This window comes from Pimephales promelas, chromosome 15 (genome assembly GCF_988280905.1).
Source record: "Pimephales promelas chromosome 15, fPimPro1.hap1.1, whole genome shotgun sequence".
Lineage (NCBI taxonomy): Eukaryota > Metazoa > Chordata > Actinopteri > Cypriniformes > Leuciscidae > Pimephales > Pimephales promelas.
Window position 1 is genome coordinate 25753400 of NC_142783.1, and position 222480 is coordinate 25975879.

Consider the following 222480-nt stretch of genomic DNA (forward strand, 5'->3'; position numbering starts at 1 on the left):
GTTATATTTATGGTATAATTTTTCTATCATTCTTACATAAATGATTTAAATCAAACATTTGAGAAAATACTGCTGATTTGTTTGATAATCCATAATAAGGCATGGAATTAAAGGATTAAAAGTAATCTAATCTAATTAGCAGTGCAAGTAAACAAACCCTCTCAGTAAATGTAAGTGAACCCTGAAAGTAGACACTCAAACAGCCAAATCTAGTGTCGGGATAAAACAAAACAATCATTTTGATTTTGGCTCCACAGTGCCTTTCACAAAAAAAGGTCTGAGGTCGTTCCATGCAATGAAGTCATTTATCTAGCACATATTGCATACATCATGTACTATACTGCAGCTTTATCATCCGATCAAAGCCAAATGTGGTCTCATCAACATTTTTTATAAAACACCTAATTTCTCATTCTTATTAAAGAGCTTAATTTGACTTTTTAGGATTAAAGAATGTAAAATGATGTGCTAAACACTGTTATGTGTTATTCTTTTTTCAATGTGGGCCAATGTTGAGATTTCCACCTTTCTACATCGAATGTATATAAAATTCAGAACTGTCATGCTAAATTTTCACATGTGACTTTACAAAAAGGAAAACCATACTGTGTATGATTATGAAGGCACTAGGAGAAAGCTGTCAGTTTGTATGACAAGGACCCTCAGAAGTATGCAATTTTAAATCTGTGTTTTTCGAGCCAATCACTTGCCAAGAAGCCATAAATGTCATGTGACTAATCATTCTAAAGCTGCAGGAAAATTATATCATGAGTCATGACTCATGACAATGCTGAGGCCTGGGCTGATGGCTGACGGGATCTCATCCCAAGACATCATATAACTGACGCTTTTGACTATACGTCAATATCCGACGTTTTAGGGTACCCTTTAACGTCAGTTAGATGACGCTATCTAATCCTAACCCTACCCCAGACCTAACCTTCCCGCGTCATCTAACTAACGCTAAAGGTAAAGCGTCAGTTGGATGCCGCCCTAGGATCGTCATCTAACTGACGTTAAAGGGTACCCTAAAACGTTGGATGTTGGCGTATGGTCAAAAGCGTCAGTTAGATGACGTCTTGGGATGAGAATACATGCACAGTCCCAAATCCACTACTAGTGACTGTCCTGCACTGTTACAAAAGACTGTTTGCAAGTTTTACACTTTAAAAATCCTGGTAAAATACCTACTTTAATATAATGAAAGATCTGTGTTTTAATTTTTTTTTTTATTCCATTAGAATATACAGCTTTTTTTGAATGGCCGTCAATTGAGAAAGGTGTTTCTGCAGCCGCATGGTGTAGATGTGACATTTACCAGCAGGAGCTAATGAGGCCAGGCTAACCAGCTACACTTTGACCCCTTAGATTTAGAATGGAGTCAAAAGTGTTAACTTCCACTCAGTCAATGCCGTATTTGATTAAGGCGGCTAGACTCCTCTGAGAAACATTTTCAGAGGAACTATCGAATTCTGCAGAGCTATTTCATCTTGAATATAAGCTGACTGTCATGCATAGCACCTTTACTGTTATACACGTTATAGTTGCGTGCTACCGCTGACAGATTCTCAGACTCCGAGTCTTAACGGGGCCAACTTTTTTACCCCTGCTGCAAGGATACTTCAACACTCTATCATTGAGTTTATATTAACAGGATGTAAAATAATCTGGAAAGCCCAGGTTTTCACTCATTTTCTGTTGAGGAGTTGTTTATTTGGTGTTGTAAGGGAATTTGGAGCCGTTTGGCACACACGTCCTATGCTCGCTTCATAAACACAACTCAATGTCTTATCGCCGTCTGAACATACACGCATGCTCGTTGTCACACATTTACACACTGTCCCTCTCACCAGCTCTGACTGCTTCGTCTTGCCCCACAATGCAGTGCTCGGCCTCTGCGTATGAGGCAGTGGCAGCTTTCGTATAGGGTCCAGGGGTAGGTCACCCCTCGCTCACATTGCTACCTGCACCCACAACTCTCCACCACCATGTCCTCATACTGTTTATAAACTACGTTATTCCCAGAGTCAATATACAGGATGCTGATGGGACTGAGTTTAGAAGGAACGCAACAGCTTGGAGGGGTGGACTCTGGGTCCATGGAGTTCATGAGAGTCTGGATGATGGCATGGTTGGTCGGTTCCAGGTGTGAGCGCAACGGGAAGTCACACAAACCCTCGCAGTGATAAGCTTCGTAATCTAGTGGTGCAATAATCCAGTCGTCCCAACCCAGTTCCTTGAAGTTCACGTGAAGCGCCTTCCGGCTGCAACGTGTTCTCCGTCTGCCACCTCCCTTTCCTCCACCGCCGCCTCCTGTAACGGGTCCCACACCAGGACGGCCTGCTAGTGCCGTCCGTCTCCTCCGCCGATGTCTTGGATGACTTTTAATATCATGCTCCCGTGCGGGAAATGTATGACTTTTCATGGCCTTTATCTTCTCACGGATCTCCCTGAAGAGGTTCTCTTTCCGCCGAGCTCGAGAAAAGGCCACCAGTAAGGCTCTTTCATGGGTCTGCTGATCCTCGTGGCTCAGACCCAGCATGCTGGGATGCACGGCCTCGTTATTTGAATCAGAAACGGCCGATATGCTGAAACACAGTGGCCTGCTGCCTTCCAAGGTCCTGTGCAACTTGAGGTGGGTCTTCACGCTTGCGCCAACGTCAAACACATCCCATGTGGCTGAAGCGGTACCTAGAAGATCAATGGTCCTGGAGGTGAGGAGTAGAGATTGGTGAGAGGATCCCGGGATGGAGCAGGTGTGAAGGAGAAGTCGGTACAGGTTCCCACCACGGGAGATTAAACTCAAGACGTCGGGCGGTGGCCTCCTCAGAACCCGCAGCTCCACCTCCATCAGTTCGTCCAGTCGTGAGAGACCAGACAGGTTGAATGTGTACTGCTGATGGAACTTCAGGGAAAGCTCATCTGAAGGTGTAAGAGAAAGAAGCAAATTTAAATTTTAGAATTTTAAGAATGAATGCAGCAAGCTTACAAGAGGCAAACACTGATGCGTTTCCTCACCTTACTATGAACAATCTTACGTTTGGCTTTTGTGAAAATGGCATCCACAAATTGTCATTCCATCTATACTCAATGAGAATAACATTCAAGGGCCTGAATGACTTCTCCAAACACGAGGTGCAGCATGCTCACGGAGACCAGGTGGAGAGTATTTGGCTGACCTGTCAGACTGTGAAGGCCTTTGGCAGCGTCTGCTAATTACACTGATTGAGTGAGAAGAAGGTTTGGCAGGACATTGGAAATGCTCAGCTCTCAGAGAAGATGTCAGCTTCCCCTATATGTCCTCAGGAGGATGTAGTAAATTTGAAGGGTGGGTGGCTTAAGGGTGTAATTAAATGTTAGGTAACATTTCAAGCCGAGGTGGACCTCAGTTTTCTGTGGCCACCGTGAACTGGTCTTTCATTATTCGCACAGCTAACTTCGCTGCAGGGAACAAAATCTCTGTCTGCAAGATGTTGTCCTCTCTTTTTCTTTGTCTGGAGAAAGAAATTGGCTAACAGAACCCATCCAATACTCAGCCTCTCATCCGTGACTGAGATGATGCAGAACCAACCTTTGCTAAGAGAGACCAGACTTTGCGTTTAGAGTAAAACAAGCTTCCATGTTGACATCTTGACATACCGTTCAAACATGGAACCCAGAGTAGCATGCAACCTGATACTGAGACTGCAGTTTCATGGGTTAAACATGAAGAGGATTCTTCCAATATGAGGTGGCTGCACAAAGGACAGATCGGGACATATATTGATGCTACACTATGAGAGAGACCTTCAGAATGATAATTGCAAACTGTTACATAAGTGCACAGAGCATGCAAAAGAGGTGTTTTGAAAGAAAAGCACTATACATCTCTCTGAATCAAAGAAATGCTATAAAATAAAGAAAGAAAGGTGAACAGAGGGGAGAGGTAGAGTAAAGCATCCTCCTCTAAGCTAATATCCGCTTGCCAGACTAAACAATGACATAACCTAGAAAATGAGCTGAGGCAACTCAAGTTCCAGTCAAGTACCTTGGGGTCTACAAATATTGTCTGAATTTCTTAAAGTTTATGGCTTCAGACAGTGCACAGTCATATTTTGGTTATAACTTTAATACTATTTTTCCATACATTGGATAAATATAAATAATTCTGTTTAGAATCTTTTTTGGGGGGCATAATTTATGATGGGTACAGGTGGGACAATCTTCACAAAGAAGCATGCCACACTCATGTTAATTATGGGCCCAAAAGCATCAGATGTGTATGTGAAGGTATAATTTAAATGCGTTACAAGTTAATTTTATCACTTAAATTGGTCAGTAAAAATATTTGCTGCTTTATATCACTGTGTAACTTAGTTGTATGTTGGCAAAAGTGCTAATTAAATTGTGGTTTAAATTACTTTTGGGCATTTCTGCCAAATTAATATTTATGATCCATGCATTCGCCATTTAATGTCGTCATCTCCACCACGGTCCCCCACTATTTTTTAAAACAAAGTGACATCCATCGTTTTTTTTTTTTTTTCTTTGTAAGAACTCGGAGAGAGAGGTCGAATCAAATTTCTTGACTCCATTTTTAACTAAATGTGGGCAAATATAAGGTGGAAATATGATGCTTGGAACTCAGGCTAATGCTAATTCTATTGCCCTCAATGTAAATTAAACAAATGTGTCCACCCTCATTTGTCCACCCTTAAACAAATGTGACATTGGGCGCTTTTTTATTATTCAAAGGCTGTGGCCTCAAATGTAAGAATGTCACTTCAATCCATCGAAAATTCAAGAACAGAACCTTCTTAACTTTATACTAGCCTAGCCTACTAAAAAAAAGTTTTCACGCAAATCCCCATAATTGGACGGGCGGATAGTTGACACACTGCATTTAACAAATTCTGTATTTTTACGTGGCAATCTTTATTTGAACATAAGTTTTAAATTAAAATGTTTCTCCATCTTTATCAGCAACACCTGGAGGGGAGAACGCGTGCTTAGATAGCCTACTTTAACTCAAGGTGCTGTTGAAGTTTATGTGTCACAGATGGTGGAAATTTGAGACATTTGACTTCATATTTATTTTTTGGTATTTTATGTAGGCCTATTTCGAAAATATTATCGGGGAGTAGATGATCCTAAACAAAAAACTTGAGCTTCAAAAACGAATCACGCAGTCGCACAGATAGTCTTTACTAAATTATTGTTCTTTTCGAGTTTAATTGGGAAAAGAAAAACAGTCTTTTTGCGTAACTGTAATAGGCTACACGCAGAACTGCGCATTTCTCTTATTAATGTATAATGCATAAACCAAATATGATATTTTAAGTGCAATTTGCGGTTCGTAATTGGGCCTATAATTAATAGCCTAATTATTATTATTGTTAATCGGCAACAAATTAGGCATATTTGACAGATCATAATATCATCCAAACCATCAGAGAATGTCTATGCAATATCATGGGTAAAATAGGCGTTTCTTAATGCAGCCTATAAACTCTTAGTCAAAGAGATCAATCATCACAGTGTGAGCTGCATGATATTGGGTGATTTATTACGGCAGCATATAATTTATTACAATTAATGATTTTATGTGCCAAGTAATATATAAAAAACCCCAGATCCGGCTCAATCTGAAGGTAGCCTATATGAAATCCGCACCGATGGCCGGAATGAGATCATTTTTACAAACAATCTGTCCATCTTACTCACCTTGTCCCAGGTCCATGAAGCTGGTCACTGTGTTGGCATATCTCCTGGTGCGCGTCTGGCTGCCGTTGCCTCCTCGTCGGTCCAGTTCCGATAGAGTCCTGTACAGAGAGATCATGTAAGACGGAACATGAACAGATGTGGAGCTCGTGCTGTCTTCAGCAGGACCGCGCGCATCCAGATGTGAGTGAAGCCCGTTATCAGAGGGGTACTGCGCCGATCCCAGCACCACTGCCTCAATAATATTCCCAAAGCAAAAGGAAAGCCATAGGAAGGGAGCGGCAGTCTTCTTGGGAGTCATTTTCAGTGGTCTCTGGCCGAAAATGGCAAAGTTGGATGGACTTGATGACTTTGGAAACTCCCCTTTGCTCTTTAGAAAGTGTTAATATCTTGAATGTGAGTAACACGGAATGCCTGTTGCTTAGTACTCAAAGAGCGCCCCCCGTTGGAAAGATAGGCCTATTTTGTGTTTTCAAATCCCCATCAATATTCTCAGAGAACTAATATTATAGCCAGGTAGAATGCCAATTTTACATCAATAAATTGCTAAACCGAATGAGTTTAACTAATAATAAACAATGAAAGGTTTTCTGTCCGCTTATTCTGCTTTGCTAGGAATTTTCTTAGCCTATGTAGGCTAGGTCTATTGTTTTTTATGACATTGACAAATTATCTTCTGCTGCTTGAACATGACATAAATAGACGTATTGGAAGTCAATGATACCATTTTAATTAAAAATTAGTGCTTTTCATGCTACACCTTTTGCGCAATCGTCCCATTTAATGTGCGCGCACTGCCATCTACAGTTGAAAAGACCCAAGCTATAGCCTACGTTTCTGCGAAGTTTAATCGCCTACTTTAAAATGCTAACAGTAACATTTCTTTTCACTTTGCAAAAACTCAGTTTGGTGTAGGCTACACATTTTCTTATAGATTTAGGGGAGATTGAGACTAGTTGCCTCACATCTTACTCCAGGCAATACTTCTTAGTGTTTTTTTTTTGTGTAAACACCAAAAATGATCAAATAATTGATTTGGACAAAAATACAACCTACGAAAAGATTACTATAAAGGTACCACAGACATTTACTTTGATTTATGATATTCCCAATAGTGAATGCATTGGGATTTAGATATGTTTCTTTCTTAATTCAATTTTTCTACTATTTACATCTTGTGAACATACAAGAAATAACGACTATCATATGCATAATCAGTCAAGTGTATGCTTCTTTTCTTACAACTTACTGGAATCAAAGAGGGAACATAACCATCCATTATTATTTCTTCACAGCTAATATGCTCAAGTTCTTAAACCGGAAATCTCAAAATGTCCAGCCTAAAATGTGGCATACCATGGAGATTCAACCTTGGATCACAATGTTGAGGTAAAGCATATGTCCAATGGCACTACCCAAACACTGGGCCTAAAATACTGTAGATCATCCATGTCAACATGCAGCTGTTTTTGTGTTGATTTGCTGTCTGGATTAGACAGCAATCCAGATTAAATTCTGGTTTTTTGTTATTTATTTATTTTTTATTTTTTTTGCAAGGAAGTACAATTATCCTGCTTCCTTTCTGACCTCATCCATGTCTGCCATACTAATAAGTGATGTTCAGTAGAGACAGCAGACTAAACACATTCTAGTAGCCAAATGAACATTTAACATTTAAGATCATGAGCTCTGTCGTCTTCTTTCTGCGCTCTTTGAAATCTAACTTCCAATGACTGGTCAGACAGATCCATCAGATAAACAGATGCCATTCCTTTAATAATGCTTTTAGAAAGAGTTGGACTGCAAAGTATTAGTGACAAAAAAAATAATAATATTATTACCCCTCAAACAATCTAAATATGTCCATACAGTATTTTTCCACTCAACCATTTGTTGACCTTTGATTAATTGCTCTGAAATAGTTTGCAGGGACTAGACACCAGTTACTGTTCTTTTGTCATTTACAGTATTTTTGTTCTGTGTAAATGTATATTTTTATAAGAAGGAATGGACATGTTACACTAAATAAACAGTACAATTATAAAGCTCAAAACACTTTTCCCCATGACGCACCGTGTCATGAGTAGAGAGGATCATTATCCCCTCAAATCTAAATAAACTTCCATCTCAATTAAATGTTTTGCAGTGTCAGAAATTAAAATCTATTAATGGGCGATATATTATTACAGTAATATAATACAGTATTATTACAGTATTATACAGCATATTAATCAGTTTTTTTTAAAGGACAAGTAACCAACTCAAACGTCAAGGTCTGAACTGACAAGAAAATCAGGCAAATACTACTACGTGGCAACTATGGCATTTTAGCCGAAAATAATTTGGCTGGAAATTTTTGTACAGACGTCAAAGTATAACTAATATAAAATGCCTTCAAAAATGTGCGCATAAAAACAACCTATATACACTTAGTATAAGATCGTTACGAAAACTAAGACTTCCTCAGCATTTCTTACAAGTTTTCATTTGCACACACTTACAGCCATATACAGTAAAGCTTACGGCACAAACTTCCTCAATCAAAATAAAAGATCAGCTGATGGTCACGTGACCATCACATGATTACGACACTCGGTCACAGACTCACAGGCATTGGTGTTATGGTGTTTTTCAGAATCAGATATCAAGGTGCATGAACGCGAAAACAATGCGGTGAGTACCAAACGTTATCTTACAGTACTCATAGTTTATTGATCGCATTTGCAAAGACTGTTTGTAAGTCTCACAGACTATCATGGTTTACCTCACGAGGTCAGATGGTCAAGACAAACGTGTTCCCTTCCATGTGTACTGTTAATTTACTGTCTAATGCTAATTGTTTAAGTTTACTGTTAGAGTTAAAAAGACAAAGGTCAGTAAAAGTAACCTCTTGCTCTTGTGCGTTTACCATAAAATAATTGAATGTCCATCAGAGTGGGTTCTATTCAGTGACAGTGTTCTATTTTTACAGGATTGCTGTTTTTGTCCTGAGCTTAATTTGGCTGGTCAGTGGGGAGCTGCTTGAGGCTGACCAAGATGCTTCGTAAGTCTATACTATGAATTGTATTGGTCACTTTATGTGACTTTAAGTGATCGGTATAAGCAATTTCTATATAATATGGCTTTTTACACTAAACAGGACTTTAACAATAGTTATGTTGCATCCACTTATTTTCATGCGCAGTTTAGGATATCATTTGACAACATAGATGGAGACACAGAGATGAACAAATTCTAAAAATGCGCTTTAAAAATATAAGCGCTCAGTTGAGGTGGATAAAAGTTTTTTTTTTTTAAATCCAATTAGAAGATGTGCAAGTATTTCATTATGGAAACACATTTACATTTGAAATACCTCAATGTGCAACAAAAATACATGACTCAACAGTGGATGTGATTGGATAACTGGACTAACCAGCAAACCAATTTGATCTCAAATGTTGGTTGGTCATTCTGAAATGCCTGAGCCAAAGTCTGTCATCAGAATGATTTGGTTTAATTCCCTTCCAGAAGCATATCTCACATGATTGTGTTCCCTAAAAACAGCATCTGAATGCAATATGACATGATGGCATGACCGCATTTATTGCATTTAGTTACCGCAACTTTCATTGGTACAGATATTTTTGTGCCAATTAACCAGGAAGTGATGATTTTGTTTTCTTTCTTGAACACATGGGATGAAAATGGTGCTTTATTTGCAAATATGTTATGCCATATTCCAATTTTCACATAAGTTGGATCATGGAAACATATATGCTAATGTTATTCCCATTGTTTAGTGTGCCTGAGGACTGGATTCTTGTTGAACGGGTTGGGCCTTTGGAGGAAGTGGAACTTACGTTTGCACTGAAGCAGCAGAATGTTAACCAGATGGAAGAGTTACTGAAACTAGTGTCGGACCCAGATTCACAACAATATGGTATTGAGCATCTCTTTTTATATAATAAAAAAATATGAAATAAAGAAACCAGTTCTCATTTTCTCATTTATATTTTAGGGAAGTATCTGAGTTTGGAAGAAGTTGCTGCTCTTGTACAGCCATCTCAGCTGACCGAGAAAGTAGTGCAGAGTTGGCTCCAGAGTCATGGGGTCATAAACTGTCACACAGTTGTAACACGGGACTTCCTTCAGTGTGTCATGACTGTACAGTAAGGACAATTTGTGTGAACGTTACCAAATCCATAGAATTTGTTTTAGAAAAATAGTCTTCATAAAAGAAAAAGTTCTTTAGAAATTCCACAAAAAAAAAATCTAGTTTGTTGTTCTTCTTTTATATAAAGCCTGGTCCAGTTCATCCATATATTAACTTTTGAACTCTCATCTTCTTTCTATCCTTGTCAGGGTGGCTGAAGCATTACTCCCCGGCTCTAAATTTCACCGCTACAGAAGAGATTCACACACTGTGTTGAGGTCAACATCTTTATACTCAGTTCATGAAGATGTGCATCAGCATCTAGATTTTGGTGAGCAGCTGACACCATTCATCTCCAATCCCGTTAGCCTACTGTATCATATTTGATGCATGAATACAAGGCCCCTCTACATTATGAACAATATTAAAACAAAAATCTTATTTTCATGCCTTCTGCCCTTTGGTTGTTTTTAAAAGGCCTTGATGTCAACCTTTAGGTTGTGGTACATATCTTTTTGATGCAAAATCCTTACTGATTTTTTATTTGCATTAATATTTCAATATAAACATGTATGGTACTAAAGCAACTTAGTTTTACTTTATTATCTATACATAATTGTTTACAAAAATAATGCCTATGTATCAAATACGATACAACAGGCTTTTTTTAAAGGAAAGTTTATTTCTACATCTCTTAGTGATAGATTGCATTATATGTTTTTGCCTCCCACAGTAAAAACTACAGAACTTTGATCATAAAATTAAGCATTTAAAATATCATCTTACTAAGACATTATTAGGAGATATATAGTGACTGACAACTGATATGTATATGCAATTTTTGTAAATAGTATGCTGTACTGTTATAAAGATTTCTATTACAAGCTATCAGAATTGCAATTTACATTTTTGTTATATAAATATCAGCTACTGCACCAAAATACATATTTTTTGGTCAGTTTGGGCAAAAAGAGTCTGGATGTTTTTTCCTTATCAAGTGTGAGCCTGATTTGTGAATTATGCTACAAAACAAAACACTTTAGAGTTAGACAAGAAAATTTAGATTTTGTTTGTGATAATTTGTTTAAAGGTTCAGTAAACTGTCCCCCCCCCCCCCCCCCCCCCATGTATTATTTAATATGTCCGGCTTTATAGGGTTAAGGACAATAATATTCTGCATTCAATAATACTGCATTCTGTTTTTCAGTATTTTTACTGACATGTATGCATTATTTTATCCTAATAAACATGCTGGTATCAATGTTCCTAATGGAAGATCTTTGAAGTAATCACTCTCAAAACCATGAAATGAAGCCTATTTTTGATGTCTTTTTAGTGGGTGGTGTTCACCGTTTTCCACCAAAAGGAAAGGAGATCAGTAAAGGCTGGGAAGGAGCAAGACAGGCAGCATTAAGCTATCACTTGGGTGTCACCCCCTCAGTCCTCAGGAGTCGTTACAACCTTACTGCAAAAGATGTGGGCACTGCCACTAACAACAGTCAGGCAGTGGCACAGGTACACCTCATATTTACTGTGGAGATGTCACTAAAAATGTTCATTTCATAATTTCAATAGTATTCTAGTATGTTTTTTCTTGGTTGTGCCAAATATTTCCACTAACTTGAGACTGTAAACTGGTTAGTTCTTGGAGCAGTACTACCACCCCGCTGACTTGGCTGAGTTTATGAGTCTTTTTGGGGGAGGATTCACGCACATGTCAGCTGTAGAGCGGGTCGTGGGTACTCAGGGCGGTGGGAAAGCTGGCATTGAGGCCAGTCTGGATGTGGAGTACATCATGAGCAGTGGAGCAAACATTTCTACATGGGTCTTCACAAATCCAGGTAAGTGACTTATTTCAGTAGCATTTAGATACTAGTATAGTTCTTACTAATTTATTCAATTAGTTTTTATGTATTTTGTTTTTTGATTTTAATAGCATTTTTATTGGTTTTCCATTTTAGTTACTTTAGTACATGAGAAATATTGCTTTGGCAACTAGCTCAACAAATCAACATTTACTTTAACACATCTGTTTTTAATGGTTTCAGTTTAAGTTAAAGCCACTCTATGTAATTTTTTTATTTTTTTTATTCAACAATTATATAATAAACATGAATCCATTTTCCAAACCTGGTTTTCGTCGAATCACTACGGTACACCTATAAAAAGTGTTTATTTTTGGACGATTTTAGACCTTTCAAGATGACAACCGCTGCGGAGTATAAGTACTGTAGCTCCGGCCACAATGTCCTTCCTCAAGATGCATGCAGTTTTGTTTATTAACTGCTAGAGCGCCATAGTGTAACGGTGCGTTCACATGCTAGTGTAATCATGGTAAATGTGTGGAAAATGCACATGAACACCCCCACATGTGGTATTTTCCACTGGGTAACTGGTAGAATATTTTGATGCACGAGTTGCTGAGATGAGATAACCACTAACCACATTTTCAAAATGGCGGCGAGCAACACGAGAGTCATGAATGATAAAGATATGTACCATTCATGATCTAGAAAGTATACAGCATATTATTTACCGTTTGAATTTTGATAAATCATTTTCTTGCTGTAGCAATGACTTATGCCGAGTTTAGACTGCATGATTTTCAAAGTAGTCGGGTCGCTGTTCTTTTCACACTGCATGACTATCTTGGCCAGCATTCAGTCACTGCTGTGTTCACACTGGACGATTGATCGGTGACAGAAGGTTTCACACTGCATGACTTTAGAAAAATCGCCGACAGACTCTAGCACGCTGCGCGCAAACTACGTTTCACAAAACACACGTGAGATTTGAAAAGGAAACAACGCGACACCACACGTGCAAGACCGGAGTTCTCACGTGAGACTTTTTTTTCCGACCCGGTTGTGGTACAGCTGGTGAAACGTCAAACAGACACGAGTGCTCTTCCATTTATTGTGTCCAAATAGACCGAGAAGAAGCTTTTTTTTCTGAAACAATGCCATATCATGTTGATATGTGATCTATAACTCCTCCCCGAACTCCCTGCTGCTCTGTATCTTGCTCTCTCACTGGCTGCCGGTGATCGCCGATGTAGTTTTCAGTCAAAACACTTTTCACACAGCAGGATTTTGAATCGCCGACAGGTCCAGATATTTAGCATGCCAAATATCTCACGGGCGTCGGCGACTCGTCTGTGATTCTCTCAGTTCGCGTCTTTGCTCATTCACACTGCGTGATTGTCACTCGCGTGAACGAGCTCCGATTTGCCTGTGATTTCGGGCATTTGTCGGCGATTTCTCAAAACCTGTCGGCGAGCCAAAATCGTGGCTAAAATCATGCAGTCTGAACTCGGCATTAAGCAATCTATGCTACACACTGGAGCGGAAAATATCATGTTTTCCATAGCACGTGTACGCACCATAACTTCAGCTAGAATCATTTAGATTCGTGACCATAATTTGTCTTAGTTTAGTTTGTGGTTTTGTCAGCATGAAACGGAAGTTGTGTTAGGCTTTTCTGCCCTGTTGTGATGTATATCCGATGAAATTGCTTCTCAAACAAGAAAAAATGTTGGGTGAGACCTGATTTTGTCCATCGGGAATTACTTGGATTATTGGATGGTGGTGGTTTGCAATTGCTGTGATCTCATGTGAGTGACAGGATGTCCCACCTTTGCCTCAGTTAACACGTCATCAGAAAAAATATGTTGCTGCAAGAGGGATGGGAAGTTGTTATGATTAAAGATAATGATGGCACTTAGATTGAAAAAAATAAATGACATTGATCAATCATTTATAATATATTAACAAGAATTGTCAATTTTGACTTCATGGTGACGGTTATCTCCTCAACTGATCTGATTTTAGGTGGTCTGTTTCTGGTTTCATGCATTGTAAAGATCACTTCATTATGGTCTCTGTTACAGGTCGTCATGAGACTCAGGAGCCATTCCTTCAGTGGATGCTGCTGCTCAGCAACATGTCTGCGGTGCCTTGGGTCCACACCATCAGCTATGGAGATGACGAGGACAGTCTTTCTGATGCCTATATGAACCGCATCAACAATGAGTTCATGAAGACTGGCCTCAGAGGGATATCTATGCTCTTTGCTTCCGGTAAGATAACTAAAGTCAAGTTGAAATATGATCAACTGCTGGTTGCATTATCTGCTAGTTCTTAATTTTTTTTCTCATTTGTATAAGATATCAATGAAAGCCACACTCATAAATAAGATCTTTGTGTTTTAATTCAGGTGACAGTGGAGCGGGCTGTAGACACTTGACCAAGGAAAGAAATACTTTCAGGCCGAGTTTCCCTGCATCCAGGTAGACATAGCTCTCTAGATATATTCATCTGTATATTACTGATAACTTATATTTTGAAAGTAGTTGATGTGTGAAATGAATCTCTTCCCTATCTAGTCCTTATGTGACAACTGTGGGTGGGACTTCTTTCAAGAACCCCTACAAACTCAGCTATGAGATTACAGATTACATCAGTGGAGGTGGATTCAGTAACGTGTTTGCAATGCCAGATTATCAGGTAAAGGTACACAAATCTGTATCATGGTCTCAGGTCTGAGTCCCATGGCCCTCTATCAGAATCCAGAGTTTCAAGAAGATTGGAGAAACTTATTTTTTCGCACCCAAAAAAAAAAAAAAAAACGACAGTGTTTTGTTTTTTGTGTGTGTGTGTTAAAAAAATAAGTTTCTCCAATCTTCTTGAAACGCTGGATTCTGATAGAGGGCCATGGGACTAAGACCTGAGTGCAAAAATGGAGGCTCTAGACCCTTCCTGAGCTGAGATATCGAAATTCAAAATTTCGACCTGAAAAAAAAATGACAGTGTTACCCCTTTCGTTTTTTTTCGTTTTCGGGCGAAAAATTAAGTTTCTCCAATCTTCTCAAAACTCTGGATACTGATAGAGGGCCACGAAACTTTGACCTGAGTGCAAAAATGGAGGCTCTAGACCCTTCCAGAGCTGAGATATCGAAATTCAAAATTTCGACCGGAAAAAAAAACGACAGTGTTACTAACCCCTTTCGTTTTTTTTCGTTTTCGGGCGAAAAATTAAGTTTCTCCAATCTTCTCAGAACTCTGGATTATGATAGAGGGCTGTGAAACTTTGACCTGAGTGCAAAAATGGAGGCTCTAGACCCTTCCAGAGCTGAGATATCGAAACTCAAAAATTCGACCCGAAAAAAAACCCGACAGTGGTACCCCTTTTGGTTTTTTTTTTCGGGTGAAAAATTAAGTTTCTCCAATCTTCTCAAAACTCTGGATTATGATAGAGGGCTGTGAGACTTTGACCTGAGTGCAAAAATGGAAGATCTAGACCCTTCCAGAGCTGAGATATCAAAATTCAAAATTTCGACTCGAAAAAAAAACCGACAGTGTTACCCCTTTCGTTTTTTTCGTTTTCGGGCGAAAAATTAAGTTTCTCCAATCTTCTCAAAACTCTGGATTCTGATAGAGGACCACGAAACTTTTACCTGAGTGCAAAAATGGAGGCTCTAGACCCTTCCAGAGCTGAGATATCAAAATTCAAAATTTCGATAAAAAAAAACAACAACAGTGTTACCCCTTTCGTTTTTTTCGTTTTCGGGCGAAAAAATTAAGTTTCTCCAATCTTCTCAAAACTCTGGATTCTGACAGAGGGCCATGAGACTTTGACCTGAGTGCAAAAATGGAGGCTCTAGACCCTTCCAGAGCTGAGATATCGAAATTCAAAATTTCGACCCGAAAAAAAACGACAGTGTTACCCCTTTCATTTTTTTTCATTTTCAGGCGAAAAATTTAGTTTCTCCAATCTTCTCAAAACTCTGGATTCTGATAGAGGGCCACCAAAACTTTGACCTGAGTGCAAAAATGGAGGCTCTAGACCCTTCCAGAGCTGAGATATCGAAATTCAAAATTTCGACCGGAAAAAAAAAACGACAGTGTTACCCCTTTCGGTTTTTTTTCGTTTTTGGGCGAAAAATTAAGTTTCTCCAATCTTCTCAAAACTCTGGATTATGATAGAGGGCTGTGAGACTTTGACCTGAGTGCAAAAATGGAGGCTCTAGACCCTTCCAGAGCTGAGATATCAAAGTTCAAAATTTTGACCCGAAAAAAAAACGACAGTGTTACCCCTTTCGTTTTTTTTCCGTTTTTGGGCGAAAAATTAAGTTTCTCCAATCTTCTCAAAACTCTGGATTATGATAGAGGGCTGTGAGACTTTGACCTGAGTGCAAAAATGGAGGCTCTAGACCCTTCCAGAGCTGAGATATCAAAGTTCAAAATTTCGACCCGAAAAAAAAACGACAGTGTTACCCCTTTCGTTTTTTTCCATTTTTGGGCGAAAAATTAAGTTTCTCCAATCTTCTCAAAACTCTGGATTATGATAGAGGGCTGTGAGACTTTGACCTGAGTGCAAAAATGGAGGCTCTAGACCCTTCCAGTGCTGAGATATCAAAGTTCAAAATTTCGACCCGAAAAAAAAACGACAGTGTTACCCCTTTCGTTTTTTTCCGTTTTTGGGCGAAAAATTAAGTTTCTCCAATCTTCTCAAAAATCTGGATTATGATAGAGGGCTGTGAGACTTTGACCTGAGTGCAAAAATGGAGGCTCTAGACCCTTCCAGAGCTGAGATATCAAAGTTCAAAATTTCGACCCGAAAAAAAAAACGACAGTGTTACCCCTTTCGTTTTTTTCCGTTTTTGGGCGAAAAATTAAGTTTCTCCAATCTTCTCAAAACTCTGGATTATGATAGAGGGCTGTGAGACTTTGACCTGAGTGCAAAAATGGAGGCTCTAGACCCTTCCAGAGCTGATATATCAAAGTTCAAAATTTCGACCCGAAAAAAAAACGACAGTGTTACCCCTTTCGTTTTTGGGCGAAAAATTAAGTTTCTCCAATCTTCTCAAAACTCTGGATTATGATAGAGGGCTGTGAGACTTTGACCTGAGTGCAAAAATGGAGGCTCTAGACCCTTCCAGAGCTGAGATATCAAAATTCAAAATTTCGACCCGAAAAAAAAAACGACAGTGTTACCCCTTTCGTTTTTGTCCTTTTTCGGGCGAAAAATTAAGTTTCTCCAATCTTCTCAAAACTCTGGATTATGATAGAGAGCTGTGAGACTTTGATCTGAGTGCAAAAATGGAGGATCTAGACCCTTCCAGAGCTGAGATATCAAAATTCAAAATTTCGACCCGAAAAAAAAAACGACAGTGTTACCCCTCTCGTTTTTTTCCGTTTTTGGGCGAAAAATTAAGTTTCTCCAATCTTCTCAAAACTCTGGATTATGATAGAGGGCTGTGAGACTTTGACCTGAGTGCAAAAATGGAGGCTCTAGACCCTTCCAGAGCTGAGATATCAAAGTTCAAAATTTCGACCCGAAAAAAAAAACGACAGTGTTACCCCTTTCGTTTTTTTCTGTTTTTGGGCGAAAAATTAAGTTTCTCCAATCTTCTCAAAACTCTGGATTATGATAGAGGGCTGTGAGACTTTGACCTGAGTGCAAAAATGGAGGCTCTAGACCCTTCCAGAGCTGAGATATCAAAGTTCAAAATTTCGACCCGAAAAAAAAACGACAGTGTTACCCCTTTCGTTTTTTTCCATTTTTGGGCGAAAAATTAAGTTTCTCCAATCTTCTCAAAACTCTGGATTATGATAGAGGGCTGTGAGACTTTGACCTGAGTGCAAAAATGGAGGCTCTAGACCCTTCCAGTGCTGAGATATCAAAGTTCAAAATTTCGACCCGAAAAAAAAACGACAGTGTTACCCCTTTCGTTTTTTTCCGTTTTTGGGCGAAAAATTAAGTTTCTCCAATCTTCTCAAAAATCTGGATTATGATAGAGGGCTGTGAGACTTTGACCTGAGTGCAAAAATGGAGGCTCTAGACCCTTCCAGAGCTGAGATATCAAAATTCAAAATTTCGACCCGAAAAAAAAACGACAGTGTTACCCCTTTCGTTTTTTTTCATTTTCGGGCGAAAAATTAAGTTTCTCCAATCTTCTCAAAACTCTGGATTATGATAGAGGGCTGTGAGACTTTGACCTGAGTGCAAAAATGGAGGCTCTAGACCCTTCCAGAGCTGAGATATCAAAATTCAAAATTTCGACCCGAAAAAAAAACGACAGTGTTACCCCTTTCGTTTTTTTCCGTTTTTGGGCGAAAAATTAAGTTTCTCCAATCTTCTCAAAACTCTGGATTATGATAGAGGGCTGTGAGACTTTGACCTGAGTGCAAAAATGGAGGCTCTAGACCCTTCCAGAGCTGAGATATCAAAATTCAAAATTTCGACCCGAAAAAAAACCGACAGTGTTACCCCTTTCGTTTTTTTCCGTTTTTGGGCGAAAAATTAAGTTTCTCCAATCTTCTCAAAACTCTGGATTATGATAGAGGGCTGTGAGACTTTGACCTGAGTGCAAAAATGGAGGCTCTAGACCCTTCCAGAGCTGAGATATCAAAGTTCAAAATTTCGACCCGAAAAAAAAAACGACAGTGTTACCCCTTTCGTTTTTTTTCATTTTCGGGCGAAAAATTAAGTTTCTCCAATCTTCTCAAAACTCTGGATTATGATAGAGGGCTGTGAGACTTTGACCTGAGTGCAAAAATGGAGGCTCTAGACCCTTCCAGAGCTGAGATATCAAAGTTCAAAATTTCGACCAGAAAAAAAAACGACAGTGTTACCCCTTTCGTTTTTTTCCGTTTTTGGGCGAAAAATTAAGTTTCTCCAATCTTCTCAAAACTCTGGATTATGATAGAGGGCTGTGAGACTTTGACCTGAGTGCAAAAATGGAGGCTCTAGACCCTTCCAGAGCTGAGATATGAAAGTTCAAAATTTCGACCCGAAAAAAAACCCACAGTGTTACCCCTTTCGTTTTTTTCCGTTTTTGGGCGAAAAATTAAGTTTCTCCAATCTTCTCAAAACTCTGGATTATGATAGAGGGCTGTGAGACTTTGACCTGAGTGCAAAAATGGAGGCTCTAGACCCTTCCAGAGCTGAGATATCAAAATTCAAAATTTCGACCCGAAAAAAAAACGACAGTGTTACCCCTTTCGTTTTTTTCCGTTTTTGGGCGAAAAATTAAGTTTCTCCAATCTTCTCAAAACTCTGGATTATGATAGAGGGCTTTGAGACTTTGACCTGAGTGCAAAAATGGAGGCTCTAGACCCTTCCAGAGCTGAGATATCAAAATTCAAAATTTCGACCCGAAAAAAAACCGACAGTGTTACCCCTTTCGTTTTTTTCCGTTTTTGGGCGAAAAATTAAGTTTCTCCAATCTTCTCAAAACTCTGGATTATGATAGAGGGCTGTGAGACTTTGACCTGAGTGCAAAAATGGAGGCTCTAGACCCTTCCAGAGCTGAGATATCAAAATTCAAAATTTCGACCCGAAAAAAAAAACGACAGTGTTACCCCTTTCGTTTTTTTCCGTTTTTGGGCGAAAAATTAAGTTTCTCCAATCTTCTCAAAACTCTGGATTATGATAGAGGGCTGTGAGACTTTGACCTGAGTGCAAAAATGGAGGCTCTAGACCCTTCCAGAGCTGAGATATCAAAATTCAAAATTTCGACCCGAAAAAAAAAAACGACAGTGTTACCCCTTTCGTTTTTTTTCATTTTCGGGCGAAAAATTAAGTTTCTCCAATCTTCTCAAAACTCTGGATTATGATAGAGGGCTGTGAGACTTTGACCTGAGTGCAAAAATGGAGGCTCTAGACCCTTCCAGAGCTGAGATATCAAAGTTCAAAATTTCGACCCGAAAAAAAAAACGACAGTGTTACCCCTTTCGTGTTTTTCCGTTTTTGGGCGAAAAATTAAGTTTCTCCAATCTTCTCAAAACTCTGGATTATGATAGAGGGCTGTGAGACTTTGACCTGAGTGCAAAAATGGAGGCTCTAGACCCTTCCAGAGCTGAGATATCAAAGTTCAAAATTTCGACCCGAAAAAAAAAACGACAGTGTTACCCCTTTCGTTTTTTTCCGTTTTTGGGCGAAAAATTAAGTTTCTCCAATCTTCTCAAAACTCTGGATTATGATAGAGGGCTGTGAGACTTTGACCTGAGTGCAAAAATGGAGGCTCTAGACCCTTCCAGTGCTGAGATATCAAAGTTCAAAATTTCGACCCGAAAAAAAAACGACAGTGTTACCCCTTTCGTTTTTTTCCGTTTTTGGGCGAAAAATTAAGTTTCTCCAATCTTCTCAAAAATCTGGATTATGATAGAGGGCTGTGAGACTTTGACCTGAGTGCAAAAATGGAGGCTCTAGACCCTTCCAGAGCTGAGATATCAAAATTCAAAATTTCGACCCGAAAAAAAAAACGACAGTGTTACCCCTTTCGTTTTTTTTCATTTTCGGGCGAAAAATTAAGTTTCTCCAATCTTCTCAAAACTCTGGATTATGATAGAGGGCTGTGAGACTTTGACCTGAGTGCAAAAATGGAGGCTCTAGACCCTTCCAGAGCTGAGATATCAAAATTCAAAATTTCGACCCGAAAAAAAAACGACAGTGTTACCCCTTTCGTTTTTTTCCGTTTTTGGGCGAAAAATTAAGTTTCTCCAATCTTCTCAAAACTCTGGATTATGATAGAGGGCTGTGAGACTTTGACCTGAGTGCAAAAATGGAGGCTCTAGACCCTTCCAGAGCTGAGATATCCAAATTCAAAATTTCGATCCGAAAAAAAACCGACAGTGTTACCCCTTTCGTTTTTTTTCATTTTCGGGCGAAAAATTAAGTTTCTCCAATCTTCTCAAAACTCTGGATTATGATAGAGGGCTGTGAGACTTTGACCTGAGTGCAAAAATGGAGGCTCTAGACCCTTCCAGAGCTGAGATATCAAAGTTCAAAATTTCGACCCGAAAAAAAAAAACGACAGTGTTACCCCTTTCGTTTTTGTCCTTTTTCGGGCGAAAAATTAAGTTTCTCCAATCTTCTCAAAACTCTGGATTATGATAGAGGGCTTTAAAACTTTGACCTGAGTGCAAAAATGGAGGCTCTAGACCCTTCCAGAGCTGAGATATCAAAGTTAAAAATTTCGACCCGAAAAAAAAACGACAGTGTTACCCCTTTCGTTTTTTTTCATTTTCGGGCGAAAAATTAAGTTTCTCCAATCTTCTCAAAACTCTGGATTATGATAGAGGGCTGTGAGACTTTGACCTGAGTGCAAAAATGGAGTCTCTAGACCCTTCCAGAGCTGAGATATCAAAGTTCAAAATTTCGACCCGAAAAAAAAACGACAGTGTTACCCCTTTCGTTTTTTTCCGTTTTTGGGCGAAAAATTAAGTTTCTCCAATCTTCTCAAAACTCTGGATTATGATAGAGGGCTGTGAGACTTTGACCTGAGTGCGAAAATGGAGGATCTAGACCCTTCCAGAGCTGAGATATCAAAATTCAAAATTTCGACCCAAAAAAAAAAACGACAGTGTTACCCCTTTCGTTTTTGTCCTTTTTCGGGCGAAAAATTAAGTTTCTCCAATCTTCTCAAAACTCTGGATTATGATAGAGGGCTTTAAAACTTTGACCTGAGTGCAAAAATGGAGGCTCTAGACCCTTCCAGAGCTGAGATATCAAAGTTAAAAATTTCGACCCGAAAAAAAAACGACAGTGTTACCCCTTTCGTTTTTTTTTCATTTTCGGGCGAAAAATTAAGTTTCTCCAATCTTCTCAAAACTCTGGATTATGATAGAGGGCTGTGAGACTTTGACCTGAGTGCAAAAATGGAGTCTCTAGACCCTTCCAGAGCTGAGATATCAAAGTTCAAAATTTCGACCCGAAAAAAAAACGACAGTGTTACCCCTTTCGTTTTTTTCCGTTTTTGGGCGAAAAATTAAGTTTCTCCAATCTTCTCAAAACTCTGGATTATGATAGAGGGCTTTGAAACTTTGACCTGAGTGCAAAAATGGAGGCTCTAGACCCTTCCAGAGCTGAGATATCAAAGTTAAAAATTTCGACCCGAAAAAAAACGACAGTGTTACCCCTTTCGTTTTTTTCCATTTTTGGGCGAAAAATTAAGTTTCTCCAATCTTCTCAAAACTCTGGATTATGATAGAGGGCTGTGAGACTTTGACCTGAGTGCAAAAATGGAGGCTCTAGACCCTTCCAGAGCTTAGATATCAAAGTTCAAAAAATTCGACCCGAAAAAAAAACGACAGTGTTACCCCTTTCGTTTTTTTCCGTTTTTGGGCGAAAAATTAAGTTTCTCCAATCTTCTCAAAACTCTGGATTATGCTAGAGTGCTGTGAGACTTTGACCTGAGTGCCAAAATGGAGGCTCTAGACCCTTCCAGAGCTGAGATATCAAAATTCAAAATTTCGACCCGAAAAAAAAAACGACAGTGTTACCCCTTTCGTTTTTTTTCATTTTCGGGCGAAAAATTAAGTTTCTCCAATCTTCTCAAAACTCTGGATTATGATAGAGGGCTGTGAGACTTTGACCTGAGTGCAAAAATGGAGGCTCTAGACCCTTCCAGAGCTGAGATATCAAAGTTCAAAATTTCGACCCGAAAAAAAAAAAACGACAGTGTTACCCCTTTCGTTTTTTTCCGTTTTTGGGCGAAAAATTAAGTTTCTCCAATCTTCTCAAAACTCTGGATTATGATAGAGGGCTGTGAGACTTTGACCTGAGTGCAAAAATGGAGGATCTAGACCCTTCCAGAGCTGAGATATCAAAATTAAAAATTTCGACCCGAAAAAAAAAACGACAGTGTTACCCCTTTCGTTTTTTTTTTTCATTTTCGGGCGAAAAATTAAGTTTCTCCAATCTTCTCAAAACTCTGGATTATGATAGAGGGCTGTGAAACTTTGACCTGAGTTCAAAAATGGAGGCTCTAGACCCTTCCAGAGCTGAGATATCAAGGTTGAAAATTTCGACCCGAAAAAAAACGACAGTGTTACCCCTTTCGTTTTTTTCCATTTTTGGGCGAAAAATTAAGTTTCTCCAATCTTCTCAAAACTCTGGATTATGATAGAGGGCTGTGAGACTTTGACCTGAGTGCAAAAATGGAGGCTCTAGACCCTTCCAGAGCTGAGATATCAAAGTTCAAAATTTCGACCCGAAAAAAAAACGACAGTGTTACCCCTTTCGTTTTTTTCCGTTTTTGGGCGAAAAATTAATTTTCTCCAATCTTCTCAAAACTCTGGATTATGATAGAGGGCTGTGAGACTTTGACCTGAGTGCAAAAATGGAGCCTCTAGACCCTTCCAGAGCTGAGATATCAAAGTTCAAAATTTCGACCCGAAAAAAAAAACGACAGTGTTACCCCTTTCTTTTTTTTCGTTTTTGGGCGAAAAATTAAGTTTCTCCAATCTTCTCAAAACTCTGGATTATGATAGAGGGCTGTGAGACTTTGACCTGAGTGCAAAAATGGAGGCTCTAGACCCTTCCAGAGCTGAGATATCAAAGTTCAAAATTTCGACCCGAAAAAAAAAACGACAGTGTTACCCCTTTCGTTTTTTTCCGTTTTTGGGCGAAAAATTAAGTTTCTCCAATCTTCTCAAAACTCTGGATTATGATAGAGGGCTGTGAGACTTTGACCTGAGTGCAAAAATGGAGGCTCTAGACCCTTCCAGAGCTGAGATATCAAAATTCTAAATTTCAACCCGAAAAAAAAACGACAGTGTTACCCCTTTCGTTTTTTCCGTTTTTGGGCGAAAAATTACGTTTCTCCAATCTTCTCAAAACTCTGGATTATGATAGAGGGCTGTGAGACTTTGACCTGAGTGCAAAAATGGAGGCTCTAGACCCTTCCAGAGCTGAGATATCAAAATTCAAAATTTCGACCCGAAAAAAAACCGACAGTGTTACCCCTTTCGTTTTTTTCCGTTTTTGGGCGAAAAATTAAGTTTCTCCAATCTTCTCAAAACTCTGGATTATGATAGAGGGCTGTGAGACTTTGACCTGAGTGCAAAAATGGAGGCTCTAGACCCTTCCAGAGCTGAGATATCAAAGTTCAAAATTTCGACCCGAAAAAAAAAAACGACAGTGTTACCCCTTTCGTTTTTTTCCGTTTTTGGGCGAAAAATTAAGTTTCTCCAATCTTCTCAAAACTCTGGATTATGATAGAGGGCTGTGAGACTTTGACCTGAGTGCAAAAATGGAGGCTCTAGACCCTTCCAGAGCTGAGATATCAAAATTCAAAATTTCAACCCGAAAAAAAAAACGACAGTGTTACCCCTTTCGTTTTTTTTTCATTTTCGGGCGAAAAATTAAGTTTCTCCAATCTTCTCAAAACTCTGGATTATGATAGAGGGCTGTGAGACTTTGACCTGAGTGCAAAAATGGAGGATCTAGACCCTTCCAGAGCTGAGATATCAAAATTCAAAATTTCGACCCGAAAAAAAACCGACAGTGTTACCCCTTTCGTTTTTTTTCCGTTTTTGGGCGAAAAATTAAGTTTCTCCAATCTTCTCAAAACTCTGGATTATGCTAGAGGGCTGTGAGACTTTGACCTGAGTGCAAAAATGGAGGCTCTAGACCCTTCCAGAGCTGAGATATCAAAGTTCAAAATTTCGACCCGAAAAAAAAACGACAGTGTTACCCCTTTCGTTTTTTTCCGTTTTTGGGCGAAAAATTAAGTTTCTCCAATCTTCTCAAAACTCTGGATTATGATAGAGGGCTGTGAGACTTTGACCTGAGTGCAAAAATGGAGGATCTAGACCCTTCCAGAGCTGAGATATCAAAATTCAAAATTTCGACCCGAAAAAAAAACGACAGTGTTACCCCTTTCGTTTTTTTCCGTTTTTGGGCGAAAAATTAAGTTTCTCCAATCTTCTCAAAACTCTGGATTATGATAGAGGGCTGTGAGACTTTGACCTGAGTGCAAAAATGGAGGCTCTAGACCCTTCCAGAGCTGAGATATCAAAGTTCAAAATTTCGACCCGAAAAAAAAACGACAGTGTTACCCCTTTCGTTTTTTTCCGTTTTTGGGCGAAAAATTAAGTTTCTCCAATCTTCTCAAAACTCTGGATTATGATAGAGGGCTGTGAGACTTTGACCTGAGTGCAAAAATGGAGGATCTAGACCCTTCCAGAGCTGAGATATCAAAATTCAAAATTTCGACCCGAAAAAAAAACGACAGTGTTACCCCTTTCGTGTTTTTTTTCATTTTCGGGCGAAAAATTAAGTTTCTCCAATCTTCTCAAAACTCTGGATTATGATAGAGGGCTGTGAGACTTTGACCTGAGTGCAAAAATGGAGGCTCTAGACCCTTCCAGAGCTGAGATATCAAAGTTCAAAATTTCGACCCGAAAAAAAAAACGACAGTGTTACCCCTTTCGTTTTTTTCCGTTTTTGGGCGAAAAATTAAGTTTCTCCAATCTTCTCAAAACTCTGGATTATGATAGAGGGCTGTGAGACTTTGACCTGAGTGCAAAAATGGAGGCTCTAGACCCTTCCAGAGCTTAGATATCAAAGTTCAAAATTTCGACCCGAAAAAAAAAACGACAGTGTTACCCCTTTCGTTTTTTTCCGTTTTTGGGCGAAAAATTAAGTTTCTCCAATCTTCTCAAAACTCTGGATTATGATAGAGGGCTGTGAGACTTTGACCTGAGTGCAAAAATGGAGGATCTAGACCCTTCCAGAGCTGAGATATCAAAATTCAAAATTTCGACCCGAAAAAAAAAAAACAACAGTGTTACCCCTTTCGTTTTTGTCCTTTTTCGGGCGAAAAATTAAGTTTCTCCAATCTTCTCAAAACTCTGGATTATGATAGAGAGCTGTGAGACTTTGACCTGAGTGCAAAAATGGAGGATCTAGACCCTTCCAGAGCTGAGATATCAAAATCAAAATTTCGACCCGAAAAAAAAACGACAGTGTTACCCCTCTCGTTTTTTTCCGTTTTTGGGCGAAAAATTAAGTTTCTCCAATCTTCTCAAAACTCTGGATTATGATAGAGGGCTGTGAGACTTTGACCTGAGTGCAAAAATGGAGGCTCTAGACCCTTCCAGAGCTGAGATATCAAAGTTCAAAATTTCGACCCGAAAAAAAAAAACGACAGTGTTACCCCTTTCGTTTTTTTCCGTTTTTGGGCGAAAAATTAAGTTTCTCCAATCTTCTCAAAACTCTGGATTATGATAGAGGGCTGTGAGACTTTGACCTGAGTGCAAAAATGGAGGCTCTAGACCCTTCCAGAGCTGAGATATCAAAGTTCAAAATTTCTACCCGAAAAAAAACCGACAGTGTTACCCCTTTCGTTTTTTTCCATTTTTGGGCGAAAAATTAAGTTTCTCCAATCTTCTCAAAACTCTGGATTATGATAGAGGGCTGTGAGACTTTGACCTGAGTGCAAAAATGGAGGCTCTAGACCCTTCCAGTGCTGAGATATCAAAGTTCAAAATTTCGACCCGAAAAAAAAACGACAGTGTTACCCCTTTCGTTTTTTTCCGTTTTTGGGCGAAAAATTAAGTTTCTCCAATCTTCTCAAAAATCTGGATTATGATAGAGGGCTGTGAGACTTTGACCTGAGTGCAAAAATGGAGGCTCTAGACCCTTCCAGAGCTGAGATATCAAAATTCAAAATTTCGGCCCGAAAAAAAAAACGACAGTGTTACCCCTTTCGTTTTTTTTCATTTTCGGGCGAAAAATTAAGTTTCTCCAATCTTCTCAAAACTCTGGATTATGATAGAGGGCTGTGAGACTTTGACCTGAGTGCAAAAATGGAGGCTCTAGACCCTTCCAGAGCTGAGATATCAAAATTCAAAATTTCAACCCGAAAAAAAAAACGACAGTGTTACCCCTTTCGTTTTTTTCCATTTTCGGGCGAAAAATTAAGTTTCTCCAATCTTCTCAAAACTCTGGATTATGATAGAGGGCTGTGAGACTTTGACCTGAGTGCAAAAATGGAGGCTCTAGACCCTTCCAGAGCTGAGATATCAAAATTCAAAATTTCGACCCGAAAAAAAAACGACAGTGTTACCCCTTTCGTTTTTTTCCGTTTTTGGGCGAAAAATTAAGTTTCTCCAATCTTCTCAAAACTCTGGATTATGATAGAGGGCTGTGAGACTTTGACCTGAGTGCAAAAATGGAGGCTCTAGACCCTTCCAGAGCTGAGATATCAAAATTCAAAATTTCGACCCGAAAAAAACCCGACAGTGTTACCCCTTTCGTTTTTTTCCGTTTTTGGGCGAAAAATTAAGTTTCTCCAATCTTCTCAAAACTCTGGATTATGATAGAGGGCTGTGAGACTTTGACCTGAGTGCAAAAATGGAGGCTCTAGACCCTTCCAGAGCTGAGATATCAAAGTTCAAAATTTCGACCCGAAAAAAAAAACGACAGTGTTACCCCTTTCGTTTTTTTCCGTTTTTGGGCGAAAAAATAAGTTTCTCCAATCTTCTCAAAACTCTGGATTATGATAGAGGGCTGTGAGACTTTGACCTGAGTGCAAAAATGGAGGCTCTAGACCCTTCCAGAGCTGAGATATCAAAATTCAAAATTTCAACCCGAAAAAAAAACCGACAGTGTTACCCCTTTCGTTTTTTTTCATTTTCGGGCGAAAAATTAAGTTTCTCCAATCTTCTCAAAACTCTGGATTATGATAGAGGGCTGTGAGACTTTGACCTGAGTGCAAAAATGGAGGCTCTAGACCCTTCCAGAGCTGAGATATCAAAGTTCAAAATTTCGACCCGAAAAAAAAACGACAGTGTTACCCCTTTCGTTTTTTTCCGTTTTTGGGCGAAAAATTAAGTTTCTCCAATCTTCTCAAAACTCTGGATTATGATAGAGGGCTGTGAGACTTTGACCTGAGTGCAAAAATGGAGGCTCTAGACCCTTCCAGAGCTGAGATATGAAAGTTCAAAATTTCGACCCGAAAAAAAAACCACAGTGTTACCCCTTTCGTTTTTTTCCGTTTTTGGGCGAAAAATTAAGTTTCTCCAATCTTCTCAAAACTCTGGATTATGATAGAGGGCTGTGAGACTTTGACCTGAGTGCAAAAATGGAGGCTCTAGACCCTTCCAGAGCTGAGATATCAAAATTCAAAATTTCGACCCGAAAAAAAAACGACAGTGTTACCCCTTTCGTTTTTTTCCGTTTTTGGGCGAAAAATTAAGTTTCTCCAATCTTCTCAAAACTCTGGATTATGATAGAGGGCTGTGAGACTTTGACCTGAGTGCAAAAATGGAGGCTCTAGACCCTTCCAGAGCTGAGATATCAAAATTCAAAATTTCCACCTGAAAAAAAACCGACAGTGTTACCCCTTTCGTTTTTTTCCGTTTTTGGGCGAAAAATTAAGTTTCTCCAATCTTCTCAAAACTCTGGATTATGATAGAGGGCTGTGAGACTTTGACCTGAGTGCAAAAATGGAGGCTCTAGACCCTTCCAGAGCTGAGATATCAAAATTCAAAATTTCGACCCGAAAAAAAAAACGACAGTGTTACCCCTTTCGTTTTTTTTCATTTTCGGGCGAAAAATTAAGTTTCTCCAATCTTCTCAAAACTCTGGATTATGATAGAGGGCTGTGAGACTTTGACCTGAGTGCAAAAATGGAGGCTCTAGACCCTTCCAGAGCTGAGATATCAAAGTTCAAAATTTCGACCCGAAAAAAAAAACGACAGTGTTACCCCTTTCGTTTTTTTCCGTTTTTGGGCGAAAAATTAAGTTTCTCCAATCTTCTCAAAACTCTGGATTATGATAGAGGGCTGTGAGACTTTGACCTGAGTGCAAAAATGGAGGATCTAGACCCTTCCAGAGCTGAGATATCAAAATTCAAAATTTCGACCCGAAAAAAAAAACGACAGTGTTACCCCTTTCGTTTTTTTTCATTTTCGGGCGAAAAATTAAGTTTCTCCAATCTTCTCAAAACTCTGGATTATGATAGAGGGCTTTGAAACTTTGACCTGAGTGCAAAAATGGAGGCTCTAGACCCTTCCAGAGCTGAGATATCAAAGTTAAAAATTTCGACCCGAAAAAAAACGACAGTGTTACCCCTTTCGTTTTTTTCCATTTTTGGGCGAAAAATTAAGTTTCTCCAATCTTCTCAAAACTCTGGATTATGATAGAGGGCTGTGAGACTTTGACCTGAGTGCAAAAATGGAGGCTCTAGACCCTTCCAGAGCTTAGATATCAAAGTTCAAAATTTCGACCCGAAAGAAAAAAGACAGTGTTACCCCTTTCGTTTTTTTCCGTTTTTGGGCGAAAAATTAAGTTTCTCCAATCTTCTCAAAACTCTGGATTATGATAGAGGGCTGTGAGACTTTGACCTGAGTGCAAAAATGGAGGCTCTAGACCCTTCCAGAGCTGAGATATCAAAATTCAAAATTTCGACCCGAAAAAAAAACGAAAGTGTTACCCCTTTCGTTTTTTTCCGTTTTTGGGCGAAAAAATAAGTTTCTCCAATCTTCTCAAAACTCTGGATTATGATAGAGGGCTGTGAGACTTTGACCTGAGTGCAAAAATGGAGGCTCTAGACCCTTCCAGAGCTGAGATATCAAAATTCAAAATTTCAACCCGAAAAAAAAAACGACAGTGTTACCCCTTTCGTTTTTTTTCATTTTCGGGCGAAAAATTAAGTTTCTCCAATCTTCTCAAAACTCTGGATTATGATAGAGGGCTGTGAGACTTTGACCTGAGTGCAAAAATGGAGGCTCTAGACCCTTCCAGAGCTGAGATATGAAAGTTCAAAATTTCGACCCGAAAAAAAAACGACAGTGTTACCCCTTTCATTTTTTTCCGTTTTTGGGCGAAAAATTAAGTTTCTCCAATCTTCTCAAAACTCTGGATTATGATAGAGGGCTGTGAGACTTTGACCTGAGTGCAAAAATGGAGGATCTAGACCCTTCCAGAGCTGAGATATCAAAATTCAAAATTTCGACCCGAAAAAAAAAAAACGACAGTGTTACCCCTTTCGTTTTTGTCCTTTTTCGGGCGAAAAATTAAGTTTCTCCAATCTTCTCAAAACTCTGGATTATGATAGAGAGCTGTGAGACTTTGACCTGAGTGCAAAAATGGAGGATCTAGACCCTTCCAGAGCTGAGATATCAAAATCAAAATTTCGACCCGAAAAAAAAACGACAGTGTTACCCCTCTCGTTTTTTTCCGTTTTTGGGCGAAAAATTAAGTTTCTCCAATCTTCTCAAAACTCTGGATTATGATAGAGGGCTGTGAGACTTTGACCTGAGTGCAAAAATGGAGGCTCTAGACCCTTCCAGAGCTGAGATATCAAAGTTCAAAATTTCGACCCGAAAAAAAAAACGACAGTGTTACCCCTTTCGTTTTTTTCCGTTTTTGGGCGAAAAATTAAGTTTCTCCAATCTTCTCAAAACTCTGGATTATGATAGAGGGCTGTGAGACTTTGACCTGAGTGCAAAAATGGAGGCTCTAGACCCTTCCAGAGCTGAGATATCAAAGTTCAAAATTTCGACCCGAAAAAAAACCGACAGTGTTACCCCTTTCGTTTTTTTCCATTTTTGGGCGAAAAATTAAGTTTCTCCAATCTTCTCAAAACTCTGGATTATGATAGAGGGCTGTGAGACTTTGACCTGAGTGCAAAAATGGAGGCTCTAGACCCTTCCAGTGCTGAGATATCAAAGTTCAAAATTTCGACCCGAAAAAAAAACGACAGTGTTACCCCTTTCGTTTTTTTCCGTTTTTGGGCGAAAAATTAAGTTTCTCCAATCTTCTCAAAAATCTGGATTATGATAGAGGGCTGTGAGACTTTGACCTGAGTGCAAAAATGGAGGCTCTAGACCCTTCCAGAGCTGAGATATCAAAATTCAAAATTTCGACCCGAAAAAAAAACGACAGTGTTACCCCTTTCGTTTTTTTTCATTTTCGGGCGAAAAATTAAGTTTCTCCAATCTTCTCAAAACTCTGGATTATGATAGAGGGCTGTGAGACTTTGACCTGAGTGCAAAAATGGAGGCTCTAGACCCTTCCAGAGCTGAGATATCAAAATTCAAAATTTCAACCCGAAAAAAAAAACGACAGTGTTACCCCTTTCGTTTTTTTCCATTTTCGGGCGAAAAATTAAGTTTCTCCAATCTTCTCAAAACTCTGGATTATGATAGAGGGCTGTGAGACTTTGACCTGAGTGCAAAAATGGAGGCTCTAGACCCTTCCAGAGCTGAGATATCAAAATTCAAAATTTCGACCCGAAAAAAAAACGACAGTGTTACCCCTTTCGTTTTTTTCCGTTTTTGGGCGAAAAATTAAGTTTCTCCAATCTTCTCAAAACTCTGGATTATGATAGAGGGCTGTGAGACTTTGACCTGAGTGCAAAAATGGAGGCTCTAGACCCTTCCAGAGCTGAGATATCAAAATTCAAAATTTCGACCCGAAAAAAACCCGACAGTGTTACCCCTTTCGTTTTTTTCCGTTTTTGGGCGAAAAATTAAGTTTCTCCAATCTTCTCAAAACTCTGGATTATGATAGAGGGCTGTGAGACTTTGACCTGAGTGCAAAAATGGAGGCTCTAGACCCTTCCAGAGCTGAGATATCAAAGTTCAAAATTTCGACCCGAAAAAAAAAACGACAGTGTTACCCCTTTCGTTTTTTTCCGTTTTTGGGCGAAAAAATAAGTTTCTCCAATCTTCTCAAAACTCTGGATTATGATAGAGGGCTGTGAGACTTTGACCTGAGTGCAAAAATGGAGGCTCTAGACCCTTCCAGAGCTGAGATATCAAAATTCAAAATTTCAACCCGAAAAAAAAACCGACAGTGTTACCCCTTTCGTTTTTTTTCATTTTCGGGCGAAAAATTAAGTTTCTCCAATCTTCTCAAAACTCTGGATTATGATAGAGGGCTGTGAGACTTTGACCTGAGTGCAAAAATGGAGGCTCTAGACCCTTCCAGAGCTGAGATATCAAAGTTCAAAATTTCGACCCGAAAAAAAAACGACAGTGTTACCCCTTTCGTTTTTTTCCGTTTTTGGGCGAAAAATTAAGTTTCTCCAATCTTCTCAAAACTCTGGATTATGATAGAGGGCTGTGAGACTTTGACCTGAGTGCAAAAATGGAGGCTCTAGACCCTTCCAGAGCTGAGATATGAAAGTTCAAAATTTCGACCCGAAAAAAAAACCACAGTGTTACCCCTTTCGTTTTTTTCCGTTTTTGGGCGAAAAATTAAGTTTCTCCAATCTTCTCAAAACTCTGGATTATGATAGAGGGCTGTGAGACTTTGACCTGAGTGCAAAAATGGAGGCTCTAGACCCTTCCAGAGCTGAGATATCAAAATTCAAAATTTCGACCCGAAAAAAAAACGACAGTGTTACCCCTTTCGTTTTTTTCCGTTTTTGGGCGAAAAATTAAGTTTCTCCAATCTTCTCAAAACTCTGGATTATGATAGAGGGCTGTGAGACTTTGACCTGAGTGCAAAAATGGAGGCTCTAGACCCTTCCAGAGCTGAGATATCAAAATTCAAAATTTCCACCTGAAAAAAAACCGACAGTGTTACCCCTTTCGTTTTTTTCCGTTTTTGGGCGAAAAATTAAGTTTCTCCAATCTTCTCAAAACTCTGGATTATGATAGAGGGCTGTGAGACTTTGACCTGAGTGCAAAAATGGAGGCTCTAGACCCTTCCAGAGCTGAGATATCAAAATTCAAAATTTCGACCCGAAAAAAAAAACGACAGTGTTACCCCTTTCGTTTTTTTTCATTTTCGGGCGAAAAATTAAGTTTCTCCAATCTTCTCAAAACTCTGGATTATGATAGAGGGCTGTGAGACTTTGACCTGAGTGCAAAAATGGAGGCTCTAGACCCTTCCAGAGCTGAGATATCAAAGTTCAAAATTTCGACCCGAAAAAAAAAACGACAGTGTTACCCCTTTCGTTTTTTTCCGTTTTTGGGCGAAAAATTAAGTTTCTCCAATCTTCTCAAAACTCTGGATTATGATAGAGGGCTGTGAGACTTTGACCTGAGTGCAAAAATGGAGGATCTAGACCCTTCCAGAGCTGAGATATCAAAATTCAAAATTTCGACCCGAAAAAAAAAACGACAGTGTTACCCCTTTCGTTTTTTTTCATTTTCGGGCGAAAAATTAAGTTTCTCCAATCTTCTCAAAACTCTGGATTATGATAGAGGGCTTTGAAACTTTGACCTGAGTGCAAAAATGGAGGCTCTAGACCCTTCCAGAGCTGAGATATCAAAGTTAAAAATTTCGACCCGAAAAAAAACGACAGTGTTACCCCTTTCGTTTTTTTCCATTTTTGGGCGAAAAATTAAGTTTCTCCAATCTTCTCAAAACTCTGGATTATGATAGAGGGCTGTGAGACTTTGACCTGAGTGCAAAAATGGAGGCTCTAGACCCTTCCAGAGCTTAGATATCAAAGTTCAAAATTTCGACCCGAAAGAAAAAAGACAGTGTTACCCCTTTCGTTTTTTTCCGTTTTTGGGCGAAAAATTAAGTTTCTCCAATCTTCTCAAAACTCTGGATTATGATAGAGGGCTGTGAGACTTTGACCTGAGTGCAAAAATGGAGGCTCTAGACCCTTCCAGAGCTGAGATATCAAAATTCAAAATTTCGACCCGAAAAAAAAACGAAAGTGTTACCCCTTTCGTTTTTTTCCGTTTTTGGGCGAAAAAATAAGTTTCTCCAATCTTCTCAAAACTCTGGATTATGATAGAGGGCTGTGAGACTTTGACCTGAGTGCAAAAATGGAGGCTCTAGACCCTTCCAGAGCTGAGATATCAAAATTCAAAATTTCAACCCGAAAAAAAAAACGACAGTGTTACCCCTTTCGTTTTTTTTCATTTTCGGGCGAAAAATTAAGTTTCTCCAATCTTCTCAAAACTCTGGATTATGATAGAGGGCTGTGAGACTTTGACCTGAGTGCAAAAATGGAGGCTCTAGACCCTTCCAGAGCTGAGATATGAAAGTTCAAAATTTCGACCCGAAAAAAAAACGACAGTGTTACCCCTTTCATTTTTTTCCGTTTTTGGGCGAAAAATTAAGTTTCTCCAATCTTCTCAAAACTCTGGATTATGATAGAGGGCTGTGAGATTTTGACCTGAGTGCAAAAATGGAGGATCTAGACCCTTCCAGAGCTGAGATATCAAAATTCAAAATTTCGACCCGAAAAAAAAACGACAGTGTTACCCCTTTCGTTTTTTTCCATTTTTGGGCGAAAAATTAAGTTTCTCCAATCTTCTCAAAACTCTGGATTATGATAGAGGGCTGTGAGACTTTGACCTGAGTGCAAAAATGGAGGCTCTAGACCCTTCCAGAGCTGAGATATCAAAATTCAAAATTTCCACCTGAAAAAAAACCGACAGTGTTACCCCTTTCGTTTTTTTCCGTTTTTGGGCGAAAAATTAAGTTTCTCCAATCTTCTCAAAACTCTGGATTATGATAGAGGGCTGTGAGACTTTGACCTGAGTGCAAAAATGGAGGCTCTAGACCCTTCCAGAGCTGAGATATCAAAATTCAAAATTTCGACCCGAAAAAAAAAACGACAGTGTTACCCCTTTCGTTTTTTTTCATTTTCGGGCGAAAAATTAAGTTTCTCCAATCTTCTCAAAACTCTGGATTATGATAGAGGGCTGTGAGACTTTGACCTGAGTGCAAAAATGGAGGCTCTAGACCCTTCCAGAGCTGAGATATCAAAGTTCAAAATTTCGACCCGAAAAAAAAAACGACAGTGTTACCCCTTTCGTTTTTTTCCGTTTTTGGGCGAAAAATTAAGTTTCTCCAATCTTCTCAAAACTCTGGATTATGATAGAGGGCTGTGAGACTTTGACCTGAGTGCAAAAATGGAGGATCTAGACCCTTCCAGAGCTGAGATATCAAAATTCAAAATTTCGACCCGAAAAAAAAAACGACAGTGTTACCCCTTTCGTTTTTTTTTCATTTTCGGGCGAAAAATTAAGTTTCTCCAATCTTCTCAAAACTCTGGATTATGATAGAGGGCTTTGAAACTTTGACCTGAGTGCAAAAATGGAGGCTCTAGACCCTTCCAGAGCTGAGATATCAAAGTTAAAAATTTCGACCCGAAAAAAAACGACAGTGTTACCCCTTTCGTTTTTTTCCATTTTTGGGCGAAAAATTAAGTTTCTCCAATCTTCTCAAAACTCTGGATTATGATAGAGGGCTGTGAGACTTTGACCTGAGTGCAAAAATGGAGGCTCTAGACCCTTCCAGAGCTTAGATATCAAAGTTCAAAATTTCGACCCGAAAAAAAAACGACAGTGTTACCCCTTTCGTTTTTTTCCGTTTTTGGGCGAAAAATTAAGTTTCTCCAATCTTCTCAAAACTCTGGATTATGATAGAGGGCTGTGAGACTTTGACCTGAGTGCAAAAATGGAGGCTCTAGACCCTTCCAGAGCTGAGATATCAAAATTCAAAATTTCGACCCGAAAAAAAACCGAAAGTGTTACCCCTTTCGTTTTTTTCCGTTTTTGGGCGAAAAAATAAGTTTCTCCAATCTTCTCAAAACTCTGGATTATGATAGAGGGCTGTGAGACTTTGACCTGAGTGCAAAAATGGAGGCTCTAGACCCTTCCAGAGCTGAGATATCAAAATTCAAAATTTCAACCCGAAAAAAAAAACGACAGTGTTACCCCTTTCGTTTTTTTTCATTTTCGGGCGAAAAATTAAGTTTCTCCAATCTTCTCAAAACTCTGGATAATGTTAGAGGGCTGTGAGACTTTGACCTGAGTGCAAAAATGGAGGCTCTAGACCCTTCCAGAGCTGAGATATCAAAGTTCAAAATTTCGACCCGAAAAAAAAACGACAGTGTTACCCCTTTCGTTTTTTTTCATTTTCGGGCGAAAAATTAAGTTTCTCCAATCTTCTCAAAACTCTGGATTATGATAGAGGGCTGTGAGACTTTGACCTGAGTGCAAAAATGGAGGATCTAGACCCTTCCAGAGCTGAGATATCAAAATTCAAAATTTCGACCCAAAAAAAATAAACGACAGTGTTACCCCTTTCGTTTTTTTTCATTTTCGGGCGAAAAATTAAGTTTCTCCAATCTTCTCAAAACTCTGGATTATGATAGAGGGCTTTGAAACTTTGACCTGAGTGCAAAAATGGAGGCTCTAGACCCTTCCAGAGCTGAGATATCAAAGTTAAAAATTTCGACCCGAAAAAAAACGACAGTGTTACCCCTTTCGTTTTTTTCCATTTTTGGGCGAAAAATTAAGTTTCTCCAATCTTCTCAAAACTCTGGATTATGATAGAGGGCTGTGAGACTTTGACCTGAGTGCAAAAATGGAGGCTCTAGACCCTTCCAGAGCTTAGATATCAAAGTTCAAAAATTCGACCCGAAAAAAAAACGACAGTGTTACCCCATTCGTTTTTTTCCGTTTTTGGGCGAAAAATTAAGTTTCTCCAATCTTCTCAAAACTCTGGATTATGATAGAGTGCTGTGAGACTTTGACCTGAGTGCAAAAATGGAGGCTCTAGACCCTTCCAGAGCTGAGATATCAAAATTCAAAATTTCGACCCGAAAAAAAAAACGACAGTGTTACCCCTTTCGTTTTTTTTCATTTTCGGGCGAAAAATTAAGTTTCTCCAATCTTCTCAAAACTCTGGATTATGATAGAGGGCTGTGAGACTTTGACCTGAGTGCAAAAATGGAGGCTCTAGACCCTTCCAGAGCTGAGATATGAAAGTTCAAAATTTCGACCCGAAAAAAAAACGACAGTGTTACCCCTTTCGTTTTTTTCCGTTTTTGGGCGAAAAATTAAGTTTCTCCAATCTTCTCAAAACTCTGGATTATGATAGAGGGCTGTGAGATTTTGACCTGAGTGCAAAAATGGAGGATCTAGACCCTTCCAGAGCTGAGATATCAAAATTCAAAATTTCGACCCGAAAAAAAAACGACAGTGTTACCCCTTTCGTTTTTTTCCATTTTTGGGCGAAAAATTAAGTTTCTCCAATCTTCTCAAAACTCTGGATTATGATAGAGGGCTGTGAGACTTTGACCTGAGTGCAAAAATGGAGGCTCTAGACCCTTCCAGAGCTGAGATATGAAAGTTAAAAATTTCGACCCGAAAAAAAAACGACAGTGTTACCCCTTTCGTTTTTTTCCGTTTTTGGGCGAAAAATTAAGTTTCTCCAATCTTCTCAAAACTCTGGATTATGATAGAGGGCTGTGAGACTTTGACCTGAGTGCAAAAATGGAGGATCTAGACCCTTCCAGAGCTGAGATATCAAAATTCAAAATTTCGACCCGAAAAAAAAACGACAGTGTTACCCCTTTCGTTTTTTTCCATTTTTGGGCGAAAAATTAAGTTTCTCCAATCTTCTCAAAACTCTGGATTATGATAGAGGGCTGTGAAACTTTGACCTGAGTGCAAAAATGGAGGCTCTAGACCCTTCCAGAGCTGAGATATCAAAGTTCAAAATTTCGACCCGAAAAAAAAACGACAGTGTTACCCCTTTCGTTTTTTTCCGTTTTTGGGCGAAAAATTAAGTTTCTCCAATCTTCTCAAAACTCTGGATTATGATAGAGGGCTGTGAGACTTTGACCTGAGTGCAAAAATGGAGGCTCTAGACCCTTCCAGAGCTGAGATATCAAAGTTCAAAATTTCGACCCGAAAAAAAAAACGACAGTGTTACCCCTTTCGTTTTTTTCCGTTTTTGGGCGAAAAATTAAGTTTCTCCAATCTTCTCAAAACTCTGGATTATGATAGAGGGCTGTGAGACTTTGACCTGAGTGCAAAAATGGAGGCTCTAGACCCTTCCAGAGCTGAGATATCAAAATTCAAAATTTCGACCCGAAAAAAAAACGACAGTGTTACCCCTTTCGTTTTTTTTCATTTTCGGGCGAAAAATTAAGTTTCTCCAATCTTCTCAAAACTCTGGATTATGATAGAGGGCTTTGAAACTTTGACCTGAGTGCAAAAATGGAGGCTCTAGACCCTTCCAGAGCTGAGATATCAAAGTTAAAAATTTCGACCCGAAAAAAAACGACAGTGTTACCCCTTTCGTTTTTTTCCATTTTTGGGCGAAAAATTAAGTTTCTCCAATCTTCTCAAAACTCTGGATTATGATAGAGGGCTGTGAGACTTTGACCTGAGTGCAAAAATGGAGGCTCTAGACCCTTCCAGAGCTTAGATATCAAAGTTCAAAATTTCGACCCGAAAAAAAAACGACAGTGTTACCCCTTTCGTTTTTTTCCGTTTTTGGGCGAAAAATTAAGTTTCTCCAATCTTCTCAAAACTCTGGATTATGATAGAGGGCTGTGAGACTTTGACCTGAGTGCAAAAATGGAGGCTCTAGACCCTTCCAGAGCTGAGATATCAAAGTTCAAAATTTCGACCCGAAAAAAAAAACGACAGTGTTACCCCTTTCGTTTTTTTCCGTTTTTGGGCGAAAAATTAAGTTTCTCCAATCTTCTCAAAACTCTGGATTATGATAGAGGGCTGTGAGACTTTGACCTGAGTGCAAAAATGGAGGATCTAGACCCTTCCAGAGCTGAGATATCAAAATTCAAAATTTCGACCCGAAAAAAAAAACGACAGTGTTACCCCTTTCGTTTTTTTTTCATTTTCGGGCGAAAAATTAAGTTTCTCCAATCTTCTCAAAACTCTGGATTATGATAGAGGGCTTTGAAACTTTGACCTGAGTGCAAAAATGGAGGCTCTAGACCCTTCCAGAGCTGAGATATCAAAGTTAAAAATTTCGACCCGAAAAAAAACGACAGTGTTACCCCTTTCGTTTTTTTCCATTTTTGGGCGAAAAATTAAGTTTCTCCAATCTTCTCAAAACTCTGGATTATGATAGAGGGCTGTGAGACTTTGACCTGAGTGCAAAAATGGAGGCTCTAGACCCTTCCAGAGCTTAGATATCAAAGTTCAAAATTTCGACCCGAAAAAAAAACGACAGTGTTACCCCTTTCGTTTTTTTCCGTTTTTGGGCGAAAAATTAAGTTTCTCCAATCTTCTCAAAACTCTGGATTATGATAGAGGGCTGTGAGACTTTGACCTGAGTGCAAAAATGGAGGCTCTAGACCCTTCCAGAGCTGAGATATCAAAATTCAAAATTTCGACCCGAAAAAAAACCGAAAGTGTTACCCCTTTCGTTTTTTTCCGTTTTTGGGCGAAAAAATAAGTTTCTCCAATCTTCTCAAAACTCTGGATTATGATAGAGGGCTGTGAGACTTTGACCTGAGTGCAAAAATGGAGGCTCTAGACCCTTCCAGAGCTGAGATATCAAAATTCAAAATTTCAACCCGAAAAAAAAAACGACAGTGTTACCCCTTTCGTTTTTTTTCATTTTCGGGCGAAAAATTAAGTTTCTCCAATCTTCTCAAAACTCTGGATAATGTTAGAGGGCTGTGAGACTTTGACCTGAGTGCAAAAATGGAGGCTCTAGACCCTTCCAGAGCTGAGATATCAAAGTTCAAAATTTCGACCCGAAAAAAAAACGACAGTGTTACCCCTTTCGTTTTTTTCCGTTTTTGGGCGAAAAATTAAGTTTCTCCAATCTTCTCAAAACTCTGGATTATGATAGAGGGCTGTGAGACTTTGACCTGAGTGCAAAAATGGAGGATCTAGACCCTTCCAGAGCTGAGATATCAAAATTCAAAATTTCGACCCAAAAAAAATAAACGACAGTGTTACCCCTTTCGTTTTTTTTCATTTTCGGGCGAAAAATTAAGTTTCTCCAATCTTCTCAAAACTCTGGATTATGATAGAGGGCTTTGAAACTTTGACCTGAGTGCAAAAATGGAGGCTCTAGACCCTTCCAGAGCTGAGATATCAAAGTTAAAAATTTCGACCCGAAAAAAAACGACAGTGTTACCCCTTTCGTTTTTTTCCATTTTTGGGCGAAAAATTAAGTTTCTCCAATCTTCTCAAAACTCTGGATTATGATAGAGGGCTGTGAGACTTTGACCTGAGTGCAAAAATGGAGGCTCTAGACCCTTCCAGAGCTTAGATATCAAAGTTCAAAAATTCGACCCGAAAAAAAAACTACAGTGTTACCCCATTCGTTTTTTTCCGTTTTTGGGCGAAAAATTAAGTTTCTCCAATCTTCTCAAAACTCTGGATTATGATAGAGTGCTGTGAGACTTTGACCTGAGTGCAAAAATGGAGGCTCTAGACCCTTCCAGAGCTGAGATATCAAAATTCAAAATTTCGACCCGAAAAAAAAAACGACAGTGTTACCCCTTTCGTTTTTTTTCATTTTCGGGCGAAAAATTAAGTTTCTCCAATCTTCTCAAAACTCTGGATTATGATAGAGGGCTGTGAGACTTTGACCTGAGTGCAAAAATGGAGGCTCTAGACCCTTCCAGAGCTGAGATATGAAAGTTCAAAATTTCGACCCGAAAAAAAAACGACAGTGTTACCCCTTTCGTTTTTTTCCGTTTTTGGGCGAAAAATTAAGTTTCTCCAATCTTCTCAAAACTCTGGATTATGATAGAGGGCTGTGAGATTTTGACCTGAGTGCAAAAATGGAGGATCTAGACCCTTCCAGAGCTGAGATATCAAAATTCAAAATTTCGACCCGAAAAAAAAACGACAGTGTTACCCCTTTCGTTTTTTTCCATTTTTGGGCGAAAAATTAAGTTTCTCCAATCTTCTCAAAACTCTGGATTATGATAGAGGGCTGTGAGACTTTGACCTGAGTGCAAAAATGGAGGCTCTAGACCCTTCCAGAGCTGAGATATGAAAGTTCAAAATTTCGACCCGAAAAAAAAACGACAGTGTTACCCCTTTCGTTTTTTTCCGTTTTTGGGCGAAAAATTAAGTTTCTCCAATCTTCTCAAAACTCTGGATTATGATAGAGGGCTGTGAGACTTTGACCTGAGTGCAAAAATGGAGGATCTAGACCCTTCCAGAGCTGAGATATCAAAATTCAAAATTTCGACCCGAAAAAAAACGACAGTGTTACCCCTTTCGTTTTTTTCCATTTTTGGGCGAAAAATTAAGTTTCTCCAATCTTCTCAAAACTCTGGATTATGATAGAGGGCTGTGAGACTTTGACCTGAGTGCAAAAATGGAGGCTCTAGACCCTTCCAGAGCTTAGATATCAAAGTTCAAAATTTCGACCCGAAAAAAAAACGACAGTGTTACCCCTTTCGTTTTTTTCCGTTTTTGGGCGAAAAATTAAGTTTCTCCAATCTTCTCAAAACTCTGGATTATGATAGAGGGCTGTGAGACTTTGACCTGAGTGCAAAAATGGAGGCTCTAGACCCTTCCAGAGCTGAGATATCAAAATTCAAAATTTCGACCCGAAAAAAAACCGACAGTGTTACCCCTTTCGTTTTTTTCCGTTTTTGGGCGAAAAAATAAGTTTCTCCAATCTTCTCAAAACTCTGGATTATGATAGAGGGCTGTGAGACTTTGACCTGAGTGCAAAAATGGAGGCTCTAGACCCTTCCAGAGCTGAGATATCAAAATTCAAAATTTCAACCCGAAAAAAAAAACGACAGTGTTACCCCTTTCGTCTTTTTTCGTTTTCGGGCGAAAAATTAAGTTTCTCCAATCTTCTCAAAACTCTGGATTATGATAGAGGGCTGTGAGACTTTGACCTGAGTGCAAAAATGGAGGCTCTAGACCCTTCCAGAGCTGAGATATCAAAGTTCAAAATTTCGACCCGAAAAAAAAACGACAGTGTTACCCCTTTCGTTTTTTTCCATTTTTGGGCGAAAAATTAAGTTTCTCCAATCTTCTCAAAACTCTGGATTATGATAGAGGGCTGTGAGACTTTGACCTGAGTGCAAAAATGGAGGCTCTAGACCCTTCCAGAGCTGAGATATGAAAGTTCAAAATTTCGACCCGAAAAAAAAACCACAGTGTTACCCCTTTCGTTTTTTTCCGTTTTTGGGCGAAAAATTAAGTTTCTCCAATCTTCTCAAAACTCTGGATTATGATAGAGGGCTGTGAGACTTTGACCTGAGTGCAAAAATGGAGGCTCTAGACCCTTCCAGAGCTGAGATATCAAAATTCAAAATTTCGACCCGAAAAAAAAACGACAGTGTTACCCCTTTCGTTTTTTTCCGTTTTTGGGCGAAAAATTAAGTTTCTCCAATCTTCTCAAAACTCTGGATTATGATAGAGGGCTGTGAGACTTTGACCTGAGTGCAAAAATGGAGGCTCTAGACCCTTCCAGAGCTGAGATATCAAAATTCAAAATTTCCACCTGAAAAAAAACCGACAGTGTTACCCCTTTCGTTTTTTTCCATTTTTGGGCGAAAAATTAAGTTTCTCCAATCTTCTCAAAACTCTGGATTATGATAGAGGGCTGTGAGACTTTGACCTGAGTGCAAAAATGGAGGCTCTAGACCCTTCCAGAGCTGAGATATCAAAATTCAAAATTTCGACCCGAAAAAAAAAACGACAGTGTTACCCCTTTCGTTTTTTTTCATTTTCGGGCGAAAAATTAAGTTTCTCCAATCTTCTCAAAACTCTGGATTATGATAGAGGGCTGTGAGACTTTGACCTGAGTGCAAAAATGGAGGCTCTAGACCCTTCCAGAGCTTAGATATCAAAGTTCAAAATTTCGACCCGAAAAAAAAACGACAGTGTTACCCCTTTCGTTTTTTTCCGTTTTTGGGCGAAAAATTAAGTTTCTCCAATCTTCTCAAAACTCTGGATTATGATAGAGGGCTGTGAGACTTTGACCTGAGTGCAAAAATGGAGGCTCTAGACCCTTCCAGAGCTGAGATATCAAAGTTCAAAATTTCGACCCGAAAAAAAAAACGACAGTGTTACCCCTTTCGTTTTTTTCCGTTTTTGGGCGAAAAATTAAGTTTCTCCAATCTTCTCAAAACTCTGGATTATGATAGAGGGCTGTGAGACTTTGACCTGAGTGCAAAAATGGAGGATCTAGACCCTTCCAGAGCTGAGATATCAAAATTCAAAATTTCGACCCGAAAAAAAAAACGACAGTGTTACCCCTTTCGTTTTTTTTTCATTTTCGGGCGAAAAATTAAGTTTCTCCAATCTTCTCAAAACTCTGGATTATGATAGAGGGCTTTGAAACTTTGACCTGAGTGCAAAAATGGAGGCTCTAGACCCTTCCAGAGCTGAGATATCAAAGTTAAAAATTTCGACCCGAAAAAAAACGACAGTGTTACCCCTTTCGTTTTTTTCCATTTTTGGGCGAAAAATTAAGTTTCTCCAATCTTCTCAAAACTCTGGATTATGATAGAGGGCTGTGAGACTTTGACCTGAGTGCAAAAATGGAGGCTCTAGACCCTTCCAGAGCTTAGATATCAAAGTTCAAAATTTCGACCCGAAAAAAAAACGACAGTGTTACCCCTTTCGTTTTTTTCCGTTTTTGGGCGAAAAATTAAGTTTCTCCAATCTTCTCAAAACTCTGGATTATGATAGAGGGCTGTGAGACTTTGACCTGAGTGCAAAAATGGAGGCTCTAGACCCTTCCAGAGCTGAGATATCAAAATTCAAAATTTCGACCCGAAAAAAAACCGAAAGTGTTACCCCTTTCGTTTTTTTCCGTTTTTGGGCGAAAAAATAAGTTTCTCCAATCTTCTCAAAACTCTGGATTATGATAGAGGGCTGTGAGACTTTGACCTGAGTGCAAAAATGGAGGCTCTAGACCCTTCCAGAGCTGAGATATCAAAATTCAAAATTTCAACCCGAAAAAAAAAACGACAGTGTTACCCCTTTCGTTTTTTTTCATTTTCGGGCGAAAAATTAAGTTTCTCCAATCTTCTCAAAACTCTGGATAATGTTAGAGGGCTGTGAGACTTTGACCTGAGTGCAAAAATGGAGGCTCTAGACCCTTCCAGAGCTGAGATATCAAAGTTCAAAATTTCGACCCGAAAAAAAAACGACAGTGTTACCCCTTTCGTTTTTTTCCGTTTTTGGGCGAAAAATTAAGTTTCTCCAATCTTCTCAAAACTCTGGATTATGATAGAGGGCTGTGAGACTTTGACCTGAGTGCAAAAATGGAGGATCTAGACCCTTCCAGAGCTGAGATATCAAAATTCAAAATTTCGACCCAAAAAAAATAAACGACAGTGTTACCCCTTTCGTTTTTTTTCATTTTCGGGCGAAAAATTAAGTTTCTCCAATCTTCTCAAAACTCTGGATTATGATAGAGGGCTTTGAAACTTTGACCTGAGTGCAAAAATGGAGGCTCTAGACCCTTCCAGAGCTGAGATATCAAAGTTAAAAATTTCGACCCGAAAAAAAACGACAGTGTTACCCCTTTCGTTTTTTTCCATTTTTGGGCGAAAAATTAAGTTTCTCCAATCTTCTCAAAACTCTGGATTATGATAGAGGGCTGTGAGACTTTGACCTGAGTGCAAAAATGGAGGCTCTAGACCCTTCCAGAGCTTAGATATCAAAGTTCAAAAATTCGACCCGAAAAAAAAACTACAGTGTTACCCCATTCGTTTTTTTCCGTTTTTGGGCGAAAAATTAAGTTTCTCCAATCTTCTCAAAACTCTGGATTATGATAGAGTGCTGTGAGACTTTGACCTGAGTGCAAAAATGGAGGCTCTAGACCCTTCCAGAGCTGAGATATCAAAATTCAAAATTTCGACCCGAAAAAAAAAACGACAGTGTTACCCCTTTCGTTTTTTTTCATTTTCGGGCGAAAAATTAAGTTTCTCCAATCTTCTCAAAACTCTGGATTATGATAGAGGGCTGTGAGACTTTGACCTGAGTGCAAAAATGGAGGCTCTAGACCCTTCCAGAGCTGAGATATGAAAGTTCAAAATTTCGACCCGAAAAAAAAACGACAGTGTTACCCCTTTCGTTTTTTTCCGTTTTTGGGCGAAAAATTAAGTTTCTCCAATCTTCTCAAAACTCTGGATTATGATAGAGGGCTGTGAGATTTTGACCTGAGTGCAAAAATGGAGGATCTAGACCCTTCCAGAGCTGAGATATCAAAATTCAAAATTTCGACCCGAAAAAAAAACGACAGTGTTACCCCTTTCGTTTTTTTCCATTTTTGGGCGAAAAATTAAGTTTCTCCAATCTTCTCAAAACTCTGGATTATGATAGAGGGCTGTGAGACTTTGACCTGAGTGCAAAAATGGAGGCTCTAGACCCTTCCAGAGCTGAGATATGAAAGTTCAAAATTTCGACCCGAAAAAAAAACGACAGTGTTACCCCTTTCGTTTTTTTCCGTTTTTGGGCGAAAAATTAAGTTTCTCCAATCTTCTCAAAACTCTGGATTATGATAGAGGGCTGTGAGACTTTGACCTGAGTGCAAAAATGGAGGATCTAGACCCTTCCAGAGCTGAGATATCAAAATTCAAAATTTCGACCCGAAAAAAAAACGACAGTGTTACCCCTTTCGTTTTTTTCCATTTTTGGGCGAAAAATTAAGTTTCTCCAATCTTCTCAAAACTCTGGATTATGATAGAGGGCTGTGAAACTTTGACCTGAGTGCAAAAATGGAGGCTCTAGACCCTTCCAGAGCTGAGATATCAAAGTTCAAAATTTCGACCCGAAAAAAAAACGACAGTGTTACCCCTTTCGTTTTTTTCCGTTTTTGGGCGAAAAATTAAGTTTCTCCAATCTTCTCAAAACTCTGGATTATGATAGAGGGCTGTGAGACTTTGACCTGAGTGCAAAAATGGAGGCTCTAGACCCTTCCAGAGCTGAGATATCAAAGTTCAAAATTTCGACCCGAAAAAAAAAACGACAGTGTTACCCCTTTCGTTTTTTTCCGTTTTTGGGCGAAAAATTAAGTTTCTCCAATCTTCTCAAAACTCTGGATTATGATAGAGGGCTGTGAGACTTTGACCTGAGTGCAAAAATGGAGGCTCTAGACCCTTCCAGAGCTGAGATATCAAAATTCAAAATTTCGACCCGAAAAAAAAACGACAGTGTTACCCCTTTCGTTTTTTTTCATTTTCGGGCGAAAAATTAAGTTTCTCCAATCTTCTCAAAACTCTGGATTATGATAGAGGGCTTTGAAACTTTGACCTGAGTGCAAAAATGGAGGCTCTAGACCCTTCCAGAGCTGAGATATCAAAGTTAAAAATTTCGACCCGAAAAAAAACGACAGTGTTACCCCTTTCGTTTTTTTCCATTTTTGGGCGAAAAATTAAGTTTCTCCAATCTTCTCAAAACTCTGGATTATGATAGAGGGCTGTGAGACTTTGACCTGAGTGCAAAAATGGAGGCTCTAGACCCTTCCAGAGCTTAGATATCAAAGTTCAAAATTTCGACCCGAAAAAAAAACGACAGTGTTACCCCTTTCGTTTTTTTCCGTTTTTGGGCGAAAAATTAAGTTTCTCCAATCTTCTCAAAACTCTGGATTATGATAGAGGGCTGTGAGACTTTGACCTGAGTGCAAAAATGGAGGCTCTAGACCCTTCCAGAGCTGAGATATCAAAATTCAAAATTTCGACCCGAAAAAAAACCGACAGTGTTACCCCTTTCGTTTTTTTCCGTTTTTGGGCGAAAAAATAAGTTTCTCCAATCTTCTCAAAACTCTGGATTATGATAGAGGGCTGTGAGACTTTGACCTGAGTGCAAAAATGGAGGCTCTAGACCCTTCCAGAGCTGAGATATCAAAATTCAAAATTTCAACCCGAAAAAAAAAACGACAGTGTTACCCCTTTCGTCTTTTTTCGTTTTCGGGCGAAAAATTAAGTTTCTCCAATCTTCTCAAAACTCTGGATTATGATAGAGGGCTGTGAGACTTTGACCTGAGTGCAAAAATGGAGGCTCTAGACCCTTCCAGAGCTGAGATATCAAAGTTCAAAATTTCGACCCGAAAAAAAAACGACAGTGTTACCCCTTTCGTTTTTTTCCATTTTTGGGCGAAAAATTAAGTTTCTCCAATCTTCTCAAAACTCTGGATTATGATAGAGGGCTGTGAGACTTTGACCTGAGTGCAAAAATGGAGGCTCTAGACCCTTCCAGAGCTGAGATATGAAAGTTCAAAATTTCGACCCGAAAAAAAAACCACAGTGTTACCCCTTTCGTTTTTTTCCGTTTTTGGGCGAAAAATTAAGTTTCTCCAATCTTCTCAAAACTCTGGATTATGATAGAGGGCTGTGAGACTTTGACCTGAGTGCAAAAATGGAGGCTCTAGACCCTTCCAGAGCTGAGATATCAAAATTCAAAATTTCGACCCGAAAAAAAAACGACAGTGTTACCCCTTTCGTTTTTTTCCGTTTTTGGGCGAAAAATTAAGTTTCTCCAATCTTCTCAAAACTCTGGATTATGATAGAGGGCTGTGAGACTTTGACCTGAGTGCAAAAATGGAGGCTCTAGACCCTTCCAGAGCTGAGATATCAAAATTCAAAATTTCCACCTGAAAAAAAACCGACAGTGTTACCCCTTTCGTTTTTTTCCATTTTTGGGCGAAAAATTAAGTTTCTCCAATCTTCTCAAAACTCTGGATTATGATAGAGGGCTGTGAGACTTTGACCTGAGTGCAAAAATGGAGGCTCTAGACCCTTCCAGAGCTGAGATATCAAAATTCAAAATTTCGACCCGAAAAAAAAAACGACAGTGTTACCCCTTTCGTTTTTTTTCATTTTCGGGCGAAAAATTAAGTTTCTCCAATCTTCTCAAAACTCTGGATTATGATAGAGGGCTGTGAGACTTTGACCTGAGTGCAAAAATGGAGGCTCTAGACCCTTCCAGAGCTGAGATATCAAAGTTCAAAATTTCGACCCGAAAAAAAAAACGACAGTGTTACCCCTTTCGTTTTTTTCCGTTTTTGGGCGAAAAATTAAGTTTCTCCAATCTTCTCAAAACTCTGGATTATGATAGAGGGCTGTGAGACTTTGACCTGAGTGCAAAAATGGAGGATCTAGACCCTTCCAGAGCTGAGATATCAAAATTCAAAATTTCGACCCGAAAAAAAAAACGACAGTGTTACCCCTTTCGTTTTTTTTCATTTTCGGGCGAAAAATTAAGTTTCTCCAATCTTCTCAAAACTCTGGATTATGATAGAGGGCTTTGAAACTTTGACCTGAGTGCAAAAATGGAGGCTCTAGACCCTTCCAGAGCTGAGATATCAAAGTTAAAAATTTCGACCCGAAAAAAAACAACAGTGTTACCCCTTTCGTTTTTTTCCATTTTTGGTCGAAAAATTAAGTTTCTCCAATCTTCTCAAAACTCTGGATTATGATAGAGGGCTGTGAGACTTTGACCTGAGTGCAAAAATGGAGGCTCTAGACCCTTCCAGAGCTTAGATATCAAAGTTCAAAATTTCGACCCGAAAAAAAAAACGACAGTGTTACCCCTTTCGTTTTTTTCCGTTTTTGGGCGAAAAATTAAGTTTCTCCAATCTTCTCAAAACTCTGGATTATGATAGAGGGCTGTGAGACTTTGACCTGAGTGCAAAAATGGAGGCTCTAGACCCTTCCAGAGCTGAGATATCAAAATTCAAAATTTCGACCCGAAAAAAAACCGACAGTGTTACCCCTTTCGTTTTTTTTCATTTTCGGGCGAAAAATTAAGTTTCTCCAATCTTCTCAAAACTCTGGATTATGATAGAGGGCTGTGAGACTTTGACCTGAGTGCAAAAATGGAGGCTCTAGACCCTTCCAGAGCTGAGATATCAAAATTCAAAATTTCGACCCGAAAAAAAAACGACAGTGTTACCCCTTTCGTTTTTTTTCATTTTCGGGCGAAAAATTAAGTTTCTCCAATCTTCTCAAAACTCTGGATTATGATAGAGGGCTGTGAGACTTTGACCTGAGTGCAAAAATGGAGGCTCTAGACCCTTCCAGAGCTGAGATATCAAAGTTCAAAATTTCGACCCGAAAAAAAAACGACAGTGTTACCCCTTTCGTTTTTTTCCGTTTTTGGGCGAAAAATTAAGTTTCTCCAATCTTCTCAAAACTCTGGATTATGATAGAGGGCTGTGAGACTTTGACCTGAGTGCAAAAATGGAGGCTCTAGACCCTTCCAGAGCTGAGATATCAAAGTTCAAAATTTCGACCCGAAAAAAAAACGACAGTGTTACCCCTTTCGTTTTTTTCCATTTTTGGGCGAAAAATTAAGTTTCTCCAATCTTCTCAAAACTCTGGATTATGATAGAGGGCTGTGAGACTTTGACCTGAGTGCAAAAATGGAGGCTCTAGACCCTTCCAGAGCTGAGATATCAAAATTCAAAATTTCGACCCGAAAAAAAAAACGACAGTGTTACCCCTTTCGTTTTTTTTCATTTTCGGGCGAAAAATTAAGTTTCTCCAATCTTCTCAAAACTCTGGATTATGATAGAGGGCTGTGAGACTTTGACCTGAGTGCAAAAATGGAGGCTCTAGACCCTTCCAGAGCTGAGATATCAAAGTTCAAAATTTCGACCCGAAAAAAAAAACGACAGTGTTACCCCTTTCGTTTTTTTCCGTTTTTGGGCGAAAAATTAAGTTTCTCCAATCTTCTCAAAACTCTGGATTATGATAGAGGGCTGTGAGACTTTGACCTGAGTGCAAAAATGGAGGCTCTAGACCCTTCCAGAGCTTAGATATCAAAGTTCAAAATTTCGACCCGAAAAAAAAAACGACAGTGTTACCCCTTTCGTTTTTTTCCGTTTTTGGGCGAAAAATTAAGTTTCTCCAATCTTCTCAAAACTCTGCATTATGATAGAGGGCTGTGAGACTTTGACCTGAGTGCAAAAATGGAGGCTCTAGACCCTTCCAGAGCTGAGATATCAAAATTCAAAATTTCGACCCGAAAAAAAACCGACAGTGTTACCCCTTTCGTTTTTTTTCATTTTCGGGCGAAAAATTAAGTTTCTCCAATCTTCTCAAAACTCTGGATTATGATAGAGGGCTGTGAGACTTTGACCTGAGTGCAAAAATGGAGGCTCTAGACCCTTCCAGAGCTGAGATATCAAAATTCTAAATTTCGACCCGAAAAAAAAACGACAGTGTTACCCCTTTCGTTTTTTTTCATTTTCGGGCGAAAAATTAAGTTTCTCCAATCTTCTCAAAACTCTGGATTATGATAGAGGGCTGTGAGACTTTGACCTGAGTGCAAAAATGGAGGCTCTAGACCCTTCCAGAGCTGAGATATCAAAGTTCAAAATTTCGACCCGAAAAAAAAACGACAGTGTTACCCCTTTCGTTTTTTTCCGTTTTTGGGCGAAAAATTAAGTTTCTCCAATCTTCTCAAAACTCTGGATTATGATAGAGGGCTGTGAGACTTTGACCTGAGTGCAAAAATGGAGGCTCTAGACCCTTCCAGAGCTGAGATATCAAAGTTCAAAATTTCGACCCGAAAAAAAAACGACAGTGTTACCCCTTTCGTTTTTTTCCATTTTTGGGCGAAAAATTAAGTTTCTCCAATCTTCTCAAAACTCTGGATTATGATAGAGGGCTGTGAGACTTTGACCTGAGTGCAAAAATGGAGGCTCTAGACCCTTCCAGAGCTGAGATATCAAAATTCAAAATTTCGACCCGAAAAAAAAAACGACAGTGTTACCCCTTTCGTTTTTTTTCATTTTCGGGCGAAAAATTAAGTTTCTCCAATCTTCTCAAAACTCTGGATTATGATAGAGGGCTGTGAGACTTTGACCTGAGTGCAAAAATGGAGGCTCTAGACCCTTCCAGAGCTGAGATATCAAAGTTCAAAATTTCGACCCGAAAAAAAAAACGACAGTGTTACCCCTTTCGTTTTTTTCCGTTTTTGGGCGAAAAATTACGTTTCTCCAATCTTCTCAAAACTCTGGATTATGATAGAGGGCTGTGAGACTTTGACCTGAGTGCAAAAATGGAGGATCTAGACCCTTCCAGAGCTGAGATATCAAAATTCAAAATTTCGACCCGAAAAAAAAAACGACAGTGTTACCCCTTTCGTTTTTTTTCATTTTCGGGCGAAAAATTAAGTTTCTCCAATCTTCTCAAAACTCTGGATTATGATAGAGGGCTTTGAAACTTTGACCTGAGTGCAAAAATGGAGGCTCTAGACCCTTCCAGAGCTGAGATATCAAAGTTAAAAATTTCGACCCGAAAAAAAACGACAGTGTTACCCCTTTCGTTTTTTTCCATTTTTGGGCGAAAAATTAAGTTTCTCCAATCTTCTCAAAACTCTGGATTATGATAGAGGGCTGTGAGACTTTGACCTGAGTGCAAAAATGGAGGCTCTAGACCCTTCCAGAGCTTAGATATCAAAGTTCAAAATTTCGACCCGAAAAAAAAACGACAGTGTTACCCCTTTCGTTTTTTTCCGTTTTTGGGCGAAAAATTAAGTTTCTCCAATCTTCTCAAAACTCTGGATTATGATAGAGGGCTGTGAGACTTTGACCTGAGTGCAAAAATGGAGGCTCTAGACCCTTCCAGAGCTGAGATATCAAAATTCAAAATTTCGACCCGAAAAAAAACCGAAAGTGTTACCCCTTCCGTTTTTTTCCGTTTTTGGGCGAAAAAATAAGTTTCTCCAATCTTCTCAAAACTCTGGATTATGATAGAGGGCTGTGAGACTTTGACCTGAGTGCAAAAATGGAGGCTCTAGACCCTTCCAGAGCTGAGATATCAAAATTCAAAATTTCAACCCGAAAAAAAAAACGACAGTGTTACCCCTTTCGTTTTTTTTCATTTTCGGGCGAAAAATTAAGTTTCTCCAATCTTCTCAAAACTCTGGATAATGTTAGAGGGCTGTGAGACTTTGACCTGAGTGCAAAAATGGAGGCTCTAGACCCTTCCAGAGCTGAGATATCAAAGTTCAAAATTTCGACCCGAAAAAAAAACGACAGTGTTACCCCTTTCGTTTTTTTCCGTTTTTGGGCGAAAAATTAAGTTTCTCCAATCTTCTCAAAACTCTATTATGATAGAGGGCTGTGAGACTTTGACCTGAGTGCAAAAATGGAGGATCTAGACCCTTCCAGAGCTGAGATATCAAAATTCAAAATTTCGACCCCAAAAAAATAAACGACAGTGTTACCCCTTTCGTTTTTTTTCATTTTCGGGCGAAAAATTAAGTTTCTCCAATCTTCTCAAAACTCTGGATTATGATAGAGGGCTTTGAAACTTTGACCTGAGTGCAAAAATGGAGGCTCTAGACCCTTCCAGAGCTGAGACATCAAAGTTAAAAATTTCGACCCGAAAAAAAACGACAGTGTTACCCCTTTCGTTTTTTTCCATTTTTGGGCGAAAAATTAAGTTTCTCCAATCTTCTCAAAACTCTGGATTATGATAGAGGGCTGTGAGACTTTGACCTGAGTGCAAAAATGGAGGCTCTAGACCCTTCCAGAGCTGAGATATGAAAGTTCAAAATTTCGACCCGAAAAAAAAACGACAGTGTTACCCCTTTCGTTTTTTTCCGTTTTTGGGCGAAAAATTAAGTTTCTCCAATCTTCTCAAAACTCTGGATTATGATAGAGGGCTGTGAGACTTTGACCTGAGTGCAAAAATGGAGGATCTAGACCCTTCCAGAGCTGAGATATCAAAATTCAAAATTTCGACCCGAAAAAAAAACGACAGTGTTACCCCTTTCGTTTTTTTCCATTTTTGGGCGAAAAATTAAGTTTCTCCAATCTTCTCAAAACTCTGGATTATGATAGAGGGCTGTGAAACTTTGACCTGAGTGCAAAAATGGAGGCTCTAGACCCTTCCAGAGCTGAGATATCAAAGTTCAAAATTTCGACCCGAAAAAAAAACGACAGTGTTACCCCTTTCGTTTTTTTCCGTTTTTGGGCGAAAAATTAAGTTTCTCCAATCTTCTCAAAACTCTGGATTATGATAGAGGGCTGTGAGACTTTGACCTGAGTGCAAAAATGGAGGCTCTAGACCCTTCCAGAGCTGAGATATCAAAGTTCAAAATTTCGACCCGAAAAAAAAAACGACAGTGTTACCCCTTTCGTTTTTTTCCGTTTTTGGGCGAAAAATTAAGTTTCTCCAATCTTCTCAAAACTCTGGATTATGATAGAGGGCTGTGAGACTTTGACCTGAGTGCAAAAATGGAGGCTCTAGACCCTTCCAGAGCTGAGATATCAAAATTCAAAATTTCGACCCGAAAAAAAAACGACAGTGTTACCCCTTTCGTTTTTTTTCATTTTCGGGCGAAAAATTAAGTTTCTCCAATCTTCTCAAAACTCTGGATTATGATAGAGGGCTTTGAAACTTTGACCTGAGTGCAAAAATGGAGGCTCTAGACCCTTCCAGAGCTGAGATATCAAAGTTAAAAATTTCGACCCGAAAAAAAACGACAGTGTTACCCCTTTCGTTTTTTTCCATTTTTGGGCGAAAAATTAAGTTTCTCCAATCTTCTCAAAACTCTGGATTATGATAGAGGGCTGTGAGACTTTGACCTGAGTGCAAAAATGGAGGCTCTAGACCCTTCCAGAGCTTAGATATCAAAGTTCAAAATTTCGACCCGAAAAAAAAACGACAGTGTTACCCCTTTCGTTTTTTTCCGTTTTTGGGCGAAAAATTAAGTTTCTCCAATCTTCTCAAAACTCTGGATTATGATAGAGGGCTGTGAGACTTTGACCTGAGTGCAAAAATGGAGGCTCTAGACCCTTCCAGAGCTGAGATATCAAAATTCAAAATTTCGACCCGAAAAAAAACCGACAGTGTTACCCCTTTCGTTTTTTTCCGTTTTTGGGCGAAAAAATAAGTTTCTCCAATCTTCTCAAAACTCTGGATTATGATAGAGGGCTGTGAGACTTTGACCTGAGTGCAAAAATGGAGGCTCTAGACCCTTCCAGAGCTGAGATATCAAAATTCAAAATTTCAACCCGAAAAAAAAAACGACAGTGTTACCCCTTTCGTCTTTTTTCGTTTTCGGGCGAAAAATTAAGTTTCTCCAATCTTCTCAAAACTCTGGATTATGATAGAGGGCTGTGAGACTTTGACCTGAGTGCAAAAATGGAGGCTCTAGACCCTTCCAGAGCTGAGATATCAAAGTTCAAAATTTCGACCCGAAAAAAAAACGACAGTGTTACCCCTTTCGTTTTTTTCCATTTTTGGGCGAAAAATTAAGTTTCTCCAATCTTCTCAAAACTCTGGATTATGATAGAGGGCTGTGAGACTTTGACCTGAGTGCAAAAATGGAGGCTCTAGACCCTTCCAGAGCTGAGATATGAAAGTTCAAAATTTCGACCCGAAAAAAAAACCACAGTGTTACCCCTTTCGTTTTTTTCCGTTTTTGGGCGAAAAATTAAGTTTCTCCAATCTTCTCAAAACTCTGGATTATGATAGAGGGCTGTGAGACTTTGACCTGAGTGCAAAAATGGAGGCTCTAGACCCTTCCAGAGCTGAGATATCAAAATTCAAAATTTCGACCCGAAAAAAAAACGACAGTGTTACCCCTTTCGTTTTTTTCCGTTTTTGGGCGAAAAATTAAGTTTCTCCAATCTTCTCAAAACTCTGGATTATGATAGAGGGCTGTGAGACTTTGACCTGAGTGCAAAAATGGAGGCTCTAGACCCTTCCAGAGCTGAGATATCAAAATTCAAAATTTCCACCTGAAAAAAAACCGACAGTGTTACCCCTTTCGTTTTTTTCCATTTTTGGGCGAAAAATTAAGTTTCTCCAATCTTCTCAAAACTCTGGATTATGATAGAGGGCTGTGAGACTTTGACCTGAGTGCAAAAATGGAGGCTCTAGACCCTTCCAGAGCTGAGATATCAAAATTCAAAATTTCGACCCGAAAAAAAAAACGACAGTGTTACCCCTTTCGTTTTTTTTCATTTTCGGGCGAAAAATTAAGTTTCTCCAATCTTCTCAAAACTCTGGATTATGATAGAGGGCTGTGAGACTTTGACCTGAGTGCAAAAATGGAGGCTCTAGACCCTTCCAGAGCTGAGATATCAAAGTTCAAAATTTCGACCCGAAAAAAAAAACGACAGTGTTACCCCTTTCGTTTTTTTCCGTTTTTGGGCGAAAAATTAAGTTTCTCCAATCTTCTCAAAACTCTGGATTATGATAGAGGGCTGTGAGACTTTGACCTGAGTGCAAAAATGGAGGATCTAGACCCTTCCAGAGCTGAGATATCAAAATTCAAAATTTCGACCCGAAAAAAAAAACGACAGTGTTACCCCTTTCGTTTTTTTTCATTTTCGGGCGAAAAATTAAGTTTCTCCAATCTTCTCAAAACTCTGGATTATGATAGAGGGCTTTGAAACTTTGACCTGAGTGCAAAAATGGAGGCTCTAGACCCTTCCAGAGCTGAGATATCAAAGTTAAAAATTTCGACCCGAAAAAAAACAACAGTGTTACCCCTTTCGTTTTTTTCCATTTTTGGTCGAAAAATTAAGTTTCTCCAATCTTCTCAAAACTCTGGATTATGATAGAGGGCTGTGAGACTTTGACCTGAGTGCAAAAATGGAGGCTCTAGACCCTTCCAGAGCTTAGATATCAAAGTTCAAAATTTCGACCCGAAAAAAAAACGACAGTGTTACCCCTTTCGTTTTTTTCCGTTTTTGGGCGAAAAATTAAGTTTCTCCAATCTTCTCAAAACTCTGGATTATGATAGAGGGCTGTGAGACTTTGACCTGAGTGCAAAAATGGAGGCTCTAGACCCTTCCAGAGCTGAGATATCAAAATTCAAAATTTCGACCCGAAAAAAAACCGACAGTGTTACCCCTTTCGTTTTTTTTCATTTTCGGGCGAAAAATTAAGTTTCTCCAATCGTCTCAAAACTCTGGATTATGATAGAGGGCTGTGAGACTTTGACCTGAGTGCAAAAATGGAGGCTCTAGACCCTTCCAGAGCTGAGATATCAAAATTCAAAATTTCGACCCGAAAAAAAAACGACAGTGTTACCCCTTTCGTTTTTTTTCATTTTCGGGCGAAAAATTAAGTTTCTCCAATCTTCTCAAAACTCTGGATTATGATAGAGGGCTGTGAGACTTTGACCTGAGTGCAAAAATGGAGGCTCTAGACCCTTCCAGAGCTGAGATATCAAAGTTCAAAATTTCGACCCGAAAAAAAAACGACAGTGTTACCCCTTTCGTTTTTTTCCGTTTTTGGGCGAAAAATTAAGTTTCTCCAATCTTCTCAAAACTCTGGATTATGATAGAGGGCTGTGAGACTTTGACCTGAGTGCAAAAATGGAGGCTCTAGACCCTTCCAGAGCTGAGATATCAAAGTTCAAAATTTCGACCCGAAAAAAAAACGACAGTGTTACCCCTTTCGTTTTTTTCCATTTTTGGGCGAAAAATTAAGTTTCTCCAATCTTCTCAAAACTCTGGATTATGATAGAGGGCTGTGAGACTTTGACCTGAGTGCAAAAATGGAGGCTCTAGACCCTTCCAGAGCTGAGATATCAAAATTCAAAATTTCGACCCGAAAAAAAAAACGACAGTGTTACCCCTTTCGTTTTTTTTCATTTTCGGGCGAAAAATTAAGTTTCTCCAATCTTCTCAAAACTCTGGATTATGATAGAGGGCTGTGAGACTTTGACCTGAGTGCAAAAATGGAGGCTCTAGACCCTTCCAGAGCTGAGATATCAAAGTTCAAAATTTCGACCCGAAAAAAAAAACGACAGTGTTACCCCTTTCGTTTTTTTCCGTTTTTGGGCGAAAAATTAAGTTTCTCCAATCTTCTCAAAACTCTGGATTATGATAGAGGGCTGTGAGACTTTGACCTGAGTGCAAAAATGGAGGCTCTAGACCCTTCCAGAGCTTAGATATCAAAGTTCAAAATTTCGACCCGAAAAAAAAAACGACAGTGTTACCCCTTTCGTTTTTTTCCGTTTTTGGGCGAAAAATTAAGTTTCTCCAATCTTCTCAAAACTCTGCATTATGATAGAGGGCTGTGAGACTTTGACCTGAGTGCAAAAATGGAGGCTCTAGACCCTTCCAGAGCTGAGATATCAAAATTCAAAATTTCGACCCGAAAAAAAACCGACAGTGTTACCCCTTTCGTTTTTTTTCATTTTCGGGCGAAAAATTAAGTTTCTCCAATCTTCTCAAAACTCTGGATTATGATAGAGGGCTGTGAGACTTTGACCTGAGTGCAAAAATGGAGGCTCTAGACCCTTCCAGAGCTGAGATATCAAAATTCTAAATTTCGACCCGAAAAAAAAACGACAGTGTTACCCCTTTCGTTTTTTTTCATTTTCGGGCGAAAAATTAAGTTTCTCCAATCTTCTCAAAACTCTGGATTATGATAGAGGGCTGTGAGACTTTGACCTGAGTGCAAAAATGGAGGCTCTAGACCCTTCCAGAGCTGAGATATCAAAGTTCAAAATTTCGACCCGAAAAAAAAACGACAGTGTTACCCCTTTCGTTTTTTTCCGTTTTTGGGCGAAAAATTAAGTTTCTCCAATCTTCTCAAAACTCTGGATTATGATAGAGGGCTGTGAGACTTTGACCTGAGTGCAAAAATGGAGGCTCTAGACCCTTCCAGAGCTGAGATATCAAAGTTCAAAATTTCGACCCGAAAAAAAAACGACAGTGTTACCCCTTTCGTTTTTTTCCATTTTTGGGCGAAAAATTAAGTTTCTCCAATCTTCTCAAAACTCTGGATTATGATAGAGGGCTGTGAGACTTTGACCTGAGTGCAAAAATGGAGGCTCTAGACCCTTCCAGAGCTGAGATATCAAAATTCAAAATTTCGACCCGAAAAAAAAAACGACAGTGTTACCCCTTTCGTTTTTTTTCATTTTCGGGCGAAAAATTAAGTTTCTCCAATCTTCTCAAAACTCTGGATTATGATAGAGGGCTGTGAGACTTTGACCTGAGTGCAAAAATGGAGGCTCTAGACCCTTCCAGAGCTGAGATATCAAAGTTCAAAATTTCGACCCGAAAAAAAAAACGACAGTGTTACCCCTTTCGTTTTTTTCCGTTTTTGGGCGAAAAATTACGTTTCTCCAATCTTCTCAAAACTCTGGATTATGATAGAGGGCTGTGAGACTTTGACCTGAGTGCAAAAATGGAGGATCTAGACCCTTCCAGAGCTGAGATATCAAAATTCAAAATTTCGACCCGAAAAAAAAAACGACAGTGTTACCCCTTTCGTTTTTTTTCATTTTCGGGCGAAAAATTAAGTTTCTCCAATCTTCTCAAAACTCTGGATTATGATAGAGGGCTTTGAAACTTTGACCTGAGTGCAAAAATGGAGGCTCTAGACCCTTCCAGAGCTGAGATATCAAAGTTAAAAATTTCGACCCGAAAAAAAACGACAGTGTTACCCCTTTCGTTTTTTTCCATTTTTGGGCGAAAAATTAAGTTTCTCCAATCTTCTCAAAACTCTGGATTATGATAGAGGGCTGTGAGACTTTGACCTGAGTGCAAAAATGGAGGCTCTAGACCCTTCCAGAGCTTAGATATCAAAGTTCAAAATTTCGACCCGAAAAAAAAACGACAGTGTTACCCCTTTCGTTTTTTTCCGTTTTTGGGCGAAAAATTAAGTTTCTCCAATCTTCTCAAAACTCTGGATTATGATAGAGGGCTGTGAGACTTTGACCTGAGTGCAAAAATGGAGGCTCTAGACCCTTCCAGAGCTGAGATATCAAAATTCAAAATTTCGACCCGAAAAAAAACCGAAAGTGTTACCCCTTCCGTTTTTTTCCGTTTTTGGGCGAAAAAATAAGTTTCTCCAATCTTCTCAAAACTCTGGATTATGATAGAGGGCTGTGAGACTTTGACCTGAGTGCAAAAATGGAGGCTCTAGACCCTTCCAGAGCTGAGATATCAAAATTCAAAATTTCAACCCGAAAAAAAAAACGACAGTGTTACCCCTTTCGTTTTTTTTCATTTTCGGGCGAAAAATTAAGTTTCTCCAATCTTCTCAAAACTCTGGATAATGTTAGAGGGCTGTGAGACTTTGACCTGAGTGCAAAAATGGAGGCTCTAGACCCTTCCAGAGCTGAGATATCAAAGTTCAAAATTTCGACCCGAAAAAAAAACGACAGTGTTACCCCTTTCGTTTTTTTCCGTTTTTGGGCGAAAAATTAAGTTTCTCCAATCTTCTCAAAACTCTATTATGATAGAGGGCTGTGAGACTTTGACCTGAGTGCAAAAATGGAGGATCTAGACCCTTCCAGAGCTGAGATATCAAAATTCAAAATTTCGACCCCAAAAAAATAAACGACAGTGTTACCCCTTTCGTTTTTTTTCATTTTCGGGCGAAAAATTAAGTTTCTCCAATCTTCTCAAAACTCTGGATTATGATAGAGGGCTTTGAAACTTTGACCTGAGTGCAAAAATGGAGGCTCTAGACCCTTCCAGAGCTGAGACATCAAAGTTAAAAATTTCGACCCGAAAAAAAACGACAGTGTTACCCCTTTCGTTTTTTTCCATTTTTGGGCGAAAAATTAAGTTTCTCCAATCTTCTCAAAACTCTGGATTATGATAGAGGGCTGTGAGACTTTGACCTGAGTGCAAAAATGGAGGCTCTAGACCCTTCCAGAGCTTAGATATCAAAGTTCAAAAATTCGACCCGAAAAAAAAACGACAGTGTTACCCCATTCGTTTTTTTCCGTTTTTGGGCGAAAAATTAAGTTTCTCCAATCTTCTCAAAACTCTGGATTATGATAGAGTGCTGTGAGACTTTGACCTGAGTGCAAAAATGGAGGCTCTAGACCCTTCCAGAGCTGAGATATCAAAATTCAAAATTTCGACCCGAAAAAAAAAAACGACAGTGTTACCCCTTTCGTTTTTTTTCATTTTCGGGCGAAAAATTAAGTTTCTCCAATCTTCTCAAAACTCTGGATTATGATAGAGGGCTGTGAGACTTTGACCTGAGTGCAAAAATGGAGGCTCTAGACCCTTCCAGAGCTGAGATATGAAAGTTCAAAATTTCGACCCGAAAAAAAACGACAGTGTTACCCCTTTCGTTTTTTTCCATTTTTGGGCGAAAAATTAAGTTTCTCCAATCTTCTCAAAACTCTGGATTATGATAGAGGGCTGTGAGACTTTGACCTGAGTGCAAAAATGGAGGCTCTAGACCCTTCCAGAGCTGAGATATGAAAGTTCAAAATTTCGACCCGAAAAAAAAACGACAGTGTTACCCCTTTCGTTTTTTTCCGTTTTTGGGCGAAAAATTAAGTTTCTCCAATCTTCTCAAAACTCTGGATTATGATAGAGGGCTGTGAGACTTTGACCTGAGTGCAAAAATGGAGGATCTAGACCCTTCCAGAGCTGAGATATCAAAATTCAAAATTTCGACCCGAAAAAAAAAACGACAGTGTTACCCCTTTCGTTTTTTTCCATTTTTGGGCGAAAAATTAAGTTTCTCCAATCTTCTCAAAACTCTGGATTATGATAGAGGGCTGTGAGACTTTGACCTGAGTGCAAAAATGGAGGCTCTAGACCCTTCCAGAGCTGAGATATCAAAGTTCAAAATTTCGACCCGAAAAAAAAACGACAGTGTTACCCCTTTCGTTTTTTTCCGTTTTTGGGCGAAAAATTAAGTTTCTCCAATCTTCTCAAAACTCTGGATTATGATAGAGGGCTGTGAGACTTTGACCTGAGTGCAAAAATGGAGGCTCTAGACCCTTCCAGAGCTGAGATATCAAAGTTCAAAATTTCGACCCGAAAAAAAAAACGACAGTGTTACCCCTTTCGTTTTTTTCCGTTTTTGGGCGAAAAATTAAGTTTCTCCAATCTTCTCAAAACTCTGGATTATGATAGAGGGCTGTGAGACTTTGACCTGAGTGCAAAAATGGAGGCTCTAGATCCTTCCAGAGCTGAGATATCAAAATTCAAAATTTCGACCCGAAAAAAAAACGACAGTGTTACCCCTTTCGTTTTTTTTCATTTTCGGGCGAAAAATTAAGTTTCTCCAATCTTCTCAAAACTCTGGATTATGATAGAGGGCTTTGAAACTTTGACCTGAGTGCAAAAATGGAGGCTCTAGACCCTTCCAGAGCTGAGATATCAAAGTTAAAAATTTCGACCCGAAAAAAAACGACAGTGTTACCCCTTTCGTTTTTTTCCATTTTTGGGCGAAAAATTAAGTTTCTCCAATCTTCTCAAAACTCTGGATTATGATAGAGGGCTGTGAGACTTTGACCTGAGTGCAAAAATGGAGGCTCTAGACCCTTCCAGAGATATCAAAGTTCAAAATTTCGACCCGAAAAAAAAACGACAGTGTTACCCCTTTCGTTTTTTTCCGTTTTTGGGCGAAAAATTAAGTTTCTCCAATCTTCTCAAAACTCTGGATTATGATAGAGGGCTGTGAGACTTTGACCTGAGTGCAAAAATGGAGGCTCTAGACCCTTCCAGAGCTGAGATATCAAAATTCAAAATTTCGACCCGAAAAAAAACCGACAGTGTTACCCCTTTCGTTTTTTTTCCGTTTTTGGGCGAAAAAATAAGTTTCTCCAATCTTCTCAAAACTCTGGATTATGATAGAGGGCTGTGAGACTTTGACCTGAGTGCAAAAATGGAGGCTCTAGACCCTTCCAGAGCTGAGATATCAAAATTCAAAATTTCAACCCGAAAAAAAAAACGACAGTGTTACCCCTTTCGTTTTTTTTCGTTTTCGGGCGAAAAATTAAGTTTCTCCAATCTTCTCAAAACTCTGGATTATGATAGAGGGCTGTGAGACTTTGACCTGAGTGCAAAAATGGAGGCTCTAGACCCTTCCAGAGCTGAGATATCAAAGTTCAAAATTTCGACCCGAAAAAAAAACGACAGTGTTACCCCTTTCGTTTTTTTCCATTTTTGGGCGAAAAATTAAGTTTCTCCAATCTTCTCAAAACTCTGGATTATGATAGAGGGCTGTGAGACTTTGACCTGAGTGCAAAAATGGAGGCTCTAGACCCTTCCAGAGCTGAGATATGAAAGTTCAAAATTTCGACCCGAAAAAAAAACCACAGTGTTACCCCTTTCGTTTTTTTCCGTTTTTGGGCGAAAAATTAAGTTTCTCCAATCTTCTCAAAACTCTGGATTATGATAGAGGGCTGTGAGACTTTGACCTGAGTGCAAAAATGGAGGCTCTAGACCCTTCCAGAGCTGAGATATCAAAATTCAAAATTTCGACCCGAAAAAAAAACGACAGTGTTACCCCTTTCGTTTTTTTCCGTTTTTGGGCGAAAAATTAAGTTTCTCCAATCTTCTCAAAACTCTGGATTATGATAGAGGGCTGTGAGACTTTGACCTGAGTGCAAAAATGGAGGCTCTAGACCCTTCCAGAGCTGAGATATCAAAATTCAAAATTTCCACCTGAAAAAAAACCGACAGTGTTACCCCTTTCGTTTTTTTCCATTTTTGGGCGAAAAATTAAGTTTCTCCAATCTTCTCAAAACTCTGGATTATGATAGAGGGCTGTGAGACTTTGACCTGAGTGCAAAAATGGAGGCTCTAGACCCTTCCAGAGCTGAGATATCAAAATTCAAAATTTCGACCCGAAAAAAAAAACGACAGTGTTACCCCTTTCGTTTTTTTTCATTTTCGGGCGAAAAATTAAGTTTCTCCAATCTTCTCAAAACTCTGGATTATGATAGAGGGCTGTGAGACTTTGACCTGAGTGCAAAAATGGAGGCTCTAGACCCTTCCAGAGCTGAGATATCAAAGTTCAAAATTTCGACCCGAAAAAAAAAACGACAGTGTTACCCCTTTCGTTTTTTTCCGTTTTTGGGCGAAAAATTAAGTTTCTCCAATCTTCTCAAAACTCTGGATTATGATAGAGGGCTGTGAGACTTTGACCTGAGTGCAAAAATGGAGGATCTAGACCCTTCCAGAACTGAGATATCAAAATTCAAAATTTCGACCCGAAAAAAAAAACGACAGTGTTACCCCTTTCGTTTTTTTTCATTTTCGGGCGAAAAATTAAGTTTCTCCAATCTTCTCAAAACTCTGGATTATGATAGAGGGCTTTGAAACTTTGACCTGAGTGCAAAAATGGAGGCTCTAGACCCTTCCAGAGCTGAGATATCAAAGTTAAAAATTTCGACCCGAAAAAAAACGACAGTGTTACCCCTTTCGTTTTTTTCCATTTTTGGTCGAAAAATTAAGTTTCTCCAATCTTCTCAAAACTCTGGATTATGATAGAGGGCTGTGAGACTTTGACCTGAGTGCAAAAATGGAGGCTCTAGACCCTTCCAGAGCTTAGATATCAAAGTTCAAAATTTCGACCCGAAAAAAAAACGACAGTGTTACCCCTTTCGTTTTTTTCCGTTTTTGGGCGAAAAATTAAGTTTCTCCAATCTTCTCAAAACTCTGGATTATGATAGAGGGCTGTGAGACTTTGACCTGAGTGCAAAAATGGAGGCTCTAGACCCTTCCAGAGCTGAGATATCAAAATTCAAAATTTCGACCCGAAAAAAAACCGACAGTGTTACCCCTTTCGTTTTTTTTCATTTTCGGGCGAAAAATTAAGTTTCTCCAATCTTCTCAAAACTCTGGATTATGATAGAGGGCTGTGAGACTTTGACCTGAGTGCAAAAATGGAGGCTCTAGACCCTTCCAGAGCTGAGATATCAAAATTCAAAATTTCGACCCGAAAAAAAAACGACAGTGTTACCCCTTTCGTTTTTTTCCGTTTTTGGGCGAAAAACTAAGTTTCTCCAATCTTCTCAAAACTCTGGATTATGATAGAGGGCTGTGAGACTTTGACCTGAGTGCAAAAATGGAGGCTCTAGACCCTTCCAGAGCTGAGATATCAAAGTTCAAAATTTCGACCCGAAAAAAAAACGACAGTGTTACCCCTTTCGTTTTTTTCCATTTTTGGGCGAAAAATTAAGTTTCTCCAATCTTCTCAAAACTCTGGATTATGATAGAGGGCTGTGAGACTTTGACCTGAGTGCAAAAATGGAGGCTCTAGACCCTTCCAGAGCTGAGATATCAAAATTCAAAATTTCGACCCGAAAAAAAAACCGACAGTGTTACCCCTTTCGTTTTTTTTCATTTTCGGGCGAAAAATTAAGTTTCTCCAATCTTCTCAAAACTCTGGATTATGATAGAGGGCTGTGAGACTTTGACCTGAGTGCAAAAATGGAGGCTCTAGACCCTTCCAGAGCTGAGATATCAAAGTTCAAAATTTCGACCCGAAAAAAAAAACGACAGTGTTACCCCTTTCGTTTTTTTCCGTTTTTGGGCGAAAAATTAAGTTTCTCCAATCTTCTCAAAACTCTGGATTATGATAGAGGGCTGTGAGACTTTGACCTGAGCGCAAAAATGGAGTCTCTAGACCCTTCCAGAGCTTAGATATCAAAGTTCAAAATTTCGACCCGAAAAAAAAACGACAGTGTTACCCCTTTCGTTTTTTTCCGTTTTTGGGCGAAAAATTAAGTTTCTCCAATCTTCTCAAAACTCTGGATTATGATAGAGGGCTGTGAGACTTTGACCTGAGTGCAAAAATGGAGGCTCTAGACCCTTCCAGAGCTGAGATATCAAAATTCAAAATTTCGACCCGAAAAAAAACCGAAAGTGTTACCCCTTTCGTTTTTTTCCGTTTTTGGGCGAAAAAATAAGTTTCTCCAATCTTCTCAAAACTCTGGATTATGATAGAGGGCTGTGAGACTTTGACCTGAGTGCAAAAATGGAGGCTCTAGACCCTTCCAGAGCTGAGATATCAAAATTCAAAATTTCAACCCGAAAAAAAAAACGACAGTGTTACCCCTTTCGTTTTTTTTCATTTTCGGGCGAAAAATTAAGTTTCTCCAATCTTCTCAAAACTCTGGATAATGTTAGAGGGCTGTGAGACTTTGACCTGAGTGCAAAAATGGAGGCTCTAGACCCTTCCAGAGCTGAGATATCAAAGTTCAAAATTTCGACCCGAAAAAAAAACGACAGTGTTACCCCTTTCGTTTTTTTCCGTTTTTGGGCGAAAAATTAAGTTTCTCCAATCTTCTCAAAACTCTGGATTATGATAGAGGGCTGTGAGACTTTGACCTGAGTGCAAAAATGGAGGATCTAGACCCTTCCAGAGCTGAGATATCAAAATTCAAAATTTCGACCCAAAAAAAATAAACGACAGTGTTACCCCTTTAGTTTTTTTTCATTTTCGGGCGAAAAATTAAGTTTCTCCAATCTTCTCAAAACTCTGGATTATGATAGAGGGCTTTGAAACTTTGACCTGAGTGCAAAAATGGAGGCTCTAGACCCTTCCAGAGCTGAGATATCAAAGTTAAAAATTTCGACCCGAAAAAAAACGACAGTGTTACCCCTTTCGTTTTTTTCCATTTTTGGGCGAAAAATTAAGTTTCTCCAATCTTCTCAAAACTCTGGATTATGATAGAGGGCTGTGAGACTTTGACCTGAGTGCAAAAATGGAGGCTCTAGACCCTTCCAGAGCTTAGATATCAAAGTTCAAAAATTCGACCCGAAAAAAAAACGACAGTGTTACCCCATTCGTTTTTTTCCGTTTTTGGGCGAAAAATTAAGTTTCTCCAATCTTCTCAAAACTCTGGATTATGATAGAGTGCTGTGAGACTTTGACCTGAGTGCAAAAATGGAGGCTCTAGACCCTTCCAGAGCTGAGATATCAAAATTCAAAATTTCGACCCGAAAAAAAAAACGACAGTGTTACCCCTTTCGTTTTTTTTCATTTTCGGGCGAAAAATTAAGTTTCTCCAATCTTCTCAAAACTCTGGATTATGATAGAGGGCTGTGAGACTTTGACCTGAGTGCAAAAATGGAGGCTCTAGACCCTTCCAGAGCTGAGATATGAAAGTTCAAAATTTCGACCCGAAAAAAAAACGACAGTGTTACCCCTTTCGTTTTTTTCCGTTTTTGGGCGAAAAATTAAGTTTCTCCAATCTTCTCAAAACTCTGGATTATGATAGAGGGCTGTGAGACTTTGACCTGAGTGCAAAAATGGAGGATCTAGACCCTTCCAGAGCTGAGATATCAAAATTCAAAATTTCGACCCGAAAAAAAAACGACAGTGTTACCCCTTTCGTTTTTTTCCATTTTTGGGCGAAAAATTAAGTTTCTCCAATCTTCTCAAAACTCTGGATTATGATAGAGGGCTGTGAGACTTTGACCTGAGTGCAAAAATGGAGGCTCTAGACCCTTCCAGAGCTAAGATATGAAAGTTCAAAATTTCGACCCGAAAAAAAACGACAGTGTTACCCCTTTCGTTTTTTTCCGTTTTTGGGCGAAAAATTAAGTTTCTCCAATCTTCTCAAAACTCTGGATTATGATAGAGGGCTGTGAGACTTTGACCTGAGTGCAAAAATGGAGGATCTAGACCCTTCCAGAGCTGAGATATCAAAATTCAAAATTTCGACCCGAAAAAAAAACGACAGTGTTACCCCTTTCGTTTTTTTCCATTTTTGGGCGAAAAATTAAGTTTCTCCAATCTTCTCAAAACTCTGGATTATGATAGAGGGCTGTGAGACTTTGACCTGAGTGCAAAAATGGAGGCTCTAGACCCTTCCAGAGCTGAGATATCAAAGTTCAAAATTTCGACCCGAAAAAAAAACGACAGTGTTACCCCTTTCGTTTTTTTCCGTTTTTGGGCGAAAAATTAAGTTTCTCCAATCTTCTCAAAACTCTGGATTATGATAGAGGGCTGTGAGACTTTGACCTGAGTGCAAAAATGGAGGCTCTAGACCCTTCCAGAGCTGAGATATCAAAGTTCAAAATTTCGACCCGAAAAAAAAAACGACAGTGTTACCCCTTTCGTTTTTTTCCGTTTTTGGGCGAAAAATTAAGTTTCTCCAATCTTCTCAAAACTCTGGATTATGATAGAGGGCTGTGAGACTTTGACCTGAGTGCAAAAATGGAGGCTCTAGACCCTTCCAGAGCTGAGATATCAAAATTCAAAATTTCGACCCGAAAAAAAAACGACAGTGTTACCCCTTTCGTTTTTTTTCATTTTCGGGCGAAAAATTAAGTTTCTCCAATCTTCTCAAAACTCTGGATTATGATAGAGGGCTTTGAAACTTTGACCTGAGTGCAAAAATGGAGGCTCTAGACCCTTCCAGAGCTGAGATATCAAAGTTAAAAATTTCGACCCGAAAAAAAACGACAGTGTTACCCCTTTCGTTTTTTTCCATTTTTGGGCGAAAAATTAAGTTTCTCCAATCTTCTCAAAACTCTGGATTATGATAGAGGGCTGTGAGACTTTGACCTGAGTGCAAAAATGGAGGCTCTAGACCCTTCCAGAGCTTAGATATCAAAGTTCAAAATTTCGACCCGAAAAAAAAACGACAGTGTTACCCCTTTCGTTTTTTTCCGTTTTTGGGCGAAAAATTAAGTTTCTCCAATCTTCTCAAAACTCTGGATTATGATAGAGGGCTGTGAGACTTTGACCTGAGTGCAAAAATGGAGGCTCTAGACCCTTCCAGAGCTGAGATATCAAAATTCAAAATTTCGACCCGAAAAAAAAACCGACAGTGTTACCCCTTTCGTTTTTTTCCGTTTTTGGGCGAAAAAATAAGTTTCTCCAATCTTCTCAAAACTCTGGATTATGATAGAGGGCTGTGAGACTTTGACCTGAGTGCAAAAATGGAGGCTCTAGACCCTTCCAGAGCTGAGATATCAAAATTCAAAATTTCAACCCGAAAAAAAAAACGACAGTGTTACCCCTTTCGTTTTTTTTCGTTTTCGGGCGAAAAATTAAGTTTCTCCAATGTTCTCAAAACTCTGGATTATGATAGAGGGCTGTGAGACTTTGACCTGAGTGCAAAAATGGAGGCTCTAGACCCTTCCAGAGCTGAGATATGAAAGTTCAAAATTTCGACCCGAAAAAAAAACCACAGTGTTACCCCTTTCGTTTTTTTCCGTTTTTGGGCGAAAAATTAAGTTTCTCCAATCTTCTCAAAACTCTGGATTATGATAGAGGGCTGTGAGACTTTGACCTGAGTGCAAAAATGGAGGCTCTAGACCCTTCCAGAGCTGAGATATCAAAATTCAAAATTTCGACCCGAAAAAAAAACGACAGTGTTACCCCTTTCGTTTTTTTCCGTTTTTGGGCGAAAAATTAAGTTTCTCCAATCTTCTCAAAACTCTGGATTATGATAGAGGGCTGTGAGACTTTGACCTGAGTGCAAAAATGGAGGCTCTAGACCCTTCCAGAGCTGAGATATCAAAATTCAAAATTTCCACCTGAAAAAAAACCGACAGTGTTACCCCTTTCGTTTTTTTCCATTTTTGCGCGAAAAATTAAGTTTCTCCAATCTTCTCAAAACTCTGGATTATGATAGAGGGCTGTGAGACTTTGACCTGAGTGCAAAAATGGAGGCTCTAGACCCTTCCAGAGCTGAGATATCAAAATTCAAAATTTCGACCCGAAAAAAAAAACGACAGTGTTACCCCTTTCGTTTTTTTTTTTCATTTTCGGGCGAAAAATTAAGTTTCTCCAATCTTCTCAAAACTCTGGATTATGATAGAGGGCTGTGAGACTTTGACCTGAGTGCAAAAATGGAGGCTCTAGACCCTTCCAGAGCTGAGATATCAAAGTTCAAAATTTCGACCCGAAAAAAAAACGACAGTGTTACCCCTTTCGTTTTTTTCCGTTTTTGGGCGAAAAATTAAGTTTCTCCAATCTTCTCAAAACTCTGGATTATGATAGAGGGCTGTGAGACTTTGACCTGAGTGCAAAAATGGAGGATCTAGACCCTTCCAGAGCTGAGATATCAAAATTCAAAATTTCGACCCGAAAAAAAAAAACGACAGTGTTACCCCTTTCGTTTTTTTTCATTTTCGGGCGAAAAATTAAGTTTCTCCGATCTTCTCAAAACTCTGGATTATGATAGAGGGCTTTGAAACTTTGACCTGAGTGCAAAAATGGAGGCTCTAGACCCTTCCAGAGCTGAGATATCAAAGTTAAAAATTTCGACCCGAAAAAAAACGACAGTGTTACCCCTTTCGTTTTTTTCCATTTTTGGGTGAAAAATTAAGTTTCTCCAATCTTCTCAAAACTCTGGATTATGATAGAGGGCTGTGAGACTTTGACCTGAGTGCAAAAATGGAGGCTCTAGACCCTTCCAGAGCTTAGATATCAAAGTTCAAAAATTCGACCCGAAAAAAAAAACGACAGTGTTACCCCATTCGTTTTTTTCCGTTTTTGGGCGAAAAATTAAGTTTCTCCAATCTTCTCAAAACTCTGGATTATGATAGAGTGCTGTGAGACTTTGACTTGAGTGCAAAAATGGAGGCTCTAGACCCTTCCAGAGCTGAGATATCAAAATTCAAAATTTCGACCCGAAAAAAAAAACGACAGTGTTACCCCTTTCGTTTTTTTTCATTTTCGGGCGAAAAATTAAGTTTCTCCAATCTTCTCAAAACTCTGGATTATGATAGAGGGCTGTGAGACTTTGACCTGAGTGCAAAAATGGAGGCTCTAGACCCTTCCAGAGCTGAGATATGAAAGTTCAAAATTTCGACCCGAAAAAAAAAACGACAGTGTTACCCCTTTCGTTTTTTTCCGTTTTTGGGCGAAAAATTAAGTTTCTCCAATCTTCTCAAAACTCTGGATTATGATAGAGGGCTGTGAGACTTTGACCTGAGTGCAAAAATGGAGGATCTAGACCCTTCCAGAGCTGAGATATCAAAATTCAAAATTTCGACCCGAAAAAAAAACGACAGTGTTACCCCTTTCGTTTTTTTCCATTTTTGGGCGAAAAATTAAGTTTCTCCAATCTTCTCAAAACTCTGGATTATGATAGAGGGCTGTGAGACTTTGACCTGAGTGCAAAAATGGAGGCTCTAGACCCTTCCAGAGCTTAGATATCAAAGTTCAAAATTTCGACCCGAAAAAAAAACGACAGTGTTACCCCTTTCGTTTTTTTCCGTTTTTGGGCGAAAAATTAAGTTTCTCCAATCTTCTCAAAACTCTGGATTATGATAGAGGGCTGTGAGACTTTGACCTGAGTGCAAAAATGGAGGCTCTAGACCCTTCCAGAGCTGAGATATCAAAATTCAAAATTTCGACCCGAAAAAAAACCGAAAGTGTTACCCCTTTCGTTTTTTTCCGTTTTTGGGCGAAAAAATAAGTTTCTCCAATCTTCTCAAAACTCTGGATTATGATAGAGGGCTGTGAGACTTTGACCTGAGTGCAAAAATGGAGGCTCTAGACCCTTCCAGAGCTGAGATATCAAAATTCAAAATTTCAACCCGAAAAAAAAAACGACAGTGTTACCCCTTTCGTTTTTTTTCATTTTCGGGCGAAAAATTAAGTTTCTCCAATCTTCTCAAAACTCTGGATAATGTTAGAGGGCTGTGAGACTTTGACCTGAGTGCAAAAATGGAGGCTCTAGACCCTTCCAGAGCTGAGATATCAAAGTTCAAAATTTCGACCCGAAAAAAAAACGACAGTGTTACCCCTTTCGTTTTTTTCCGTTTTTGGGCGAAAAATTAAGTTTCTCCAATCTTCTCAAAACTCTGGATTATGATAGAGGGCTGTGAGACTTTGACCTGAGTGCAAAAATGGAGGATCTAGACCCTTCCAGAGCTGAGATATCAAAATTCAAAATTTCGACCCAAAAAAAATAAACGACAGTGTTACCCCTTTCGTTTTTTTTCATTTTCGGGCGAAAAATTAAGTTTCTCCAATCTTCTCAAAACTCTGGATTATGATAGAGGGCTTTGAAACTTTGACCTGAGTGCAAAAATGGAGGCTCTAGACCCTTCCAGAGCTGAGATATCAAAGTTAAAAATTTCGACCCGAAAAAAAACGACAGTGTTACCCCTTTCGTTTTTTTCCATTTTTGGGCGAAAAATTAAGTTTCTCCAATCTTCTCAAAACTCTGGATTATGATAGAGGGCTGTGAGACTTTGACCTGAGTGCAAAAATGGAGGCTCTAGACCCTTCCAGAGCTTAGATATCAAAGTTCAAAAATTCGACCCGAAAAAAAAACTACAGTGTTACCCCATTCGTTTTTTTCCGTTTTTGGGCGAAAAATTAAGTTTCTCCAATCTTCTCAAAACTCTGGATTATGATAGAGTGCTGTGAGACTTTGACCTGAGTGCAAAAATGGAGGCTCTAGACCCTTCCAGAGCTGAGATATCAAAATTCAAAATTTCGACCCGAAAAAAAAAACGACAGTGTTACCCCTTTCGTTTTTTTTCATTTTCGGGCGAAAAATTAAGTTTCTCCAATCTTCTCAAAACTCTGGATTATGATAGAGGGCTGTGAGACTTTGACCTGAGTGCAAAAATGGAGGCTCTAGACCCTTCCAGAGCTGAGATATGAAAGTTCAAAATTTCGACCCGAAAAAAAAACGACAGTGTTACCCCTTTCGTTTTTTTCCGTTTTTGGGCGAAAAATTAAGTTTCTCCAATCTTCTCAAAACTCTGGATTATGATAGAGGGCTGTGAGATTTTGACCTGAGTGCAAAAATGGAGGATCTAGACCCTTCCAGAGCTGAGATATCAAAATTCAAAATTTCAACCCGAAAAAAAAAACGACAGTGTTACCCCTTTCGTTTTTTTTCATTTTCGGGCGAAAAATTAAGTTTCTCCAATCTTCTCAAAACTCTGGATAATGTTAGAGGGCTGTGAGACTTTGACCTGAGTGCAAAAATGGAGGCTCTAGACCCTTCCAGAGCTGAGATATCAAAGTTCAAAATTTCGACCCGAAAAAAAAACGACAGTGTTACCCCTTTCGTTTTTTTCCGTTTTTGGGCGAAAAATTAAGTTTCTCCAATCTTCTCAAAACTCTGGATTATGATAGAGGGCTGTGAGACTTTGACCTGAGTGCAAAAATGGAGGATCTAGACCCTTCCAGAGCTGAGATATCAAAATTCAAAATTTCGACCCAAAAAAAATAAACGACAGTGTTACCCCTTTCGTTTTTTTTCATTTTCGGGCGAAAAATTAAGTTTCTCCAATCTTCTCAAAACTCTGGATTATGATAGAGGGCTTTGAAACTTTGACCTGAGTGCAAAAATGGAGGCTCTAGACCCTTCCAGAGCTGAGATATCAAAGTTAAAAATTTCGACCCGAAAAAAAACGACAGTGTTACCCCTTTCGTTTTTTTCCATTTTTGGGCGAAAAATTAAGTTTCTCCAATCTTCTCAAAACTCTGGATTATGATAGAGGGCTGTGAGACTTTGACCTGAGTGCAAAAATGGAGGCTCTAGACCCTTCCAGAGCTTAGATATCAAAGTTCAAAAATTCGACCCGAAAAAAAAACGACAGTGTTACCCCATTCGTTTTTTTCCGTTTTTGGGCGAAAAATTAAGTTTCTCCAATCTTCTCAAAACTCTGGATTATGATAGAGTGCTGTGAGACTTTGACCTGAGTGCAAAAATGGAGGCTCTAGACCCTTCCAGAGCTGAGATATCAAAATTCAAAATTTCGACCCGAAAAAAAAAACGACAGTGTTACCCCTTTCGTTTTTTTTCATTTTCGGGCGAAAAATTAAGTTTCTCCAATCTTCTCAAAACTCTGGATTATGATAGAGGGCTGTGAGACTTTGACCTGAGTGCAAAAATGGAGGCTCTAGACCCTTCCAGAGCTGAGATATGAAAGTTCAAAATTTCGACCCGAAAAAAAAACGACAGTGTTACCCCTTTCGTTTTTTTCCGTTTTTGGGCGAAAAATTAAGTTTCTCCAATCTTCTCAAAACTCTGGATTATGATAGAGGGCTGTGAGACTTTGACCTGAGTGCAAAAATGGAGGATCTAGACCCTTCCAGAGCTGAGATATCAAAATTCAAAATTTCGACCCGAAAAAAAAACGACAGTGTTACCCCTTTCGTTTTTTTCCATTTTTGGGCGAAAAATTAAGTTTCTCCAATCTTCTCAAAACTCTGGATTATGATAGAGGGCTGTGAGACTTTGACCTGAGTGCAAAAATGGAGGCTCTAGACCCTTCCAGAGCTAAGATATGAAAGTTCAAAATTTCGACCCGAAAAAAAAACGACAGTGTTACCCCTTTCGTTTTTTTCCGTTTTTGGGCGAAAAATTAAGTTTCTCCAATCTTCTCAAAACTCTGGATTATGATAGAGGGCTGTGAGACTTTGACCTGAGTGCAAAAATGGAGGATCTAGACCCTTCCAGAGCTGAGATATCAAAATTCAAAATTTCGACCCGAAAAAAAAACGACAGTGTTACCCCTTTCGTTTTTTTCCATTTTTGGGCGAAAAATTAAGTTTCTCCAATCTTCTCAAAACTCTGGATTATGATAGAGGGCTGTGAGACTTTGACCTGAGTGCAAAAATGGAGGCTCTAGACCCTTCCAGAGCTGAGATATCAAAGTTCAAAATTTCGACCCGAAAAAAAAACGACAGTGTTACCCCTTTCGTTTTTTTCCGTTTTTGGGCGAAAAATTAAGTTTCTCCAATCTTCTCAAAACTCTGGATTATGATAGAGGGCTGTGAGACTTTGACCTGAGTGCAAAAATGGAGGCTCTAGACCCTTCCAGAGCTGAGATATCAAAGTTCAAAATTTCGACCCGAAAAAAAAAACGACAGTGTTACCCCTTTCGTTTTTTTCCGTTTTTGGGCGAAAAATTAAGTTTCTCCAATCTTCTCAAAACTCTGGATTATGATAGAGGGCTGTGAGACTTTGACCTGAGTGCAAAAATGGAGGCTCTAGACCCTTCCAGAGCTGAGATATCAAAATTCAAAATTTCGACCCGAAAAAAAAACGACAGTGTTACCCCTTTCGTTTTTTTTCATTTTCGGGCGAAAAATTAAGTTTCTCCAATCTTCTCAAAACTCTGGATTATGATAGAGGGCTTTGAAACTTTGACCTGAGTGCAAAAATGGAGGCTCTAGACCCTTCCAGAGCTGAGATATCAAAGTTAAAAATTTCGACCCGAAAAAAAACGACAGTGTTACCCCTTTCGTTTTTTTCCATTTTTGGGCGAAAAATTAAGTTTCTCCAATCTTCTCAAAACTCTGGATTATGATAGAGGGCTGTGAGACTTTGACCTGAGTGCAAAAATGGAGGCTCTAGACCCTTCCAGAGCTTAGATATCAAAGTTCAAAATTTCGACCCGAAAAAAAAACGACAGTGTTACCCCTTTCGTTTTTTTCCGTTTTTGGGCGAAAAATTAAGTTTCTCCAATCTTCTCAAAACTCTGGATTATGATAGAGGGCTGTGAGACTTTGACCTGAGTGCAAAAATGGAGGCTCTAGACCCTTCCAGAGCTGAGATATCAAAATTCAAAATTTCGACCCGAAAAAAAAACCGACAGTGTTACCCCTTTCGTTTTTTTCCGTTTTTGGGCGAAAAAATAAGTTTCTCCAATCTTCTCAAAACTCTGGATTATGATAGAGGGCTGTGAGACTTTGACCTGAGTGCAAAAATGGAGGCTCTAGACCCTTCCAGAGCTGAGATATCAAAATTCAAAATTTCAACCCGAAAAAAAAAACGACAGTGTTACCCCTTTCGTTTTTTTTTCGTTTTCGGGCGAAAAATTAAGTTTCTCCAATGTTCTCAAAACTCTGGATTATGATAGAGGGCTGTGAGACTTTGACCTGAGTGCAAAAATGGAGGCTCTAGACCCTTCCAGAGCTGAGATATGAAAGTTCAAAATTTCGACCCGAAAAAAAAACCACAGTGTTACCCCTTTCGTTTTTTTCCGTTTTTGGGCGAAAAATTAAGTTTCTCCAATCTTCTCAAAACTCTGGATTATGATAGAGGGCTGTGAGACTTTGACCTGAGTGCAAAAATGGAGGCTCTAGACCCTTCCAGAGCTGAGATATCAAAATTCAAAATTTCGACCCGAAAAAAAAACGACAGTGTTACCCCTTTCGTTTTTTTCCGTTTTTGGGCGAAAAATTAAGTTTCTCCAATCTTCTCAAAACTCTGGATTATGATAGAGGGCTGTGAGACTTTGACCTGAGTGCAAAAATGGAGGCTCTAGACCCTTCCAGAGCTGAGATATCAAAATTCAAAATTTCCACCTGAAAAAAAACCGACAGTGTTACCCCTTTCGTTTTTTTCCATTTTTGCGCGAAAAATTAAGTTTCTCCAATCTTCTCAAAACTCTGGATTATGATAGAGGGCTGTGAGACTTTGACCTGAGTGCAAAAATGGAGGCTCTAGACCCTTCCAGAGCTGAGATATCAAAATTCAAAATTTCGACCCGAAAAAAAAAACGACAGTGTTACCCCTTTCGTTTTTTTTCATTTTCGGGCGAAAAATTAAGTTTCTCCAATCTTCTCAAAACTCTGGATTATGATAGAGGGCTGTGAGACTTTGACCTGAGTGCAAAAATGGAGGCTCTAGACCCTTCCAGAGCTGAGATATCAAAGTTCAAAATTTCGACCCGAAAAAAAAAACGACAGTGTTACCCCTTTCGTTTTTTTCCGTTTTTGGGCGAAAAATTAAGTTTCTCCAATCTTCTCAAAACTCTGGATTATGATAGAGGGCTGTGAGACTTTGACCTGAGTGCAAAAATGGAGGATCTAGACCCTTCCAGAGCTGAGATATCAAAATTCAAAATTTCGACCCGAAAAAAAAAACGACAGTGTTACCCCTTTCGTTTTTTTTCATTTTCGGGCGAAAAATTAAGTTTCTCCAATCTTCTCAAAACTCTGGATTATGATAGAGGGCTTTGAAACTTTGACCTGAGTGCAAAAATGGAGGCTCTAGACCCTTCCAGAGCTGAGATATCAAAATTCAAAATTTCGACCCGAAAAAAAAACGACAGTGTTACCCCTTTCGTTTTTTTTCATTTTCGGGCGAAAAATTAAGTTTCTCCAATCTTCTCAAAACTCTGGATTATGATAGAGGGCTGTGAGACTTTGACCTGAGTGCAAAAATGGAGGATCTAGACCCTTCCAGAGCTGAGATATCAAAATTCAAAATTTCGACCCGAAAAAAAAACGACAGTGTTACCCCTTTCGTTTTTTTCCATTTTTGGGCGAAAAATTAAGTTTCTCCAATCTTCTCAAAACTCTGGATTATGATAGAGGGCTGTGAGACTTTGACCTGAGTGCAAAAATGGAGGCTCTAGACCCTTCCAGAGCTTAGATATCAAAGTTCAAAATTTCGACCCGAAAAAAAAACGACAGTGTTACCCCTTTCGTTTTTTTCCGTTTTTGGGCGAAAAATTAAGTTTCTCCAATCTTCTCAAAACTCTGGATTATGATAGAGGGCTGTGAGACTTTGACCTGAGTGCAAAAATGGAGGCTCTAGACCCTTCCAGAGCTGAGATATCAAAATTCAAAATTTCGACCCGAAAAAAAACCGAAAGTGTTACCCCTTTCGTTTTTTTCCGTTTTTGGGCGAAAAAATAAGTTTCTCCAATCTTCTCAAAACTCTGGATTATGATAGAGGGCTGTGAGACTTTGACCTGAGTGCAAAAATGGAGGCTCTAGACCCTTCCAGAGCTGAGATATCAAAATTCAAAATTTCAACCCGAAAAAAAAAACGACAGTGTTACCCCTTTCGTTTTTTTTCATTTTCGGGCGAAAAATTAAGTTTCTCCAATCTTCTCAAAACTCTGGATAATGTTAGAGGGCTGTGAGACTTTGACCTGAGTGCAAAAATGGAGGCTCTAGACCCTTCCAGAGCTGAGATATCAAAGTTCAAAATTTCGACCCGAAAAAAAAACGACAGTGTTACCCCTTTCGTTTTTTTCCGTTTTTGGGCGAAAAATTAAGTTTCTCCAATCTTCTCAAAACTCTGGATTATGATAGAGGGCTGTGAGACTTTGACCTGAGTGCAAAAATGGAGGATCTAGACCCTTCCAGAGCTGAGATATCAAAATTCAAAATTTCGACCCAAAAAAAATAAACGACAGTGTTACCCCTTTCGTTTTTTTTCATTTTCGGGCGAAAAATTAAGTTTCTCCAATCTTCTCAAAACTCTGGATTATGATAGAGGGCTTTGAAACTTTGACCTGAGTGCAAAAATGGAGGCTCTAGACCCTTCCAGAGCTGAGATATCAAAGTTAAAAATTTCGACCCGAAAAAAAACGACAGTGTTACCCCTTTCGTTTTTTTCCATTTTTGGGCGAAAAATTAAGTTTCTCCAATCTTCTCAAAACTCTGGATTATGATAGAGGGCTGTGAGACTTTGACCTGAGTGCAAAAATGGAGGCTCTAGACCCTTCCAGAGCTTAGATATCAAAGTTCAAAAATTCGACCCGAAAAAAAAACTACAGTGTTACCCCATTCGTTTTTTTCCGTTTTTGGGCGAAAAATTAAGTTTCTCCAATCTTCTCAAAACTCTGGATTATGATAGAGTGCTGTGAGACTTTGACCTGAGTGCAAAAATGGAGGCTCTAGACCCTTCCAGAGCTGAGATATCAAAATTCAAAATTTCGACCCGAAAAAAAAAACGACAGTGTTACCCCTTTCGTTTTTTTCCGTTTTTGGGCGAAAAATTAAGTTTCTCCAATCTTCTCAAAACTCTGGATTATGATAGAGGGCTGTGAGACTTTGACCTGAGTGCAAAAATGGAGGATCTAGACCCTTCCAGAGCTGAGATATCAAAATTCAAAATTTCGACCCGAAAAAAAAACGACAGTGTTACCCCTTTCGTTTTTTTCCATTTTTGGGCGAAAAATTAAGTTTCTCCAATCTTCTCAAAACTCTGGATTATGATAGAGGGCTGTGAGACTTTGACCTGAGTGCAAAAATGGAGGCTCTAGACCCTTCCAGAGCTGAGATATCAAAGTTCAAAATTTCGACCCGAAAAAAAAACGACAGTGTTACCCCTTTCGTTTTTTTCCGTTTTTGGGCGAAAAATTAAGTTTCTCCAATCTTCTCAAAACTCTGGATTATGATAGAGGGCTGTGAGACTTTGACCTGAGTGCAAAAATGGAGGATCTAGACCCTTCCAGAGCTGAGATATCAAAATTCAAAATTTCGACCCGAAAAAAAAAAACGACAGTGTTACCCCTTTCGTTTTTTTTTTTCATTTTCGGGCGAAAAATTAAGTTTCTCCAATCTTCTCAAAACTCTGGATTATGATAGAGGGCTGTGAAACTTTGACCTGAGTGCAAAAATGGAGGCTCTAGACCCTTCCAGAGCTGAGATATCAAAGTTCAAAATTTCGACCCAAAAAAAAAACGACAGTGTTACCCCTTTCGTTTTTTTCCATTTTTGGGCGAAAACTTAAGTTTCTCCAATCTTCTCAAAACTCTAGATTATGATAGAGGGCTGTGAGACTTTGACCTGAGTGCAAAAATGGAGGCTCTAGACCCTTCCAGAGCTGAGATATCAAAGTTCAAAATTTCGACCCGAAAAAAAAAACGACAGTGTTACCCCTTTCGTTTTTTTCCGTTTTTGGGCGAAAAATTAAGTTTCTCCAATCTTCTCAAAACTCTGGATTATGATAGAGGGCTGTGAGACTTTGACCTGAGTGCAAAAATGGAGGCTCTAGACCCTTCCAGAGCTGAGATATCAAAATTCAAAATTTCAACCCGAAAAAAAAAACGACAGTGTTACCCCTTTCGTTTTTTTTCGTTTTCGGGCGAAAAATTAAGTTTCTCCAATCTTCTCAAAACTCTGGATTATGATAGAGGGCTGTGAGACTTTGACCTGAGTGCAAAAATGGAGGCTCTAGACCCTTCCAGAGCTGAGATATCAAAGTTCAAAATTTCGACCCGAAAAATACGACAGTGTTACCCCTTTCGTTTTTTTCCGTTTTTGGGCGAAAAATTAAGTTTCTCCAATCTTCTCAAAACTCTGGATTATGATAGAGGGCTGTGAGACTTTGACCTGAGTGCAAAAATGGAGGATCTAGACCCTTCCAGAGCTGAGATATCAAAATTCAAAATTTCGACCCAAAAAAAATAAACGACAGTGTTACCCCTTTCGTTTTTTTTCATTTTCGGGCGAAAAATTAAGTTTCTCCAATCTTCTCAAAACTCTGGATTATGATAGAGGGCTTTGAAACTTTGACCTGAGTGCAAAAATGGAGGCTCTAGACCCTTCCAGAGCTGAGATATCAAAATTCAAAATTTCGACCCAAAAAAAATAAACGACAGTGTTACCCCTTTCGTTTTTTTCCATTTTTGGGCGAAAAATTAAGTTTCTCCAATCTTCTCAAAACTCTGGATTATGATAGAGGGCTTTGAAACTTTGACCTGAGTGCAAAAATGGAGGCTCTAGACCCTTCCAGAGCTGAGATATCAAAGTTAAAAATTTCGACCCGAAAAAAAACGACAGTGTTACCCCTTTCGTTTTTTTCCATTTTTGGGCGAAAAATTAAGTTTCTCCAATCTTCTCAAAACTCTGGATTATGATAGAGGGCTGTGAGACTTTGACCTGAGTGCAAAAATGGAGGCTCTAGACCCTTCCAGAGCTTAGATATCAAAGTTCAAAAATTCGACCCGAAAAAAAAACGACAGTGTTACCCCATTCGTTTTTTTCCGTTTTTGGGCGAAAAATTAAGTTTCTCCAATCTTCTCAAAACTCTGGATTATGATAGAGGGCTGTGAGACTTTGACCTGAGTGCAAAAATGGAGGATCTAGACCCTTCCAGAGCTGAGATATCAAAATTCAAAATTTCGACCCGAAAAAAAAACGACAGTGTTACCCCTTTCGTTTTTTTCCATTTTTGGGCGAAAAATTAAGTTTCTCCAATCTTCTCAAAACTCTGGATTATGATAGAGGGCTGTGAGACTTTGACCTGAGTGCAAAAATGGAGGCTCTAGACCCTTCCAGAGCTGAGATATCAAAGTTCAAAATTTCGACCCGAAAAAAAAACGACAGTGTTACCCCTTTCGTTTTTTTCCGTTTTTGGGCGAAAAATTAAGTTTCTCCAATCTTCTCAAAACTCTGGATTATGATAGAGGGCTGTGAGACTTTGACCTGAGTGCAAAAATGGAGGATCTAGACCCTTCCAGAGCTGAGATATCAAAATTCAAAATTTCGACCCGAAAAAAAAAAACGACAGTGTTACCCCTTTCGTTTTTTTTTTTCATTTTCGGGCGAAAAATTAAGTTTCTCCAATCTTCTCAAAACTCTGGATTATGATAGAGGGCTGTGAAACTTTGACCTGAGTGCAAAAATGGAGGCTCTAGACCCTTCCAGAGCTGAGATATCAAAGTTCAAAATTTCGACCCAAAAAAAAAAACGACAGTGTTACCCCTTTCGTTTTTTTCCATTTTTGGGCGAAAAATTAAGTTTCTCCAATCTTCTCAAAACTCTAGATTATGATAGAGGGCTGTGAGACTTTGACCTGAGTGCAAAAATGGAGGCTCTAGACCCTTCCAGAGCTGAGATATCAAAGTTCAAAATTTCGACCCGAAAAAAAAAACGACAGTGTTACCCCTTTCGTTTTTTTCCGTTTTTGGGCGAAAAATTAAGTTTCTCCAATCTTCTCAAAACTCTGGATTATGATAGAGGGCTGTGAGACTTTGACCTGAGTGCAAAAATGGAGGCTCTAGACCCTTCCAGAGCTGAGATATCAAAATTCAAAATTTCAACCCGAAAAAAAAAACGACAGTGTTACCCCTTTCGTTTTTTTTCGTTTTCGGGCGAAAAATTAAGTTTCTCCAATCTTCTCAAAACTCTGGATTATGATAGAGGGCTGTGAGACTTTGACCTGAGTGCAAAAATGGAGGCTCTAGACCCTTCCAGAGCTGAGATATCAAAGTTCAAAATTTCGACCCGAAAAATACGACAGTGTTACCCCTTTCGTTTTTTTCCGTTTTTGGGCGAAAAATTAAGTTTCTCCAATCTTCTCAAAACTCTGGATTATGATAGAGGGCTGTGAGACTTTGACCTGAGTGCAAAAATGGAGGATCTAGACCCTTCCAGAGCTGAGATATCAAAATTCAAAATTTCGACCCAAAAAAAATAAACGACAGTGTTACCCCTTTCGTTTTTTTTCATTTTCGGGCGAAAAATTAAGTTTCTCCAATCTTCTCAAAACTCTGGATTATGATAGAGGGCTTTGAAACTTTGACCTGAGTGCAAAAATGGAGGCTCTAGACCCTTCCAGAGCTGAGATATCAAAATTCAAAATTTCGACCCAAAAAAAATAAACGACAGTGTTACCCCTTTCGTTTTTTTCCATTTTTGGGCGAAAAATTAAGTTTCTCCAATCTTCTCAAAACTCTGGATTATGATAGAGGGCTTTGAAACTTTGACCTGAGTGCAAAAATGGAGGCTCTAGACCCTTCCAGAGCTGAGATATCAAAGTTAAAAATTTCGACCCGAAAAAAAACGACAGTGTTACCCCTTTCGTTTTTTTCCATTTTTGGGCGAAAAATTAAGTTTCTCCAATCTTCTCAAAACTCTGGATTATGATAGAGGGCTGTGAGACTTTGACCTGAGTGCAAAAATGGAGGCTCTAGACCCTTCCAGAGCTTAGATATCAAAGTTCAAAAATTCGACCCGAAAAAAAAACGACAGTGTTACCCCATTCGTTTTTTTCCGTTTTTGGGCGAAAAATTAAGTTTCTCCAATCTTCTCAAAACTCTGGATTATGATAGAGTGCTGTGAGACTTTGACCTGAGTGCAAAAATGGAGGCTCTAGACCCTTCCAGAGCTGAGATATCAAAATTCAAAATTTCGACCCGAAAAAAAAAACGACAGTGTTACCCCTTTCGTTTTTTTTCATTTTCGGGCGAAAAATTAAGTTTCTCCAATCTTCTCAAAACTCTGGATTATGATAGAGGGCTGTGAGACTTTGACCTGAGTGCAAAAATGGAGGCTCTAGACCCTTCCAGAGCTGAGATATGAAAGTTCAAAATTTCGACCCGAAAAAAAAACGACAGTGTTACCCCTTTCGTTTTTTTCCGTTTTTGGGCGAAAAATTAAGTTTCTCCAATCTTCTCAAAACTCTGGATTATGATAGAGGGCTGTGAGACTTTGACCTGAGTGCAAAAATGGAGGATCTAGACCCTTCCAGAGCTGAGATATCAAAATTCAAAATTTCGACCCGAAAAAAAAAACGACAGTGTTACCCCTTTCGTTTTTTTCCATTTTTGGGCGAAAAATTAAGTTTCTCCAATCTTCTCAAAACTCTGGATTATGATAGAGGGCTGTGAGACTTTGACCTGAGTGCAAAAATGGAGGCTCTAGACCCTTCCAGAGCTAAGATATGAAAGTTCAAAATTTCGACCCGAAAAAAAAACGACAGTGTTACCCCTTTCGTTTTTTTCCGTTTTTGGGCGAAAAATTAAGTTTCTCCAATCTTCTCAAAACTCTGGATTATGATAGAGGGCTGTGAGACTTTGACCTGAGTGCAAAAATGGAGGCTCTAGACCCTTCCAGAGCTGAGATATCAAAGTTAAAAATTTCGACCCGAAAAAAAACGACAGTGTTACCCCTTTCGTTTTTTTCCATTTTTGGGCAAAAAAAAATTAAGTTTCTCCAATCTTCTCAAAACTCTGGATTATGATAGAGGGCTGTGAGACTTTGACCTGAGTGCAAAAATGGAGGCTCTAGACCCTTCCAGAGCTTAGATATCAAAGTTCAAAATTTCGACCCGAAAAAAAAACGACAGTGTTACCCCTTTCGTTTTTTTCCGTTTTTGGGCGAAAAATTAAGTTTCTCCAATCTTCTCAAAACTCTGGATTATGATAGAGGGCTGTGAGACTTTGACCTGAGTGCAAAAATGGAGGCTCTAGACCCTTCCAGAGCTGAGATATCAAAATTCAAAATTTCGACCCGAAAAAAAAACCGACAGTGTTACCCCTTTCGTTTTTTTCCGTTTTTGGGCGAAAAAATAAGTTTCTCCAATCTTCTCAAAACTCTGGATTATGATAGAGGGCTGTGAGACTTTGACCTGAGTGCAAAAATGGAGGCTCTAGACCCTTCCAGAGCTGAGATATCAAAATTCAAAATTTCAACCCGAAAAAAAAAACGACAGTGTTACCCCTTTCGTTTTTTTTCGTTTTCGGGCGAAAAATTAAGTTTCTCCAATCTTCTCAAAACTCTGGATTATGATAGAGGGCTGTGAGACTTTTACCTGAGTGCAAAAATGGAGGCTCTAGACCCTTCCAGAGCTGAGATATGAAAGTTCAAAATTTCGACCCGAAAAAAAAACCACAGTGTTACCCCTTTCGTTTTTTTCCGTTTTTGGGCGAAAAATTAAGTTTCTCCAATCTTCTCAAAACTCTGGATTATGATAGAGGGCTGTGAGACTTTGACCTGAGTGCAAAAATGGAGGCTCTAGACCCTTCCAGAGCTGAGATATCAAAATTCAAAATTTCGACCCGAAAAAAAAACGACAGTGTTACCCCTTTCGTTTTTTTCCGTTTTTGGGCGAAAAATTAAGTTTCTCCAATCTTCTCAAAACTCTGGATTATGATAGAGGGCTGTGAGACTTTGACCTGAGTGCAAAAATGGAGGCTCTAGACCCTTCCAGAGCTGAGATATCAAAATTCTAAATTTCCACCTGAAAAAAAACCGACAGTGTTACCCCTTTCGTTTTTTTCCATTTTTGGGCGAAAAATTAAGTTTCTCCAATCTTCTCAAAACTCTGGATTATGATAGAGGGCTGTGAGACTTTGACCTGAGTGCAAAAATGGAGGCTCTAGACCCTTCCAGAGCTGAGATATCAAAATTCAAAATTTCGACCCGAAAAAAAAAACGACAGTGTTACCCCTTTCGTTTTTTTTCATTTTCGGGCGAAAAATTAAGTTTCTCCAATCTTCTCAAAACTCTGGATTATGATAGAGGGCTGTGAGACTTTGACCTGAGTGCAAAAATGGAGGCTCTAGACCCTTCCAGAGCTTAGATATCAAAGTTCAAAATTTCGACCCGAAAAAAAAACGACAGTGTTACCCCTTTCGTTTTTTTCCGTTTTTGGGCGAAAAATTAAGTTTCTCCAATCTTCTCAAAACTCTGGATTATGATAGAGGGCTGTGAGACTTTGACCTGAGTGCAAAAATGGAGGCTCTAGACCCTTCCAGAGCTGAGATATCAAAATTCAAAATTTCGACCCGAAAAAAAACCGACAGTGTTACCCCTTTCGTTTTTTTTCATTTTCGGGCGAAAAATTAAGTTTCTCCAATCTTCTCAAAACTCTGGATTATGATAGAGGGCTGTGAGACTTTGACCTGAGTGCAAAAATGGAGGCTCTAGACCCTTCCAGAGCTGAGATATCAAAATTCAAAATTTCGACCCGAAAAAAAAACGACAGTGTTACCCCTTTCGTTTTTTTTCATTTTCGGGCGAAAAATTAAGTTTCTCCAATCTTCTCAAAACTCTGGATTATGATAGAGGGCTGTGAGACTTTGACCTGAGTGCAAAAATGGAGGCTCTAGACCCTTCCAGAGCTGAGATATCAAAGTTCAAAATTTCGACCCGAAAAAAAAACGACAGTGTTACCCCTTTCGTTTTTTTCCGTTTTTGGGCGAAAAATTAAGTTTCTCCAATCTTCTCAAAACTCTGGATTATGATAGAGGGCTGTGAGACTTTGACCTGAGTGCAAAAATGGAGGATCTAGACCCTTCCAGAGCTGAGATATCAAAATTCAAAATTTCGACCCGAAAAAAAAACGACAGTGTTACCCCTTTCGTTTTTTTTCATTTTCAGGCGAAAAATTAAGTTTCTCCAATCTTCTCAAAACTCTGGATTATGATAGAGGGCTTTAAAACTTTGACCTGAGTGCAAAAATGGAGGCTCTAGACCCTTCCAGAGCTGAGATATCAAAGTTAAAAATTTCGACCCGAAAAAAAAACGACAGTGTTACCCCTTTCGTTTTTTTTTTCATTTTCGGGCGAAAAATTAAGTTTCTCCAATCTTCTCAAAACTCTGGATTATGATAGAGGGCTGTGAGACTTTGACCTGAGTGCAAAAATGGAGGCTCTAGACCCTTCCAGAGCTGAGATATCAAAGTTCAAAATTTCGACCCGAAAAAAAAACGACAGTGTTACCCCTTTCGTTTTTTTCCGTTTTTGGGCGAAAAATTAAGTTTCTCCAATCTTCTCAAAACTCTGGATTATGATAGAGGGCTGTGAGACTTTGACCTGAGTGCAAAAATGGAGGATCTAGACCCTTCCAGAGCTGAGATATCAAAATTCAAAATTTCGACCCAAAAAAAAAAAACGACAGTGTTACCCCTTTCGTTTTTTTTCATTTTCGGGCGAAAAATTAAGTTTCTCCGATCTTCTCAAAACTCTGGATTATGATAGAGGGCTTTGAAACTTTGACCTGAGTGCAAAAATGGAGGCTCTAGACCCTTCCAGAGCTGAGATATCAAAGTTAAAAATTTCGACCCGAAAAAAAACGACAGTGTTACCCCTTTCGTTTTTTTCCATTTTTGGGTGAAAAATTAAGTTTCTCCAATCTTCTCAAAACTCTGGATTATGATAGAGGGCTGTGAGACTTTGACCTGAGTGCAAAAATGGAGGCTCTAGACCCTTCCAGAGCTTAGATATCAAAGTTCAAAAATTCGACCCGAAAAAAAAAACGACAGTGTTACCCCATTCGTTTTTTTCCGTTTTTGGGCGAAAAATTAAGTTTCTCCAATCTTCTCAAAACTCTGGATTATGATAGAGTGCTGTGAGACTTTGACTTGAGTGCAAAAATGGAGGCTCTAGACCCTTCCAGAGCTGAGATATCAAAATTCAAAATTTCGACCCGAAAAAAAAAACGACAGTGTTACCCCTTTCGTTTTTTTCCGTTTTTGGGCGAAAAATTAAGTTTCTCCAATCTTCTCAAAACTCTGGATTATGATAGAGGGCTGTGAGACTTTGACCTGAGTGCAAAAATGGAGGATCTAGACCCTTCCAGAGCTGAGATATCAAAATTCAAAATTTCGACCCGAAAAAAAAACGACAGTGTTACCCCTTTCGTTTTTTTCCATTTTTGGGCGAAAAATTAAGTTTCTCCAATCTTCTCAAAACTCTGGATTATGATAGAGGGCTGTGAGACTTTGACCTGAGTGCAAAAATGGAGGCTCTAGACCCTTCCAGAGCTGAGATATCAAAGTTCAAAATTTCGACCCGAAAAAAAAAACGACAGTGTTACCCCTTTCGTTTTTTTCCGTTTTTGGGCGAAAAATTAAGTTTCTCCAATCTTCTCAAAACTCTGGATTATGATAGAGGGCTGTGAGACTTTGACCTGAGTGCAAAAATGGAGGCTCTAGACCCTTCCAGAGCTGAGATATCAAAATTCAAAATTTCAACCCGAAAAAAAAAACGACAAGGTTACCCCTTTCGTTTTTTTTCGTTTTCGGGCGAAAAATTAAGTTTCTCCAATCTTCTCAAAACTCTGGATTATGATAGAGGGCTGTGAGACTTTGACCTGAGTGCAAAAATGGAGGCTCTAGACCCTTCCAGAGCTGAGATATGAAAGTTCAAAATTTCGACCCGAAAAAAAACCCACAGTGTTACCCCTTTCGTTTTTTTCCGTTTTTGGGCGAAAAATTAAGTTTCTCCAATCTTCTCAAAACTCTGGATTATGATAGAGGGCTGTGAGACTTTGACCTGAGTGCAAAAATGGAGGCTCTAGACCCTTCCAGAGCTGAGATATCAAAATTCAAAATTTCGACCCGAAAAAAAAACGACAGTGTTACCCCTTTCGTTTTTTTCCGTTTTTGGGCGAAAAATTAAGTTTCTCCAATCTTCTCAAAACTCTGGATTATGATAGAGGGCTGTGAGACTTTGACCTGAGTGCAAAAATGGAGGCTCTAGACCCTTCCAGAGCTGAGATATCAAAATTCAAAATTTCCACCTGAAAAAAAACCGACAGTGTTACCCCTTTCGTTTTTTTCCATTTTTGGGCGAAAAATTAAGTTTCTCCAATCTTCTCAAAACTCTGGATTATGATAGAGGGCTGTGAGACTTTGACCTGAGTGCAAAAATGGAGGCTCTAGACCCTTCCAGAGCTGAGATATCAAAATTCAAAATTTCGACCCGAAAAAAAAAACGACAGTGTTACCCCTTTCGTTTTTTTTCATTTTCGGGCGAAAAATTAAGTTTCTCCAATCTTCTCAAAACTCTGGATTATGATAGAGGGCTGTGAGACTTTGACCTGAGTGCAAAAATGGAGGCTCTAGACCCTTCCAGAGCTGAGATATCAAAGTTCAAAATTTCGACCCGAAAAAAAAAACGACAGTGTTACCCCTTTCGTTTTTTTCCGTTTTTGGGCGAAAAATTAAGTTTCTCCAATCTTCTCAAAACTCTGGATTATGATAGAGGGCTGTGAGACTTTGACCTGAGTGCAAAAATGGAGGATCTAGACCCTTCCAGAGCTGAGATATCAAAATTCAAAATTTCGACCCGAAAAAAAAAACGACAGTGTTACCCCTTTCGTTTTTTTTCATTTTCGGGCGAAAAATTAAGTTTCTCCAATCTTCTCAAAACTCTGGATTATGATAGAGGGCTTTGAAACTTTGACCTGAGTGCAAAAATGGAGGCTCTAGACCCTTCCAGAGCTGAGATATCAAAGTTAAAAATTTCGACCCGAAAAAAAACGACAGTGTTACCCCTTTCGTTTTTTTCCATTTTTGGTCGAAAAATTAAGTTTCTCCAATCTTCTCAAAACTCTGGATTATGATAGAGGGCTGTGAGACTTTGACCTGAGTGCAAAAATGGAGGCTCTAGACCCTTCCAGAGCTGAGATATCAAAATTCAAAATTTCGACCCGAAAAAAAACCGACAGTGTTACCCCTTTCGTTTTTTTTCATTTTCGGGCGAAAAATTAAGTTTCTCCAATCTTCTCAAAACTCTGGATTATGATAGAGGGCTGTGAGACTTTGACCTGAGTGCAAAAATGGAGGCTCTAGACCCTTCCAGAGCTGAGATATCAAAATTCAAAATTTCGACCCGAAAAAAAAACGACAGTGTTACCCCTTTCGTTTTTTTTCATTTTCGGGCGAAAAATTAAGTTTCTCCAATCTTCTCAAAACTCTGGATTATGATAGAGGGCTGTGAGACTTTGACCTGAGTGCAAAAATGGAGGCTCTAGACCCTTCCAGAGCTGAGATATCAAAGTTCAAAATTTCGACCCGAAAAAAAAACGACAGTGTTACCCCTTTCGTTTTTTTCCGTTTTTGGGCGAAAAATTAAGTTTCTCCAATCTTCTCAAAACTCTGGATTATGATAGAGGGCTGTGAGACTTTGACCTGAGTGCAAAAATGGAGGATCTAGACCCTTCCAGAGCTGAGATATCAAAATTCAAAATTTCGACCCGAAAAAAAAACGACAGTGTTACCCCTTTCGTTTTTTTTCATTTTCAGGCGAAAAATTAAGTTTCTCCAATCTTCTCAAAACTCTGGATTATGATAGAGGGCTTTAAAACTTTGACCTGAGTGCAAAAATGGAGGCTCTAGACCCTTCCAGAGCTGAGATATCAAAGTTAAAAATTTCGACCCGAAAAAAAAACGACAGTGTTACCCCTTTCGTTTTTTTTTCATTTTCGGGCGAAAAATTAAGTTTCTCCAATCTTCTCAAAACTCTGGATTATGATAGAGGGCTGTGAGACTTTGACCTGAGTGCAAAAATGGAGGCTCTAGACCCTTCCAGAGCTGAGATATCAAAGTTCAAAATTTCGACCCGAAAAAAAAACGACAGTGTTACCCCTTTCGTTTTTTTCCGTTTTTGGGCGAAAAATTAAGTTTCTCCAATCTTCTCAAAACTCTGGATTATGATAGAGGGCTGTGAGACTTTGACCTGAGTGCAAAAATGGAGGATCTAGACCCTTCCAGAGCTGAGATATCAAAATTCAAAATTTCGACCCAAAAAAAAAAAACGACAGTGTTACCCCTTTCGTTTTTTTTCATTTTCGGGCGAAAAATTAAGTTTCTCCGATCTTCTCAAAACTCTGGATTATGATAGAGGGCTTTGAAACTTTGACCTGAGTGCAAAAATGGAGGCTCTAGACCCTTCCAGAGCTGAGATATCAAAGTTAAAAATTTCGACCCGAAAAAAAACGACAGTGTTACCCCTTTCGTTTTTTTCCATTTTTGGGTGAAAAATTAAGTTTCTCCAATCTTCTCAAAACTCTGGATTATGATAGAGGGCTGTGAGACTTTGACCTGAGTGCAAAAATGGAGGCTCTAGACCCTTCCAGAGCTTAGATATCAAAGTTCAAAAATTCGACCCGAAAAAAAAACGACAGTGTTACCCCATTCGTTTTTTTCCGTTTTTGGGCGAAAAATTAAGTTTCTCCAATCTTCTCAAAACTCTGGATTATGATAGAGTGCTGTGAGACTTTGACCTGAGTGCAAAAATGGAGGCTCTAGACCCTTCCAGAGCTGAGATATCAAAATTCAAAATTTCGACCCGAAAAAAAAAAACGACAGTGTTACCCCTTTCGTTTTTTTTCATTTTCGGGCGAAAAATTAAGTTTCTCCAATCTTCTCAAAACTCTGGATTATGATAGAGGGCTGTGAGACTTTGACCTGAGTGCAAAAATGGAGGCTCTAGACCCTTCCAGAGCTGAGATATGAAAGTTCAAAATTTCGACCCGAAAAAAAAAACGACAGTGTTACCCCTTTCGTTTTTTTCCGTTTTTGGGCGAAAAATTAAGTTTCTCCAATCTTCTCAAAACTCTGGATTATGATAGAGGGCTGTGAGACTTTGACCTGAGTGCAAAAATGGAGGATCTAGACCCTTCCAGAGCTGAGATATCAAAATTCAAAATTTCGACCCGAAAAAAAAACGACAGTGTTACCCCTTTCGTTTTTTTCCATTTTTGGGCGAAAAATTAAGTTTCTCCAATCTTCTCAAAACTCTGGATTATGATAGAGGGCTGTGAGACTTTGACCTGAGTGCAAAAATGGAGGCTCTAGACCCTTCCAGAGCTGAGATATCAAAGTTCAAAATTTCGACCCGAAAAAAAAACGACAGTGTTACCCCTTTCGTTTTTTTCCGTTTTTGGGCGAAAAATTAAGTTTCTCCAATCTTCTCAAAACTCTGGATTATGATAGAGGGCTGTGAGACTTTGACCTGAGTGCAAAAATGGAGGATCTAGACCCTTCCAGAGCTGAGATATCAAAATTCAAAATTTCGACCCGAAAAAAAAAAACGACAGTGTTACCCCTTTCGTTTTTTTTTTTCATTTTCGGGCGAAAAATTAAGTTTCTCCAATCTTCTCAAAACTCTGGATTATGATAGAGGGCTGTGAAACTTTGACCTGAGTGCAAAAATGGAGGCTCTAGACCCTTCCAGAGCTGAGATATCAAAATTCAAAATTTCGACCCGAAAAAAAAACGACAGTGTTACCCCTTTCGTTTTTTTTTCATTTTCGGGCGAAAAATTAAGTTTCTCCAATCTTCTCAAAACTCTGGATTATGATAGAGGGCTGTGAGACTTTGACCTGAGTGCAAAAATGGAGGCTCTAGACCCTTCCAGAGCTGAGATATCAAAGTTCAAAATTTCGACCCGAAAAAAAAACGACAGTGTTACCCCTTTCGTTTTTTTCCGTTTTTGGGCGAAAAATTAAGTTTCTCCAATCTTCTCAAAACTCTGGATTATGATAGAGGGCTGTGAGACTTTGACCTGAGTGCAAAAATGGAGGATCTAGACCCTTCCAGAGCTGAGATATCAAAATTCAAAATTTCGACCCGAAAAAAAAACGACAGTGTTACCCCTTTCGTTTTTTTTCATTTTCAGGCGAAAAATTAAGTTTCTCCAATCTTCTCAAAACTCTGGATTATGATAGAGGGCTTTAAAACTCTGACCTGAGTGCAAAAATGGAGGCTCTAGACCCTTCCAGAGCTGAGATATCAAAGTTAAAAATTTCGACCCGAAAAAAAAACGACAGTGTTACCCCTTTCGTTTTTTTTTCATTTTCGGGCGAAAAATTAAGTTTCTCCAATCTTCTCAAAACTCTGGATTATGATAGAGGGCTGTGAGACTTTGACCTGAGTGCAAAAATGGAGGCTCTAGACCCTTCCAGAGCTGAGATATCAAAGTTCAAAATTTCGACCCGAAAAAAAAACGACAGTGTTACCCCTTTCGTTTTTTTCCGTTTTTGGGCGAAAAATTAAGTTTCTCCAATCTTCTCAAAACTCTGGATTATGATAGAGGGCTGTGAGACTTTGACCTGAGTGCAAAAATGGAGGATCTAGACCCTTCCAGAGCTGAGATATCAAAATTCAAAATTTCGACCCAAAAAAAAAAAACGACAGTGTTACCCCTTTCGTTTTTTTTCATTTTCGGGCGAAAAATTAAGTTTCTCCGATCTTCTCAAAACTCTGGATTATGATAGAGGGCTTTGAAACTTTGACCTGAGTGCAAAAATGGAGGCTGGAGGCTCTAGACCCTTCCAGAGCTGAGATATCAAAGTTAAAAATTTCGACCCGAAAAAAAACGACAGTGTTACCCCTTTCGTTTTTTTCCATTTTTGGGTGAAAAATTAAGTTTCTCCAATCTTCTCAAAACTCTGGATTATGATAGAGGGCTGTGAGACTTTGACCTGAGTGCAAAAATGGAGGCTCTAGACCCTTCCAGAGCTTAGATATCAAAGTTCAAAAATTCGACCCGAAAAAAAAACGACAGTGTTACCCCATTCGTTTTTTTCCGTTTTTGGGCGAAAAATTAAGTTTCTCCAATCTTCTCAAAACTCTGGATTATGATAGAGTGCTGTGAGACTTTGACCTGAGTGCAAAAATGGAGGCTCTAGACCCTTCCAGAGCTGAGATATCAAAATTCAAAATTTCGACCCGAAAAAAAAAACGACAGTGTTACCCCTTTCGTTTTTTTTCATTTTCGGGCGAAAAATTAAGTTTCTCCAATCTTCTCAAAACTCTGGATTATGATAGAGGGCTGTGAGACTTTGACCTGAGTGCAAAAATGGAGGCTCTAGACCCTTCCAGAGCTGAGATATGAAAGTTCAAAATTTCGACCCGAAAAAAAAAACGACAGTGTTACCCCTTTCGTTTTTTTCCGTTTTTGGGCGAAAAATTAAGTTTCTCCAATCTTCTCAAAACTCTGGATTATGATAGAGGGCTGTGAGACTTTGACCTGAGTGCAAAAATGGAGGATCTAGACCCTTCCAGAGCTGAGATATCAAAATTCAAAATTTCGACCCGAAAAAAAAACGACAGTGTTACCCCTTTCGTTTTTTTCCATTTTTGGGCGAAAAATTAAGTTTCTCCAATCTTCTCAAAACTCTGGATTATGATAGAGGGCTGTGAGACTTTGACCTGAGTGCAAAAATGGAGGCTCTAGACCCTTCCAGAGCTGAGATATCAAAGTTCAAAATTTCGACCCGAAAAAAAAACGACAGTGTTACCCCTTTCGTTTTTTTCCGTTTTTGGGCGAAAAATTAAGTTTCTCCAATCTTCTCAAAACTCTGGATTATGATAGAGGGCTGTGAGACTTTGACCTGAGTGCAAAAATGGAGGATCTAGACCCTTCCAGAGCTGAGATATCAAAATTCAAAATTTCGACCCGAAAAAAAAAAACGACAGTGTTACCCCTTTCGTTTTTTTTTTTCATTTTCGGGCGAAAAATTAAGTTTCTCCAATCTTCTCAAAACTCTGGATTATGATAGAGGGCTGTGAAACTTTGACCTGAGTGCAAAAATGGAGGCTCTAGACCCTTCCAGAGCTGAGATATCAAAGTTCAAAATTTCGACCCAAAAAAAAAACGACAGTGTTACCCCTTTCGTTTTTTTCCATTTTTGGGCGAAAAATTTAGTTTCTCCAATCTTCTCAAAACTCTAGATTATGATAGAGGGCTGTGAGACTTTGACCTGAGTGCAAAAATGGAGGCTCTAGACCCTTCCAGAGCTGAGATATCAAAGTTCAAAATTTCGACCCGAAAAAAAAAACGACAGTGTTACCCCTTTCGTTTTTTTCCGTTTTTGGGCGAAAAATTAAGTTTCTCCAATCTTCTCAAAACTCTGGATTATGATAGAGGGCTGTGAGACTTTGACCTGAGTGCAAAAATGGAGGCTCTAGACCCTTCCAGAGCTGAGATATCAAAGTTCAAAATTTCGACCCGAAAAAAAAACGACAGTGTTACCCCTTTCGTTTTTTTCCGTTTTTGGGCGAAAAATTAAGTTTCTCCAATCTTCTCAAAACTCTGGATTATGATAGAGGGCTGTGAGACTTTGACCTGAGTGCAAAAATGGAGGTTCTAGACCCTTCCAGAGCTGAGATATCAAAATTCAAAATTTCGACCCGAAAAAAAACCGACAGTGTTACCCCTTTCGTTTTTTTTCATTTTCGGACGAAAAATTAAGTTTCTCCAATCTTCTCAAAACTCTGGATTATGATAGAGGGCTTTGAGACTTTGACCTGAGTGCAAAAATGGAGGCTCTAGACCCTTCCAGAGCTGAGATATCAAAATTCAAAATTTCGACCCGAAAAAAAACCGACAGTGTTACCCCTTTCGTTTTTTTCCGTTTTTGGGCGAAAAATTAAGTTTCTCCAATCTTCTCAAAACTCTGGATTATGATAGAGGGCTGTGAAACTTTGACCTGAGTGCAAAAAGGGAGGCTCTAGACCCTTCCAGAGCTGAGATATCAAAATTCAAAATTTCGACCCGAAAAAAAACGACAGTGTTACCCCTTTCGTTTTTTTCCGTTTTTGGGCGAAAAATTAAGTTTCTCCAATCTTCTCAAAACTCTGGATTATGATAGAGGGCTGTGAGACTTTGACCTGAGTGCAAAAATGGAGGCTCTAGACCCTTCCAGAGCTGAGATATCAAAATTAAAAATTTCGACCCGAAAAGAAAACGACAGTGTTACCCCTTTCGTTTTTTTTTTCATTTTCGGACGAAAAATTAAGTTTCTCCAATCTTCTCAAAACTCTGGATTATGATAGAGGGCTGTGAGACTTTGACCTGAGTGCAAAAATGGAGGCTCTAGACCCTTCCAGAGCTGAGATATCAAAGTTCAAAATTTCGACCCGAAAAAAAAAACGACAGTGTTACCCCTTTCGTTTTTTTCCGTTTTTGGGCGAAAAATTAAGTTTCTCCAATCTTCTCAAAACTCTGGATTATGATAGAGGGCTGTGAGACTTTGACCTGAGTGCAAAAATGGAGGATCTAGACCCTTCCAGAGCTGAGATATCAAAATTCAAAACTTCGACCCGAAAAAAAAAACGACAGTGTTACCCCTTTCGTTTTTTTTCATTTTCGGGCGAAAAATTAAGTTTCTCCAATCTTCTCAAAACTCTGGATTATGATAGAGGGCTGTGAAACTTTGACCTGAGTGCAAAAATGGAGGCTCTAGACCCTTCCAGAGCTGAGATATCAAAGTTCAAAATTTCGACCCGAAAAAAAAACGACAGTGTTACCCCTTTCGTTTTTTTCCGTTTTTGGGCGAAAAATTAAGTTTCTCCAATCTTCTTAAAACTCTGGATTATGATAGAGGGCTGTGAGACTTTGACCTGAGTGCAAAAATGGAGGCTCTAGACCCTTCCAGAGCTGAGATATCAAAGTTCAAAATTTCGACCCGAAAAAAAAAACGACAGTGTTACTTACCCCTTTCGTTTTTTTCCATTTTTGGGCGAAAAATTAAGTTTCTCCAATCTTCTCAAAACGCTGGATTATGATAGAGGGCTGTGAGACTTTGACCTGAGTGCAAAAATGGAGGCTCTAGACCCTTCCAGTGCTGAGATATCAAAGTTCAAAATTTCGACCCGAAAAAAAAAACGACAGTGTTACCCCTTTCGTTTTTTTTCATTTTCGGGCGAAAAATTAAGTTTCTCCAATCTTCTCAAAACTCTGGATTATGATAGAGGGCTGTGAGACTTTGACCTGAGTGCAAAAATGGAGGCTCTAGACCCTTCCAGAGCTGAGATATCAAAGTTCAAAATTTCGACCCGAAAAAAAAACGACAGTGTTACCCCTTTCGTTTTTTTCCGTTTTTGGGCGAAAAATTAAGTTTCTCCAATCTTCTCAAAACTCTGGATTGTGATAGAGGGCTGTGAGACTTTGACCTGAGTGCAAAAATGGAGGCTCTAGACCCTTCCAGAGCTGAGATATCAAAATTTAAAATTTCGACCCGAAAAAAAAACGACAGTGTTACCCCTTTCGTTTTTTTTCATTTTCGGACGAAAAATTAAGTTTCTCCAATCTTCTCAAAACTCTGGATTATGATAGAGGGCTGTGAGACTTTGACCTGTGTGCAAAAATGGAGGATCTAGACCCTTCCAGAGCTGAGATATCAAAGTTCAAAATTTCGACCCGAAAAAAAAAACGACAGTGTTACCCCTTTCGTTTTTTTTCCGTTTTTGGGCGAAAAATTAAGTTTCTCCAATCTTCTCAAAACTCTGGATTATGATAGAGGGCTGTGAGACTTTGACCTGAGTGCAAAAATGGAGGTTCTAGACCCTTCCAGAGCTGAGATATCAAAGTTCAAAATTTCGACCCGAAAAAAAAAACGACAGTGTTACCCCTTTCGTTTTTTTTCCGTTTTTGGGCGAAAAATTAAGTTTCTCCAATCTTCTCAAAACTCTGGATTATGATAGAGGGCTGTGAGACTTTGACCTGAGTGCAAAAATGGAGGATCTAGACCCTTCCAGAGCTGAGATATCAAAATTCAAAATTTCGACCCGAAAAAAAAAACGACAGTGTTACCCCTTTCGTTTTTTTTCATTTTCGGGCGAAAAATTAAGTTTCTCCAATCTTCTCAAAACTCTGGATTATGATAGAGGGCTGTGAAACTTTGACCTGAGTGCAAAAATGGAGGCTCTAGACCCTTCCAGAGCTGAGATATCAAAGTTCAAAATTTCGACCCGAAAAAAAAACGACAGTGTTACCCCTTTCGTTTTTTTCCGTTTTTGGGCGAAAAATTAAGTTTCTCCAATCTTCTTAAAACTCTGGATTATGATAGAGGGCTGTGAGACTTTGACCTGAGTGCAAAAATGGAGGCTCTAGACCCTTCCAGAGCTGAGATATCAAAATACAAAATTTCGACCCGAAAAAAAAAACGACAGTGTTACCCCTTTCGTTTTTTTTCATTTTCGGACGAAAAATTAAGTTTCTCAAATGTTCTCAAAACTCTGGATTATGATAGAGGGCTGTGAGACTTTGACCTGAGTGCAAAAATGGAGGCTCTAGACCCTTCCAGAGCTGAGATCTCAAAGTTCAAAATTTCGACCCGAAAAAAAAAACGACAGTGTTACCCCTTTCGTTTTTTTTCCGTTTTTGGGCGAAAAATTAAGTTTCTCCAATCTTCTCAAAACTCTGGATTATGATAGAGGGCTGTGAGACTTTGACCTGAGTGCAAAAATGGAGGATCTAGACCCTTCCAGAGCTGAGATATCAAAATTCAAAATTTCGACCCGAAAAAAAAAACGACAGTGTTACCCCTTTCGTTTTTTTTTTCATTTTCGGGCGAAAAATTAAGTTTCTCCAATCTTCTCAAAACTCTGGATTATGATAGAGGGCTGTGAAACTTTGACCTGAGTGCAAAAATGGAGGCTCTAGACCCTTCCAGAGCTGAGATATCAAAGTTCAAAATTTCGACCCGAAAAAAAAACGACAGTGTTACCCCTTTCGTTTTTTTCCGTTTTTGGGCGAAAAATTAAGTTTCTCCAATCTTCTTAAAACTCTGGATTATGATAGAGGGCTGTGAGACTTTGACCTGAGTGCAAAAATGGAGGCTCTAGACCCTTCCAGAGCTGAGATATCAAAATAAAAAATTTCGACCCGAAAAAAAAACGACAGTGTTACCCCTTTCGTTTTTTTTCATTTTCGGGCGAAAAATTAAGTTTCTCCAATCTTCTCAAAACTCTGGATTATGATAGAGGGCTGTGAGACTTTGACCTGAGTGCGAAAATGGAGGCTCTAGACCCTTCCAGAGCTGAGATATCAAAGTTCAAAATTTCGACCCGAAAAAAAAACGACAGTGTTACCCCTTTCGTTTTTGTCCTTTTTCGGGCGAAAAATTAAGTTTCTCCAATCTTCTCAAAACTCTGGATTATGATAGAGAGCTGTGAGACTTTGACCTGAGTGCAAAAATGGAGGATCTAGACCCTTCCAGAGCTGAGATATCAAAATTCAAAATTTCGACCCGAAAAAAAAAACGACAGTGTTACCCCTTTCGTTTTTTTTCATTTTCGGGCGAAAAATTAAGTTTCTCCAATCTTCTCAAAACTCTGGATTATGATAGAGGGCTGTGAAACTTTGACCTGAGTGCAAAAATGGAGGCTCTAGACCCTTCCAGAGCTGAGATATCAAAGTTCAAAATTTCGACCTGAAAAAAAAAACGACAGTGTTACCCCTTTCGTTTTTTTTCCGTTTTTGGGCGAAAAATTAAGTTTCTCCAATCTTCTCAAAACTCTGGATTATGATAGAGGGCTGTGAGACTTTGACCTGAGTGCAAAAATGGAGGCTCTAGACCCTTCCAGAGCTGAGATATCAAAGTTCAAAATTTCGACCCGAAAAAAAACCCGACAGTGTTACCCCTTTCGTTTTTTTCCGTTTTTGGGCGAAAAATTTAGTTTCTCCAATCTTCTCAAAACTCTGGATTATGATAGAGGGCTGTGAGACTTTGACCTGAGTGCAAAAATGGAGGCTCTAGACCCTTCCAGAGCTGAGATATCAAAGTTCAAAATTTCGACCCGAAAAAAAAACGACAGTGTTACCCCTTTCGTTTTTTTTTTCATTTTCGGGCGAAAAATTAAGTTTCTCCAATCTTCTCAAAACTCTGGATTATGATAGAGGGCTGTGAAACTTTGACCTGAGTGCAAAAATGGAGGCTCTAGACCCTTCCAGAGCTGAGATATCAAAGTTCAAAATTTCGACCCGAAAAAAAAACGACAGTGTTACCCCTTTCGTTTTTTTCCGTTTTTGGGCGAAAAATTAAGTTTCTCCAATCTTCTTAAAACTCTGGATTATGATAGAGGGCTGTGAGACTTTGACCTGAGTGCAAAAATGGAGGCTCTAGACCCTTCCAGAGCTGAGATATCAAAATAAAAAATTTCGACCCGAAAAAAAAACGACAGTGTTACCCCTTTCGTTTTTTTTCATTTTCGGGCGAAAAATTAAGTTTCTCCAATCTTCTCAAAACTCTGGATTATGATAGAGGGCTGTGAGACTTTGACCTGAGTGCGAAAATGGAGGCTCTAGACCCTTCCAGAGCTGAGATATCAAAGTTCAAAATTTCGACCCGAAAAAAAAACGACAGTGTTACCCCTTTCGTTTTTGTCCTTTTTCGGGCGAAAAATTAAGTTTCTCCAATCTTCTCAAAACTCTGGATTATGATAGAGAGCTGTGAGACTTTGACCTGAGTGCAAAAATGGAGGATCTAGACCCTTCCAGAGCTGAGATATCAAAATTCAAAATTTCGACCCGAAAAAAAAAACGACAGTGTTACCCCTTTCGTTTTTTTTCATTTTCGGGCGAAAAATTAAGTTTCTCCAATCTTCTCAAAACTCTGGATTATGATAGAGGGCTGTGAAACTTTGACCTGAGTGCAAAAATGGAGGCTCTAGACCCTTCCAGAGCTGAGATATCAAAGTTCAAAATTTCGACCTGAAAAAAAAAACGACAGTGTTACCCCTTTCGTTTTTTTTCCGTTTTTGGGCGAAAAATTAAGTTTCTCCAATCTTCTCAAAACTCTGGATTATGATAGAGGGCTGTGAGACTTTGACCTGAGTGCAAAAATGGAGGCTCTAGACCCTTCCAGAGCTGAGATATCAAAGTTCAAAATTTCGACCCGAAAAAAAACCCGACAGTGTTACCCCTTTCGTTTTTTTCCGTTTTTGGGCGAAAAATTTAGTTTCTCCAATCTTCTCAAAACTCTGGATTATGATAGAGGGCTGTGAGACTTTGACCTGAGTGCAAAAATGGAGGCTCTAGACCCTTCCAGAGCTGAGATATCAAAGTTCAAAATTTCGACCCGAAAAAAAAACGACAGTGTTACCCCTTTCGTTTTTTTCCGTTTTTGGGCGAAAAATTAAGTTTCTCCAATCTTCTCAAAACTCTGGATTCTGATAGAGGGCCATGAGACTTAAACCTGAGTGCAAAAATGGAGGCTCTAGACCCTTCCAGAGCTGAGATATCGAAACTCAAAAATTCGACCCGAAAAAAAAAACGACAGTGTTACCCCTTTCGTTTTTTTTTTCATTTTCGGGCGAAAAATTAAGTTTCTCCAATCTTCTCAAAACTCTGGATTATGATAGAGGGCTGTGAAACTTTGACCTGAGTGCAAAAATGGAGGCTCTAGACCCTTCCAGAGCTGAGATATCAAAGTTCAAAATTTCGACCCGAAAAAAAACCGACAGTGTTACCCCTTTCGTTTTTTTCCGTTTTTGGGCGAAAAATTAAGTTTCTCCAATCTTCTTAAAACTCTGGATTATGATAGAGGGCTGTGAGACTTTGACCTGAGTGCAAAAATGGAGGCTCTAGACCCTTCCAGAGCTGAGATATCAAAATAAAAAATTTCGACCCGAAAAAAAAACGACAGTGTTACCCCTTTCGTTTTTTTTCATTTTCGGGCGAAAAATTAAGTTTCTCCAATCTTCTCAAAACTCTGGATTATGATAGAGGGCTGTGAGACTTTGACCTGAGTGCGAAAATGGAGGCTCTAGACCCTTCCAGAGCTGAGATATCAAAGTTCAAAATTTCGACCCGAAAAAAAAACGACAGTGTTACCCCTTTCGTTTTTGTCCTTTTTCGGGCGAAAAATTAAGTTTCTCCAATCTTCTCAAAACTCTGGATTATGATAGAGAGCTGTGAGACTTTGACCTGAGTGCAAAAATGGAGGATCTAGACCCTTCCAGAGCTGAGATATCAAAATTCAAAATTTCGACCCGAAAAAAAAAACGACAGTGTTACCCCTTTCGTTTTTTTTCATTTTCGGGCGAAAAATTAAGTTTCTCCAATCTTCTCAAAACTCTGGATTATGATAGAGGGCTGTGAAACTTTGACCTGAGTGCAAAAATGGAGGCTCTAGACCCTTCCAGAGCTGAGATATCAAAGTTCAAAATTTCGACCTGAAAAAAAAAACGACAGTGTTACCCCTTTCGTTTTTTTTCCGTTTTTGGGCGAAAAATTAAGTTTCTCCAATCTTCTCAAAACTCTGGATTATGATAGAGGGCTGTGAGACTTTGACCTGAGTGCAAAAATGGAGGCTCTAGACCCTTCCAGAGCTGAGATATCAAAGTTCAAAATTTCGACCCGAAAAAAAACCCGACAGTGTTACCCCTTTCGTTTTTTTCCGTTTTTGGGCGAAAAATTTAGTTTCTCCAATCTTCTCAAAACTCTGGATTATGATAGAGGGCTGTGAGACTTTGACCTGAGTGCAAAAATGGAGGCTCTAGACCCTTCCAGAGCTGAGATATCAAAGTTCAAAATTTCGACCCGAAAAAAAAACGACAGTGTTACCCCTTTCGTTTTTTTTTTCATTTTCGGGCGAAAAATTTAGTTTCTCCAATCTTCTCAAAACTCTGGATTATGATAGAGGGCTGTGAAACTTTGACCTGAGTGCAAAAATGGAGGCTCTAGACCCTTCCAGAGCTGAGATATCAAAGTTCAAAATTTCGACCCGAAAAAAAAACGACAGTGTTACCCCTTTCGTTTTTTTCCGTTTTTGGGCGAAAAATTAAGTTTCTCCAATCTTCTTAAAACTCTGGATTATGATAGAGGGCTGTGAGACTTTGACCTGAGTGCAAAAATGGAGGCTCTAGACCCTTCCAGAGCTGAGATATCAAAATAAAAAATTTCGACCCGAAAAAAAAACGACAGTGTTACCCCTTTCGTTTTTTTTCATTTTCGGGCGAAAAATTAAGTTTCTCCAATCTTCTCAAAACTCTGGATTATGATAGAGGGCTGTGAGACTTTGACCTGAGTGCGAAAATGGAGGCTCTAGACCCTTCCAGAGCTGAGATATCAAAGTTCAAAATTTCGACCCGAAAAAAAAACGACAGTGTTACCCCTTTCGTTTTTGTCCTTTTTCGGGCGAAAAATTAAGTTTCTCCAATCTTCTCAAAACTCTGGATTATGATAGAGAGCTGTGAGACTTTGACCTGAGTGCAAAAATGGAGGATCTAGACCCTTCCAGAGCTGAGATATCAAAATTCAAAATTTCGACCCGAAAAAAAAAACGACAGTGTTACCCCTTTCGTTTTTTTTCATTTTCGGGCGAAAAATTAAGTTTCTCCAATCTTCTCAAAACTCTGGATTATGATAGAGGGCTGTGAAACTTTGACCTGAGTGCAAAAATGGAGGCTCTAGACCCTTCCAGAGCTGAGATATCAAAGTTCAAAATTTCGACCTGAAAAAAAAAACGACAGTGTTACCCCTTTCGTTTTTTTTCCGTTTTTGGGCGAAAAATTAAGTTTCTCCAATCTTCTCAAAACTCTGGATTATGATAGAGGGCTGTGAGACTTTGACCTGAGTGCAAAAATGGAGGCTCTAGACCCTTCCAGAGCTGAGATATCAAAGTTCAAAATTTCGACCCGAAAAAAAACCCGACAGTGTTACCCCTTTCGTTTTTTTCCGTTTTTGGGCGAAAAATTTAGTTTCTCCAATCTTCTCAAAACTCTGGATTATGATAGAGGGCTGTGAGACTTTGACCTGAGTGCAAAAATGGAGGCTCTAGACCCTTCCAGAGCTGAGATATCAAAGTTCAAAATTTCGACCCGAAAAAAAAACGACAGTGTTACCCCTTTCGTTTTTTTCCGTTTTTGGGCGAAAAATTAAGTTTCTCCAATCTTCTCAAAACTCTGGATTCTGATAGAGGGCCATGAGACTTAAACCTGAGTGCAAAAATGGAGGCTCTAGACCCTTCCAGAGCTGAGATATCGAAACTCAAAAATTCGACCCGAAAAAAAAAACGACAGTGGTACCCCTTTCGTGTTTTTTTTTCGGGCGAAAAATTACGTTTTTCCAATCTTCTCAAAACTCTGGATTCTGATAGAGGGCTGTGAGACTTAGACCTGAGTGCAAAAATGGATGCTCTAGACCCTTCCAGAGCTGAGATATCGAAACTCAAAAATTTGACCCGAAAAAAAAATATCCCTTTCGTTTTTTTTTTTTTTCGGACGAAAAAATAAGTTTCTCCGATCTTCTTGAAACCCTGGATTCTGATAGAGGGCCATGGGACTTAGACCTGAGTGCAAAAATGGAGGCTTTAGACTCTTCCAGATCTGAGAAATTGAGATGTTTATACTGGCATAAATGCTATGTGGGATCTCTATATAGAGTTTTGAGAAGATTCAGGTCTAAGTCTCATGGCCCTCAGCTGGTGCACTTTAGTTAGCTTGGGATGGCTAGCTTCTTTTTCACATGTCACACTGGGAAGGAAAAGGCTTTGCACTGTATGATTCTGTATTCTAGGTAGTGCTGAATTTTTCCTTACAAACAGTGTTTTGTTCTCTATAGGTTGGTGCTGTAGGAATGTATTTGAAGAGTGTTCAGCCTCTACCTCCTCAGACATATTTCAACACCACTGGAAGAGCCTACCCAGACTTAGCAGCGCTGTCTGACAACTACTGGGTTGTCACTAACCGTGTGCCTGTACCATGGATTTCTGGAACTTCGGTTAGTAAATAATACATTTTATGTTTACAAGTGCAATTGTGATATTACAGGTTTGCTCATATTTATGTGAACAGTGAAAGATTTTATCTAAATTAATAAACAATGAACTATACCTTTTCAAAGGTTTGGGGTCAGCTAGATTTAAAAAATGAAAGAAATTGATACTTTTATTCAGCAAGGATTTACATAAATATTGATCAAAACTTTCTATTCATCAAAGAATCCTAAAAGAATGTATCATGGTTTCCTTTTCAATGTTAAGAAATGATAAGATGTGACAATTAAGACTGTAGTAATGTCTTCTGAAAATTCTGCCATTTTCTAAATGAATTGCATTTCAAATAATATTGTAAAATATTATTACAATTTATCAGTAACCTTCAATAACCAATAATCTCTTCTTTTTTTTTTACTCTTTTACTGTATTTTTATTTAAATAAATGCAGCCTGGGTGAGCATTAGGTTAAAAAAAAAATGTATGATCCCAAACCTTTGAACAGTAATGTGCAGCAGAACGGCAAGAAAAATGTGCTATGTGAAGTAACTTAAAGGGATAGTTCACTTTGAATTAATTTTTTTTATGTTTTAGCTTACCTTAAGGGCATCCAAGATGTTGGTGTCTTTGTTTCCACAGTAGCCATAGTAGCCGGTAAAACTCTGTTTTGTAATCTGGATATTTTTCCAAGGCATCAACTCCAGTAGTGGGTGGAATTCTCTCCCTAATAAATGACCAGCGCTTCCTAAAGGGCCTTCCTTCCTTAGGATTCATCAACCCTCGCCTTTACAAACTGCAAGGCAAAGGTCTTTATGATGTAAGTTTTGTAAATTGTTTTTTTTATTTTTTATTTTCGCTGACAGTCCTGTCCCCCTGTAGTCAGCTCATCTCAGAACTAAACTCCAAACATGCCCAGATTTACAGTGACAATGAAGTGATGTTTTAAAGTATAGCACTGTCCCACATTCATAATAGAAATGATCATTAAAGGCACTGTAGCACGTTTTTCAAATACAACAAATTGAGCTTATGTAACTAGAGGTTGTCACAGTTAATGCATTTAGTTCCCCTGCTCTAGTAACCATATCCTCTCAGTAAATTGTTGATGTCTTCTCTTCTTCTCTTAGGTGACTGAGGGATGTCATCTGAGTTGTCTGGATGATAAAGTTGAAGGGAAAGGTTTCTGTGCCTCTCCTTCATGGGATCCAGTAACGGGATGGGGAACACCCAATTATCCTGTTCTTCTTGCAGCGTTCATGGATTGAGCTGCTGCTGTTTTTTTTTTATTCAGAGAAACGCACCGATATTAGGTTTTTCATCTACATGACAATACATTGTAAAATCAGATCAAGATTTCATTGCTGTCCGTCATCTAAGAATCATTCTCGCAAAACAAAGTCGTTTCAATGCAAACCGAACCTTTAATTCCTGGTTAATTAACCCAGCCACCCTCCTTCTCCCTGTCCAACAGGTCATATAACTTCAGTTCTTTCAGATGGGGAAGATTTGTCTCAGATGAGTTAAGGATCTGTGGATTCCAGATATAGGACACAACCAAATGTTTAACAAGCCTCTTTGTTTTTAACAAAACACTGTGACAGGAATTTTATTTTATACCGATTGGATTTTAAGTGAAATTTTCCTTAAATGTACATTTCCGCTCTGAATGCCATTTCGTTTTGAAATGCAATTAAAACAGATCATTTTTATGATCCATAAACATTAGGATGTTTCAAGGTTTAAATGTAGAATGTAATGAAACCAGCCTAAATGTGGAACATACTTGAGAGCTGCATAATCCATTGGCCTGTTTGTCTTCTTTTTTTTTTTAATGGGTTGATTTCAGTTATTGTAAATGAGGTCCTCAGGGAATTAAATATTGAATAGATTTGTTGTTCTGGAACTATTTGGTCGTTGGAGAGATTGAAACGTTTTTCTACCACATGTCTTGTGCACTAAATGTTGTTGGAGCAACCGGTAAAACCTGTTCTTTTGAAAGAAGCATTGAGTCCAGGATTCCCTCTGAAAGGTACATGAATATTTTCAAGACAATGATGTTGCTTTGCTGAAGTAATACAAATTAAAGGTTTTATTTTGAAATGAACGCTACCTTTGTGTATAAAGTGTTGGATTTAAGTAGATTTAGATGCTATTTTGAGAAAATATAAATTTTTTGAGAAGGAATTGTAATTGCTTGAACTGTATTGGAGCTCACAAAATATACATGAAAAAAAAAACTTATTTAGTGTTAAAAGTGCTGAGATTGTTTTTGACATTGTTAAAAGGCATGAAAACACGAGTTTAAAGGGTTAGTTCACACAAAAATGAACATTCTGTCATGTACTCACCCTCATGTTCCAAATTCAAATTCAAGAGTTCAATTCATCTTCGCAACACAAATTTATGTTTTTAATTAAATTTTGAGATTTCTGTCCCTCCATTAACAGTTATGCAACTACCACTTACCACAAAATAATATAAATAATTAAATATATTTACGGTTAGTTATATTTTAGGATTAAAACATAAAACAAGTATATATAAAATAGACTCATTGTCAAATTTTATGTTCACTACTGCTTGTTACTGTTTTCTACTAAAGGCAACAATACTTTCTGACAATTACCATGAAGCAGACCCAATCACATTCAGGCAGTCATTTGTAAAAATAAAACGATTGTAAAAGCAAGGATTGTTCAGCTTTAAATGAGGTTTGATAAACAAGGTTCGGGAGGAGCAGGTGCAGTTAATTCACCCAATCAGCACCAGTGGAGAGCAATCAGTAATCAATCTAGGACAAGATAAATATCAGCAGAACCCACACTTGTTCCTTGACAGTTTATCAGCATCCCACCTTCTCTCTTTTTGTTCCATCTACTCTTACCACGGGGGAGTACTCTGGGTTCGGGCAGAACTCCGAGCTCGGGGACCACACGCCAAGTACGCATAATCTTTATCATAATAATTGTAGATGCAAACTCGTGAACACTTAGTTGAGCGCATTTACCACGCAGCATGATGATGAACTTCAGGCTCTTGACGACAACACAGGGGAGTTTAGCTTTATTCCATATCATCAAATAAATTAGAGAATTCAATGGAAAAGTGTCTTTTCACATACTGAGTAGATTGTTATCGTGTTACAAAAGAAGGCATGTGTATGTAGCAGTACTTCCTGAAGCTGAATAAAACTGTTTTAATTGGTTAAACACAATCTAATCAACATCTCTATCTACATGATTTCAAAACATTTATACATGTCAGGTATACAAAATGAGATACCTGCACAGGATACCTCTCACAAAGAAAAGCTGTATTTACATTGAAAAAAAAGAAAAAAAGAAGCTGAATGCCAACTCATTCTCCTTAAAGAAACGCATTCACAGGTTTTAAGTCTCAGGGACAACACACACGCGCACACACACACATATTATGACAGCTCTACGCTCTAAAAAGTGTACAATATGCACACTTTGAAGACATCTAAAAAGCAGTCCTTGTCTTTGCAAACTGGTAGAAACGGACACGCTGATGGACAATTTGCTTCTTTGGGCTCAGGATAATGAGCATCTTGTATGTGAATGAGGGTCCACAAAAACAATCACATCTTCAAAAGAAGAAACTCTCATAACCGGGAAGTTATTTCATTCAGGTCTATACCATGAGAAGGTTGACGGGATAGTTTGGTATCAGGTCCTCATTCACATTTCATTTCCCATCAAAATGTGCACTGAGATTCTCTTAGAAAAGAATGGTTCTAGAAACGACATACAAAGTGGGTTTTGGAACGGGAAGCTGTTGCCAGACAATGTCTTTAGGGAACTTTCCTCAGCGAGCGATCTCACTGATTGTTCTTAGCTTTCGCGTGTGTCAAAATGTGAGACTTCAGGTTGGTGGACTGAGCAAATTTCTTGTTACAGCCATCAAACGGGCAAACATACGGTCTGTCTCCAGTGTGAATCCGCACGTGTGTGCGCAAGTTAAAGTCCAAAGAGAAGCGCTTTCCACATCCCTCAAAAGTACACTGTGGAGGGAAAGATAAAGCAAGAAGAGCCGGATATTTATTAGTTGGATTTAACATATTTCATTCAGTTCTACACCATTCCGAACTAGGGCTGCAACGATTCGTCGACAAAAATCGATAATAGAAATAGTCGACAATGAATTTCATTGTCAGACGTTTTTTTTTGCGACCGAGGCATCTCTCTTCATTACAACCTCTGCCGAGTCGCACATGGGCATTAGCTTCTCTGCTGAGCGGTAACATACAGAAATGGCGGTGTCCAACGCATCAGCTGCACATACCAAAACATCTAAAGTTTGAGAGCATTTTAGCCTAGATGCGGTGAATAAAAAGATTACCTGTATCATGCAAAGCAGTCCTTGCGTATCACGGCAGCACCTCGGTGATGCACGAACATTTAAAGAGAAAGCACGTCGGACAGTTGAATGAAATTTGAAGTTGAATGAAACAGAGTTTGACTCGCCTGGGTAAGATTTACCGTACTTTCCGCACTATAAGATGAACTTAAAAGCCTTTAAAGGGTTAGTTCACCCAAAAATGAAAATTAAGTCATTAATTACTCACCCCCATGCTGTACCAACCCCGTAAGACCTTCGTTCGTCTTCGGAACACAAATGAAGATATTTTTGATTAAATTTGAGAGCTGTATAACTACCACATTGGCTCCTAAGGGACTGCCTCTTGACGGCCCAGAAAGTCAATGAAGAAAATGTTTAAATATCCCAAGTGACTACCGTGGCTCAACTATATGTTTATCAAGCGACGCAAATACTTTTTGTGCGAAAAAACAAACAAAAATAACGAGTTTATTCGACTATTTCTTTTCTTCCTTGAAGGCCAGAACGAGACTTGAGACTCGAGATTTGCGATCTGAATACACCGCTTACACTACTTCAGATCGCAATTCTCGCGCATGCGTCGTGGAAATCTATAAGGAAGTCTCGTTTTGGCCTACAAGGAAGAAAAGAAATAGTCGAATAAACTCGTTATTTTTGTTTGTTTTTTCGCACAAAAAGTATTCGCGTCGCTTGATAAACATATAGTTGAGCCACGGTAGTCACTTGGGATATTTAAACAATTTCTTCATTGACTTTTTGGGCCGTCAAGAGGCAGTCCCTTAGGAGCCAATGTGGTAGTTATACAGCTCTCAAATTTAATCAAAAATATCTTAATTTGTGTTCCGAAGACGAACGAAGGTCTTACGGGGTTGGTACAGCATGGGGGTGAGTAATTAATGACTTAATTTTCATTTTTGGGTGAACTAACCCTTTAATCTTCTCAAAAAACGACAGTGCGCCTTATAATCCAGAGCGCCTTTTTAATTCGATTACCTTATTAAATTCGCACGTGAACTCGCGCTCGTGTCCATTTTATGCCTGCTTTGTCACACGGCCAGTTCAACCTCGTATAAATCAGGTTATGCGTGTCTCCCGCTCACTCTTAACAGACACACGAACAGACACACTGTCCCCGGCGCTACTCGCGCGTCACAGAATGTTCATAAAGCGTTCACAGTGACCGGGTCGTCTCATTCAAAACAGCCAGCTGTTGCGGTCAGCGAGCCGCCGCACATTGAATACTCGCATGAGTCAGGCTGCGTATGTAAATTACGTGCACACCCCCGCACGCTCACACTAATAAACACCTCACCTCCGGTGCCGCGCACTCGCTACATTCCCAGCACATCTAGTCAGTATCTTATGTGCCTCATAATCCGGTGCGCCCTATATATGAAAAATGTTCTACAATAGGTCATTCATTGAAGGTGCGCCTTAAAGTGCGGAAAATACGGTAACTAACATGGAAGCCAATACGTTTTGTTTTGGATCACGAGTAGAAAAGTTCTTTTGCAACAGATTGACCACTGAATGTATCTCAAAAAATGCACTTAACATTTTTGTTTACTGTTTTATTTCTGCTAATGTGCCTGCCCCTGGTTTACAGGAAGAAAATGTTTACTTGATTTTAACTTATTTTTTCTTGTAAAACCAATGTGCCCGTCCTTTTATAAAAATTATAGAGTTTCTCTATTTATATATTTATGTCTATACTGACCAAGCACTGTGCCTAATTGGTTTTAGACAGGGTATTTTTATTTACTTTTAGTATGAATCGGCCTATCAGCAGCAAAGTTCAATAAAATATGCATTTCTCATTGAAGTACCCCCTTCTTTCTTGTGTTTACTCAGGGTGGCTACAGGTATAAACCATTTAAATTTAAGACTTTTTAATACCCCTTCTAAATTAAATTTAAGACCATACTTACGAAGGACATGTAAATTAAAAGTGAAAATATACAGTAATATTTCCAAGTAAACTGACAATAACCAATTGTCAATTGCGAACGTGTGGTCGTCTGTGGAGTACAATGAAGTGAAAAGAAATATAGAAGGCATTTTTATAAATGTCTTAAGCCTTGTATGTTTTAAATAATAAAGTATATTAATAAAGGCTTAGATTTAGTTTTATTAATAAAGGCATAGAACCAGTTTATTTATAGTGTACTGATAATTGTTTCATATAATTAGTTTATTAATTAAACTAATAAATAGATGAAAGACTTTGAGATATGTTTGGCAATTGTATCTTTTAAATAGTAAATTAAAATTAGTTTGCTATATTTCAGATCAATATATTTGTATTCCTTGATTTTAATTAACCCTAACTTTATTCTCTTTATAAGAATTATAAATATTTGATTTCCGTATAAAATAATACTACAAACACTTAAAAATAAATAGATTAGTGCCCTGTTTTGAGGACAAGAAAACCAATGCGATGTGTTGAATTTTCAAAAGATGGAACTCTGTAATGGCCACCTAGTGTTCAGTAGTGTTCATGACATGTTGACTTTAAGATGACGACGTTGTTAAGCGAGTGAGAGTGAGAATTAAGAATTCTTGCGCAAAGAGGAAGATGACCGATCTATCGGGGGATTATCACGCTGATACGTAGTACTTCCGGATTCTGTGATCTTTGTGCACTGCCACTTCCATTGAATAACCGATCTCGCTGGCGAACTGATGAAGGACTACACTAAGTTTATTTATACGGCATCCCTGGTAAATTAATCTGATTCACTAAAGTGCCGGCAGCAAACAAACGTGCTAACGTTACCTTGTTTTATTTTAAAGTTTTAATCCAGTTCTTCCTGATACTCAATTCAGTCGGGAATCCATGAAAACTTAAGTAGGGTTGGTGTTGTTGGTTAGATTTACAAAGTGGGACAGAGCAGTGACATATACAGCATTCGTCTCAGGCATTGTTGAACTGCGTCGGAAGTGGACATGCACAAAGTTGACAAATCCCGCCCATGAAACCCGGAAGCGTGATAATCCCCTATTATAGACCATTTCACAAGATGTAAACAACACTGGTCCAGAAGCACTTCCTGTTTCAGTTTTTTAACACTACATAAAAGCTGGGATAAAATACAACCAACAGAACATTTAAAACTGAATCAAAAAGTTAAACAAACATCTTTAAGATGTTTTCTTTACATGTGAAATAAAGAAAACAGTTACAAACTGAAACAGGAAGTGCTTCTGGACTAGTGTTGTTTACATCTTGTGAAATGGTCTATAATGCGTTTACTTCCACTTTGATTTGTAGCGTTTTACAGAGTGTTTTCTTTAACCTGTTAACAACCGCTCTTTTGACATGTATGTGAAGAGTGTGCTTTAATGAAAGAAAGCAACTATAAAAGGTCTCGTGGAACTACCAGTTCGTTTGCACTGTCTTTCCTATTTTTCATCTGGGCAGACTTCAAACTCTGACAGATGTTACAACACATAGACTGTTTTAAACAGGGGTGAATGAATATTTTTTGTTGAATAATATGAATAATATTAAACACTTTGCAGACAATGTTTTTATGTCTCCTCCACTGTTCGATCGTGGCTATCAACCATTGCTATATTACCTGTAGCGAAATTATGAATCCCACCATGCCCACGCCAAGACGCGCCCACGAAGCAGCTTGATTGGTTAAGGTTAGGTTAGCCGATTGGTTAGTTGATACTGATATGTCATATGTTACGTTACCTTGTAGAAAATATTCGACCTGACTGGCAGAACGATGGCATGCATCTTTGCGGTGACATGACAAACATATTTAAGACCTATCCAATCTGAATTTAAGACAATTTAATACTTAAGGCCTTATTTTTAGGAAAATTGATTTAAGACTTTTTAATACTTTTTAATGACCCGCGGCCACCCTGTTACTATCATTTTCCACAGAATTAAAGCAATCTCATGCTAAATTTTAGAAAAATGTAATAATTATCCGATTAGTCGACTAATCGTTTCAATAGTCGGTGACTAGTCGACTATTAAAATAGTCGTTAGTTGCAGCCCTATTCTGAACAGCATTAGCCTTTTTTTTTTGTAATCTTACCTGGAAAGGTTTTTCACCAGTATGAACCAACTGATGTCGTTTTAGCTTGGAACTTTCCACAAACGCCTTCCCACATTCAGCGCAGACATGAACTCGTGGCCCATGGGTGTGCAAGTGCTTTCTCATAGCGGAGTTGTCCCGAAACATTTTTGTGCAACCCTATGACAAAGACAATGATAAATAACTAAACTCCTAAAAAAATCTGGAAAAGATGATAAAAGTACAAAATGAAATCATCAATATATATTAAACAGTTATCCCCCATCTTGATGTTGAAGCACAATATCCTAAATCAGCACTTCTGTTACCGAAATGTAACAATTCTCATAAATGCTAAAAACAGGCACTCACTTTGTGGGGGCATGCTATCGTTCTTGGAGAGTCGTCTTCTTTTATTTTCCTGGGCTTCATTCTGTAAAGTGAAAAATATTAAGGATAAGACACATTTGTGAGTGTGCAGTTTAATACACAAGTCAAAACAAAAACTAAAAGGCAGCTGTGACTATATTATATATTTTTTTTAAATCCAAAAAAAAAAAAAAAAATGGACTGGCTTTAGAAATTAAACTTGTGGTGATGGTTTTTTGTTTTTGTTTTTTTTCTTCCCCTTCAAAATACTACATAAAATGGATCTGTTTAAAAAATCTGCAAAAATAAATTCTCTCATGCATAATGATGATTGACGAGGACTGAATGATATGTTTGGAACTGAAGACCCACCTTGCAAACTCTGCCAGTTGCTTGGGGTCTGACAGGTCGATTCCAGGTATGCCACCAGGTGGCAGTTTTTTGCCTGTCATATACTCTGAGTAATCGGGAGGAGAGTTTTCCCCAATGATCTGCTCCTCCACCACGGTCTCATGATGATCGACATCTTTCTTATCATCTGTGCAAAACACAAGATTAAACGTTTAGCTAAGTACTTAATCAAATCACACACCCTGTATTCATAATTAAAGCGTTATAGGAAAAAAGTAAATGAGTTGAAGACAGTCAACACCCAAGTCATAAGTGATTCATCTTCAGGGTAAAACAAAGTATCTCTTCATTGTCTCCGAGAACCGATGCATCAGCATTTAATATGCTGATGCGATTACGGGCACTTAAGTATTTCCGCATCCAAATATGATCATTGTAAGAGTTAAAAAATGCAATGAAGTGCGCGTTTTATCTCTTTTTCTCTAATGAAACAGAGTAGACGCGTGAAGCGCATGCGCAGTCTGATGTGGTTCACAGAACACTCGTGAACATATAAACAAGACTTAAACCTGCACCCCATGCTCTTTTTCTTTATTCAAATATTTAAGTACTAAACATTTTTGATCATTACAGAGTCAGACCAGACGCCACTAAAACTACGCACGATAGTGGGAAACTAAAGAAACAAATGCACACCAACAATAACGAATATTGCTCATTTTCAGCATAATAAAACTGCTGAACTCCAGAACAAATGGAGTAGTTTCTTCATTATTTAAAAAAAAAAACAATTTTATTAAAACATTTCAAATTCAAAGAGATTAAAATACATTTTCGGAATTTAACTTTCTTAACCACTGTCGTTAACCACAATTGCAATCGTCAGTCAAGATAACAAAATCGCAACAGCTACAAATACTTCTGTATTCTTCCAACTAAGTTACACAATTTGCTTTCCACCATAAATATTTTAATATGTAATACTAATAATAAATACTCGCAATATTTTAAACACAAAATGTGCAAAAATGCATCTGTCAGGTGTGTAACGTTCAAACGCTGATCACTAAATTATCTCTCCACGTTAAATAAACTTCTCAACGTATCTGAATTGGTCAGTTACAAGATTTAAATACGCGGTAACATTTGTTTACCGAGAGAATGAAGCGCCGTGAGACAGATATTTTGCAGACAAGCAGCAGATCGTGTGACAAGATCCCTCCCCTTCTTCAAAATGAGCTGCGCCATTGCGGCCTGCAGCAGCGCGGCGGACTCACAGCGCCTCTCTCCGCTCCCGCCGCCATCTTTCCCCGCTCACACAACCGCCATGTTTCGGGGCCGCCATAATGGTCTGGAGGAATATGGCGGCGCCCATCCACACTTAAAACATGGCTTCCCATCAAAACAAAAACATTTAGACCTGGGCCATCCTTACAAATAGCTTTTTCGGTCTGAAAATCATTTCTGGCACTTAACTACCCGGCAGCTTTATAACGGGCTCGACAGGAAGAGGGCCCACACGAGGCCTGCGCGAGAACAAAGCACTTGATGCGATGTCAAAACTTACCCGATGCCCACATAGTGACGGAAAACTCCCCCTCCAGTGTTTTGATTTGTACTTGCTTCTGCTCCCATTTGCGTCCGCTCGCCTCGGCGGAGTTGAGGAAGCTCTTTTTGACCATTCTTTTCCCACTGCCTCCCCCTTTCTTCATCCTACCCGACGGGTTCTTGCCAGACACGGTCACTAAAGTCTGCTCGATATATTCCTCCTCTGCCACCGGAACAGGGACGGGAATGAGGATCTGGTCCTCGAAGCTGTCGTCTGCGTGGAGGTCTGAATCATCGCAGCCCACGACCTCCTCGCGAGTTTGGACCAAAATCACCTCCTGATGGTTGACGTGGTTCGGATCGTCAAGAGGCTGCAGAGCGATCATCGGCTGGTGCTCCTCGTCGTCGTCGTCGTCGTCTCCACCGACCACTGTAGTCTCGATGGTCTCAACTTCGATTTCGTGCAGCTCGACGATCTCGGCCGGCATCTCCGAGCCGTCAGTTTCAATGTACAGTGTCTCACCCGACGCCATTCTTGCTCTCCGAACTGATTTCAAGCAAGCCCTGTGTCAAGTCAACGACCCGCTCTCCCCCTCCTTCCTTCTCCACTAACAAACAGGCAAAACTCCGTCCCACATTGACTGACTCCGTTCACGGACTGTGCCTGAGGATCAGACAAGCGAAATCTCGCGAGATCTTCCTCTTCGTTTGACCTCATTCTCACCACTAACACTAAACATTTGAAAATTATCCACGAGCGAGTTTTTAAATCTTCATTGATGCATCGTTTAGAGAAAAGTTGATAACCTGCATATCAAAAACTTTATCATTGGAAACGTTTCTTTTCATAAAGTGAAACTATAGATTTAGGCTACTACAACTAGGTGGAAGAGATAGGCTATAGCTACTAAGTTGCACATAGGCCAATTCTTTTTATACACACAACGAAATGGTCTGGATTCTGGAATACAAAATATTTTCTTTTTTTTTATATGACTTAGTTTAAACAATATAATGTTTTGTATGTGGTGTAATGTAAAAGCAAAAAAAAATGTGATGAGAGCATGTAATGTTATTATTAGGAATTACTTGTGATTTGGTATTTTTTTTCTATTTTTGTTTTATACTCTGGGACCTTTTTATTTTATGTTTTATTTCTATATTTGCTGACATTATAGAATCCGTTATACTTTGTAAAATGTAATTCATAATGCAAGTGTTTAGCCCGTATGTATTTCGGGGGTTTTTTTGTCTTCTTTTTTTCTTTTTCATTTCTCTTATTAGGCCTTATAATACATTACATGACACAAATATCAATAAAATTGTCTGTTATCCTCATGAGAACCAAGAACGTTTTGTGAATTTTAAGACTCACAAAAAATATATATATATTTACCATTAAATTTACATGAATTGGCAAAAACATATTTTTTTTCATTAACCTTTTACCAAACTTTGTATAAAGATTATCTCAACTATGTTATGAAAGATACTGGAAGTAATAGATACTTCTTTTTACCTTATGCAATATATGGGTAAAATGGCCATTATAATATAATAAAATATTATAATTATTATTAATGTCTTAGTCGTATTGAAATATTCTTTCTATTCGTGTCATAGGTTATGTGTGTGCGTATGCATGTACCCAGAGCTCCTGGGGGGAAAAAACAAACAAATTCCTTTTGTGTTTGCTCACACTTGCCTAATAAAGCTCATTCTGATTCTGATAAACGGGTAGTCCCATGAAATACATTGTCTAATTTGCATATTAATGTGTTAGGGCAGCATATCTATAAAAAAGAGGAGTAGTAATGGGAGTAATATTAGCAAACAATTTGAAAATTTTTCAGATTTATATGATAATCACAAAATATTATATTTCCATAAGAGTGCTGAATATGATCACTAAATTAATGTCAATCGTAAAGACCAAGGAGAGGGAGTTGTCATGTTGAAACCTCTAAACATTTGGAATCTCTGTGCCCAATCCAGTAGATCCAGACTGAGACAAGATATAACCATGGATATAACATTTACTACAGTGGACAAAAGTGGATCCTGGGTCCCAGGAGGCTGTTAAATAATCCTTAGGCTATTTGAAGGAATAATCAAACAAATAACGCCCCCTCGCGGAAAGGTGACGTAAACCTGTCTAGACCAGAAATACAGGACTGTGTGTCTGTGACACTGACATCTGCTTAAGTATATTATAAAGAAGAAGGGGGAAAAAAAACCCACTTCACTATAGGCCTACATTACGTATATTGTCGCTCGTAGGATTACATTTTTAATCACATTGCCAAACATTTCACAGACAAGGGTTTTGCATCTGTGGCTAAATGTAATTTTCCAATTGGGACGAGGCAATTTGTAGGCTACATGGGCTACTGTAGTCAACGATCTCGTTACTTTGTTAGGGTTTCGGTTGAAGTTAGTTACCGTTGACATGAACTCTCAGGCACACCTCTACTCCTCTTATCTAAGAGGGCGTGTGCGAAACAAGTATAGTAAGCGAAGAATCACCTGAGCTCATTACACCACCGGCACACAAGTGTGAAAATGGGGAAAGCAGTTGGACGCTGGGACTTTGAATGGGTTTATAATGAGCAACCGCACACATGGAGAAGAAAAGAAATTTTAGGTAAGCGTAAATCAAATGACTGGAATATCGTTACGTCAGCTGAATTCGTTAAAACACGCTGGTGAAGTCATGATTTTGAATATCCGATTGACTTGAGTTTAGATTAAATGTCTAAATAACCATTTGGGAGCGTGTTAAATTTTGTTATTCTGCTGTAGTAGCATATTAGTGTTAGCAAACATATAGGCTAGATATATAGGCTAGTTCAAATGAAGCACTTTATCTCATCATGAGTGCCATGGCATAACTCAAATAACTGATTATTGAGGAATTTGGACAATTAAGATGACGTTTTAATTCTGATACTATAATTTCATTTTAAAAAGTAGCCTATATTAAATATAGTTGGCCTACCCAATATGAAAACATGCTGGTGAGCGAGCGTGGGTTTTAGATGTGTGAAGAGGGAGGGTAATCTCAATTTTTTTTTTCTATACTCTGTCGTCGTATATATTATGTATCCAAAATATAAACTCAATTACTTATAATTGAAATCAAGCGCACTTTGCCACATCTTTAGTATAATGTGGTTAGGGTACACACTGCTGTAGACAGGTGACACACACAGATGATGTGTTCCTGGATCACATCTACCAGACAATGGCTTTAGGGGATAGTAATTTGAGTAAACCGATTCAAGGCATTATTGGCACAATATCAATGGGTCTTGCTTGGTAACAACATTCTAGTCTTATGGCCATAACAGTGAAGATAATGTCACAAGCTCAGTTCCCCTATAAAACACATTTATGAACAGCTTGGAGATTTCACTACAAAAAAATGACATGATATAAGTCCAGAGAATTTTTTTTCTTTTTTTTTCCACAGAAATGTGGAATTAAAAAGTGTATGCTATTTTGACAGATCTAATTGAACTGTAAGAACTTACCCTTTACTGCAATTCTCCATCAATACCCCCCCAAAACACGCCTTGATATTGACTGATATTGTGAAGTCGCACGAGTTTTACACCTCAAGCTCTTTAATGTGTATTCTTCTATCATCTTTAGACTATTTCAGAAGGCATAATGAGCCTGACTACAAACTTAGGCATATAAATATTTGATATTTTTTGAGTAACAGAAAAACTTAGTGTTAAACATGTTTGGTGTCAATGCAATCCAAATCACTTATCACAATTATTATTGTTTTGCTAAAAGACCAATCCTTTACACCAATACATCACCTTGGATTTTTTTTTAAGCACCTGGCAGTTGAGTTTGTGGTACTTTTATTTACACGCTTTATTGCATTTGGCTACTCCTTACATGGATGAACTTGCCCAATGTTCAGATGGAGGTTGTATTACATAGGCTTACTTTAAATATGACAAGCTGAACCTGTTTTTTGTGTTTATGTGACAGTAAGACACGACAGGTGTGATCTTGATCTAGAAGGGTAGGGAAAAGTGCATCCATGAAACCGCATGTGTTCAGACTCCAGCCACAGGTGCTTGTTTTGTGAGTGCCATTTGTTTGCCATATGTAAAATGTAAAGAAAACACATACCCAGATGATTTATCATATGGAACCGAAACCATTTTTGTTTTTCACTGAGGGTCTCATTTTCACTGATTGTGTCAGTATTAGCCTAGATGAAAAAACAAAATATGATTAATATGTTAGCATTCACAAGCATAAACCATTAGAGAACCTAGCAATATGGACCATTTGCAGTCAGATATTATGCAAATTGCATGAAGAAAAAGTGTTAAGACAGATTTGCATTCAGGTCGCATGTTATTGGTGAAAGTGGTCACTTTGACATGGATATTTGTGGAACTGCTTTAAAGAGATCCTGAAGCAGTGGATGATAAACAGAACATTAGCAGGGCAAACAAATCCACTAATTAAAAAGCACACTGTTAGGGGAGCTTCTCCCATGTGGGGAGAATTAGTTAGCTATTGGTTGACTACATAGTGCTTGAACATGCATAATTGGGTTACCACTGGCAACTGTAATAAAGTTGTCATCATTTTTGCAAAGCTAAGTATAAATAGCATGCACTTTTTATTTGTTAAAAATAATCTGATTCAAGTGTGATGCAAGCATAATTATTTTGAGTGTTCATTTAATGAGGCTTAATTTAAGTAAAATCTTTTTTTAATGGAAGTACAACACATCCTGAACCTGAATAAGACTTCAATAAAGATCTATAATTATCCCGTAACAAGAAACACATTCAATGAGCTCAAGCAACAGTTTATAGGGTTTAAAATCAGTCTTTTGAAGGTTTTTTTTAGATGTCAATATAGGAACTATAATGGAAAAGGTTTTTACTTGTGATTTTTTTGATTCCCCACCACTTGGATCAAATGAGGGACTGGTAGTTTTGTCTCTCATATCACTCTGGGTTCTCTTTCTGCTCGCATTATAAAACAAGTTGGCATTTTTTTTAAATATTATTTTATATATGCATGTGTAAAATTTGTGTGTGTGTGTATATATATATATGTGTGTGTGTGCACATGCGTGTATATAATTAAAAATAATGATCAAAAAGTTTTTTTTTCTTTTCAAATTAATAATTATTTCATATTCTTGACATTGTACTCACTCTACAGCAAAGTATCCTGAAATCAAGTCTTTGATGGGTCACGACCCCCAGCTGAAGTGGGTCGTGTCAGGGATGGTGCTCACCCAGCTGCTGGCATGTTACATGGTCCACGAGCTCTCCTGGAAGTGGGTGTTGTTTTGGGCGTATGCGTTCGGTGGCTGCATCAACCACTCTCTGACCCTAGCCATCCATGACATTTCACACAACGTGGCCTTTGGCACTAAAAAGGCTCGCTGGAACCGCTGGTTTGCCATGTTCGCCAATCTCCCCATTGGCTTGCCTTATTCGGCATCCTTCAAGAAGTACCACATCGACCACCACCGTTACCTGGGAGGAGATGGCTTGGACGTGGATATTCCGACCGACCTCGAGGGCTGGTTCTTCTGCACCCCATCCAGGAAGGTGCTCTGGCTCTTTCTCCAGCCTTTGTTCTACGCGCTCCGTCCGTTGATCGTGAACCCCAAGCCCGTGACCAGGTTGGAGATGCTGAACGCAGTCGTGCAGTTTGTGGTAGACATTATCATCTACTATTTTTGGGGACTCAAGCCTATAGTCTATCTAATTGCTGGCTCTATACTGTGCATGGGCCTGCATCCCATCTCTGGACATTTCATTGCTGAGCACTACATGTTTATGAAAGGTCATGAAACCTACTCTTATTACGGCCCTCTCAACTTAATAACCTTCAATGTGGGATACCATATGGAGCACCATGACTTCCCCAGCATTCCTGGCAGCAAATTACCTGAGGTACGAGTTTGGCTGTATTCCATTGTTTTTAGGGATGCACAATATCAAAATCAAATAAAAGTCGCTTTTACACACTACAAATAGTTCACTTTTAAAAAAAACTTTTGCTGATAATTTACTCACCCCCATGTCATCCAAGATGTCCATGTCTTTCTTTCTTCAGTCGAAAAGAAATTAAGGTTTTTGATGAAAACATTCCAGGATTTTTCTCCATATAATGGGCTTCAATGGGAACCAAACGGTTCAAGGTCCAAAAGACAGTTTCACTGCAAACTGTTCAAAGGGCTTTAAACGATTTCAGACGATGAATAAGGGTCTTATCAAGCGAAACGATCGCTCATTAAAAAAAAAAAAAAAGTTTAAGTGGTCGCCTTGTTCTGTTCTGTGATGCGCGTTCGTGACTCGTTTATCAAAATATAAAAACTTATAAAACATAAACTTTTTTTTTTAAAAGAGCGATCGTTTCGCTTGATAAGACCCTTATTCATCGCCTGAAATCGTTTCAAGCCAAGAAATTAGCAATTAACAATTCAATATCAAATACCTGCTTATACAATGAAACAGAAAACATGGCAGTTTACAGTTGCTGCCTTGGTTTTCCTCACTCGAGTCATACAACAGACTCTTTATCTATAAGTTCATAGGTGTGGTCCACTATGACAATAAGCTGCCATTACCAGAAGGAGACCAGATTTTTAATTCTAAGTACGTTTACTTTTCAGAGTACTGCTCAAGTGGAAATGTAATGGTAATGTAATGCTTTGTATTGATTTTGTCACTGTTACTGATTAAGAGAAAGAATGTGACATTTGGTGCTGTGAGACTAACTAGAAAGACAGACAAATATTTGATGAACTCCTTTTCAGGCTTCATCAGTGTCCATATGACAATTTAATTTCGCCCATAGCTTACAGACAGCACACTTTCAGTGAAAAAGAACCCAAAGTCTGTAAACCAATTGCTTAAGCAGTACATTGTGTCTGTTAATGTTTAAACCGTTAAGTATGATAGAACTACATACAGGAAACCAGCACTCCACCTACGCTTTACACTCTAGCTGCAATATCCTTCATTCACATTGTCATTTAAAACATAAATAGAAATTTCATAAGTAATATTTATGATTTATTTATGGATCTTTCTCATTTTACAGGTCAAGAGGATTGCAGCGGAGTACTATGACTCTCTCCCTCAACACACCTCATGGATGCGAGTGCTCTGGGACTTTGTGTTCGATGACACCATCGGGCCCTACGCCAGAATCAAGAGACAATACAAACTTGGCAAAAAGGAATAAATTTGGTACTACTGATCAAACCAAACGTACTACAATGTATTTATAAAAAAAAGTTCTGCACAAATTGGCAAATGAAAGATAATTGGCACTCGCCTGGTTATTAGTTCAACGGGACGAACCTTTTCACACATGAAATGACAAACTTCTTCATTCTGTTACAGCATTTCATCAGATCCATCTGAACAATATCCAAACTAAAACTTCACATTCCCTGCACCTGGGACCATGTTCAATTATTAAGATTATCAAAGCCCAGTTGACCTTCTCAATTTCCATATATTCATTCCTTCCAAAGATGTGAAACTTTGTTTGAATATTGTTCTTATGGTATACATGTAACAAAATGAATGCATTAGTTTGTGCATCATTGCCAATACTCACTCTCTATCCAACTACTGAGATGCCAGTTAAGATGTACCTGAGGAAAGAAGAGCTGAGATGAAATGTTTAAGCAGACTTTAAATTCTTTTTCATCAGTGACGCCTTTATGAAAACCAAATATATCGTGTTGTGTAACTTAAGTCTTTAAATAATATAGTTTCATGAGTTCTGTCTTTTGCACTGACAGTTTAATTCTGAACACCACTGTGATAGATATGTAATATATGGAATATATTTGTTCAGCACACTGTTCAATAAATTTCTCTTATATATCATATGAATCGAACAGATTTTGCAAGGTGGTTGTTGAATATTCAATGAAAATGCAAGATATTTTTTTTAAATAAAAGCACAGGACAAGGCTTTTTAAAAGGGGGAAAAGCTTTTAAAGTTCTTTTAATTCCATCAATCTCTCACTCTCACCATGTGAATAATTTAATTGTAATTTTTGTGAAATCAACATCAACTTTTAAAATCAGGATCAACCTAATTAAACCAGGATACATTGTACGATCAAACAATTCTTCCAATAATTCATCTCACATTGTTTATATATATATATATACACATGTATATTTTTCCATGTCCGTCTCGTGAGCTCATTGAAAGAGTGTCAATATTTAACCTCATATCTTCAAATGAATTTAAAACAAAATTCTAGTGAACTTCTGGGACCTCGTTTATAAAATGTTGCGTAGAAACCATCCTACATTTGATCTTACCATAATTTCTCAAATGTGCGTTGTTGTGATTCAGAGAAATGAACGTGCGTACGCCTATCTTCCAGATGTGAAATCTATAAATCGAAAAAAATGATCTTGAAATTGTGAGCAGCTGAATAGCTGGATTTTAGCATACGCACACTTTAAACTCTGCGCATACACACCTTTTATAAATGAGGCTCCAGCATTGGCCAAAAAAAAAAAACAACCAAAATATCCCAGACTGTTTTAACTATAGTAGTTTTCTGACAGTTTACTAGCACAAATGTGCACACTTTATACTTATTAAACCCAATGATTAAGAGCAGTAATATAAAATATAAAAGGTTGACAATAACTGTCGTGCAACTTTGTATCTCTCTCATTTAATATAATACAATTCTTAACAATAATAACAATGACCGATGAAACAATATAAACTTAGAAAACAAAAAAAAAATATCTTCATTAATTTCCAACATGTTGACTTTAAGACTTGAAAGAGCGAGAGCAGCAAGCTGCACAGTGGATGTCTCAACGATCATACTGGAGGAAATAGAAAATTCAGTGTGAAGGTCTGTATTTCCATCTGTCCGTTCATTCGCTCATCCATACACACTCATTCACTCACTCTTCTGTTCCTCAGCTTTCCCTTGTCCTTCTCAGTAATTCCTTGTTTCTACACAACATTTCTGCAAATGAATTTTCCGTACCATTGCAGACATGCTGCGAGAAGGTTTTCAAGTGCGCGTTCCTGTTCTTCCCCGAACCTTCAGTCGTTATCAGTCGTCCTCATTGACATTTCATAAGACTATGTGGAGCCAATTCTCAGCAGTTCCCTTCTAATGGCTAAAAGAAAGACAGGAAAAATGTAAATATTCTGCAAAACTGGAAAGATATGTACATGTTTGTTTTAAATGATTCTCTCCCCAAAACATACCATCAATGATTTCTTCTTTTACTTTCTGCAATTCCCGCACAACCTCCTCCAAGATCTCCTTTTGAACACAACAGATTTTGTAATAGTTAGCAGACCAGTCCGTCCTCATTTTTTTCGCAATAATAATAATCCATTTTGAATGATAGTTTGAACTAACCTGTTTCATTCTGTCAAAGTCAAATGACTCGGCATCACTGCTGCTTCCGATTGGTTTCGCCCTTTAAAATATTCATCATAATTATTTAAATACAATTTGAATGATCAAAAATGTACCGGCAAGTCATATTTGCTGTAAAAAAAAAAAATCTAGATGTATTAAATATTAAGATGGCTTTCTGATGTAATCTCAGTTTTTATAAAGGATTCAAAGAAGACATTTTCTGTGTGTTTACACAAGCATTCAGTGCAAGCTTACAAAACATAAAACCTACATTTTGCAGTTGTCAGAAAGCGAGTAGAATCAGCATTTGCATTTTGGTCATTGCAAGCTCATGGTGCCCTTTGCTTTACTTCCTTAACATGACCATTTGTATTGACAACCGAGGCATTTACTCACGTATGCAAACCCTAGGCTTGACAAAATCATTCATTTCCCTGTTCTGGTGCAATCCGTTGTGGAATGCCTTCATAAATGTACGTTTTAAAAGGAACCGAATGTTGTAAAATGACAAGAAACATTTCAAGTCAGGAGATAAAGAACTCACGGTGGAAAATGTAATGTTTACTGCACCATAAACCTGTTCAAACATACCTTGTCACAGCTGAAGACTTGTCTACAGAGTTTGCCCGTTCCCATGGCTTCTTCACTGGATCTAAGAGGAACATTTAAATAATGGATGATTCTTCTGCTCACCAAACCTCAATACGCATCATAATTTAACATAAAACATTTTTAATTCAATTAATCATTTTAAAAGTTTAAAAATTCACTGTCTTCAGATCAAAACAGGCAAAGAAGCAGCAGAAATAAACAATATCATAAGCATATGTAAAGAACGCAATCACCGACATTTAACACTATTTAAATAAAATTAGCTTTTTGCTCAAAATGTGGATTTTTATAAAACACATTTTGATAAAAAAGTAATGCATAAAGCTAGATTTTTTTTAATTTATTTTTAAAGCAGAGGGTCTGTTCTTTCTTTTGACATATTGCATGGTCAGACATATTCATACAACAAAATATTCTGGGGGCCATGACATTTTTTATAAAAAAAAAAATACTGGCGGGTTGCTGGCAATTTTTTTTTCAAAAATGCTTGCGGGTTAAATTAGAAATATTATTTTAAATTGTAATATTTTAAAATATGACTGTATTTATTGTATCTTTGATTACAAAAAAACAGCAGTGGTGGCATGATATCTTTAAAAAAAAAAAAAAATCTTACTGATCACAAACTTTTGAACGCTATTACTAAATTAACAAAAAAAAAAAAAAAAAGAAACACCACCTGAATTTTGTCCACGGGAGGAAGGCGATCCATTAGACTCCTCCTGCAAGAAAGAGATATCAGTCTGATGTGATGTAAGAATAATCACAGAATAATAATAGAATTATACAATAAGTGTGTGTTAAAATGAATAGTGTACAAAAATCATACATTTTGACTTTCTTCTGGTTTCTCGGAGGCCTTCCTCCTACAGAATGACCATATTTAACATATTTATTCAAAGTTTGCATTACCACAAGTCATGAATCATTAGTTATGAAAAAGAGACAGGAAATGGATGTGGTCTGACCTCCGTGCTAAAAGAGCATTCATCTCCTGCATGAGACCCTCTCCACCTCCGCCACTGCCCCCACTGGAGCGATTGGCATCGTTCTTGCAACTGTTGTCCTCCGGCTACAGAAGATAAAACATGGAATAATCAGGCACCAAGATACCCTTATCATCATACTTATTGCATTAAAAAATAAGAAATATGTGAAACATGTTGAGGTCTGGGAGAGTTTGGGAAAGATATGTGCCACGCACCCGCTGAACTTTACGCAGCTTGGCACCAGCTATAGCTGCAGCCAGGCCCGCCGGAGCAGGACCTCCACCAGCCGGCAGTGGAGGTGGGCTAGGAGGGGGTCCTGTGGCAGGTGGGGGCGGCCCGGGTGGGGGAGGCCCAGGAGGGGGCGGAGGGGCCGGTGGACCCGCCATGGATGCTGAGGTAGGGGGGTGAATGGGAGGAGTGGATAAGACCATGGAGGGATGTCCTGGTGGGACGGGAGGACCTGTTGGAAGAAAGGAAAGAATCACTGTTGTATTCTAGACTGAGTTCTTAAGTGCATATTCATATTCATTGCAATGAAATAGACAGCAATGGTGAACATACGTGTTCACTTAATTGTGAAGTGTTTACATTTGGATCACTAGCATTTGCAAACAGGTTTCTGGTTCTCGTCATCTGGTATAGGTCAGAAACACAGATAGCCCCACCCCAAACTCGCACCATTAGCTGAGTCACTGTGTCGGCGGACACTCCGACAAACACTGCATATGTTTGGATAGCAACACAGTGTTTTACAGTTTTCAGGGAAATATACCTACATATGGACTGAGCAGTATTTTTTTTTTCTTTCTGCTGGCTTAGTCGGGCTGGTGCTTTCAATTTATTACTCAGGCCAGTACATCCAAAACAATGGCAAATTTTTATTTTTAGCTACAAACATTTGTCATTAAATGACGTGTTTCTTAAACATACACTGCTGTTCCAAAGTGAGGCACCATTAAGATTTTTTTTTGTTGTTGTTGAAAGAAATGAATACCTTTTTTCAGCAAGGATGCTTTAAGTTCTTTTGAACTTTCTATTAATAAAAGAATCTTGGATTTGTCATAAGAAAAATGACAGTTTCCACAGAAATACTAACCAGCACAACTGTTTTCAACATTGATAATAATAAGAAATATTTCTTTAGCATCAAAACAGCATATTAGAATCATTTCTGAAGGATCATGTGACACTGAAGACTGGAGTAATAGCTTCTGAATTTTTTTAAAATATATAACATTTGTAATATTTCACAACATTACTTTATGTAACCGTGTTTTTGATTAAATAAATGCATTAGTACGCATAAGAGATTTCTTTTAAAAAACTTCTTCTTTTAAAAAAATCTTACCGACTACCAACTTTTGAATGGTTGAATATGGTTACCATACAAAAAACATAAAACACACTGCTAAAAAACAATGATATTCAATACAGTTCTGATTGGTTTGTAGTTTTCAATTAATTTCTTCCAGGGAATTTTTGCAAATTTGACAAAACCTCATTCAGCCAGATAGATAACATACCTTGGTGACAGATCAGCAGAATTTGAATAATAATACATCAGAGAAAACTAAGCATTTAAATTTCCAAAGTGCAATTTACATTCAGTGGAGCAAAAGAAAGAATCTGTCAAGTGGCCCAATACTCTCTAAAACTGGCCCTGGGTCAGCAGGCTATATCCACATTGTCACCACACATTTTACATTCATGATCTGCAAAGTGCAAAAGCTCTCAGAAAAAAATTGGAGAGAAAAGGGAACATAATGTTAGTTTAAAGTGTGACGCATGGCATTAACAATACAAATAAATCACCTTTGAGCAAACACAGATGAACATTACTGTGATGTATATGTTTACTTTAAAATCTTAAATTCTACTTCCTCTATTCAGAACAACGAAGGTGAGGCAGCTGCCGTTTGTTCAAATGATCTGCTGTCTGTGATTTTTGTCGTATAACACAAATACAAAAGCCAACTGCCTTATTGACAATGCTGACGGGCCGGTATTTGCATATGGTTTCAGTACAAAGACTGTTCTGTTCTCATTGGATCAGCATGTCATCAGCCCAATTCCACTGGACAGGTGTGTGAAGTCTTTTTGTGGTGGGCAAATAATTACGAAGGGGGCAGCTGATGGGTGTCTGAAATACTTACTGCTGGACGCTGTGGTGTTCTGATAAACAGGCGAAGGAGACGTCTTGTGAGAGGTGGGTGTGGTGTCGAATGGGACTGTGGCCTGGTATAGCTGCTGCGGGTAGAGGGCGGGGCCTTGGGTGGGCTGGCCAATGAGAGGGGGCAGGGGGCAGGACAATTCTTGGATGGGATAGTGAGGGTTCAGTGGTGCACTGGAGGTGACCTGCAAAGTAGGGTTTTGGTATGGGTAGCACTCCTCTCCCTTGCCATTGGATGACTGCTGGTTGTGTGTTACGGGCACAAAGTGGGAAGAGTTAACGGGAGCTTTGGGGCCACAAGTTGGGCCGTTGTTTAGGGGTGGCAGGGGGAGAGCAACAGGCAGGGCAGGTTGTTTGACTGGTACTGCCATTCCAACGGAGGGCGATGCAGTGGGTACAGGGGCGTACATGTGGCTAGAGGACCAAGTGGCGTGTTTGGGGTCCAGGTGGGCCGCTGGAGGAGAAAGAGGGATTTGCTTGACGTTGCGAGGTGGAGGGGTGACACCTGGCTGTACGGGGGAGAAAGCAGAAGCCAGAGAGGTGGATAGCTGGGAAAGCTGCTGGGCCTTTTTTTGAGGGGAGTCCACCGTGCGGTAGCCGCTCTCCCGTTCCTGGGAGGAAGAGGAGGCGTGGGAGGAAGGTGGCATGGGGTTAAGGTGAGCATAGGAAGGGGGGAGAGTGTTAGCCCGATACAGTCTGAGGTCATGCGGAGAGGTTTCGGACTGAGAGGCAGATGCTGACACTTTAAACTGAAGGGTGGAGACTAAGAAACGGAGAAAGAGACAAACGGTTCAACACAAATGACAAACGAAAAGAGAGAAAATATGAGTGACAAAAAAAAAATCAAGCATCAAAGTGTATAAAGGAACTGAAAAAGATGAAATGTGAGCAAAATATATGACTTTTAAAGCTTGTTATATGCTACAGGTGAATCTCAAAAACATCTCGGTCAGATTTCAGACAAATAAAAATGGAGAAATAACAAAATTAATTTCATTGTAACTCATGTATTTTCATGATAATTAAACACCCTCTTCCAAATACTCATTACAATAATGTTAAAACTACTTTTCAGAAAACAATATTAGTTCTTCTCAAAGTTGATTCTCAATTCATTCATATTACTGTGCCACAAGTATTAAAATTAATAAAGTTAAAGTACTCAAACCTATTTTTTTTTTACTGAGCACATATATATATATATATACATATAAATAGTACTAAATAACTTATTAATGTAAATATAAATAAAAAACTATATTCAACAACTACCATGATATGAATTGAAAAATGTAAATATGTAAATTGTCAAGTATATTATTGTTATATTTTTGAATGACATAAATGACAATGACATCTGTATAACAGTACTGACAACAGGGATTAATTATCATGAAATAATGCACAAATTTTAATTGTCCAACAACAGGCTTAATTTTATTGACATGTTTCATGAGATTCACCAAAACAGAATGCTGTTAATGGCATTATGAAAGATGACTGTTTTGGCTGAACTGATTAAAGCTTGGGCAGGCGATGAAACAGAAAGAGAGCATGTGTGTATGATAGACGATGGGCAGTGTGTGCTGTTTGGAACAGGGATCTGTTCTCCGGCCATGGAAATTTGATATTCCTCAGTGTTAACACTTGTCCAAGCAGCCACTAAAGCCTGCAGGGTTAATCTGTAGTGGTTTTATGAGTGTGTGTGTGTGTGTGTGTGAAGGTGTGTTTTAATTGCACAGCATGTAGTCTCGTATCATATTCCACCGAGATGTGGCATTTTTAGCCTACCTGCAGAACCTGATGTTCGTCGTTCCCTTTCCATCTGCATCTGATGCTGGTCCATTATTTGCCTAGAAACAAATGTTAACTCACTTAAAAATAAAGTGAAATCTAAACACTCTCAATCCACTGAATAAACTGCTTACTGACACAAAGACATGCTCACTAGAAAGCAAAAAAATGTATGTGTATTATTCACAGTGTGTCCTGTTGAGCTCAGCAAGTTTTAAATAGGCTAGATTTCTGCTTTGCATCTGACCACTAGAGGGCTCAATTTTAAACTTCATGTCATGACAGCAATTCAGAGGTGTTCTCAATCTTCATGACAGCCATGCTGAGTGCAAAACCAATGTATTGATGAGTCATTTCTGAACAGGCAGGATGGTGCTCAAATAAACAGGCATATTTTGATGAGTCTTCACACATTTCAAGGAAACCAGAAAAACATTCCACACTACTTTAAAGGAGGATCTTGTGTAATTCAGGACAGTCTCCAGTTATTAAAAAAAGCTCGATTAACATGTTAAAGATGTCTCAGAAAGAGTAAATGCCATCATTAGTTACGGTCCGCACCTCCTCTGAGCATCGGCATCATCAGTCACCGGTCCATTCTGACGATGAGCTGCTGGACCTGAAGAAAAAGAAAATAATTGTACCTCATATAGGTTTTATTTAACTGTCTCTCAGGAACTGTAAAATGTGTCAGATTGCATTCATATATTCTGACACCAAATGCTAGACTTGATTAGTACAAATGTTTTCAACCAGTTTTGTTTCAAGACAGATTTTACATTGGTCAGCTGGTTTATGTCATCATTACTGCTGCCCCAACTCTCTGGAATTCAATTCCCCAACACATCCGCGACCTCTCATCATTACACGATTTCAAAAGTCACCTTAAAATGTATCTTTTCGCTACTTGTTTCCCTTGATTTCTATGTTTATGTTCCACTATCTCAGTTTATTTTTATTGTTTCTATGTACTTAACTCTAAAGCGACATGAGAACTCTGAAAGGCGATATATAAAATAAACATATTATTATTGCATTCTTCGTATGCAGTATAGTTTATAAACGACACAACAATACATATTGGTGAGTTCAAATCATGCTGCAGTTAACTCTGTTTAATACAGTATGAGTTATGCGCTTTCTTTTATTTTTGGTAAAATGGTAAATGGACTGCATTTGTATAGCGGTTTCACAGACCAGATGGCCACGAAAGCGCTTTACATTTTGCCTCACATTCACCCATTAACTCACTCATACACCGACGGCCGTGTCAGCCATGCAAGGCGCCATCTACCTCGTCGGGAGCTTAAGTGTCTTGCTCATGGACACCTCGACACTTGGTCAGGTGGAACTGAGGATTGAACCACCAACCTTTCCGGTTTGTAGACAACCTACATGAGCCACTGCCACCCTGCTTTTGTATGGTTTTCACAAATCAGGGTATGTCACAAAAAACAGTTCATCTCATCTGCCTAATTTGACTAGCTAACTGACAACTGAATGAGTTTGATTAGAAACAGGCCTTTGACAACAACAGCAAAAAGATATCCAAGTGCTAACTAATCAAACTACTACAGTCCAATAAATCCATCATGAGACCAAACCATATTATGCCAAAACAACTAAACAATAATCTCATGTCACAATTGCTCCTCATACCAAACACCTCATCACTGGTAGATTTAGCAGTCATTCTGAAGCAACCATAATTGTTCTGTTGAACTTGTTGAGCTCTGCTAATAATGGTAAACATGGCTCTCAGGTTACTGAGATGATGACTATTTACGTCATATGACATTCAGGATCTCAGTATGGGGCATGGAAGCTCAAGGGAGGAAGGAAGGCCCTTCTGTTCAGAGAGAGGCCCTTAGCGTAGCCATATCTAATGTGGTTGATAATCTTTGGTTGCTAGGTGCCATCAAACATAATTGAGTTTACCTCTATGATCTACTGTGAAATTTAAGGTGGCACTATAATGAGCTGTTCACACAGCTAGAGGTTCTCAAAAACGCTGAAAAGGGTGCATTGGACAAATACTGTACATGCATGTAAAGAGAGAAAAAATTAAAAATATATATTTATTAAACTGTATTAAAATCTTCTAAAGGCCTGTTCATGCCAAGAACGATGAATATAATTATAACTAAACTTTTGAGCTAGCACAGCTACAACCAACCCAACATGGAGGAACGATATTATTGCAATGACAACCATTTTTTCCAGATGATGAATAATAAAAACACTGACAGCCAATCAGAATCCACCTGGCTTTAAAGAGCTTGAGATTTTAAGTGGTAGATGACATAAGAATGGACAAAATTACAAAAAGTGGCTTTAAGGCCGGTTCAAGCCAAGAATAACAACTATAAGATAGTGCTGTCAAATTGATTACTCGTGATTAATTGGGTCTAACATAAAAGTTTGTGTGTATGTTGCATGTGATTGACTGAGATTAATTGATTTGACAGCACTACTTTATATATATTATTCTTGGCTTGAACTGCCAATTTTGTAATTTTGTCTATTCAGTGACTTCATCTGCCACAATAATGTCATGTATTAACATTTCCTTCTCAAATACTTGTCAGCAAATATTAATAGACAATAAATTATATAGTAAATATAATCCCTTAAATTAAAATTTTATAATGCACAAATACCACATTTCAAAGTTTAATTCTACCAAGAATCAGTAACATGGATCAAGACAATCACTTTTTAATTTTGTCGTATTTTTGCAAAAGGAATCAAAGTCAATATCGCAACATTGTTTGAACACCTTACTTTTAGTACAAATTTTTCAAATTTTCAAATTTAAAGATTTCTAAATATTTTAACCCTTTTTATAACCATTAAGCATTAAACATTGTCTCATTGCCATATCCACATTACTTCAACGTTGAAACAACTGGCAATATTTCAACCACATTTAGTTGACCATCTGCTGACAAACAATAAAAAGCAATAAAAAAGCACCACCAGATGTCTTGAAGTAACAAAGAATTACACTAATCACAGTGGTGGTATTATGTTTTCTATAATACACCTAATAAAGGGACCACAGCATTTAAAGCATAAATCTCATAGCAGAGGATCATAAACAGCAACTTGCACAGAGCATCAAAAACATATAATAAATACTAAATACAGTTCTGCTTGATTAATAAGGAAGTAAAATATGGCATTTCTTTGAACAGTTATCACAGATTGAGTAAATAAGCATGATAAATGAAACAGTTTCGAAGACCTTGGCATTAGCAGTTGATCAGAAGACAGGTGGGATTCTGCTTCTACATTTAATGATTAAATGATCCGTGTCTGGAGCTCAATTAAAAGTCTCAATTAATGTAATGCCATTATGCAGCGCCATATCCTAAAACACTTAATGACTTCCAAAAATAATAAACCAAGGTCCATATTTTAATGAGAGTACAAAAATATCCCTGTCATAATTCTCAGTGTAATAAAACTATGCTTATTTAAAAAAAGGAATAACTATATTAAAGTATGTGCTCATGCTGATTCCAAGAAGAAAAACAGCTTGTCATTGGCTAAAAAAATTAAATAAATCTGAATATACTGAATATCAAGTCCCTCAAGCAACAGGAATGGGAATATATTCATGTCACACGAAAACAGCATTTCACACAATGTCGTGCAGATGGTCTCATTTTATCTGTCCCTAAATCACTGATGAACATCATAACAGACACTATAAAGAGAGAAACTACTGAAACTCTTGAAATATAGAAAACATCACATACATCTCGGAAAAACTTCAAGTTAGTCAACTTGATCATATAAAAAATTAGTCAATATAGGATCTCTATACATATGGACAAATCAGATGATCAAGCTTACTCAGACTAAAACAGATATACAATATCATTTCACTGAAACCGCATGGGTACTATGAGAACTTGGTATTTTTTTGATAGGCTAGAGACAGCCAGGAAAAGAGGAAATTCAACAGCTTGAACAGAACTGATGTACACACAGAATTATGAAATGCCAATTTGCAGACCATAGATCATTCGAATCCTCCAAATCCTGTTGAGTATATTGGATATAAACAAATGCAAGTATCTTTCCGTAAGGAGTTTAGCCCATTAAGTAGATGAAATATCTTTTTATTGACACCTCTCTAACAAAATATAATGCTGTGTTCTAGATTCAACCATAATGCTCGATATCAATTAAGTTGTGCACTGTGTAACCAGACAGCGTATAAAGCAAAGATATTACTCCTGATCACATATCCATCTCTGCTGCAGGTCCTGGCAGCGTAATACACTGTGTGGTTTATTTCATAAACTTGATTGAATCCCTTGCAATAGCAACATGCTGATAAATGGCTGCAGTTTGAGTGTATTAAAATGGTTGGTGCGACTGATGCTGAATAAAGTTAATGGGTTTTTAGTTTTGAGTGCCTCTCGAGACTCGAATGTGGAGCTCTGGGTTTTATTGTGATATATGGTCAAATACTTAAAAAGCTTTGGAGGGGAAACACAAAAAAAAAAATCATACGATATATTTGCAATCAAACTTTTGTGAGGTCAATATGTACAGTACTTTATGACACACATTTGATGGTTGCGTGCAGCACTCCCTTTGTACCAAATACCCTCGTGATCATTGAGCTGAGTTGATGACGTCAACTGAGATAACAAGTGGAAACACAGATACAATCTGATTGGATGAGGGGAACCGCTGGTCATTTGTTTGATAAACCCTACCATTTTTTTTTATAAACACACCACATGCATAATATAAATCAGTATTTTAAAATGTTAACCTAAAATAAAACCTGTAAATGTAAGTGTTATGTAAGGTATAAATAACAATATAGTCAATGAAACAATTTCTGTCAGCTGTTTAAATTTTTAGCAAATAATTAATATAACAAAGTGTCAACAACAACAACAAGAACTGTAATAGCAATCTTATTATTTTGTACTTTTATTAATGATATTACTTTTATTATGTTTTTGTTGTTTATCTTTTTTCCCTATTTGTCTTTGATGTGATATATGATATATATGAGTCAATCAATGGGGTATCCTATTTAAATATTTAAAAATAAAACTACCAGCAGTATTAATTATGTTATGTTTCACTAAAAATTTTAATTGGTTTTCGAATCCCAAACGGCCAACACAAAAGACGACAGTCACGACAAAAACAAAATCTTCACACCTCATCAGAATCTTCTGACAGGCATCGTGCCAAAAAACACCACAAACCCATCCTTCATCAAAGAAACCACATCGCATTAATATGTGTGACTGAACCCTCAACAATACTTACTGCTGAGTTTTATTACTCTGGAGCTGATCCGTCGGTTTGGTCCCGGGGAAAACTCCGGTCCAAGCATGGCTCCACAGCCCTATTAGGTGCCTTTAATCTATGTACATATATCTATAATTGTGCAGTTTGAGCTCCACTGCCAGGTGGGAACTGGTAATAACAGGCAGGACTCAGGACAGGTGAGTTCAGGCAGGTGAACACCAGCTTCTCTCTTCTTTGCATGCTGAGGTGCGAGCAGCACTTCTAACAACCTTTCCAATCTGCCCACCCCAAAAAGCAAGAAACATGCAGCACCCGTGGTCTGAGACTGTTTGGCTCCATGGATATTTTAACCAGGGCTGTGACACCCCCTCATACATCTTATAAGTAGCAGCAGCCTGAAACCAGAGAGGCCCATGTGCTGTTCTTAAATAAGAATTATACTACACTAGTTAAGGGTACCACGTATAAGACCCAAACAACAATATTTTCAGTGTGAATTTACCGTATATTCCTGACTACTAGCTGCCTTTTTTTTGCGATGAGTTACAATTAAATAATTGTAACACAGCGATCAGCACCAGAATGTAGTAACACCTGCATTACGCTCATCTCTTCATGTTCATGGATATTTAAGAGATAAACACTGCAAACTATATTTAAAAAAATGCAGCCAAAACACTCAAAGCAGTACAATTGTGAAATATTATTACAATATAAAATACTTTATATTTTATGTTTTAAAATGTATTCCTGTCTTCAGGGTCACATGATCCTTCAGAAATCATTATATGCTGATTTGTTGCTCAAGAAAGATTTCTTACTGTAATCATCAACATTGAAAACAGTTTTGTGGAAACGATGATTCAAAGCATTTGAATCAACTTAATTCATCCTTGCTGAATAAAAGTATTCATTTCTTTGCAAAAAATATACTGGCAATGTTTTACTCATGAAATCATGTGGGTTCCACAGAAGTCAAATGGGTTTGTGTAGGATGTCGACTCATGGCAAATAACAATTCCCAAAAACTTACTTCGAATGCCTTTAAAGGGATAGTTCACTTTGAAATTAATTTTCGATATGTTTTAGCTTACCTCAAGGGCATCCAAGATGTAGCTGTCTTTGTTTAAACAGTATTTTCAATTTTGATTTTGACCATATAATGGAGGTCTATGGGGTCCACCTCAAAGAGCATGCACAGAGAAGTCCAAATTAAACATGATTTAATAACTCATAAATGTAAGTACACATTGATGGCCTAAGATATGAAATGAGCGGTTTGTGTGAGAAAACGAACAGTATTTATATCGTTTTTACCTCTTGCAACCACAGCCACGTCCAAGTGATCTGAAGGCACGGGCGCTTCGGTCTGCACAAGCGCCAGAAGTGATCTCTTGCACGGTTCGTTTTCTCACACAAACCGCTCGTTTCGTGTCTTAGGCCATCAATGTGTACTTACATTTACGAGTCATTAAATCATGTTTAATTTGGACTTCTCTGTGCATGCTCTTTGAGGTGGACACATGGGTGGACCCCATATACCTCCATTATATGGCTGTCAGACAAGAACGGTTTGACCTAAAAATATCAAAATTAAAAATACTGTGAAAACAAAGAAATTGGATGCCCTTGAAGCTAATCTCTAAAAAAAAAAAATACAGAAATAATCCAAGTAACACCTAACAAAACACCAGATATGAGTAATGCAGCAGAAAGTGCACAGTAAAAAAAAACAAAAAAAAAAACAAGGTCATGTAAATTACCTGCATCCTGAGAGCTCAGGACATTGAGCGCAAAGAGCATGGCAGTGGAGAAGGTGGTGGCCTCCTCTTTGCTGGCAAAGTTCAACCCGTAAACTTGCCGCGCATCCCGCCATTGGTGAAAAGTTGGGGTGGCCTGGTTATATTTCAGGCCTTTCACAATGGAGTAGTTTATTACGACCTGGAAGAGTGGCGACATTTAGTTATGTAGTTATTTCAAATACTCTTCAAGGGAAAACCTTTCTCGGGTCAATCATACATTCACATTAATGGTGGTTTAGGAAACTACAGAAACTAATTTTAGATGTTAAGATGTAAAATGCCACAAACAGAACTAGGCGACAGTGAAAATAAAGCACACACTGTGTACAGTAAGATCAAATCACACAGTCTCTTCTCTGGCTTCTCACCTGCTGGTCCTGTAGTTTGACTCCCACCACGCGGAAGCTGTTGTTGACGGTGTTGTGGTAGATGTTGATGCGGCTGAAGCCTTGCTGGCCCGGTTTGACTGGCACCCATTTTTTACTGGTGTCATCATAGATCATCACAGAGGCTCGTGCTTGACATATACTCTGTTCACTGTGAGGAAGAAACCGGGACACTGGTTAAAGATTCACTCTGCTCAACAACAAAAACCACAACGATGAATTACAATGAAATACAGATGTCAGACTGAAAGTGTCTCTTAGCAACAACTCGATTACACAACTATTTGTGTGTGTATTTGTGTATAATATTTAGCTGTGCAAATAAAAGAGACTCTCAAATAATCGATATAAAAACATACACAACCCGTCAAACCCTTCAAAAATGCCCTTCCCGTGGTATTATGGTACAATAATTGCCCCGCTGAATTTGTTTGAAGACACTGAGCAAGGGGCGGGTCTGGTATCTGTCCTAATTATATAGTGTAATAGGCAGCTAACGAGCGAGGCAGGAATGTAACCGTGTTGACTATGATATGAGAACATGTTTTAATTAAAGACATGAGGTTTTCTGCTTCTTTAAATAGAAATCTTCTGTTGTCAGGGTGAACAATTAACTTAAAGTGTGAGTAAAAAGTGTGTACAGCATTATTATACCTGGCTAGCTTACACACCAACATAATTATGAATTATCCCATTTATATTAACGTTCACACTTTAGCGCTCAATTCTCACTATTAACTAACTGTTAACTACGACTTTTGCCTCAATAGACTCCTAATTACTGCTTATTAATAGTTAGAAAGGAAGGAAGTAGTTAAGTTTGGGTATTGGGTAGGATTGAGGGATGTAGAAATGTTCATGCAGAAAAAAAAGCATTAAAATGTGATTTAAGAGGTAAACAGACAATATCCTAGCAATATGCCAGCTCACACAAAGTGAATCTGTTGGTGTGCCAAATGAAGCTAGGCAGATTTCCACCCTGACTCCTATATACCCTAAACAACATTCTACATACCACCACACCCATCTCCCACAGAAACACCCAAATCCAGCCACACGCTCCATAAACCCAGATGTAGAACTGGAAGTGCAGCAGCACATGATCAAAGGAACTGATGAATAAGATACAGAAAGGAAGTCGAAATACAATCTTGAGAATAAACTCATTAAATATCGAGAATAAAGTCATTGTGTTTCGAGAAAAAACGTGTTAAATTTTGAGGAAAAAAGTCGAAATACAATCGTGAGAATAAACTCATTAAATATCGAGAATAAAGTCGTTGTGTTTCGCGGAAAAAAAAAACTCGAAATACAATCTTGAGAATAAACTCATTAATTTTCGAGAATTAAGACGTAATTAATAAGTAAAAAGCTCGTTAAATTTCGAGAAAAAAAGTCTAAATAATCATGAGAATAAACTCATTCAATTTCGAGAATAATGTTGTGTTTCGATTTAACAAGTTTTTTTCTCGAAACACGACTTTATTCTCAAAATTTAATGAGTTTATTCTCAAGATTGTATTTCAACTTTTTTCTCGAAATTTAACAATTTTTTTCTCGAAACACAACGACTTTAATCTCGATATTTAATGAGTTTATTCTCAAGATTTATTCTGTCAATTTTTTTTCTCTAAATTTAACGAGTTTAATCTCGCATTATAATGACTTTAGTCTCGAGATGGTTTTATTTTTTATTATCGCTTGGCCCTATCTGTTCCGTACAGCTTTAATAAGCTTGTATTAAGTGCATTAAATATTTTAAATTTAAAAAAAGTATTAAATGTATTTGCCACGCCGCAGGACAATAAAGTAGTTGAGACAAAAAGTTGATTGAAACTGATAAAAACCACTAAAACACTAGGAGACACATACATGTTCCTCAATTTTATGTGAATTTATATAAATATTTTTTTACTTAAAACTTGTTAACAAAAATGAATAATGCATCAGCCCCCCTCATACAGTAATGTTACTCTTTAAAACTCTTTAAAAACAGCACATTTGCACATTTCATGCTTTCGCAACAACATTTTCTGTCATTCAATTCTCTCAGTTCTTCATTCTCCGCTCTTTCATGCTTGCCTTACGACAGAGAGCCTATTTCTAGCATCCATCTGGGGTTAGAGGGCAGCAAGGCAGATTCTTCCCCGTCTTCTTGGTTTCATTTCTCCCCCCTAGAGCAAGTCTGAAATAAAGTACACAGTCTCTCCTCCACCGATGATGCTTGGTCGTCATAAATTACATCCTGACGGCTCTTTGCTTTCATAAACATCATATATATATTTAGAAGCCGCGCTATCTCGGTTTACTTCTTCTAATAACACATCACGCAAGGCCTTTCTCTATGTCTACTTATGTATAAAAACATGGAAAAACTTGCTTATGTTGTCTAAGATGGAACAAGAATAATTATCAAATAGAATTAGTATGCAACAAAACTTGCACTTCTAAAGGCTCAGAGACCAACATGTCTTGTAATAGCAAGTTATAAATATCTGAGTCCGGGACATTTAAAACTTAGAAAGCCTTATAGTCTGTCCCAGAACTACAAAGTCAGTAACTTAACAGAGTTTTGATGTTCAAAATGTGAAACTACAGAACGTTCTGACAAGTCTTTTAGAAAAGCATAATTTACTTATTTATTAATTCAGGAGATTTGTGAATGAATGAAAATAGAATAATTAATTAAATAAATTGTGTTTTTTTTTTTTTTTTACAATAAATACTTTTAAAATAAAAATATATAAAAAATTTGTCTGCATGACTTGTAAACACGAACAAGACTTGATTTAGTTTTTGGGTTCTACAAGATTAAGATTTCATGCTTAAATATATATATATATATATAAAATCACTTTATTTTTCACATATTTTACATTTTTGCAGCACCTCGTTTCTCAGTCTGTCAGTAACGCTTTGTTTGTTTAGTTCCTGACTCTATGAAGCCGCTCCTTGCAAAAAGTGCAAGTGATTGGTCAGCTAGACCAGTGTGTCATGATTTTATAAGTAATGTGAAACAATCAAATGTTTGGGGCTGCTTTGGTGCACTCTTACAGTATCATACATCATTAGGCACAACTAAACAGATTGTTGATCACTGATAAAAACGCACTAAACAATCATTATGCACTTTGAGTAAATCTGCTACAGTGCCCAACAGGCATGTGTCTAAAACAAGGCCACGCTGAGAGTCTGAATACCCCACAGAGCTCATGCTTTTATTCCATAAAGCACCACTATAGGGCAGGGACCTCCAGGGCCTTCCAGCTATGACCTCATTAGCTGAATGCTCTCTTATGGATGAGTGTGAGTAAAACGTGTGCAACTGTTAGTGTGTGATAGAGAAAGACACATGAACCTGACCTTGTAAGGACACTACAAGACATGGGAATTCTTGTAATCTCATGTCAGAGACGCAATGTACCGTAAGAATATTTTCTGATGGCTCACATTTGGGAGAGATGAGTGTTTCTAAGCGATGGCATGGTCAGGAAGAGGCCAGACTCCACTGTTTGTCTAATACACAGCACTTTGGTGCATAAGTACTTTTAGATTTTTATTATAAAATTGTTTCTTGAGCTCTAGACTGTTCTGCACACCCGTGAAAGTTTAATCTGAGCAATTTTAATTATATAAAATTATATTTGAATATCTGTGTATGTACAGACACACACACACATTATTATTAGGGCTGTCAAACGATTAATCGCATGTGGGTGCACTGTGCATAATTATTTTGTGTGTGTGTGTGTGTGTATATATATATATATATATATATATATATACACACACACACACATGCATGTATATTGAAGAAAAAATATTATTTATATATAAAATATTTATATATCATGTAAATTATATATAAATCTATATACAGTATACATGAAAATATTTCTTAAATATATACAAGCATGTGTGTGTATTTATATATATATATATATATAATAATTATACACAGTGCACCCACATATATTATGTGAACACAAACTTTTATTTTGGATGCGATTAATCGTTTGACAGCCCTAATTATTATATGAATATATATATATTTGTGGTGTAACAATATATCATGCCACAATATATCGCAATACAAAAATGCAACAACATGTATCGTGGATAGTTCCCCCAAAATAAAAATTACTAAAAAAAAAAACGATTTTTTCAGAGTTTTAGTGTCAGTAGTACTACATTAAACTACTATACATAATGTTGATTATAATGTATAATAACGCAATGGGGGACAATAGGTCCTGATAATGCCAAATGTCTGATGTTACCAGTAAAAGGTGTCTGACATTATTTTACAAAATTATTTAATAATTTTAAAATTAAACATAATCAGACATTATTTTAAATATATAGTCAGTGCAAGCATATTCGTCTGAATTATTCTGTATTTTCAGCTTCAGAATCATGAATATTGTTATTCTGGTGTCACCATTGTCCATAGCTTACAAGCACCAAGTCCAAGTCTATTCATTTAAACCTACAATGTAATATCAAAGTTAGCATTTTAATCAACAGTACATTTTTTGTTAACCTTTTATCATTTGTCTTGGAGTATCACAATAATATAAATATAAATATTGTTTGAAAATATAAAAAAATAAATATATATTTAAATATATTATAAGCATATTTTATACATTCATTTTATTTATTTATTCATTTAAAATGGTACTTAGTTCTAGTTCTAGTAAATATATATAATGGATTTTTGGGTGAACCATCTCTCTAAAACCAGTCAACAGTTGACAACTCATTCAGGAAACTCACCAACTATTACATTTTTAAATTATTTATTTTTGCACATTTCAAGCCAGTCCTTTCAACATGTTATAAGCTAAGGGGCGGGAAAATCTGTTATCAGCCTTCAACTCCCAGTTGATAAGCTGCCATAATTAATAAAAGCTGTGAAAAGCCTGGCATTTCCCACTTGGCTTCTGCCATCATAACACCCTCAGTGAACCTGGTCTCCACTCACCCAAACTCTGTCTCTATGACCGAGAGAGCGAGAGAGAGAGAAAGGATAGGCTCCTTTTAATTTCATTTAAAAAACATTTTGTTTCAGCTGAAGGCCAAACACAAGGTCCAACTCTGGTCACAAGATCTTCAGTTGTAGTCAGATTTCAGAGGAAAATAACAGAATGTGCTGAACTGGCTCTAAGCCGATAGTGTGCTTGTCTACACTGTGCATCTGGATATATGGTTGTAACACTCTTCACTATCATTTAATGATCATCTGATGAATAACTGCTGCCATGATTAACAGATGTGCAAAAACATCTCTTATACCTTTAATTGCTTTTATCGCCGTTTATTGTGGTAACATCATAGCATTAATTGCACCAAGCACAGCGAGTTTTGTAAGGCCCAATCTATAATAAGCCTAATTTACAAAGAAATAAGCCGAATTTGACACGAATGAAATTGAATTATTTAAATATTCAAATGTCAGTGCTACTTCAGCTAACATAGCACCTAGTCAGTGAAGAAAACTTTTTTTTGTTGGCATTAAAATAATGCACACACAAGTATTTACCGAGACAGAATGAAACGCTGAGAAACACTGGGAACACACTTACAATTGAAGTTGGGGTTATTTTTAGCTTATAGCAAAAATGCTACACAAAGTGAGCCCTGTAAATTATTCTAAAGCAAGTCAAAAATGGAAGTCCCCTGTTATTAGAGTGTGGGAGGATGGAGTTGAAACAAATGAGAGTTTGCAGGAAAGGAGGAGGCATTTTTTTAGTTTGTAACCCAGTAATCATTTTAGGAAGGGTGGGAACCAAGCTAAATCTCTGCCTATGAGGGACACTTCCCACTTACAGGGAGCTTCTGAGGCCTAAGAAGCTGGATTAAAGGCTGATTTCTAGTAAAATCTGGATTTAATGTCTCCTGCAACACAGTAATCTAAACATCGAGCAAGTAAATGTCAAAGAGCAGAAAGGAAAACTATAGGAACAAAATTGGCCCCTACATAATCAGACTAGGGCTGGAATGACGCATCGATGTAATCGATTATGCACTGTTTATGTTAATAATCTCTAATACCCTGACATGTTTCAAACAAAACAAAACTCTAGAGCGGATGCTTATGGCTAGCCTTGTCTCAGCCTGCACATTTTCAAATGGAGATGTTCATAACATCGGTAAATTTTAACACAATTGACGGCATGTTATTTACCCGGAAGGGTAAAATTGACTGTTATTTTCATCAGCTAACTTACGGCTCATTAGATCTATATCTAGCTATTTTATTACTAAAAGTAGCGTTGATAACAAGTTTCTATGTGTGCGAGTGACGTATGTGTCTGTGTGTGTTTGCGCACTTCAATAAAAACAGCGCATTGATACAGAACCGTGATTAAACTGACTTGGAACCAAGCGGCAACATTCTAATCTGAAAAATGAAGCCCATCCGGAAGTGCGAAAAACTGCAATACATCTCAAATCCGCTAGAGGGAGGTTCCAAAAGGGAACAAATATCCATAGAATTCATGTTAAAATATGCGTTTTCACAGCATAAATTCATATGTTTACAGTTTGGTCCCATGGACTTTTATTGTATTTTTCGATAGGTTCTGTGAGGGGGGTGAATTTTTTTCTAACTCATTAGTTTAGATCATAATTAGATATAAAATGTACGACAAATAAGGGTTAACTTTGATAGACAGCTGATAACCGCCCGGCTGCGCCATACCACCACCAACACATCATACCACCTCTGTATCCTTTCTGAACATTTGTATTTTGTATTTCCCAAGATTTTCCAGAATGGCGCCGCCCATACCCCCCATAAACAGCCTCAAACCCGTTCTTCAGAGAGTCTATGGATGACGTCACAGACGTTTGTCCATATTTTTTACAGTCTATGCTTGGAACTAAACAGTTTTATAGCACACCTTCCAGCCAATCAGAACCGAGTATTCAGACAGACCACGGTATAAATGTCTTTATTGTAAAAAAAAATCTTGCTCTCCAAACTTTTGATCTGTTAGAGCAGAGCACGTCACGTCAGTAAAAAAAAAAAAAAAAAATCAAAAGTCACACTCACAAACTATTAACAACAATCATGAGAACACACATATTCTCTGCAGTGAAAGCAATCCCAGAATGCATTGTACCAAGCTTAGTGAAAAAATAAGATGAGGAGAGCAAAATCTGGATAGCCATTCTACTCTTACTAAAGCCAAGCAACTAGTGCCAGAATTTATGCTAATGCCAATATGGTATGTTTTGTAAATATGATCTGTTTTTCACAATATGAATTTTTAAAACATGAATAAATAAAAAACATTATAATAATACGCTTTCTATAAAACTGCTGGCATGATACAATTAGATGACAACAACAACAAAAACTGTGAATCTAATTTATTCAGTGGAATATGCTAAATAATGGCATTGGCCATTTGTCCACACACACCACAAATACAAATGTGTCAGCTCCTAAAGCACATCACTGAACTTCAATGTCAAATTTACCCTCCCCCTCCAAAATCCACATCCATAGACTGTATAAAGATCCGTACACACACACACACACGCTCCAATAAAGCTACAATGATAGGAAACAGTGCTGATGGCCTAATGGTCTTATTTTTGCTTCTGAATGAATGTGCTTAAGTGCTCAGCTAAATGTTTCAGACAGGGCTACTAGGTTTATAATGCTAGATGTGTCCTGAACGTGGACTGTGGCATCATCCGTCCTTCTCTAAGCTGCACGCTTTCAAAAAAGCTTATGTTTCAAAAAAGCTAAGATTACATTAAAATCTTGCTAATTTCACATATGGCTTTTGAAGGGAAAATTAAAACTAAAAATGTCATATGAGTTTTTGACAGAGAGGAAGATCATATCTGAAGATAATATCTTGATTTCTCAATAAAGCTGAATAAGGCTAGACTGAGAGCTAGTGCATGTCTTGTGTTTTACTGCAGGAGGTACTAGAGAAACACTCATCCTTTCAAAAGAGTCACTGAACCGAAAGTGAACATCTCCCCTAAAGCAACTCTTTCTTTAATAACAGCATAAATTAAACATAGGCCCTCACAGAACATCTTCACAGAGAGTTTCCACGTGAGCATCACTTCTGCAGTCGCTCAAAACAGTTCACACTGGTTCTCAACTGGTAGCTAGCGACAAATTGGGTTGAAATTTTGTTCTAAAAAACTTCTAAATATATAATAATAATAATATCATAAATAAATAAACAATGGATATATAGACAGTACATACACACACAACATCAAATGATCCACCTCCAATCAAACACTACAGTAGTTTGTGAATTTATTTGTTATTTAAATGAAGTTAGTAAAATTAGACAGTTGCAGCATAGATAGGTTGCATGCAGTGTGACATCCTTGAAAAACAAACAAAACCACATGTGATAAAAGAAAATTTGAAACAAATTGGGCTACATTATGTGTTCACTTGGAACAAGGACATACAGGATGTGTGAAGACCACAATAATTGAAGAGTTTGGTTCCAAAACGCGATAAACGCCATTTTTAAAAAAAATGAGTTACTGCAAAAATCTGACTTTTCAATACTGACCAGATACAAAACAATGTTTAATTTTACGTAAAATGGGATATCCGCCGTGTTATTATGTAATGTTTTCTCCCTTTCTTTCCAAACCGCGACAAACGCCAGTCTCCCTTTTCTGCAAAATGCCACATATCCGCTAAACCAATCACAACGCACCATTCCACGCAATGTAAACAGTAACGGCAGCGCTTTAACTAACCCGGCTTCCTAGGTTTTCTCTATTTTGTCCTTTCGATCAACAAACAAACAAAAAAATGAATAATTTTGACAGCATTGGTGAACCTGCGGAGGGTAAGGCATCCTGCATGGGTAAACGTGACATCGAAATCGAATCATTTAGCTACGTGAGGAAGAAGATGGACTCGGGAGGAGGAAATGCCGGCTGTTGTTGCTTGTTCTCACACGACAGCATCAAACTTCTGTCACGCCGACACACTGACCCCAGAGGATCTTTTGGAAAACTTTCAGTTGTTTTATTCAAAGTCAACGAAAACCGAGCAGGACCAAGCCAGTTTACAGCTGATCGCCGTCAAAAAAGTTCAGCGGCGACGTCCCAAGGTTGACAACAGCGATATGCATAACGTTAGATCATGCTTAATAAATCATAATTCATGATGATGTGCTCGTCTTAGTTAATGTTTTAATTAAGGTTTTGTTCATCCATAAATTCATGAATGAAAAACGTTGAACTGTTAAAAAAAACGTTGTTAGTTCCTGATGATATTAATATGAATTAATGCATAATTCATTTATCCATGAATTCATGATAATTCATGACATGAACCCTTAAAATGTTACCGAATATTGTTATATTAAAGCAATGGATTTATAGTATGCACAAGAAATTCAATGTGTATAACATTTTATTTTGATTAATTGCATTTTGAAAAAAAAAAATTATTGGATTTATTGCATTTTGGGGGAAAAAACGATCTGTTTTTATAATAAATCTTTGGAAATCAAAACCTGGATTTCATTTTTTATTGTTATTATAACCTACAAATGCTATGTGAAAATTTGAAACCGAAAATAGTGGTTTTCATCTTCCCATTTTCTTGCTAAAGAAAACACAGTTTTACTCAAATTCATCAAAATGGATTTATAGCGTTTTGGAACCAAACTCTTCAATTATTTATCAAATTATTAGTCCACTTGTATATTTTAATATTATATTAGCTTATATTATATTTATTTAATGCTTGATCATAAGGACTTATTTGTGTACAAAGTTGTGTACAATATTGCTAATTTGTCCGATTAATCAAAAAAATTAATCGATTATCAAAATAATTGTTAGTTGCAGCCCTAACTGATATACTGTATTGGCTTGCCACTTGATCTAAGGCACTCCAGGATCTAAACACATTCATGCTAGGATCAAACAAAAACAATCATTATCCAAATGCTCCTTTCTATTTCCTTGTGCCAAAAGATATGTGATCAGACATGTTCTGCAAACATTTTAAAATGTTTTAAAACCTCATATTAGGTTGCTGATGTGAACAGGAAATCACACTGACCTTATATTGCAGCCATTCATATGAAGAGCAGAGTCACTGTGGCTCTGTGGTAGGCAGAACTGGACAGAATGAGCATCCATCCCTCAAATACATACACAAAAAAGATCTTTACTGCCCAACAGTTGATGTGAACCCTTAACCAAAGCTCTCAAACGCATACGTAAAAAATAAACCTGTAGTACAGCACAACAGATGCGTACTTCAAACCAAACCAGCTTTAAATCAACTAGGGAGCCGTTCCAAGATTAAATAAGCATTTTCAAACGTCATAATCCCATATCCTCAAAAAAAACAGCCAAATGACAATCCGTAAGGTTGTATGATCTCAGATGATGTGACAAAGTGAACAGAAAGTAAAAGAGAGCAGGGTCAACAACAGTGGTCAACAGTAGGGTCCCATATCTAGGCAGGGTGACACAGGATCAAATTTTCCCCAGTAAGGGGACGGCCTGACAGTGGATGTGTGTTGTTTTGTCTAACCCTGAGGGGGATTACCTCATGACGCCCAACCCCCCATCCAGCTGTGACAGAGGAATTGAAAACGAGACTGGGGACAGTGCTACTGCTGCCAGCACATTACACAGTACTTTGATTCTCTAATAGTGGTAGGGTTGTCACAATACCAAAAACTTTGTACCAAGCAGTGGCGTAGGTTTGACTTTGAAATTGGTGGGGACGGGGACATATAAATATATTTTAAGTTTTGATCGAAATTATTGCTAGGGATATATCATTGTCACAGGATATTGGCAGGGACACGTCCCTAGCATCCCTACGCCCTTGTTCTATGCCCCTGGTAGCAAGTGAAACTGTTGAATTTAGCATTTCAAAAGATATCCCATTTTGTATTGTCCGTTTATCACTGTCAACCATCACAGTTTCCGATTCAGTCACGCATTTAAATACAGTTGTCAATCCAGAGACTTTGAAGTGCACTTAGCAGCATGAACAACTAAACGTTTTATTCATATGGTGAATGGGTAAAAAACAGAAAGCGGGAGAAGAGCCTTTTTTTAATAATCACTAAGGCTGTCAATCTCGAAAAGAACGAAATGCTTCTCCAGTGACACATCTTGACTGTATCAGTGTCTATTTTACCATGTTGACAAGTTAACATGTTAGCTGCGACAAAGCTAGGGCTTGGTTGACAGTAGTTTTTTCACCATCCAGGAATCACAATAAACTTTGTGCTCTGTTACTTATGATATCAAACAATTATGATTCTGCCAATTATATGACAAAATTCAAACAATAAATGTTATTTTGGCGCTATTTAATGTGGCATGACAGATCGCTATAAATCATGTGTACTGATCATCTCTTCCTCTTTACAACAAATTAACATGAATGAACATAGGAAAAAATTTGAAAGACACATACATTACGACTTACTTAAATGATCATGTCTCCTGTTATTCCGTATAGTGTTTCAGAAACACTAACAAAGAAAGCTTGTAGACAATGTCACCCAATGTTACATTTACCTCAGGAAATGTAACATTGGTATCTTTGCCTAACTGAAAACTAATTTGTTTTAGAGTTTCACAAAAAAAAAAAATGTATGACTGTATGATTTCATTTTGAAAATATGTTTTGCACAGACCTATTGCATTTTTACAATATGCCTGGCAGAGTGCTATCAGAACAGATAGCAACTGCTTAGTGAACAAGATGTATGTTTATACATTCAAATTTGAGCTTAAGTGATGATACTCTTTTTGAAAATGTTCTACTCAGGAAGTTCACGCACAACAAATGAATGAACAGAGGCAGGACAGCTTTACAGCACATTTATGACTTACTAGAAAGCTCTGTGACATGGAGAGTCAGCCAGACTATCACTGACATTTAAAGTGAAACCAGAGGATAACCAGCATGCATAGGTCAGCATTTCATCACATTTCATTGTCATTTCTTTGTGACAGAACTGACAAATCAGAGGGTGCAGCACTGGAAACATGTTGTCCATTTCAAATCATGACAAAAGTGCTCCCATTTTACATTGATCTTAAAGTTTGACTACCTAAGGCTGGCCAGCATTAATTCCAGCATGTTAAGGCTATTTGAAATATGGAAATATATATAGATATATGATGTAGGGGAAAGTGCTATTTTGTATTAACCCAGAAGAAAAATTAGGCCATAATGGAAAGACAACACACCAGAACTCTGGTGGATTTCTATCTTTTATATCTAAAATTTAAGGAACATAAAACAGATATACACACCTTATTTTACACTCTATCAATTATGCTTTAAGAGTTTATTTTATGCAAATCACTTTAATCTTCACAAATTTAAGTACATTTTTTTTCATAGTTGTGATTATGTACTGGTGGTATTTATTTAGACTTTTAGTATTAAATATAACTATTTATTAGTTAAGAGATATAAGAGAGCACTGCAAAAAAAACTAAAATAAAATCTGCTATAGGTGTTGTGCAGTAATTTGGGAAACAAACAGATGTTTTGTGTCATATTATATACACTAGATTATGGATTTTAGCAAGACAGGAATACAGTATTATTGACCAATCAGAAGTCCATCCATCCACAGCCCCCTAAAACCCCACGTGTCCCTCCCTCCGACGCTAACGTATCTGAGGCGAATTAATGCTAACTGTTGCAGTGCCACTGCCCACAAACATTGATGCTAAATAGTGCTAACTATGTGAAATAGTAGTGGAATGTCACTTACGGGGAAAAAAAAAAGTAAAAGTCCTAGTTTCGATTTAGTGCAGTTTATAGTAGAGCAACCCATTTGATGTACGATATTTCAATACAAATGTTCAGAAGGATACAGGTGTTATAAGATGTTTTGTGTCAGATCATGGCCGAGATGTCAAATTTCTGGAATACCACTCGACGGAGCCCGTTATCAGCTGTCAATCAAAGTTAACCACGCCCTTATTTATCGTACATTTTACAAACATGATCTAAACTAACAAGTTAGAAAAAAATTCACCACCCTCACAGTTGTCAGGCACTCGGAGCCTATAAATAACAGTCCATGGGACCAACCTGTAAAAATATGAATGAATTTATGCTGTGAAAACTGACATTTTAACATGGGATCTATGGATATTTGCTCCCTTTTGGGACGTCCCTCTAGCGGATTTTCGATGTATTGCAGTTTTTCGTACTTCCGGGTGGGCTTCATTTTTCAGATGTGTTCCAGATGAAACTGGCCAATTGTAAAAGTATCTGGTTGTTACTACATGCAAAATGAACAAAAAAATTAAATAAATGTGTGAGTGTGTTATACCGGCTCCTGTTAGACTGATATGACAACGCTTCTGCAACACGCATCGCCACAGATATGGCCCACCAGAGATAAACTGACGCAAATGAAATTCAAAGTTCGGCGTCAGATTCTGAAATCGCTTTAAGTGGCGAGTGTAAATAGGCCCTTAAAAGGCAGTAAATACAGATTTAACTGTCAAAACAACTTCTATGAGCAGTGAACCATCTTATGTATTAGAGAAACACATGCAATTGACTAGTATAAACCTAGACATCAGACCTTGATATTGAGTTAGGAAGCAGTTTCCTTGGTGATGAGAAAAGTGGACAAACGGCCCGCACCCTTCCCCCACCTTCTGGTCATAGCCTATACCAGGTGCTGGACACTAACTAATCCTTATCCTTAAAGGCAATTCATTCTAGCAATCAGAAGTGAAAATAGGCTTGTATTAGGTTACACTGTTTTTTAGAAGACAAATATAAAAAGAAAACAGTCAGCGGCAGACAGAAGGAAAGAGGAAGGAGCTGTGTAGTCAGTCTAGTTTCAACAAATCTTCAAGGATTGTTTTGCCTTCACTGGTTATTAATAGGTTACCATGTGTACGTCCTGTAATACCATGAGTTTAACTAAAAGATTGTCTCGTCACGGTCGGTACATTCTAACCTGGTGTCTCATATTTGAAACAAAATAAAGAGCTTTAATGTAAGAGTTGCTTGACAAGTCTGGCTCTGCTTTGGATCAAATGCAAGAGATCCCAAAATCAGGCTCAACCACACTGTTGTCCCTACATAGCACGCGGCTTCTCTGTCTGGAGTTTTTCCCAGTTTTGGGACATCACATTTTTATTTCCTGTAAACCAAATGCTTAACTCAGTGCTTTTACAGTTTTACATCTCCATTAAGCCAAAATAAAATAAAATAAATCTCAAGTCTCACATTTCAAAGAACATTTTTTTCCACATGCACATTAACAACATTCATATTTATTACAAAAAAGGTGTACTGTACACTGTAAAAAGATCATCTAGTACTAAAACGTTGCAAGACAAAACTCACGATAAAATACAGACTGAAAATTCCAATCCAGTGTCCTGGTTTCTTATTTAAACCCATGGTTTTCCAAAATGCTAAATGACTCAACAGTAAAACACGGAGTGGGTTTGGGAGTCCTGCACTGTAGCTATTGAACCCAAGCTTGTTTTTGTAGATTAATTGGCTCGTTCCACAGAGGGAACAGCTGGTGGGGGAAAAAAATCACTAAGTTAACACACTAAAAGTCACTTGAACCATTTGAAAACATAATGAAGTCAACACATTTTTAAGCGAAACGTCCGGTAATCCTCAGAACTTGAAAAAAACAGGGTAATAACAAAAACCACTGAGGAAAGATTCTTACCCGTAGTCATCAAATGAATACATATTGGGATGATGAAGCTCTGAAGAAACCAAGGAGAAAGAAAATTCCTTACAGCTGGGTGAAATAAAACCAAAACAGGGAAAAGGAGGGGGGATCAGAGAGAGAAAAGTCTGTGCCTATTTCATCCCTCATCCTCTCAGCTAGGTAAAACATGAAGAGCACTCATTTCTAAGATTCAATAATGCAAAAACAGGGAGTGTGTGAAAGAAAAAGGAGGTGAGGGAGGGTAGGAGGAAAAAACGAGTGAACAAGAGAGAGAGAGAGAGAGAGAGAGACATGTGACAGATATGGACCAGTCACCTTGTCCTGCTCGCCTCACATCCATTCTTATCCACTCAAAGGATTGGAACACAGCCTGTGCCTTAAAGAAGTCTCTTTCCACAACGGAAATACAACTGAGAAAATGCCACATGATCCTTGAGACACACACATTTACACTTTAGAAGAAACGAGAAGGCTGCTGGTATTCATTGGAAGAAAAGATATTTATCTTGACAAGTACAAAAGTCTTTCTGAATGTGTTAGGAATGACATGCTTTGCTATATGTTATTCATATGTTAAACACCCAGTTAGTTCAGTTAATTTCTTAATGTGGTACAAATTAAGTGCATATAAATAGTACATATACAGTGGCAGTTCTTGGATCATTTTGATTGAATCATGACATGAATAAAAGTTATGGTGACATACGGTTCATTAATGAGTCAAATTGAGTCAGAACTACTTCGGCAGATTCAGTGAATCATTCATTAGAATAATTAGAGTCTATTTGACCAATACATCTGTGTACAATATGTATTATAGTTATGAATGAAGAATTCGTTTCTATGACATATTCATTTGTGGTCATGTTTTATAAACTCGTTCCTTCATTTTTGTTAAACAGTGGCAAAATTTGATTAATACTTTTCCTAGTTTTAGGCAACGTTGTAATAATTTGTTCCATGGTGTTCAAATTGTGGCAATGATTCAACTAAAAAGAGGGAACTAAGCAATAAGCTGAGAGAACTGGGAACAAATTCTTAAATCATGTATCATGACCATAATATCTTCTTTTTTTTTTTTTTTTCATGTGCATTATATTAAATTTGTTAGAGAATCTGACAACAATGGTTGCAACATAACAAAACCCCCACAAGGAGCGAGGGACTGATTGTACTTCCCCTCTAGAGGCCATGCTTGTACTCATTGGGTGCCATGGACAAATATATATATACTGTATATACTGTATATATATATATATATATACATATATATTTGTAGTAACCACTATTTCAAAACCTGATAATTAAACTTAAGAACTGCACTATATAAAATATAGTGCCACACATAGTAAAAATTGTTTGTGCTGGAAGATGAGTTCCGGTTCTTGGAAAATAACAGAATGAATCATGACAGCTGGATCTGATACGTCTTTAAGGTCTCAGATAAATTATGCAAAAGGAAACACTACCAGGAAACATTTGCTTAAGCTCATCAAGTCAAAATAACAAAAAAAAATTTTGTCGGCATTTGTATCATTCCAATGTTTAACCGAAAACAGGATCTTCTACATACTACTGAACTCGTACACAAAAACGAACAATCCATGTGTCTGTACAATTCACCTCATCAACAGATCTCGTAGCCAGAGCTCATTTCATACACTCGTTACTTCCTGCCGACAAATCACGACCCCCTCCCCCACACCACAGGATTTTTTTGGGGGGGATTGTTACATGCACAAATTACTAGGGACTTTGTATGCTTGTATGCGCTGTATTTCTCTAGGCGTGTACTCTTAGTAGCTTTCCTTTACAAACACGCTCAGCACTTTCTTGCATTCCTGAATTGAATCAAGACTGTGAAGTGAATGCCCTAACTTCCTCATGATGGAGCACTAGTGCTAAAAATAGCCTATATTGTGAAGTAAAGACTTTTGCTCAGAGAGTCAAGGGTTGAATAAATCATTCCACTGAACCAGTTCCTCAGTTTCCTGTTGGCAAGAACGCAACTCGGTCCAGCACAATTTAAGACTTCCTTCTAGTCCAGACGGAGAGAGAAGAAAGAAAAAGAAAAGCGGACATATGCAGAAGACTAAAATGAGGTTGAAATAAATGCACTTATACAGTATGAAGATAATTACAAACTTTTGTAGGATTTCATCATTCGCACTTTATTTTAAATTCCTGTTCCGCATGTACATATGTTCTTATTATAGCAATTACTCTAACTTGGCCTACTAACCCTGAGTCTGCCCCTAAACCATAGCTACTTACCTTACATTAGCAGTACTCTAGTAAGTACATGTACTGTAAAATAAAGTGTAATATGATACTCTTTATGTATTTACATGTAGCTCAAAATGTTTACTGGCCTACATTTACAAGATAGTGATATCACAATAGCTTACTAAGGGACTAAAATCAACTGTAGAATACACATTTTTATTTAAAAAATAATGAAATTTCTTTAATAACTAAATTAAAAACTAAAAGTATTTAATTCATTTTTAGAATTATAATTGCGAAGTGATAAATACCGTGCTCACTGTTGTGATTTGATTACAGATGCATTTTTTCCAAAACACAACTAAGCATGAACACAAGAATCGTCATTTCCAGATTGAATCTGAACAGTGAATATCCACTGCACGCCCGTAACGTTACTGCTCCATTCGCTTTATGAATGAAAGACAAATAGGTAGGCTACTGTCTGTGTGGTCATAATTACTGACAGTTCAATTACAATCATCACGTCCATCTGCATCAATAGCCTACTCTGCATCTCGATACACTTAAGCGTTACAAACCCCAAACACTGTCACTATCCGCTGATGTCAGCAGAACAGAAAACAGGTGAAGGATCTGCTCACTCATAAACGGCCTCAGTTCGAGCTTTCAGTGGCTGTGTTCCAAATCCTGTGAGCTGACTAGGCTACTCATATATAGAGAGTAAAAGCTCAAAGCATTTCTGTGGATCGACATCTGGGCGTGTCCTATTGATCGCTAGTGGTGTTTGATTTTGTGAACGAATCAATGATTCGATTAAGTTACCGAGTCGCTCCTTGAACTGATTCATATCAAATGCTTTCAGAAGGAATAGAGTCGCTTGGTCCATTCGAAACCGCATATGCTAATCTTACTACTACTAGTTTTTAAAATACAATTATTCAAATTAATTAGTCTGCTCTTTTTAAATGCAATAGTATTTTAAAGGACAAAATAACAACTTGAACGTCTATGTTAGGTCTAAACCAACAAATAAATAACTCTAGATATCTTTATCGTTCTTGGTAAAAATGGGACTTAATAATTAATATATTGACAACCAATCAAAATCCACATACTTTAAAGAGCTTGCAGCATACAGTTATAATGAACATGTTAACGTGTGGTCGGAAAAAAGTATATATATATATATATATATATATATATATATATAGTTCTTGATGTGAATGGGATTTTAAACACACTTTATTTCGATAGACAATTCAGCGTTCAGAGGAACCAGTTGAGTGAATGATTCATGATTCAAATCACACGGCTTTTGCTTGTCACCACCTACTGGTGAAACTTCCATAAAGAGTCACTGACACTGAACGAATACGTGAAAAATATTATTAGTGAACGGATTCAATAGATTCAAGTCACTGGGATGAATCAAAACCCCCACTAGGCCAACCACCAAATTACTGTCAAGGTAGGGAACTCACAAGATTTGAAACACACCCATAGGCTAGTGATTCAGTGTCAACTGCTATAATACAAAAAATATCATTTGCAATACATTTATTTGTATACACCAATGCATTTTAATGTATAAATGAATATATGCCCGCTGTGTCAACACATTGGGCAGCTTACCTCATTTTCTGATGATATCCGCACGAATATGGATGTAATAAATTGTTTTAAAAAGCTGAAGGGGGAAAAAACTTAAAAGCCACCGAGGCGAGCCGCTCGGTATAAAGATATCAGCGCATAAATATGTATTTTGGTGAGTATTTACACAACACGTGTACTATTCCATAAAACAATGGTCAGCTTGAATGTTCAATGCTCATCCAGCGATGCACAGCCGGTCCTCGGATCAGAAACAATGCAGATGTCTCGAAAGATCTACAGCATCTCGCTTTATGTCACCACAGCTGAATAAAACATATCCCATGTTTAGCTCATGGTCGCGCCTACAACATCGATCTGAATTGCGGACTGCAAACGCGCACAGGAGTTGCCATTTTCCTCCTCCGTGTTATGACAATGAGAAAGAGGCTTATCGGGATAGTGTAAAAACAAACACGCAGAATAGCGACCACTCGTGGCCAACATGCCGCACTGCAACTTCCTCTGAGCCCTGCCTCATTGGGTAACTTTTATTCATTCTCTTCCATCCTTCCTGTTATTCATGCCCATTTGGTTTTGTTGTATAAACAGGCATAAACCAATTACTTATGTTGATGGTGATAAATTATGTTTATGAATGCGTGTGCTGCAGGTCAGGGCTTCACCGTTTACAGTGCAAAGGTTTTAACACCACTATGTGTTTTATTTGACCCTCTGGTTCTACTTGGGTGGATGCTTTTATTCAAGGAGAAACGACAGATTTTTCCTATGTTTCCTGTATAACTAAACATTCATATAGAAGGATATTGTCATGTGGTTGTACATTTAAAATGTAGCAAAATCGTCCATTCTCCTTCACTCCAACACGCCTATTTGGTCAAAAAGAAGCTTTCTCATATTTCAAATAAGAACTAACATTCTCCCCCACTATTTTCATATATCTGACAATTAATATGGACAAAAATAGGTTAGAGAGTTACAAACAAGCTTGTGCATGCTTAGTTTTATTAATAATACTACAATCATTTGACTGTAACTGTTCTTGTTTTCTCAAGCGGAGGTTATGAAAATGGAGCTTAACTCTAATGTAAATGGGCACTACATTATGACGATCAGTTAAGCTAGTTGATGCACAAAACAGATTGATGTCAGACAGAGGATTAAACATAATCAGAGATTGATGGCTGTGGGAGTGATTTAACAAGTGAAAGTCATTGAAGGCTTTAATCATTTTGACTCTGCAGTACAGTCACTATGTTTCCCAAACTCATGCTTTTTTTCCTTGAGAAGATTTTGATGGCTGATTAAGTTTCTGTAAACTTAAATTCATAGAACACCATAAATATTTAAACACAAAGCAGATAGAATGAAATGAAATCAACCGTGGGAAAGTGGTTGCAGTACCTCAACATACCAGACAGTGGCAGCAAAGGTTAAAAATGTGTGATTATGGAGGCAGATTTTTTTTTTAGTACAAAATTATGGTTACGTGCAATTTATCAAAAGAGTCTGATAGAGTATAATTGATGGTATTTTTAAGACTCTAAATGATACCTCTGAAGTAACTTACCATGTTACAGTGTTAGTGCTTTGATCACAAATATTGGTCTTATATACTGGACTGGACTATTCATTAATTCCCAATATATTCCTCCATGTGCTTTGGCATCACATTTAACTTTGACCTATAAAGCAGATTCTTTAGTTTTTTTACTCAAAGACATCTCTTTCATAGCCAAGGGAGTGCGCGAGACAGTCAAAACAGAGTCATTTCAAATATTGGTGTCCTGAGATAACAATTAAAGGCAAATAAATTTGAGACTCCACTTCAGTCTGTAGTCGATGGACCCACTTATGCTTTCCCAAGCCACTTGATCCCAGAAAAAAGAAAGTTCAGTGTGACAGTGGGAGTTTTACACCACCCGCCACTGCATTACGCTCATGTCCTTCCCTCCTGTAGAGACTAAGTGGCTGTCGTCAAACAAGAAGTTAACGTTGGTGACGTGGCTGCTGTGTCCACTGTAGATGTGACTAGGAGCCTGCAGAGGTAGATAGGGAGAAATAAGACCACATATAAACATCACATGCTGCTAAAATGAATAATATATCTACCCAGGGCTGCTGCTAACAGGGCAAAAGGTGGTGATGATTCTAGGGGGCCCTGCGAGGGAGACCCCCCACCCCCGGATACCCCAGCTACGACCCGAGATTTAGTGCTGTTTCTTACCCGGGACTGAGAGCAGGGGAATGAGAAAAGGTGAACTTTGCCAAAGTCGTCTCCGGTGACGAGCAGTCTCTTTGCATATGAACTGCACACAGCATTGATGTCAGTCCCATCTGAGCCATCCGGCCACAGTCCTAAAACAAACAGAATATACATGTCTTTTTCTTATAGATTCATGGCTGTATCCTAACATTTATAAAAGAAAAAGCTACAAAAATAACTCTTTTGTGCAGTTATGGGCATATGAGGATGGCTGTGATATGTTCAGCTATACTATCACTTCAAATTTAACTGTTTTAAAGAAATTTAATATTTTTTATTTATTTATTATTTCACACTGCCATGCATGACATAAAACACAAACCTTACCAAAAACATGGAAGCCCAGAGTACAGGTGAAAGTAGCCCATTCGATATCCCGGGTGGTCTCTACACTCACAACTTGCTTGCACACAGAGGGAATCCCTGGAAGACAACAATGAATTTATAGTATAAATGGATGGATTTAACAACCAGGAGGCCGAGGTCCACCAGGGGCCCTCAAGATGACTTAAGACAGTGTTTTTCAACTGGTGGGTCACGGAGTGAGCAGTCAAAGAAACAACAGCAGCAAAATATGGAAAATAAGTGTTTTTCTTTGTCTTGAAAGACAACTATGCAACTATGCAGAATGGCTAATATTTGTAATCACTAACATCTAGAAAAGATGCAAAAAAAACAAAACCCTCTGAAGTAGAAATAAAGTTTCAGTCCTCAAAGTAAAAATACTTACAGTAAAGGATCTCATAGTCTCCTGAGTTGGATACCAAGTACTGAGAATCCACAGACCAATCCAGATGGGTGATGAAACTAGAATGACCCTGTGAGCAATAACAGACAGTGGAGTGGGTACAAACATTAAAAACAACCTGAATTTGAGGAGACCAATTTGTGTTCGTGTGCATACAAAATAATAATAATAATAATAATGTGGCAGTGTTTTTGTTAAAAACTAAGTTAAAACTTTTCATTATAAAATGAAGCTGGAATAAAATGTTAATATTAGAAAAACATTTTGGGAAAAACAATGAAAAATTGAAATTAAATGAAATAAAAGTAAATTTTAGCTGAAGTACTAAAATTATTTAAACTAAAACTTAAATAAAATTAAATTATAAATTAAAATTAAATTCTATTTTTATGTTTAAATAGAAACATAAAAAAGGGCAAAAACAACCAAATGAAAATGTAACTGAAAATATAAAAATAAAAGCTAATTCAAAATAATAAATACTATAATATTATAGAACTAATACTAACACTGTAATATGATCTAATCTATGGTCTATAATAATCTATTCCACTCATATTTTGCATAAACATACTTACTGAGCACTTTCCAACTCTACTGTATTTCTTGCCATTTTCTGCCACAGCATAAATGTAGATGTAGTTGTCATGTGACCCGACTGCAAGGAAATTACCATCTGGAAGGAATAACCGAATCAATTGCAGAGACTTTAATGAGCACTAGTTACTGGCTAACTTCCTAATGTTTTCCCAGCCAAGAGTGAAAAAGCTGCAAAGAGAATTAACTCTAACCTGGAGAAAAGCGCATAACCGAAAGCTGTTCGTTCCCATCCGTGTGCACCGTGACGAGATCCTTCGATTCAGTGTCGAGAACAAGCCACCTGCGCAGATTGATGAGTAAAAGATCAATATTAAACACGCAGGTCTAAAGAACCTAAAACATAATAAAAGGTTAGACTCTGAAATGAGGTCTTCATCAAAAGCCTTTATTAGGGAAAAAAAAGGAATCAAAGACGGCTGAAGAATGCCGCTGGGATGGTATTGTGTTCCTGTGTGGCATTAGCATAATAATAAGTGTTTGGGTCTTTCATGTAACACTCTATTAGACCACTTTCCTAAATTGTAATGATGTGTCAGGGACCCCATTGATGAAAAGAAATGGCTCGCCTCACCTGCCCATCTGTGTTCCTATAGCAACCGTTGCCCCTGAAGGGTGGAAGCCGGCCGATTGAGCGGCGTCCTGTCCATGAGGGAAACACACATACATGCTCAATCAAACATCCTGTCAAACAACCGCAAATGCGGTTACATCTCAGCCTGAGGAACACCAGAGCTCTTTCATTATAGTCGCAGTAGTGACAAGGTTTTCAACAACAAGAGACTGATGTGCAATCTGTGAGATGACTCTACAGAGTAATGTAAGTGAAGGTTGCTCACCTCCAATGTTTTGGACCAGATGGGTTGATGGGAGGCAGAATCCCACAGGCAGACATGCTTGTCATAGCCACAGGTGAGGAACTGATGCTTCAGGGGGTGTACAGTCAGGCCCCATAGCTCATCTGTGTGGCCCTTACAATAAAACAGATGCAAACATTTGGTTTGAATTTCAAAGAAAGTTTCAAACATCAACCCTCTTCTGTTTTAGATTCACCAAACCGAGATAGTCTTTTACACTGAAAAGATTCATTTTCAAAAAGATTCACATAAGGGAATAAAGCTGTAGTCAAACTCATTAACTAAAATTAGTACTGGTAGTGATGCACCAATATTAATATTCTGTCTGATTCTGATAGGCCAATAATTATTTCATGCTATTTTATATTAAGGCCAAAATACAGACTGAATACAGAAGTGGTATATGCCTAAACCGTTTTACAATAAAACATCAAAAACTAAAGTAGATCGTTTTAAATGCTGAATGTGAATGCAGGCATATTACAGATATTATAATGTACAGCATGAAAATTGATATTCATTTTGAGATTTGCTAAAGATTACATTTAACATTGTTATTAAATTATACAATTATATATTTAATAATTTAATAATTTCAATGTATTATATTTTTAAATATTTAAAGGTCTCATTTAAATATAAAAATAGAGAGATATATATTGGAAAACAGGATCCAAAATATAACAAATGTCGACTAAATAATTTAGTCTAAATAATTATTTTTATTTTGTCTAAATAATTTAATTTAAAATAATTTTTAAAATAATGCATCAAAAATCAAAACTGAATTTAGGCATCACAACATGATAATGCACAGTATGAAAAAATTATATTAATTTTGAGATTTCTTTAAAATATTTTAAATAATTAAAATATTATACATTATACATTGAATATGTGATATTATATATTTAAATTATTATAGTTTTATATTTTAAATTTAGTTAAAATTATATTACTGTAAAGACAAACTTTTAGTGAGTTTTTGATGACAGCAAAGGTCTGAGAACTTTACATGCCCAATCTCCAAAATAAATCCAATATTGACCAGTATAGACACATTCTCTAAAAAGTATTTTAGCAAATAATTAGATAGAACTTAGAAATCAGTAAATAACTATTTATTAAATGAAATACAAGTTTCTTCTCAACAAACCCCCTGGAGACCGTCAAAGACCCCATCGGACATTGGAAAACCTTGCTTCTTTTCTCTGTTTTATTCTATATCCATAACTATTCATTTACTCTTCGGTATTGAACATATACTGGTAAACATACCTGGGTGATGGGTATAAACTCTCCATCCAGACTCCCTTGTAGGACATAGTTTTTGGTGGTGCCAATAAGAACTGTCTCTCCCCGTCCTTCAGCCACAGTTCGAATAGGGCCATATAACTCGGGCACCTGAAAGATACATATAAAATTGGTGGCAAATTATGGCTACCTGCTTGAATCTGGTACTACTATTCGAGCATATAAATGCATACTGCATCAAAATGATATCTAAGTATACCTTACCTCCACTGTTTGAATCTTTTGATAATTTGCATCCCATGAGATGAGTTTACGGTCCTTCCCACCTGAGACCAGCGTCCCATTTCTCAACATGCAAAGTGCAAAGATGCTTGCCTCATGTGCTCCCTGAACGGCCAAGCTAATACGATTAGATCCTGTGAACCATGACGTAAACCAGCATCAGTATAACAATCAAAGGTGTTCACAGATTTGATTTGTGTAAAAATGAGCACATTCTCTCTTTTATTATCACTAAATAAAGAATGTTTTGTTGGTAGCAGGAGGCTCACCCTTAGATAACACACAGCTGTTATTCTGTATAAACAACATTCATAATTGAATTTCATAAAATAGATATTTTACAAAGTTTAAATGGAAGTAGGCTCATACAAAACCTTCAAATAAATCACTAAAATAACTCACTAATAATAAGAAACCTTGTATTGTTCTACCTTTGCCCCACACAAGTATATTTCCACTCGAGTCTCCAGTGATGGCGTCGCCATTTTCTGAAAAAGTCACACACAATACAAACTTGGGCTTCTCTTGTTTCTGCAAGAAACATAAATATTACTTTATTTTTAAAGCAGAAATGCAATATATGTATCACACACACACACACAAATAATGATAATACATGTGTTTTATATATTCTACAACTACACAGTTAAATGTTTGGACACATTTGACTGAATTTATGTTTCTCGTGATCTTAAGAGCCTTTAAATCTAAATTGAGGCTTATACTTGAATGTTGGAAACTAGTTTTTGAGACAAATAAAACATTTTTGAAAGAATTTAATACTTTTATTCGCCAAGGCCAAAGACACATTAAATTGATCAAAGGTCAATTTTTCTATTTCAAATAAATTCTTCTGGAGAACATTTTTATATATCAAAGCATCCTGAAAAAAAAAGAACGGTTTCCACAAAAAATATCAAAAAATCAGCTTTCAGCATTGATGATAATAATAAATGTTTCTTGAGCAGCAAATCAGCATATTAGAATGATTTCTGAAGGATCATGTGACACTGAAGACTGCTATTGACTGCTGAATATTCAGCTTTGCCATTACAGGAATAAAATTACATTTTAAAATATATTTAAAAATATTTAAATTGCAATAATTTTTGATAATTTTAATGTGACTTGCTGTAGTTTTGATCAAATAAATGCAGCCTTGGTGAATATAAGAGACCTGAAAAAAATCTTATCAACCCCAGACTTTTGAACGGCAGTGTATACATTTCTTAACTAAAGTAAAATGTTAGATTTTTTTTATAGTAAATCCCATTATGCACCAGATGAAGCTAAAAACATCACTACATAATATAATCTACTGTATATACAGTACTTCCATTTGTGTCCTTTTATAGTTTTTATGTATCAAAACATTTGACTGCTGGGTGCAAGATGCATCATGCTATCAATCATCAAAAAATGAAATTTGAATAAAATGGAAAAGTTTCATTGAATCTAACCACAAAGTCTAATAGGAGATTACCTCAAAAAGACCCTGTTTTTTCACAAGAGACCCTTTTTCTAACGACCAGAAGTAAAGATGCGACTTTCCACACGTGACGATTATATTAGCATCTGTCGGGTGGAAATCAGCAGCAAAGACTGACTCATTTGAGCACTGTGAGGGCAGACAAAGAGAAGTTGTAAAGATGTGCATTAAACAAAAACAACCAAATTTACTTGTGAACGGCCCTTGTTGACACACAAGGTACACTAACACAAAAGTAGACACTGCTATCTATTATGAAGCACTCACCTTGACTTCAGCTAGTCTTTCTTCCCTCTGCCAGTCCCACACAGAGAGAATGTGGTCATTGGAGTCATCCACAACACACAACCAGCTTCCTCCATTCTGAATGTTTTAAAAGACATTTTTATCACTCTAAAGCTCTTATGACAGGCACCCACTTTTAATCATTGAAACTTCTGTTTTTATGCTAAAAGTTCTAAATAAAACATTTAATCTAGTATTTTTCAATAAAAAAAAATAATATAATATTATCCTCTAAAAATTATAATATATATATATATATATATATATATATTATCCTCTAAAATATAATATAATTTTTTTATCGCCTTTTTTATTATATCACATATTTTAGTAGTTATCATAAATTAGGTATCATTTGAAAGCTTATAAACTTGGGTATATATTCCAAAGCATTCTTGAATTACAACCATTTAAGTGTGAATAGTGCATTTTAACCCTCATTCTCAAAAAGGGGGGTGACAGTTAAGGGGTTAAAGAAAAGGAAATACATTATCACCCACAAACACCAACAAGTACTTTATATTTCATAATAAAGAAACAGGCTGTATTTTGCTGTGGCACATGACAAGTTTATTTGGTAACATAGAGTGGCTGTCTCTTACCGACTTGGAGAAGGAGAGGCAGACCAGAGCTCGGTCAAAGAAACCGGTTCCAAGGATGTGCAACGTGTTCAAACTCACAGAGTCCCACACTCGCACGTGAGGAGCCAACTGCTGCCAGACACAGACAGACCAATTCAACTTCTATCTGAAGCATGTGGCTTTGAGACTGTGATCATGCACCTTTGTCATGACAGATCAAGCTACTAATGGTTACAAATAACACTGGTTTAAAATATCTGAGCTGAATAACCAATCTTACTTTTCCATCTGAGGATGTGCCAGCCACTTGTCCTGTTGCTATGGTGATTTTATCGGGATGGACAGCGAGGCTGTAGGGAAAGAGAAAGGAGGTTAAAGATATAGACAGCTGGGACTGTTGAGGCATGAGGCGATGACACAGCAGTGAGAGGACACATTTATGTCTCCGAGTCAATGCCATCACAACACAATGCCTTTGGCAATTATGACTCACAGGACCGATCATAAACACAGGAAACAGATCTTCTACATTTTAATCACAGGTCTTTGGTTTCTGTTGATGCTTTTCTTGCTCAAGGCCTTTGACTTAGACATTCTGTAAATTCCTCTACAGATGAAAAAGTATGAGGTTTTCCATGTTTAGCTGTGTTAATGTCTTGTCTCTCAGCTAGAGGTCAAGTGGGAAAGTACTCAGTCATATTTTACTGTGTTTTGTCTGTTTTTTAAGTTTGGTCCCAGAGTCATCATTGATATACACTACCATTCAAAAGTTTGTGGTCGGAAAGAAGTCTCTTACTAAGGTTGATTTTTTTTTAAATCAAAAATACAATGAGACAGTTATATTGTGAAAAATTAAAATTCAAAAGAACAATTTAATGTAATGATGACAAAGCTGAATCTTCGTCACATGATCCTTCAGAAATCATTCTAATATGCGGATTTGCTGCTCAAGAAAAAATGTATTATTATGATCAATGCATGCGTGCGTGATACAAAAACTATGTTTATTGGATATAGAAATCTTTTGTAACGTCTTTACTCTAACTTTTTATCAAATTCATGCATCCCTGCTGAATAAAAGTATTAATTTCGGAAACACTTTATTTAAAGGTGAAGTAGTTGCATGTAACTATGTAATTACTATAGTAAGAACAGTAAATTATGCATTATTACAAGTAAATAATTCTAAACCAAACCCTAACTCTAACAGTAACTCTATAATAAGTACATAGTACTCAGTTGTTATGTACTTATTTGACTAAGTAGAATGTAACTAAGTCACCCTAAAATAAAATGTAACTTTAATTAATATTTTTTTTTGTTTAAATCTTACTGACCTCTCAATGAGGTTGAATAGTTTTATTAAGAGAAAGTTAAGTGGAAAATTGGATGTTCAAATAGGGAAAGTCATCAATATTAACACTTCAATGTTAAATATAGCTTAAGTAATTTAATTACATTTTGGCCTGGGTTAACAGACAGGGCTTAAATTAAGCCAGGATTAGGGCTTAGTTTAATTAGGACATTTAAGTAGCTTTTATAAACGTGCCCTAAAAAAAACATTACCTGTGTGCATCTTGAGACAAAACAATGGTACTGACAAATTTTAAGATATGTCAGTGCACGTTGCGTTCAGTTCAAACAGCTCAAACATGCACTGTAGTCTAGGATTAGGCTTCAGCCTAGTTTGTGATACCGGAGGTTTATGTATGAATTGAGCTTTTAAAATGGCCCATATCATATACTCTCACGCCCCAAACAGAACTAATAGGGTGAGAGGCAAAATACAGACTCTGGAAATGAATGATAACCTTCAATGACACAACTAATGATAAATGTTCAGTCGAATTGCACATCAAAATTAAACAACATTGCTCTGAAATCCTTTATTCAGCATAGGTTTAAAAAATAGGCTTCAGAATATTTGAATAGGCTAATAATTTAAGAAGTAGCATGTTCTTTCCACATGGGAGTTAATTAAAATTCATCTGAGGTGATGAAATGGTACTGAATGTAAAAGTCTAATGATCTTACAGAGTGTGGCATCAGCGTATGCTATGATGACGACACGGACAATGACATCATACTAACAAAAATGTAAGTCTTACCACTTGATATCATCAGTATGTCCAGTGTAGTGTCTTTGCAGTTGCTCGTCCACATTATATAGCACGACAACAGAGGCGATGAAGTAAACCGTTTCCCCCGTCGGGAGCAAATACAGGTTGGATCGACAGTCGCGGCCCCGGTAACCGTAACTGGCTCATAGTTAAAGTCACCATGAAATCAAAATGGATTTTTTTTTTATGGAATATTTAAGTATAAATCATTTTAAATTTCTGTTAACTTCCCTTCCCTCTTGAAGCATCATCTCTTTGATGGTGTGTTTACTGGCAGGAAAACTTGACACTCACATGATATCACGGCAATAGCAAACCACAACCATGCAATCAATTCCTGATGGGTAAAATCAAGTCCCACTCCTTAGTTTTTTTCTTGTTTTCATTTTTTCACTCGGTAATGGTAACTTCTGCTTCATGGCAATTTTCAGAGCAAAAACTACTCTAGATGAGCTTAACAGTGGACAAACCGAAGCAATGAAGGTCTGAATGTCTAACAAAGTCCTTTTCAGGGAATATACCAAATGCATTATGGGTAAGAAGTGCAGAAAATATCCTACTCCTACAGGCTGCAGTGCTCAGCTGAGCCAGAGAGAAACAGGGTAAATAATAAGACATCCTTCATGCTTCAAAATTCAGCAACTTGGAATGAGAATATGGAGTTAGTACAACACAGTGAATAATACTTTCTTTTGAGGTCCACGTTTAAGAAGCTTTACATTATGCACAATCATTTTAACATGGCTTTGACCTGGAAACCACATCCATCATTTAGCTCATGACATTTGTAAAAAGCTCATTCTCTGTGCAGTTATAAATCAATGGGTAATTCAATCTTACGGCAATGAGCGTTCAAAACAAGAATCATTCTAAATGAGGCTCCATTTCTATTTCACATGCAGCAATAAAAGGATACACCCAGTCTAGTTTCAGTTTTTTAGGAGCCAAGTCAGCCTTTGTTTCCAGGCAGTATGTGTCCACCAGGTCTTTGGGCATGTACATGGTGATGGGTCGTCCCTTCAAATACATTTTGACATACCCTTCATCTAGAAAAAGCAACACAGATTTTTAGAGCAAGAAAATGCATGGGTCACCAAAGGATCGCTGTGACATCTGTTGTGGTTAATGTCACCAGATTTTGACTAAGATAGAATAATGAAGACATATACTGTACTACATTTCAAAAGTTTGGGGCCATTTAAAAAAATAATACTTTTATTAAGCAAGGATTCATTTTAAAGCTTTTTAGCATTATTTTGAACTGAAAATAATTCTGGTTTACACAGTAATATTGAGTAACACAACTGTTTTCAGCATTGATAATAAGAAATGTTTCTTGAGCAGCCAATCAGAATGTTAGAATGATTTCTGAAGGATCATGTGACACTGAATGCAATTTTAAATTGTAATACTGATCCACACTATAACTGTTCTTGCTGTATTTGTGGTCGAATAAATGCAGCATTAGTGAGCATTGGAGACTTCTTTCAAAAACATGAAAAAATCTTACTGACCCCAACATTTGAATGGTAGTGTATTTTAAGAGGAGATTAAATGTAAATCCAAGACAAAATAAAAGGATTTTATCCAAAAAGGAGGATTAGATGGAATTGAAACATAGTTTAGAATGATATATATATTATGTGATGAAAATAATTAAATAGGTCAGTGAGATTTAAAAGGGAATGATTTGATATTTATTATATTTACAGTATTTGAGATACAGTCCAAGACAAATGTGAAATCAAATGCAGAAGCATGTGAATACAGCAATTTCATGGTTTGGTAAATTAGTAAATAAAGTCACAGTTATGCATGCATGCATGCAAACACAATGGAAAAGGAAATGTACAGTTAATAAAATGCACACTTGAACAAAAATAAATCTATTTGAAAGCAAAAAGACAGAAGTGTGAACATGCAACTTAACATACATGGACAGAAACAACATGAAACTAAACCAAATCAAAGTGTGACAATCAAAACAAAAAGAACGAAACAGAACAAAAGACTCATTAACACCTGACTAAGGCTAATAATACAGCTGTTTTGCTTAGTAACAGATTTGAAAATACTGGCTGGGAGATTTGATCGGACTCCTGTAAGTGGGCATATCTGAGGGCGAGTGGACTGACTGCGAAGTGCATTTCCTCAGAGGAAGGGTAAACGGAGGGATCTTTTGGCTCCTGAGCCGGGCCGGTCTGTCAGACGCAATCTTGGCCTCTGGCGGGGTGTTCGCAGACTGCGAGGGCACGGTTGACGTGGATTTGGGGGGTTCGGCGGATCCGGTCCTTTTTGACGGTCGGTGCAGATAGATCTGCACGGTTACTAGGTGAAGTGGTCAAATTGGACAGGGCGGGTGCAGGAGAGGGTGGAGAGGTGGGATGAAGTATAATCATGATCAGACATGGCCCAACAGCTTTAGATTCCACCATACTAACAAGACTTCCACAATACTAAGAAACCGCACTGCAAAACAATATTTTTCGCATTCAGCATTTTTTAAGATAATTTTCAAACAATATATCTTGAATTAAGAAGTTTATATATCGTACTATTCTGGCAACAATCTTTTTTTATATTTTAAACGAGCAAGATTAGAGATATTTATGCTAAAAAGAGCCAATGAGATAAGAAAAATAAACGTTTATATACTAAAAATAAATACATTCAAAATATCTCTTTCCAAAAAAAAAAAAAAAAAAAAAATTTATTTATTTTTCTTACAAATGTTGGTCTGGTTTTTAATATATTTACTTTTTTCTGGAAAGCAAGCCAAAAATGCAGATTGCGAAAATTATTTTTTGCAGTGATTACAGTGGGTAGGCTATATACAAAGGATATATTATCATAGAGGAAAGCCAAGAATACTGGAAATAAACTGAAAAATGTCTCTGTATATTACTCTAACTTTCCAAATCATATTTGGTACTTTAATTTACTTGCCTTATGATATTTTTTTTGGATTTTGTATTCAACACAAAAGACTATAGTTTGGGGAAATAATTTCCACTTAGTAACACACTGCACATAGATTTAACACATTTAGATTTAAGATAAACACCCAACTTCAGTTTCAGTGGGGAAAAATAAAATCAGAAGAGCTAGTTGACGCAGAATTATAAATGCCCTTTACGGGACTCAAAGAACAAATATGTGTGCGTGGAGCAAAAGTGGCATTAAACTATTGGACTAAAAACCATCAAGTGAGCTTCTGTGTGACTGCAGGAAACTGTTCTGTTCCCATGGTGCAAGTGGAAAAACAAGTGCCATGAGCAGTGAGCAGCAAAACACCCAGGAGCTGTCAGAGCAGCATCACTCAAGAGTTACCAGCTTGTGTTTTAGCTCCACAGCAATCAACCACAGGTTGGCATCACTCAGAAGGGTGTTACAGAGTGCGCATTAGTTTTTTGGGAAGGGTGGCATGTCTGGAGGAAGGTGGGAGCTTCTATCACACACACATTTGTCTAATCAACCCAGACCTTAACGCAAGACAGCTCTGTGGGAGCCGATTCTGTCATAATATGAAGCCAGAGGTGTCAAAGTCAGCCAGATTACCATATACTTTCTAGATAGAATACCAATTTAAACAGTATAAATCATTATATGATTCTTACAGCCGAAATGTAAATGTCAGAAACCTCGTTAAGACCCCTTAAAATCACAGGTTTGTGGCAAAAATATACTCTTTAAATTCAAGTTGTGTTCATATGGTTTAAAAAAAAAACATAACTCTAAAATAAATATTTTCCTTACAACTTACATACATGTGAGTGTACACATCTTAATTGAGTGTGCGCATTAAACTACTTTTTAAAATAGTTTTTAAATATATTTTCAAGGTAAAAGTATTTTGTTTACAAATGACATTCATTTTTAATTCATAAATATCATAATTTCTTTAAATGTACAACATGACATTTTATCTCCCGCATAACCTTGCTTTGTTCAAATTATCAGATATTTTGAGTGATTTATTCCACTGTAAATTTTTTCTTCTGTCAAATCAACTTACATAATTTATGTGGTTGAGTTTCTGCCTTTAAAATCAATCTCCTTCATTGTATCAACTCAATTTTTCAATTTCAATTAACTTAAAATTTGAAGGCAACCAGTTTACTTCATTTTTTAAGTTAAACCAACAATTTCTTTTACAGTGTGGTCTTGACACAGTCACGAGTCTGCAGGGGCCTCTATGATGTCATTTCCTGTAAACACTAATTGTTCATGTGGTCTTTATTAAAAATCATTTTACAGTATCTGGCACTTCATAAATAATGATTCTCAACTCTACCAGCTGACATTGCATGTGCAAGCAGAGTTGTAATTGCCTTCTTTAATTCTTGAAGTGATTTAAATAACTTCCCTCTGGCTTCGAGAATCAACTTGTATCCACAGAGCTGCTCGCACAAGGGGCAGTTGACAAACAGTGCCTACCTTTGCAGTGTGTAACACGTCGCATCCCTTTGTGAACGTACAGAGACACAGACAAACATATAAGATGGCAGAAGATGGCTCATGGAAAGGCAGATCCCTGCTCATAAGATCCCAGGTTTCCATGTGTGGGTAATTACTCTACAAGCTCCTCCGGGAAAGTCGTTTCATTTGTCAAGCGCTCTATTTAACAAATCTCCACTGGTGTTTGATTAATTTGGTGTACAGTATATTTAACATCTGCAATTGCTGTCTTGATGACTTCAATTAATCACAGTTTTTGGCATGGTTAAATACAGCAACTGGGTCAAATATACAGTAAGGAACATGCAAATTATGCCTTCAGGTAGAACAGACTTTTATTCTGCCTCATAAGGCTGCGCACACTGGGCGCTCTGCTTGTGCTTTTACACTGACACCAAATCCAATTTGCTCTGAAATTCCCAAGAATTCCTTTGTATTCTTTAAAAAATGAAGATTGCACAGCTTCAGACCAAAACTGATGTATAATAGATAAACACAATGACTATAAACGCCTATCGGACCTTGAAAATGCCAAGCTTTTTATATTTGAAAAAGACCCTGTACTCAACAGAGTTATGTAAATTACTCTCTCAGTGCAGAATTTATATTATATTATATTTCTAATTTTGTTACGAAAGGCATACAAAATATAAATTCGACAAAAATAAAATTGAATAAATATAAAAGCATAAAATATAAGTATACAAACACAAAAATGAGAAACAGTGGAAATGTTTTTTGGTAAGAGATGATGTTACTGATAAAAGAATAGCAGGTAATTGAACTGTAAAATGAACTAAAAAAAAAAAAAAAGGACTGTACAGCACAATATATAGACAGTGAGCTTCATGAGCCATGACTGGAGAGCACACAGGGAATACAAATTCTTGCATTTCCCACCTACTAAATGAGCTGCATTGCTGCTAAACAAAAGAAATTCTGGTTGGTCAGCCATTCATTTAGAGTGCTTGACAAGAGTTATCAAAGCCTGTACTTTTTGGAAAGTCCACTCAAAAATAGAAATGACAGCATAAACATTGCTACTTTGTGACTGATCCAGTCCTGGTTCATACTCTATCACATGGGAACAGGGCACCTGACTCTTACCTGCACTGAAAACAGGCTCCCTCTGTTTGCTGCAAGGGGTGAGAAAGGAAACAAGTCACCCAAATGTGCTTGTCTATGTGTGTGTGTGCAATGTTTGATTGTATGAGTCATCTTTTTCAGTTACCCATATTAGGTAAACATCATTTTTTGAATCACATGGGCACAAATATAAATTAATTTGCATACTTTTCTGTGGTTTTCTTGCCACTGGAGTTGCTCCCTGTGGAACCAGTGCGTGTTCGATTGCTTTTGGAGTCCGCACCACTGTCTTTCCTGTTGTTGGGGCCGACATGCTCTGATGAACTCGTTCTCTTCACAGTGCTATGAATGATAGAAGACAAGATATTAACACCATTTACCTAAGAAAAGGCACAACAAAACACCAACACTTGATAATACTAAAATATTCAATGAAACATACTAATGAATGGGTAAATATGGTATTTGCTTTTTTAATATGACACAAAATGTTAGATTTGCTAGATTTGAAGAAGGATTTATTTTATAATTATTGATGTCGTCTTGCGTTCGGATGCTGGTGTTTGGGAACACGATCATGTAAGACAATTCTTACAGGTTATGTGCGGTATTTCAAATATTTTTCTCATATTTTGATGGTGTAATCGAATTTGTAGGGGTCATAAAAAACAAATCCCCAAACCAATTTGCTCCAGAATATATATAAATTTGAATTGAGTAACAATACGTTTATGTATTTGTGTTTAGCTTGCAATATTTCACCTGTCTCTAAATTTCTTTCATGAAGCCTGATTTTCCTACAATACCCTATACCTCAAACAGAAACATTTACACAGACAAAAAGGAAATGGCAGTGTAGAGATAATACTGGCCACATCCCAGCCAGTTATAACAGACACATAGGCCTGGCCATCCACAAAGAGGCAGAGCAAACACATAAGAAATTGATTTTATTTGTTTAGTTTTTTCTTTTCTGTGACATGTTCATGCCCTGATTTGCTGTCTCTTTGCATTAGAAAGGAGTGAACTGAGCCTGGGGTTCCCTTTAAAACTTGTCAACAAAAGAAAAGACCCCATCAGCAGTCCACTGGTTGCCAGGCTCAAGTCTAATCCAGACTGCAGGGCTAAAGTTCATTTGGCCCAGCCATTGGCGGATGGTGTTATCCCATGTTAAATAAGCTGCAGGATCTTCATGCTTTGTGAGGCTTTTTGTCAATAATGGCACTTCAGGCAGACAAGCAAGTGGGTATAGAGTTAGTCTATAGACTGCACAGGTCTCTCGCTTCAAGGCATGATGGAAAAAGAAGCTTTACAGGCTGCATTGAAAGAGTGCTTGAAGAGAAGCTAAGAAAAAAACAACAACACATGTCCAAGCCAAATAGTGCCCAGTTTCACAAGTATCTCCCAGTGCAGTGGTACTTCCTGTGGGATCCCCAAATCACTTTCATAGACTCTGTTGCTAGGGTTTTAAACTATTCTTGAATAATGTTTTTTTTATTATAAAAATATCAGAAGTCCACAGCACTTTTGAGAAGATTCCGGATCCTTTTGCCAAAAAAAAAAACTCTCACCTGTAGGGTGGCCTTAGAAGAAACCTGGGCAGATGGGACAGACTAGAACATGCAACAGATAGGAAGAAGGGGAGGGACAGAAAGGTCGCACAGGATGACAAAAACATGTGACAGACACTACAGTTTACACTCACAAACAAAGACAAGCAGGGGGTTGTATCTCATAATAACAAACGTCTGTTTATTCATTAATTTGTCTGCATGATGTGTACTTATTAAACAAAGAAACACTGGTGCTGCACAGCTGGAAAGTTCACGAGAGTGACTATTTCGTGAATATCACCCTTATTGTAATTTAGATTTTTATAGTGAGTGAAGTATTTTTAACCTAGTGAATATCATTAAATCCGAATTGGCTAATGGATTTAAGAAATACAAATTATCTAATTATTATTCATGGCTTCCTGATGTCATTCTAAAAATATTACACTTAATTAAAACCATGTTATTTGCTATTTCATTTCACATTGTGAAATATATTACCATTCAAAAGTTTGGGGCCAGATTTCTTTTTAAAATAAATTAATACTTTTATTCAGCAAGAAAGCATTAATATAATCAAAAGTGACAGTATAGTTTTACAAAGGATTCATATTTCAAATAAATGCTCTTCTTTTTCACTTCCTATTCAAAGAATCGTGAAAAAACAACAAGTTTTTTTATGTGCTAATTTGAACTTGTTCTCCGTCATCTGAAACCTGGTTGCACTGCATTGCTTCCTACATCACAATGACTCCCTTGAGAACAGGTTCTTTCAGGTTTTGCGTTTCTGATAAAGACGTGAGCTGACCTTTATAAGACAAAACCATGCACTGATATCTTTGTATTTGAATGTCTATTATAATACTGAAAGCTGATACAGCTCTGAAACAGCAAAGCAATGTCGGCAAATTTCATCTCCACTGTAGAATGAAAAGACTGCAAATGATTTTAACAATCTTATCTTTATTTCTAAATTAAAAAGGAGATTAAGCCTTCAGTCATTTATGGTTCAACCAGGCAAAGAAAACACAGATATTTGTAGTCTGACCAATGATGAATTGACTATATGAATCTGAAACATACACACAGACATACAGAGGGGTCTGACAAGGAACACACCAATAGGAACATTTTGGCCGATACCGATAACCGATACTTCTTCATATTTGAAATCCGATAACCGATATATTATATTATTATATACCGATATGTAGTCCCAAGCACACAGTTATGATTTACTCATTATAATTTTATGTAGCCTATATGACAGACTTGTGCTTCATATGTTGCACTTAACTGTATTTTCCTTTTTTGAAGTGATTCCAATCATATTTCAAGCAACTGAAAACCATTGTGGTGAACAGTGTACACCTGAAGAGTCTCAGCTGAATAATATAATCAATTATTTATCAGCAAAATGTTCTTATCAGACCGATAACTAACATAAAAAAATGGACATATATCGCCCGATACCGATATGCTGGCCGATATATCATTTATTCCTAAAAATATGAACTGATTTCAAAACATTAAGCATCATACACTTGCTGACTTTATACAACAGAGAAAAGCTAGGCATCATACAGTTCACAACAGAGGGTCACACACTACCAGATTTTCAAGTCGTAAACACAACAAACTCATCCTCACTTCTAGGAGACTTCTGACAATTGAAAACTATGTTCTAAATTTGGCTCAAAATATCAAACAAAAAGTCTGAAGCTAAAAAAAAAGATTCTGTGCCCATCATAAGGGATTTTCTGTGGAATCTGTCAACTGATCTCCACAGGTCAAAGTAAATCTGGCTTTACTTTTAATCAGGTCAAAACCTCACCAACTCAGAAGGTGCATGAAATAAATCACCTGAACAACAATGAAGAGGAAAACAGCAGAACTTGTGGTGCACTCCAATCTGCAGACTCCCTGCCTCTAACTTTCATCTACACTGCAAATTTGGACAAAAATCTGGACAAAATGTATTCCAGCCTTTAGACTCTCACCTTTTGGTTGCTGGTGAGTTATTGTCCTTCTTGGAGCTCGAGGGTGATGGCAGTGTGCCGCCCTTCTTCGACAGACCAGTACCATTATTGATTGTGGGTCTCAGGGGGAGGGCTGCAATCATTGGTCTAGCTGAAAGATGAAAAGACACATGGATAGAATTACACATAGCACTGCAGTCAGATGTTCACTGTCTGTTGTTTCTGTTCTTTTTGTAAACTAGCTCCAGTTTATGTCAAGCTTTTAATAGCTAACTTTACACTCACACCGTCCTGTGTGAGAAATACTTCCTATTGAAAGTGAGTGGGACATATAGAGGGACTTGTCCCTTTTGTTTTAAGTGACTAATATGTTTAATCACGTCATAGTCATGAACAATCATTTGACACTTTATAGTTACTTGAATGTGGTATTAGGGAAGGGACACTCTCATTCTAGAGAGCATCTGATTGGACAAAAATCTGTGAAGTGCAGGATGAGTCATCATTCTTGCTCTGTTGTCCCAAAAGAGATATACAATGTATTTAAAAATAATTTTGAGGGAAAATCTTTTATTTTGAGTATAGTAGCATATAGATTTGTATTTAAAGAGTTTTCATTAGGTTATTTTATATATACACACATAACCATTCGAATGTTTGGGGTCAGCAAGATTTTTTTTTTAATGTGTTTTTGAGTATGATGATTCAACGCATTCTCATCTTTTAACGTCATATAGAACGCTATTTGACAAAACGGCGCTATACTATGCACATGGCACCCGTTATCGTTAATATAACACGTGCTGTGAGGGCTAAGTTTGGGTGTGGGGTAGGGTGTGCGTGTCATATTCATGCTAAAGGATTTATAACGTCTTGGGTTCGCGTGTTATATTAACGATAAAGGGTGCCATGTGCGTAGTATAGCGCCGTTTTTGCATATAGCGTTCTATATGACGTTAAAGGATGAGAACGGGCTGGATAATTTGGTACTAAAGAAACATTTCTTATCATCAATGTTGAAAAAAGTTGTGATGCTTAATATTTTTGTAGAAACTAAGATTCTTTGATGAATAGAAAGTTCAAAAGAACATCATTTATTTAAAATAGACATCTTTTGTAACATTATAAATGTGTTTACTGACGATTTAATGCATGTTTTGATCAATTTAATGCATAACCTAAAAAAACGTTAATTAACTATTAATTTCTTTTAAAAAAAAATAATACTGACTCCAAACTTATGAATGGTAGTGTATATATGAAACATTAATGGACTTCACAGTAAACATTTCCAGATGTAAATTCAGTCAATTTAGGATAGGAAGAAGCAGAATTCCCGAGTAGGTTTTTTCTTGCTTCCTCGTACTGTCCTGCAAGAGGTTGAGTCATGAATAGACCCCATTAAAATGCAGTTGTGGTTTGCAAAAGTCTTAATTAATAGTACATCCACACCTGCAGTCTACCTCCGGATGGCATAGATTTTATTTAGCCTTTATTTACTCAATTCCATGAGTCTGCATTATTAAATATTCATCACATCAGAGCTGCTTGAATGTGTGCTGAATGTGTAGGCAGCGACACAACGATAGTTGAAAACTGAAAAGAAAGAATGAGGCAAAAGTGCAAGTGAGAAATAGAGGAGAATATTTTGTTTCAAAGACATCAGCCTGCATGGTGCATGAAGGATTTTGCAGAAGCAAAGCATGACTCATCTTGCACACACTTCAAACGGGCAGAGGAACGGATAAACTGAACATGAGCTGGGCAAAGTAGAGCTAATCTAAGCGTTTCTTTAACGGTTTAATGGAGGAGACTTGGACACCAGGTTGACATTTGGTAGCACAAACACAGTCTGGCTAATTAGTGTCTGACACCAAAGCAGAAGTGTGTTTCAAATCTTTGAGGCGGTAAAGACATGTGACAAGTATCTAGTTTATCCTACAGTTCAAAGGATTATGTGGATGTAGGAAAGCCTTGAAAAGAAATCACCAAACAATCATTTTTTTTAGAGAGAGATATTAAAATGGATGTGGTAGATTGTCAATCGAGCATTAAAGGGTTAGTTCACCCTAAAATGAAAATTCTGTCAGTATTTACTCACCCTCATGTTAAATCTGAGAGCTCGATCACTCCTCCATAGGCTTCTTAAGGGATCAAAACTGGCCGGCACTACATGAAATCTCACAGCCCACAGAGAAGGAAATGAATAGTTAAATAAAGTCGTTATTTTTGTTTGTTTTTCGCACCCAAAAAGTATTCTCGTAGCTTGATAAACTTAAGATTGAGCCACTGTAGTCACTCAGACTATTTTAACTATTGTCTTTCATAATTTTTGGGCCAGCCAGTTTCGATCCCTTAAGAAGCCTATAGAGGAGTGATCCAGCTCTCAGATTTAATCAAAAATATCTCAATTTCTGTTCCGAAGATGAACGAGAGCCTTACGGGGTTGGAACAACATGAGGGTGAGTAATTACTGACAGAATTTTCATTTTTGGGTGAACTATCCCTTTAAATGTAATCAGAACTGCAGTGTTTGTTAAGCACACTATCAAGCATCTTAAAGTGTTAATCTCACTTAACACACACAGTATGTGAGGCAGGACTTTGTCACACATGCTGTGAAATACATGTGACATTAGAGATGCACAATATATCAATGATCTTAAAAGTATCCGCCCATATTTGTGTTTTTAAATACTGTATCTGAATAGGTTGACATTGAAAGAAATATTGGAATTTTTAAAAGGATTTTTTTTTCATTTATTTTATTTTCCTACTGTACATTATGATGATTTTTGATGATTCAATTATGTGAAAATTCATTCACTTAAAGGGTTAGTCCACAAAAATATGAAAACTTTTTTATTATTTAATCACCCCCATGTCGTTCCAAATCTGAGTTACTTCTGTGAAACACAAAAGAAGATATTTTGAAGAATGCTGGAAACTAAACAGTGATGGTTCCTATTGACTGTTTGATTGCATTTTTTGTCCATAAATAGAAGTCAATGGAAACAAAAAACAACGTTCTTGCTAAAATACCAATATTTTTTTAAATATCTTCTTTTACGTTCCACAGAAGAAAAGGAAGTCATTCAAGTCATTTTGATCGGACTATCCCTTTTGTTGTAATTTAGTGAATGCTGTCTTTGTTTAATTAAGAACTGTGTTTTTTTATATATATATGTATTTAAAAGTAAGCCATTCAGGGTTCTTTTTTGTTTTAATCTTTACATAGTTTGGAATCGTATTCTTTGCACATTATTTTTAATGTCCTTTTAGGTCAGATTGGTACCATAAAATATATGGGTAACAGTGTATTATTAAATTAACAATAATCTAGATTAATAAATGCTTTAAAATTGTTTATTGTTTTCTTTATACCTAATGCATTAAATTATGTAAAAAAAAAAATCGAATCTTGTTTAAATTGTTACCAGCATTTGATTAATAACAATTTACACTAAATTACTGCTTTGCATATTAATAAACACTCAGTAAACCAACATGCCTTAATTACAAATTAATACCAAAATGAATGTGATTTAGATTTAAAATAAAAGATTATGGACTATCAATATCAGCCAAAATGGCTATATCAGTGCATCCTTAAGTGAAATAAAACTCAGTCCTCAGTGTTCATGCATTTTGAAGCATGGTGAAGAACAGTTCCAGTGTCGTAACTGAAACACAAGCCCCACTCCCTACCTGGCTTCCCAACACTCCTGTCAGAGGAGGGAGAGTCTCTCCTCACTGCTGCTTCTAAACACGTTCAGAGTCACAGTATGAGAGAACAGTTGAAGGCAGGGAACAGGAGGATAGGAAAGTAGAGAAGATAGGAAAACGAAGAGCAACATGAGAGAAAACTGCAGCCGGAGCACGGATGGGATGGAGATGAAAACAAGAAAATGGCACACAGGTGGTTTCCAGTGAGGCTTATAGCAAACACTGAACACTTTCTAGCAAATCGGGTGAGATAAAATGCAAAGCCAAAATAAACAAACAGCACAATCTGGAATCTCTCGGACTTTCCACCAGATGAGGTGACAAAGGGTCCAGTTTTATGTGGTACCTTTGGTTGGTCCTTTCCTGCTGAGCATGGCCTGCTGCTCCTCTGAGATGTTCAGTCTCCTCACCACATCAGCCAACGCCGACTTGAGCAGCTGAATCTCATCCTCCTGCATCTGAACCCGCTGCTCCAGAGAGGCGATCCGGTCCGTCACCTCCATACTGCTCGCTGCCGAGGCACTGTCATCTATAACATACAAAAAAACCTCTAAAATTAACTAAATTAAAAAATGAAGGTGTGTTGCTTTGAGGCACCACAGGATCATAATGAATAATAAACAAATGAATTAATAAATGAATAATGGTTAATAAAATATAATGTCCCCAGAGCCCAGTACATAGTATTAATGGTAACACTTTACAATGAGGTTTCATTAGTTAACTACTTTAGTTAACATGAACTAAGAATGAACATTACTTCTACAGCATTTATTAATCTTAGTTAAGGCTAATTTCAACATGCTCTGATATATTATTCAAATCAAAGTTGTATTTGTTAATGTTAGTTAATGCACTGTGAACTAACATGAACAAACAATAAACTGTATTTTGATTAACTAGCATTAACAAAGATGAATAAATACTGTAGTAATGGTTTAAAAGGTTCCCTTTCGATGCGGTTCACTCGTACTGTGTTGATAGATGCAATGGAAACCCAGTCCAATCGTGCCATGCTTAGAACTGAGAAACAACAACTGATCTGGGCCCTGGCCCATGGGCGTTCGAGTAAGGGCCCAAGGCTCTCTCACGCACTCATTCTCTCTCTCTCTCTAGATAACTGTTTGCTAAGTGATTAGACAGCTTTGTAAAATCAGCGGTATTAAACGTTAATGAAAACTAGTGCTTTCAACCCTTCCCTGTGAATGACATCTTCATTAATTATACACAGAGAGGAAGCAGCTGGCAATTAAAACAATAAAAAAGTTGTAAAACTGAACTGTGTTGTTTTTTTATATATATATTTAAAAGCAAGCCATTCAGGGTGCTTTTAGAAAAATCTATATTTTTACATCAGTTGGAATCTTCTTTGCACATTAATTTTAATGTCCTTTTAGGTCAGATTGGTATGAAATATGTGGGTAACAGCGTATTATTACGTTAACAATAATCTAGATTTGAACAATAATCTAGAACAATAATTTAGATTGCTTAAAAATTCTTGTTTCCTTAATACCTTATGCATTAAATAATGTTAACAAATTGAACAAAGTTGTAAAGTGTTACCAGCAATTGATTAATAACAATGTACACTAAAATGTCTTGACTTTGAAATAACATTTAGAAATAGTGTTTAAATTATATGAACTGATTCATAGAGAGTGTGACCTGAATTATAAAAATGCAAACTATGAGTCAAATTAGTAATTGGCAGATGGCAAGCTTCAGGCAAAAAAAAAAAAAAAGATAGTTTTGAAACTCAAATTTAGATAAGAACCTTCCACTGCAAACATTAAATCACTCAATGTTTCCTTACCCCAACTGAGCTAATTATACACTAACACACACACACACACACATCAGCTCAGTGCATTTAATGGCCTCCAGCATTTCACTTAAAATTCAGTTGCTCGCCCTGCAAAAATGATCATAGTCATTAATGTTCAGCGGTGATTAATCGCCTCCTGAATATAAGCCTATTTATGCAACACTGTTTCACCAAGTCAGGATATTCAGATAACCCTTAGATTTATACTTACCTGCACAAATCTGCAGACCTTACCCCTGTGTATTTGGAAAACTTTCTCAATTTCCCAAATCCCAACATTCAAAAGGCTTCTATTGGCGAATCACTGTGAGCTTTGTTTTTTAAAACTGCACTAAAGCTTTTTATGAGTGCATTATGAACAAAGGAACATACAATGTGGATTCGTATACACACACACACATCAGCCGCAAGACAGAACCTAATAAAAAATGACTACAAATAATTAGAGCTGCAAATCATGCTGTTTGCATAGAAATTGCCTCTTTGATGGATGAAATTAATCACTGATTGAAGCCTTTACACGGCTTCGTCTTTTCAAAAGCTCCGTGGGGAGTTATTCTGTTTTTTCTTCAAGCACAAACCCAGTTTGCAATTGTTCTGAAGCCACTGGTGGCATAAGCTAATAACCAGCACAATAAATGACGGTCACATCTGCTCAAAGCCTAAAAGAGCTTCTAGTTCATTTGATAATTGCACAAAATAATACTGCACTTCACAAAAGCGCACCAGTACGGTCAATGATAGAGCATGTAAACACACACATATATTTAATTATATTGCTGGTAAACACTAATGCTCTGCAGTGAACTTCTCAGCGCATGACTGCAGGTGAGCATCAGGGAGCGTGCACTTCGACCACATTAAAAAGCATTAGCGCCGGGAATATATCAGTGCAGCATGAATGGACACAAATTGCAATTCTTGTTGCTGTTCTTTCTGTAAAAACAGCAGGATTGGCAGGCATCCGTATCTCCTAATGCGTTTCAGAAATCAAATTAACTGCTAAGATTGAGGATGCACTTCCCTTGCCATTGTCTCTCTATCTCGGTCTTTCTCCCACTTCCTCTGAATTCAATCTTGTTTTGTTTCATTGTGATTGGATTGGACAACAGCCCATCTCTAGCTTGATGTTCCACTGGATGTTAGATATCGCATCACTAGCTAGATCTCCTCCAAACTGTTGTTAGTTAAACTCCCAACACTGAACAGCTTATCTTGAACTATTATCTGGTGATTATAGAAGAACCCACCAAAAAACTAAAAAGTTAAAAAAGAAGAGTTTATGCACTGAAAATGTTGACATATGCCCTAGCTGAGAAAAACAGCAAATTATAGTAAGATTATTTTTAGTCAGATCTTTTGTAGGTATGTAACTGTGGAGGATATGGTGCGCAACAGATACTGAAAAATGTCCTATATGTTGTAAAATGTAGTACCGCCGCTTTTTATGCACAGAGTTCACTGATGCCTGCAAATTTTAGGCCTCTACATTGAGTATGTGTGACCGCAAATTCAAAAGCAAAAGTGAAAAATTGTGCATTCAAATTCCTTAGACATCATGGTAATAGGTGTTTTGTTTCTGACATCCTTTAAAATGAGAAAAGAGTGAAGAATTTTCAGATTCTTTGAGAAATGACTTGATGAGCAGTGTATATTATGAGAAAATGGCTTTTGACATTGAATGCATGCAAATCTATTGTAGGAGACCTCTAAAACAAAATTAGTAACCTTTAAAATGGCATTGTAGGGGCATTTTAATTAATCAGAGGATCTCACAAAATTAGTATGAATGATTTGTTTCATTCGGAAAATATTAGAGAGACTTACTTTATTTGGGCTTAATTGTGTTAACATCAACATAAGATTGTGTAGTCAGAGATGGTCTATTGTCAGATCCGTCACTAGGAAAGGCTCAATCTTATTTCACTTCAGACAGTTTGGTGCAATTGAAGTCAAATGCAATATCTGTACCTTCTATTTTCTATCGTCCTAAGAAAGGGAGACAGAACTGATCTTATACAGATAGACATTGCCAAAAGATTGATTGTGATCTTACTGCACACAAAATGAGATGGAAACTGAAGTGCAATTCGTGACCCACTGCCCTAGGCACAGACATTCCTTCAGTCTTTTAAAACCACTGCAAAGAATTGAAATGTAAATTGAATCCACACTGCTAGGAGAAAGTCCAGGAAGCTGCAAGATATGTAGCTAAATCTGCTATAAAGTAACAACCAATGGACACAAACTTTAAAAGCTGCGCTTTAAATTCTGATGAATACATGGTTCAGGTTTATCAGAAAATTAAATGTAAACACTAAACTAAAATAGATTGTCATTGCTCAAAAACTAACTAAAATTAAGTAAAATAAAATGTAAATATTATGTTTAGTTTTAATTTTTGGTACAACACAAAAAAAGAGAATGTTATACCTTTAAAGTCAGCTTTGAAAGAAATAAAACCTGAAGGAATGAAACTGCTGTATTAAATAATTATTAAATGATTAGCTTCTAAATACATTTCTAATTTTAATTAATGTAAGATAACAAATCTTTGAAAAAAAAAACATACCTGTCACAATCTGACATTCAAAAAATAATGCCAATAAAGCTGATTTGAATCTGTGAATAATATAGCATTTAAAAAAAACGACATAAAAGGCAGGGCAAAAAGTGTTTGTGGATTATCAAAGCAAAGCGGACTCCCTTTAATGTCTCCCTCAAAGTGCTTTGGCTGATTAATAATGCATATCTCTGGTCTCTCTTTGAGTCTGAACCAACCAGCTGACTCACTTAAACCCTGTGTCTGCCCATAAATGAGTCTCAACAGAAGCAGGGAGCAAATATTTATAAGAATTATCATTACTGACAGTGAATCTGATCAGGTTTCTTCTCGTTAGAGGCTTGTCTATCCATAAAACAAAGGCAAATCTACTCTAATACAATGCATGTTACATTATATATATTTCAAGTTGTGGTCACATTAACCATTGCTCTGGAAATTTTCACAGGCAAAATTCTCTATTTTTAATAGGAATCCATCCAATCTGAAATTTCACATCAGGGTGAAAGATTTCCCCTCACTGATTTCACAACAGGTTCAAGTTGACCAACAGAAAGCTGATTGGTTTGTCGGATTTCTGTGTCAGCGGTGCTTCATACATCGCTACACTATTGACAATACAATGGACCTTTTTTGCTCGCTAATGTGACCACACCTTAACGCACAATCCAGGAAAAAGACACCACCTTTTTTAGGCTACTTCACATATCGCTCGGACATATGTGCTCTGTTTCAGAGCCTAGGTAGCTTATTTATCCTGCCTTCTATAATACGATATTTTAACCAAATTCCAATCCCAGAATGCATTGTGATAAGCTCATTGAGAAATAAGTACAAGATAGCAAACAAGGCATGTTAATGTGGATTATAAACATATTTCATTCAATACTACTAACAACATTTAGCAAAATACTTTTCCTTATTATAAATATACATTCTAAACTTTGAAATACATTGTAAGAATTATAGAGAAAAATACGAGATAAATAAATTAAACATGTTGAGCTGAAAATATTTATGTACAAATACTGTATATAGTGGCTATTCTGTCTATATATATATATATATATATATAATGCATAAAAAGATATGTTTTGTCTTATGGGGCACCTAACTAGGTTTTGTACAGCCTTTGTGTAAGCAAAATACATCTGGTCTCAGTGAGTATCAAAGTGAATCCTCTCAGAGCTTTCACAAACAATTCTCATCAACGATTTGGCCTTTGAGATTTGCCTCTTACATAAAGAGTTCATGCTGAGAGACACAGGGAGAGTCTATGAGAGAAAGTGAGTAAAAGGTTTATGTGTGCTTTAAGAGGATTACAACCGCCTGCTTTCCCCAACCGCTTTGTTTTTGCAACCTTAGGTCATAGATCCACGGTCAATTCATTGAGGACCCATCTGGACCTGATAATAGTAAAACAGTGCATTGTCTCGAGGTGTCAGTGATTCAGAGATGATGACTGGACTGTTATATAACCCAGCACAGACACAAACGAAGCGAGAGCGTTTGCTGCCAAACTATTTCCCGGATTACAGGTACATAATGAGGACAAAAGATAATAAATAGGCCTTTGAGATAAAAATAGACACATGAGATGATGCCAGAGACCTCCCTCGTGACCTCCGGCTTGGAAAGAATAGAAGAAAGCAGTGGAGAGGTGATGAGCAGAGACAAATTGTCCCCATGAGACAGCCAGACTTTCAATCCATCTGACATCAGCAAAATCTTCCTTCAGGTCAAGCTGTAATCAACCTATTAAAGCCGACAGCTTCTCCGTTCAATTTTCAAATCCCTCGTTTAGGTTTTTATCGTGTTGCTATATGGTTGTGATATTTTGAGTTGTTTTAGTCTGATGCTATGTAGTTGCTAGAGACCTTAGCATGTTGCAAAGCTGTTGCTGGAGGGGATTTCAGACTGGGTCACAACTTTTGGCTTATTTAGCATGTTGCTATGAGGTTGATAGGCCATTCTGGGTGGTCCCTGCGTTCAAAAACAGCAAGATGCAGCACAGCAAAACACACTGATTTTTTAAAAGTCAAACTCCTTTTAACTTGACACAACATCTTAAAAAGGTTTTAAAAAAATGGAGAATCTTCACAGAAGTCAAAGACTTTCGTGCATATTAAAGTCAACATAAAAATGAAAATTCAATTCTAAATGCATGTTATTGCATAAAGCATATGTTTGACATGTCAAAAATGTCATAATTCGATCTTCCGCTTAAACAACAGTCTTCTCTTCTCTCGGGTGACGTTTGCCAGACTTCTCAACTCATTTAAACTGCAAGCTCGCATTCAGATCTGCATCCATCCAGTCCCGCCCTACATTTTTTTTTTTCAATCTGTTTCACTTGGATGTACATGACAACACGGAAGAAAAGGTCTGTTGCTCCTTCCATCACATTGTGATTTTTAAACAGAAGAACAATTTGAAAAACAGTGCAGGTAGACTCGAAAACATGTCCAGTGTGGATGGCCCCTGAGCAAGCACCACTCATGAGAGTATATTGGGAATTATGAAAAGAGGACAAAGAGTAGATGGCTTGCCAAATAGCTCTATCTTTCTCCCTCTCTTTCATGCACTGCTTACTAAAAATGCCTACAGAAGCTGTTAGCCTGCTGCCAGAACCTCGCCAGCATGTGTAAGACAGGCGGCAGAAGCTAAATTGGTTTACGTGTGTGTTCATTAATCACACACAGCCTCCATCCCCACAGAGAGACTCCAGACAGGACCGAGTCAGTGACAAGTGATGCGGAGATGCCCGCAGTCTTGTTCCCAGTTAATCTCCTCGAGGCAGCCGGGGAAGCAGAGAAAACAACTTTGTGTGAACCGCAGAGGCAGGGTGATACCACTGGCTTGAAATCAAAGAGGGGGGTGTTCTAGAGACGACGACGCTCGAGCCCCAAGCCTCGCTGTTGGGATGCAGGAAGCGTTTGGGCTAAGAGAGGATTAAAGGAATACTGAGCCGATCCTGATCAGTGGTTATCCCTGTGTCCCGGGAGAAAGTGCGCAGGCTTAACACGCTCTGATGTATGGGTGCATGAGACTATGAACAGAGCTTGTGTGTTGTTTTGGGATCAAACCAGCTAAATGTTGGTGTCCTACAAATGAGTTGCTGGCCAGAGATGAGACGTAGCTCAGCAGTTTAATGTGAACACGGCCAAATATTAGATGAAAAATTATTTTGGCATGGGCTGCATTTTCCCAAAAGCATCGTGCCACCAATATGGCTCTTTGATCTACTTTTTATCTACAAAGTCAGGATGCTTTTGGGAAACACTGATATATCTGGCCGATATATCGGTCTATCACTCATAAAACTCAATGTACAAACTACTTAGAAATTTCTATTAATGTTTAACAAATGAAGCCCATTGATTATTTTCACAGTCTAACACTGTTGTTCAAAAGTGTGGGTTCGTATTTTATGCTCAAGACATTTGATCAGAATGAATTATTAGAACATAGTTATGTCCATTATTATTTAAAGGGATAGTTAATTTTTGATATGTTTTAGCTTACATCTTGGACGTGACTGTGATTACAAGAGGTAAAAACGATATAAATACTGTTCGTTTTCTCACACAAACCGCTCGTTTCGTGTCTTAGGCCATCAATGTGAACTTACATTTACGAGTCATTGAATCATGTTTAATCTGGACTTCTCTGTGCATGTTCTTTGAGGTGGACCCCATAGACCTCCATTATATAACTGATAGACACAAACGGTTTGACCTAAAAATATTAAAATTGAAAATACTGTGGAAACAAAGACACATCTTGGATGCACTTCAGGGTAAGCTAAAACATATCAAAAATTAATTTCAAAGTGAACTATCCTTTTTAAGACGATGTTTTAGTTACAGTTAATAGTACAACTGACAGTTGGAAGTTTCTGACAGATGTGAAAATGTGTAAAAGGTAATTTATAAATGATTTGTGGGTAATTATACAACATGCTGGAAACATTCAAAATGCTTTTTGCATATTCATTATACTAATTTTACAGAATGAAGTTTATTTTACTGAAAGACGGACATATTTGTCTTGTCAAAAATGTTACATTCGGCTGTCAGAAAATCAAATACATTTTTTGCCATGAAAGGAGTGGTTTTGATGCACAAACTTGTTTTTATTATCTCTTATAACAAAAATATTTTATTTAAACCCATGAAAATGCAGATCCTGATTTAAATAGTGAAAAATCACCATTTAAACCTGTGATTTATGAGCCACGGTGTCTTCACTGATTGCTGCAACTCATTTTTATTTTAAATCTTTTTGTGAAAATTGCCCAAGAAGTTACGATTTTGTTCTCTTGAACACATGGCATGGAAACGATGCTTTAATCGCAAATGTTTTAAGCGATATTGCACTTTAGCACATAAGTTAAATACACAACTTTGGATAGCTAGTAAAATGTTATAGTTAAACTTAAAGCCAACATAAAGAAAGCTCCAAATGACTCCCTAACCACATGCTCCTTGAACATTTCGACATACTAATTAATGATGAAAGCCCACTCGCTCAGTCACAGGTGACCTTACTGTCAAACACAGTAAGGAACGACACACACAACCCTCCGAACAACAAAACACTTATCTGACTCCATGTTTAATCAAGCCAAGGCCTCTGTTTATGGGACCCACCCTGTGGCAGACCCTCTCAGTCCAGCACAGTCACCATAGAGATGAAAACACAAAAACCGACCTGGAAAAGGCACGCTGGAGTAGAGCAGAAACCGCTGGTTGTGCTGACTCATGCTCTCCTGAGAAATGGCACAAACGGCGGGGAGCTCTGGTGGCAAACGAGGCAGGGAAGAAGGGAAGGAGAATTTAGAAGGAGTCGCAGAGAGTCTGACTGAGAAAAGTAGGGCAGCATTAACTCATGGCTGGCTCTGCTTTCCCGCTTCTGACACAATGCTCTTTTCAGTGTGCTTGAAAGCCAGGGCTTTCTTCTCCTGCAGAACCCAGCACATTGTGCACACATAACAAACAGCCCAGAACAGTGGGTGGTGGGGGTGGTTTAAATAAACTAAAGTGTTGTTCTTAGGGTGGGATGCGGATGTCGTGTGGTAATGACACTGGATGTTACATGCGGAAATCATATGTCAAGCCCCTGCTCAGCACAACTGAGCTGATGGAAAACAGAAAGTGTGTCAGTGTAGTACAAATCTATTTCCTTAATTGAAATAAACCTGAAATAAAACATAAATGTTTACTTCAACTTGAAACAATTTAAAGGGATAGTTCACTTTGAAATTAATTTTGGATATGTTTCAGTTAACCTCAAGGGCATCCAAGATGTAGGTGTTTTTGTTTTCACAGTATTTTCAATTTTAATATTTTTAGGTCAAACCGTTTGTGTCTATCAGTCATAAAATGGAGGTCTATGGGGTCCACCTCAAAGAGTATGCACAGAGAAGTCCAAATTAAACATGATTCAATGACTCGTAAATTTAAGTACACATTGATGGCCTAAGACACGAAACGAGCGGTTTGTGTGAGAAAACGAACAGTATTTATATCGTTTCTACCTCTTGTAACCAGATCACTTGGACGTGGCTGTGGTTACAAGAGGTAAAACCAATTTAAATACTATTCGTTTTCTCACTCAAACCGCTCATTTCGTGTCTTAGGCCATCAATGTGTACTTACATTTACGAGTCATTAAATCATGTTTAATTTGGACTTAATTTGGACAAACATAAATTTGAATATGTTGCCTGAGCATGGCTACTAACTGAAATAAAATAAAAGTTACAAAAAAAAAACGGAAATAAAATAATGCTAAATAGAGATATTTAAAAAATGTAAAAAAAAAAAAAGAAGTAATAATAATTAAAAAATGACAAAAGCAATAACATAATTACTAAAACGTAAACTGAATTGAAAATTTTGCATAAAAATAAAAGCTAATACTATAATAATACTAATAACACTGAAGTGTTTGTATTTTCAAGTATCTTATTTCTTGTACACTCTGTTATGAATAAAAGTACATTGGGGCTTGCATGGCTCTCACCTTCCCAGTGGTGCAAATTACAGTTCTAAAATTTCCATTGGACAATAGACATTCAAACAACAAATACTGAAAAATGCAAGTACTGTATATAATCCCAGAAAGGCTTTTGGCTGGACGACACAACTCCATAAAGTAATGCACCACATTTTGCCATCGCAAAGCATTAGCATATTTTGAAGCAAAATTTGAATAATCCTGTCTGCTTGACACCCCCACAAAGGACTCTTTGTTTTGGAAGCCCTTGAGAGGGAATGAACGAGTGGAATATTCCTCCTTAATGTACAAAAATAGCACAATACTACGCCTTCAGCGGGAATTCTGATGTCACACCTTCAACAATCCAGTTCTCATGACTAAAAGGCCCAATACAGAAAAAAAAATCGTACTGACCCCAACATTTCAAACAGAAGAGTATTTAGAAAATGAAAAACATGCAAGAGAGAGAGAGAGAAGCACTAATAGCTTTGGTTTCGTCAGAAGGCCACGCAGATGGTTTCAGAATTGTTATCAGTAGCGTATGCTAGATAAAGAACCAATGCAAGTCATCTGGGGTCTGCTACATAACAGACAAACAACGGCCATGTCAATATGTCCTATTTAGGGGAGGACTTTTATTATCCCTCAGTCTGCTATTTTTTATGAGACCACTGATCAATAAATAACAGCTCAAGAGCCATAATAATACTAAAGGAAATTGATGGCTAGCTTTGAACAAATCGACAGCCTTGAAAGAGTTATTACTGTGCATCAATATTTACCTCCAAATTCAACTGACAGCCTTGTCAATTTCTTCCAACTGTGGCTCTTATGAATTGGATTAGGTTTTCCAATTTTAACATCCTTGCTGCCAAGGTTGTGGAGAGCTCAAGTTTAGAGGCAAGTGGAAGCTTTTGTTCATGACATTCATTCTTACTCACTTTTGAGTTTTCTTGTCTAGTTAGGTCGGTAACGTGAGCAGGTCTTTAATCCTAATCCTGTTGCACATGCATCCATCAGTGGCTCAAAGGACAGCCAATAAGAAGTGAGAGCCGAGTGCCAAGAACACTTCTTTGGCAGCAGGGGCTGAATGAGACAACAGCAGTCAAAAATACTGGGACGTCTGGAAGAGGTTTAGATGCCAGAACAACGGATATTCTGTTACTGCTTTTGCCAGAACTCATCGCCAATGTTTAATCTAAGGACATTAGGTTATGTTCCCTCCATGATCCTTCAGGAAATAACCAAGATGATGGTCACGTTTTGGCTGAATGAAAACAATCATTTAAAGGTCCATCTTAAAGGAATAGTTGACTCAAAAATTAAAATCTTGTCATCATTTATTCACATTCATGTCATCCCAAACCTTTATCAACATGTGCCAAAACCACATTGGACCCATTTTGGACCCAAAACCACATTGACACATTGGACATGAAGGTAAATAAATGATAAATATATTGTTTTATTTTTGAGTGAATAAACCCTTTAAGACAAACCTTTAAATGACTGTTCAATCAAGCCAAAATGTGGTCATCATCTTGGTTATTTCCCAAGAGATTCTGGATGTCCTTAAAAACTCTATCGAGTCTATCTTGTCCTAAATAAAACAGTAAGCAGATGAGTCTGATGCTGTAAACACTTTAAATGAAGGTTAAATCTAATGCCTATAGAATCTGCCTAGGAAATTTGTTTGCTGACCCAGTATCCCTACATTAGTATGGTTGGCTGACCAGAAACTCGTGAAGCGTTTAAGAACAAATGACTTCATACCAGATCCAGAGCTTCGGCTGAGCACTGTACTGCTGAATGACCTCACCGCAGCGCTCTCCAGCACACCCTCATTCAATTACCCACAGTCCTATGCTGGCCTGACAAGCCAGAATACAGCCCAGCCATCGCAGCAACTCTCACTATCATTCAGTCAAACAGACAAAAAAAGCAGAGCGATTGTCTTTTTTCATTTAAGAACTTGTAAAACACAATGTTCAGAACTGATGAATGAGGAATATAACAGGTTAAAGGGCTGTCAGATCCTGAATGGAAGATTCTTATAGGCGACATGTCTTTTAAGATGATGAAAGAGACACTACAACAGCACAATCTTATCATAATTCCAGTGTAAACTCAAGTTGGTAACCTCAGATGATCTCAATATCCACACTGAATATGAAAAACTGAATACTAAAAACTAAAATCAATAATTTTAAATTTGAAAATAGATATCCATTTTTAGGTTTTGCTAAATATACATTATTACTATAAAATGATTATAATATTACTTAATAATAATACATTTAAATATTAAATTAAATGTAAAAATATTCTTCATAATAAAATGTGAGTTTAAAAAATGAATTCTAAAAGGTTTTTGAATTTTTAGGTTTTGCTAAATATACATTATTTCTATAAATGATTATAATATGAATTAATAATAATACATTTAAATATTAAATTAAATGTAAAAATATTCTTCATAATAAAATATGAGTTTAAAAATGAATTCTAAAAGGTTTTTGAATTTTTAGGTTTTGCTAAATATACATTATTTCTATAAATGATTATAATATGAATTAATAATAATACATTTAAATATAAAATTAAATGTAAAAATATTCTTCATAATAAAATATGAGTTTAAAAATGAATTCTAAAAGGTTTTTGAATTTTTAGGTTTTGCTAAATATACATTATTTCTATAAAATGATAATAATATGAATTAATAATAATACATTTAAATATTAAATGAAATGTAAAAATATCCTTCATAATAAAATATGAGTTTAAAAATTAATTCTAAGAGAGTGTTAGGTGATGATAAAGGTAACCATAATGTAAACAAAGGAAATTAGCATATATATATAGTTTCATATTTGTGTGCTGTATGCATTGATAAATTATAAAATCTCTCACTGATAACTGACATGGTACGAATATTGTGCATGCCTAGAACAAACTAAAAATGAGATGTACTTACTTTTGCAAGCAATTTGAGTAGAGTTACATACAGTAAACCCTGCCCAATTACAGTTCATTAATGTAGAAACTCATGCAACATCATCACATTGATTGTACATAAGCAGGGAGAACTTCAGACTGCTTTCTCTCATGAGGTCTCTTGATACAAGAGATTAATGGTGTATGACAGAACAGTGACATACTTTTATTCATCCTGTAACAAGGAAATCCCCCCTTCTTTTATCATCATCAGCCCTTCGAAGCACCAGCCAGAAAACATACACAATCACATGACTACAGATGACAATCAAGCTGGCAGAACAACAAAAACACCCTCAAAAACGACAACACCTCAACAAATCAAAACGACATCCTCATTCTTTCTCTTGCCGCAAAGGTCTTCGGTTTCATTTTTATGTAGAACGGTGTGATGTAATAAGAGGTAAGAGATTTGTCACTGCATTGTTTCATTCAAAACATAACTGTCTCTCTCAAAAATAACATCAAACACATTCAATCTCAGGAGTGAGTCGAGTGACTAGAGCTTCAGGTACCTAAAACACTTTAAGAATCTTGAAAACATGATATTTCCTTCAAGAAACATTTGCTTTGGGATCATTTCAGCTAGAAGCCAGTAAGAAAAAAAACTGTAAACTGGTATCAATCCTTTTCGAAATGATCCATCACAGTCAAGAGGATCTTGATAATCTTTCTGCCAAAGTTGAGGGACTAAAAAAGGTCAGAAAGGTTAAGTGCAGCACCTGAGGCACCGCCGTCCAACTCCAAGCAACATGTTTACCTAAACTTGAAGATGGACAAGTTCTCAGATTAAAGACAAAAAATGGGTTTACCATTGCAGAACTGCAGCAGTGAGGAGGTGTCATAGAGACTGCTGTAGCTGGAGAAGCCGTCCTCCATTCTCTTCCTCCCGTCTTCCCTTTTTCCGATAACTCCCTGTTACTTTCGCTGGCTGGCCACTGCAGCTCTCTGTCCATTCAACATCCAGTCTTCTTCTGGGGTCAGCCTGCCAGTGTCAGTCACCATGACAACCCATTCACCCAATGCTCGAGTCACGCTAACTCAGACGCTCTCCTTGAATGGGACTCCCAAAAAAAAACAGAAAGTGAAAATATTTATGAAGTTACAAAATGCAGATCTTCTTGTGTACTTTTTCTCTCCCGATCCTTCCTGTGGTGTGTTACTGTTAGAGATCCCCAGAAGAAAAATAAGCCAGTACCGGGCTTGAGCTCTCAGAGGAGTATGTGCGAATGTTGAGAGTGTGTGAGTGTTTGTGTAATGTCGAGGACTCTCCGTTGAGCTTGTCTGTGAGTCCCGGTCTGACAGTGGGGAACAGACCAATCAGAGCACAGGGGGCGGAGTCTCCCTCAAAACATAAATCCTCCCCCTCCAGCTGAGTGAGACTCCACTCTGATGCAGTGGGACAAGCCAGAAGAGGTTTTCTGTACTGCATTAGGGTTGTCCCGAAAATGTGCACACAAGTTAGGGTGAATCGATATTTAGAGTTGGTAAAGGGCTACTACTGATTAAATGTATCTGTGTGTGTTTGGATCCACAGATTCAGAAATTCATTTGTATGTAAACCGTACACCGGAGTAAAGAGGATTATGACTGTGTTGTTTGTGTGGGTGAGGCTAAATTTAAGCTTTCACGTTTCACGAAAGCAAGAAAGACACTGTACTGTGAAAGACACGTCAAGGCTTTGCCATGAGAAAATGATATATAGCACTCAAAAAAACATAAATCATAAATCTATACTACCATTCAAAATTTTGGTCTGTAAGATTTTTAAAAACGTTTAAATCTTATGCTCTTAAATTTTTAATTTTTAATTTGATCAAAAAAAAATCACTAAAACAGTAATTTTGCTAAATATTATTACAATTTAAAATAGCTTCTCTAATTGAATATATTGTAATAAAATATATGTTGATCTATTTTAATAAAATTTAATTCATGATGGCAAATCTGGATTTTCAGCATCATTACTCCAGGTTTAAACGGGTACATGAACACCAAAAACAACAAAAAAGTTATAAAGAACCACAATTTATACAACAGAGTGACAAAATGCAACACATTCTCATCCTAGGGCGTCATATAGTGACGCTTTTGACATTGCGTCTAAATCTGACGCACGTGGCACCCTTTAGCGTCAATATAACACGCTTCGGTTATGGGTAGGTTTAGGTCTGGGGTGATTAATGGCAACTAAATATTTCACTACAACAAAATCGTAAAATGTTGCACAATAATCTTTTTTCTAGTCAGTTCATTAAAATGAATGCCCTAAATAATCTGATATACACTAAAACGAATCAGATTTCCAAATGCCTTATATAAAATATTGAGTTTAGTAAATATTTAGGTAAACATGTTTGAGCAAAGCAGTTCACTTTGTACGCAACGATAAATAGTGACGAATTTGTCACGCTATACCACAAGTAATCAGAAATGTAGATAGCCTATACTGCTATGCTGTTTTGAAAAGCTGTCAAATTACTTAAAAATTGCAGTGAGTTACCCCAACACTGCAGACACAAAAGAAATAAACTAAAGCAGTGCTTTCCACGTGGAGCAAGGTTTTTAGGGATGACCTCACACTTTCCACCCTTTATTATTCCACAATCCAAACAAGCATTGACTATTCAAAGCTTATCTGCCTTCAGACAGACAAAGCTGTCTGGAAGACCATCAAAGAGAAGCCAAGGTTGGCAGAAGAAGAATAAGGATGTATCTCAGTTTTGACTGTGGGTTTTCACAGGGGAAAACCTTTTTTAAATTATTCAGGAGGCAGGCTCATATGGAGGAATATGCATAAAGATGACGACGTGGTCTGTATTTACACATCTTCAAACAGAAAAAACACAGTCAAATTGAAAAGAAGAAGAAAAGCACAGAGAAAGCTAGAAGAGCCTCTGTAAAGATTATTCTCCTGACCCCATCCCCCACCGTGAAATAATGGAAAGTGGACGAGAGCTGTGTTAAATTAGATTTCTGGGGTGACTGTGTTCAATTTGGCCATGGCATTACATCAGAAGCCGAAAAAATATGAAATGATCCAAGGTGGATGATGAGACATTTTCATGTCCCTTTGCTGTCCAGCAGTGCTTCTTGAATCTACAGCATCAGATGGCATATAGTGTTTATTCTCAGGCCCCATTACAGTGCTGACACAGACACTTCTGACTGTTCGCTAAAGATCAAATCAAGGATTAGTCCCAGAAGCAACAGTCCAGTTCTTTTCTGCATTTTCCACATGAAGTGGTCTCTTTCTCTGAAAACATTAAAGGGATACTCCACCGTTTTTTCATATTAAACATGTTATTCCCTTAACTAAGACGAGTCAGTATACCTCTCTCGTCTAGCGCGAGACACTTTGTTAGCACAAAACTAGCCCAGTTCATTCAATATGGGCCAAGTATGCAGCGACCAAACACCTCCACGTTTCCCCTATTTAAATACAGTTACACAAGCAGTGTAACTCGACCTACTGTAGGACGGTGACACAAAATAAAACGTTGCGCTTTTCTAAGCGTGTAAAATGGATATTAACTATATTGCATAGCGAAATACCACAGCAAGTGCTTGGGAGCACTTCGACTTTTATTTTGTGTCACAGTCCTAGGTCGAGTGACACTACTCGAGTAACTGTATGCCTATTTAAATAGGGAAAACATGGAGGTGTTTGGTCGCTTCTCTGCTTGGCCCATATTGAATGAACTGGGCTAGTTAAGTGCTAACAAAGTGTCTCACGCGCCAGAATGATTGAGTGCACGCACTGAGACGACAGTATGTATCAACTCGTCTTAGTTAAGGGAATAACATAGTTTAATATGAAAAAAAGGTCGAGTATCCCTTTAATAACGGGACTTTTGATCATGTCGGCTAATAGTTTTCATTTTAAGTTTGCAATTTTTAATGCCATCGCACCAGCAATACATCGTTTTTGTTTTATAATGTAATTGGTAATGTTGAGCGTGGTTAAATTAGTTAAAAATGCCAGAACATAAAAATATAAGCGCATAAAAATTATTGGAAATGGTTTTTTTGTATTGTATTGTTTCATTATTTTATTTTTTTATTTATTGAAGCAGTTTATTATTTTATAACCTAAATGTGTAGTAAAAGGTTTTATTGAAGGACAAAAATAAAAACTTTTTTATTTTTAACTCTAATCTTAAAGATGCATTAACCAATTCTGGAAGGAACCTTTTTTACGTCAATTTTACTTCTCCACGCACGCTTCATGCACGGATGAATCTGATGATTTGACTGTTTTTGACTGAGTTTACTGTGATCACCATATCAGAGCAGCAGTGACAGCTGAGTATATAAATCATTATTCTAGGCAATGGTGTAATGACATACTTAAATTAAATGTAACAGTGAAAACATTAGGAATACAGAAAAAAACTCAAAACATAACAACTCTATTCAATGATTTCCTTTTCCAAATTGAATTGTACCGGTGACATTAGCATTTTGCTATAGAACAGCAAGTGGTTTTTGATTATTTTTTGGCATCGGCTGCCTGCGTGTTGTTAATCGAGGCCCAGGGCAAACAGAAGCAAATATAGTACAGTGGTGGTGCAGTGAGATTAGGCCCCCTGGAGAGAGACACCAGCTGGGGGAAGGGAGAAGCTCTTCATCATCTCTGTGTAAATCTGGGGATCCCTCGGGTGGCAGCTGGACAGAGCTACACCCTCCCATTGTTCTCCAATTATGCTGGCTACACTTTACGCACACAAACACATATGCACATTTGCACACAAACACAAAATGATATACAAAGCATTGGGGATTGCCAAAGACTGCTACTTTAACATTCCTGCACATCCACAGACGCTTATATTAACCACACTTTATAACTAAGGAAGAATTGCCTCTAAACTATGAGTCTAATGTAAAAAAAGTTTTATATTATAATTTTTTTTCATTGTATTTATTGTATTTGATTTTCCTTTTCTATAAGGCCGCTGAAGTTTTAATTTGCCACGTAACAGATTTTAAACTTTTCTTTTACGTTTCTTTAAATGTATGTAGTTCAAGCTATTGTTAAATAATAGTGAAATATTTCACAATAATATGCATGTAATACATGAAAAATGGTTATAATGTTTGTAATCAGCTGACTTCTTTCCTCCACCAGTAGTACAACTGCATTAGTATGTCATAAGCAATGTCAGGAGGTTGTGCTGATAATCTCAGGGTAATAGACCATGCCAGTGCCTGAGGTTTAGAATAACAGCTGCAGCTTTCTCTCCTCCAATGCCTATTAGTGAATTAACATTCATGTGAAGCACACACTCAACCAGCTCATTAAAACATTTTACATGTGCAAGCTTCTTATTGTATAACAATTTATAATCATAGGCTATAGTGAATGAATGACTCTTTGTGAAGGGAAGATATAGGCCTAATCCCCAGTGACACTGAAATCTCTAGGCCTATAGGTCAATTGCAAAAAACAACGGTCTAATGAAGTTGAAGCTTTCTGAATCACTCTTTGAAATTAAACTCTGAGCTGTCCTACTTTATCATACTGGATAATCTCATGTTAGATTAGCCGTGTTTATTATGACTCTGTCACCAACAGCATCTGCCCTACAGCATTCACACAACCATCAGTCTGAACACTTCCTTACTATGCGTAACAGACCATTAGTTGTCTTGACTTGCAATAAAATGACCAAAAAGTGGGTAACAATGACTACCAGTATTAGAGTAAAATATTGATATACAGTATTACTGGTATGCCAGTATGTTGTACTGAATTTTCTCAAACGTTTATAAATATACATAAAGAAATTAACACTTTTATTCAGCAAGGATGCATTCAGTTGATCAAAGTGACAGTAGAGACCTTTATATTGTTACAAAAATAATATTTTTTTAAATAAATGCAGAGAAAAATGAATGAATCCTAAAAAAATTATTCTGAAGGATCATGTGACACTGAAGACTGAAATAATTGCCAAAGTCAGCTTTGACTCCACAGGAAAAATTATATTTTCAAAAAGTAATATTTCACAATATTACTGTTTTTACTGTATTTTTGATCAATTAAATGCAAGCTTGATGAGCATAAGAGACTTATTTTAAAAATCTATTAAAAAATTGCACTGACACTAAACTTTTTGAATGGCAACAACGAAGCCCTGCTATGGATCTGCGATTCTTGTAACACATAATTCCAATTACTTTCTCTGATTCATGGCTCTTTATGTGACTCTCTGTCTCACATTCATTCTTTCTATCTTACAGTTATCTGCCCCTGAACAGGGATCATCTGCTTTGGGGATTGAAATAGCACTCATGATCCTCCAGGCTGTGAAAAGATGTTAGTTAGTTCATGTCCAGAATTTACTAAGGATTTAGACATCACAATTGCAGACAAACAATGTGTGTTCAACTTCCAAAGCTCTAAAGCTAATCAATTCACATCATTACGAGTCAAAATGTTGGCCAAGCCACAGCGACATCATTTAAATGACATCATACACACAACTGCAGTTAATTTTTCCAATGAAAGAGCACCAGATCAGTGGAAAAAAACAGATCAGCAGAATTAGCAGAACGACTAGCTTTGCTGGGACAAACAAAGTTAGCTTCCCTGCGTCTTTTTTATTTCATTTTTTTTTTTACAGCTTTATACACAATAGAGCCAGACCGATATATCGGCAGGCCGATATTAGGCATTTTCCAAACTATCGGTATCGGCAGTTATAATGGCCGATAAATGAATATTTCAAAAATAAAATTAAAAATAAAAAAATAAAAAATATATTCTTTAATAGCGCGTGCCAGTTATAGCAATGAAACGTATCATCTCTCCTTGGCCTGTTATATTGAAAATGTATGTTTTACACTTTGCAGTATGATGTCATCCATTGCTAAATTATGGCTCATCATAGACTAGCTAACCATAAAACTAGCTAATGCCACTCATCAGTCTTTTCTGTTGTGACAATAAAAGAAACAAGTTTCTTTTTAAAATGCATTATTATATTATTTTAGTTAAAACTATAACTACAAATAACTAATGTTAGGGAAATCTGTTAATGTTTTGTTGCACATTTCTGAAATAATAATTAAAAAAAAAAATATCGGCCGATATATCGGATTTTAAAACCAATAAATTTTTGTATCGGTATCGGCCTTCAAAATCCTTTATCGGTCGGGCTCTTATACACAATAAATATTGCAGTATAATCCTTGTCACTGATCCATATACTCCTCACAAAACAAACACAAGACCGGTCCACCCTGATTAAACATTATAATCTGCATTTCCCAAATCTTTTTCACTTCACTACCGGCCCGTTTGGACTCGTGAAACAGCTGGTGTGGGTGGGAACCTGGGCAACCAGCCATGCGGACTCCCCTGAGACATTATTCTCAACAAACCCCGGACCACCACCTGGTCAAGGCCCTCCTTCCATCACCCCTGTAGTCTGGATGGTACCAGGGAGGGTGGACCAACAGGCAGGCAAATAGGGAGAGGGATCAAGGACATCAGGGACAACGTGTGCGCGCCACCCCCTACTGTTCCCATTCAGATGATGATGTCATTAAAGCTTACATCAGCACTCATAAATTCACTCATGCATGCAGCCAGCACAGTTAAAATGCACTAAATTAGATGAAATCCCCAAATATGATCAGTTTTTATGCGGCCAAACGAAATCAAATATTCCAGACAGCCATGTAGTACGAAAATTAACTATAAACATGAGGTTATATTTAATCTATGTTGGTTATAGGACACATGCGATTCAAATGTTCTTTCCTTCGTGATGATTATATAAGGGTATGTTTTCCTGCTTGCACAGCTCTGTATTCTGTGAAGCAGGGAAAACATTAATCATATCTGACTTGGCTGCTAGAAATAAGGAAACCCCCCATCATCCCCCATCCCCCAGTTATTATATTAAGAAGAACATATATGATGCTTTATAGACCTATGCAACAAACACACAGCTCTTTCTAAATGCACATTTTCTTTATCAAACAACATATCATTCATGATCTCGGATCCAAAAGAGTTTTGAATTGTAGTATACGGTTCAGGTCATTATTAATAATGGACTGCACTGTAAAAGGGAAACCTGTGAAGTTGTTATTTAGGATCTATTTGTACCTGCTCTGACCTTCATTGGTTTTAAGCCAATATAGTGAAGTTGATTAATTCAATATATATTCAATGTTTTAGTGTTAGCACATGTTAGATGATTGCAAATGTGATCTAGAAGTTAGCATGCACAAATAAACATCCAATATATATGAGACATCGAAAATGGCGGCCGGTGTAGCAGCACGGAGATTTACCATACTGAAGACGGCAGAGTAATAGTCGAGGATGAGCTGCTGAACTTTATTATGATTATAATGCTACTACAATGTGTTTGGGCTCAAAAGAAAGCATGAAAGCTGACCTATATTCCTATGTTTTACTGATGCGTCAAAGGCATTTGATAGAATTAATCATGAACGATTGTTTGAAAAATTGCTGAATAGAAGTGCCTCTAATTTTTTTGTGAGAATTTTAGTGTTTTGGTATGCCATTTATATCTGCTCCTTTCCATGTTAGTAATGGAGTGTGACATGGAGGAATTATGTCTCCTATTTTATTTAATGTTTATATGGATGAATTATCAAACCAGCTAAACAGGTTAAAAACTGTCTGTCTTGTGGGCAACACTATTGTTAATCATCTTATATGCAGACGATCTGGTCCTGCTCTGTCCATATAGTGCTGGGCTGCAGCAGATGCTGAAGGTGTACTCTCAGTATGGCCTTGATTATGACATAATGTTTAACGCAAAGAAAAGCCACATAATGATAGTTTAGAAGCATTGAGGAAAGGAAATCAACTTTCCCGACATTTTATTTGTCAGATAGCCCTCTTGCTGTGTGTGAGAAAGTAAAATATTTAGGTCATGTCATATCCAATGACTGGACGGATGACAAAGACCTTTACTGTCAGTGCTGTAAAATTTATTCTCAAGCTAACATGCTTATCAGGAGATTTTCTGTGCACCTTGTGAAGTGATTTCTGTTTAGAACTTACATCACACCGCTTTATATTGCTCAACTGTGGTCTACCTATAAGAATAAGATTATGCAGAGGCTTAAGGTAGCATACAATGATGCAATAAGGCTGCTGCTTCGTGTCCCTAGGTGGCATAGTGCCAGTCATTTGCTTGTGACTACTAGAGTACCAACTTGTAAGACAACTGATGTTTAGTTTTATGTGTTGCTTTGACAATGACAAGTCAGTGAACCATATAATTGTCAGTCCTCTGAAAAGTTGTTATAGATACACTTCTAGGTTAAGACGACATTGGTGCAATAGCCTGTATATCCTATAGGCTAATGTGTATTTTATTTATTTATATATATTTTATGTATGTATTTATGTATGTATGTGTTATATGGACCTGTGTCTGGAAAAAGCTTTATTATTATATTCAATATATAAATGAATAAAAAATCAGCCCATGCAAATCCAATATTTCCTGCATCCTTAGTTATTTTGGATATATTAGAGGTTGTATTCTGTACATTATATAGGCTAGCCCTAATATACTTACACCTTAATTGTTTAATGTTACAGTATACCTATATGACTAGTTCACTAATCAAACCAATTAGTGGTCAGTTCAAATACAGGGCTCATAAATCACATTGCACAAATAAGATAGAGCAAACGCACTGTCTGTAGGTGTGCTTTTCTCCACAGTGTGAAAATGCTTTTACAAGAACCTCACATTACCAGTCTCAGATTGTCAGGATTACTCTGGTCAATCAATATACTATCTTGAATGACTCTGCCTACCAACACTGAAAGGCTGAAATTGCATTATGGAAATGCTCCTCCCCAGACTAGACCAGATGAGTGAAGTCATTATACAAAATATATCTTGCAATGGAAAATACAGTGCTTCTCAACATGGCAAAACACAATTACCTTCTAATGCAGCAAAGACCAACACAGATCATGCCATGATGACAGATGTTTGCAATGTAAATTGTAACTGCAAGAACTGCACTAATAAGGGACTCTCCATGTATGAAATTATTTTTGTTATTTCTCATCCCATATGACAAGAGAGACCAGGGTGGGGCAGTAAAACATTAAGAAATGCTTATCTCTAGCCTACCAAAATATAAACAAACGAAGGCTTCAGGCAGTTTGTCACACCTCAACTGTCAGCTCTCATATAGGGTAAATGTCCTCTAAAGGCCCAAGCCGTAATACTCACCCCAAGAGATTGAGCAGAGCTGTCTAAGTCCTTGATAGAGACTATAATACACCAGTTTGACTATGTCATGCATTAGTGTACACACAGTTAAACTAAACACAACTAAATGCCATTCTACCACAATATAAATATCCCTTGTTATGAATTATCTGACCTATAGCAGGTGGGCGTAGCCTACTGTGTCCACTAGCGTTATTTTAAATGGCTGTACAGTGACATCTTGTGGTTCCATTACAGCAAGCACATCATGCAACAAATTTCCCTCAGCCCTCATTGTTCAACTATTTTGCGAGAAAAGCTTAAATGTTCTGTTGCTAGTAAACAAATCGTGTTTACTTCAACTATGAGCCCTTTTGTCCCTGAAGAAAAATAAACACCCCTTCAAAACACACACTGCCGCGACTTGCTAGCTTGTTTGTGCACTAACATTGTCAACAATGAAGAGAGGAATTCTTTCATTTTCGAAACGCCATCAGTATTTTCACTTATTATGCGTTTAATAGCATTCCGTGAATGAAATGACACTGAATTATTATTATGATTAATATTTCGTGGGGAGAATGACCCTCGCTAACGCTATAGCTAGCATTTTATTTATCCGAATTGTACAGCCTTATTGGCACGCTTTTTGCGTAAAATTGTTTCTTGACTGGAAATGACATGTAATAAAATAAGTCTATAAGTCAAATTTACCTTGAGTGTTGTTTGTATTTCCACAGATACTGGGTCATATTTAATCTCAATCATGCTCAGTGACGTTTCTCCTCAAAAAAAAAAAAACTTTGAGGCAAAAAATGTAGCTGTGGACCAGTCGTATCACATGTTTTTCACTTGTTTAGATATAATTTTAAACTCATAATTTATATTTGGATATTTTATCATTGTTTTGTGCAATTAAGTAGGCCTATTGAAAATCTTTGTCTGAAAAAGCATGATAAAATACAATTTAAAAACATGTTTTTAAAGCAGCGGAAGCTTATTTAAAAAGACAGCTTTGTGTGAGGTTTATCTATCTCACAAAAATGGACATTTTAATACAAATAAATGAAAGTGTATCTATTTAATTACATCCAACTCAGGGACAAACAGAAGACTCACGACAAGTTTTAAATAATGTATTGGACTGCATTTCTTTTAACTGAGAAATAACAATCACAATGTACGTTCAATTGGATTATTTCAGATTATTTATTTAGTGCAAGGCCTGCAGTTAATATGGGGCATTTAAAGATTCAGTCAGTGGAAAACAAATGGTCTTCTGTTACACAGAGGCTCAATAGTTATACAAAGTAGGTTCATTAAATTCTGAGCTTCATTAAACAAAGACATTCTTCACAATTATGAAAGGGATTCTAAAGTGCAGCCTAACTAATTATTCAGCAAACAGCTGAAGGTTATCTGTTTATGTGCTGTCTCATGACTGCACACAGGGCCGGCGCTCCGCACACGCACATCACGCACTGCGCGTAGGGCACCAAGTGCTTGGGGGGGCACCAAAAAATCTGGGTCGTGAAAAATCATCACAATAGGCTACTAGTATAAATAACAAATAAAATATGTCTAAAGCATGTTAATATACAAAAGCAATACAAAAGTAATATGCCTAGGCTAGACCAAATTGGAGAAAAAGGTGAATCTCCTGTGCCAGTCTCCCTCTGGTGCCCCCCCTTCCCCACCTTGCAGTGGTCTGTTCCTCAATCAGTGTCAAATTTGGCAGACACCTGATCGACATCAGACATGGCCTCGAAAAGGCACAAAGAGTCGGGGGCGGAAAAAGGGGAAAAGAAGAGACAGCGGGATAATACTCGCTTGCAGTTAAGACAATGTTTTAAATAAAAGTGTTAGTTTTGTAGGCGCCCTTGCTTCGTGTATGCATGTCCAGGGGGGCGTCGCTAGTAGTTGTGCAAATGATCCAGGGCTTTGCTCAGCATGTAGAATCTTTTATTTTAACGGGGGTCCGGGGGTTTCTCCGGGAAATTTTTCAACTTGGGCTGTTTAAGATGCAGTTAGTTTGTTTGAGAAGAAAAGGAAGACCGCTTAGATACGTTTTTTCGTTGTTGTTCTATGCGGATAATGCGGTCAAAGGCCCAAGGGCGACATCTGTTGGTGAAACTGCAATTAGAATTATTATTAGATTAGATTATTAGGGCTGGGAAAAGCTTAATCACATCCAAAATAAAAGTTTCTACATGATCTGTGAGTGTACTGTATATAATTATTTTGTAATATACACACATATGCACATATATATTTAAGAAATATTTGCATGTATATACTGTATATATTTATAGATAATTTATATTATATATAAATTAAAATATTTTATATATAAATAACAAATATTTCTTAAATACATACATGCAAATGTGCATTTATATATATATACAAAATAAGTATACACAGTACACACACATAGGCCTATATCATTAATGTAGACACAAACATTATTTTGGATGCGATTAATCACGATTAATCTTTTCCCAGCCCTACAAATTATGTACAGAATTATTATATTGTGCCTCATCAGACCTCTTTTAAAGGTAGAATAGAGTTTTGAGTTTTAAATGTTCCAGTGACACATAGGCCTATATTATATAAAAGACTAATGTGTGCAATATTTTTGTATGATGGTTAATGATTCAGTAGAATCCATGAATATTTTGTCTTGTATTTCTGAATGCAGGGTCAATGCTAAAATACATGGGTATGGGTGGTTGGGGGGTGGGGTGGGGTGGGGTGGGGGGTATGGGGGCACCACCAAGCATTTGTGCTTAGGGCACCCAAATGGCTAGTGCCGGCCCTGACTGCACAACTTTTCTCAAGAGACTCTATAACAAAACAGAGTCACAGGATACTTTAGTGAAGTTATTATTATTAGTGCATCTCAATGTCTTGAACAAGATCATATAAACATCATACAAAACAAATGTATTCCATGGCTCTGCTGCACAAACTGAGACCATTAATGATCACAGACTAAAAATCACTGATCACAGAAATTCTACAGTTTAAACCCCAGCAATAGCAGTACACTAACAGAGTGGATGGTAAACACTTATCTATATGTTTTCAAACTCGGATGCATGCCAAAATTCCTAATAAATAATACTGGCCTTGGCAAACACATAATGGGATTGATTTATTACATGTGACTGCTGATAAGGATAACACCCACAGAGATTTGGAGGTGAATGCACTGACTTCATTCCCATTACAAACCTTCAAATATTAAACATTATGTTATGGCATAATCCTCATACCTGGAGGCATTTGTTGCAAAACAGAAGGGTGCAAACCATTTCATTACAAATCATTTGCAGTTTAACATTACTTTGCTTGAGTTTATTGTATAACAGAACAGAATACAAGCGTTTTTACCTCAGACTGTGTTACATTAGTTTACTGGGCTAGAACAATGCTTGAGCAGGTCAAATGCCTAAACAGTATGTTCCTCGCACCAGGAGGGAGAAGGTCTATTTATATCTGATTGTTTTTACTGTGCAGACAACCAGCCAACGTTCAGACTTTCCTAGACTCTGCTCTATGAGAGGGAAATGATCCTTTCAAGCGTGGATTATGTTTATGTGTTAAATGTAGCTACTGCCATGAATAGCTACACCCATGCGGGAAGCACATAAAAACACGGCACTGTTAAAAATAACAGCTGCGATGGTGCTCAGCTGTGATGTATGATACAGATAAATTATTTGCGGAGACTATAACACATACTTTGCAACAGATCCACTTATAGAACTGAAGTACATTTGTAAAATGATAGTCTCTCTCTTAAGATGCCCTATGATAGAGACGGTCAGTCTGAGAGCAGCCATATATGGCTAAAACCTTTGCTCTCTCATCAAGCAGAATATAAGAACATATTTGCAGGATGAGTTGTCAGCGTGAGGCCAAGCCAAAAACAGGATAAATCCAGAATGTCCTGACATTGGTAACAATACTCACCCATTGGAAGTCCCTCACAGTCTGACATTATGGAGTAAAGTGGAAAACTCTCTCTGAATGGATGGTGTCCAACACAAAACTCTGAAGATGAAACAAACAGCTCTTTGAGATTGCGCACACCATCAGACCTCTCTGCTTCTGTCCGGCTGAGAACCATGGGATGCAAAGAATGCATATCAAGCACTCGTGGCCCTGGCCACTATTGGACGATAAATGTTTACACCCTCCCTCTTCCCTCTGGACGAAATCCATTTAATCGGGCCTGCTAGTGCTACTCTGAGAGACTCCATTCTGGGATACAAATGCTTTCACTCTAGCTATTTTCAAGCCAGCTAAACCCATCCAACTCTAAATTTACAGTGGCTACAAATGAGTATCTGCAACTGAAGTTTCATTTCTTGCTCAAAATAGAATCAAAGACAAAAGGGAATTGTTTATGTAATGACTGTATTGTATCAATGTCACATGTGTATCCTTGCAGTCTTTCTGGATGGCTAAAGTGCTAAAACCAATTTGCCCACTCTTTCTGTAAAACCGTAAGTTCAGGCAGTTAGACACCATTTGTAAATCTCATGCACTCTTTATGCAAAACTCTAAACATATTCTCACTCACTAACACATTTCGCACTGTGATGCACTTGTGTTGCAAAACAGAAAACACATGGCAAAAGTGAAATGTCCACAGGATGGACCCAACATGAATACGTAATGCTGAGGCAGAATGAATCTCTCATTGACCTTCAATTCTCACTCACTAAAACACATTTCGCACTGTGACTCATGTTTCGCAAAATGCTAAACACAGGCAGGCAAAACTTAATGGATAGTTCACTTTTTAAAAAAAACTTTTGCTGATAATTTACTTACCCCCATGTCATCTAAGATGTCAATGTTTTTCTTTCTTCAGTTAAAAAGAAATTAAGATGTTTGATGAAAACCTTCCAGGATTTTCTCCATATAATGGACTTCAAATGGGAACCAAACGGTTCAAGGTCCAAATGAGAGTTTCAGTGCTGCTTCAAAGGGCTTTAAACGACACCAGACGATGAAGAAGGGTCTTATCTAGGACCCTTCGAGTCATGACTCGAAAAAAGATTTGTTCATTTTGATGAAGAAGTTTGAACAAGAGAGTTACGAACGCGCATCAGAAAACAGAGCAAGGCGAGCATTTGTGCTTATAAAACGTAAACTTTTTTATTTATTTTTGAAATGACCGATCGTTTCGCTATACAGTATACAAAATTACTATACTTTTTTTATGTAATTGCAAAAAAATATGTTTTTTTTTAATGTTCTGGATGCTGTGTTCTCTATTTTTTATGTAGTGTCTAATGAATGATATGTAGTGCTTATTTTATTGACTCATGTGTGTATGAACTGAAAGCATTGATTGATTTTGAGTACAGGGGAAATGGTTTTAAAGCAATTGTTTGACTTTGCCAGAAGAGTATTATTCTATACTCTAATATTCAATTTGCAGTGCATACAGTATACAATGTATTACTGTAACATTACAACTGTGAGTTGCGATTTCTATACTAATTACGAAAGAAAGAAAGAAAGAAAGAAAGAAAGAAAGAAAGAAAGAAAGAAAGAAAGAAAGAAAGAAAGAAAGAAAGAAAGAAAGAAAGAAAGAAAGAAAGAAAGAAAGAAAGAAAGAAAGAAAGAGCTTGTGACACATTTTGATGGCACACATTGGGACAGTTTGTAAGAACACCGGCAGATGGCGCTGTTGGAGCAAAGTTAGTTTTGGGAGCTTAATTTATTTGGATGTTTTAGATTTGAGCTTGAAATGAAAAACACATTTCACTTCGAATCAACTGTATATTCAATTAAAGGAACTAATAGGGTATTCTCTACGGTTTAAGTAACGTAATCAGTGTTCCTTAGCCGTTTTGTGTGGACTGCTACTCAACCCTATCAACACCCTTCATTATTACAAAGCTGAAACGTGTTCCTTTCGTCTCATATTATTATTGACATCAGTTATAATTGTCATTAATGTTAATTAAAAGTATTGCAATTCTGTGGATAAAAAGTGACTCAACATAATGGCTACATTTATAAAACTTGCACACATTGCATATTTTATTTTCTCTCTGTTAAAGTGGACCATTGTATTTTTTATATTTTATAGGTTTCACAAAGCAAAAGCGAAACTTTTCCAAGTACATCTTGGAACCTTCTTGCTGTACATTACACAGTTTTGACTTTATGGAATCTTTTAATAGGCCTTTTGATATTAGATTTTCTGATCAGCATCACTTTAGCATTTTAGAGAGTTCATGATGGTTACAGTAAACTAGGCAGTGTTTGACTTATAAAAAATGTGTTTGCTTTAAGAGAGTCTATCTGAAAACACTTAAGGTCAATCTTAGGTCCCCATCAACAAATATAGGTTTCATCCGGGATTATTATGTCAGATTATGAGGTATTGCTGTATTGCTTTTGATTGTCAGAACCCTACATAAGAAAGTCATTCACATGGGTCTGAATCATGGCTCGTTGGCTCAGTCCCCATTCTCTGCTGGACTTCTGTAGACCCTTTGAAACCTCCACATGGTCGAATCCTTATTTGCTCACTCTCTCCAAACGTAACTTTACCCAACCTCAACCCCCCACCTCCAACAGCAACCCCGCCAGCCTCTCGGAGTTTGGATCAGTCCTGCTTGTTTTCTCAGAGTAATCACTGAAAATTACTTTTACTGCCCTAATGTACTCCTGAAACACACCAAATTGGTGCCCATTATTACAAATTGATCGTAAAAAGTCTGAGACACACGCTAAGTAATGTTTAAAGAGGTCCTTGTACATGACAGAATTGACAACAACACCAGATTACGTGTATTAAGTGTAATTAAAAAGACGGTGGATATTTCACCCCAGGTGTAAGTCGTACGGGCAACCGCTGCCATAACCTCCCTGACAGGAATGACAGAAAGCCAGTTTCGTGACTCATTAGACTAGTCCATTTGGCTGTGATTTGCATTTAATTAATATTCCTCAAAGGAATGTACTGGCTCTAACAATGCTGACTAATGAACTCCTAATGGTGTCAAGTTTAACTATCTTTTGACTGATTCCTTAACTGTTTTATTGATATTGGGGCAATCTGCTAATTAGAGACTATTGAATACACAACCCAGGATTTCTGGACTCTGTTACAGTCTGGACTCTGTTACAAAGGAAATAAACAACAGGTCTCATATTTGATTTTGACAAATAGATGTAAATCAGTGGGATTGTGATAATGTAGAGCTGAAACATCTGGAGTAACTTATGAATTCAAATAATGTATTACAAAATTATCATGCTTATACTGAATATTCTGAATGATTCAGTTAAAATTTTGTTCAACTTTATGTATTGTACAACAAAATGTATTGTATATATTATGTGTGTGTGTATATATATATATATATATATACAGTATACTGTAACTGTCACTGTAAAAAATATTGTTGGTTTAACTTAAAAAATGAAGTAACCTAGTTGCCAGTTCATTGGAATGGAAAAATTGAGTTAATACAATAAAGGAGATTGATTTAATCATCAGAAACTCAAAATATTATGTTATCTGAACCACATAAATAATTTAAGTTGATTTAACAAAAGAAAAAATGTTGTGATTACAAATCATGAAAATATTTTTTACAGTGTGTATATATATATATATATATATAGATATAGATATAGATATATAGATATATCGTCTAAAGATCATTTTTATCAAGCTTGTATTTTTAAGTTCAGTAATTTCACTTTAATGACAATTAATAAGTTATCTTCATTGCCATTTAAGTGAAATTACTGAACTTAAATATACAAGCTTGATAAAAATGATCATTCTATAAGAAAATTTCAAATGGCACTTAGAGGCTTTTGCATTTGAACTCTTCATATTATTTAAATATATATATATATATATATATATATATATATATAGGTTTGGTAAAAAAAATGTATGAATGTTTATTAAAGTGCTTACTCAAAATGTATCTTTATCTTTAAATGTTTATATTTATAAAAAAAAAAAAATCTTCAATCAAAGGAGTAGTTAACTTTCAAATGAAAATTAGCCCCTGATTTACTCACCCTCAAGCCATCAGGTGTGTATGACTTTCTTCTTTCCGACGAATACAATCGGAGTTAATAAACACCCTGACACCATGCTTAACTTCAGATTCAGAAGGCCTTTATTAACCCCCAAACGCCGTGGGGAGTTCTTATATAATGGATGGATGCACTTTTTGAGCCTCAAACTGATGGTTGCAATCCACTGCCATTATAAAGCTCGGAAGCGTCATGTGTGTATTAATATAACCCCGATTGTATACAAACGGGATGGCTTGAGGGTGAGTAAATCCAAGGCTAATTTTCATTTTAAAGTGAACTGCTCCTTTAATCTCTGTTGATGTCAAAGACATCAAGTAAGCATGTTCTCTAAGTCCCCTAAGAAACTGTCAAACAGCCACAAGGTTAGAAGGCCTTCTCAAACAAAAGGCTTCGAAGCTTTGATTTCTCTACCAGCTGGCCCCGAGCACTCAGGCCTCTAGCCCCGAGCACTCAGGCCAGCCAGATCGAGAATGATTTACTGAAGCAATGTGCGAGTCCACAACAGTGGAAAGGAGACCTGGTGGACCCACTATGATGGATGTCCCTTAACTGTGGCACAACTTCAAGGCATTTGAGGAGGACAGGGAGGAGGAGGGGGCGTGAGAGTTTTCAAACACAAAGCACATCAAGCGCTTTATGTGGGAGTACAAGCAGATATCTCTTCTGAATTTGACTTCTGAATTTGAAATGCATACATCTTAACTTTGAGGGTGTAAACAAAAAGAATGAGAAAGGGGTTAGCTGTTAAAGATAATTGTACAGTCAGTGAATTCTTTCATGACGCTGTGACCTTCATATGAGATCATCTTTCTTGTCTCCTCTCATTTGTAGGGTTGAATCTGATTGGGGAAACAGATATAAACACCACTACAATTAGAAACACGTAATATGGTGGCTGAATATAACTGGACCAGCCTGAAACACTATTTTAGCTTATACTTTGTGAAAAAGATGAACAATTGAGTATACTTTTTGATTACTTTGTGGAACTATTTACAATATAGTGCAAACTGAATGCAGTGTTTTTGGACATTTAAATGCATGAAAAAAAAAAAGTTAAAGAAGCATGTTATTTGTTATTAAAAGAAAATGTATTATATTACATGCAGTTAGTAGTTGAAATTAAGAGTATACTTTTTTTGACATACTTAGTCTTTATATTTAACTTCATAATTCTATTGTCTTTGAATGTACTGACAAACATTTATGGTAAATTCAAATTGAATGTAATTTGTTGAAACTTGTCGTGTATATTTGTAATTACACATTTGTATGATTAAGTTGCAATTTAGTAGGCTACGTTTAAATATATTTACTTGAAATATAATTTTGAAATATACACTATGTTTAAATTCAAATCAAGTACAAATTACGAAAATAACATGACATGACATATCATCTGACCGCAGATACTGAATCAGAACAACGCGTTTTTCTCAGGCACTCTTTTCTGCGTCTGACAGAAAAGTCAACAGCTTTCGCATGTCTTCCAAAATAAAAGTCTTTCATTAGAGAAACATTGAATTGCGTTTGATGTTGTTTCTTTGACTGCACACTCCGAGACCCACCAGTGGAGAAACACTGATTTTATTTACTATTTCTAAATAACTGCCAGGAGGCATAACCAAAAGGGAACTGCTTTAAAATGACTTTAATTATGCTTTCATAACTGGGACTGCTGAGGCTTATCCTGTATTAGCAGAGCCAATCTACACAAGTCAGAGGAGAGAGATGAATACTTTACAGAAATCTCTTGAAAAACCTCATGGCTTTACAACACAAATGCAACATATTTCTAAACCACAAGCTCTGGTTTGCTTTTGGGCTACATATCATTTCCAGATGGAGGTCATGAATAAGAGTGATAGAAATAAGTTGAGTGAAACAGGACATCAAAATGGCTAATTTTCATAATGGCAGGGAAAGAGCAGGGCGCAAAAACAATCCAGTTCAATGCCACACAACTGTCAGTTAAAAACCACAGCAGCATAGAGCCCCACTATGAGACACTTGGAGGTAAGGGCAACAGGAATCTCTATGTGTCCTTACACTAAAAACAAACAGCAGAAATGTACAGTACTTTTCGTGACTTATGCTATGGTGTGGGCGATGCAACTGTGATTCAGACTGCGATTCAAGAGCCAACACAAATAAAGAAGGAGAAAAAGAGAAAACAGCCATAAGTTGCCAACATGTTCTTTCATTCTTGACATTGTAAAACATATGTAGTGCTTTAAAAAAAAGCCTAGAGTGTGTTTTAGACACTGTAGTGTTTCCATCTGTATGCTGTGATGCATGGTTATGTGAGTTTGGCCAAAAACAGCTACAAGTCATGTCTGCCATTACCGTGTCAGTATATAAGCCAAGAAAAACACAGCAGAATCCAGAAATTTAATTGTAGGTTGAAAGGTTGCAAACCCCATTTGATGATCATTGTACTTTAAAAACACAGCCACAAAAAGTCTTTAAGAAAACAAATATCTTAAAAAGAATCTAGTTTAAATATGTTCCAAGACAAATGTAATATTTATTATAATGTTGATTTCATATATGGTACTGAACAACTTGTAGCATTAAAAATTATATATAGCCTACACATCATTATATATATAAAGTCATGTGAAAAATATATATATATAAAAAAAACCTATTGAATTCTACAGTTCTATCATCTGGTCCTAGGTCTTAAAATTTGGTAAACACAACCTCAGATGAAGAACAAAGCATGATATATTATACTGTCATTATTTATTTAACAAAAACTAGGCCAAAATGGAGAAGCCATGTGTGTCAAAACTAAGTACACCCTTACTGCTTCCAGGATTAAGAGAGTATATAGCAGTCAGGCACTGCTGTTCACATGTCTTTGATTAACTGATCATCAGAAGGTGTGAAATCCTTTATAAAAGCGGACGTTTTGGAGGTTTGCTGGTTTGGAGCATTTAGGTGTTTATTAATTTGGCTCACAATGCCAAAGAGGAAAGACATCAGCAATGATCTTACAGAAGCAATTGTTGCCATCAATCTGAGAAGGGGCCATTTCCAAACCATTTTAAGTCCATTATTCTACAGTAATGAAGATAATTCACAAGTGGAAAACATTCAAGACAACTGCCAATCTGTGGACATCCCAGCAAATTTACCCCAAGGTCAGACTGTGTACTGTTCAGAGAAACTGCAGAAAACCCAATAACTACACCTCAGTTAACATGTTAAATGTTAAAGTTCATGGCAGTGCAAAAGTATGGCATGTTTGGAAGGGTTGACAGAAGAAAGCTTCTTCTCTCTAAAAAGAACATGGCAGCACGGCTCAGGTTTGCAAATTTGCATCTGAACAAATCACAAGACTTCTGGAAGAATGTGCTTTGGACAGATGAGACCAAAGTGGAGATATTTGGCCATAATGCACAGAGCCATGTTTGACGACAACCAAACACAGCATACACATTTTGATTTGGGCTTGTTTTGCAGCCACAGAGCATATTGCAGTCTGAAGACGACCATAATGGACAAACTTTGAGTTAAATTTTAAAATGTAATTTTTAACCCAATTATTGGGTTCCATGTTTATTGGGTTAAAGCAAAGAGTGTAGGTTTGATTTTCAATTAATTAATTATTTAAAAAAAATTCTTCTTCTTTATATTGAATGTATGAATTACATACTTAATGTATTTTAGATTTAATGATTAGACCCAAATAAAAAATAACCAGTAAACTAGGGCTGGGCGATATATCGAATATGTACGATGTATCGTTATATTTTTTGAAACGATATGGAATGAGGCAATACCGTTTATATCGATACAGTAGTTTGATATGAGCACATCTGAAAAATAGCGGAGGTTGCAGTGTGAGCTGCTGCAGTGAAAGTAGCTAGGCTACGTAGTACAATTTGCCCTAAACATGACACAAGCTTATATTAATTGCGTCAAAATCACTTTGATATAGTTAACAAGTTTAAGGCAGCTTGCCGCCCGGTCAAATGCTCTGACAGACACTGTTGCTGACTGACAGATATACTTGCGCTGTTTAATGCGTTTGAGATGTGGTGCTTTCCTCAGTGCTCAACTTACATTTCACATATTCTCCATCTGTAAATGTTAGAAAGTAAAGCAAATATGTCCATTTCACAACATATGTCCATGTCAGAAGAGGACGAGCTTCTGCAAGTGAATCTCCGCTAAAATTCATGCTTCCTTGAACGAGCGCCGGTGCGCGCATGCGCGTTTTTACCCCGCCTACTACGTAGTACGCAATAATTCTGACTAAAATAAACATATTGCTAAAATATTTGTTGTTGGAGAAAATAAATGTGCCATATGTGGAATTTTAAACCTACAAGTATATATTTTTAATGAAAGTGAAAGTGATTATAATGGGGAAATCAAATGCAGGCTAATATAATTAGTTTGTGCTTTTGTTTTTGTTTTTATTTTCATTTTTAGTTTAGCTTTTAGTCAATATAAAAACAAAAGCTTTTTGCACATAATATATTGCATAGCCTATATTATATTTGTTTCCATATCCTTCAATATCAACATTGTTTGTAGGATATCATTGGGCCGAATGTGAATATACTGTATATATAGCCTATATATATATATATATATATATAAATATATATATATATATATATATATATTATTTTTTTTTAATATAAAGATTTTCTTTATCTAAATAGAAAACGTAGAAAGTACCGAGATATATATCGTATATCGCCTTTTGACCAAAAAATATCGAGATATGATTTTTTGTCCATATCGCCCAGCCCTACAGTAAACCCCCTCACATTATTCTACCAACAGTTTGAATGGTGAGTGAGTGAACCTTTGGATAATTCTATCACTGCTGATTTACTCTAAATTAAGTCATTCTCATATCAAGTGTTTCAGATAATGTAAAATAATTGCATAAGATCTTATCAGTGACCAAACCCCAGGAGGACCAGGGGAATGCAAGAGGGACAATGGCTCCCACCTAAACATTCCCTGCCCCTGAAACCATAGCTGGGCTTATCTGTGCATATCTATGTAGTCATGAATGGAAACCCCTAACTAGGGCAGATGGCAGCCCCATTCGTGTGCTAACAGCAGATTTACTTTAATTGTTCCTAATGCTCCTTTGTTTTGGGGCTTCTCCATGAGAAAGGGGCCCCAAACAAGCTGCATTTACATGTAACAATTAAACTATAATGACCCTGCAAGTGATTTATTGGCATGCGTTGGAAAGGTTTTGTGTAAACTTTGCGCTTGGAGGTCTCTTCAGAAATGATTGCTAAAACACAAGCAGGAATGCCGACAGTTGATTTCACACCTGAAAAGTGAATTAACAGAAAGCACTGATTACATTAATGGGATACTCCACTTTTTTTGGAAATAGGCTCATTTTACAACTACCCCAGAGTTAAACTTCCCCAGGGTTTTACCATTTTCGAATCCATTCAGCCGATTTTCTGATATTTAGAAGAATATCAGTAACCAGTTTCTGGTCCCCTTGACTTTTTCCTACTATGGAAGTCAATGGGACCAGAAACGGTCTGTTCACTGATATTCTTCTAAATATCAGAAAATCGTCCGAATGGATTGGAAAACGGTAAAACCCAACTGTTTAACTCTGGGGGAGTTGTAAAACGAGCCTATTTCCAAAAAAAAGTGGAGTTTCCCTTTAAGATGGTAATGCCGCAATGTAGCTATGTGATCGGAAAACTGTCCTTATAGAAATGAAAGACAAATGTTTTTTTTTACTTAGTTTATATTAAACAATGAATAAAAAAAACCAGAATGTAGAACAAACATATCCACACAAATAACATTAATATCTCTTTCTCTGAAAGAAGAAAATGAACACACCCATGGGATGAAGTATGGCGTACTTCCTATATAAATATATATCAGTTAATACAGGAAAGACAATGGCTCCCGCTAAGCATTCCTGCACTTTTGTGGCTTCAGCACTTTTCCGCCTATTGACACGGTTCTCGGCACACACTGGCATCCAGCAAAACGCTACAAACTTCTGGCCTCATTAACATCAAAGTAAATCTGTGAAAGAGCTTGTTTTCTTTTTCCTCCTGCAGGCATTAGCCAGAGTAAAATAGGCTCAATGTCCTTCCAGTAGACCATGCCATGTGAACATAGGACAGGAGAAAAAGTTAGAAGGCTGTGTTTTTTCTTTCTGCTTCTTTCCCTTCAGGTTAATTATACCTGAAGGGAAATCCTTTTAAATGCTCCTTGGCAGTGTGTAGGATTGGCAGGGAGATCAAACAGCCATTGAGTAAGATGCCTATAAATATAACACATTCATTTGTCTCAAATTCCCTCCCCCCTCCAGTTCCTCTGGCTTTCTCTTTCTCAAAGCACTGCTCCCGAGGCTTTAACCCTCCTCATGTACACTGCTGAGTTCACATCTGGAACCAGATGGCTGAAGCCACTTCTGAAAGCGGCAAGAAGCCGACCTGCAGACAAGTAAAGGCAAAGAGAGCCCTTGGGTTAGACACAGTCTGTTCCAGACAGACACAACGGTCATGTTTTCAGATGATTTATAATACTGAACAGAGGTAGTCACCGCTTTATTGAAGGCCTGCTCATCGAATAGAAATTTAATTGATGTTTCAGAGGTTTTTCCAAAGCGTAACGGTGCGGAGGATTTATTGCTACCATTTTCCTTGTAAAACACATTCTTTCTCAAATAACACACTGTGAAAATCATTATTTTTGGTTTAGTTTAAAAGAAAATTTATGAGATATTTCAGATAATATATCTTGAATGAAGTTTATTTTTCATATACACTGTGCCTGTGGTCATTATTTAAAGCATAAATCTAAAAAAATTTAGTAAGGATTAATTTTTAAGACATTTTTTATTAATTGCTAACTAAAATAATGTGTTTTTTAAAAGTACATTTAAAACAGTGTTTTAACTAAAATTGGTAAGGATAAAACATTTTTTTTTAATATAAGTTCTCAATTTTAACATAAATCTAATAAAATCTATTGGGGTTTATTCATAAAATAAGAACAGAAAAATATTAAACAATTCAAATATACGCAATCTTGCAAAAATGTTTTACAAAATATCGGCAACACTTTACAATAAAGGTTCATTAGTTAACATTAGTGAACTAAGAATTAACAATAATTCTTCAGTATATATCAATCTTAGTTAATTTCAACATTTACAAATACATTATTAAAATCAAAGGTTGTATTTGTTCACTGCTAAATAAGATAACGTTATCAAAGATATCTAACGTAAACAACGATTAAAAAATACTGTAACAAATGTATTGCTCATTGTTAGTTCATGTTAGTTAATACATTAACTAATGTTAACTAATGAACCTTATTTTAAAGATGTTTAGATATTTGTACTTAAAGACAAGACAAAAACAATACTTTTTACATATTTTTTTCTGCTGTGATTGGGATCTGTTTTGAATTACAACATAGCTTTAATTTGTTTTAAACGCAAAGTAAAAAGATCATTTTTGGTTTGAGAAAGTATATCATTAAGTTGAGTGTCACTTTTTGCTTCACCAAATGATGTAATGATGTAAGTGTAATCTAGTAGTGCAAAGCAAACCCTGACCTGTCCAAGTTCTTTCGCTGCTGAGAGAGAAGCTTGTGCACTGTGGATGAGAACTGCAGATGAGCGCCGCCTCTCTGGCACTGTGCACAGACAGCACGCAGCCCTGCTGGTTGTACGACAGCCTGCATCTGTATTCCATATTTGCAACGCTCCTCATTCCTTTCAGGACGGCATAATCTGCACAAATAGAAAAAAAAAATATGCATCAAAACCATTCCAGGATCCACTCAACACTGTTGTAAGACCCATCTGTAAAATATTAGCACATTCAGAAACTTTAAGAGAAAAGAGTCCTCTCACAGTAGAGGTGGCAGAATCTCATGTTACTAAATGTGTGCGCGCACATGTGGGGACAACAAAAGAGCGGTGGCTCTGCCAAAATCTTAAAGTGTGGAAACTTTTTACAAGAGTTGCTGTGAACGCGTTCGGACATAAGATTTGCAGATTCTTTGACAATGCTTGGCAGTTTGAATGCCTCTGTGCAGGTTTATTGTGGTGATGTGATTGATTTATGGTGTCAAAGCTCACATAGAGGTATAGCGAGAGAGTCTTATGGGGTACAAAACTTGCCCTTGAAGATGGATTGAGTTACACATGTTTTATGACTGAAGTACGTCTTCTTTAAGGTGCGGTCAGAGACGCATCACGCTGAGAGCTCTGCGTATATCTGGAATGCTTTTTTTCAGTAGTAATGATTGCATAAGCATGTACCGGGAGCTGAAAACTGTTAAGAAGTATAATTCATCACTAAAACCAATGGATTACCTCGTGTTACTGATGGCGGCAAACTCTCCAGGTGCAGACCAGATTTGTACGCATGCAAAACCTCTTCAAAGGCGACTAGGGTTTCATTAATGCTTTGCTTCAAATCCCCTGTGACCAGAATGTAAAATTAAGCTTTCATTATACAGCCACTTTTGCTGTGATAGTTCATCAAGATGAATTTCACAGCAAAACTCACCTGTGGAGTTCATTATTTGGTGAATAAGGGGTTTCAGCAGTGGGGGAGCCTGATGAGGGAGCAGGTAGGTGAAAAAATACCTGGGGAGGAAAAGAATGAATTCATATAATTCATCCGAAACTCTGGCAAGAACAGCGGAGTGGTAATTCACGCTGAGAAATCAATATGCTACAACTGATTCCCTGACACTCAGCAGCAGCAGGGTGGAGAATTAATCATTACAGGCAAGGAGGAGAGAAGCTGTCGTGAAACTCCCTGCACCAACCATGACAGATTCTTGTACAAAATCTCTTTTTTTATTATCTGCCACTGACAATAAAGATGGAATGTGGGAAGTACTCACCTGTAGGCATTGTAGAGGTTCCTCAATTCGTTCAAGCCTTCACAGATTTTAGAGGGGGGACATCGTAGGGTGAAATTGCGGAGCGGGAACTGCAGCAGGCAGTCTGACTCCTCCTGACAGGCTGGTTCTTGAACACTTGCATCATCCAAGTCTGTTAGCTTGAGTTCTCCTGACGCCATAACAAACTGTCGAGGCTGGAAATCCAGGAGAGCTACCGATCCCAGCGGTGAGTGCGCCAGGTATTGAAGAAGCCGCACTAAACCAAGACAGACCTGCGTGCAAACACAATCAGTAGTTACTAAAACTGACAAATACAGGCCCATGCTGTACTCATTTGTGAATGTCTGCCATTTTTTACAAATTTTATGTACAGGTAAAACTTACACTGTAAAAAATGAATATGCTTTATCTAATCAAAAAATAAAAAAGGGCAACAGAATACAAGCAATATTATTAATTAAATTGAACCAATTAGAATTGAGTAATAATTCATCAAATTAATTCCTTAAAAGTTAAACATTTAAAATGAGTAAAACGTACAACCCCCCCACCCCCCCCCAAAAGACGCACATTTAAGTCACCATTATGGTGATCAGTGTGTGTTTTAGGTTTGTTATAAAATGAAGGTTTTCTCCTTCAGTGATTCTGCTTGTTAACGTCAGGTGTCTTCAATGTTGGCAATTTAAAATAAATAGTTCTTAATTAATCTTTGACATCTGTCTGGTTTATATTTTTGTTTAATTTTTTGTTGTAAACTTTACTTATTTTAAATGGCTAACTTTTATGGAATAATTTGATTCTAATGTGTTCAATTTAATTAATAATATTGCTTGTAATCTGTTGCCACAATTTTATTTATTATATAAAGCATATTCATTATACTTTTAAATAATTAGTAGTATAATTACTATATACTACTTTTTAAATAATTAAAATGGTCAGTTTTTTATGAACCAGTAAAACTTTTATTATTACTAACCAGTAAAACAATTATTATATATATATTTCTTGCATAATATTATATAATCATTTGTTTTATTATATCCTGGTTTGTTTTACACCTACGTTTGATGTAGTTTTACACCCGAATTTCCCTCGGGCATCAGTAAAGTAAGTTGATCCTTTTATATGCACAACGTACAGTAAATTATATAAATCTGTAAATATGATATGTAGTTTTACTAACTAGTCTTCACCATTATCCATTGTTTTTTCTTATATAAAGTTTTAACACTGGAGAGCATAGCAATGGTATCAAGTCCCCTTTGAATAGCCACAGCTCTTTAAAAACAGAGGTGGATGAAACCAAACACTGTTTGAATAACTCTCGACCACGTGTTATGACATTTCAGAGAAGGTAAGGATGTCAAAGATACACTCGATTACAGCCCTTTAGCTTAAACGCATTTGTCATGATCAGAACCTATCAAAAATCAAAGGCACAGAGTATCAACACCTGCTTCTTGTATACCAAAGTGAAGGTGAAAGAAAATACTCTCTCGCCTCGTGAAACTTGGCATCGCCTTCTCCCTCAAACAGTGCAGAGAAATTATCAGGGTGAAGAAAAAGTAAAAGAATGGACATCTGAGACAGACATCTGTCCCTCGGTACTATTTGATCAGGCTCAGTTGGTATGGAGATGGGGCTCCAGTTAATCCACCCAAGCTGAAGAATTCCATCCACCCCCACCTCAGGTATGCCCTGTGGGGGGACAGTGGGTGGGGAATCTCTGATTAACACTCCATAGGAGGCCTGGGGGGGTGGTGCTCTTACCCGAAAGCGCTCTTCCCAGGGGCTCTGCAGGAGCTGTATCATCTGAAGGGGCATCCCCTGCTCCAGAACTGTTGTGATGCCACCAACCAGGGCGCTGTCCTGACACTGACCTTTCAGCTGGAACAAACACAAAAAGATCAGTGGATGGATAAACTGGTGCAAAATGCAATGTGTGGCACATATTAATCCTTTAAACCATTTCATATCTCAAACATGACATAACAACAGCACAACCTGGAGAATGAGTCCAAGTTATTGCATATGTTCTTACCTCTACAATATTGGGGTGCTGCAGTTTCTGCAATAACACAATCTCCTTCCTCAGTTTGAAAGAAACAAGCTCATGACAGCCCTGTGAATCTTTAAAATCATCCATGCACAATCTCATGTCAGTGCCCTGATGGTTTACAGATTTCAGCGCCACAAATAATCCTTGCGGTAACTCTGCTTTTAACACTGTTTTAGTGTAACCTGAACCAAGAAAGTCAACAGCTTTTATGCCACTAAGTTCTTCACAACCAATAACAGTTTTAGCATTGATATAGTTCACACTGTCACTTGTGGATACACGTGGATCCCCAAACCCTCCAAAAGATTGTATATTGTCAAATGTAATGTCCAGGAGCTCAAGTTCTTGTTGTCTTTCCTTAAGTTGTTGGAGTAATCTCTCGCGCTGTGGAGTTAAACCATCTGGGCGGGCAGCATCACCAAAAGGTGTGTTCTCCTTGAGACCAAAGTGCCATTTTTTCAGAAAAACTGTTAAAGAAATAAACAACAAACCAAGAAGGAAAAAAGTGCAAAAGGGATTCCTTGAGAAAGTCATGGTAAGTTCTTGTAAGTCCAGTCTGCACTGTCAAAATCCAACACGGTGTGTTCGGTCATTCTTCTCTCGCCTCACTCTGGCACGGACAGAACGTGCGCACTGTAATTTAGTGTAGTAACTGTGAGCTGTGGTAACGCCCCCTGGGCGTGTCCTACTGCTCGTGGCCAAATAATCACCTCCCACACAATGCAACCTCAATTGACACACACACAAAAGACGCACTGTTTTTTACCATTTCATTGACCTTTTGAAGGATGTATGTTAAAGATAATATACTTTCAGACGGCCATTATCGCAAAACAAATGCGTACAGGGTTCAGGAAAGAGGTGAACTGACTGTTAGTGAACGATTAAATAAATAAAACACACTGACATGAAACATTGATTGCTTGAAGTACCCTACAATTATTAGATTATCTTAGATAATAGCTTGAAGAAAAATAGTCCATTACAGCATTTAATAGCCTACATAACCAAATAAATGTATAGCCATAGGCTATTGTTTTTATTATTCTGCACTCCAAGTTACTGTTTACTTTAGACCAGCGAGCAAATTTATTTTTTTATAGCTTTTTTTTGTCAGCCAGTTATTTATTTATTTATTTTATCCCCACCAGTTTGTGATGTTTTCGTTTTCTTGCTTTAACTGGGTAATATTAAGCATTTAGCACGGCTACTGTTTTATTCTTGCTATAAAATCAATTTTGTCCATTCAGGGCATTTTTATAACTGTCACAGGTTCTTTATTCTGTTGAACACAAAATAAAATATTTGAAAGAATGTTGGTAACCAAACAGTTGACCCTAACCCTACACTAACCCATTCACTTCCATAGTAAAGAAAAATACAATGGAAGTCAAAGGCCTGTCAACTGTTTGGTAACCAGCATTCTATACAATATTTTGTGTTCAACAGAACAAATGAACTCAATTTGGGGGGAACTATCCTTTTAATGTGCATCACTTAGAAACTGCAAGGTGAGCTTACCTCTTTATGTCAGTAGGTGGTAGCAAAGTATGTCTTAGTTAGGCCCACCATCTAAAACTTCCTTTAATATTTAACATACCAAAGGTTAAATTTTCAAGTTTTATAGAATGTATAGGGGAATATTGGTTATTAATTACAATATTAGGATGCACATATGTGTACCACAGATGGTGAAAATGCATCTCACATGAACAAAACACTCATCATGGGCATTTTATTAGGCCTGGGCTGGTTCCATTACAAATGCAAATGATTGGCTGAGGCACATTACCTTTTACAATTTATAACTGTGAGATCAGTTTCATCATGAGGACTTAAGGTCTCATTCATTTTAAGGTTCAAAAGAATGTGAAAATCCTAAAACATATTGACGTAACAAAGTCACACACAGTTAATGTCTTATTTAACACATTATATATAAATGTGGTCCAATTTTTATTGTACATTTTTATTTAGCTAAATGTTTAACTTAACATTTCCTCCACTTAGTGATGTAGAGTAAATTATAGTTTCTTGCAGTATTATTGAAAGCCTTTTTATAAATATAAAACTATTACTGGAATAATGTGCGGAAACAGTGACACTAACACCGATCGAATCCACCCGGTACACATTATTTTAAAACCAAACACAGTTTAGAAACACAGCATATAAATGTTATTTCACTCATACATCTCTTGTCACGGAGCCTTTTCTCACTGCTTTTTTATTAAGAAAATGTGTTTTTATGTCTTGAAATACACCAAGGAAATAAAACAATGTAGCACTCACAGGGAGAAATGAGCCCCTAGAGATTACTATGATATGACTGCCAAAACAGAAACACCCATGATCTGAAGCAAACATGCTCGAATGGATTCCAGAGGCAACGGAGCTGTGGGCTTAACACATATCATGTCAAAACTCGTTGAGTTAAGGCGCATGTGAGAAAAAGTCTTTTCTAGCACACTGTCTGTAGAGAATAGTGAGTCATAATAATAAATAATATATTACTTTGGTGCCATTTAAATTTGCAATGAATTTCATTATAGTCTCATCATCTCAGCTCAGTGTGTGATGTTCCCTTTCTGCCAAGTGTCAACCATAAATACCCAATACATAATGTTGACTTTCTCAGAATAACCTACATGGTCGCTTGTTTATCAAATGGATATTCAACCAGCAGTATCTGATATAAAAAGGTTGTATCGCTAATATTTATCAGGATCTGCTGGACCAACCACTCTTTGTAACCAAATCATTTTAGCTTTTGAAACAACAGAAACATTTCCACTATTATTAGCCAGTAAAAAGGGGACCTGCATCTCATTAAATAGTTTTTTTTTTTCTTGTAACAAATTCAAATGGTAAAATAATAATAATAAATTCTAGGAAATTATAATAAATGCCCTTGGGAACAGTTCCCAAGAAATTTGCATAAGCTTAATTTACTCCTGTGTGAATGTATGCTATGGTTTTATGTTAAGTTTGCTTTTTTCCCCAACAATTATTACAAAAAAAAAAAAAAAAAAAAAAAAAACAACAACAGGATTTTGTAAAACATTCACATTTAAAGTCACCATGAAATCAAAATGAACAATTCTTGTTTTAATGGAATATTGTTTTATTTATATAAATATTATATTTCATTATTATTTAAAATAGTATATAAAATATCATATTTTTA

General features: G+C 37.5%; 7 protein-coding genes across 20 annotated transcripts; 2 read left to right on the plus strand and 5 right to left on the minus strand.

Moving 5' to 3' along the window:
* Nucleotides 1–705: 705 nt before the first annotated feature.
* gdf7 (growth differentiation factor 7) lies at nt 706–6497 on the minus strand. The gene is made up of 2 exons (XM_039668927.2): nt 5704–6497; nt 706–2922 (listed from the first exon to the last, which is right to left on the minus strand). The coding sequence occupies exons 1-2, from the start codon at nt 5999–6001 to the stop codon at nt 1961–1963; spliced, it is 1260 nt and encodes a 419-aa protein (XP_039524861.2). The 5' UTR covers nt 6002–6497; the 3' UTR covers nt 706–1960.
* A 1745-nt stretch (nt 6498–8242) lies between these two features.
* tpp1 (tripeptidyl peptidase I) lies at nt 8243–103215 on the plus strand. The gene is made up of 13 exons (XM_039668905.2): nt 8243–8373; nt 8672–8743; nt 9483–9622; nt 9701–9851; nt 10045–10166; nt 11172–11350; nt 11478–11676; nt 13725–13913; nt 14051–14123; nt 14220–14340; nt 101486–101644; nt 102331–102456; nt 102767–103215. The coding sequence occupies exons 1-13, from the start codon at nt 8354–8356 to the stop codon at nt 102902–102904; spliced, it is 1689 nt and encodes a 562-aa protein (XP_039524839.2). The 5' UTR covers nt 8243–8353; the 3' UTR covers nt 102905–103215.
* A 1472-nt stretch (nt 103216–104687) lies between these two features.
* yy1a (YY1 transcription factor a) lies at nt 104688–112966 on the minus strand. Its single transcript, XM_039668916.2, has 5 exons — nt 112329–112966; nt 110783–110948; nt 110414–110474; nt 110063–110221; nt 104688–105663 (listed from the first exon to the last, which is right to left on the minus strand). The coding sequence occupies exons 1-5, from the start codon at nt 112840–112842 to the stop codon at nt 105481–105483; spliced, it is 1083 nt and encodes a 360-aa protein (XP_039524850.1). The 5' UTR covers nt 112843–112966; the 3' UTR covers nt 104688–105480.
* Nucleotides 112967–114785: 1819 nt separating this feature from the next.
* degs2 (delta 4-desaturase, sphingolipid 2) lies at nt 114786–120215 on the plus strand. Its single transcript, XM_039668895.2, has 3 exons — nt 114786–114953; nt 117518–118260; nt 119414–120215. Exons 1-3 carry the CDS (start codon nt 114872–114874, stop codon nt 119555–119557), a joined length of 969 nt encoding a protein of 322 aa, XP_039524829.1. The 5' UTR covers nt 114786–114871; the 3' UTR covers nt 119558–120215.
* A 783-nt stretch (nt 120216–120998) lies between these two features.
* Nucleotides 120999–153787, minus strand: evla (Enah/Vasp-like a). 7 transcript variants are annotated; one of them, XM_089120424.1, is made up of 15 exons: nt 149499–149740; nt 144860–144941; nt 134764–134932; nt 134357–134534; nt 127866–127923; nt 127302–127363; nt 125494–126273; nt 123556–123800; nt 123320–123423; nt 123181–123217; nt 123031–123073; nt 122331–122391; nt 121737–121797; nt 121580–121637; nt 120999–121488 (listed from the first exon to the last, which is right to left on the minus strand). In XM_089120424.1, exons 1-15 carry the CDS (start codon nt 149506–149508, stop codon nt 121451–121453), a joined length of 1986 nt encoding a protein of 661 aa, XP_088976550.1. In that variant the 5' UTR covers nt 149509–149740; the 3' UTR covers nt 120999–121450. The 7 variants fall into 7 exon arrangements, with proteins under 7 accessions (XP_088976550.1, XP_039524770.2, XP_039524762.2 ...); XM_039668836.2 differs by lacking the exons at nt 144860–144941; nt 149499–149740 and adding an exon at nt 153366–153787; XM_039668828.2 differs by lacking the exon at nt 144860–144941 and having other exon boundaries at nt 149499–149739.
* A 545-nt stretch (nt 153788–154332) lies between these two features.
* On the minus strand, nt 154333–204395 carry eml1 (EMAP like 1). Of its 8 annotated transcripts, XM_089120422.1 has the most exons (25): nt 204224–204388; nt 190829–191080; nt 176972–177154; nt 172921–173050; nt 170939–170980; nt 169575–169709; nt 169389–169417; nt 168261–168287; nt 164740–164869; nt 163812–163961; nt 161984–162053; nt 161725–161835; nt 161105–161200; nt 160832–160966; nt 159780–159879; nt 159331–159482; nt 159091–159216; nt 157795–157926; nt 157530–157597; nt 157150–157238; nt 156937–157034; nt 156341–156428; nt 155938–156033; nt 155572–155702; nt 154333–155383 (listed from the first exon to the last, which is right to left on the minus strand). In XM_089120422.1, exons 2-25 carry the CDS (start codon nt 190893–190895, stop codon nt 155258–155260), a joined length of 2511 nt encoding a protein of 836 aa, XP_088976548.1. In that variant the 5' UTR covers nt 190896–191080; nt 204224–204388; the 3' UTR covers nt 154333–155257. The 8 variants fall into 8 exon arrangements, with proteins under 8 accessions (XP_088976548.1, XP_088976545.1, XP_088976544.1 ...); XM_089120419.1 differs by lacking the exon at nt 190829–191080 and having other exon boundaries at nt 161725–161832; nt 204224–204395; XM_089120418.1 differs by lacking the exon at nt 190829–191080 and having other exon boundaries at nt 204224–204395.
* A 9689-nt stretch (nt 204396–214084) lies between these two features.
* Nucleotides 214085–222208, minus strand: pkdccb (protein kinase domain containing, cytoplasmic b). The gene is made up of 7 exons (XM_039668747.2): nt 219276–222208; nt 219005–219121; nt 217232–217503; nt 216889–216968; nt 216693–216800; nt 215928–216104; nt 214085–214794 (listed from the first exon to the last, which is right to left on the minus strand). Exons 1-7 carry the CDS (start codon nt 219825–219827, stop codon nt 214691–214693), a joined length of 1410 nt encoding a protein of 469 aa, XP_039524681.1. The 5' UTR covers nt 219828–222208; the 3' UTR covers nt 214085–214690.
* Nucleotides 222209–222480: the final 272 nt, after the last annotated feature.

Bases quoted from the DNA above. Each gene is read 5' to 3' on its own strand.
- gdf7 (XM_039668927.2), bottom strand. From the start codon at position 6,001: ATGACTCCCAAGAAGACTGCCGCTCCCTTCCTATGGCTTTCCTTTTGC. The intron at 2,923-5,703 runs GTGAGTAAGATG...TTACACCTTCAG, and splicing joins CTTCATGGACCTGGGACAAG to ATGAGCTTTCCCTGAAGTTC.
- tpp1 (XM_039668905.2), top strand. From the start codon at position 8,354: ATGAACGCGAAAACAATGCG. The intron at 14,341-101,485 runs GTAAAGGTACAC...TGTTCTCTATAG, and splicing joins TTGCAATGCCAGATTATCAG to GTTGGTGCTGTAGGAATGTA. The intron at 102,457-102,766 runs GTAAGTTTTGTA...TTCTTCTCTTAG, and splicing joins AAGGCAAAGGTCTTTATGAT to GTGACTGAGGGATGTCATCT.
- yy1a (XM_039668916.2), bottom strand. From the start codon at position 112,842: ATGGCGTCGGGTGAGACACTGTACATTGAAACTGACGGCTCGGAGATG. The intron at 110,949-112,328 runs GTAAGTTTTGAC...TGTTTTGCACAG, and splicing joins CGTCACTATGTGGGCATCGG to ATGATAAGAAAGATGTCGAT. The intron at 110,222-110,413 runs GTGAGTGCCTGT...TCTTTGTCATAG, and splicing joins CGATAGCATGCCCCCACAAA to GGTTGCACAAAAATGTTTCG.
- degs2 (XM_039668895.2), top strand. From the start codon at position 114,872: ATGGGGAAAGCAGTTGGACGCTGGGACTTTGAATGGGTTTATAATGAG. The intron at 114,954-117,517 runs GTAAGCGTAAAT...CTCACTCTACAG, and splicing joins GAGAAGAAAAGAAATTTTAG to CAAAGTATCCTGAAATCAAG. The intron at 118,261-119,413 runs GTACGAGTTTGG...CTCATTTTACAG, and splicing joins CTGGCAGCAAATTACCTGAG to GTCAAGAGGATTGCAGCGGA.
- evla (XM_089120424.1), bottom strand. The intron at 134,933-144,859 runs GTCAGTGTGATT...TCTTCCTCACAG, and splicing joins ATGAATGGCTGCAATATAAG to TGAACAGAGTATATGTCAAG. The intron at 121,798-122,330 runs GTATGTTTGAAC...AATATTTTAAAG, and splicing joins AAGTCTTCAGCTGTGACAAG to GGCGAAACCAATCGGAAGCA.
- eml1 (XM_089120418.1), bottom strand. From the start codon at position 204,380: ATGGTTCTCAGCCGGACAGAAGCAGAGAGGTCTGATGGTGTGCGCAAT. The intron at 162,054-163,811 runs GTAAGACTTACA...CTTTCCCTACAG, and splicing joins CATACTGATGATATCAAGTG to CCTCGCTGTCCATCCCGATA. The intron at 156,034-156,340 runs GTAAGTATTTTT...GTTGTCTTCCAG, and splicing joins AGACTATGAGATCCTTTACT to GGATTCCCTCTGTGTGCAAG.
- pkdccb (XM_039668747.2), bottom strand. From the start codon at position 219,827: ATGACTTTCTCAAGGAATCCCTTTTGCACTTTTTTCCTTCTTGGTTTG. The intron at 216,105-216,692 runs GTAATCCATTGG...CTATTTGTGCAG, and splicing joins GCCGCCATCAGTAACACGAG to ATTATGCCGTCCTGAAAGGA. The intron at 214,795-215,927 runs GTCAGGGTTTGC...ACTTGTCTGCAG, and splicing joins CAGCGAAAGAACTTGGACAG to GTCGGCTTCTTGCCGCTTTC.